The following is a 241,892-nucleotide window of genomic DNA, read 5'->3' on the forward strand; positions in this document are numbered from 1 at the left end:
TTGCTGCTTTTACACAATTACACTTCCAAACTCCTAATCCTTCACAGTGACACTGGCCTGCCTTTTATATTCAGGTAAATAGCAGGAGAGTTCCTACATGCCATATTACCCATGTGCATGTCAAACACCTGAGACCCTTCAGGCTGGCTTCTTCCACCAGGCAGGACTCCTTAGTAATAACCTGGTGCTCACAGCCAACAACAGGGTAATCTGCTTTCCCCCACACACTGTCTTTCCCTTCTCCTTGTAACGCCCATTTGCACACCCAGCATTATGCTACTGATAACCCCAACAGGGACTTCTCTTAGGGGAGGCAATCAGCATGCACAGATCTGAAGTACATCACAGGTGCTCAAGATTCAGAAATGCAGATGCTTGTACTGTATTTTGAGTGGATATTGTTGTTTTCCTCGCTCACTGCATCTGACTCACTTACTGAACCTGCAGATAAACTACTTGGGTGTCTCTGCCATTGTGGGATTGTTAAAAGTGGCAATTTGATCTGGATTTTGATCTGGCAATTTGAATTTTGATCTGGATACACAACGCTTTTTCCAAATGCACTGCGTCTACAGCATGAATCACCTCCCTTCACACGCTCGCCTGACAAACACCTCTGTGGCAACTACAGGAGAAGACAATGAGCAACCAATGTGGGGTAAAGGCATTTTTACAGCCTTAGCCAGCATTACTTGATCATGTTCATAGACGCCTGCTTCTTGAAGGACGTTGCTTTTCTCTGTCCATGTCTATCCAGGTCATTGAAAGGATTTTTGATCACTACAGGCTTGTACAGACCGCCACCAAGTGCTCTGGAAACCATCTTTTCTGGCTGGAAGGACATTTGTGTGAAGGCGCAACCATAACCCTGGGAATCGAAGGCACTGGAGCACTAACTCTGACTCACCACTTACGTGCTTCTGTCTCAGTTTCCTCCCTATATAACTGAGGAAGATTAAGCTTATTCTTCCCTCTCAAGGGACTTGGAAGGAATCAATGTTGTTTGTATTTCTTTTTAAGCATGCAGCGTGTAAACACTTTAGCTCAGTTAAGCTGTTCAAAACACAGTTATGTTGATTTTCTCAACATTTCCTCCAATTTGTTACACATTCTTTGCCATGAGGCCCTACAGCTGAGCCCACAAAGACCAAACACAAACTGGAAAATATGATGTCCCTATCCAGAGGACATCACAAATTAAAAGTCCCATGATTAAACTCAGGCACAAGTCACTCACAGGTACACTAAGTCTGTGCGTGTTTGCAAGGCCAGGGCCGAAGGCTAGAGAAAAAAGCAAAACTAATCAACAGACATGGGGGAATGCGTGCAGGAGAGCGCAGCACCAAAGACATCGTTGACACGCATTTTTAGCTTGTAAAATGCCGGATTTACATGGAAAGCGGTAACCACACAAAGGTTTCTTTTCGAGGAGAGGACGCACACCAACTTTCCTCCTCTTCAGCTTATGGCCGCGACGGCAAAGTCCCACTTCGCACCCCCAGCGAAGCGGGATCCCGGCCCCGGGGGCCGCAGCCCAGCCGGCACCTCCCTGCCCGCAGCCGCGGAAGGACGGACCACCCCCGCACGCTCTCCCACGCGATCTCCAGCCCGCCACGTGCACATCCCACCCGCCGCCCGACGGCAAACCCCCGGGATGCCCGGTGCCCACACAGCGCGACGCCCGCTCTGTCCCGCTCCCGCCCCGCAGATCCGCCCGGCGGGTCCCGAGCGCCCCTTCCCCAGCCGTGGGAGCGCTGCCCGGCGCTGCCGCCAGCCCGGAAGCCGCCCCCTCCCCGCCCCGGGAGAAGTCCCCACCTCCCGACCACTCCTCCTCCTCCTGCTGGAAGGGGAAATATGAAGCGGAGCCGTCCCCCGCGCTGCGCGGAGACGAGCGGGGGACGCGGCAGAGGCGCGGGCATCCTCGGGCACCGAGCGGCGGCGGCCGAGCCGGAGCCCTGCCGGGTCGGCGGCGCGCGGGGCGGGAGCCCTGAGGAGCGGCGGCGGCGCCGGCCCCGGAGGTGCCCGCGGGCCCCCGGCCCCGCCAGCCGCCTGCCCCCCAGCGCCGGGCCGTGGGCTGCCCGCGGTGGCGCTGAGGCGCGGGCGGCGCGGCGGGAGCGGCGGCGGCCGGAGCGCAGGAGCGGCAAGGAGCGCTGCGAGGCGGGGGAGATGTGCGCCCCGTACGGCAGCCTCATGCGGTACCTGTTCCCAGCCCTGCTGCTGCACGGTGAGTGCGGGGCCGGCGCGGCTGCCGGCGGGGCTCGGCCCGCGGCGCGTCCCGAAAGGCGGCTGGGTGCGAGGGGGCCGCAGAACCTCTCTGGCGGGGGCAGAGGGGCGCGGGGGGGGATGCGCTCTCCCGTCGTGGCCGCGGGCACTGGGTCCCGCCTGCCCGGGACAGAGGTCTGGCAGGGGGATGGGAAGCGGGCAGACCCCCGTGTTAGTGACCACCCCTGCGCAGCACGCGTGTGGAGCGGCGGCCGCCGGCGTGGGTAAAGCGACGGCGAAAGCGCCCCGCTCCCAAGTGTGCCTCGGCGGATTGCGTTGCAGCCTGGGACTGCTTGGATGGAGCAGTTGGTCCGGGCACCTCGCACCAAGTTTCTTTACGCACCTCCGGGCAAGAGCTGGCCCTGCCGAACTCCGGCGCGTTTCGCCGAGACACCCTGCGGGGCCCGCGTTCCACCTCTTCTCAGGAAAAGTTTTTTGCCGTGCATGTGTTATCTGGGAAGCCTTCGGTAGCAGCACCGGGTCTTGTGCCCAACTAAAACTGTTTTGCTGCAGAGCACAGAGATTCTGGGTGTTACTACACACAGTCCTGCTTTGACAGTCTCTCAGTTTAACCCTGGACTGACATCTCTCTGAAACTTCACAGTAGGCAAAATTTTAGTGAGAAAAGCGTATTTAAACTTAAAAGTTCGGCTTGTAAATCCATTTTTAGGCCCTTAAATAGATAACCCATCTTTCCAGAAAGCCAGTGTTCTTGAAGAGAAACTTCTCAAAAGGAGACAATTTAATGAGCTGCTTAGGTATGTCTAACATTTGGCAGCCAGATTTGAGAAATCTGGGTATGATATCCTCCTGAAAGTGTGACTCAAGCTACTCGGTTACAGCATCATTTTGAAGAGTGTTCCTAATTCTGAACTTCTTTGTAGCATCCAGCATCCTTCAGTTAAATTTCTTAGGACCCCAAGCTTAGTGGTAAAAAGAGGACTTTTTTTAACTGTTAGAATGCAAGTGACCTACATGCATTCAGTGGGAGATCTGTGAGCTGGGGTTAAGGATTTCAAAGCTATTTCTGGGGTTGATTTTGTGAAGCAGGGATTGTCTCTCTCTGTGTTTGTACAAGTGCTAAGCACACACTATGGTATTTAATAAATAATAAAGAGGATGGGCTTCTGATGTTATATTTTGTTTTGAGAAAGAAAGAGTAGGAGACTGATCCCCAGGAGGGGGTTTTATACTCTTCTCACAGCTCAGCTACAAGATCCGGAGAGTGTAGAAACATGCTTAGCTGAGCCAGACCTGACAGGACGCCAGAGGTGTTCTTTAAACTCTGTGATCTGAGATGTAAAAGTTGAAATGGGAGACTTGAAGTTAGAGGGTAAAGAGAGGAGGTGTAATTGCAGGGTTGGACTCCCTGGCTCATCTGCTTGGAATTACAGAGCAGAGCTGAATGCTGGCTGGAGCAGGAAACAAATCAGGGCCAGTGATCAGATCAAAACAGCAGCTGCCAGAAGAGGATGATGAAGGAAAGTCATCCATTTCTTCCATCTGCAGTTATATTTCACTAAATAACGTAACCTAAGTTCTTGTAGAAAGATATAACTCGCTGCCTTCTATATGAAGACAAACATCTTGGTAATGCAGCAGTGCAGAGTTTGGATCAGAGTTTCAAGTTTGGAAACTACTGCCCTTTTACAAACTTGAAAATTCTATCAGTGGCATATAACGCACTGAAATGTAGCTCATGGAAATGTATTTACCCTGTTGGCTTTAACTTGGTCTAGAGCTTTTCGTTCCATGCCATAAAGCCCATAGAAGCATCCTTTGATCAGCAGCTATCCTGAATTGCTAATGTGTAAGAATAACCAGCAATCCCAGGGGATTGCAGTGCTAAGCCTCTTTGCAGCATGCCATGTTTTCTTTTTGCATTTCTATTGCATATGGCAATTTAAGGGTTAAAAGTGAGTGAGTGTGGGTGGGTGGTTGAGGATTTTTAGGACTTAAGCTTTGTGACACAAGTTAAAAATGTCCTGTTAAGGCTAAAGCTTCTGCTTTCATTACATTAAGAAGTGCCTACTTTAACGTCACTGAGTTGAAATTTGGAAAAAACTGGTCTTCATTATCAAAATAAAAACCTATACATGTACAGTGTCACAAAAAAAAAAAGGGAAAAAAAGGTTTGCAGCTGGAAGTTGTCCATTATCACTGTTTTCTTTGCTTAGACAAAAAGCCACAGAAGTTTCAGATGTCAAATACTAAGATCATTCAACTCCAAAAAACCTGAATCATAAGAACTACATTCAAGTGGATTCAAAACAAATTTGGCTAATTTCTTTTGTAAACATAACCTTTTTTTTTTTTTTGTAATAAATACAGATGCTAAAAAAACACTTTAGTGTATTTCTGATTATGCTACTGTTAGAGTGATGAGCTAGAAACTTTAAAACAATTAGTTGATAACATCATGGAAATGGTACTAATAAAGATGATGAAAACAAGACTGATAGGCTTTTCAGAGCAAAACTGTTCACTGCTTTTAAAAGTCCTCTGGCAAAACTGTTTATGCTTTAAAAGTTCTCTGGCAATGTTGCTTTAAATTAGTTACATAGTAGTGTTTTATTTCAAAACTTTTTCAGGAAAATTGTAAGTGAATGCATCAGGAGATATAAATACCCATAGCCATAAAATGAACATATATTGTGCTCTGTGCTAGAGGCACATGTGATCTGTTTCCTCAGTTAAATAATGCATTTAAAAATCTGGAAGACAATAAAAAGATGGGAAGACACACTGCTCAGTGTAAGACTTGGAGAGTTAGAAGATGGACTAAATTTCATGTACAATTTTGTTAGTGTAAATTCCATTTCACTCGTCTTTGTAGCTCGGCTGTGGGCTAGCACAGTGATAAGATGTCGATGTCATCAACAGAAAGGACAGTTTTTCTGTGCTTTGTACAGTGTCTGAGAAAGTAGGCTGGCACACCATGGGACCCAAAAGTGGCCTCAACCACACTGGAGGCAAATACCTTCAGCTGTTCAAAGCAAGGGTAATACTTCATTAGTGAGGTGAATATTTAGGGCTGATAGAGGGTAGGATTATATGTAGTGAGTTTGTTTAGCACTGTCTTCACCCGGACAGAAGTCCCGTGGAGTTGGGGGCAGTTCTGCATGAATAAACCCAGTGCCAAGGTGTGGGTGCAGACAGGATGAAGCAGATGTCTCTGACAGAGAGCAGATGTTTCTTTCAAAGAGGGCAAGACCAAACTACCATTGATATTGAACTGCACTGACATCCAGCGCTGCACCCACTCCTGTCAGTGTCCTCCTTCCCACTGCCCTGAAAGAAGATAGGCTTTAACCCTTCAGGGTTTCATAAAGAAGCCCACGCTCTGGGCAGTGCCATTTCACCTTGCACAGGTAGCAGCAGCCATCTCAATTAAGAACTTCAGCTAAGCAGAGGTTATGGGCTGTGTAACTGCTTGGCACCTGGTTCTCTGACCTCTTCCAAGATAGGACACTGAATAAGGACGAAGCTGTAGGGTAGCAGGGGACCTCCGTGCTGGGCCTGTCAGCTTTGAGGGAGTTACTGTTTAGCTGTCCCATCTAAACATCTTTGGATCCCTCCTCAGGATCTTCTGTGCTCTAAAGCATTCATTTTGCCTCTCTTCGAAAGCTGCACTTGGAAACTCTGTGTGCACAAGAGAGGCAACAGATACATGTGAAAGGAAGTCATTGTCCTGTCTGCTTCCCTGGCCATAAAACCCGGCTTTCATTTCCCAACCCTTTTGTTTGTAGTAGCTAATTTAGGCCCCAGTCTTGCGAGGACTCTTTGAAGTTTCAAGTGCAGGGAAAACACTGGTAAACACAGCTCGTGGCTTGGTAACAGGACATTATATTCTCCATGGCAATTATGTAAGCTTGCACTGGAACTAAAAGCCTGTCACAGGTGTTATCTGACACTATCCCACATCAAGAAAGAGCATAATCCAAATGTCTATTTATTTAATTGTGCAGGGCAACTGCCCAGATAAGGAGAGCTATAAAGTTAATCCAGCCAATTATTCTTTATCTGTTGTAAGGTTTTTCCAGTTTCAAACAAGTTCTAACTTGAAAAGAGGTTGCTGCAGGAGTAAAGCATGAATGTTAAAATGTTTCTTCATCAGAGATGAAGCCATTGCTTGTTTTGAACTTATGCTATCACTCAAGGTGTTTTACTTCATAATAAAATTTTGTTCTTCTGTATTTACATCACTAGAAAATTTTAAAAAGGGAAAAAAATGTTAAGCAGTTCCTGCTGAGCAATGCCAGTCTAAATCCAGGTTTGAATCCTACTTTGAGGTAACATCTCTTCTCCCATCTAGCAAAGGATGAACCTGCTGAACACCTGGTAGCTTTGAGACTGGTTTGAAGCGCTACCCTTGGACATGTTTGAAGCCGTGGTTTAGATTCTGGTGGAGACATTCATTAAACTGATAAAATCTAAACAGTTTAAGATTATTTGCCTTATACTTCAGCAGTCTGGCACAGCTGTGAACAGAATTTCAGGGTGTTTAGGCACAAATTAAATTAAAACTATCTGTGTTCAAGCACAACTCTACTGATTATCTTTGTTGCAATTGTACAGTATTTGCATACTATTTTTCAGAAAACCAAAACATTCATTCTAGCAGCTTGCAGTTTTTTGCAGAAATGTTGGCGGAGAGCTTTGTCATAACCATTTTTGAAACACGTTTGGGTAACGGGCTGCCAACAGTTTGCCCTTTTAAGATTTGTGTTTTACTTGCAGCTATGTGCAGAAATCTTTGAAGAACTTGAAAGTAACCTATCTTCCCTTAACAATTATTTTTATCTTGAATGGTTGTTCCCACATCAGATACAGGTTTATAGGTGAACATGAGAGCCTGAAGCCCTCTGTCTGGTGTGGTGCGTGCTCTTATCCACGTCTTCCTGGCATGGCAGCTGTACAGGCCTCCACTTTCCCACTCAGATGGATGTTGAATCCTGCCCCTGTAAAGTGTGATCTGGGATCACAGGCCCTCAAAGATCTGAGGGTCTGGGCAGGGATCCCCAGTGAGCTGTAGCACCTCTTATGTTATATTCAATTCGTTTCATGCTAAAGCTGTGTCACTGCTAGGGCTTGGTTTTGAAAGGGAAGCTGGATATCAGCTCATCATAAGATGCTTTTGTTTTGCTACCTGGTATTTCAGGTGGATTCTGGAATTTTCCTTCTCCTTTTGGACTTGCTCCTTTGTGAAAACATACGCTGTGGGGTAGGGGATACAGTCATACGATCTCTGGTTGTGGTGCAGCTAAAGGGAGAGCCAACCAGAGGCTTCACAAAATTATTGTCATTGGTCTCATGCAAAGATCTTTTGTTTGTTTGTTTGAAGTCTGTCACACTTTTGAGTAGTAACATAGTGGGTGGTTTTATATTTTTCAACAAGTGGGTAATATTCCTTCATAACACACAAAAATTCAAAGTCAGTCAGAGAGAGGGTCTGAGATATTCTCAGCTGAGTCTGAGATACTCAGTCATGGAGATAGTGAAACCGACCATCTGTCAGTGCTGTGAGAATAGCAGACTTGGATCTCTCTGAATGAAAGTAATGGCTCCAACTATGTTGCAACTGCATCTAGTCTCCAAAGTGGGCTTCTAAAGAGTCATGAAATTCTTTTCCCAGTTTTGTGAATGCATGTTTTAACCCTGAGCCTTTCCAGCAATGTCTCATTTAACATGGCGAAATGGATCTTTTAAAATAAGTGACATCATCACTGCAGGACCTCAGTTTTGCAGAACACCTCGTGTGCACTGCCAAGGGTGAAGCAGGGGGAATCTGCACTGCCTCTGAGCACTGCTGCAAGGGAAAACACAGAAGGTGGTGTTTGATTTACTGCTCTGTTTGGGAAGCGTATCACTGGTCTTGGTGTTTGACCTGCAGATGGTACAAGAGGAAGTTACATCTCCTTTGTATGGTAGTTATATCTACAGGTGTATGTAACTACAAAAGTGTTGAAATGACGACTTTGTAAGGAAGAAGTTTGTACTAAATTAATTATTTCCTTGCTCCAGCAAGGCAAACATAGGTAAAGGTCCCATCGCTGTCTCTTAATTCTCTTCTGTATTTCATATTCTGATATTCTGGTCCTGTGATGTTGTTTAGCATTATTGAGAGCAGCCCCAAGGAGAAAGACTTGGGGGTGTTGGTTGATGAGAAGCTCAACATGACCCAGCAATGTGCGCTCAGAGCCCAGAAAGCCAACCATGTCCTGAGCTGCATCCAAAGCAGCGTGGCCAGCAGGGCAAGGCAGGGGATTCTGCCCCCCTGCTCTGCTCTGGTGAGATCTCACTTCAAGTACTGTATCCAGCTCTAGGGTCCCCAGTGTAAGAAGCACGTGGACCTGCTGGAGCAAGTCCAGAGGAGGCCACGAATATGCTCAGAGGGCTGGGGCACCTGTCCTATGGCAACAGGCTGATAGAGCTGGGGTTGTTCAGCCCAGAGAGGAGAAGGCTTTGGGGAGACCCTAGAGCACCTTCCAGTACCTAAAGAGGTCCTACAAGAGACCTGGAGAGGGACTTTTTACAAAGGCATGTAGTGATAGGACAAGGGAAACGGCTTTAAACTGAAAGAAGGGAGGTTTAGATTCAATGTTAGGAAGAAAATCTTTGCTGTGAGAGTGATGAGGCAGTGGAACAAGTTGCCTAGGAAAGTTGTGGATGCCTCATCCCTGAAAGTGTTCAAGGCCAGGTTGGATGGGGCCTTGACGAAGCTGGTCCTGTGGAAGGTGTCTCTGCCCATGGTCAGGAGGAAGTGGAACTGGATCATTTATAAGGTTTCTTCCAACCCAAACCATTCTGTACGTGTGTTTTCTACATTTCTCCCCGTGTCTCTGCAGCCTTCATTATGTTCTCATGCCTCTCTTAACTGCCTGAATTTGTTCTTGCCTTCTTTTGTCACAGTTGGAGGGACAGAGTCCCAAACAAATACCCTCCTTCCTCTAGGGCTGTCGATGCAAATCTCCCTTGCTTTCCCTGGTTGCAGTTTGTCATTTGCAAGTTACAGACAGAACTACACTAATGTGACATGGAGGGCTGAGACACAGTTGCTTTTGAGCTGTATCAAGGAAAAGACACTGTATAATACCACATAAAGTTTGACTTCTTTTCAAAAACTCCTTCTTTTCATTATTTCCTTCAGGGAATAATTGGGAATGTCTGATGTGGTTACTGCATTTTCTTCTTTGATATGTGCACATACAAGATGGTGTCCTCCCACAGAAGGATTTTCGCTTTAAGAAATTAAATACCCCAAGTATGTCTAAATGAATAAATAATTTCTAAATGCCATCTGTATTCATGAATTATATCACATGAACGAGGCAAAATACGACTGCTTAAAAGCAACTGGTACAATAAATATGCCTTGGAAATAGCAAGTTGAGCAATTTCAAAACCTCCTCATGAGGGCAGATTCAAATGTTTAACAACTTCAAAAGGAAATGTGAATTTTCAAAGTCTTTTTTCAGTGTGAGATAATTTGTTTGCAGGAGGCACCATGTTGAAAGTTAGCACTGGTGACTACAAGCTCTGCCATGTACCTTGCAGGCTGTACATGGACATGAAGCACAGACCCAACCTAGTAAATCCTCCCTCTCCAAAGATGTAGTCAGCTCAAGCAGAGCATCACCCTGTCATGGCCATCCCATTTCTGACTGCAGAATGGGAGTTGTTCAGTGCTAACAGGAGTAACTCTGCTCAGCAGTGTAGAAATACCTGAGAAGCCTTGACTTCCAGAAAGGGAGAAATACTGAGCCCCTGAAAATCAGGCTTCTGTAAGGGCATCTCAGGCAGTATGCTCAAATATCAAAGTATCCCTAGTATTTATTACCCTATAGAAAGCAAGACCATAAATTCTCATTCACATTGAAGAATTGTTTGTAAGCTGCAACATAACAAAGCAAACAGATTTTCCAGAAAAGATTTTGTGAGGTTGTATTCATTAACCTCATTAAATCCTGGTGTTGTTCAATGGTGGGCACTGTTTAGGTTAAGGTATTTATTGTATTCTTTCTGATCATTTTTTACCCCTGTCTCCTGATAAGTCCTTGCTTCTGTTTAGCTTAGGAATTGCTGTTTTTAATGGTTGACATGTATTTATAATTTTGGCAGTGCCGTTTCCCCAGGTGTTAAACCAAGTTTTCTTCCAGAACATCTAAGACCTAGCCAACATAATGAATCACTGACACCATTTATTTTTTTTCAATAGGAAGTGGGAAAGGCTTAAGAAAGTGTCTACCTAACACCAAATAATACTTTTGTGATTGATTTTTTTTGTAATTGCTGTAGCCATGCTGCAACACTGCCCAAGCATGTGCCCAAGTGTTAGATAGGGCCTGGGGCATAGAGCATAGGATCCTGTGCTGGGTGGCTCTCACTGGTGATTGATCCCAAATAGCCCAGTTTCTTATCCAGGTGAGCTGAGAAGGCATCAGAAAAACGGGATGAATCCCACACACCCTGCCCCTTGGGAGCATGTTACAGTGACACATCCCTTTCCAGAGATGGCTGCCCCAACTTCCCAGGCACTCAAGCAGCCCCTTCACCCCTCCCCATATCCATTTTCTAGCTCTCTGGTGCTCATACTCCTTCTGGCAATGTAATACAGTTTCCGACACATTATGTAAGGTTCATGTTTGTCACCTTTTAACCCCCAGAGTGGGGTTTTCTTTTGATCCGTGTTTTCCAACACATCTAAGAGCAGGCTGTGCATAAAAGAGTAAAGGCACATTCCTTTTGAAGCTATGTATTCATTTTGTTCAATTAATATTGTGTAGAGAGCGTGCTGTTGGATTTTGTATGTATACATTACTGTAAACCAAAATTACTGTGTGCTGGAGATAAAGTTAGCTTTTGAAATTCCTTTTCCCCTTTAAAATAAAAATAGAAGATCTGCCTTTAATTGACCACTTCAGTCATCACAGAGGCTTCCTGTGTGCAGAGGCTTTGCTTTTAATATCTGTTTTCCCTTGACTTTAAAGAGTAGGCTTTATTTGCAAGTTTATTATAGAAGCGTTCAAATTAGAGGTGGGCTGAAAACCGCAAAGTTTTGTGTCTGGATCTGGATGCATCTTTCTGAAAGTTTGAAAGTCCAGGTTTTTGATTGTCCTGACCAGAGATTTCAGAGGTGTCTATAAAATTCAGTTTCAGAGCCACATCTCCTGGGTGTGGAAACCCAACACTTCAGTTCAAGCTCGTTTCCCCAGTTTATTTCGTAAAGTAAATTTATGTAATGGATTATTAGCGGTGTGACAGAAAGGAAGAGCTTCCATAATTTCATTTTTTCTTCAGATGAGAAAATAAGTGTAAACAGTATTTGCCCAGACACATAACAATATGAACAAGTGTCATTCAATGCAAGATGGTCACAATATCCTTTATCACGTTGAAGCCCTTCTCAGCAGGATCTCATGGTATAATTTACACTTTCTACCACAGGGCTGGGAGAAGGTTCTGCTCTTCTTCACCCGGACAGCAGGTCCCACCCTCGGTCCTTGGAGAAGAGTGCCTGGAGGGCTTTCAAGGAGTCACAGTGCCATCATATGCTGAAACACCTTCACAATGGAGCCCGGATCACTGTACAAATGCCTCCCAATATTGAGGGCCACTGGGTCTCTACTGGGTAAGGAAAGATAAAACAAGATGCTTGGGATGGGGAAGAGAAGGGGATAAAGAACCAGAGAGGGAAGGATGAATATTCCCACTTTCAACAGCAGGGGAAATATTTTCTTTAATATGGTGATGCTCTAAATGCCAGATGCTCTCTCTATGTTTATGCATAAAAGGAGAAGGAGCAGCATTATGTACATTAAAACAGCATGCCATAAAGCTGTCTTGTTGAATCAGTTTATTGTCTGGATTTTAAACAGCATGCTGTGAAATACCTTTAAATCTCTCTGAATAGGAAGGAGCCTACCAGGCTGCCAAAATGGATGCTCATTCAAACACAACATTGTACTGTATCTGTCTCCATGCTTTAGATCCATTGAATGGGTCCTTGTTTTCAGAGCATGTGTCTAGCACAGGTTTTATTAGCAAAAGAAATTATTAGCTGTATTTCACTAGTTCTTTTGCTCTTTATACCTGATGACTTGTATTTCAGAGATTGTTTTGCTTTCTGTGTCTCAGCAGGCAATATTCACATGCTCATTGGAAGTGACTTGTAGTAGGAAAGGCTGGGGGGTTTTTTAACAGAAAGGAGTGTATTTCAGGATGAGAGGAAATGGTCTCAAGTTACACCAGGGGAGGTTTAGATTAGATATTAGGAAAAAATTCTTCACTGTAAGGGTGGTCAGGCACTGGAATAGGCTGCCCAGGGAAGTGGTGGAGTTAACATCTCTGGAAGTGTTCGAAAGGTGTGCAGATGTGGCACTTGGGATGTGGTTTGGTAGTGAACATTGTGATGCTGGGTTGAGGGCTGGACTCAGTGGTCTTAGAGGTCTTTTCCAACCTTAACAATTCTGTTTATATTAAGCAGTGTAGAGGTGACAAGGGGAACAAGTTTGAAGGCAAAGAAGGGCTTTCTACAGGAAATGGAATTTAACTGCCATTTACACTCTTAGAAAAAAAAAAAGGGGGGGTCAAAAAAAGAGGAAAAAAACCAACAAAACCTGAATATTGCATGGTCCAAATTCAAGCCAAGTAGAAGTTTTGCATTAATGGTCAGAAGTTTGCATTAACTGCGACCCCTGTTGAATGTTTGAGTGAAAAAGCTGAGCACATGATCCTGCATATCCTCAGCAGACCAGAGCTCATGGAGTTACACTGAGAAGCTTCTAGAGCAGCTTATAAGCCAGTTCTTTGTGCTGTTCCCTGGACGTATTGGGTTTCACTTTCTGATGTTATCAGTCATTCTGCTAAATTTACCATGCAAAAGAGAGCAATAGATGTTTAATAAGCTGCTACTCTTTTCAACAAAGAATTGAGTCACATGGTGGTCCCTAGACAAAAGGCAAAAGCAAAACACAATTCAAAGTATTTAAGCCTACAAGATAAAGCCTTTAGATATGATCACCATGAAACAGTATATTAATAGCAGCAGAGGGAATTGTTGGATTATTGGCAGGCCACAGATGCCTAGTTCCTATTTACTCCCATTCCTGCTGGAGGGACAGTAGCACCCAGGTGTCTCTGTGGACCTGTGTGGGGCTTGTTGCTTGTAGTGTACATGATGTGCCACCTTGCTAAAATTTTGTTTCCACGCTTGCTTTCTTCCCACAGCTGCGAAGTCAGAGCAGGCCCAGAGTTCATCACAAGATCTTACAGGTTCTACCACAACAATACGTTCAAGGCCTATCAGTTCTATTACGGTGGCAATCGCTGCACAAACCCCATCTACACCTTAGTCATACATGGCAAAATACGTCTCCGACAGGCGTCCTGGATCATCCGGGGGGGCACCGAGGCCGACTACCAGCTCCGCAACATACAGATCATATGCCACAACGAAGCAGTAGCCAAAAAATTAAGTGAGCTGGTGAACCAGACGTGTCCTGGATTTATCCCAGAAGATAGTCCCTGGGAGCAGGATGTGAGCTATGATTTGCTGAGAGAAGAGAATGGCTGTGAATGCACCAAAGCTCTGAATTTTGCCATGCATGAACTCCAGCTGATCCGTGTGGAGAAGCAGTACCTGCACCACAATTTAGACCACCTTGTGGAGGAGCTATTCCTCGGAGACATTCACACTGATGCTACTCAGAGGAGGTACTATCGGCCCTCTAGTTACCAACCTCCTCTTCAAAATGCCAAGGTACGTGTGTGTGGGTTAGCATCTAACCTCTTTTAAAGGTTCTGATGACAAAGCCCAGATCACTCAGTTCTTCTAAGTGCACTGGTGTAACCAGTGTGCTTCTAATACAGGGGGTCGATTACAGCCTTAATTAACAGATGATCACAGAACTTACTTTGTGAGAACAGTAACTTTACTGTGGTTTATGTGACTGCATCAAATATGCAAAAAAAGTAATCTGGTGAACTAAAGTCAATAAAGGCCACTCTGAAGATGGAATCAGAGACTTGTGGGCAGAAGTAGGAGTGGTTGGCTGGGACCATGGCTGTAGGCTAGCAGCTGAGAGGAAGGTTTCATTTAGAACTGAGATAGCAGAAGAGGAGCAGGCATCAGTGGATGCTTCTATAGCTGCATGGGGGGCCAGGGAGAGAGGAAATGAAATATGAATATCAGCATATGGATGTTGGGTGATCCATAACCTGAGGAGGAGACAAGGAATTGGAAGGTAAACACATGGGTCAGCATGAAGGGAAAAAAACTGATGGACTGTGCAGGTCATGGATCCTGACATAGGCACACACATTAATGTAATGAAAAACAGGTGAATTTTGAATGGGGCTCTAATTCCATTTGATAATTCAGTTTTCAAAAGGGGCCTCAAAGTGCCCTCAGCTTCATCGGGAACTGATCAACCCATAGTAAGCTAAGTAAAACTCAAACAGAGCAGACACTGATGGCCTGTAGCAGGAAGGCTGTTTATAGATCCTTCGTGGTGACATTTCAAAGGCAGGCAGCAATTGGAACCACATTGCCAGGTGCTGCAGTGTCGGTGTGCTCCAGCTGGGCATTGCCACTTCCAGCTAATGGGTTACCACCATTTTTCATCATCGCAAATGGTTCAAAAACCAGCTACAGCTTATCAGCAATGGCAGGAAACACAACAGGAGAAGGGAGAGTTTTGATGAAAAACCCTTTGCTTTCCCTCCCATTCAAAACTGTCTGCCCTGGCTTGTTTCTGTCTCCTGTGAACAAAAAATTTTAGTAGGTTAGATCTTTATGTGATCTGCCTTTAATTGCTTTGTAGCCTGGCCTAGGGATCATTTTAATCCACAGTCAACTGTTTTGATGTATGAAAACTGCTGTAATTTCTGTCATTCTTATGCTGTCTTCAAGTGACCAAGGACAAATTTGAGTTTTCTTTTAAAACTTACCATCCCAAAACAGAGAGTTTCAGCAGCAGCAGCAGATGTACCATGGCACAATCCTCTTCAAAATTTTGCTTTTCTTTAATTGATTCAACCAACCACATCAACTTTCACTTTACTGATTTGGGAGTGAGGGTTCTTTACTAGATCCCTTTCTTGCAGGTATCTGTAGATAGAAATTGTCAGACACCAGCTATATTGTGTCTGTTCTAGAAAAGACTGTAGATCTTTTTCCAACCACTTGAAACAGAGACAAAATCTTGATTTAAATCACTGTAGCTGAGTATTTTTTCTGGTCTAATCTAGGTGTCTTATTCTGGGCGTCTTATTCTGGGCTGATATATAATATAGTAAATGCCTACGCTTCCACCTTGTAGTAATTTCGTTACAGTCAGAGCAGTCAGATGTATGCTCAGCCAGCTTTATGAAATTAAGATTGTTGTCCTGGCCTGCTGCAATTTTAGGACACACAGGTAATGATTTTCCTGCCTATCTGTTCTGCTACTGTAGCATCCTTTTTTCCCCTCTAAAATATAGCGGCTCTAAAATACAGTGTTCGAACTTAAGGGACCAAATTTTGCATAAGAGAGGTGTGTTTCTTGAGACAGGTTAGCTAAGAGAAGCTGGGCCTGCTGATACTAGGCTTTCAGCATGATATAAATAGCAATACCCCTAAAAAATGAACCTTTGCCTCAGCTGCTGTGAAAGATTCCAGGATGTGGGTTTGTTGGTTTGTACCTAAGCATGAAGATCTCTATACCAACAGGTTCTCAACAGGCCTTCTGACCTACTGTTTGCCAAATGTAGGAAGAATAGTAACAGAAGTGCTTTTTTTCTTTTTTTTTTTTTTTTTGAAGTCCAGGCAAACATACCGTTGAAAGGTTATAACCCTTTCTTTTTGAACTCTTTTCCTTTTCTAATTGTTGCTCCACTGGGACCCAGCTGAAAATGAGTTTAAATGCTAAATTGAGTTTAAAACTACAAGTCACAGACTCCTCTGGAAACTGGACACCATGAATAAATAGAAACGTTAAATCAACTTGTTGTTTTAAGGTTTCTACAGTCATACCAAGAGGTTGGGGAGGCCAGGAAATTGCTTCTGAAGTGAATCAGGTGTATTGTGTGGAATCTTTCATTTAAGGCTTTTTTCATTTCCTTTTTATTTATTTATATTTTAGACTCATAAAGGCCTGCCTAAAATAAGCTAAGAGGATGCACATTTTGAGTTAAATTTATAGTGAAGCCTCTATATAGAAGAAAGTTCCACCCAGCCCAAGAGTTTACACAGCCTGTAAGTTGGATGTGGTAGCCTCATTCATTACTTATGTGGTTGAAATGAACAGTAATTAAAAGCAAATGATTGCTGGATATGTTAGGAATGCCAAAGCCACATGATCAGGACTTTAAACAAATAGAATTGGACCTTATCCAAATTCCTGCAGCAATTTCACCACGGGATGGTAAATCAAAAGGGCTCTCCAAAAACCAGACAGCTTTATGCTGAGCTACAAATCTGAATAAATTCACAGATTACCATATCTTAAGTGTTCATATAAAATCAGGGAGCTTTAAAAAACATATAATATGTCATCTCTTAAGGCTTTACGAATTCTCTTAGATAAGAACATACCTTAAAAAAATTCCTCCTGTAAAACACATGGAAGTTCTTGAGTGCAGATGATGAATAAGTCACTATATAGATTTATCTTGGCTGTTTTCTAACCTGGCTTGAGATATCAGTTAGGACTGGCTGATGAATGGAGATGAACATCTTTGATGTCTCTTGACGTTGCAAGTTTATCAAGTGATTCAAGCTATCACACATGAAGCTTCTTCAGCCAGCATGGGAGAGCACATGGGTGGGAAGGCAGGATGGGGGAACTGCTTGGCCATCATCACGTATATTACACAAAATGTTCCCTGTTAGGACAACACCAAGGAGGCTGCCTGATTGGTTGTAATATCACAAACATATACAGGGACTTGTAGCATGAAGGAAGGCTTGAATGCCGTGTTCGTTCTCTGTGCAGGACAGAAGATGTTTTCACAAATGTCTGCTCTAAACTACAGAAAATGTGTACAAGAGCAGTACTGGGAGACTTATTTCACATGTAATTGCCTCAGCAATATTGCTTTGTAAACAAAGAATTCCTTGTGCTATTTTATCATGTGACAGTAACGGGAAGGATGGGGCAGGACTGTGCTGACCGGTCATTCTGGTTAGATCATTACTTAGGAATACGGCTGACATGGTCTGGAACATCACAAGAAACCAAAAAAGTGCTAGGATAACCTTCACTCTTTGTCATACTCAATCAGTTGCTGGACACACCCTTTCGTTGTTTTCCCTTGAAAATGTAACTCTAATGAATCAATTCTCTCTTACAACTTTATTCACCTCTGGCACCTGACTTCCAGCAGCACTTGGTGTTTGCAGCTAATACAAATTCAATGTATGGAGACCAGTGCTTGGGTTTTCCTTTAGCAAAGAGAGAACAAAGTGTGCAAAGTCTTCTGTGCTTTTCAAAAATTTGAGCTTTCATCTCTTTGCAACACAGTGACTTCATCTCTAGGGGAATGCTATGTACTTGTGAAACTCCCAGGGAAATGTAATCATAAGTTAATAAATAGATGTTAAACATGTGAAGCACCTCAGAGAAATATGCAAAACATTATCTCAACCAAAAAGTATAATTTTGGCAGACAAAACTCCTTTGTTTGCCTGAGTAGTGCCACTAGACTTCTAGATTAAGCCAACACTTGAAGGGTACCTTTTGTCCATTATTACTTGAAAAAGGTTCTTGGTTAGGGAAATTATGAGAGGAAGCAAAGTAGGAATATTCAGAAGAATGCTCAAATGGGTTAAGTCCAGGTTTATGAACAATAACAGTGTGTGTGGTGCCCTACAAAGATGAGAGAAGTGAACAGCTTTTAGCTGAGGTTGGCCCTTGCCGGGCTCGGCAGCACTTTCAGCTGTGGCCCTGCGCCTTTGAAGGTGCCACATCTACACTTACCACGGTCTGCTCTGCAGCTGCAGTGAAAGCTTGTCCCAGCTCAAATGCAGCACTGGGGATCAAAATTAACTATTCAGCCTAGTACAATAACCCCAGGCATACCCAAACTACTGACACCTTCCTTATGGTTGACATCTAAGCACAGTGGCTTCATCTTTTGTAAAAGGGCAGGGAAGACTCACTGGTAATATTGCATGGTTTAGAGGGCTATATAGGATGCTTTTTAAAGGCATAATAAATAAATAAGACACCTTTATTTGGGAATACTTTATTCTTGAAAATGGACATTGAAGCTGTCCCTTCGGGTTTTCCAGGAATTATTTTTTGTTAATACTTTTTAAGACATTCATGTCACCATATTTAGTATCTTTTTAATGGGATAGATGACATGCAAGCACATTCATCTGAGAAGTCTGGTTTTCTCTTTGTTCGTGTCTTTTGCCCAGGCTAAAGTCATTTATACCAGAAAAGAACAACCAGAAGACTTTCGAATTTCATGTTGGTTTTATTTCAGTTTTATGCAGGGTTGTGCAACAGAATCAACATCATAGATCAGACAGTTGTGTAATGGTAGTGCCTTGAGATTCCTTCACTATCTTTCCCTTCATAAGAGCAGTTAATAAAAACCATTCCTCAATATCTTAAAATATATGGCACGCATTTGCAGATAAATCTGAGCATATCTCCACCTTCCTTCCTGCTTGCAGCACCTCTGTTCCCCACCAAAAGAAATACTCATCTGACAACTCTGCAAAGGAGTTACCACTCTCTCCGGCATTTTACTTGCTTCAAGATTTTTAATTAAAGTTTTAAATCTTTGTTATCCTTCATTCCATTTGGCAGGCTGAGTTATAACTGTGTCAGCCGTGCTTGTCAACTCCCCAGAGCCAGCCTAATGCACATTAGTCAACTCAGCTTCATACAAGGTCATGCAAAGCCTGCAAATTATCACTTTTTTGCTGGAGAGAATTTGTGGTCGTTTTTTAAAGCGTTCTCTTGGTCTGCAGTTATCTACAGTGGTGGAGGAGCAAGCGTGATACTATCCTGAGCAATTCATAAATGTGCCCTTCCTGTGGACTTGGCTCCTTGGCAGTGTAAAGCAAAGCCATCCAACTTTTTTTGTTGAGCTGGAAGCATTTCCTTGATGTTCTCCCAAGAATTTCCATTTATACTCATCCTGGGAGCGCTAGTTACTAACACTAACACCTGGTACTGTGTTTCTTTGGGTGGTGAGGTTTAAAGCATCCTGACCAGGCATGGCTCGTTCCAGTCCCACCCAGTCCTGCCTGTGACACGTGGTACTCAGGAGGTGTGCAAGACCATAGCTGAGTGTGGCTTTTCTCTCCCCTCTTCTTCAGCACTTCTCTTCACAGTAATATAAGCATTCACATGGTAGGGGTTTCCTACCCCAGCTTTTGTGGCTGTTGGCCCCTACAACATCCCCGCATACCAGTTAGATCTGTACTGCACACACAGTTCAAACCTGAGCCCGTGCTTGAGGAAATCCAGTGCCTGGTCCCTCATCTCACATCTCCCTGCAACAAGGATATGCTGGGTACAACATGACAGACTCAGTCACATGCCATGTGGCATAGCCAGTGTCAGACAATTAATCCTAGGCAGCCATAGAATTCCACCGAACTTAAGAGGAAATTAAACTGTGCTGGGAGGGTTTATGTTTCTGACTATCCACAGCAATTGGGAAAAAGATGAGAGAACCTCATCCTTGTTTGCTTTTTTTAATAAGAGTCCCCTTTGCTTGGCTTGCAGAGCTCTCTGCCTCGATTACCGCTTCGGCTGAGACAGCAGGAGAGAGGGATAAGAAATAATGTTGGTGGGAATTTTTAGATCATAAGCTATTTTCTCCCCAACTACAAGAACTGAGTTTTCAGCCAGAGATTCAGGCTTGTTTTGGCACACATGGCTTTGTGGATTAGTTCAGAAATTGGCTTTAAAAAACACCTGGAAGGGTGAGGAATGGTGGCACTATGGCTTTGGCACTGCAGAGCTGCAAGGAGCCATCCATCATGGGAAGGGATCTTCCAGCCATTTCAGGACCCAGTCCTTCTAGCAAGGCCCCACTATTAAAAATATTGCATTGTGCACCTAAGATAATCAAAACGTAGAACAGATGTTCATCATGTCCTCTGCTCATTTTATTGCTTTTTAGTTTATGTCATGCCCAAATGAACTTTTTATTAGAGAGTTCTTAATCATGTTTGGACTCAAATGTCCTCGATCTCTGTTCCCTGTTTTCTTTGAACGCCTGTTTTTAGAAAATAATCTTTCCCTGAAACACGTGGAAAGGGAGTGATTTGCAAAGCCTCAGATAGTGTAATTAAGAGCCAAGAGCAGCTGACCTAAAAAAGCAAGAGTGAAATATACAGTCAATTGTTAAACATAAATTACTCCGTAATTCAGTCGAATTGCCTCATAACAGAACTAGCTCTTTCCCTTGCTCATTACTTGGGCAAAAATCACACTGAGAAGAGTTTATACATGGCATATTCTTCCACTAAGCAGTTTATAATGCTGTGAAAGATAGTATCACAGCAAAAAAGGTTTATGTGGGCTTAGATTCAAGTGCTGGTCTCAGGAAAGCAATGCATTGAGTATGTCCATGTGAGGGGCCAGAGCCAGCTGGTGTTTCACTGCTGTGAAAGAGATATTTCCTCCCTCTCCACCCCAACCTCTCCCTGCCCCACTCGCAGTTCAATGCAAAAAGTGCCTGGTTACCTCAGCTCCGAGCACACCATCAATGACTAGAAGACCGTCAGGTTGGACATTCCTTAGCAGCCCAGTTGGCCAGACCTTCACAGCTGGCACAAAGCCTTCAGAATGAGAAGGGCTGCACATAGTTACAGCAGTTCAGGACCACAGAGGTCAAAGAGCCAGGAGAGCTACAGACAAGTAACAGAGAGTTAACAAGGACCTTCCTAGAGTTTGCCAAAGGAGTCACCTCTGCTCAGAGTGTAATGGTGGCCAGTGGTAACCAAAAAAGAAAACGGGCCAAGTTGCTGTTTGGTTTTCTTCAGATTTTGAGCAAGGGCAACAGAAATCACTGGTTCCCAGGTTAAATTGCCTTGGCTCACAAACTGTTTTTGGAGGACGGACTCCTGGGAGGAAAATGTGAATATAAACAAAATCAATTTACTGCTCTGCCAGGGTCTCCTCTGGGAGATGATAGAAGCTTTCAAATTCACTTCAATAGAGAAGAGACTGTAGCAGACATTCTCTCCTATTGACGGATTCAGCTTATATAAGCTATGTTTTGTTTTATAGCACTGTCTTTTTCTCACTTTCTGGCTTCACTTTATGTGAGTGGAGCAATCACAGCCATTAAGTTACTGTCATCAGTACCCTTAACGTTTCAGGGAACAACACAGCCAGTCTGCCCCACGGCAGGACAGAAATGTGGATTTAAAAGGCACTGGCATCTTCCACAGAGCAACCCCTTGGCCTGGATCCCTGTGGATGTCCATGCAAGGCAGTGGAGGCATCCTTTCGATGGTGATCTCAAGGGAAAATAGGTGTTATTTCTATTACAATTGAAAGATACTTTTTGTATATATATCTGCACTAACTTCACCAGTTCCAGTTAAATTACTCAATTTAATGTTCTTTGTATTTCACTAAGGTACTAATGGACCTTGCACCTGCTTGCAGAGTTTAGCTGAAAAAAAGTATCTTAAAATTAGTTAACAAGCTCCACAGTGGGAAAGGACTACATCCACTTTAAGAGCATGCTGACATGTGGTCCCCAGAAGACCATTAGGGGTGTTTTGGGGTGGAAAGATCCTCGGGAGGTCATCAAGTCCAACCTCTTTCCTCCTCAGAGCAGTGCTGTTGGCCAGCACTGGTTCAGATCAACCAGCACAGATACCTTGTGCCTTCATTTCTCAAGGACACTCCTCAATACTTCCTGGAGAGAGGAAGATGCTCTGGGGGGTTACTCACATCCACCATGTTCAAGCTGTGAGGTGTTTTCCTGAGGTGCGTCGAGTTAAGTGCTAAAGCTCAACATGCACCCATCTGGGAGATTTATAGAAATACTTTTTCTTTGTACACCTTTCCGGCCCTCGTTTCTGAGGTCTCTCGGAGTGCCCTCTGTAATATAAATGCTCATAGTCATTGCTCTTACTTTAAAGTCCATGTGAGCTGCTATGAAGTCAGCATTTCTCCACTCACTGCCTTCAGGTCCGGCTCACTTTAGGGGTGACATTCACACAGTCTTCATTAGTGCCTTGAATTTCTTCAATAAAATGACCGTAAGTAGCTTCAGAGAATCAACATACAACACCCATTTGTTTCACAGATACTAAACAGGGGTTATATTTTCCCCATCCCAGACCAGATAGTCATCCAAAGTCTTTTCAGCAATAGGGAAATCAATGAAATGGTCACTGTTCTATGTCCCTGGGATGTAAAATAATGGTCTATGTGCAAAGTAACTATAAATTATGTCATTCGGGAGGTGGGAGCCTCAGCCTCAAATTCCTTTCACTCCTGCCACAGACTTGGAGCCTGCACACCCCTCTTAAGACACCTCAGGTACTCACATTTGGGGCTGGGGGTACTTGGCTGCTTGAGGCTGCTGCATGGCCCACAGTGGTGAGCCACCCTGTAGCTCGGCATGTACCGGACCCTATTCCTGGAGAGGGCCATAAAGCTTTCACCGTGTCCAGCAGCAACCAGCCATATCACACATTGCACAAACTTGTGTTAGGGCTCAGAAAAGCTGAAAGAGTTCAAAAAGCACTGGTTACTGTTCTCCCAAGGTGCCATCCAAAAAGAAGAAAATCCTTATGACACCTATGTTTATCTACAGTACTTAAAGTTAACAACTGAAAGAAAGAGAAGTAAAAGTTCAGCAAATGTATTGATTTCTGACACAAGCGTTGCAAAATCCCTATCATAGTAAATCACTATCTGCCAGCTTCTTGTATGATTTGAAGGATTAAATCAGCCTTTTCTAGATCCTGAACTAAAATGTTAATTTCAGAAAAATGTAGACAAGAAAATTAATCTCTTACGTGCTCCTCTGCTGTGCAGTCTTACACATACAGAACCAAATGGTACCACTAACAAGATCAGAAATGACAATGCATTCCTTAAAATGTGGAGCTGGTGTCACTTCAGCATGAAGTGGCTGGCCTGATGCATTGCCCTGTATCCCAGGTAATGCCTACCGAGGCTTTCTCTCTGCTTTGTTTCAGAACCACGACCGCACGTGTATCGCGTGCAGAATCATCTACCGCTCGGACGAGCACCACCCACCCATCCTGCCCCCCAAGGCAGACTTGACCATCGGGCTGCACGGAGAGTGGGTGAGCCAGCGCTGTGAGGTGCGCCCAGAGGTGCTCTTCCTGACTCGGCACTTCATCTTCCACGACAACAACAACACTTGGGAGGGCCACTACTACCACTACTCTGACCCCATCTGCAAGCACCCCACCTTCACCATCTATGCCAAGGGACGCTACAGCCGGGGAGTCCACTCGTCCAAAGTCATGGGTGGCACAGAGTTTGTGTTCAAAGGTAGAGTGGCTTGATACAACGTGGGGGGGAGGTAGTTATGGACCAGAGCAGAGTTTGCTCATAACAGCTTGGTTGATGATGATTTCATTCTGGGATTTTCAGGAGTTTGTCATTTCTTGGGAAGTTTGCAGGCATTGTGTGAATGCCCAACCAAACTATAGAGCTGCGTGGCATGTCACACCACTGAAGCCATGCTCATTTGAGGCAGAGGTCTTTAAGTACACACAAGAAAATAAGACTTCACATTACTAAGTGGAGTCCAGTGGCCAGACTTCAAGCCTTTAAGAGAAGTGGTTAGATCTGTATCCTAGGGCTCCCTCAGTAGAGGGAAAAAAGCATCTTCGGAAGGCATTTCAGATCTGAAGCGGTATAAATAATTTTCTGTGGAAGGCAGATGAAGCAGCATGCATTTTTTCATATTCTCTCAAGGGGCCCTCAAGCAAATAAGGGTGTCCCTAAAGACAACTCTGATTAAAGCTGCCAGAGCAAAGACAAGATGTATCCAACCCAAACCCGTCGGATACTTTGGAAAGCAGCTCTCGGTGGTGACACCACCCGGGTCCCTGCAGCTGAGAAGCCTTCCTGTGCAAACAGCGCCATGGCACCCTGCTTAAAAAGAGCTCAGAGGCCTGAACCACTCACATGAACAAACATCTCCAAAACACAACATCCCACCATGGCACCAGCCCCAGTGGAGCCTGTGGTAGCCTCAAGCCCTCTCTAGGCTCTTCTCCTCCTTATTTCCATTACCACATGAGTAACCAATAAAGCATCTTGCATGGGTCTGATTTAGAAAAGCATCTGACTAGAAGAAATAATTTACTAATCTGAGATTTTTGTAGGGGGTGGGAAATACCCTTGCCTGTCAGAATTTTGGCTCTATAGAGCTGCATGTGCAGCATGTCCCAGCTAGCTCCTGGGGTGAAATCCAGTTTTTGCTTGCATTTCTGGTTTATGCTGTGCCAACTTACCTTACAGATCAAGGTGACTAATTCAGTTTAGGTAAAACTTTCAGATTCAATTTCTATAAATTACCTTTTACACCAACTAGAGTAAATAATGAGAACTGTAGAGCCATTGAGTCAATAGCTGTTTATAAAAGCTCGGGAAAAGCTCCCAACAAATCTTACTATAAAGTGATCTGCAAGAAAATTTGGGATTTTGGTATGTTGGGAGGCATAAGGGCTGGTTATTTGCTTCTGTTTTGGTCAGCACCAATCCATTCAGATCCCCTTTTCTTGATATACAGTGTCAAACACACACCAGGAAAAATCTCTATTCAGCTTCTGCAAGCTCATTCATTTTGAGTTTTCCCAACTTTTTTAACTTGGCTGGAAAATGAAACTTTATGTTCCTTAAACTCCTTTGAAATACTGGCAGATTAGAACTGAAAAAGCAGCAGCAATTCTACATTTGATACTGCAAGCTGCAGCCAATGTTTAGAGATGAGGAAAAACATCTCTTTGTAGGTCAGCTATATTTTACAATTCATGCAAAAAAGGACAGGTAGTACAGGATGATAGTGCAGCTGTGGTGTTTCCCAAATTACCCAGTCGGAACAAAATATTTTATTAGGTTTACAGAGTAGCAAACGTTAAGAAATGATGAAAAATATGTGATAAATACTCCACTTACGGATCAATACAGGTGGTAATAAAACATGAGTAAAGTTTTATTGTTTCCTCTTTTCCCTATCTCCTAGTATAACCAACCAGGCTTTATCTGTAAAGGATTGTCTGGAATTTATGAAAAGCTCTGCTTAATCTCTGGCTGAGATACGTGGCCATCAGGTTTTCTTCAACTGAGTTGGAGGGGGGTTGTTCTGCACAAAAAGCAATTTCAATTTACATCAAAGACGTAAAATGATGCTCGTAGATTTGCTGACCACACCTGTAATGTGAAAAATTAATTTAAGAAGGAACAAGGGGAGACAATTTTGATTTAACAGGTGTGCCCCAATCTTCATGTTGGCTTTGCTTTTGTCTTTTTCCTCTGCTCATAGTTCTTCTCTTCCTCTCTCACAGTGAATCACATGAAGGTCACTCCCATGGACATATCCACAGCCTCGCTGCTGAACGTCTTTAATGGGAATGAGTGCGGAGCACAGGGATCCTGGCAGGTTGGGGTTCAGCAGGACGTCACCCACACGAACGGCTGCATCGCCCTCGGCATCCGCCTACCTCACACTGAGTACGAAATCTTCAAGATGGAGCAGGATGCCCGGGGCAGGTACCTGCTGTACAATGGTCAGAGACCGAGCGACGGCTCCAGCCCCGACCGACCCGAGAAAAGAGCCACTTCCTACCAGATGCCTTTAATTCAGTGCGCCTCATCAGTCCTCAGATCTGAAGAGTCACCAGAGGAGAATAAAATCAGGCTGTATAGCAGCAGGGCAGCAGAAAAATATCTCAGCGCCCCAGCTCTTGCTTTGTTGTTTATTTGTACTGTGTCATATTGGGACATTCTCAGCTAGAAGCGAGGAAAACTTATTTTTCATGACTACAAAGCCAGGATTCCACCAGACTGGGGGTTGTTTTTCTTCAGAGAGAAAGGGACATTTATTTTCTTGATGCACTTGAATGCCTGAGAACTGTTGTTCTTTTCCTTACTTCCCTCTTCCTCCTTGAATTGCAACGGCACTCGTTTGATGTTTGTGCTTTGAACTTCATCCAGTCTGATCCCTGGCCTGACACGACTGCACAAAAGTAATTGCACTTTAGGACTGCAGACTTCTGGGGGGAGGGAGGGAGTCTCCTTTTATTTTTTTTTTTTTTTAACTGCTGGGATGAACTTTATGATCCTGCTTCAGTCATCTCTGCCATCTTCCTGTTGTGGTACTCTTATCCCCAAAGCCCAGTTTCTCATCAGAATTTAGCTCTGGGGAAGGGCTCGGTATTGTGCCAGTACTGTGATAGCAGCTTCCCCCTCTGACTTCACAGCTCTGATGTAGATATGTATATAAGGAGGAAATCCACAAAGATTTATCTTGCCATTATCTCACAGCTCATAATACAAAAAGAACCAGAAAATCAACAGCCCTCTGTTCAAAAAGTGCTAAATGGTTGGTACCCCTAATTAAAAAAAAAATACTCCAAGTAATTTAAGCTATTTTTGCAATCATTAAGTTCTAAAAATAACCAGTGGTTTAGTATTTTCTCATTCAATTAACTTAGCTATGTAATTGCTTCGAGGCCTCCCTTTGTATCTAGCGAGTAGTTACAGCCAAGCCCCCTCAAAGCCAGCCAGCAGCAGCAATTTTCCTGTCAGATGCATAGAGTGCAGGTAAGCTGCCAATACAAGGCTGCAGGAAAGACTTCTCTTTCCATATTCCAGAGACCTTACACACTCCACGTGCAGTACTTGTGTCAGAGTAAAGCAAGTGTTCTGCAGCCCTATTTAGCAGCATCTTTTTAGTCATGTGACCTCATTTAAGAACAGAAAAGGGTTACAGGAGCAAGCACACCGTGGTACCTGGTAGAGCAAGAAAGCAGCTGGAAACAGACCCACAGACAGAGAGCCACCAGAGGCCCAGTCTTACAGAGAGAGGAGCAAGAGTTGTACTAATGGGACTACATCCTTCCTTTTCTCCTTGCTGAACTGTCCCAGCACATGCCACGGTTTCATAGAGCTTAAATCAGCACTGGTTTGGGGACACACTGCTGGGAAGGTGGATAGATAAAATGCTCAGACGACATTTGTCAACTAGAGCCTGCCCTGGAAACTCTCAGGTTTCCCTCAGTGGTGAATACAGCCTTTTGTGCACTGATGCAAATCAGAGCAGACTCTGGAAGCAGTAGGGGAGATGTTTAAGGCCAGAAAGGAGCTAGAAGTTCATAGATGAACCATGCTCCCCTGCTTTAATAGGGAGTGAACTGAGGGCATAGCTTAACCTTGCAGTGTTTGGGCTGTGACTTTTACTTATGTACAGATGTTTTGGCTCGCAGGAAAAGCAGGAACATCTGTAAGAACATAAGAAGTAAGGTTGTAGCATTTCTTCACAGTATAAGCAGCTGCTAGCTGCCCAGCCCACTACTATGTCAGAAAAAGAACCTTTGATGTATTATTTTCAGTATCCTAGGAAAGTATGTTTTGAATGAAGGTCTTTCAACTTTACATGGTGAATCTTCATACTGACTACTATAGCAAAAGCATTCCTTGAAAACATGGATGTGAATTTCCTCAGAGTTGGAACAGAATCAGTTCACCTAGTTTTGAGACAGCAGGAAGACAGAGGGAAGGAGCAGTATCATAGACTGGCTGCTGAGCCAGACCACATCTTTCATATTTTTTCCTCAGGTAAATGAAAAGTCACAGAAAACTCTTACTTAAGAGTCAGGAATGGAGCTCAGGTTGGTTCAATAGTCACCAGAGAAAGTGTTTATCCATCCATCTGATGTCAGATTCTCTTTCAGCCTGTTGGAAGGATCTGAAAGCCAACTCACTGTGGTGAATTGAGCCCTATGAACAACAGCTGTTCTGGTCAGCATTTCTTGATGGGTTTCTGTTCCACACAGTCAAACTTACTTGAAGAGCCAGTTATCAGTTGCTGGTAGGGGGCACAGTTTTAACTAGAGGGTCAAGAAGGAGACAGGATGCCTCTGACAGAGTAGTTACAAACCAGCATGGAGTTTGGTTTTCTCTAGATTGAGTTTTGTAGTCAGCAGAGTGACAACAGCATATCTCTAACTGGGTTACTGAGCTGTTGCAGTCAAACATATCCCTTAAGTACCTGCTTCATTTCTGACTTCTGTTTGACATCTAGCAGCATGAGTGAATTCAGACTAGTTTTTATTTAAGAGGATGGGTATTGTGTGAAATTCCTTAGATCACACAAGACAAGCTGCTTTCACCACCATCAACCATTCCCATGTGGTCCTATCTCTGAAAAAATATCCATGGTTAGGAGTTCTCAGACCATGTCCCTTGCCTGTGCAGGTGCCACACACAGCTCGATCCCAGCTGAAATCTGCACATGCTTGTGATGCAGGATGGAAGTAAAGACCAAAGGAACTGTTCCACAGCACGATTTTCAATATTCATCGGAGCAATCATTTACAGTTTATTAGTGCTTTGTGGCTCCTCTGTAAAGTGCCTAATGTCAAAAAGGTTGTAACAGTTTCAAGAGAAAGATCTGTCTAGTTATAACCTCTAAAAGCACATTCATGTCTCAGATGTTTTGAATCACAGACTTGCAAAGGTCTAGGTTTTCCAAAGCTTATGGTTAGACTACATGAAAATGTGGATCACTGTACAAATTGTACAATAAATGCTCTTTTTTTCCCTGTCATTTAAAAACACTTTAAAAGGAAATATTTTTTTGAAAGTCTTCACAGTGCATTATATGAAATCTGATTGGGGACTTCTGTAGTTTATTTGTAGTGTTGACCAGAAATACAATTTTATGATCTGGGTTCTTAGCATATGCTGCACCAGTTTCCCTCCACATGCCTATATATTTTTTATTTTTCTTTTAGCCAATACAAGTCAAGTTGGACAAAGCTGTAAGACTTCAGAGTGCATAGTTTATATGCTAGTCCATATTTTCTGTGAGGCTTCTCCTTGCTTGCAGGCACAGAACGAGCTAAGCTTACCCCCTCTTTTGGTTTCATCATGCACTAAATTAACTGCTGCACAGCCCCACATACATATGTGACACAATATATTCCATTCATTTTATTTCTCCAGTCTGACCTCATGTGCTGGCAGCCCTGGCTGCTAAAGAAGTTAAGCTGCAAGTGGTTTAGCAGTGGAAGACCTGCAAACTGGGTGATTTGTTCCTTGCTGAAATGCAGAAGGTTAAAAAAAAAATGAATCTATTAATGTTGTTATCTTCAGCAGCTGCCAGTGTTGCCAAGACAGGTGAAAGCTTTTCCCTCAGTAATATCCTACTCAATGATCCACCTGACAGAAGAAATAGCAACCTAAAGAAATTCTTAGGCTAATTGTTTTAACAGGCCTTATTCAAGAAATAGGACAAAAGGGATCAGAAAAGTCAAAACAAGTGTTCTTGCTCTGTTTGTATACCATTTACATATTGTGCCCACTGCCCTGGGGTAGAATGTCATTTCTATGAACAGAAGTCTGTATTTAGGATATAATGTCAGTCTTGCTTGAGTCAGAGCATGCTTGCCTAAAGTGCAGGATTTTAAAAGAAAAAAAAACTTTTTATTTTTGTAAAGTTATAGAAGATATTTTTCTTCTCAACTATGTTCCAGATTAAACTGCTGGGGAAGTTTAAGCACTTGTTAAACTATTGATTGGAATAAAAAAAGCCTAACTGAAAAATTAAGGATTTCTTTGTCTTCATGTTAGAAAGTCAACAGAACAGAAAACTAAGTGTGAAAAAAAAAAATGTTGGGTGTCTTGGAAAGAAACAGCCATAAACCTGACTGTTGAGTAACTTATGCACAGCAAAGCTCATTTTTTACTACATACACAAGAGAACATCTTTTGTTTCAGAACACATTTGTCGCTACAAACAGCTCTGAGGGATACAGATATGGGATTTGGGGTTCACAGCACATCTTCAGGTTTTCTGAATAAAATCATGGCTGGAGATGCCCAGTGAGTAATGACGGTGTTCGCTTGCAAGGAGAGTGTGGTCAGAGCAGCTGTGTCAGGACAAAGGGTATGGTTCAACAGAAACCAAGTATTTTTCATAAGTGAGATGTAGGCAAACAAACCAGTATTGCTGCTCTGCTATTGCATCCCAGTTGCTTTAAGGGCTACAGCCTGGGGCAAGGAGCAGGGAGGGATTAGAAAGGACACTTCTTAAAAAGAAAGAAAAACCTGAAACAAACTGTGAAGAGAAAGCAAGACACAGGATAACAAAAGTATCTTTGCTCAGTGCCCTGCCATTTCACTCCTGCTTCACTCACAGAAAGAGGTGAAATGCAGTCATTGAGCCTTCCATCTCCACCATCAAAAGCTTTGGAGTTGACCAGTTCCTGAATTTTCCTAGTGACTCAGGAGATCCCTGAAAGATGAGTTCTGTTTTCAGGAAGTATGCCCTAAATTACAAGGTACTCCAAGAGCAGTAGCCACAGCCTGTGAAGCAGCCTCCCTTCCTCACAAAGCGGTGAGAATGGATGAGTTCAGGCAATTTATTGCAAAATTCTGCAAGATTCTACTTGGCATAATTTACTCAGTCCTGACCCAACAGGGAAGGACAGGTAATAAAACCAGCACCACTCATTCTGGTTCATTCAGTTCATTAATTTTCTGTACCTTTTCCACTTTCTATAAGTATTTTTGTCCTTTCAGTCTTCTCCTCTAGTGCAATCACTTTGGATTTTTTTCACTGCCATTTGCTACCAGCAATAAATAATAATAAGGAGCTCTACTTTTGAATCAGGCAGAGAAAAACACAGCTTTGAGGAATCGTACTATGGGTGCCCTTAATAGCCAAGGCAGAAGTGCTATTGGCCTGAGCAATTATTTATCAGACACCCTCTGATCATCCACCTTCTTCACAAGTCTGTTCCAGGGTATAGGACCAGTCTGTGGGATGGATTCTAGCTAAGGTAGTACCAAGCCCTGAGGACAGAAATTAATTCCTGCGTGTCATCCAGTAATGGGAACTGCCCATGATCACCACCTCAAAGCAGGCAGACATCCTTTCCCATGGGAACCACAGTGCTCCTTGTCTGCTGCGATTTTCAAGACAGTCTGTTGGAGAATGAGAAAGCAAGCTGCACAGAGTAGTGCTGTCTTCAAATAAATAAATCAAAAAAGCTGGGAGAAAAAAAGTTTACACTTGGGGATGTTGGGCATTAGATCTCCTAGATTAACACATAGTAAAAAAAAGAAAACAGGATCAGACCTATATCCTTCCATCCAAAGGACAGATGCTTGCTGGACAAACACATGCATTATGAATTTCTTTAAATAACTTCCCAGCTACTGGGCCACTTTGCTCTTAGCACCAAGCAAAGACCAAAAAAAAAAAAAAATCTACATTATTTATGGGCATCAGATTTATTAACTGCCCGATATGAGACCCCACCTGCATCTGGAGTGCTGCATCCAGCACTGGAGTCCTCAGCACATGAAAGACATGGACTTGTTAGAGCAGGTCCAGATGAGAGCCATGAAGATGATTGGAGGGCTGGAGCACTTGTCCTATGAGGAAAGGCTGAGAGATTTGGCACTGTTGACTTCAGAGGAGACTCCAGGGACACTTCATTACTGCCTTTCAATACCTAAAAGAGGTCTGTAAGAAAGATGGGGACACACTGTTTAGCAAGACCTGCTGCAATAGGACAAGGGGCAATGGCTTTAAACTGAAGGACGGTCGATTTAGATTGGATATTAGGAAGAAATTCTTTACTGTGAAGGTGGTGAGGCAGTGGAACAGGTTGCCCAGAGAAGCTGTGGATGCTCTGTTCCTGCAGGTGTTCAAGGCCGGGTTGGATGGGGCTTTGAGCAACCTGGAAGCAGATGATCTTTAAGGTCCCTTCCAAACCAAGCCATTCTAAGATTCTCTAAGGGATTGCTGGAAACAACCGCATCTTCCAGCAAACACTACAAACAATAGTTTCAACACTACAAACAAGAGACACCCAAGCCCCCAGACACTCCGCCGCTGTCCGGGAGGCGGGAGCGGGGCACGGAGGAGGCCCGGCCCGGGCTGTCCGGGAGGCGGGAGCGGGGCACGGAGGAGGCCCGGCCCGGGCTGTCCGGGAGGCGGGAGCGGGACACGGAGGAGGCCCGGCCCGGGCTGTCCGGGAGGCGGGAGCGGGACACGGAGGAGGCCCGGCCCGGGCTGTCCGGGAGGCGGGAGCGGGGCACGGAGGAGGCCCGGCCCGGGCTGTCCGGGAGGCGGGAGCGGGCCCTGGATCCGCCCGGAGCGGCGCGGGCCGGGGGCACAGCGCCATCTGGCGGCGGGAGCCTGCGGAACGCCGGCTCCCCTCACAGCGTCCCCCCGCCAAAATCCAGCGGGAACATAGCGAGGGGAGAGGGGAGGAGGGGGCCCAAACCCTGCCAAGCCGTGAGGCTCTCTCCCCTTTATCGAACACAAGCAGCAAAAATAAAAAAAAAAAACTTGAATGAGTAACGAAGCCAGCTTCTCTACGGAGACCATGGTTTTAGCGTACAGAAAAAAAACCCTCCATCTTTTCAAGACACTTCACAAGTCTTTCCCGAGGGTCAAACTAACACTACAATTTCATTCCACACGATGCTCTCTCCTTACCAGAGCGGCGCACCATCCGTGAGAGCAGTAGCCATAAAAGATCAGGAATTACACTCAGACTAATGTGGAGTTATGCTTTCAAAAGCTTGGAAATGCCAAAACGCAGCTTTGCTCCTGCAGCCTTCATTGAAGCTCCTCCTGTGTGCCCAGTGCCATATGATCAGGGCAGAAGTTGTTGAACCTATGCACTAAACGATTCACTTCTCCACACTCTGCAAGGAATACAGGGGAAATGATTACGTGATCTAAGATGTACCAACCAGTTCTGCATTTATGCATTTTCCATAGAAGGAAAACACTGTTACTAAACTGCCAGCCGTGCCTCAACTTATGACCATCTGTCCATGTTCCAAATCTGTCCAGAAACGTATATATAGGTAGCAACTGAAAATTGTAATGAGATATATATATATAGCTAATATGAAAGTACTTCATCCAGGGAATTACCGAAATTTTTAATGAGGAGTATCGCATACTCAACTAAAACTAAGAGCTACATAAACTCTCAGATATACTAAATAGGGGGGGGGAGGGAATTACTGAATTTTGACAGATACACTATAATTTCAAATTTTACATTATTATTGTCTCACCCTGTTATAAAAGCAAGTGCTTTAGTTTCCATTACTCTAACTAGGATTAGGAGATAACTATCCATGTAGAGTGACACAGAAAGGAACATACAGGACTTAGGGGCCTTCAGGCATGAGACTGGGAAGGATCTCCTGTAAAAGTAAAAAATCTATTTTTAAATTTCTTAAATATAAAATTGCTTTTGCATTTACAGCAGAGACCTGTGCACTTCACAAAAGCAGTAGCAATAGCTCCTGGATGTTGGAAATTTGCCTTGTGTGAGCCTTCTCCTGCTTAAGCCCCATGTTTCTCTTTGAAGCTCTCAAATTAACAGTTTCAGAGGCTCAGAGTGCATTTCAGAGGGGTTTGGGATGAGATGGCTCCAATTTGGCAAGAAGAAAGGAAGTGTTTTGCACGCAGCTACCCTCAAAATCAGCAATTTTAAAGTAACTCAAAAATTAGGAGCAGCTGAAGGAAGAAAATGGTTTAGAGGCAACTGAAGCAATTACAAATGTATGATACAATGCCAAGTCCTCTCAAAAGCCAGTCTGCTGTAACCACCGCCCACATACAGGCATCCCAGAAAGATTGGTGTTCACGACTCAGATGTAAATATGAACATACACAGACACAGAATGGTTTTGCATAGCCCCCTTGTCATGCTTGCCCACAGGGCAGCTAATGCTGGTGTGGTTCACCTAATGTGCCCCACTGGGTGTGCAGAGCACCCAGAGGACTCTGGTCACACACTGCTGTTCCCTGCTGCTTCCCCTGAGCAGTAGCCAAGGAAATCAGGAGGCCCCTTCCGTACACTACTGGTTTACTTTTGATTAGCTGCTTCATTCCTAAGCCTCTACTGCCACAAATGCAACCTCTACACACCTCACAAAATGGATTTAGAAACCCACGATTTATAAAAAACACCACTGGTCTTACAAGAAGCTTTGAGCACGATTTTGGCTACTCTGAACAGCAGACTCCTCCCATCTGTTTGCAATAATTGAACCATTACTGTTTCTGAAGGGCTTGAGCAGAGCAGATCAGAGAAGTGAGGATGCACAACATGCAGGATAATACTTTCTTCCAATTTTTAGCATTTTTCACCCCATTTCTTAGCAGGTTTCTTGCATCACCCATTCCCACTCCCTGGTAGATTAGTCTCACCTCCACACCCCCTCCATGAGCTTACTCTGGCGACAGCTCTTGTCCCCACTGTGCCTGCCAACCTGCTCCCTTGTAGCCCGCTCACCTCTCATCCCATTGCTGACAAGAGCGAGGCCACCACCGGCAGCTGCCAGGGTGGTTGATCTACGCCCATGCTCACAGCTTGGCAAGGATGCCAGCATTAACTGGTCCAACAGCAGCAAGAAGAACAGGTACTTTTCCAGCTTGCCACGCAGGCTTGCCCAGGCTGGGAGACTCAATTTAAATGTCTTTCATCTGAGCTCTAATTTTCCTTTAATTGGAGGTATCAAATGCGTATCTTATCAAATGTGGCTTGAACTAGATTTCAAATTCACACAGGGAACAACAGCATAAAAATGCTTACACATAAATCACATAAATCCTGTCTTTTTGTCTCTTTTAAGTCAGGTTTTTCCACAAATATGCTGACCTTCCTTTGCCATTGTAACCTGGTTTCTGTGGAGGCAGGATGAAGAGATTATTTCACCTAATCAGGAAGGCAATCTGTTCTCATTTTCTTGAAGCTGGGATGTGAAATGAGAGGCCCAAGGGCTAAAGTATTTCAAGGTATTTGGTGCAGTCTGAAAGCACTGCAATGAAGCTGAAGGCTGTACTGGAAATCTGAGGTTAGACAATCCTGGGCATGAATAAAATTAAAATCCTTTTCCTGGCATTCTCCTGTTTACAAGTGCAACCACCATGTTTGATGATTTACACCCTAAAATTGGAGAGAAATTCGCATTCCTAGAGAAGGCATGGCAGTTTCCAGCATATGTCTGGAGAAAAGGCAGCACATACGGACCTTTCTAACAGTCCAGGTGTCCTGAGACTATAAAGCCATCACAAAGACACTTCTGAAGCAGTCCACCTCACTTTTGTCATGGCCATCTCTTCCTACCATACTCCCATTTTCTACATCGACACCAACCACTCTTGAGGTGTGGGACACATGTCTAATATTTATCACTTCAACATTTTAAACTAACCAGATATGATTAAGGCAAGCAGTGAGAAATAGCCACTACATAAGCTCCCATCTTCTAAGAACGACTCACTTCATTATCAAAGCTGCACTCTTAGCACCTCTGATTGCAGTTCTAGAGGGCCATCTATTTGATCCAAGGTTCAGGTTTTGCTTTCTGTAGACTTTCTTCCTAAGCCTTTCAAAAACATGGTTCTATAAGCTACATAAGGACTTAAAGTAATGCCTCTCAACCATTAAGAAACAGAGCACCATCTTTATAATTCAGGTAATTACTCTAGTCTCATTACCAGTATTCCTCAGACCAACCTTCACACCACTGCAACAGTCTACTGCAGTCTGAAAAGCAGTAGTAGCAACATTTACTAATTTCGAGTGAAAAAGCATCAGCAGACTTAACCTCTGAGTCAGATGGTTTCTGGAGCATATTTGCTTGCAGGAGTCAAACATGTTTAGGTTTTAGAAAAAGAAGTGCTTGGCTCTTCTGAAGTAGTCAGAGTACCTGTCTGTATCATCTGTGTCTGGGCTATCAAAGCAGCAAGGGAAAAATACTTCTCCACTTCCATGGGCAGAGCAATTGTGGTGGGTTGACCCTGGCTGGACGTCAGATGCCTGCCAAAGCTCCCCTCAGAGAGAAAATACAACTAAAGGCTCATGGGTTAAGATAAAGACAGGTAGAGACCACACCAATTATCATCATGGGCAAAACACTATCTGGGCAAATTACTTTCTTGCCAATCAAATCAGTGTAGGATAATGAAAAGGAAACCCAAATTTTAAAACACCTTCCATTCACCCGCCTCTTCTTCTCAGGCTTAATTTTATTTCCAATTTCCTCTCCCTCCAAACAGTGCAGAGAGATGGAGAATAGAGGTTGTGATCAGTTCATCACACCTTGTCTCTGCCACTCCTTCCTCAAGGAAGGACTTGCACACTCTTTCCCTGCTCCAGCATGGGGTCCCTCCCATGAGAGACAGTCCTTCACAAACTTCTCTAAAATGAGTCCTTCCCACAGGCTGCAGTTCTTCACAAACTGCTCCAACATGGGTCCCTTCCACAGGGTGCAGTCCTCCAGCAGACTGCAGCATGGTCACAAGTGCTGCCAGAAAACCTTCAGCATTGGCTCCTCTCTCCCTGCGTCCACAGGTCCTGGCAGGAGCCTGCTCCACTGCCTCTTCAACCATCCACCTGCCCCAGCATGGGTGCAGGGGCACACCTGCCTCACCATGGGCTGCACCATGGATTGCAGGGGAGTCTCTGCACTGGTGCCTGGAGCACCTCTTCCCCCTCCTTCTTCACTGACCCTGCTGTCTGCAGGGCTCTTTCTCTCACATATTCTCGCTCTGGCTGCAATCTGCTCTTGTGCAGTACCTTTGTCCCCTTCTTAGCCATGTTATCCCAGAGGCACTACCACCATCAGTGATGGACTTGGCCTTGGCCAGTATTAGGTCTGTCCTGGAGCCAGCTGGCATTGGCTCCGTAGGACACCTGGGAAGCTTCTGGCAGCTTCTCACAGGAGCCACCCCTGCAGCCCCCCACTACCAAAACCTTGCCATGGAAACCCAATGCAGCAATATATACCCCCACTAACAGAACAGCTGTGCACATTTAGGACTGTTTGCTTTCTTTTACTTGTAAAGTGCAAACAGCACTGGCTCCACAGAAGATTTTTGCAATACAGACTGACTTTTACGTTTCAGGACTACAAACACAACACACCCAAATGTTTAGCATATTTTTTCCTTTTTTCCCCCCTTGCCTATCTTTGGCTGACATCAGGCATTATAATCCCAGTGAGCACATTTCACTTTTAAACACCTAACAGTTACATTTTCTGTCTGTTCAACACTTGGCTTCAGGAACAAAGCAACAGCCAAGTCTTTAGGAAGCTGCTTTAAAATACTATTACAGATGTCTAAGCAACACAAAGCAGCATTTTTGAAATTCAAAAAAACAAACAAAAATAAAGACTTGGACATGGCTCAAGGAATACTTGATGAGAAACAGGACAGAGTGTGTGCTAGAGAACAGGGGCTGTGCTTAAACTACCCAGTCATTTGCCTCAACACTCGTGCCTCAGTTTCCCCATCTCAAAAGCCAGGATAACCCATCCTTGACAAGGCAGATCGAGACACTCACAAGGACTGCTATTTAACTACTACCCACTGTGAGAAAAGCCTAGATACTGATCCCCAGTAGTAGTCTCTCTAAATTCACCTATGCATGTGAGCCTGCACCAACATTAGTAAAAACTTTCCATAATATCCTGAAATAATTATTCCAAGACTACAGCAATTTGTGAGTTGGTTCATTGTTGGGGCTTTTTTCCCTTGCAGAACTTGGATGATCAGAAGTCTTAACTTCCAAAAAAAAAAAAAAAAAAAAACGAACAAATCACACCTAAACAAAACAACTCACAGTGGTTTTTTTCTTATCAACCAATTCAAAAGGTAATGGTAACTATTTCAGCCACCATTCAATTACTGTTTCATTTATTTCTAGTGTTTCAGCTCAGACTACTTAGCTGTAATTATGGCTGTCTGTCTCACACCTCTGTGCCTGGTTACTACAAACATCTTTTTAAGTCTTCAGAAAAGAAGAGGGAGATCAGCCTTCCACCACTGCCAGCAACAGAGTAGCTGCAGCACAAACAGAGATTCAATACCCTGCTGGCAGTGCTACTACCAACATTACATAAACTGGCACCAAGTTTTAAATAAAATGGCACTGCAGTGTTGCAGATGCTTATACCAGGATTCAGTTAAAACATAATTTGTAGGGAATTAAACAATAATTTCATCCAAAGCAGTTTCTAGATCTAGTTCACCACACAAACATATAAACCCTTGTCCCAGCAAACGAGGCACAGACACTGATCTTACCACCACCTGGCAGTAATGACAAAACCAGGTAAAAGGTAAGAATCAACTGTTTTGCCTTTGCACAAGACCTCCTTTCTACATGATCATTTGTCACATACAGGGCAAATAAATAAGAGGTGACAACACCAGCACTACCTCTGCTTATGCACCCGTCAGAATCATCAATTCTTCAATGTACCTAACATGCATTGAAACAGAAAAACACAACAGACCAACTTCAAACAGACACTTGGTTACACTATTTGAGTACCCCTGCGAAACACATTTGGACAGGAAATAACCTACTTTATTTTATCATCAGTTTCAGTCCTTCCCACAGGAAGGAGCTCAAACCCTAGTGAAAACTGACTCCTGCATTTAGCTCCCCCTCTTGTCCAACACTCCAATGTACTACCACTTTAAAGCAACCACAGAAGCTCAGCATCAGCAAAGACAGCAGCTCACTGGCAGCAGTGGCAAGTGCTACACAGAGATGAGCCTTCCAGGACACTCCCCACAAAGCCACTCCACAGGCACCAGAGTAGCAGCTAAGGCAGTGAACTATTACCTTCACAGCAATGCAGCTAAAATGACAAGGTACAGAATTTCAATCCTGCCTGCAAACTTGGAGAGCAGGGCATTTCAGTACTGTAGTAAATATTTATTAGGGTTGCTCTGTAACTGCGTAGCTCTCATTCCATCTTTTGCTACAGATTGAAACAAGCGTTTGCTCCAGCAAGTCAATTCAGACGTAAATACCTGGGGACTCCCAACAGGAAAATTATTTGTCAAGATGATTCTTACAAATCTGAAAGATCCATCAGCATCCTCAGTGTTGCCTGGATCGAGGCCCCTGTTCTTCACTCCAGCACTGACTCTTCATCCAAGGCAGCCTCTTGCCATTTACCAGCAGAACCTAGAGCAGAACAGTGACACCACCCATGGGGACAAGATACATCTTTTCACCAGCAGCAGTCCACAGAATGGAGTCAGGGAGAAGTTCCAAAATAAAAAGGACACCGCTACATTTTTAATAGTTTATTAACACTTCAACCTTTCATAACTTTGAAGAAGGCCTGAAAGATAAGTTTTGCTTATTGGCTTTGTCTTTTCCCCTTTGGCAAAATGTCACCTTTCAACTCCTCCCTCCACCCTCCCTCCTCCCAGGAGGATAATGAAGTTCCAAGCTACTGTTTGGTTGCTTCTTTTAAGTAAGTTGGCTTCAAACATAGCAGCAGAAACATGCAAGCCTGGGCAATAGCGTTTGTCAACAGATTTTAGAGAATGAGTAGAAATGCACAAATAAGTTGTGCATTGATACAAATAACTTTCTCTTAAATGAACTTTATATATATATATATATATATATTCTAAGTGGGTTAAATTTGGTGCCCAGAATTACTACAGAAGCTGTATCTTCTAGTTAACTAGGTTTATTTTCTTTTTCCCCCTGAACCCCACTACTCTGTTTTAAAGTGCTATATTGATAAAAATTTTAAAGTAACTACTTTGATACTGTATACTTGTATTATCTTGCCCTTTTGAGAAACCAGAAGAGCAACCTGCAAGGTGTATTTAACTCAAGCGATGCATTTCCCCTCACATGACTTTATGGGCATCACCGTCTGCTCATATCACCAGGAGCAGGTGGAGAGACTGTATTTCCCTGTGCTTACATACCCGAGTAAGCAGGCAGACAAAGCAAGAAGTTCTACCCATTTCAGGAACAAAGACAAACAATTTAATCCATAGTACATAATTCACTGAATACAGTTGATCTCATCCAAAGAGACTCCTGAGAGCAAAATAGTTTTAGCATTACATTTTATATACAGCTATGAAGGGATTACGGGAAACCAAGACAGTCTCCTTAGACCATTACTGAGAACTCTGGTTACGAGAGCCCTGTACTTTCACCTTGAAAACATTACTTAAACCATGACCAAAGTTTTACCACCAACTGTTTTCTTATTTATGAAAAAGTTATTTCATTCTGATTTTATCATTTTTACCATATTTCTGCTGCCAGATATCAAAACCTGAGTCAGCTGCATTGAGCAATGACTTGTTTTTCTGCTTTAAAGTCCTCTAAGTGCTAGCACCTTTGAAAACCTCCGTACACCATACTGTAAACATTTTAAGATCTTCCAGAGGGTTTTGTTTGGTTTTTCTCCCTTCAACGCAGGAATGACTGCTCTGTCTGAAGCAAACTACATCCTGCACAATATTGCTTTCATTATTTTCCACGTAATCAGTTTGGAACAGGCTATGAAAGTTTGATGTGGCAATGTTCTGTTAGAGAAAAAAAAAATCAGGAGAAATACACCATTCTGAACCAGTGGAACCAAAGTAATCAAAACCTTAACATAGTTTTTTCCAGTCACTGGGATGGAAGGAGACTTGAATGCAGACACTGGAACAAGTAATTGGAAACAGTGCTTGCATGCTTAAGTGAAAAGACAAGCAGTATTTGCATTTTCTCCATCATCTTCCTTGTACATGTGCAAGATTTCATAAAAAACTCTACCACAGAGAGCTATGACAGAACATCATGTAATTTTTTTTTTTTTTAAAAAGCACTAAAAATCAAAGGCAACCAAGATAATGTACATCTTTCCCAGAACATTTTTCTCAGCTACATAAGGTGTGCATATACCAAGGTCTAACACACTTAGCTGCACCACATCAAGTCAAGCTGTCCAAGAGCATACACAATTTTGCTTACAGGAGTATACTTCTTCCACAATTTTTCAAGTTTACAAGTAATTCCCTGTATTGGATTACGCTTACTCAGAAGTAGAGATAATATTTTGTTTCAATACTACTGTTTGTTTTTATGACATATTCAGAGATGAGGCAAGACATAACATTAAGTGCAGGGAAGCATTTCAGACCCCAAAAATGCATTTTTTAAAACTTAGCTATACATGGTTAAAACAGGTAGATCTGCCAAGAGTTGCATAAAATTATTTCTATTTCCCAAAGGTGAGCAACTGAGCAGAAGGTGAGCAACTCAGCAAATATCAACTCTTCTGCATCATGGAATTCACTATGTGTGTCTGAATGATTCAACTTGCATTTTTTAATATTTGCTAAGACAGAATTATAAACTGAGTAAGTTAGTATATGTGAATTAAGTACCCTTAAGAAATCAAAGAATAATGTTGACTCCTGGAAGACACCCAGAAGATCCAAAGATGGAACAGAAGGTTGATTATTACACTCCTGCACAATCCAAGCAAATTGTTAATATATTGAAAACATTCATGTCTGGTATTTGTACCTGCTGGATATCCAAATTATTCTGTCTCAAACCAAGTTTGATAACCATCCTCTTTGTAGCTGAAAGCAGCCAGAAAACAGTTCATTTTTTTTAAACAAATGGAATGGAAACCTTTTTTTTTTTTTTTTTTCTTTCCCAAGCTTCAATTACAACAGTCAAAGCCAGAGACTTAAGCAAATAAACTTCAAAATAGCCATTTGTTACAAGTAGCAAATTACCATGAACAATGAACTTGTTAAGAATCCCCTCTAAAAGCACGACACACACAAACAGGCTACCCGCAGAAAAATCTGTTAACAATTTTATTTCTTTTGTCATGTTAAATATTATGGGACAGGACTGTTAAGGATGAAAAACTCTCAACAATGCCTCACAAGGAATAAGAAAGAAATTCTGCCATGATATTAGCAAAGTAAGGTAAGGAGAAAATTTACACAGTAAGAGGCACCATTTCCCCCAGAATACCTCCTGTCATATTCCTGAATGAGTGGGATTAGCAATCTAATAAATCATTTGTCAAGAGGTAACAGCAACAGATAAAATTTTAAAGGATTATTAAAATAACATTTACAAGACTCTGAACAATTTTCGAATTCTTATTAAAACCACAGAAAGAAAGAACAATTCTTTATTTATGAATTTTCATAAAGGACTGACTGTGCAACTGATACCTGCTATTGATGACTGAATGTACAATTTTGTCCAGCAGCTGAACAGTTTGTCTTTTCAGATTGTGTTTTCTAACCGTGTGAGATCATTAAAGGCAAAGCCTGTTATGATGCTGTACATAAGAACAGCCACTCGGGCCGTACTACCCATGATGTGGTAGGTAAACAAACCTTTTTCTGGCCAAGAGAAAACAAAACAAAAAAAAACAAAACGAAACAAAAACAAAAACAAAAAAAAAGGAAGCTGCAGTTTTGCATGCTTCTCTCACTCATTCTTTCTACAAGATGAACTTCCCTAGAAAGAATCCAATGAAAATGGCTGCAATTACAACAAGAAGTGAAGGAAGAGAATTAGAGCCATTATCTCTGAGGGCCAAAGCTGTGGGCGATCCAGATTTATCCGAGTGCGCTACCTTTCTGAGCCTCAAGCCTTCATCCTGAGGGGAGGAAAAAACACAGATGGAAAAAATATATAAATACATCATTACAATAGTAAAAACTGAACTCAAAAGGCCGTATTTACTGGCGAATATTTAAATAAAGTTTCTAAAAAAACCTCAACGCATACAACATGACACCACACCAAAATCCAAAACATGGACATAGAAAACCATATTTTAAATAAGGACCATAATTCACTAGTCTCTCTGCTTAAAAAATATTCCAAAAATCTTGGTAGGCCCAATGAAGCATCCTGCTCTTACTTAATATGTGTCAAAATTACATAGAAGTAATTCCTTATTGTTAATGAGAAACATCTGCTTTGTTTAGTCTCAATGTCATCAGGATTACAGGTCTGGATATATCATAGTTATTATGTTATATATTATTTCATAGTTCTTTAAAAGACTACCACAGCCAGTGAAATTGTCCAAACTGTTCCGAAAGCAAATATATAGAAAAGACACATAAAGTCATGTATTGACTACTGACGGGTCACTGAAATAACACCTTTACATAGAGGTACAAGAAAGTAGTGTTTGCTTACCTTCTCTGGCCAAACAATTGTTCTTATTCTCTGTTTGTAATACAAAATGTTACTGCTCTGGATCTCATTTACTCATTATTAAAGAAAAATAAAGCACTTTTAAAACGCTAATTTAATTCAGTAGCTTTGACTCAGACCTAAATTAATAAGATCACCTTAAAGAGGACCACTTCATTTAAGAAGAAGATTATGCAGCTTCATATCTCATCCATGACAATCACAAAGTCTCAATCACTGACAAGTTCAAGATATACATAATATACAGGACAGTAAAACCATACAGCGAATCAATCTTGACATTCTAACAGTTTTATCTACTTGCTGGAATACATATGTTTTGGCCTAATTACAAACCAGACCTTTGAATCAAGCAGAGTGAAGCCACTTCAATATAAATGTGGACACAGAACTTACTCTCAGGTGCCGATTTTCATCTGTCAGCTTCATAATCTCTGCCTGAAGTCTTTTGCACTCCTCCACGAGCTTCCTTGTTTCAGTATCATTAAGTGAAACACTATGTGGTTTTGGCATCGGTCCATCCTGCTTAGATGCGTTCAGTACTGGGGCGGATTTGCTTGCATCTATATCATTCTACAAATATCAAGAATGATTTGAGAAGTTTACTTACCCAAAGAAAAACCATCCACAGCTTAAAAGTGAAACAATGAAGCTACCGATACAGTTCAACAAAGTTTATATTTACAGTAAGCTGAACAGACACACTGACAGTTCAGTTCTGATTAGCTCAGGTGTTAAAAAAGCAAGAGAAGATTGCACTGTTTACCTGGTACTACACTCTACTGAGACACAAATTAATACTTTAGCTGCTTAACACTGACCCAGGAGGCATCCAAAAGAGGGCATAAAATACACCAAAGATCATCTGAACTTGGGGGGAAAAAAATAAAAGGAAGAAAAGTAATCCTGCAATAGTAAGAAACAAAACAAAGTAAAACCAAAGCAGATCATGTCACAAACTCCTATAAAGTGTGTATGATACAAATGTTTTGCACTTATAACACCTTTTAGTGAAGGAAAATAAAGTGCTGCACAAACATGAAATTTAAGTCTCACAGCATCTGAAATACATATTACTAATTCCGAAAAGTCACAAAAATCTGTGAAAAAACCAGTACTAAAATAAAAAATCTAATTCCCACAGCTCTGCTCAAAGTCACAGAATCATAGAATAGTTTGGGTTGGAAGGAACCTCAAAGAATATCTAGTTCCAATCCCCCCACTATGGGCAGGGACAATTTTCACTAGATCAGACTGCTCAAAGCCTGATCCAACACAGCCTTGAACACCCTGAGGGATGGGGCCTCCACAACTTCTATGGGCAACCTGTTCCAGTGCCTCACTACCTCCTCAGTAAAGAATTTCCTCCAAACATCTAAACCAAATCTTTCATCTTTTAGTTTAAAACCATCCCCCCTTGTGTTACCACTATCTGCCTCTGTTAAAAGTTGCTGCAGTGGGGTGTCCATGCAGCCTTCTCTTCTCCAGGCTGAACAACCCCAGTTCTCTCAGCCTGTCTTAACACGAGAGGTGCTCCAGCCCTCTGAGCATCTTCAGGGCCCTCCTCTGGACTTGCTCCAACAGGTCCACATCGTTCCTATGCTGGGGAACCCAGAGCTGGACTCAGGACTTCAGATGGGGGTCTCACAAGGGCAAAGTAGAGGGAGGGAAAATCACCTCCCTTGACCTGCTGGCCACACTTCTTGTGATACAGCCCAAGATGCTTTCTGGGCTGTGGGCACACACTGCAGATTCATGTCCAGCTTTTCAACCACGAGAACCCCCATGACATGGCAAGCCTGACTGCCAGTGAAGACTGAGCCAAGGAACTCAGTGAATACCTCAGCCTTCTCTATATCTGTTGTCACGAGTTCTCCCTTCTTGTCTGTCGGGGGGGTTCACTCTCCTTGTCATTTCTTTTCTGACATATGTACTTACGGAGTCCCTTCTCATTACTCTTCACATCCCCTGCCAAGTCCCAGTCCATCTGTGCCTTGGTTCTCCTGATCCCACCCCTAAACACCCCTAAACCATAGCCCTGTATTTCCCAAGTCACATGTCCCAGCTTCCACTGGCTGTGCATTGCCCTCTTACTCTCCTCAATGCGAGGAGCAGATCCTTGCTCAGCTATGCCATTTTCTGGCCTGCCTTCCTTGATTTCTTACACATCAGGATGGAAAGCACTTGCACTCTAAGAAAAATGGCCTTAAAGAGTTGGCCCTAAAAGAGCGTAAAGCTCCCTAAGAGTGGCTGTAAAGAGCTGATTTTTTAATTAAAGAGTCAGCTCCTCTGTCCCTAGGGACAGTTTCTTAGGAAAAAGTACAAAAGGAGGTAGTTTTGTATATCCATTACATTTCTCTCAGTCCATTACACACTTCATGAAATTAAAGCCAGAAAGTAGATAACTAAGTGCCTTGATATTAAATGCTCAACCTTTACATTTTTACTGTTTAAGACACACTTCGGAAGCTTACACCTTCATCTCACAAATTATTCTTGACCAAAAAAAACAAAAACAAAACCAAAAAACCAACAAAAAAAACCCAGACCACAAAGCAACTGCTACACCCCCTTCCCTCCAAGATTATACTGAGATTGCATACAAAAACGATGAAGTATGAAAATAACAAAAAGATAGTTTTTTGGCACTGGTCTCCAATGCTGGAGTTTTCTAAGATGTGGGTGGACAGTGTTCCCTTTTGGACAAGATCTTGGACCAGACAGTACTTCAAGGTCCCTTTAAACCTGGGCTGTTCTGTGATTCTATGAATCCTTAAAAAGTTATATACTGAACACCTCTCCTGACTAATTTAGTACAAATTCCTTCAATTCATTTAATCATTAAATCAAATAGGTTGAAAAAACCCTGAAATTTCTGTGAGATCCTACCAGTCAGTGGTACAGATCTTACAGTTTCTTACTCCTTACTTACCAGTTTATCATTTTCGTTGGGCATTTCAAACACACATCTCAATTTGGAGTCCATTAACTCATCAGGTTTCGCTTCTTTCCACTAAGACAACAATTAATAGTTATTTAACATGCTGGACTCATGCAAACATCTCAACAGTTCATAAGCTTGCTCTTAGCTCTGGCCTTCTACACAGCTGAATACCATGTTTACCCTCCCTGCAATTTTCAGACTTGCTTATGAACAATGCTTTTTGTTCACACTCACTGCTGTGAAGTAAAAAAAGCTAGAAATGGTTATTCAAGTCTGGAAATGAAAAAGAGTAAACTGAATGCAAGGATGGATCCATCAGAGGTTTGTATGAAATAGGGAGGGGACAATACAGTGGTTTCTTAACACACAATGGGACACAAGTAGCATTGGAGTCAGTTTGAAAAGAAAGTTCTAGCCCTATTAAGCCTCAGTAAATGTACTTCTTGTATCCCATCTTGGAAGCACTGATTTTAAACAAAAGATTGAAAGACACCTTTTAGTGACTCTAGTGACTCTGTGTTTGTTCTAGAGTAAATTTCTTTAGTTCTTTAAATTTTAGACTTTTAACCACTTTCTCCTTTTACTCCATATCATGCGACAATTTGGGCCTAGAGAATTTTTCAAAGCTGTTTATAAAAACCACTTTAAATTCTAATGGTTATCAGTCTATTTAAATAACTAAAATATGCTGGAATCTCTCTCCTCAACTGACAATTAACATTCAAAGCATGCACTTCATGTAGTTGCCTTAAATTCTTAGGCTCAGAGACTGCTCTGAAGTCTGCAGCAATTTTTCTAATAGGTCCTCTACTGTTACCTTGGAATTGTAGGTGTTACAGACTCAAATATTCAGGTTTTTCATAACATCCTTCCTATTATTTTTTTTCCAGTGGCATTATTTATACAGTAACTTACAAGAACAACTATCGATTTCCTGAAAGCTCCATGTCTCAGTATTGTATACCTGAACACACTAAGAAAGCAGTTATTTGAAAGGTATTTCTGAAGCTGGTTTTTATACCCTCACCAAATAGCCATGCTTCATTTACCACACATACCCAAGAGCTACTAGAGCATATGAAGAAAAACAAACCAGTTCAAAAAGGCAGACAGACGTTAACTTTCACGTCTCAAAAGCTTCACAAAATCTAGAAGGTTTTCCACTGCTTCCAGTGAAGAGTGATGCCACAGCAGTCTTTGCCTTCTTATAAGGGGACAGAGCCTAAACCTGAAAAAGTCTCCTCCTGGATTTCAGCAATTTATAAAATCTCATCTTTATCCTTTGTTTCCCCTCTCCTTCTCTGCCTTGAGTGAACATCAGATGTACCTGTGTAAACACAAGCATTCCCTAAAATAGTTTCTAGAGTTAGAAGCATGTGCAATGTTGACCTCCACCTTAGGACATGCTTATGTGAGTCCAAATACACCCTAAAAAGCACATTCAGACAACTGAGGGCTTAATTCCCATTGCTGCCAGCCAGTAAAATCAGAAACAGGCACCTTACTTCTGAACTAACAAGCACAAACCTACATATCTTCTTTCTGGATCTTGCATCAGACCAACCCAGCCTAAGAACTAAAGCTACAACAGGTTCTATTAAAACAGAAAATAAATCTATCATTTGTCCTGTGTTTAGCCACTTGGTATCTTGTAGGGAGACGCATCTTAGTCTTGAAAATGTTCTAATTCATTATAATCCCATTCAACATTTCACTTAAACACTTTTCAGACCAAATGAACCCATTTCAGATAGCTTCGGGCTTGTTGTTTGAATATACTCTTGATTCCTTCAAATTCAACCTGTTTATCCCCTTCAAATCAGCTGCGTGTAAAGGTATAACATGCCCATATTTTAACACTGAACTGACCTTACCTTAGACTCACTACTATATCCATTCAACAACCTCGAGGTTAATCACTAGAGGCAAGTTCTAAGAACTGACCTTGTATTTCATATTAAAAACCCTGAATCACATTTGAAGTCACACTTTTTCAGAGAAAATCCAATTCTTCTTCAAACAGAAACTGCAAAAATGTGAATCATTTATAGCTAAGTCAAATTTTTTAAGAAAAAAAAAATACAACAGTCATTTTACTCTGTTTTTACTTACCACTGCCTCCATATCTGTAATATTTGGTGGTGCATAGGTTGTTTGTACCATAAACTTGTGTTTACTCTTCTCATTTGGGTCATAGTCAAAAGGCTGCAGCATTACTGTTTCAAAGAAAAAAATAAAACTGTGACTCTTCAGCTAATCACTACAGCAAGCATGCTATCCACTTCAGATTTATTCCCCATTGAACAGACACTGAAAGTTAAAATGCAAAGGCAATGCATACACTGTAGAAACAGGGACTCAAGAGGTCAGAGTCTGGTGTAGCTGACATGATTATTTCTCTAATTACTATAGGAAAAGACATTTCATATACAAATATGTACAAATAGATCCTGTAAAAGAGACAAAAAAAAATTACATCTAGGTATGGGGGGGGGGGCGGGGGTAGGCTTGCAACTTGATCTACCAGAGGATGAGGACTCAGTGAACTGCAGAGATTAATTTTTTGGCAGTGTACATACACCTGTCTTCCACAGAATGGGAATGCCAGTTCAGTATATCTTTATAAAAAATTAAGAGAAGCAGAAGCAGTTTCAAAAATATAAGAAAAATTACATGGAGTCCTATAACCGGTATCTGCATATGTACCTATCTTACAGCAATGAAAAAGCTATAGAAGAGATACTGATAGAGCTAGAAAAATGCAACAGCAGAAGGAAAAACAGTAACAAGTAACAGTAACAAGCTGTGAAGGAAGAGAAGTAACATGCTATATCATGAAAAAAAACCACAACAACAAGCAATTGCTGTTAACAACAACAAACAATACATGACAGGATAATAAATAGTAAATTTAGGGCATCAAGGTAAAGAAAAACAGCTCTTACGGAATTTGTATTTTTGGAAAAAAATTAATAAACATGGCTGAAGAAGGTTTCTTAGTGATTCACAACTGAAAAGTGATAAATGATTTAAAAATGCCTGTGGACTTCCTCAAAATGACTGTCAAATCATCTCCAACAATGAATTTAAAAACTGGTTTGGCTCTGATTCAGCACGATGCATTTAACAGGCTGAAGACAGCTAACACTACCTCAACATTCAGTTTTGAACGTAAGAGCTTCAGCCCACAGTATCCTACAGTTATTTCTCTCTGCACAACAATGTGAGAGAAATCTATTTTTAATTATGTGAAAGATGACTCAGCACTGAAAACACTCAGTTGAGGGACTGATGAGATAAAGTGGGTCACTAGAAAAATAATCTGTGCACTTATTTTAGCAAATTACCCAAAAGAAATTACATGCCTAAAAACAAAAAGATGAAACTGACACTTTGGGGAAGAGAACTTAGCTCTGAAAAGCACTGTGGAGTCACTCTAACTCAACAACTGCACTTGAAAACATCTTGAGGTCACTGTAGCTGAATAACTGCATGAGAATCCAGTAATACAGAAATAGGCACACCAAAGACTTCCTGCTATGCCAACTGAAGAGTCAAGCAGTGTGACACTGTTTCCCTTTATTGGTGATCCTGAAGCCACAATATGGTTTACAGCTCCAGTACTGACTCATTTGAAAAACGAAAATATTAAAGCTTTAAAAGGATGATTTGCAACTGTGAAAACACACAGGATGTAATCCTTCAATCTATTAAATTCCCTAAAGAGAAAGTCCAGCAAGATCTTGACTGTGATATCAAACTACCCACTGGAAAGACCCCAGATACCAGATCAAACACACAGCTGAGGCAAAATGGCTGTAAGTTGTCATTGAAGATGAAAATAAAGAAGTTTTTGACTATTTGAATCTTAAACCAATTCTCAGTAAAATGATCTTTCTGAGTCAGTGAACAAGTACCACATGAGTCCAGATGCTGGACTGCCCATGGTAAGCAATAATGAAGTTTTAAAGGGCCCCGTTCTACAGATCATATTAGAACAGAAAACTCCTACAAGGAAAGTTACTCTAAGGTTTTAATCAACCAAAGTTTTCTTGGGTTCTTCTTTGTGTCTTTTAAACATATCACCTGAAGACAGTTCTCCAGCTTCTTTTAAGCTTGCCAAAGGGTGTAAGAATGTGAATCTGAAAAGCTCTGAGGATTGCTCCATTATTTCCCTTTTGCTTTGCTACAGAGGTCTCCAAGGATTCTAAAATAATCAGTTTTCTAGACCTAGGACATCTAGGAGTTCACACCTAGTATTGCCTGTGATCTCTACAACCTGAATCCCCCTTCTTCTAGTGATTCTACCTCAAAATGGTCCAGAGAATGACCTACAAAAATCATTTACCAAATCTTAAAACTAGTATCTAGTCTTCCCATTTTCTTGAGAAAAACAACTAGCTAAAATTGTAAACTAATTTTTTCTTAAATGCAATGAACGATGAAATGTTACATTTTAAGCACATCAGAGCAGCCAAGTAATGCTTCTAAACATGAATATAGTAGTCTGAAGCAAAGGTAGTGTTAATGTCACTGCCCTTTTTCAATTTGCTTCTCCTCCTTTCAGAGAGCCACAGATAAATGTGACAAAGGCAAGTATTTCCATACAGAGGATTTTTTCATATATCATTGCAGCTCTGCATCAAGTTGCCATCACACTTATGAAGGGAATCCCTTTTATTTAAAAAAAAAAAAGTTTTAAAAAGCTGACATACTTCAAACAGTCTTTAAGATCAAGCATTAGGGAACTTCATTAAAGGCTTTAAAAACACTTAACCTACAACTTCGTGTTTTTGTTTTTTACCTGAAACAATTACAGATGATCCTGGGTCAATAATTCCACTGTTTGGCCTTACACAGTATCGACGAGGTGCTGTGGTCTTCACTTTGAAGCATACTTTCCTATCTGACGGATTTCGTAGTTTAAGATTTGTAGTTACTACATCTGTAAAGGGACCTGAAAAAAAGGTTGTGTTTTTTAAATATACATGTATCTCTGGAGAAGAAATCTCTTTATACGGTACAAGTAACTCTTAAAATATATCTTGTTGCCAACAAACTTCTAAAAGCAGGTTAAATCATACAGCTGTTAGGCACATACGCTGTGTTACATGTAAAGAGTGCTCTATCACCCTAGTTATAACAATATACATCACAGCAATCAAGAACTCTTAAATAGTACAACAGACTCAAGCTGCTGCCACAAGTGGTTCATACATGCAGATATTAATTTTACTAAATCATTCTTAACATTTGAAATACCAAGAAGGTACTGGTCATATGCAGAAGTAAATTTTGCTGAATTTTTCTTTAGGAATAGAAGCAACACATTCTTTGGAACTCTTTCAATTGTTTAAAGAAAGAAAACAGACTAAAATACAGTCACTGCTATATTTCACTATATTTTAACTTCTGTTGGCTTCTGAGCTCCTATAGACTTGACTGAACAAGGCATCAATCTCCTCTTTTAAACTCAAAATAAGCAAGAGAAATGATACTCTGTTTATGCGTGTACTCTAACTGATCCCCAGAAAAGCAGGTTGTAGTTGCTATATTTATGTATTCAATGCAATGTACTCTCTTAACTGTATTTATGTTAAACCTTCAGGATAGGAATTCCTTCCAAGATTGGACAAGACTTGGACAAGAGGCATAATTTCAATATCAAACTGCAAAAGCATATCTTCCAACAGAGATCACCTTCATGCAATGCCACACAGTAACAGCACAAAAAATAAGGTTCACAGCATTCTGAGCCGTGTTAATCTCCCTTACGCATTTGTCATCTGAAAGCAAGACTGCAAGGGCTCTAGAAAAATGGTACTCAGATAAACATGAAATTTATTCAAGAATATTTCATGTGTACATCAACTTTTAAGAACCTTATCGTTCTTTAAAGTTACACATTAAATTACTTTAAAATAATTTTTATCAGTATTGAAAACAAAACAACAACTTTTCCATTAAAAAACTACAAAGAAAGCAAACTTCAGATTAAATTGAATGAAAAATATAAGTGATATGAACAAGTGGTAAGGTACAACAAAACCACTAATTGCATGAGACATAGGAAGTCAACTCTCTTCTCAACACCTTATTGCAGAGAGGTGTCTGTACTTCTCTGAAGGAAATAGCTCTGCCCACCATCAAACATGTTATTACATTAGAGGGCTCACTATTTGACTGATGCCTTTGTTTCTATAACTCATTCCAAATACTTGACTGAGAGAGCGTTAAACAGTCTTAATACAAAATACCAAGATACAAATACATAAAGACTAAAAAGAAAATTACTGACAATCAGAATACTGAGATGTAGATGAAAATGCATGTGAGCTAGATTTAGATTCAGTGAGGTTCTTTTGACAAAATAGGAACTGGTATTATTTGTCTGAAACTTCACTTCTAATCTGACTTTATATGGTGGATGAAATAAGTCATCCTCTCAATTCAGGCAAATTTGACACAGCCTCCAAGATTTACAAAACTACTTGAAAGTTTCCTGCCACTCATCTCCTGATGGCTCTTGCAGGATGCAGTTGTCTTTACTTATAGAGAGAGATCCAAAAATAACTCCCATCACCCATACCACAAACTGAACTAAAATCAGGCAGTGGAATACTCTTCTCACTCTAAGACTGGTGATACACTCATAACACACCAAACACGTATTTTTTCAAGCTACACACACATTTTTGAGGTAGTTACTCTGGGAGTTTTACTAACAACCACCTAAGCTATTAGTCATCTAATAACCACTGCTTTTGCAGTGCCCAGAGGCAAATAGCACCTTGAATCTGGCTTTCAAACTTGTGTGTTGCCTTTTTTTTAATTGCAACTCCAGGCCACCTAAGGAGCTCTGCTTCTCAATTTTGTCAACTACTTTTACTAAGGACATTCTGCACAAAGGGAAAAAAAGAAACAGTTCAGAGGCTCATTTTGAAAAGCACAGTCATCAAGAAAAGGAGCTATACTATTCAAAATCAGTTTGTTTCAAGACAAAGTAGCAGTGAATTTATAAACTGATGATTAACTGGTTTTTAAACCAAAACAGAAGATGTTCTGTTTCTTTTGAGACGTGAAAGGTCTCCTCAAGCCTGCCTTTTTAAAGTGTGCAATAATGAGATAGGATTCAAAATATTCTTCAAATTACTCTGATATTTACTGTCAGTTTCAACACTTCAGATAATTATAAGAAATCTGCTTTTCTTTCCCAGGTACATGAATGCAGTGACCTCCTTTGCATTTCCTGGATACTTCACAAAAAAAAGCTTTTACCTTGGGGACATTTTTTAGAATCAGACATTTCTTTCAGCAGTGACTGAAATATTTTTCAAGGTCTAGAGGATGCTTTTGACAGCTTTACCTTTCACCTGCTTTCTAAAAGCTTTAAAGAAAATAGGTGTATAAAGCCTCTCAAGACTTGCAACCATCAGATTTAATAAATAGGTGGTAGCAAATTGGTGCACAAAAGGAAAAGATGACTGAATTTCATTGTTCCTGCAGAACCCAGCTGTTTTCATAGTTTAGTGGCATACCAACAGCATGGATCTGAGCAGGGACAGGCAGGAACAGATAGAAGGACAGTAAATCAGAAAAAAAATCACGTCATCTAAGTTAGCATGACATACCCTTCAAAAAAGAAACTGCAACACCTGTAGAAGATTCTGGAGTTCACTGTTACACAAACATAAGCACCCCTATCTTTGGAGGAGTGGGGGAATGAAGTACAAGCTGGCAGTAACAGCCTAAGTGCAAAAGCCTAAACTATGACCTTTCTCACGGAAAAAGGTGGGGCAGAGGCAGAAGAACCAGGAAAAAGAAATGTTTTGGATCGTATTACACAGACTGCATGTAAACAAGGAAAAGAACTGGCAAAGATGGATACAAACATTATGCACATGCATCAAAATGGACAAATGCACACCCACTTCATCTCAGTAAACATTCAACTACACGAGGGCAGCATTATAATCTCAAAAATAGCATCTCACCTGCTGCTTGCATGACACTCAGGTCCAAGCAGGTTTTTACTTAAGCACTTAAACCTCAGACAGGCTTATGTCTAACTGTACAAACAGAAGCTGTGGTAATTCAACTAATAACTCAGGCTATATATCAACGTAACATGATGTCAAATGACAAGAGATCATTGCTTTATAAACCCGTAATTTCAATCTAATAACCTCTGGAAATCAAGAGTTACTTTAGATGGGACAGAGAGTTCAACAACTCTCTTAGCTGTGTAAATTCAAGACATCAATTGCAGCATCTTCCTGGAATGAAGGTTGTGAGAGTGTCATTTTGTTCCAACGGTTTTGAATGGAGCAGTGACAACTCATGCTGCAAGTTTTCCCGTCACTTTGACTTACGAGGGCCTTCGAAAAGAAGGACAGACACCTGCCTAATCACACTCAGAAATACCAGACATATCCAAACACTTAATGTGTGTGAAATATTAATTTCTATTTCAGCTATCTTGCAGCGCAGTCACCACAACATTAATGGCAGGGTTGCCTCTGGCAACTATGAGCTTGGACTACAACAACTAGTGGACTGAAGAAATGCCACAGATTCTGCAGAGCCAGTTTCCACTGCTGAAACACAGTGCCAAGTTTCCCAGCTTGCCACATGCTTGCTAGTTATGCTGTAGTATGACCGAAATACTACATATTACTGGACAGGTAGGACCTGTACAGAGATCTTTTTCATCAAGTGTTATTTTCACTTCAGATGCACGTCTCCTTCACTGTCCCAGCTTCAAAACCCATTCCTCTACCACCTGAGATGGTCAAACATCAGAGAAAAAATGATGATGTGAATATGCCTTCCTAATATGGGAAGGAAGCGCTTAGACAAACCTCCACAGGCTGGGGTACCCCTGGGAAAGGTGAGAAATCCATGTCAGTATGTCTAGTTGTTGGCAGTACAGAGCAAACAAAGCACTTCTGAGAAGGGGGCAGGTTTGGTCAGCAAGAAGCTCCATTCAAAATTAGTAAGGCCGTCATAATGTACACACAAAGCCTGTCATAAAACATCACCTCTACCTAAAATTGGATAAGAAGAAATTATAATTTCATTAAATTACACTGAATCTTTTATAATTATAAGGCAGATCACTTGTACAGTTGTACAAAAATGAGCATGCATTATTAAACAAAATCAACAACATTTTATGGAACAGTTTAAGTGTTAAGCATATTGCCCTCTTCAATTTAAGACAATGAACTGTAGCTGTTGCAAAACCCAATATCTAAGCCAACTCTGCCAGAAAACACTCTAGTTCATGCATTGAATCAAAGTTTATTTAAGCTGTAAATTGGCACAGAAAAGCAATACATTCAGCTACACCTAAAAACAATGTAAGTACACATAAAAGAAGTACACAGATTGGCAAAAGTAATCCACACTCCTTAAAATGTCTTACAGTATTAACTTCAAAACTATGTGAATTATATGCTTTAAGCGGAATGTATTTTCACAGCTGCTGCATCACCTTTGAAATTCCAAGAGCACTTGAAACATACAGAACACTTCAAGGCACCTTTACTAAAACAAACTTAGGGCAGTTTTCTTTCAGTGCACATAAAGTCGGGTTGGGCAGACAAAGAAAACTCATTTACTGCATTTGACAGCTTGAGCACTAATGAATGAGAAATGAGTTCAAGTCAGCAGAACAAAAACTAACGGTGATATTGTAAATCAAGCAAGACAAATTTTGTGAAAAGTTAACTGATGTTTAGGATAGACCTGAGAGGAACAGAGTAAGATCTCCATTAACTCATTCTGCCAGAATAAAAAGTAGCAATGGAACAAAGAAAGAATAATTAACATAGCTCCATGTAATCGATATTCGTATGACGCAATACAGAATTTTTAAATTAGGCCAAAATTTAATTGTTTTTCTTTCCCATCATTTGACATAGCAATAATGGTTGTGGCTGGAAGGGACCTCTGGAGATCATCTGGGCCAAACTCCCAAGTACCATGGCCAGGAAGCTTCTGAGTATCTCCAAGGACAGAGACTCCACAGTCTCCCTGGACTACCTGTGCCACTGCTTGGTCATCCTCAAAGTAGAAAAGAGTTTTCTGATGTTAGAGGAAACGTCCTGTGTTTCAAGGTGTGCCCATTGCCTCTGGTCCTGTCACTGGGCACTAGTGAAAAGAGCCCAGCTCTGTCCTCTTTGCACCCTCCCCTCAGGTATTTTTATACATCAAGATTCTCCCAAGCCTTCACTTTTCCAGGCTGAGTATCCCTAGCTCTCTCAGCCTTTCCTCACAGGAGAGAGATGCTCCAGTCCATCACCTTTGTGGCCCTTCCCTGGACTCTCTCCATTATGCCAGTGTCTCTCCAGATCTGGAGAGAGCACTCCAGCTGAGGTCTCACAGGGCCATTTCTGCAAAGCCACTTTCCCAGCTGGTCAGATCCCTGCACTGCTGCTCAGATGGTTGTTCTTCCCCAGCTGAAGGACTCTGCACTTCTTGTTGAACTTCACAAGGTTCCTGTCAGCCTGTTTGTCCACCTACCAGCTCCCTCAGCACTTTGTGTATGCATTCCACCAGGGCCCAAGGATTCATAAAATCCAGTTTATTTAAGTATTTCTTAACCTGATCATCTTCCACCAGTGGTACTGAAGGAAAGACATCTAAAAATGAGAAATACTGGTGTTCTGTGGCGAGTGAAAACTACCTTGACTATCAGATATAACATATATAGAAAGCACTGAATTACTCAAAATCAAATTTTATAGTACTTTCTGAAAAATGCATAGGTGACACAGCTGACACAAAAGAAAGTGAGTGGAATGTTGTTTATTTCCATAAATTAATTTTAAGACATTAATATTCAGACCTCTGTGAAAAAGATCTGAAGAGAATATATAACATGCATTGCCAATGAACATAAGTAACTCCTTCCTCTTGAAATACCAGAACCGTGACCATTCAAATACCTTCTCCAACTGGAAGAAAAATCCCAACTCTAACAAATCACCTACATTAAAATTATTCACGGTCCATGAAGCATAACAGCTTCGGTTTCATGGATTAATACTTAAACATGGATATGAATGATCATGGATATGAATGATCATGGATGAAGGTGAGAGATTAATAATACCTACAAATAACCATGGCTTTCAGGAAGATATTAATATATTAGAACAGCATTACAGAATCTTTCACTTCTTATTCTACCCTGGCACTTGAGAAATAGTTTTGTTTTATCATCAACCTCCACGTAAAATATAGAATGCAAAACAGGCTTTATTAGAAAGCTGACATATCTCAATGTCCACAATTCCTGAGGGCTGACTCCAGGCTACCACTGTTTACCAGGGGTAACATCAGATTTTATCGTATCTCCCCACGATGAGATGCTGTCAGCATTCATGCTCCTGATGTGTCTATCATAGATTTTTCTTTCTAAAAAACGCTGAGACAATGCCCATTTTTTAATCCTAAAATAGCTCATCTTCCTCTGTCAAAGGGGCAGAGCCTGCATATGGCTACACAGCTTATTAGAGGTGCTTGTGCAGACGCTGGCATGCATGCTTTGCTGGGGGCTGGTGTACGGGAAATGGGAGCTGAAACCTTTTGCCTGCCATTCTGACAGAGAAAAGACAAAAATACAACATACTGACATTTCAAAGCAGACAAAACATTTCCCTACATATTTTTTCTGGATCAAAACTTCTTACTCACCCCAGCTTGTGACTGATATGTTGTTAGTAGCCAAGAAACCACAGTAAAAATGCAGTAAGCATCTATCTCAAGGGTAAAATACAGCCACAGATCATTACCAGGAATTCTGGTAAAGAGAACGTTATCTTATTTATATATTAGACAAAATACAGACTAAATGGAGATTGTCCTGCATTTGATGTTAAATATGGGCACTGGTTTCTTTAGCCTTACAACAACAAAACACCACTACTAATAAGATGGTATAACACAGAATAACTTCATCCAAAGATATTATTGCTGGTAGTTAGCTTAAACTTTAAAATTGAGTGGTCTAGGCCCAATCCAGTCATATATGTCTATTCTTGATATTTTTCCCATTGAAAAGTGCCATTACTAAAGAACTGTCTGGTTACTAACATCAAACGGATGCTTGTAACTTAACCTTAATCTCCATAATATTGTGAATTTCTTATTTGCAATTTAGCTTTACTTGATTACATTGTTATTCTTGCCAAAGACACATTAAGAGCATACTAGAATTAGTAGCTCTTAATTGTAGCAGGAAAAAGTTTTCAAGATCTAATCACAAAGTATTATTCATACCAAAGCACTGCTGAAATAATAAGAACAGTAGAAATATTTCATTGGTGCTAAACTTGAACATTTAAACCATCAAATTATCCCCCCAAAGTCCTGAAGCAACTAATATATATACATGCAATTTTTCAGTACAGACTTAGTTCAGTAAGGGCTATGTTATAAAACTTTCCTGGTGGAGCAACTACTCTCTTTCCTTGCATAAGGTGGGATAACTAAGGAATTTGACATTTACAGACATTCTTAGATTTCCAGAATACTAGCATATTTGATCAACGGAACTAAACAAGTAACTTTTCCCTTTCCTTTTAAACTTGCTTTGTATTTAACTTGCTATAACTTATAAATGGTTTCAGTGATGCTGAAAAGCCCAGATCTGCTGTTTAATATATTCAAATATTCAGCAGCTTAAAATCCATATGCATCCTCATATAAGAAATCTCCCATTGGATACACCTAACTGATCTGCATTGCAACACACAAGATACTCTTCAAACTCTATAGCAGTAATCAGAACACTTGTAATCATCTCAGATGACAGCTGTAGTGACACATAGAAAATCAGTCTTTCCACAGAAGACCTGATCAAAAACTGTTGCCTTGCACTTTTCCCAATGCGCTCCAAGAACTGGGCATCAGAGGCCAGACACCAACATTGAACAGACCACCAAAGAGCTTGTGGTTTTCACTGGTTTCCTTGCAAGCAGTATCCCAACAGTGTAACAAAGTAACTTTAAAAATAAATCAAATTCACAAGTCTCCCAGCAGGGACAAAAGCTCACACAGTTCTTTTAAAAAAAAAAAACCAACAAACCGTTTTAGCTGTCGGACTGCTACACGGTGCCCAACCTCAGCTCCTAACACAGAGCCTGGTCAAAACAGACTTTTATATCAGACATTAGCATTCTCCTACAGACAGGTCTAGCTGACACTGGACTGCCTCCCAAACACACCAACAGCTCACCGCAGTTTCAGGGTGACTTTTCCGTCTCTGGAAGCATAGGCTACAGGTCTCCATTTCCCGAGCCACTGAAAGCGAAGTGCAATCACTTCCTACAGTCACTCAGGTAAACAAACATCCGCTTCAAAGAAGTCGCATTTAGTCAGTCTTGTTGATCAGACAGGACCACAAACTCCACCTCCTCATCAACTTCACATCCCAGTCCTGAGCTGAGCCAACACAGCCACACTTCTCAGGAACAGTCAGCTCACTTCCACAGAAACAGCTGGAGTACCAACTTGAGCTGTAACATAGATCGTGTCTAGTAGATGGCTAGTGGACATTCAAATTAAAAAATAAAACAATTTTTACTTTTTATTTTTTACCACAGTAGTGGGTCTACTATGTTTAGTGGCCTTATTAGCATCATAGTGTTAAACATCATAATGTTAAATTAACATCATATCCCTATGAACTAGAATTACTAGGTTTACTTCACATATGGAGCAGTTACTCCTAAGTATATGATTTTTAAATTCATGGATATCCCTTCTTACAAAAAAAAAAAAAATTAAATATATCTCAGTCGAGCTATTCTAATGTCTTGGAATGTAACACAACATACCTGCTGTAGCTTAAGTACATAATTGTGTACCATTAATGTCCTACCAAACTTTCAAGAACATTATAAACTCATGACCTAGGAGAAGCTTTCTAAAGTCCACACAAAACTAATAAAATTTTGTAAGATGGTATCTGATGAATTTAAAACTATTTTTGCCTACATAATTTTTAGAAGGTTGGTTCAGACTGACATGATTCAGATTCAGCTAGTTTCTAATGATCTAAATACATTCATAGCCACTTGAAGCAAATTCATTTTTCCACCAATCCTATCCTTTAGTTTAGATAGATTTTCTTTTCCCCAGTGCTTACCTTGCTGATATATTTATAGATAGCAATCAGATCCCCTTTCAGTCTTCATTTTGCTAAGATTAACAAGCTAAAGCTATTCTACTTCACTTGTGTTAATAAAGTTGTCTTTGCACCATTCCCATTTGGGTTCATTTTATCTGACTAGGTGTTGCCAGGGATGCATTCAGATGAAGCTTCATCAAAGCTAAAAACCTTGACATTAATACTTCCCTCACTACAAAATTACAGTCCTGTATTCGCCCCATTTCATGACTTGTCACGTTCACAATAAACCCATGATTAAATACTAGTCATTAGTTTTACTTCTTTTTCATCACTTCTAAGAAAACATTGTATTATTAGCACACATCTTTTTTTTTTTTTTTTTGCATTTATCACATCTCCTAACCTTGCATTATTACCAGTGAGCTGTACCAGCACACTCCCACCCACACCAAGGTCATTAATGAAAAATGGAACAGGCCCTCCTGGAAGATGGTGTAAAAACGTACTGAAGACAAGGAGTTAGTTAAGTGACAGCCAACAAGGCTTTAGCATGGGCAAATCATGCCCGACTAATCTAGAGGTCTTCTATGGCGGACATCAATGGACAAGGGAAGAGCTACACATGTCACCTACCTGGACACCTGCACAGCCTTTAATATGGTCCCCCCCAACATTCTTACCCCTAAATTTGCGAGATATGGGTTTGATGCACGGTAGATGGACAAGGAGGGTGGTTGCATCCAAAGAGTTCCAGTCAATGCCTGAATGTTCAAGTGAAAATCAGCCACAAGCGGTGTCCCTCAGGGATGCATCCTGGGACCAGTACTATTCAATGTCTTCTTCAATGACACTGACAGTGGAAGTGACATCACCCTCAGCAAGTTAGCACAGGACACCAAGTGAGCGACGCAGTGGACTCACTGGAGGCAAGGGATGCCATCCACACGGACCTTGACAGGAGCGATGGGTGGGCCCATGGAAATCTCCTGAGGTTCAACAAAGCCAAGTGTCAGGTCCTGCACATGGGTCAGGGCAATCCCCAATATAACAGACAGAGAAGGTCTCAGATCAGACTGCCACACTGTACCTGGGACACTGCATTTTATTCCATGTTCCATCTACCTCCATGTCTTTAATTATTCTTTCCACTAAGGCTTTGCTTCTTATTGAGGCCGGACCAATTTCAGCATTGAAGTGTCAGATTAAGATTTTACTCCTAGTAAGACCACATTTTGAGAAACAAAGGAGAGAAAAATTCTGATTTGACTATCTTTTTTAATTTCAGGCAAACACTTATTTTTCTTTTTTTTTTTTCCTCTTCCATGTTATTAAACACATGAAGTCCTACACCAAGTTAATATTCAGCAAACTATCTTAATTCACAAGACCTCACTCATATAGGAATGAAGTGAAAATATCTATTTTAATTTACATAACCATTTACTTCTAAATACTTTTAAATACTAAAATGAAATACGACATCTACATTGCTAAATAATTTTAAATGCCAGGAAATAACCTTATACAATACAAAACAACACAGAAAGGAAAGAGAAGCTAAGGGCCAAGATAACCATGCCCCAAGTAAAGTCTTACCACCTTAAGAAAAACAAAGTTAGTAAAATTCTAACTTGTGTTTATGCATTTTCATTTTCAACAATACTACATCAGAAATTATCTTAGTAGAGTCGTTTTGCTGATTTTTTTTTTTTTTTAAGAAATTAGCTTACACTCACTTATCAGGTTCATCTGACACCACAAGCCTTGTAAACTGACAACTTCCAAACTGGAAAATGTAATACTTATCTAATTAGTCGGGGTTGGTTTTCCACTTTTAATACAGCAAGTTCTCTTCAGAAATCTTTTCTACTTGAATTCATGGCTCATAAGGGGAGCATGTAAAACCCCCTAATGATGGTCACAAAGACCTGGTTAACAAACATCTCCCAAAGACGAAGTCAGTCAGAAAGTGAAACATTCACAAACCACAGTCAAGTCAAAACAGGAACAATTTATATTTCCACAATGGAAAACTGGTACACGAACTATTCAGACCTATTTACTGATGCAATAAAACAACTCCTCTCAAACCCCTCTAACTTTCTACTTTTCAACCTGGCCTTGAACAACAGTACACTGCTCATGAATAATAAAGAATGTCTTTATAATATTAATAAAAATGTCTTGTGGTGATCTAGAACACTTGCTTACGCTATCAACAAGCAGCATGAGTAGGCACTTTATAGTAATTACAATGCAAAGGTGAAGCTTTTACACCAATAATCATTGTTACACACTAGAAGAACAAGATGTGAGGTTTGGATAGTGTTTCACTGTTTAGTGAAGCAACAGCAGTATTAAGCAAAACCAAGCCCTATAAATTTCAGGTAAAGGACAAAACGTCTAAATCTTCACTGCTGTATACCTCTGTCACCACAGGAAAATATTCCAGTACTAAATCTTAAAACAAATGACGAACTAGTTTTGCCAAAATACAATCAAACACTATAATACACCTGACTTCACAGATCAATATAACTCCCTTTTTACAAGGCAGTTTTAAATGCAGTCTAGCACAGTGGTAGATATGATTGTATAACACAATACCACCTCATAAGCAACACCAGGTAAAAAACATTATCTTCCTTTTTCTTCCTCAACATATTCCCACAAATCATCCTGTGCTTCAATTCTCATTAATACTTAAAATTTAAAGAAAACAAAATACTAACAAATACTACATTTGAGCCATGAAACAATGGATAGAAGCATATGTATAGGAAGTGCAAACAATGACAAGAATCACTCTTGTGATTTAAAAGAAAAAAAAGTCAGACTACATGTTGAATACTGAGTCATTTTATTGCCATCACGCAATTCTCAGCCAGCAAAAATATTAACTTAAATGGAACCATTTCAAAGTATCAGAAAGTCACAACTATATTAGTAATCACTTACAATCAGTTTTTCCCCCCTACACTCCCACTGTTTCGTTTCAAAAATGTTCCTGAATGAAGATACCAGAAAACTGACATCCCAATCACCTTTTTTTTCTCTAACTTATCTTAGAAAATTGGGACATCACAAATTTACTCATACTTTGAAGAAAATGAAAACAGGCATAAAATTTGACATAATCAAGATACACACAAGTAGGGCAGTAAGATCACATTTGAGGACTTCAAACTGCCTACACCAAAAGGCATCCTAGGCCAATTCTGGCAACAGACCTTGAGGGCAGGAGATGCATTTAACATGGAGCTATTTTTGCCTTTAAATTCCACCTTCTCGATTTGCAGCAACACATAGCCTGTGGCTTTCAATGTTACCAATAGCAATGTAATGATTACAAAACAATCTACAGCAATATTTTGTATTATTTAAAAGGTTGTCGAAATCTGCATTTCAGCATAAGTTGCAATACTTGAGTGAAGTGCTCTCTACCTCCCATGAAAAGTCATTTGAACATATACCAGCTGATAGTTGATTTTATACACTGACAATTCTAGACTATGATTCAGATCAACAATCAGAAATTAAACATCCTCTGTTATACTGATCCCTTCTAGTAACTCAACCCATCATAGAAAACGTACTCCACACAGACACATTCCAAATTTTATTTTAGTCTGCTAAAGGAAAAGAGTGCCTCATTATTTTGAGATGTTTACAAAGGTAACATGACTGGACCTCACCCACCTGTAAGCAAGAACTTCAATAAAGGGTATAAATTTAGAATATTCAGACATTTTTGTAATTTCTTATTGCTAGTCAGACACATCTGAATCGCACGAAATTCAAATTCTGAACACTGTCTACTAATCTTCCAAAGCTCATCAAATCCACTAGTGTTGATTTTCAATTAGGTGTTACAGAAGCATGTCTTATGACTGATTTAAACATTTGGCGAAGGTTTCTAAAGTTTTTTTAAACAAAGGACCATCATCAAAGACCAACTTAAATACATGTTACATAAAATTGCAGAACTGGCTTCTTTGGTTTAAGGAAGAAGGAGTTTCCATAAAAGTGCTACAAATTTTCAAACTTAAAACTTCAAATGCTGCTATTAAACTACATGACTGCTTACAAAAAAAAGTATTAAAAAGCGCATTTACTCACAGGGAACCAACTCCAAATTCCCATAATGTTCACTAAACTAGAGCTGCTGATAACAATTACATGTATGAGTCACATGAAGAAGACACCAGTAAGAAGCAGATGTTCTACCTTCCAGATGGGTTGCTTTTAACTGTCTTGTGTTTCAAGTCTTCCTATCCAGTCCTAAATAAACTCCAACAACTTCAGATTTGAGAAGTTAAACAAAATACATTGGAATACAAAAGAAAGCCAACCTACAGGAGCAAAATGGCTGAAGAACCTGGGTACAAGAACCATGAGGCAGATTCTCAGTGCTCCATACTGAGCGTCTGAAAGTGGTATTACATAGTTTATCAACTGCCTCTTGGTTTCATCACGTTTAAGTACAGTGTTTCCCTCTGTCACATTTGTACAATACTATGAAAAATACTTATTTATATTGTGGTTTTTCTTAGATATTCCTGATAGTTTCAGAATCCAAAGAAACCTAACTACCACAGGGGGACAGAGGGAATTAACCACAACCCAAACACTATTAATGATTGAAATTTCTAGGACTATAAAGCACTATAAAAAAAGGATTGCAATCTTGGACACCAAGGGAAATATGTAATGTGTTAACCACCATAGGACATGTTCTTTAGAACTCCCCTTGAATCGTGCTGAATAAAATTCAAGGATAAATGTATTACAGACCTTATTTTTGCTGACAGAGTAAATTAGGTTATATTAATTTTAAAAAGCAGTTTCATCAGGCAATGATGAATTTAAAGTCTTGTTAACAACTCCTTAAGATAAGTACAGCGTGTCTTTTAATTGAAATAGTTGTTTGTATAGGGGCACACTATCACATTTCACTGTTATCCTAAAGGTCAGCAAATCCATTACAACTTCCTGAGGCAAGAAAACCAACAAAATTATTTGTTCTGTTCAAATCTTTAGACTTAAACTGGATCTCTGTTACATATGCACCAACAGTATTAAGTCAATAATAATAATGGATAATTGTACCAATAAAATAACTTTGAATAACCTGCTGCACTGAAAAAATATATACTTTTATTCACTTAACAAAGTTTTATGCTTTTCCTACACTATGCTACATTTACTCTGAGTCATATATTTGCTTTCTTACTGACCAATTACTTTTTAAAAGGTGACACTCAGAATTCCCTACTGCCAATATTATATTCTTCAACAAGGTACTTTAGAACTGGGTTAGTTTGTGGCCCACAAACCTTTTTAAACACCTCTAAATAATAAGCAGTTAGAAAATATTTATTGAGAGTGCACTCGATGCTCTCTCAATTGATAGCACTTTCTATAGTGTATTACTGCAATAATACAGTAATAGAGAGTGCTGCAGTCTCATTATGCTTCATATTTTGTTTTTGCTTAGTCTGCTCTACAGACATTTTCCTAATATATGCATTAGCCTGAAACCAAAGTTTATGCCTAAAGAATACACATTTCATGCTCTCAGTGCATAAACACACAGCACAATAAAGATCACTGACTGACAACAGCTTCACACAGACAGAATTTCTATTATAGTATTTATTCTATCAACACACTCTTTCACAGCACACCAATACGGCTTAGTTCCAGCTCAAAGACAGCTCAACATTTGCAGGCTTTGAATTAGACACAGTAATTTTTTTAATTTAAAAAAAATTAAAATCATGCATTTTCCTCCAACCTGTTCTTGCAGTAAGAATACAGCATACTGAAATATGAGTGGCAGCATTTTAACAACACAAAACCCAAGTGAAAATGACAAGTTCCTGCTATGGTTTTGACTCTGTGTATGAAAGTGCAATTTAAAAAAAAAAGCTATCAAGAAATTAATATGCAAGGTTAGACAGATTTTGGGGTTTAATTGATTTGATAGACCAAATAAAACAAGTATAGTTTGCTAATTTATCTAAATGCTAGGCCAGACCAAAGATATTTTGGGGGAATACAGTGTTCTTTTCTAATACAAACATTCATTTGTTCTAGTTGTCCATTTGAAGATTTTTACAACATCATAAATTCCACTCTGTCCTCTAAAACAATGAAAAATGAGCCTACTAAAAGTGGAAAACAGAAGCATGCACAGGATTAGGCACGTACATGTGCTGACAACAGTCAGCAAAAATGTAACTTCACATAATATTAACTGTTTTTTTTTTTTTTTTTTAAATCTAATACTGATGATTCTAAATCCAAAAGGTTCTGAGATTTTTCTCAATGCCCCTTACAGCTACAAGATATCATCACGGGGTACTACCAAAACCTACATGTTCTGTCACGCTTTTCTTTATGCCCTTGCCTTTCAACGATCACCCATTTTTGACAGAGCCCTCCCTTTCACATCTCACTGATGAGGAGAGAAAACAACAGATACACACGATACCAGCACTAGCTGGGACCTATTTTGACAGCAGCACGTCAGCGGTCACAGCCATGCGGTCGGCACGCAACACACAGGACACATAAAACTTCCGAAACGCACACATTCCTTTTCCCTCATTCCCAGGGAAGACGCGAGCTCCCTGTTTACGTTCCGATAGCCTGCCTGAGACATGACAGCTTTGGGAAAAGGGCGGGGAGCCCTTTGCCGGGCTGGGACGCACCGGGACGAGGGCGCGGGTGCCTGGCAGAGATGGTGCAGAGCCGCACCAGCCCCGCGGGGACACCGGGGCCTCAACACGCCTGAAAGGAAAAGTGGGACAAGGCCAGACGTGAGGGCAGCCTCGTGAAGCCTGGAACCCCGCAAGGCTTCCACCGCCCGCTCCAGGGCCTCTCCTGCCCGCTGCTGCCAGAGGGAGCCCGCACCGCCAGCGACCGGAGAGCGATACCCGTGTCCCCGGGCGCCGCTGCTTCGGGGCCGGGCCTACGAGCGCAGCGGTGACACGGCGGGGCGGGCGGGGGCAGGGAGGGGGCGGCCGATCCCACCCGGCACCGCGGATCCCCGCGGGATCCCAAGATGGCGGCGGCCGATCCCGCTCGCCGGCTCGGCGGCGCCCCCCATCCCCCGGCGGGCGGGCAGCGCCCGGCACCGCGGCCCGCCCGCGGGAGGCAGCGGGGAACGCGGCGCCCGGAGGCGGCCCGGCGCCCAGGCGGAACGGGACACCCCACCGCTGCCGCCCCGCTCCCCGCGGCCACGCCGGGTTCCCCCCTCCTCACCTTTGAATTTGAGGTCGGTGGGCGGATCGAGCACCAGGATCTGCTCGTGCTTCGCCAGAGCCCCGGCGGCCGCCATCTCGCTCGCTCGCTCGCTCCGGCGGGAGGAGGGGCAGAGGGGAGGGCGGAGGAGGCGGAGGAGAAGGCGGAGGAGAAGGAGGAGGGGGCCGGCGGTGCCGCCGCTCCCTCACGGAGGGCGGGCGGTGTCTCGGCGCGGCTCTGCGGGCGCTGCCGGCGGGGCGCGGGCCGAGGGCGGGCGCTACCGCTGCTACTGCGCGCCCCCGAGCGCGGCCCCGCGCCCTCCCCGCCCCCTCCCCGCCCCGGCAGCACCGCCCCCTGTGCGCGCGGGCACGCCGCGGCGGCGCGCGCCCCCCCCCCCCGCCGCCTTCCTTGTGCGCATGCGCCCGCGCACCGCGGGGTCGTCCCACAACCACAGAGACACGCAGACAGCCGCGGGCACGGAAACACACGGACACCCTTTCGTGCCGCGCTGGCGGCTGCAGCGAGTCAGAATCCCAGAGTCAGTTGGGTTGGAAAAGAGCTCCGAGATCACCGAGTCCAACCTATGACCGGACACCATCCTGTAAGGTAGAGCACGGCACTCAGTGCCAGGTCCAGTCTTTCTTTAAACACCTCCAGGGACCGTGACTCCACCACCTCCCTAGGCATCACATTCCAATACCTAGTCACACTTTCTGTGAAGAAATTAGTCCTAATGTCCAACCTAAACCTCTCCTGGCGGTAGTTTAGATACTGTACTCTCATCCTATTGCTAATGAGAGAAGAGTCCGACCCCCAGCTGGCCACACCCTCCTTTCGGGCAGTTGTAGAGAGCGATAAGGTCACCCCTGAGCCGCCTCTTCTCCAGGCTAAACACCCTCAGCTTCCTCAGCCGCGTGTCCTCACAGGACGTGTGCTCCAGACCCTTCATCAGCATCGTTGTGTTTCTCTGGACACGCTACAGCACCTGCGTGTCTTTCCTGAATTGAGGGGTCCAGAATTACAGTACTCAAGTGCAGTCTCACCAGTATATAGAGGGAAAATCACTGCCCTGGTCCTGCTGGCCACATTACGCCTGATAAAGGCCAGGATGCCATTGACCTTCTTGGCCACCCGGACACGCGCTGGTTCATGTTCAGCTGCTGTTGACCAACACCCTCAGACCCTTTTCTGCTGAGCACCTTTCCAGCCCGTCTTCCCCCAGCCTGTAGCGCTGCAGGGGTTGGTGTGACCCAGTTGCAGGACCCGGCACTTGTATTGTTGAACCTCCCACCATTGGTCGCGGCTGACCGATCCAGCCTGTCTTCCCCCGCGCTGCGGCTCGGCCCGGTCCGGCCCCCACAAGCACCGGCGGCTGGAGCGGAGCGGGGAGAAGCAGCACCCCCGCTGCCCGCCTTCCCAAGCGCACACACGGTTCGGGCGGGAGTGGGAAGGGCGCCGCTGGCTCCTCGCTTTGGACAGTCGCGCCGCGCCGGGGGAACTACAGTTCCCATCATGCCACGCGGCGGGCGCGGAGCCTGCCGGGACTTGTAGTCCTGGGGAGGACACATGTGGGCGCCCTTCTTTGGGGCCTCAGGGGCAGTGGATTGACTGGCCTTTCCCTCGAAACTGGAGAAGGGAAAGCAAGCCTGGGTGGTGGGTCCCAGGGACGCTGGTGGCTCTGACACGGGTCAGCTGCTCCCATGTACCCTCGTTGGGATGGCTGTGGTCCAGTCCAAAGCGACCCAGGCACTGATATGGATGGACCTGACCCTCTAGCTTTGAAAACAGCCAAAAACACTAATGTAGGAAAATTGTCGTTACATGAAGCCTTAGGAGTATTAACAGAAACTAAATGGGCCTGTTTAGTCTAGAGAAGACTGAGAGGGGATCTAAGTATCTCAAAGGTGGGTGTCAAGAGGATGATGCCAGACTTTTTACAGTGGTGCCCAGTGACAAGACAAGGAGCAGTGGCCATAAACTGAAACACAAAAAGTTCCATCTCAACATGAAGAAGAACTTTATGTTAAGGGTTGGACAGCATTGGAACAGGCTGCTGAGGGGGGTTATGGAGTCTCTCTTTCTGGAGTCATTCAAAACCCACCTGGATGTGTTCCTGTGTCACCTGCTCTAGGTGACCCTGCATTGGGAGGGGGGACCCGATGACCTCCAGAGGTCCCTTCCGACTCTAAAATTCTGTAATTCTGTGAAAAGTTGAGAGAGATTGAGCTCTTGCAAAACCTGAATGAAAAATAAGAGCCATTATTTATTAGTAGGCAGGAACATGAGTAGTTTGCCATCCTCCTTGCTAACACTTTTTGTCAGATACAGTGTTGTCACAGTGGTCTTTTTCATTAGTACCATACTTTCAAGCAGATGGTGTATCCTGGGGTATTAGAATACACCAGTAACAAACAAACAAGAAAAAACAGTAAGACAGCCAAATCCACCCAAACCTTGATGATTTCTGTGTCCTAAATCTGCTTCTGAGGAATATGTGAGTTTGTATTCATGCAAGGTTGGAGTACAGGTGATGGAAATTAAGTCAGAAAGATTAACACATTCTTTCACTCTTGCAAAATCTGGTGTAGCTATGCTAAGGACATGTGTAGGGACATAACAAACCAATTGGAAAATATGTCCTGATAATAAATACATTGAGAGGACTTTAATGGTTTGCATTCAAAATCAGCTCTTCATAGTAATACTTATGGATCACATAATTTCTTTGGTGAATACCTCTAGTTCAGCTGAGCCATGAAGGAAGGGCTGTGGGGCCACTGGGCTGGGGGGACCCTCTGAGTAATTTAGGTTCAGGTTCTGCCTTGGCTCTGGCAGAGCCTCCACCCTCCATTTCAGCTGCCTGCCCCTCTTCCAGGCCTGCCACCATAATTCCTGTCTACTTAGGGCTTTTCTCCACACCACTCTTGTCAACACCTGTATCCATGTGGCTTTTAGTACCATCACTGACTGAAGAACAAACAAGTAAAAAGTGCTCTAGAAAAGCACCTTGGAGCAGTTTTACCTGACTGGAATTGGCTTCAATAGGTGGAGTTACATGGTCTATGTGTGAAAATGTCACTGGAGCTCTGCAACTACTCTGGCTGCAGGTTTTTTTTGGACTTACTTTATGATGCACATAAAACAGCATCTTAAATGACATCTTTTATTTACAGTACAATATTTAAAGTTGTTATCTGGTGGTCTGCTGGACTTTGTTAACAAAACCAATGTTCCACTCTGTTTATGCATTCTTACCCCTGGGATCTGGAAGATAAACTGGAAAACAGAGGTTTTTCTTCTTCTGTGTTAACACAGAAGAAGAATGTTAACTCTGTTATCTTCACTCTTTCTCTGTTTCTGTTCATGAATCAAGCAAAGATTAAGCCATAGTGCACACTTCTCAGAAACAGTAATTCAGCTCCAGAATTGCCTGCTGCTTATGTACCAGAAGAACTGGGTTTCAGCTTGCAAAAAATCAAGACATGGGAAATGGCTGCAAAATGCTGAATGCCACAAAAGTTCCTGTCTTTTCTCCTTTTCATGGGGTTAAAACATAACAGTAAAGAGTACAAATGCAAAAGAATATTCTTCTGTGCAGATTTAGAAGACAGAAGTATCTCTGTTGTCTAATTCTTCTACATACCTCTTGTTTAAGAAAAACAGAAGTTTGGATCTCTCCTCAATATGATAACAGGACTTACAGGTTTTCCCATGCAAACCCCTTGTTAGACATGGCTGTGCAGTAGATGGGACTGACATCAGGGGGTGTGCAGGGGTTGGGGGAAGACTGGGTTGATACTTATCAGCAGCATATTGAGAGGCAGTGAATGAAGCACAGGGCACAGCCCCAGGCTGTGGGGGGTGTCACATCATCACCAAGGCTGCAGAGGACCCCACTAAGGCCGCAGTTCAATTTCCAACTTGAAACTGTTTTTTTAATATGGTCTGTGTTGTTGTTTGAACACATTTTGAACCTTAATAATGCATTGATCTGTTTTATTTCATTTAGTATAATTTCTGATCTAATGCTTCTATTTCCAGTCTGCATCCAGACTGATGTAATTTTTTATATTAAAACAACACCTGTGCTGTTGATCATCAATGTCTGGCAACCTTCTCCAGCATCTGATTAATTTAATTTCATCACCTCACAGCACAGCTCAGGAATGAAACCTTGGATCTATCGCAGTCAATAGAACTCCTGTCACTGATTTCAGTGAGATAATAATGTCATTCCAGAAGTGCCTCTAGTGTATTCATCACTGCTTGCAAAAGGATAACATTTGCTTAATCTGAGGTCAACATTTGTCCTGTGTATTTGTAGATCTTGATGTTTTTCACTCTGCAAATTCAGTATTGTTGTTATAATATCTCAGTTTGGAAATAGTTTGACATTTTTCAAAACTATTGGCTATTAAATATTAAATAAGCACTCTCTGTACCTGAGAAGTAATAGACTAGATTCAGTTTTTTAATAGTTTTTTCCACTGTTTATTGTGCAGGTTGTTTGCTCAGTCCCATCAATTCTGATCTTGAAAATGTCTTGCAGTAAAACAATATCACAACCTTCTTTGCCAGTTCTTGGTGTTATTGAGACTGTCAGAAAGAGTAACCAAGTGCTGCATTACTTGTATTAATGAGAAAATTCTAGATCTCACTCAGTGAAGTATCTCATGCATCCTGCACTGCTAAGTCAGTGAATATTGCAAAATGCAACTGTATAAAGCTAAGAATATGTTCCAATTTCTCTTTAAGGAAATACCTGGCTTTTTCGTGCTGCTGTTTTTCTTCTGAAATACAAAACTGTTCATACAGCAGGCTCTAGTCATCATTTACTTGAATGCTAAAGGTCCATATATAATTTCAGGCCCGCTTGTTATATTGTAAATCAGAGGTTAAGTCACAGTCCATACCATTATTGAAGATTTATGGCACTATTCAAATGTTGCCACAGAATGGAAAAGTAGATCTTAGTCGAAAATCTTCAGCTTGGTACAACTACAGTGTATTTTTTTACCCTAGTAAATTATTACAAAAACACACAATACATGTTGAATATTCATGAAGAAAGAAGCCCATAACACATAATGGCATTCTCATAAATAGCTATAGCACAAAATTTAATGTGCTTTTCATATTTTGGACCCAATTCTGTTCTGCTCAACACAAAATTCCCCAGACCATTAACTTCTGCAAGAGCAAGGCAAAAGTGTTACCTTGTCTTTGTGGTTTAAAGTACAGTTTAAAGAACTGAATTGTCCTGAGACAATTTCAAATGTGCTAATAGTCATTAGTCCTTTGATAAAGTTATTAAGGAAGTGCAGTTTTGAATACTGTTTCAAGAACTGATTCTTACATTCATACTCATTCATGAGGGATGTAAGGACACAATTCAATATACAAAATACAGACTCTGTGTGTGTGTGTTGACTGTTGTTTCTTGATGATGCATATCTAAAACTCAACAAAGACTTTCCTAAAAAGTAGCCAAAAATCAAAATTGTAGCTAAGTATACAAACATAAGTACATAGCTGAAACTTGCTTCCAGAAGAGGTCTTAAAGCCTCCTTAAATACTCTTTAAAAACTCAAATAAGTCTTAACCTGAGAAGTAATTCTGCAGAACCAGCATGATAGTCCCCTATGGTCATCACATACATCTCCTTCTCAAACTGATAGTCTTGCAAACCATGTCATGGTCTTTCTCCATCTCAGTTTGAAGAACTCATCTGACAACTGGGATTCAAATTCCCCCTCTCATTTGCTCTATAGCAGCTCTGCATTGCTAGTTCTGCCCTCAGCATCTCCCCAGCGGTCCCAGGAAGCCCTCAAATTACGTTTTTGAATTATGCCCGCTTTCAGTTCTAGTGGGTCACAATGTAAAGTGAGCAAATAATGTTTTATCAATGTGTGAAAGACAAGCACTGTGCTGAGACTGTGCCTGACACATGAAGTTTCCCTCTACTGCTGTTAAGACCTGTGCTGAAGGGATTTGTCTGGCTTTGGGCACTATCTGTCAGAAAAGATGTGGGATAAGTGGAGTCCAGAAGAAAGGTTCTGTATTGACTAAGATCCAGAAGACAGACGGATTGAAACATAAGAACACATTGAAATACCAAGGTTGTTTACCCTAAGGAAGACAAGATGGTCCCATGTGTTCAGTAATAGTCTTCAAATACATTCAAAGCTATTGCAAAGAGAAAAAAAATAGTCTTCTCTCATTTCCTTTGAATAAAACAGGAAGTAATGAGTGTAGATCAGAACAAGAACTGATTTACAGCAGATGTGAAAAACTTTTTAAGAGTAAGGATAGCTAACAAAAAAGATTGCCTGGAAGTGCAATCCATGGTGTCCCAGTCACTGACCTTCAAGAACAGGTTAGACATCTGCTGGGAGATGTAAATTTGGCTGATCTTGCCTTGAGATGTGACCTCTGAAGTCCTTTCCAGCCCTATGAGTCTATCATTGCATGAATTCCTGCATGCTCAAAGACTAAACTGATCATCTGCAGTGGAAATGTCCACTTCCCAAGGTCTGGGCTACAGCCCATTAAATTCAGGGGGAATTTTTCCAATGACTTTAATAAGCATTGGATCAGGCCCTAATTGAGTGTGTAATTTGGAGCTGCATGTGGAATTTGGTCCACAATTTTGTTAATGGTATTTGCAAATGGGAAGAATCCAACTCCTTTTCCCAGGGCACATTAGTTTGCAATGGTTTCACAAGAGAAAGTAAACACATTCTGAAGGTGCAGTGCTAGATTTTTCTTACAAAATTGAGTGGAATTGACTGAAGGCAGACACAAGGAGAAGATCTCCGGAGGGAAATTAGCAACTTTTCTCAAGGAAGAACATTTTAGACAGCTATTTTTTACATCAATTAGGCAGGGCCAGACAGAAGGAGACAGCTGAAACAATGTTAAAAACACTTTAAAAATAAATAGGTATCATGAACATGAGAATGAAATCTTTGTCTCTGCCCAAAGATCAAATTAGAGCCTGAAAATGAGCAGAGCAAAAGAAGGGGAGACATTAAAACTGTCAGTGGATTCAATCATTTGTGTCGTGACTGATGAGGAAATATCCATTTTCCCATAGTCTCCTACCAAATAACATAAGGATTTTTCTCCACTCTGAATGATCAATTAAATCACAAGCACTTATGCCAGCTAAAGTTCTGCCTCTGCAATTGCACTTTTATTCAATTGTGAGGAATACTGGATACATGAAATTCTACATAAAGTTAAGAGTTTGCATATTTGCAAGATCACAGCTGCTGCGGGCATCCATAGCCACTCTGCTTTTGTGGACTGTGGGCCTCTCCTGGAAATTCTTTCAGTGTTACCCTTGTCTTGTGGCAGGAAACAGGCAAGTGCTCCTAATGCATCTTTAGCTAGTGCAGGAAGCCCTTACTAATGTGGGGCTAATACACACATCAAAACTCTGCTTTTGACTAATTTATTATGTCTAGGAGTAAAAACACAAAGTTTCTAGAATCATCTCCCCACTCTGGTTTGTTTGTTGCAGATGTGTTCTGTGTCTGCACAGAAGCTTGAACACTCTACCTGAGAGATCATTTATGAAATATTTACTTTGCATTCTGGGAAGAAAAAAAAGAAAAAAAGTCTCCATATTATTATGGATAGAGTCTTTGACTGCCAAATACTGAATTATTTATTGCTTAATTGTACAAATGATATCCATGAGGACCTGTTGGATTTCAGTATGCAATTGATATACTGCACAAAAACAGGGCTGTGTCTTTCAGACTTTGTTCTGGTGCTTTGGTGGGTCACATTAAAAGAGGTACAAACACTTTGCAGAGGCAAAGCAGGAATACCTGACAGCATTTTTGAAGCTGCAGAAAGCCCCATGTATCAAAAGATGCTCTGACCTGTATTAGCCCATGTGGGACCTTTCCACTCCCCACCCATGTGCACTCACCACCCAGAGATCTGTCGTGTTTTTCTGATGCTCCCCTTCCCTGTGGGCAACTCCGTCCCTTCTGTCCTTCAGCTGAGTCCTACCTATGCCATGGACACTGCAACCATGTGCAAGGCTTTCCACCTACAACTGTGAATATCTACCATTTTCCTCCTCCAACACCAAGAACTAACAGGGAAGGTTAGGAGACAGTACCCATTCACCTGCTAGTTTGGCCCTGTGCCTACATACCTGTCACAGAAAAAACATTAATAGATGTTTCACTGTTAAATTCATTAAGTTAAATGCTTGTAAATACTTTGTGAGCATGCCTTTAATACAGACTTTAACTGTGCAGTCTCTATTTTAATGCCACAGATTTCCTGGCTTCAATTCTGCTCTTCAGAGGGAAACACATTACAGTGGGAGAGAGACTCTTCTGCTCCCAGTCCATCACCCTGAAACTAATTCTGTCCTCTTTTGCTGTTTTTTTTTTCCCTTTCCCTCTCTCCTAATCCACATTGTTCCTGTCTCTGTGTTCCCACTAGCTAGTAGCCAGGCCAGTAAACTTCCCCTGCTTTCCTCTTCAAAGGAGGCCAGTAGGTTTTCCCCTCCTTTTTCCTTAGTATGAGAAAAAGAAATTTAATAGAAATTATTAGCAATCTAATAGAAAAACAGAGTTAGCCACTGCAAATCTGGAATGTGATTTTTTCCTATACCAGGCCATTCCTTGCATTTTTTCCTTCCATGAGTAAGACAAATAATACAAATGAGGAAAATGGGAACATATAGTGGATCAGAGACTAGTCTCTATTCATTAACCACCCTCCCTCTCTGGGCCAGCACCAGAAGCTTCAGAGGATCCCACATTTGCAGACAGCAGCAGCTAGTGTATCTTCCACATTGAGATTCATCCTATGTTTAAAGTGGATTAATGCTTAAGATCCAAAGCACCTGCTTTAATACCTTTATGTCATTTTGTTCTCTTCATTCTTTCCTTTCCAGCAGTTCTGGTGTAATTTGCAAAGTTCTCAGCAGAGTTTATGTTTTCTTCCAGATCACTGATAAAGATATTGAGCTGTATTAGCTCCTTTGAAGCTGTTAAATAACCCATTAGAAGAGAGTAGAAACATGCTGATGTAGCTGCTAATTGGTTCCCAGAGTATTTGATATAGGTAAATTGATTTTGTATAGTACTGCATTTTTTTACCAGATTGTCATGCAGGGCTACATCAAATGACTTAAAGTAATCCATGTGTATTAAGTCAATACATCTATCTTAAGCAGCTGCATTTTAGTCTCATCTTGTTGCTTGACTGCATCTATTTTCACACAAAAAAGGTATTTATTATCATTACATAAGATACTACCTATGAATTCATTTCTATTTATTTCTGTCTTTATAATCTGTTTTCATTAGTATTTTGCCCAGGGTTTATATAATGCTTATAATTATCCAAACCCCTTGCATTTATTCTTTACAGTGTGCCACACTCACTTTTTTCCAGTCATCTGAAATCTCCCTTGTGCACCAGGAATATTATTTCAGACTGAAGATGAATGGCTCCAACAGTATTTCCACCATTTTTTTGTCATACTCTTTGGGAGCATTGAATCCTGAAGATTTAAATGTGTTTTGTTTTCACTGATGAACATTATCTCATACATATAGTGAGGGGGAAAAACAAAAATATCACTTCATTTATGATAACAGAAAAAAATACAACTTTTCAAAGTAGCTTAGTAAAAACGGTGCTTTATTATCCAGAAACTAGTCCCTACACGAATTCATATCAAAGGCAAAAAAGAAATCATTGCATTTGGTCTTGTTGGCTATTCAGAGAGTATACAATTGTGACAGAAGGAGCTGGATTTTAGACTAGGCATCAGTAACAAAACTTTTAACGAAGTTAAAATATTGGATGTTCAGTCTTAGGGGTGGCTAAGCCCTAATAAGATTACTTGTTAGGCCATTTTCACATTCTATCCAGTTCCCTCTCTAAGAGATCAATGTAAGATTGAAAACCTCATTTCACTTTTCAGTAAATATAAAAGGAAAAAATGGTGAAGAAATATCACACGTGATGTCAGTAGAATATATTAGCTGTCCCAAATACATGACAGTTTTTAAAGAAGAGTCTAATTCTCAGATTTAAAGTGTGACTTATAAAAATGTAATGATAGAGCTCCTTGCTTTGCTGCCCATCAAAGCTATCGAGATCAATCCTCCTAAGATTTGCTGAAGATTGCATTCCAGGCTTGGAAACCCAACTCAGAATGTGAAAATGGCCTAAAGAGTAATCTTATTGGCTTAGCCACCCCTAAGATTGAACATCCAATATTTTAACTTGGTTAAATGTTTTGTTACTGATGCAGTCTCCACAGACCAGCTCTGAGTATAAAAGATGCAAGCAAATAACAACTGTGACATTAGAGCAATGGTTATGTTTAAAATGGTGACAATTACAAAATTTGATAGAACTTTTCCATCACTTCATCACACTCTTTCTATGACATGGTTGTGTATAAAATCAGATGGCCTAGCTTGAAACACAGCCTCCTTACATTTCCAGAATGATCTGAAGACAACGGTAGAAAATCACAAGTTCCTGAAGTCTGATTTCCTGCCTGTGGCTGCCTGGCTTGAAATATACATTGGAATTATCTAACATCCAGGATTTTGTTATACCTTGGAGCTCCCACTAAATGGAAGGAAAATTTGCAAAGCTGGTTGAAAATGGTGGGGATCATGTTTTTCCTTGTACTTCATGAGAAATTAGGACTCCTCATGGGAATCCTGGCACCATTTCACCAGGAACACTAGCTGCCTTCGAAAGCAGACCTGTCAGAAAGCAGCCTCAATAACTGCAGGCTCTCCTGCACTACCAGAGACATGGGCTGAGTCATTTTGCCAAAGAGCTAAGTAACCACTTTCTTAGAGCTTTGAAACCTGTGGCTCCCAGACATCCCTACCTCGCTGTCATGGATGTGATGAGAAACAGGCTACTCAGATGGCAGCTCTCCTTCTAATCTAGTAGTTGCTTCAGGTCCTGTAATTTTTTCAGCTGTGCCTATCACATAGGGGAGGGCGCAATTTTTTGCCGTGGTGTGCATCTTTCCCTGGTGTGTGAGTCACAGTGAGATAAGGTGAAGTGTCTGAAAGACATGCCCGCTGATAGTGATGACTTGATGACTCAAGCCTTGCGGATTTTCTAAGGCATCGATTTCCTCCTGGGAGAATTAAAATAAAAATCCCTCCATTTTACACTTCAGTGATGGATGCTGTGTTATTGTAAAGCCTTTATACTGCCAGCAGCGACTACTTAAGTACATACTACATGCTGTGGTTAAATCAGTCAATGTAAATCTTCTTGGATACATTTATCACCACCTCATCCTTTCTTCTTTATTCTTCTCTGGAACAATTTGTGCAAAACCACCCATCATTCCAAGACATCATTCAGACAACATCAACCTTCATGAAAAGCTAAACCATGCAGGCAAGGTGGCTACATAAACGTACTGGAATGTATTAGCCAAAGCCCTTTGTCCAGAGTTCCAACTCAGTAACCGGTGTGTCATGCATACATGAATGGGCATCATCTTTTACTCTGTGGACTTTGCACTTGGTAAATTCAGGCATACCCACAGGTAAAGATATGGTATCATTTTTTTATAGGTGGAGCATAGGCACCTGATGTACTCTAATCTTGTGTTTGTTTATGCTCGTTTATTAGCTAGGGTTCTCAAGTAACAGAAGTGTTAAGGTGGTGTGGCTATGCCATGAAATGAGTGTATATGCACTCTGACCACTTAGAATATGATATCCTTTTTACCCCAAATCCAGATTTTGTACTTCAGACATGGCTTTTGTTTCTTATCACCTCAGTGGGGTTATAACCCACCATGAAGAGTATCACCTGGGGTAGGACATCTTCATGTTTGTGTCCCTTCTTTTCAGTTCTAAACATTCTTTTCCCTCTTCAGAATTTTGTAATCAACAAGACATTCTGGCTTCATCCTCATTCCAAGAAACCTATTTCTCCTTCAGAAATTTCACCACCTAAAACATTGAAAAAAACAAAAATACCGGTGGGGGGAAAAAATATATAAAAATGTTTCCTTTTCTAGTATCTTTGTCACAAGTAAACAAGTTAATCTGTTGAAACATTTTCCTACATCAATATGAGTTCATATTTCCAGCATATCTCAAGACTTCTGTTCCTTCTTACTGAGATTATGGGGAGAACCATTCTGGTGTCAAAGGTTGTGGTGTAGGAGGGGAGCTGGTTGGGTGCCAGCAGGCAGTTCAGGTTGCCACTTTGAAAGCAAATTTCCCTTGAGAATCAGGAATGACTTAGAGAGTGTGGCAAAACTCATAGGACAAACAGTATCTCTAAAGGGAATGCTGCCAGGAAAGCTATTTAATTCGCATTTGAGTTTCTGACTGTCTCAAGAAATAGCACATCAAAGTTACATTTTTATTTGGAATGTCCTTCTTTCTGAGGGCTTATTTAGATTCCTTCTATACATTTTATGCTTTTTTTTGGTAAATATCTATGGTGCAAAATTGTCCCACATTATGAGTGATGAACACACACAAGAACTTGGGTATTTGGTAGAGATTCTATAGGTTTGGTGACAACTTGGTTTTTTGCAGAGCTAGAATATAGAAATGCACTGTGTCATCTAGGCTGCATCTATTGCTCTTTCTTGCTAAACCCCTGTGAGAATTCCCAACATATATTTGTCAGCAAAGCTGCCAGTGTCTTTGAAGATGACAGGAAAAAGGGGTTTCTTTTATAAGGTGATTAACTTATATTTCAACCCTATTAAACAAGTCAAGAGAAACTGTTACTATCCTCCTAATATTTTTTTTATTTATTTTTAGTCTGTAACAACAATGCTATCACTTGCTCCCCAAGTCATGTTATATTGACCAAGAGGAAGGAATGTGATGTTCGTTTTCCTCAAGGGCATCTCTCAGACATGTAAGCTGACTTCCTTATTGATTGGTTCTTGTCAATATGTAATTGGAAGCGTAGGGATCATTTCTGTTTTAGTCTGTAACAGATCATTTCCCCAGGGTACTCTACTTGATGTAGGGGAATAGAGATTTAGTTGTTAGGTATTTATCTTCTTCTTTAAATATGTATTTTACTGATGTGGAGGGAGCAGGAGTGGCACTGACTAAGTGAAATAAATGTGAATTAAATTGACTTTAGGGGAAAGGTGTTTTTGTTTTCTAAAATTCCCAATGTAGCAAAGAGAAAGGTTGAGTGTTTCATCATAAACAAAGTGTGTCTCAAAGAACTTTTCACAGATAATGGGAGAGAGAAAGCTCAGGTTCTCAGGGAGGTTTTGAGAAAAGAAGGTCAGTACTTTTCAAAGAAAACTTTTTTTTTTTTTTTTAAGTCTTTCAGGCAGTCTCAGGGATAAAAAATGAGTAATCTAACAGCCAGAAAAAAGAAATCTTTCCCAAGCTGCTAAATGTTTAATACCTAACCAGGAGCCTCAAAATTCTCTTCGCCACACTAAATAATGATATCTTATTAAAAACTTGTTAATAGCTGTGACACTAAATGCAAGTTTGTACAGGTCTCTTACACTTCAAGTTCTGTCAGTGTACTATTTTCAAGTTTTCACAACGTCTATGTTACAAAACAATTCCAGTAACACTTCTACACCTATGTCTTGAAAACACAATGATTGAGTATCAGGAGCCTGTCTTCCTATTTGTACAAAATACATAGCAGTGGTAAGTGATAATGCAAACTAATCTGCATCAAGACCATCTGGTAGTATCAGAAATACAGGCAATAAGGACTTTGCAATAAGGACTCTTCTTAATTGAAACAGAGGAAACCCATTCGAAATAAATATGAAAAAAGCTATATTATGCCACATTATGCTATTACTTATTCCTTCTGATCTTTAACCTGCTAAATGTGGTTAACTATTGATTTCATAGTTTTTAGTGAAAAGTCTTACTTTTGGACAGTGAGAGAGCATTTATATCAAGCAATGATTTTATCCCTGGTCCATCTGGCAAAAAATAGTAGATCAAAAGAGGACCTTATTGATGGCCAAGAACTGCATTAAACAGTGAAGACATCCATCCTATCACCGATGTCAAGTCCTTAGGGAGTAACCAGCACCAATTAACAAAGGCATTTGTACAACACCTTTAGGTAATCTATCCTCCCATGAGTGTTTTAATGCTTTTAAAGAAAATTATTCTGTAGCCTTGTATAAAACAACACCAAGGGGGGATAAAAAAATAGTAATCCTGCAGCTTACTCTTTTCCTTTCAGGGAAGGGAGGCAAAACCTGGTAGTGGCCTGAACAGTTTTGCAGATTAGGTGAGGGGGTGGAGGTATGAAGTAGCTACACAGACTATTTCATCAGCCTTGCTGTCCTGATTTCAGTGCGGTGCTCAGGAGATCACAGCAGGGTGTCCTGTGATGCCCTTTGCAGGGACTGAAGCTGCAGTGGTGAAGATTTTGAAGGCCAAAATGTCAAATACTTTTCCTTAAGTACCTCAAGACACAAACTTCAATCTTCAAAAGGAAAGCAGCAGAGATTTATTTTCCAGCCAATTGTACAGCTCCCCTCTCATCACTAAATTCAACTCCAAGCTAACCTAAAGCACCACAGGCACATGCTTCCAAGCCATGTAAAACATCCCACTGACAACACGAGGACTGATTCATTCAGGGGCAAAATTCTCTTTAAACACCTAAGGACAGAACAGCATTCATTTCAGATTTTCCAACATGCTGATAATAGTTAAGGGGCTTACTTAGGCTTTCCATTAATTAAGTACATCACCTTTTAGTTCACAGTTATGTACCTGGGTTCCCTCTTGTTTATGCACAGCTGGAGGTAAGATAAGTAATTTTTTCAAGATCATTGTAATTGCTTTGAAGCAGGGAACAGATCCTGCTGGGTATCTTCTACCAGGAACCAAACTCCTAACATATGAAACCTCTTTGAAATACTGGTTTCTCATTGCCACAGAAAAGTGGTGTTCTGTACTGTTATTTGAGTTACAGTATTTCTTGTGTACTGCTGTGTATCGAATTTGTCATGGTAATCAGAAAAGTCTTAGTCCAAAGCCCCTGTTTTTCCTTAAAAAACCCAGCTCTTCATTCATAGTCCTCACAAATGTGGTAAAAAGTTTGAAAATATGAGCCAAACAGTGCAACAAACTGTTGGTGTGGTTAAACACCTCTTGAAATGATAACACTAACAGGAATGAAATACTGCATACTTCTTAAGTGAGTGTTAATTCTTAACTCCTAGACACGAGTCTGAGGGAGGGACACAAAGCAAGATGAAAAAATAAATGTACACCAAAATAAAAACATACAAAAGAGGAAGTATCTTATGAGCCATACTAGTTATTGCTGCTATACAAAGCAACTGGTAACTGGAAGCTCACTTTCTACTGAGAGCTACTATTCTTAATTTCTAAGCAGATGCTGGCCACTCAGATCACTCTCTTCTAATGGATAAATCAAGTAACTTAGCAAAAGGATTTTCAGATCCTCTTTTTCTGGTTTTTGGGAGTTCACCTGGACTGCAGGATCCCCCAGGAATGCATTCACTTTCTGCTAAAAGGCCAGTCACACATGTTTCAAGCAGCATTTAAATCCCAGGCAAGTAATCCAGAGACTGCAGACAGCCCTTTTTCAAGAGCAAATGATGTGCAAAATGGGAGCTATTTTGTTCTGCTTTACTGAAACCAGAGATATCCCCAAATCAGAGGCATTTAAAACATTTATTAGCATTAATCATTGTAGGTTAAATAAAACACAAAAACTACATTTTAGGGAAAAAAAATATTATTAGGTATGATACAGCTAATATGTAAAACAGAAGGTAAAGTATTAACAGATTGCAGCATCCCATACATGAAGCAAGTGGGTCCAGCCCAATCAAAGCTCTTATTTAAACAAAACAGAAGAGTACCTAGCAGGTGATTTTAAACTGGCAATTTATCACTGACTCTGGTTTAAATAATTAAGGGTAGGTTAGTAAAATATATCACTGTACTGAAACAGTCTGATGACAGAATGCTCACATATGTAACCTATCTAGCCACACTTGTTCCCAATGTGCCATGAAGGATTAGTGGAAACATGGGATGACAGATAAGTTTTTTAGGTATTGATACAGACTCATGTTACATTTAAGCACCTTAGATAGACATGCTGTACTGTGAGCAAAAACAGTAAGTTTTTTCTCTTGAGTGTCACTTTATTACTTTTGAGTCCCAATTCCTGAATAATAACGACCCTTTTTAGATTCCTCAGTCTGCAAGACAAACATTTTCTAGAATATGCCATTTTCATGCACAAGAATGGCAAGTCAACAATTGTACCTATGTGTATCTCCATCTCCTTGCTACCTTTGATCCACAACTTTAAGTTCATAAAGGTGAAATGATCATTAACAAAAAAATGTACTTACAGAATACGTGTAGTATATGAGAACCAGACATAGTGAAAAAACACTACATGTCAGCAGAACAATACAAAAGTGTACTTATATACACACATATATGCAGAGCATATACGGAAACTAGTTCCTTCATAATTTTGTTTTTTAAACTAGTTCACGACAAGCCAGAAAAGCAAGTCACCCACAACTGGACAGTCACAGTCTTGAGTCATGGTGCAAACAAGCTCCACCAAATACCCTTGGCACTATAGCCTGCGCCTCAGTCCTGCTGCCAGCTCTCTTGAGAAAATCAGTCTTGGAGAAACCCAGCACCAGCTGGCTGACCAAGAACTGCAGCATTGATATTATTATTATTATTAGAGAAGATCAGTTACACAGTCAGGTGCTCCAGTACAGTAATTTAGCTTTTCACCAGCCATTAACTACTAAGAGGAATTCCAGTTGCTGCTGAAACTTTCAACTCTGAGATTGGGGGTTTTTCTGTCATTTTTCTGGCTGTTTATGAAGGGTGGTGGTACTTTCCAAGCAACACAGGCGACCAATGGAAGCAGAAATAATGAATTTTACATTTTAAAATCACTATTTTTATAACAAGCCATTGCCCCATTTGAAGAGACATGTTAAAGCTGCACCTTAGCTTTGACAAACAGCGGAGAGGCAACAACACTGTCAAAGGTGAGCCCTGTGTTCAAAGAAAATGCAAGATGCTCTGCACAGCATATTGGCCTGTTATTTTTCTTCTGGCTTCAGACTTCCCCACTGAAGCTCCCAGTAACCCAAATCTCAAGAACTTATACAATCAGAATTCTTATTAATTTAAATATTTTTCTTGTCTAAAAGCAGAATAAAGTGATTTAGATTTGCCCCACCGAAAGTAAAACCTATTTAATCACCATTCAAATTTTAAAATCTGTCAGAGATCCACTGTAAAAACTTTCAATTTTAAAATATTTTACCATTTAACTCATAAACCTGTTCTTATTCACATACTGCTCAAAGCCAGCTGTGAGATCTGGTTGTTCAGGACAGTATCTCATAAAGATCAGCATCAATTGCCAGTTCGAACATAAATTAGAGTATAGAAGGTACTCACAAAATTGTCTTACAAAGCTTTCAGATATCTCAGTTAGGATTTAGTAAGTTTTGAGATGCCATGTTAAAAAAAATATGAATATGTGACACTGATTTACAAAAGCTTAAAAATCAATTATGGATATCTGCTATATGTTGAACTAAAGTTTATGACACCTCTGAAAACATGGGTTCAATCTCACCTTGTTTTCTGGGTAACTGGTCTAGCCTCTTACTGTGTTTTACTTAGGAGGAATCAGATCTCTTCCAGCATTTGGTCATAGACCCCATAAAATGTATGAACCTGTGATGTTGGTAAGTTTGGTATTTCCTTAGCACTGAAGGCCAGGTTAAGCTTCTCCCTCCCCAGCCAAGTGAAAGAGCCAGGCATCCCTGGCAGACTTGCTTGTACTGGGATGGAATTAAATGTTCCCCAAAGGAGCCTGTCTCCCTTCCCAGCTATCAACAATGATGATTACTGAATTTTCACTTAAATAACCCTGGACTATCAGTAAAGTAGTTGCTGCAATGAGTCAGAGACATGGATCATATAGCAGCACACCTGAAAACTGGAAGTTTACCCAAAATATCCAAGGGCGTATTTTCTAGTATGAGTGTTTCCAAAGGAGGCCAAAGTATATGAGAAATTGATCATATGTGAAAAAACAATGCAGCGTAGATTCTTAGATAAAATCCAGAGGGATATTTCCCACCTATACTACTTCAAGCAATCTGGAGACAAAATGTTCCTGTTGATTTTATCTGGCTCTGTTTCAAGCCCTAACAATTAGTGACATTTTATCTAAGCAATCTCACAACCAGCCAATAAGGTCTGGTTTTTTATGTATCAACACGGAAACCATGCTCTAGGCTGCCTACTCATGATTTATTGTGGAAAGTTATTTTTCCCTTTTGTTTGCTTTTCATAAGCCATCCTGAAAATGTGCAGTGACCACAATTTTCCTCCTAAGAGAACAAATTAATGTTGTGGAATGCAGGCTGGGCTCTGGTTTTGAATCCAACATTTCTTACTCTAATTCCCATTTCCAGTGAAATTGATGAAGAAGATAAATTTGGATTTTATCATCTCAGTCACACACATTCTTAACAGATGGAAGTTAGTGGAAAACACATACAGTTTTACATTATTCCTAGTTCATAACCCTCTGTAGGCATTTTTTCCTATACTGCATTTCCAAGTGCATCACGCTTCAAAGATATCACACAGTGGGTCTTCCACACCACAACCCCACACAATTGAGGAGACTACTCCACAAATTCAGGGAATTCTATTTGTAAGCAAACATTCAGGTTTGTTTTATTAGACTCCAGACTCTAACCCCAAATTATACTGTGCTCTCTTATGCAGGTTTTGTACAGAAATAATCATTCTTCCAACTCAAAGACCTCTCGGAGCACAGCAGTGAGACCATGAGGAGTGGGGCACTGTGGCACCCTCTTTCAGAAACCAAGGAATAGGCAACTTTGAACAGAGACAAATTTGTTCTGGGGCACAGATTTGGAGGAACCCTGGTAAATAGTGGAGATTAAGCCTGTATTTATGCTCTTTTTACATTTTCAGTAATTATTGAAGCCCACACCCTGCACAGGGAGTGATTCCAGTCAGCACAGTGGCTGGATTTTCACTTCTTTCTGAAGCACACTGGAACTGTACGGGGTCCAGCAGTTCCCTTCATGACAACTCCGTCTTCCACATACACAGCACTTCCTCACACAGATTTTGACTTCCAGTCCATAAAAACTGCATTCGCTCATCCTTTGGATCCTTTTTTTTCTCTTTAGTTAGCAAATTCAGTCCATTTCTTGCTGATGTTTACTGAAAGTAGATGAAGCTGAAGATTTAGAAAAATAGTGAAGCAGAGTCCAGCTAAAAAGATGGCAGAGAAACCGTAAGCCAAAATTCAGGTTTTATGGGGTTTTTTTCACCCTATTATTACAGAGAATACTCTAAAAACATGCCAAGTCCACTTTGCAATTGTAAGAAGGTAAGTTTTTGCAGCAAACCTGAATTTTATATATAAACTGATCTTTTTATTAAAAAAAAACCCAAAAACCAATAGTCACTGGTTCAAACAGAGAATTGGAGTACTTTGACACTGTAATTTTGACAGGATATTAGAGAGGATTTTCCAACTGGGTTTTTCAAAATCCCTTTGAAGTAAAGCCTTCTGCTTCTGGTCCTTGTGTTATTGCTCATGGGAAGTGTTGAAATTACTGCTTTCAAGATAAGGAGCCACGTCACTGAGACCACAAAGTCCTTTCTCAGTGAAAAAAAAAGCAAATGGTGCTGTTTTTCAAGTAAACCTAAAAAGATCAAGTTGGGTCAGCAGCACCGCCTACCCGTCTGTGAAGTCTGCCTTCCAAGTTTGATTGCTCCATTGTTACTGTTTTCATGAGGATCTAAGGGTGGAATTTGCCGACCTGAAACACATGAGGAGACATGAATTCAATTTTCCTGATACAAGAACAACACCTGTGCAGGTAACAGAAGAATTTAGGTTGCATAAGAATGACTTACAGATTCTAAAATGCATAAGTGAAACTTTACAAGAAAATTACCAAACATCCATACCTTGAATATTTTTCCTTGTATCCTGCTTATGAAAAAAGACTTTCACATTAAAAAAAATGAAATAAGGCTATTGAGAAGGCATGAAGTACACTGAAATTATATTATCCATGTATTTTAAAAAAATAGTTATCTTACTGAGCTCCTTACAACTTAGAAAGAGAAAACTCTAATCCTTCTCCTAATTCCATTTAAATGTGAATGGTGCAAGTTTAATGACATTGTGCCTGTCCTAAATCTGCATGCCATTTAGTCCTTGCACACTGGAGTTTTACCCAGCACTGTAACTAAACACATGGTGCCTTTACTTGACAAAGAAAAATAGATCTGTTCTTTCCATTGAATCCCTTCCTCCTTTTTAGGGGTACCCACGTCTTTCCAGCTGACAGCTTCAATTACTTAACATCGCCACCACCCCCTCCCCCACAAACTCTCCTGATTTTTTAATCATCTTATGGAGTAATATTTAAAGTGTTTGAAAGAATTTCAGCCATTTCAGGAGAGCTAGAGATCTCTCCTGGAGCAGAAGGGCACTGCTCCAACTCCCTCCCCTGTATGCCCTTTTAGTACTGCTGCATCTTTTGTCTAACTGGCTTCCTATTAGTGGACAACATACAATGTGCTTAATAAGAAGAATTATAAATGGAAAAAAAAGATTCTCCCAGGTCCAATCCATCCTGTGTCTCTCTCTGGTGTGCATCTGGCTTTTGCATTAAACCCTTGTGCGAGCTCTCCATCAGTACCTTGAGATCTTACAGTCGTGGTAATGCACTTTCTCATCATTTTGTGGATTTCCTAAAATTTTTTTTCTGAAGCTGACTCCATTTTTTATGAATTACTCCTGGGTTTACCATTACCCATGTTAAGTAACATGAGTTAAAATATTTAACACTTGTTTCTTATATACCACTTTCAAAGAACACAGAGTTCTTATGAACAGCTCATCATAATCCAGGTGGATTTTACAGTTTAGATTTCCCCGTCCTTTGCTTCAGTTATTCACAGCTCTCTCTTACCAAATGTTCTATGAATTATGTACCTATGTTGAAGCCTGAGTCCTACAAATTATTTGGTGGAGTGGTTGTGGGTGGGTGAGTTAAAAGCATTCAGGTAAAATCCAATCCCAATGAAATCAGACAGCAGAATTTGATCTGTAAAACTTGTCCTTAAATTACCTTTGGCCAAGATTCAAATTTTCTCTTACTCACTTAGTTCTGCACAGGTATGACTTTTAAAGCAGATAATCTTGTGTGTTTGTACAACTGAATGAGAAAGGGAAAAATCCTCATGTTACTAAGGTAAAGATACTGTATTTCGTCCAACAGAGTGAAAAATGTGTATCTTGAGGGCCAAAGCATGTATAAGCACTGACATTACAATTCTGAACTCTATTCAGGACACTAAAATATCAACTTCACGTCCTGCTTAACATTCCGTTCGGACTTCATGTTTGTAAAGTAAAATAAAAAGCAGAATAGGTGGTTATAGACCCAGCTGTTACATGCATTAGTTCTGTTGGCTTCGTTTGGAGACAAAGAGAATCCACTAATTCTTAAAACTCTAGAGAATCTGAAGAACATGGTATCTGTGAGAGGCTTTCCAAGAAGGCAATGCTGTCGTCATAGAGACCTGCAGGGAACTTCTGCATTAGGTACCTAACACTTCCAAAGTGCTTTCAACTCACTCCCAGGGTAATAAAATCCTGTCGATCTGACCCAGACAGAGCACAGTGTAGCTAAAACCCCTGGAATCTACATGTTTCCATAATCTCCCATTAAGCAAATACCCTCTAAACATTTGATTCTTCTAACAGTAACTTTGGAAGAGAAGAGCTTTAATGTGCAAACTAGCCTTTCATTTTAGAACTCTGCATTAAACAAAGACATTAACTGTATCTGTTTTTCATGCAGCTTTTCATATTTCTTATGAGTTTCAAGTCTTTTCTACAGTACTCCTGATGTGTATGCCAAGAAGCAGGCAAACTTATCTCTGGAGCAAAAACCTTGCAGGCTTCAAGGTCAGCAAGCAGTTTGTCCAGTTCAGACCAGGACACAATATATGTTGTTAAGAATCACCCAGATTTAAGTAATTTCTCAAAACAATAAAACCCACGCAGATAACAACTATAAATAATAAAGACAAAAAAATCTCTAGACCTGTTTGATGGTTAGTTATTCTAGCCTTTGAACTTAAGCACTGTTTGTCAGGAACTAGCCATGTCTTTTGCTGTTTTGGAATCACCACCCCCTCCTTGAACTCAATGCAAGGAAACAAATGTTTAAACAGTCTAAACTTTTACTTTTTCGAGTTTGAGAATATTTTTTCAGTGGGTGATTCTTCTCTCATTTATTATTTTCTTATTACCAGAATTATTAAACCATCAAGTTGAATCATTTTAGTTTACCCAAGCAGCTTTTACCATGACAGGAGTAACTACCTTGGAGCATAAAACTCAGTCTAACAACTGAGAACCAACTCTACAGCAAATGATACAGTGATTTTTCATTAGGCATCAGGGAAAGTGAATAAAAAAAATCAGTCAGAAATCTAACTGTCTTTCCCTAGGCCTCCTTGACAGTAGGCAATGTAACAGAGGAAGGCCCAAGCAACAACAGAACACTAAGGATGAGCAGTGAAATGCTGAGCTTGCACCTACACTTCCTGCTTCTAACCTAGCTCAATCACTACTGCCACCTAAAAGCACTGTGATCATCTCATCTTGTCATTCAGCTTCTGATAAATATGGCATCAATATTGCTGACACCAACTCAAATATAGCTGGCACTGAGTCAGGATCAACAGAGGTCACAAACTGAATTAATTTTGGAAAGTATATACTCATTTAAAATTTGTATCTCACTGGCATCCATAGTCTCTGTTCCAGAGCAATAAAAAATACCCCAGTATCAAATACCATAAATTAATAATGCTGTAGGATATTTCTTTCATGCAGGTTATGTCAGAAAGAAGCAGCAGTCCTCTGACATCCAGCCCTGCAATTCTCATGCTGAAGAAATAAAAACATTAAGGCAATTCCTCTTCAAACTGAAGACTGCTTGGTAAAGATTGAGTCAGCTTAAAAGGACCATAAGAGATTGAACTTGTAGACTAATAGAATGGTTTGGGTAGGAAGGGACCTTAAAGATTATCTAGTTCCAACCCCCCTGCCATGGACAGGGATGTCACTCACTAGATCAGTGTGCTCAGGGTGTTATTCAACCTGGTCTTGAACACTTCCAGGGATGGGGCATTCACACCCTCTAAGGACAACCTCTTCTCATCTCTTGCTTGACTTAAGATGACAAAATAGACCACGAACAGTCTTCGCCCTGTTTTGAAGAGCAGGAAACAACTCGCCAGCTTGCCAAAGATCTCCAGGAGTGCGTCTTAGGATTCCAGATGAAATAGTTAATCACAAGGAATGCATGCACATTTATCTAAGAATTCTGCAGCTGAACTGGTGAAATGAGGAACTCGAAGATAAAATATTACTGAGGTGGTATAAAAGTCCCATATGGTTCCTATTGCTGATATTCCTACAGACTAAGTTGCTGACTGCAATTTAAAATTTGATTTTGCACTATTATTAAATATATGATTATATATTTTGGTTTCATTTCACTAAGGTTTAGACCATGTTTCACAGATTTTGTGCAACAAAATTGTTTTGTAACCATCCACCTCTGCGCATTCCCAAAGAGGTCTTGGTGTCCTCCATTCTCTCATTCCAATAAACACTGGTGTGTAAAATAAAAAGTGTCACAAGAGACTGCTCAAATGTAGGGTTACAGAAAATGTCACAGTTCTGAAGTGAATCATTCAGATTAACAGATGAAAAGCCCTAAAGCAATTGCATCTCCTCCTTTCTGGCATGTTTGAGTCGGGCTGAGGCAGTCCAGGATGAAGGTCAGAGTCTTCTCCAAAGCCTGGTAGAGTTCCAACTCCTGCTACTGAATCTGAGATTTGTTAAGAGATTAATCAGCATTGTGGGCGTTGCTGTTCTAAGAGTGCCAGAGGCAAAGAGATTGGGAAATGGGAGGGTGGAATAAGAGATAAACAAAATGGGGATGAAGAAAAATGAAAACTGGAGCAGAGAAGCAAGAGAGACAACAGAGACTGGGTAACAGCTCATTGAGCAGAACTTGAAGAAATACGGACAGGGATTGCTCTGCTGCAGCTGGAAGCAGAAGGCATCATCACAGTAATAAAAGCTGCTCTCTTTATTCCTTTTTGAATGTGATGCTCCAGTTGGAAGCTGTGACATTCACTAGCATGAAAGGAAAGGTTGGGATCAGCCTTCAAACTGAGCATTAAGGCTGAGTAAAAAACTCGCAACAGTTACCATGCTGATAAAGGGACAAACACAACAGTGCATCGAACAGATAACTCATTTACTGTGGAAACAGATGTGTTGTGATCAACCTGAGCTGGCACAACCAGATGATGAAGTCAAGTCCCAAAGGCTCACAGAATATGCTGAGTTGGAAGGGACCCACAAGAATTATCAAGTCCAACTCCTGGCCTTACACAGGACACCCCAAGAGTCACATCATATGACTGACAGCATTGTCCAACTGTGTCTTGAATTCTGCCAGGCTTGGTGCCATGACCACTCCTCTGGGGAGCCTGTTCCAGTGCCCAACCACTCTCTGGGTTAAGAACCTTTTCCTAATACCCAACCTAAACCCAGACACAACTTCAGGCCATTCAAGAGTCCTGCTATCTAACACAACAACAATTCTGCTAAGGATAAGAAGCAATCAGAATGCCATGCAGTGGCTTTCTGTGCTGTTCTTTCCATTTTTCTGAAAATCATGTACAACATAATTTTTAGGGGGCTAAAGGAAGGTGAAATCCATTTCACTCTGCCCCAGAGCAGCAGCCTGACAGCTGTCAGAGCTCAGGTGAGCTTTTCTAATGGCTCACCTGAGAAAAGGTTAACTTCTTCAAGCAGTGGTACAACAGCTATACAATGGCCAGAACCTCCTCCTCAAATTGCCAGCTGTGCCACAGCAAGATGAGCCCCTGCTAACCTCATTAATAAAGAACAGCCATCTGTGAAGACAAGGCAGAGTGAAGCAGGCACATCTGATCCAACAGTTTTGGCAGTTTTCTGCACCTGTAGGACTTAAGACAGTCCCATTTCCTATCTCCCCACATTCTTTCATGCTCTGAAACCCATTTCTGTGGTATTTTAGAAGTTTCCCACATGGGTTATAAAGCTTGGCTCACTAGTCTGCCTCTAGTTCTTTCTTCCCCCCATACTTATAGTGAGGTTAAGATTTCCCCAATTGACAGAGATGACTACTCATGTTGTAAGTTTTCATGCACGGGAACACAATAAATTTTACAATAAAATCTATTGCATAACTAAACATAGTTAAGTTGCAATTGTTTTAATACTCCTAATAGCACAGTTAACAGCATCTAAGTAATGCAAGAAATTAAAGCCTTTGGTTTGGTTTTATTTAATGCAAAAGCATAGATTGCTGACACAAGTTCTTGCTTAGGGGAAGCAGCAATACAACAACATTTTGCTCATTTAATTAAAATCTCCAGGAAAAACCCAAACAAATATTTAAATCCTGCATGTATCAAAGTAAACAACAGTATTCCTAATTACTTTAATTACTAAGAGATCCAACCTTGAATCAAGGTCCTGCTGTAATTAACTTTGGGCTGTGTTAGTTTATTTACTACTGTTTTAAGTTGAAGAGCTCTCCTTGGTTGGAGAGAAATCCAGTACCCCACATGTTTAACTATAGGAATAGTCTAAAGGTCATTATGTTTTGCTCTATTCACTAAAGTTCGAAAGCAAGAGGACAACTAATCCTGGAACACAGGGAACATAAACTGTAAAGAATATAACAACCTCAGATGTAAGTTTGGACAATGTTATTCCATGCTTTCACACCCCCTACAAAAATTCAGTTATGAGTTTGGACTACCTTAAAAATTGACATACGTGAAATTTCTTTGTAACCTAAATGTACTTTCTTTTCTTAAAACATCTTTCATAGACCTCTTCAAAGTACTTCACAAGTATCTGCAGATCAACAGATAAAAGGATGAAAACCACCATACTCACTCACAAAGCTTGAAGACTGTTAATCTGCAATTTCACCCATCTGAGTCAGTGCAAATATTGAATGTCTGTTGGAAAGGATCCCTTCCCCATTCCACAGGTATTTCATACTTTCCTCTTTAGTTTGTCCAGTATACAACTGGTTAAACTGTAAACTAGAGATTGAGTTTGATTTGGTTCTTTTAATCTCCCAGTATTTCTAGGAAACAAGTATTTGGGTTACATTAAATATTCAATATATGAGCTGCTGGCAAGGCATCAGAAAATCAATAGCTTCATACATTTATAACTGAGCATTTACCACATGAAAGGCTGAATCCCAAGACAGAAATTCTGCTCTCATTAGGAAGCTTCATCTAGGAAGAATGTTCTTATCTGGATTTTTAAACATCAGCCTGTCTCTCCTTCTCATAGTACAAGCATCAGTAAGAGCAAGCATGCTAACTACTCTTTGCACAGTCTCCATAGCGTGGTTCTGACAACGTTCTTCTCCACTTTCTTCTCACCCTCAACAGAAAATGCTGAAATGCTTCAATCTTGCCCACTTTGGTAGCACACCAATCTCCCACTTTTGTTGGATGGGGCCTTAAGCAAACTGAGGTACTGGGTGGCATCCTTGCCTGTGGTAGGGGAGTTGAACTAGATGATCTTTAAGGTCCCTTCCAACCCAAACCATTCTATGGTCCTATGATTTGCCAGACTTCAAAGAAAATAACACATGGCTTTAACATTTTTGTTTGTTTTGTTTAAACACAAGTTTATGTCATGCTTCACTTGGCTAGGTATTCTTCAGTGGCTTGCTTGTCCCACCAGCCTGCTCCCCTCTGGAGCTCCTGATGCAGCCTGGTATAAACCTGGAACCCACAGCCTCGGCTCTGCTGTGCACCCAGGGTGGCTTTTACGTAATCTGCTCTTTCATATCTGGGGCACCTTCACACTGAGGTAGCAGGCAACACACACAGGCTGAAGAGAAACAGCTGGGTGTGTACCAGATTTGAATAAGGTAGCTAAGGCTTATTTGAGCTGGTAAATGAACAGGTGTCTGAGAATTGCAAGGGTTTGATTGCCACTTAATGATAGTACACGTGGGGCAGCTTGTTTAGTCTTTGAAAACCAGCCAGGCACAAGCAAAGGTCAGTGGGCTAAAGTCCCACAAACAAGAAAGGGCAATACAGAACTGGTACGACCCCCTGCACAGGCACAACTTTATTAAACCGCTATTGTATAATACATTCCTGGCATTTTTGCTGCTGCCAAGGTATAAACTAGCAACAAGGAGCCACTGTGCCTATGATTCTTTTAAGGCTGAGAATAAAAAGTTAATAACATTTGTTCCTATAGAAACAGCTATTAAGAAAGAATTACTAGAACAAATGAAAAAGCACTAAACTGTTAAGCCCTTTTTATGTCAAAAACCTTTAAAGAAAGACATTGGGAAAAATCTAGCTCAAATTTGGAATATACAACTGTATTAAAAATATTCGTTTCATGTTTACAGAGACATAAATCAGTCACGTGATATTTCACAATCACAGAAAGCTTTCAGCCAGGCACTGCTAAACAAACCCAGGCTAAGTGTAGTGGCTTACCATTTGAAATCCCATGGGTACAACAGAACCCAGGAGCTGCATGCAGCCCATTACTCAGCTCAGCACAAACTCCCCAGTGCACAGAACACTGATTTTGCTGACTCCCAAGCTCAGTGCCTCCTCAGCCTTATTTGCCCAAGTACAGGGACTACAGAATACCTCTCCTGCCAAATTTGACCCATTTTCAAAAGACCAGAAACTTTTACTGATTCTAGTCTTTCACATCTTGTATTTTCTTGAGACAAATTAAGGATGATGGATTTGTGTTGAGACCGTGCTATGAAGACATCCCTCTAAGCAGCCAAATCCTCAAATTCTGAGACAAACTTATTTAAAAAATATTTTAAGCACAGTGTAATATAATAACCTTAGAAATGAAGCAAACTTTCTATAATCTCTGTAATTTTTCCAAGATTTATCTGGCTATCAACAAAACATCCCAGTTCCCCTTTTTTTCTTTACACCTTCTTTCTATCATTATGAGTACATTTTTTCTATCATACTATACCACTCCATTCACAACATTATCCCTGGAAAGAAACAGTTGTTAGACATCTCAGAAAGGAAAAATATTTATGTTAAAATGCCCCTGAGAAATGAAAAGCATAGGCAAGAAGGAGGTAAACCTTTTAGCTAAAATAAAATGAAGTCTACCCTTTGTGCTTGGGCTATCGATTTCAAGGAGGATTTAATAGAGAAATTCTCCACACATGTTGGAATATCCTTTCAAACCTCGACTGTAAAACAGACAACACATACAGTCTACCTGCAAAGTCCAAGGTAAAAAGAAATTGCTGCTTCCTTGTTCAGAGGCCAGGGAGCTGCACCATGCCCTTCATAAGCAGCACAGGGAGAAGGGCAGGAGCTCTCAGGCAGCATGAAAGCAAAACTAAGGCTGCAGCATGACTTTTAGGGCACCACACAAACAAAATTAGTCAACAGTGTAGGAGATATGGCCACAGGAGGGTTTCATACTATGAAAAGGCAGAAATGCTGCTATGCAACTTGGGCAGAGACAGACTTTTTTGGAAATTGCAGCAAGACTGAAGTGGTGTAAAACATCAGAAAGTTACTTATCCATACCCTCTGCCCAGTCACAACCACACTAATTAATTCTACTGCTAATCAAACATTTTTCACTTGGTTTCCATTACATTTCTATCAACATACTCTACCAACTCTCTCCTTTCTCTCTGCTGAGTGTTTGATAAGGTCACACATAGATCCACTGAGACCAAATATTTCTATATATAGAAGTAATTGCCTGTGGAATTAAGTGCACTTGCCTGGGTATCTAGTTCATACTAAACTTAATTTAGCTGATTTTCCTCATCTATTATATTCATTATTAGGGACAGTGCACACCGCCAGCTGCAGCAATGCCTATCAAAGATGGAAACTAATTATCTAATTACGTGGCAAGAATGAGTTCCTCTGCAAGAACATCCACAACCATCAGATGCAGACAAACAAGTAAACTATCACAGCAAAGAACTAGTTCCTCCAGACAGCCATGTAGCACACACCTCCTTTTTAAAGGAGGCAAAAGAATGGTAGTGTATTCTAGGAATACTGGTTCTCATTAGCTATTTCAAACACGTCCCATGTAAGCAAAACAAACAGTTGAACAGGCCCCATCTCAGGTAAAGTGTGCTAGATAACATCAGCTGACTACAAATACGTGAAATAAAACAAAATAAAATAAAATAACTTCAGGGGAACAAGGCTGAGTGTCTGGACATGCTGTCTCCTAGGTCTCTGCACCCTAAAACAGGATTCAGGGAGAGGAAGAAACACCAGTAGTGGAAGAAGATCAGACCTTTCAAGGAAGAAGATCAGAAGCTCTTAAGAAATCTTAACCCATACAAGCCTGAGGATGCATAGGGAGCAAGGCCATTCTTTATCATCCCTGTTGTTTTTGAAAGGTTATGGAAAAAGGTGAATGTTTTATCTGTCTTCAAACAGGGCAATAACAAGCCATGGGTCTACAGGCTGGTTAGCCTCACTCTGCTTCCTGGGAAAACCACAGAGCAAATCCTCTGAGAAGCTGCTTCTGAGCACAAGAAGGTGAAGGACCAGTCAGCATGGACTTATGGAGAGTTAACCATGTCCAGCCATCCTGGTTGCCCTCAATGACAGCATGAGTGGGAGAGCACTGGATGTTGTTTACCTTGACTTTCGCAAGGCTTTTGATACTTCCCCCTACAGCACCCTGGTACGTCCAAGTTGGGATGTTACAGTCTAGAGCCTTTACGTACTTCAGAAAGGACAAATGCCAAGCACAACTTGTGGGAAGGAAGAGCCCCTGGCTATGAGAGAGGCTGGGGACTGGCTGCCTGTGAAGCAGCTCTGCCCAAAAAGGACCCGAGGGAAGCAATCTGAGCATGAGCCAGCAGCGCACTCTGGCAGCATAGACAGCCAGCAGCAACCCACAGGAGCCAAGACAGAACCTTGGGCACACTGGTTATCCCCTTTTAGATGTGGTCTAACACCAGCTAGGTCACACTTGCTTTGGGCCTGCAATACAAGAAAAATGTTGACAAGCTGGCACAAACTCAGAGGAGGGCTGCAAGTCAGGGAAGGCTGGAGTACCTGCCCTGTGAGGAGAGGCTGAGGAAACAGGGCCAGGCTCAGCCTGGAGACAAAATGGCTTTGGTGGGCCACAAAGCTGCCTGTCAGTACCCATGGAAAAGGGCTGCTGAGAAACTGAACCAGGCTCTTTAGTGAGGTGCACCCAGGACAAGGCACGAATTGAATGAGAATAGGTTCTGGCTTGATGTGAAGATATCACTGTGAGGACTACTTAAACAACTGCCCAAGGAGGTTGTGGAACCTCTGCTTTGGGGCCCAGCCAGACAATGGCCTGAGCAATCTGGTCTGAATTCACTACCAAGTCTGCTTGGGCAGAAAGTTGGACTCAAAGTCTCGTGAGGTCCCTTTCAACCCTGCAAGGTCCTTCCCACTTGCAAACAGTGACCAGCACTGGAATCCCTGGAAGGAAAACTGAACAAGACAGTTTTTCTTCTCGTCATGACAAGTGCCAGTCTCATCATGTTTAGAATGCCTGGAGAGAAATTTATCTGTTTGGGGTTTTTTTGATGTATTCCACAGCAATGACTACTTTCTACTTACCAATGCCCTCCAGGAGCATTTATCAACATTTAAGTTTTTAGCAACATGATGATAAGATCAACATTATTGCCTCTACAGCAAGCTTGGTCTGAAACAGCAGATGTGACTCAGGTCAGGATTTATATACAGATTTAGAAGGAACAGGCTTACCCTGTATCTACTATGTTTTGCTCTGGTGTATTCAAAGTTGTTCTTAGTTTACATCTGCATAAATAGCAGCCATACCACAGGCTTTGTGGGATTTATTGATGTCCTTGGGGAAGTAGTTTATAGACATGGAAAAGACAGCTATTTAGAGAAAACCTCTAAACAATCAAAATTAATTAATTAAAGGGAACATTTACTTACTTATGCCTTGAAAAAGTTCTTCAATGTTAACAGCATTCTTTGCACTGGTTTCAACAACAATTGCACCTATAGATTCTGCATATTCTTTGGCATCCTTCATAGGAACCTCCCTTGAAAAAAATTAAAACATTTATAAATAAAAGAAACCAAATTTTTAAAAAAATTTAGGAAAAAACACCAAACAACCCCAAACACAGCCTGATCAGAAAAACATTAATACGCTCTTCTTCTCTGTAAAAGCAGTACTATCTTTCTTCATATGGCATCTAGATCATCTTATTCAAATATATCAAGATTTCAACAAAATTGATCAATCTGCAGATTTCTGGGATTTGCTGTTGAATCCATGCCTTGAGAAAAGGAAGATTATTTAAAGAAAACCACATTTGTTCATATTTTATATTTGACTATGATGAGAAAAGCATTCTCTACATGCCAAATGTTCAAGCAAGATAGGGTACAACTGTTGTGGATGAAAATGGTAAGAGCATCGTATGTCTTGGTCTTTGCAAGCAGCAAGGAAACAAGAGATTCTGAAATAAATATGAAAGCCACCGACTTTGAGCACATCAGCAACAGCAATCTGTGAGTGACAGTTCACTGGGGAAAGACACCATTCCGTGCCATTTCACCAAAGTGACACCATCTTCAAATCACAAGTAGAACACCCTCATTTTGCAACCAATAGTTCATATGTCAAAAGCTGGCAAACGCAGTTTACAACATGCAAAAGACTGCTGCTTTAAACAAGCAAGCCCTGTGCTGGCCTTGTATCTCCCTGAGCCACGTGGCAAACGTGGATCTGCCCGTGTACGCTGCTATCTTTAACCACCTCTATTCCTGATTTTGGAGCAACAGCAATATGCACCAACTACTTCACCCCACAGCTCCAATGTACCAATCCAGAGACTTCTTATACAATTTCCTCTCAGTATCAGTGTGTCAAGCACATCACTCAGCTTGGTGTCATCAGCAAACTGCTGAGGGTGCACTCAATCCCTTTGTCTGTGTCCTTATTGAAAGTATTAAATAACACAGGTCCCAATATGGATCCCTGAGGGACACCCCTGGTGTCCATCAGGACTCTGAGCCATTGACCGCTACCCTCTGGATGTGACAGTGTAACCAACTCTTTATCCATCAAACAGTCCATCCATTGAATCCATGTCTTGCCAGCTGAGAGAGAAGGGTGTTGTAGAGATGTTGTTGTGTCAAAGGATTTACAGAAGTCCAGATAAATCATGGAATAAAGAAATATTATGAATGCATAGAGTGAAGATCTGAGCACAAAATTCTCCTGAATACTCTTAACCAAGGATCTGTAGAAATTCCTTCGAAGCGGAGAAGAAATTTACTTCAACAGAGCACCAAGAATTGCTGATAGCCTATTAACAACATCAAGGAAAAGCAGTGTGACCCCTAAGTGTTCCAAATACATCTTGGCAGCTCAAAATCAAATTCTAGATGCTAAACAGGGAGGGTAACACAGTTAATAATTATGAGAAATACATTCATTCCTACTTACATTATCTCTTACACTAACAGAGATGGCAGAATCAAACCAACTTGAACTGGGTCAGCTTGACCTGTTTTGCATCTATTCACATTGGTCTTAAAAGCAGCTGTCTCTCTGATATCCAGCAAAACATCTGCCAAAAGCTCTACAAAACCAAGAGGAGACGCCAAAAATTCATACAAACAGCAGCTTGCTCTTGTGTGCTCACATCATCTTATTTTTAAATTCTCTGTGCCTAAAGGCATGTGTATTTTCTACTCATTGGAAACAATCTGATAAATTGGTGACAAGTTTCACCTAAAACCATTTTTACTGAAGTAAATCTGAAGGCATAAAGCAGACAGAGAATGCATACAGCTGCATGCACTGCATAAATCAGATTTCTGGAAGAATTGTGAAAATACATCACATATGAGATAGTCTACTCTCTATTTTTCCACCAAAATCTCTTTAGCTGGACATCACTGGGTAAGTTCAGAAAGAAAAAAGATTGGGGGGATGCAGAAAGAACAACTGCACAAAAAAATATTACCAAAACTATTCATAATTATGGGGAGAAAAAAAGTCCTCTCCCATAAAAACCAAGAAGATTAAGAGACATTAGCCCATGGAGTACAATGAGGACCATTCACACAGCAAAACAATTTGTGCAAAGAAGAACTACACTGGCTGAACAGGAGCAAGAACTGGATGATCAGCAATCAGTAAACTACAGATAGCGGTTGATATTAACACGGTGGGAAGATCACAGATCCCAGTTGCTCTGTGAGGAACCCCAGTACTTTCACAACATTTCTGGGATGCAGGATTTTTTTGGTCTTCAACCTGCCTCTGGTGCAACAGCATTTAAGAGCTTGCTGTATGGCAAATACTTCCAAAAGCAGGAAGAGGGCTGGTTAGGGACTCATTTGCAATTGCTGCCATTTGTCACCATCTCTGCAGGTATTACCCTTGAGTTAATCTGGCAACTGTATTGCTGGGATCACTTAAGCAATAAATTTGAAAGTGACTCTCAGAGCAACCAAAACGCCTGATTTGTGCTAACTGGCTTTTGGTTTTATTTTTATAATCATCCTTTCCTCTTTTTTTCCTCCTTCGCATTTGGAAATTTTTGTCTTGTGGACTCAGTTTCACCATGTTGACCAGCATATCACAACACCATGTAGGAAATGCCAATACATCTGTGTCCCTGATTCTTAGCCCAACAGAAACCAGAAGTTTTCCAGAATCAGGGCTTGTTCACTACTTACAGAAAGCAGTGGGCTGCAGCTTTGTGTTGGTTCATGTCTGACAGTGGCAGAGGGGAGAACAAAACAAAACCCACACAGGTCAAACCCTCATGTAGGCCTTGATTCAATAAAGCATTGCAGCACTTACTTGAAGTTACACACATGCTCCAGAGCCCTGGTGAATCTGGGCCAAAGTAACGATAACAAAACACATGGGTATGTATTTGAACAACCATGAGAGCCTATGAGGTCATAAGGGGAAAGCATCAGATATGATCACTGAGTTTGTACTCACAGATGAAGCAAGAAATAATAGTCATGGACTGACACACAGAATCACTACTGTACAGCAGAATGTGCTTCCAGTTCCTGAAAGGATAAATGCAAATCCAAAATAGAGCTAACAAGCAGAAGAGTGATTCTAGCTTCACTCTCATTCCAAATAGTATTATCTCAGCTCTTCTGCAGGGGTGTGGATTCAACCCTCCCCTCTTTTTTTATCTAGGAGGTTCTTTGCTTCACACAGGTGACAAAAGTTTTACTTGAGGTTACTCTCCAAAAAACCCCCAAGATACACCCTCTACATCCAGTATTATGAAACAGTTTCAGTTCTTGCAAATCACAAGTTCTCAGAGTTCTGTGATTAATATTTTTCTACCTCTTGCCCACCCTCTCAGCTTTACACTACAGGTTTTGCTCATCACTTAGTACATTCTGCACCTTCTAACTGAATGGAAGGAAGTAAGGAAAAAAAAAGAGAACCCTTTTCCATTCCCAACGATTCAGCAGATAAAGGATGTAGAGATTGTACAAATACAGAGGAAAGGCAGTAAAAAGGAGGTTAAAAAAAGTACATAATTCAGGTTGTGCTGTTGTTGTTAAGGTTGTGCATTGCTAGAATCACTGATGTTATTATAGGTGGCCAAAATTATATACTATTATAACAAGGAAGCAAAATTGTTACCTGAAGGGAAGAAACAATATAGTTACTGCAATGAAAACAACAACAGCAGGTATTACCTGATATCAGAAAGATCACATTTGTTTCCAGCGATGGCCATTACAATGTTTTCAGGACCATGTTCTTTTAGTTCTTTCACCCATTTTTTCAAAGTATGAAATGAATCCTACATCAGAGAAATAACAAAGTAAGCTACCAGCACGCTTTCTGCCAAAGTATTTGCCTGTTTTTAAAGTGGAGGAGTACAGCTTTGACAGTATTAATGCAAAAATAATTATATAGATCACAAGACTAGAAGATCATTTATCTATCTATGCAATTTGCTTTTCAAGCTCTAGGCCATAAGACTTCTTCAAATTAATTCTTCAACTTGGATGCTCTCCTCTTTTCCCCTTCCCCTCCTCCCCACTCCAAAGCAGCACTGAATATTAAGCTTCCAGTGATGAAGAAACTACCCCAGCTCATCCAGTAGCTAATTTCCTTCACTTTTAATGTGAGCTTCATTCGTCTAATTCACTTCTGTCCAGTGGCCTACCATCTCAACTACTGTCATATTTCTGGTAATATCCAGGAGAGCTTCCACTGTGATGCCCACCTCCCTACATTTCCAAATCTGTGATCTGGTAAACCTCAATTTACTCATTAGGAAACTGAAGAGAGAGGTTATGATTCACTTGGCTTTCTTCCCCTCCAAGCACAAAAATCAAACTCTCTCTGATGCTACCTACCTTTTAATAGTAATTTTTCTATTTCTTTACACTAGTGAAGTAGTAGGATTAAGATCACACTTCTTTCTGGAGATTCTAATTATAATGCACAATTGAAATTATTACTGACAAAGCGAGCTCCCAAATATATTGTAAATAATTTTTTCCCCTTCAGAAATGCACGTGACAGTTGTGTCTAAATCAGCAATAGCTGCATCAGTATCACAGAAGGTAGAGCTGAATTTTTTGGGGAAAAAAAAAATCCATTCTGCTTTAATGATTAACACTGAATATTAAGCATCAGAAAGTGAAATGCAAATCAACCTTCCTCTCCTATTTCCTCCTCTTTATCCTGAGAGCTGTTGCATATAAGCTTGGAGAAAGGCTGGCAAAACAAAATTTCATTCTTACAATATATTACAAGATCAGCTGTAAGATATTTAAATCAAAAGTATCAATCCAGCACGATTCACTCCTCCTCACCTTTTCCTGGCACATTAGCAGTGGAGAACAGCACTGCTGCACAACAGTGACCACCACCAGCAGTGACAGATCATTACACTAATGCACTGGGGAACCAAACCAGCCCTCTCAACTTAGCAGTAAATAATGCAATTGGCAAGAAAGGAATAAAATGCTAGGGAACTGTCCTGGCCATCCATCCATTAGCACTGTCTCTAACTCAGCTACATCAGCAGGGGTTTCTTCCAAAAGCAGTGAAAGAGGCATTCAGCTGGAATCTCCTAGCCTCCTCTGCCTGAGAAATGAGCCAGAGAAGTTAGGGATCTAAAAATACAATTTTCATTCCAAATGAATAATGTTGAGACAAAAGGTCAGAGACTCATTATTTCATTACCAGTTTCAAAATTAAGACACGATGCCTGCAATACAAACATGAAATTAATATGCTTAGATAAAAATAATTAGTTTTAAAATCAGTAATATGCAAATAATTTCTGCTCAGCTGATAAAGCTAAGAGCTGCTTTTTGTAGGAAAAATTCAACTCCACACAGAGAACATAGGTGGTGGTGGTAGGGGGTGTTGCAGGATGTTAATCCTGTCTACTTAGCCAGAAGAAACCCAAAGAAACATTAACAAAATGCACTGTCCAACCTTTTGTCTACATGAAGTTGAAACAACACAGAAGCAGGACTTTTTATTTAATGTTTTAAGGCAGTTGGACACCTCCACCCAGATCTACATAAACAACCAAAGCGTACACACCCCATACAAATTAAATTCTGCAATTGTGGGGTTTAACTCCAGCTCAGGCCCAAATAGAGAAGTTAACACAGGCACAAAGCATCCCAAAGGTCTTACCTGTTTGGTGATATCATACACTATCACGGCTGCTGCTGAACCTCGGTAGTACATTGGAGCCAAGGAATGAAACTGTTAAAACATAAACCCCCAAGAGAAAGTATCATTAATAAATCAGAATTATCACAGGCTTTGCCAGGTTACAAAGACTTGCCATGGCAGGACCACCCACCTTCTTTCATTCCATGGAGAACAGACCTTATCAGTGGCCACCCATTCTCTAATTTTCCTTAAACACAAAGAAAGCAGAGCTCCTTTATCTTCTGCTGTTCTTCATCCCACTGAATTTACACAACCAGCACTTACTGGTTCAGTGCATCATTTCCACTACAGGGCATGAACTCTTGAGGACAGGTTTTGACAGAAAGATCACCTACGCTTGGGAGCATAGGGACCCTTTCCTGTGGCAAACTACAGTCTTGCTTTGTAGATCTAAGACTGGATTCAGCTTGTGTTTGAATTTTATAAAGCATTGCAAATGACTTGGATAAAATTAACTAGTCAGAAAAATCTGAACACCTGTCTTGTTTACCTAGCCTATACTATGGCAGATATTTCAAAAAACACAGATTTCTGCAGTTACTCTTCAGCTTTTTGTTCCAAGGAAAACATTCTTCAGGGAAAACACCCCAAGAAATAAGTATGTTTGTTATAACAACCGAAGAACAGCATAATTTTCATAATTTACCAATGACTAAGCAGCTGATTTAGAATTTCAGTTTACAATTACAATTAGAGAAAGGAAGTAAAAAAAGTCTTTCTGCTGATTCAACTAAGCTTAGTCTCAAACAAACCAAAAATAATCTTTCTCAGAAAATGCATTCAGTGTCACGACGCTCGCATAGCCATTTTGTAATTTTTTGGGAGAAAAGTTATCTGCAAAAGCGGCATATTAAGCTGCAGCTAATAACCGAGGTCAGCTCCTGAATCAAATACATTATTAGGGCAGGGTCTGAACTTCACTGCCCAGCAAGCATGCACGGATCCACGTGTTACAACACTGCAAACCTCTGCACATTTACTGGACGCATCTTTTTCCTAGAACTGTACCTACTGACTGAGCATTTAGACTTTTAGCAGCCTCCACATTTCTTGCTGTTTCACGTGCAATGTATCAGGCAATTTATTTGCCATGCTGGTTCACTTGCCCATTTGCAAGCTATTTATCACAGATCACGCACACCAGCTCAAGGTCGGCGCTTTCTTTTATAACAGTATGGATGCACAGCAGCAGTGACAGATGGTCAAGTGCTGAAGTGTTTTGGGGAGCGAGGCAGGTGGGAGAGCTCATTAATAAGAGAAAACAGCAGGAAAGAGGATGAGAAAAGAAAGAGGAATCAGTCGAGAAGCGTGGTCTGAAGAAATGGGATCAGCCAAGATCCTGAGGGAGTTGGGTAGATGTGTGCTTTCTGGGGTTTTAGTGTGTAGCTCTATTACTTGCATGCTTAATGCAATAAATGCTTTCCAGAATTTTTAGGCTCCTAAATCATGACAGAAATTTTCAGTATGTTAGAACAGAACAGACCATTTCAGTTGGAATGGATCTACAACAACCATGTAGACCAATTACCTGATCAATTCAGGGCAGGCCAAAAGTTAAAGCATCTTGTTAAGGGCATTGTCCAAATGCTTCTTAAACACTGACAAACTTTGGGCATCACTTCAGATAACAAGAAGGGCTTTTTCAAGTATGTTAACAGCATAGGAGGCCTAAAGAAAACATTGGATCACTACTTGTTTCATGATCACTGTGGCCAAGGCATCCCACCTACTATCACATTCCCCAAGTCCTTCCTAACCGCAAACAAGTCTAGGAGGGCACCTTGCCTGGTTGGTTCACTGAGTGCCAGTGCCTAGAAGTTATCACCAACAAACTTCAAGAACTTCCAAGACCTTCTCCTCAGCATAAGTGTTGTATTAAAGTAGCCTGGAAGTCAGGAACCTTAACTGTGGAGGGTACATCTGACCCTTCATGGTCACTCCTCCCAGTCTGTCAACTCCTGGAAAAAAACATACACACCCTAGATACATGCTGATTTGGTCTTAATCTAGATTACATTTTAATCTAGATTACACAGTATTCATGAATTTACAAAGAGCTCTCTGATAACAGTAACCACTTCACAGGAACCATGCAGTTAAACTCACATACTCCAAATTCCTTCAAGACTGGACCTGAAAGCACACTGAGAACCTGTACATCATCGTGGGAATTTCTCTCCCTTTCTTCTGACCAGCTGACAAGAATAATTCCCTTAATAGCTGTTTCACTGAAGAATATTTGCAGTGTTAGGCCCAGAAAGCAAAAATAAAAGTAATTTAAAACAAACAAAACAAACAAAAAAATGCCCTTTGTCATTCTTTTACACAAGCTAATAAACAAACATGACAACACACTATGTCCCAGTCACAAGAAACCGCTGTTTTCTACAAGAAAACAAGAAAAGCCTCTTTGAAACACTGAATTAATCAAGAGGGACTGAAAAATTTTAACTGCACGAGTTTCATGATCTAATGATAGACTCTTAACAAATGTGCCTTATGAACATGAATTTTCCAATATCATGCAAATAAATATGTTTAATTTTTCTTTTAAATCAGTGCCCAAAAGCAAAGTCCTCTTGAACATTCTTCTGGCCTAATTAATTGGAAAAAGAGAGTCACATCAAATTAATTAAAGGAATACAAAATACTAATCTGCACATTTTTCACCTGCCAAGGACCAAATGTGGGACAGATGCCCAAAACAAGTGACACACAAAACAACAGCTCACAAAATTAAATCTCACAGGACTATCTTCTGTATTATAAATGACAATGTCTATAACCTTGATTTTATAGCTCAGTATTTCTGTATCCAGTAATTTCTAAGAAAATTAGGAGAAACAGGAGCAGTTTGAGATTTGGCATAAGAACAACTCTGCTTGAGAAGGGCCACTTAAAAATGCTCAGGCAGCCACTCCCAGCTCTGCCACACGGACACTCAGGTTACAGCCCCAACTTTCCACGGAGCCAGCTGCTCCATAACCTGCAGCCAAGAGCAGCACTCTGGCAGATGCCACTCCTTCCTGCAGCCAGCAGCAGCTCACATCCCCTTGGGCCAACAGGAAAACATAGACCAGAAAGAGACGTTCATCAGCTCCCACCATCACAAATAATCACACTCCTAACCCATTTCAAAAGCTGATCAATGTTCTGCCTAAAATAATTAGGTTTTTTTTTTCATTATACTGCTACAGGGATCATATTACTTTGAAAATTAATAACATTCTCAATTCCTAATTACTAAATTACTTGTCATTTGCTTGCACCTTGACTTAGTAAAATTAAGGGATCACTGCTTGCCTTTAGCTGAAATATTAATATAGAGTAGCAAGCTTGCAGATTTAATTTTGCAGTTTGCTATACCAGGCTCTTCCACTCTGAGGATAATGTAAAAGGGAGAAATCAGGGTCTAACCACCTTTCCTTGTGCCTGGTCTGGCTTCCGTTCATCTTTCCTGACTGCTGGTGACTAGGTTTGTATGCAGCATTATAGACATTGAACAGCTTTAACTGCATGTCCCCTAACACTTTTCTCATGGCTGTATCATACTCATATGATCACCCTTTAACTGGTGAATGCACTCACAGGTGGCTTTTCTCCTCTGTTTCCCAAAAAAAAAAAAAAAATTAAAAACTCACCTACAACTTTACAGCATATATTTTTATTGGGAGCAAGAAATACAGAGCCTTGGTACTTACACTATCAAACTTCCTCTGCACTGCTTTCCACCTTCTAAGCACTGGGAACACCTCCCATCTCTGTATAATGAGTAAACTGCCATTAGCAGCTCACCTACTGTGGTAATTTAGAAGAGCTCATTCATGCCTCTCATTCAGTATCCACCAAAATAAGTTTTCCTATTTGCAAATACTGACCAACTGCATCACTCATTAGTCCCGTTTTGCTTTTGGAGAGGTTGGTAACAACTGGTGAGGCTGAGGTTGCTGAATCACACAGTACAACACAACTACCTACAACACGACTCAGGTTGTAGGGGTACATTTTCCAATCCAAGGGCCAGGCTGAAAGGACGACTCTAAATATAAATAAAAAACTTATTTTACCAAAGACATGCCAAAACCCAAAATCAATTACTTTACACAGACTTTCAGGACTCTCCTCCTTGGAGACACACAGTGTGCTCCATACCTACAGTCACCTGAATACTCGTGCAATGCTGATTGGGGTCAGAGCACCTTCTTTCTTGTGCTCCTCTAACAACACATCCACTTTGCACCTGTGGTTCATCATCTCTGACACAAAGGAAGAAGTGAGGCCACATGTCCATGATGAAATTTCGGCTGAAAGCAGATAACCTTTTTCTCTAAGGGTCCAATTAGCAGCTTCCCAACCCTTTACAGCTGTAGAGCCCCATAATACAGAGAGCAAATTCAGTCTTATATGGTGTAAATGCAAGCTGAGCATAACCAGAGTTTCATTGATTCCAGGAGTATTTTGAGATTCTGCAACCCCTCATCTGGCCATCTCAATGAAGTCAACAGAAGCTTTGCCCTTGAAAAGGACAGAAAGATGGAACAAAGCAGCCATTAAGGAATTTACCACCTATTTAAAAACAGTGTAGTATTTTGCTTTCTGCTTCCTGTGCATCTCATAATGGAGGGGTGTATTTGGTCACAGCTAACACCTATCACATTTCCTCTTTACTAACAGTAAAGAATGGGGAAGAAGGAAAACCGTCACGTCATACTTGGAAGAGAAAACCAAAATCAAGGGAGCACAGTGTAAATCACACCTGAGCTGTGGCAGTGGAAGTCTCTTAACCCTATCTAATGTAATGCTGATTTAGAAAGCAAAACAGAAGCCAAATAAATACAGAAATAAAAACTACCACGCCTGCTTGTTTATATACAGGCTGACAAATGCTGCTGAAGACAGTTGGGATTCATTCAATCTGCCAGGCACACCAGGGAACATTAATTCATGTCAGCAGCTCTTTGCACCATCCTGTGGTGCTACATCCCAGGACTGGCATACTGCCGCAGCAGGGCTGCCTCCTTCCAACTCCACAGCCAAGAGGGAAAAAAGCAAAACCAAAACCAACAGCTACAACAACCACCTAACTCCTGTATTTGGTTGCTTTTACTATTCTAGACTGTAAAGAACATCACCTGCTCTTACTGCAAAAGGATTATAATTCTGCCTATAAGCACAGCTGGAAAGGATAAGGGTGCACAGACTGAGCAGAATCACACCAATGCTCAGCAAGTGTTACACACTTCGAATTCAGCTATGATTTTCCTACACAGTCCTTCTCAAGCACCTGCAGGTGCACAGCAGCACAAGATTTGCTTCCTGACAGCTGTGATCATTTGACTAAATTTCATTCCCTTTCCTAGGAAGCTGCTCTCTGACAACATACGTTGCATCTGAGTGGCCTAGACCAAACCACTTGGCTCCTCTCAAGGTCAGAGATGCTTACTATTACTCTTTCTTTATCTGGGTGCCATTAGTGGCAAGGACAGCCACAGCCTCTGGGTCTGATACTTGCTGACATGTGCGGGCAGTGTCACAGCCCTGCAGCTTCCTTCCCCTTCCCATTACATGCACTCACACTTTCTGGACTCTTACCTTAAACATACATCAGTCCCCTCACTCAGCAGACCATTCCCACCCCTCTGCAGGTGATTTTGGGTGTTCTGTTTCTCCTGCCCTCAGCCCATCCTGCCAGGCCACCCCCACAAAACCCCTTCGGTCCTGTCCCGAAACGCACCTGAAGTACACTTGCTCAAGTCTGTGCAGCTACATGCCCCACTCCTGTCACTTTCAAGGCAGTGGCTGCCAACAAACAGAAAACTGTGGTGGTGCAGAGGCAGAAGCAAAGGCAAAACCCAAAAGCATTAAACAGATTATCCTGAAACACAAGCTTCTGGAACAGGGAGGGATACAAAATTCCTGACATTCTCAGCTGGCAAAGAGCAAATGGGAAAAATGTTATGCATGAAAGCCATTTCCAGATACCGTTTAGCATTTTAAAACCTTGAGTTGTTTTCCTTACATGATTGAAGGCTGGAAGTCCAGTTCTCAGGATTTAAAAGCAGAATAAATCAGGAAAGATCTGTCTGTCTCTGATCTACAGGTATTTTTTGCTAGTTAAAATGAAGATTAAATATATATAGATACATATAAAAGAGTGACCATTTTTTTTCCAATGTCTAAGAATTCTTCAGCTGAAGAAGGGAAAATCTCAACATTTTAGGTTAACCTTTTAAAGATATTTTAAATAAGCAAACAACAAACTTTTGCAACACCACAGAAGTGACCTGTGCTTAGCCCTTCTGAAGTTTACAGTCATTAAACAAAGGATGCAAAAGACACTACACCAAAACCACGACTCATTGTCAAGCTACACATGCTGCAAGTTTGCTGAAGCTTAAGAAAAAAACACATTTAAATGCATCCCTTAAATGATTTACCGTGCTTTATGCTCACTCTGAAAATAGTAAAAATAATATATTCTTGCTAGCTCTAATGCCACTTGTGCTCTCACACTACCAAATCACCTGTCAACATTTGCAGCACGCAAGAGGTAGCTCACTGCAGGGAGGTCCTCACACCACACACAGTGAACCACCCCCACTCTGACTGAGCTGTGGGAGACCATCAGAGCCACCCTTATAACACCACAGAGCAAAATTCAGGCTGCGTCTTGCCTGTGGAAATAATTAAGTCATTGATAGATGGTGTTGTGACACTGTCTCTGAATCACCAGGACAAATACTGCCACTCAGAAAAGAGGGAGCTATAAAGAGCTGTGGACATGTCATCAGTCAGCCTTTTCCTGGAAATGGAGAAGGTTAAAAACAAAAAAAGAAAAAGCTCACAGCTCAGGATAATTCTTATCGAGGTTTAAACTGGGCTCAAGTAATTGAGGCTTCTTCTATTAAATAAAATTAAAAGTCCCAGAGTTCAACAAAGTAAATTTTAAAAGGACAGAGATAAATTTTCCTGCCCTAGAAACATGGCCCTCAGACCCCTGTTTGCTACAATATTCCTCAGCTGGCAAAACGGAAAGCTGGCAGCCACCCAAGGTATTCAAACAAAGCATTGTAATTAGAAGCTACTTAGGGCACCATGAACCAAAATATATGCTAATAAAAATATCATTAACTAACTTGCAAGGAGACTCTTGTTAGGGGAGGGAATCTTTGCTAACAACAACATCATTGTTGAGCTTGTAAGTCCCTAAGTCTGTGGCAACAATTCAAAGCTAATGGGGAAAACGTGAGATAGGAGGGGAAAAAGTGACATTTGAGAAATACTGGTGTGGAGGGAAGGTGACTGTGAAGAAAAAAATAAAGAGAGTTGGTTGGATAGTACACCAACACAAAGCAACCACGTCTACAGAGACCAGTACTTAGGCACAGAAGATAGGAGGATTTTGTGAAGTGTGCTGCCAGTTTGTTTATTTCTAGTCAAAAAAGAAAGGGAAAGAAAAAAAAAAAAACCAAGGTAAAAGGATTAAGAAGCTCTCTCTCCTTTTGTAATCAAGTACAATGTGAATTTTTCACCACAAGCCACATACCCCTCTCCAGGGTCTCCTCTTAAGAAGGACGCTCAGCATTCACTCCCACCAGGGATATGACAGAAAGGCTTTCAATCCCCATTTTCTGCTGTCTTATTGTCACTCTGCAGCATTGACTCCAAGCTAGCAGTTTCCCAGAGAAAATCACAAACAGGGAAGCAAAAACTCATTAAAAAGGACAAACTCATAAACGAGGATCATGGAAGTGCCACTTCTGTTGTTTCTGTCGGCCTGCTCTACCACAGTTAAAGTCTGAGCTTCATTTTCATGGCATAAGTGAGGTTTCAGTTAAATCTCAGCCAGGGCTCTCCTGCTGTGAAGGCTCCACATCAGCACATAGACAGAGCTGGCACAGCTGGGGAAGCACAGAGCACCCCGACTCCAGAATAAGCACAAGCCTATGCCTGGCCTTGCATTTAGGAGAGCAAAGACAAACAAGGGCAATGTTGAAAGAGCAGGAAGTCCTAAACACTGCCCCCATCAGTACAGACTGACAAAACTGCCAGGCTTCAACAGTGGAACACAAAGCCTCAACAAAAATTGCGAAGAACAAGGGAAGGACAACTCTCAAAGCAGAAACAACACTCAGAAGACATATATTAGCACACTGTGAAAACAGCAATAGGCCCAGAGGTTGGGATAGGCTGGAAATGTTGGGTCATCATTGCTGTTCAGAGGATAATGAGAAAGAATTTAACAGGGGGGAGACATTTGTTCTTGAAGAGCAGATCAGAAGGAGGAACACAAAACAAAGCAACCAAAAATCCCTGATTAAAGTAAGATATTGAGAAGCATCATGTGTTTAGCTGTAAAATGGGAATGTTCTAGGACAGAGAACGACCTGGACCAGTATGGACCTCACCTTGGGAAACTTGTCTGCCTCTGTAGCTAGAACTCAACACCAATTAACTTTGTTTACTTTATCACTCCATTTTGCTAGTCCTAGTGAAGGACTGGGAATACACTTTGCAAACATAGAATAAAAAGATGGTCCCTGGACTAATTCCTGATTACTAATTAATGAAAACCCGTAACATGTCTTATCTGTAAGAGATTCTAAGCAATCTAACAGAGTGTGGTGTTCACTGCTCACTACTGGTTTGACACACACAACAAAAAAAAAAAGAAAGGAGATGTTTGAAAAAAGATGACTCAAAAAAATTTGAGAGGAAACATTATGGACTAGTTGGGAAGGATGGATTTTGTGTCCAAGAGTCAGAGCTCAGTCCCAGATTTCCTGCCTCAAATGAGGCATTCAGTAAATGAAAATATTACTATTCACCTATTTTTAAAGGGCTTTGAGAGTCCTTAGACTATATAGGAAATTAGATGAATACTTTTATCAAAATTTAACTAACTGAGTTTTGTGTATAAAGTGCTAAAACGGAAAGAAAAAGCAAAGAGAGCAGGGCAGTAGAGGGAAAACGGAGAGAATAAGCAAAGAAACTGAAACCATGGGAAAGAAAACTGAACTTTTGCTACCTCTTGCAATAATTAGTCAGTTATCAGCTCCAGACCATGCAGAAATGGAACAAACAAGATTCAAGGGAAGGAATTAGGCTATACTCCAAATAATGTTTTTCAAGGTCCATTTTCCCATCATAAATAACATACTGAATTGTTATGAGCCAACAGATTTCATCAGGGTCACTTTACCTCATGGTGTGCATTCTAAATAAAAGCACAAGCATTTCCTGCACTTAACAGCAAAAATCTTCTTTGCCCACAATACACATACAAGGTATGAAGAATACAGTAGGATGCATCAGGACTGACATCCCAGTTTGTATAAGCATCTCCTTTTATCCCAACCTAATGTGAGCACAGCTACATTTCCCTGTGAAGAGACACTGTGCCATTTCACAAGTTTGAAGATGTTTCAGGAGTGCACATAAGTTTTTCCATTTCTCTCAAATTTCTCAAGGCAAACATGGGCATATATTAAGAGAAACCTACAGCTCTACAGTCTATTACTGCATACTACTGCCACTGAGGCTGTTAAAAGAAAAAAAATGATCAGCCAGACTTACATACAGTCAAGATGAACTAATACCCAAAAATCCATTCTGGCTTTTTTTTTTTTTTTTTTTTTTAAAGTCAAAGGAAAAGCTGCTTGATCTGAGCAATTCACTTCAGACACTCAAAAAACATCAAGACAAAAATCCAAAGCAGCTCAGGTTGCCAGTGGTAATTTCCAAAATAATAACAGGAGACAAAAGCCATGCCCCTATTCAATGTCCCAATCCAAGGCAAGCCCGGAGTCACCACCTAAGTTCAGACCACCCTCAGCCCATGGGCTGGAAGTCAAAGCCTTTCCAATGCCAATGACAGCTGCCACACACAAACCTGATGAAACCAGGGGAGAAATGGATGTTGCTGGGGCACTGCTCAAGCTGCCTTGGGGAAGGTGGCAGACAATTCACACCATGGTTTAGGGTTTTTTTTAGGTAAGTGGTATGGTCAGCCTGTCTCTGCATTCTCCCCATCCATGAAAAGGGAACCTACATGGTTGGTGCCTGCTGACCACCTGCATTGCAGAGCCTGGCAAAGATTCAGGAGGTTGATACTTACAAAGTCTTCTGAAGATGAAAGGTTTAGAAAAAGTACATCAGAGAGACCAGGATAATAAAAGCGTTCTGCAAACTGATACTCACCCGTTCCTGACCAGCTGTGTCCCAGATCAGAAATTTATGAAGCTCATTCCCACAGGGCACAGTTTTAGTCATGAAGGATGCTCTGAAAAGGAGAAAGAAAGAGAAATGTGTAACTTAACTGACACTATGAATATGTAACCTGTAGACTTTAGTGAGTTCTGCTGGATTAGACTGCATATGGCGAAAACCCCAGAACCTTGATAAAATGCCTGCAGAAGTAGAAGTCTCCCTTTTCTCAGACAGGGCATATGCTACCTATAGATGTATTTTTTAAAAGAAGGGAAAAGCCTATGAAGTTCAGAGGGCACTTTGTTCATGGATCTAGGAACACAAATGCTCCTGCCATTTACATGTGGCTTCTGCTGCTTGTTAGCTCCATCTTCTTGGTGATATGAACCCGAGAAAAAGGCAACAGACAGCATCATGTGCCACTTCTCACTTTAACATATGAGACTGGATCACCAGGGAACAGAAAAGCCACCTGCTGGAGTGCACGTGGTAAACAAATGCAAGAAAGTTGTTTTCCCTTTCAACTGGGATGAATAAGTCTTTGTAGTTTCTTTTATTTTCCATAATGTCTATGTTTTCAAAGCTTTTTCTTTTATGAAAGGTTACAAATGTACAGGCTTTTCCTATATTACAGCAGTTCATTTGAAAGCTGGTAGGACTGCCAAACTCTGGCAGATTTCTATTGTTCCCATCCTATCTGGGTACTGCTGAACCATTTTTGTTGTGGTAACATTTTTCCTGGCCCATAAAGATGCATTTGATACAATGCACTGTTGTTACAAAAGCACCAAATGACATCAAATGACATGTGACTGAACAAAACACTTCCTGAGAATGATATACCAGAGTTCTCATATACAGCCATCTGCAAATTGCTTGAATTTAACAATGCTGCATTGCTTATGAAAATACTAAGGAGGAAAAAAAAAAAAGGCAGCATTTCTTTGGTTGTTTTCAGGGTGTGTTCTCTCAGTTGTCACTCTCCTTCTCAAACCAATAAGCAACACTTCACAGCTTCAAAAACAGGAACTTTATAGATCCACAGTGGTTACTGTTGATTGCAAGGATTATATATTTTAAATAGTTGAATAACTTGGAAGAAAAAAAACCCCTTATCTGTGTAGACGAACAATATCACCTGTGTGAAACTAGCCTTCACATTTTAATCTCCTAATGGAAAAAAAAATCCCTTTGGTTTTCATAATTACGATAACAGAGGAAAATTGTTTTCCAAATTGAGCTGAAGGCATTTACTTAGCAACAGCAACTACTTGGGGAAAAGGGCTGCTAACAGTTTAGAAGTAAAGAAAAACCCACTCAAGTTGCCATCAATTCCTTCACTGCAAACAAGTATCCTTCAGCCAGTAATTTTATTCATGACATGCTTCCTTTCTCTTTGTCCATTTTTCCCTATCCATTACATTCAGGAATCCAAAACTGTCCTGGAACTTCTACGTGCAGCTTCCAGCTGAGACTCCTCCATGCACTGAAAGGCAGAGCTTCAGAAGGTACCATTCAACCGTCTGAACAACACAGCAACCAATACCAATCCTTCACAGACGACAGATCAGCCCTTTCCCCCCAAATTCCTCCTTTCTGTACATTCCATAGTAGCTTCCTTTCCCATAAGAGATCCATAACTTTAAAAATTTTCCAGGTCGCACTGGACTTGGAAGATTTGTCTCTAGGATACTAAAAGAAAAAAAAAACTGAATTAGAATCTACTACAGGACTATTGGGATTCTGATGGTCTGATATATGGAAGCTTAGTATTTTTTAAAGAAGCAGTATAAATTAATCATACTTAGTTTAAATTGCATTGTCCCTATTTTAAGAAAGGACAATGTGACACATCCTAAACTTAGACAGAAGCCCATCCATATGTGGAAACAGACACTGTCCATGTTCCAGCAGAGCCTACCAGGGCACTCAACAAGGATACTTGAAGGGCTTCCCATGGTCTGCCTGCCATTACTCAGCTTCGGGATGACCTGATCATTGTGCAGATCACAGCTTCTTGGGTTCTGCGGTTTTGGTTTTTGTCTTGTCAAGAGCTTCCCACTTTGGACTGTTTTGGCTGTAGGACCTTAGGACTTAAATCACTCAAGGATCTGATTTGAAACTTCACTGACCAGTGAAAACTGAAGTGATATTATATGTGGTACTTACCCAATAGTAGGACTAATATTATGGTCAAAGTGGTCCTGGACAAACCGACAAACGATGCTCGATTTCCCAACCCCAGTATCCTGAAAATCAAAGAAAGCATGACAGTGAGTCATGAAGTCATATCTAGGAGACCCTAGATGTCAATACTTCACTTGATTATTTTCAAGAATTAATATTTGACTCTTTCTTCCTGTCTTGTGGCAAGCGGGGCACATCACACATTTCAGAAGAAAAGTGAGGACATGTCCTTTTCAAACATCAGCATTGTGAGTGAATATCCCTGGCCCTCTTCCCAGGACTCCCTTCTCTCCAAGCCTTCTATTTTATTGGGTGGATTTTATATTCCTGTTGCAAGTTACTGCAGTCCATCCAGCATGGCCATTTGCTTGTACAAGCAAACCCCGTGCTTTCCAACACACGGCGCATTACCTGCAGAGTCAGAGAAACAATCTCATTCAGGCCTGCTGCAAGGCCAGCCCAAGCAAGCTTCCAAAACAGACTAATAACACCAACATTTTAGCACTCTGACAGCACTGATTTAGTGGAAATAACCTTTTCATAGCAAGATGAACAAGCTCACTTGGTGGAAACTTTGCAGAAGCTTTGGGTGGTTTTGAAAAGGCAGGAATACAAAGATTTGGATCCCCAGAGATGTGCGGCTCTCCCTGTGCATCCCATGTTAGAGGACTGCAGTGAAAGAGCATTACTTTAAACACAACACAGCTTACTTTCTACACTGCAACATGGCAGGCTGATTCCATTTGCAGGAATAGTTTGTTGGTTTTTTTCTTTTAATACACCAAATCAGTAGGGAAAAATAAGAGCAGTACAGCACCGGAATAAAATTCAAAATAACCTGAAGGGGTAGGAGAAAACTTGCAATCATGCAGAAATACTATTTTAGGCATTTAAGATACAAACAACTTCCCTAAAATGCAGCATTTTTCGGTCTGTCTGCTTTTGCCCAAAGCCTTGGATGGTAGGTAGAACTCAAATTATACAGAGTATTGTCAAGAAGAGGAATAACAATATCGCTAAGTCTTCCAAAGAATTGCAAAGAGCCTCCTTAGAGACAAAAAGGATGCCAGGAAATCGATCTTGACCTTTCCAAGACATTAACAATGACAGCCCAGGGTCCAATCTAACTCATTAAACAGTCAATAGAAAGTTTTCTATTAATTTCATTGAAGTGATTGCAGAACTACCAGACTGTAGTTCCATTTGTATCCACATTTTAAGATGACTAATTTACACAACACTCCTGAAAAATGCCAATACAATAGTTTGTTAACAGCACAACACACATAACTATATATTTTTTAAAAAGCAGCTTTTGCCCCCACGTAACTACACATCAAAAATAGCACTTCTGCCTCTCCTATAATCAATTTTGCGATACGTTGTCTTCTTTTTGAATAAGAAAGAAAAAGAATGTCTGTATTTACATTTCCTTTCACCACTCATACATGAAACTATATTGTCACGCCAAAGTCTACAGACAGCACTTATTAGAAAACTATCATTTAAACTCTCATATTTAATTCAAAGCTGTCCTTAGTCAGCTTAAAAGCCATAATAAATGCTCATACTACACAGACAGTTGTTTATCTACTCTGTTCAATCAATAGGAAAAAAAGATCAAAGAGAGGAGCAGTGTTCATAAACACCACTGTAGCCTTTGATCAATAGCAGCAACACATCCTGTTACTATTCCCAAATTTTGCTTTCATTATCAATTCCAGCTGATATTGCTCTATAATTACTACGCCAGGATGGCAGAACACAGTAAAAAAAATAAAATTAAAAAACTCCTCTGCCCTGAAATTGAGGATCTAATTCTTTTCCCAGATTTTAAATGGTGTAGAGAAACTAGAATTACCACCCACTGGTTGCGAGGAATTACACGTCCCTCTTGTGGGGACAGCATTTTTTCCACTGTGTTCGAAACTAGACATTGGTTCCGGTGACCTGATGATGCTTTAGTTTCATCTGCTTCCTCCAGCTCCCCTGACGGGTCACTCAGAACGGCAGCTGCAATTACAAGAGGAGCCTGGTCTCTGGCAGGGACGTGACATCCACAAGCATGGATTAAAGCTTAGCTCATTTTCCTGGAACCTCTTCATCTTTCAGTTCGTGGCTCTGACTAATGTTTCATGATAACGTTAAAGGACCTTTCAAAGTTTCTATTCCTTTTGCATCTCACAATGAGCAGTTAAACTTAAGCATATGCCAGGCACACCAACAGCCCTCCAGAAGCCTAAAGGCTTTCTTACCCTTTGCTCCTGCGGTTGCTTGCACTACCAAGAGGGTTAAATATACCCCTCGAGTAACTGGAGTGAAACCAATGGGCTTGGACCACAAGCAAACCTGCTTTTAGGACAAGCACTGCTGCAGCCAGTGGCTGGTGCTTTCCAGGAGCCAGGCAATTTATTGCACCAGGGGGGTTCAGTTGAAACAAGCACTCCCAGCTTCCTCTTGTTGCCTGGAGGATGCAAACCACCATCTACCAGAGTATAATTAGAGCATAGAGGGGAAGGAAGTAAAATAGAAAAGGCTTCCTACTTAAGGCAGTGATTATCATTCCAGCATGGGATTTAAAACTACTTAGACAGTGTTCAGTCCATGTTACTGAAAATTGTACTGACGCCCATCAATCAAGACATTCACCTGCCTGAAAGCAAAGCAAATCACAGTGTATAAACATTATACAACAACTTGAAAACAGCTAATGAGACCTTAACTTTTACTGACAACAGGGAACTATCTTTCAACTCTCTCACAGAAGACAAGGAAAGCAGAGTTGTTGCTTCAAAGAAGTAGAAAAAGTGTTTGCTTCTCAGCAATGCATTGAAATTAAACCTCCTTGCTAAGGCTGTATAAACCTTTCCTGCAACCATCTGCTTTGTACCTTACTATATGGTCTTGCTCTACATAAAGCCATTTTTCTAACATCTGATGGGGATGATCTGCCTTGTTTTGTTCTTTTTTTTAAAGGATTATAGAAGATTTTTCAAGCCGCATGGCTGGGTAACATTCAGGCATACAGAAATTTATTTTTCCAGTTCTCAGAGTTCTGCTATTACACCCTCTAATCTCTTTTTCTGTTTTGTTTTACTTGATGTTGGTGTACATGTAACATCAAACATACATGAAGATATAACATCTTGGCTTATGCAAAAGGTCACGGCAGCACCGAGCAAAGTGGATTGAACAAGTTTCAGAAACTGAGAACATGCCCTCAGGAGTTATGTTGACACTTGAAGGAACAGATCCTGCAATTCTTCAGAAAAATCCTCATTCACAGGAAACCCAAGGGCTTCAGCACTATACTCATTGACTCGTCACGATAAAGAGCATACCAACCCAGGAAAGAAGGGGCAAGAAATTAATAAATAGAAAATAATTATTGTGAATCAAGGTTTTCACAAGTCACTTAAGGAACCAACTACGTATTCTGCTTTTCTCCTTTTCCTCTTCATAAGCCTCCTAGCACACTTACAAAATATCAGTTACAAACCACATTGTAGCGAGATAAGCAAACTGGGTGGTGTGGGGAGGAAGGAAAGAGGCAGAAATGTAATGCACAATAAGTGAGGCACAATTAATTAGTTCACCAGAGTAAGTAGCTACAACTTCAGAATCTCCCCTGGTCAGCAAAATGGATTTAAAAATCTGAAACTGTATCAGATGTTTCTGGTAAAGAGAAGGAACCAATGCAAGCATGACTAATTCCAGATTTTTACCCTTTAACCCCAGAAAATACGTTCTCTGTTCTTTCAAAATCCCTTACCAGCAGACTTAGGTGTGAGGAATTTAAGAGCACCAGAACGGAGACCAGAATACCACGGAAAACAGGGTTTCCACCCACACTCCTGCTCCCGGGGAACCACCCCACTTGGCTCTCCTCAGCTCTCATTACCGTAAAGGAGATGAGACTGTATTTCAAGCTAGCAGCATTACAGGATGCTGGCAACTCATTTGCAGGCAAACAACAACTGAGCTGCTGATTTCTTCTGGCTGATTTGCAGCAGCTTACAGGGAGATAAAAAAATAAAGCAGAAAAAAATAGTTTAATATGAGCAATATATTAAAAGAGAAAACCATTTTCCCGTTACAAATAGGCATTTGGTATATTCCTCTGTCTATTGTTCCAAACACGTTTATCCCAGCAGAAAAAGCTAATGCAGAAAAATTTAGTTCTTTAATTTAAATCTTGATGTCTCATTTACATCTTTGCACATAGGGCCTAGTCCTCCAAGCACTTTTCCAAATTGGAGGCATCTATAGTACCCTGTAAACACATCCCTGATTAGGCTGTTAGTGTTAAGCCTTGATATTATAATAGCTTTTAATACATTCAGGGTCAAGCCCTACTGTGCTGAGTAAATTAATCTCTTAATGTATTTTTTTTTTTTTTTTACATCTAAAATGGAATGAATGTTGAATTCACAAAAAAATCCACACATATCATGACTGGTGACTAAACAGCAGCCCTGTAATTATGCACACTGCTGCAAGAGCTTTTTTAGTCTTGACTGTGCAGAGTCTTTTTGTGCTATGTTAACACACAGGGCTTCCCAAGTATGCGTAAAACTAGATAAACCATATAAAAATCCTTTTACGACTCTAGGATTTTGAAAATACAAACCAAACAAGAACACTAGGCAGCACTTCACATGAGGAAATGGCACCCTAAGAATGAACATACTGAAGAAACTGCCCTCTGTCCCTTCCAGTTGCAAAGTAAGGAAAAAAAAGAAAAAAATAACATCTGGCTTGTAACCACCACAGATCTCATGACTAACTTCCCATTTCAGCTTTAAAGGAAGGTTGAGATACACCACAAAAATCTGCATTAAGAAGCAATGGAGAACTGACCTCTATATAAATAGGGATCCCACACACAGCTCCTTCGGAAGGAAGCTTTCTCAACAGCTTGGACAAAGCCAGGATTCAATCAAATTTACAGTCTGAATTTGTAAAAATGTTTAAAAATTAAAAATGTCTGTCCCTTCAAAACATTTCTCACAATAACTAAGAGTCACTGAGACATGAGCTACAGACAGGTCTCATTAAATCTGACAGGGTTTAACATGAGTTAGTATTACAGATCGGAAGAAGAATGAGCCCTAGCAACCTGGAGGGTATTAATACTAAGTGCTCAAAAATCCCCAGGCAAAGAAGATGTTATTTCAATAATAATATGAGAAACATTTGGACCTGACAAATCTTTATCCTTTCCCGTAAGCCAGAAACTGATTCCACAGCTCATGCGGCTTCCATCAAATTCAGCAGGACTTCCCTGCATCCCACAGCAGGAATGCATCTGCTCCTCAGAGCCCATTTGTGTCAGGCTCCCCAAAAGCTGACCTACCAACCACCCTTGATGAAACATACAGAACGTCGGGGTGCAGTCAAAAAGCTGTCCCACTATCCTGGAAGATGATCTGCTCAGAGAGGATGCTGGCTGCTCCTCGTTGTTAAGAGAAGCAACAATTCCTGGCTCCCTGTTACATATTCACACCACCAGACACTCTTGGCTGATTCATTCCTAACTGAGAAATAACAGAGGAGCCAGTTTATGCTCAAGATTTCCCAAGTTAAATTCCACTTTTTGTTCTACTCATTTGATTCCTGCCAGTGCTAGTGCAGAGGGGAAGGAGAGGTCCTTGTCTTGCTCAGAGCAGAGCTTTCACTGTTGAAGAATTAAAGATGTACAGTTGAAAACACTTGACTTGGTATGAAATTACGAAAAATGAGAAAACTATCCTTTATTATCAGTGCATTTGATATTTTATATACCAAAAAAAGGCACTGAAAACCTTTGCAACTGGCCAGGCAAACCTGAGGTAGAAAGACGGAGTTTAAACTTTAGAGGAAGAAAAATAATCAATGAGTCACAAAAAAAAATACAAATGCAGAGAGACCATTCATTCCAGTAGCTCTGTAAAGTGCAGCTGGTTTTGACTTGGCAGATCACCTTCTGCACATTTAAACAGCTCTTCTTTCCACTGTCAGAATTGGCCACGCTTTTGTTTTTGATTTACGGTTGAATCACCCTGGCCCATTCCCATTACCCTCAGCAGGACTTTGATGGAATCTGAAAATTCACAGCAGTGTAATCGCATCTCGAAACTGCTAAATGGTTTGCATTTCATTAGCTATCATCAAACAAATTGCAAGGCCTGCACTGTAAAGTATAGCTGGGCTTTAGCAGTAATGTAAGCACAGCTCTGGTCAAGCCTGGTGTCTAGGAGGAATGTCACTCCTCGGGAAAGGTCTGGCATGCAGCACTGAGATATCCAACCTGCATCTTGAATGCTTTCAGGGTTGCCAGCTCTTAACCCAAAGGCATGTGACATGGTGAGGCTGAGTACGGATTACGGCTGTCTTTTAAATTCCAGTGGAGGTAAAAAAGCAACAAGCTGAAAAATAAATTAAAGCTTGGCAATTTCTAGCCTGCTTTAGTCCTCTATGCCTGCCTTTAACATTTTAATCATTACTCAGATGATCAAATGCAGGTAGCATTGCAATACTTTCCATGTCTTACTAATCCAGTTACAGCTGCTCTGGAAGGCTGTGACAGGCAGCTTGAAACACATCTGAAACTGCCTTTGGATTTTTATCAACTGTACGAACATACAAGGAAGAGTTATGCACAACAGATTCCTGACTGCACTTTCCAAGGGCAGTATTTTAATCCAAGAATTACTCTACCCAATAAACTTTTTGCTAACCTTAAACACATCCTCACCCCTCCCTGTGTTTGGGTATCACTTTCAGTTGTCTGAAAACACTGCTGTAAGGAGAAATACTTTGCAGGAGACTGAGGTTCAGAGACACCCCTGGGACCGAACTGCATCTGCCAAGTGTCAGGCTTGTCCCAGGGAAAGTGAAGCCATGCACTGCGGAGCGGCGTCTAGGAAGAAGTGCAAAAAGCTTCTCACCTTTCTTCAGTTTTTCCATCTGCAAGATGTATCAAGTGAGCAAAGCTATCACTGCATAACTGCACAGATGAAAATACAAGAGCAGCTCTTAGACTCACACACTGGCTCTCAGCTGCTTCACCAACACAAAACTGCCCGAGGCTTCAGCCTGAACCGAAGGGATGCAGGTACAGCTGCTCTGAAGCCTCACTTCTGCAGTCAAAATACAGGCATCTCATTCAGGTCACTAATGATTTCTGTAAATTCCAATTTTATGGCATTATACCACCAGTGACCTTCAAGGAATTTCTGCAAAGATCTGGGGGAATACTCATCTGCAAAGTAAATTTTTGAAAGGGAAGAACTAGGACCAGAGTTGGCCCCCAGAAGGGTAATTTTGCTATCATGCACTTTCTGGAGTGAAGGGTACTTGCCAAATAAACAACACCACTAGTACTGAACATTGGAACCCAGTCGCCCACGATCCCAGCACAAACACATGGACCTCACTGCAACTCTATTTCGAGAGGGAGGATGGCCAGCAGTGGCCTCCTCTGGTGGGTTTATCCTGGCTGGATTCTGCAGTGTCTCACTTCAGTAGGAACCACCACAGCTCTTTTGGTCCCTGTGTGAACTTTACAAGAACATCCCTATTTGCACTTCCCTTTGTTGCATTCCCTTATTTAAACTCATGGTAGCAAAGGTATCTTTTAAGTCAGTTGGTATATTGCTCCCACTAAGTTAGGATGACCTATGCTAACTCCCACACAGTAAAAAACCCCACGCATCATTTCTAATTGCTTTCAGGCCAACACTGCTGTTGCAGAGCACAAATTAGCTACAGAATCAAGACTTTTTCCTCTGGAGCACATTAGAATTATATTAATTCCCTCTACACTTAAAAGTGCAGCACTTGTTCTACTCACAATCAGGTCAGTCCTGTTGTATCAGAATGCAATCCTTCCTCCTAGTGCTGCAAGAACTGCATTTGGCACAGGAATTCTTGGCTCGATTGTTCTCAGATCACTAGCTGTTACATGAAAATAGTTATTTGATTTTACCTTGTAACAGCATTATGGGGATGGAAACCAGTGATAATTGTAAAGCATTCAGGCAGTACAGTAACAAAGAGCTATTTAAGTGGTTTAAGATAGTCGAGCGCTCAGTTTATTTGTTTGGTATTTAGATGTGTCTTCAATACCTCCTGTATACTTCTACTGGCTGTTTTAAAACAGGAAAACATTTACTAGTCAGGGCTTAATGTATCTGGCTCCCTGTGGTGGGCTGCTGCTGCCTGGAAACCAGGTGCCCACCAAAGCCATCCTATCACTCCCCTCCTCAGCTGGGCAGGGGAGAAAAAATATAACAAAAAACCTGTGGGTTGAAATAAGGACAGGGAGAGATCACTCACCAACTACTGCCATGGGCAAAATAGACTTGAAATGGGGAAATTAATTTAATTTATTGCCAATCAAATCAAAGTAGGATAACGAAAAATAAAAATTAAAACACCTTCCCCCACCCTCCCTTCTTCCTGAGCTTAACTTTATTCCAAATTTCTCTACCTGCTCCCCACCAGAGCATTGTCTCTGCCTCTCACTCCTCCTCAGGGGAAGGACTCCTCACATCCTTCCTCTGCTCCAACCTGAGTCCTTCCTGTGGGGTGCAGTTCTTCACAAACTGTTCCAGCATGGTCTCTTCCCATGGGGTGCAGTTCTTCAGGCACAGACAGCTCCAGTGTGGGTCCCCCATGGAGCCACAAGTCAGGCCAGCAAAGTTGTTCCACTGTGGGCTCCTCTCTTCATGGGTCCACAGGTCCTGGCAGGAGCCTGCTCCTGCATGGATTTTCCACGGGGCCACAGTTTCCCTCAGGCATCCACCTTTTCCAGCATGGTCCCCTCCACAGGCTGCAGGAGGATCTCTGCTCCAACATGGACCTCCATGGGCTGCAGGGGAACACCTGCCTCACCATGGGCTGCACCCAGGCTGCAGGGGAGTCTCTGCACTGATGCCTGGAGTACCCCGTCCCTCTCCTTCTCCACTGATCCTGGAGTCTGCAGAGCTCTTTCTCTGACATATTCTTACTCTTCCCTCTGGCTGCAATCCACTCATGCAGTAGTTTTTTCTGTTTCTTAGCCACTACCACCATCAGTGATGGACTTGGCCTTGGCCAGTATTAGGTCTGTCCTGGAGCCAGCTGGCATTGGCTCCGTAGGACACCTGGGAAGCTTCTGGCAGCTTCTCACAGGAGCCACCCCTGCAGCCCCCCACTACCAAAACCTTGCCATGGAAACCTAATACACCTCTGAATGCAAAACATCATCTGATCCCTTCTCTTGGTTTGTTTTCCTTCAGTCCACATCCATTAGCAAAATATATACAGTGACCGACCGCCTGCTTCACCCCAAAGCTGAAGGGAGTCTACAGCCCTGGCCACTTCTGTTCCCAACCAGTCCCCAAAGCCAAATGCCTGCTGCCTTACCAGGTTTGGTGCCCTCAGCAGTGTGATTATTCAGCGTGTGGTTTCCTTCCACATACATCCTGCACACATCCTCCTGTAGAATTAAATTCAGGCCTGCAAAGCTGCTCCAGCATCTGCCATGCCTGGAGCCAGAGAATGCAGTCCTACTGGTCCTGGTGATTTGTAGGCTTCTTTGGAGTTATCAAGTTTCTTCAGAGTCACAGGTCCCCTTCACCAGATCCCAGCCCAGTTATCTCTCAGAGACAACAAAAACCCCTAATGCCCAAGTTGCAAATACACTTTTTAAAATATTTTGCTACATCCTTTTCTCTCTTATAGACAAAACAGAGTATTTCCATCCCTCTCTCACTCCCAGACTGCAATACTAGTTACAATCTCTTCAACTATCTACTGTTACCAAAGACATACCCAAAGATCCCAAGCAACACCAAACTGTAAAGTACAAAAGCAAGCACTGATAGCCAAAAGCACTTTATCATCCTACCAATGCGATGTGCCTGGCCAGAGATAAGACAGACTGAAGAGCAGCTAATGTCTTTATTGTAGCTAATGCTAGCAAAAAATTCACTTTGCCAGAGACATTGATATATTAATGTGTGTAATATTATATAAAACCAAAGACTTTCCTAGAGTGTTTCCAAGATAATTGGCATTATTCTGCTATCACCACTAGGGCTCCAATCCCAAGCTCTTTATGCTGGGTTGATGGCATGGAGAATTGTAGCTGCAGCCTGAGGAATCACAGAATCATAGAAAGGGACCGCAAAAATCATCTACTTCCCAGCCACCTACCATGGGCAGGGACATCTTTCAACAGACCAGGTCGCTCAGAGCTCCGTCCAGCCTGGCCTTGAACACTTCCAGGGATGGGGCATCCACAGCACTGGGCAACCTGTTCCAGTGCCTCACCACCCTCAGAGTGAAAAACTTCCTCCTGATATCTAATACAAACCTACTATCTTTTTGTTTGAATCCATTCATCTTTGTCCTGCCACAACATGCCCTTGTAAAATGCCCTCTCCATCTTTCTTGTAGGCTCCCTTCAGGTACTGGAAGGCTGCAATTAGGTCACCCTGAAGCCTTCTCTTGGCTGAACAATTCCAGTTGTCTCAGCCTTTTGTTGTATGAGAGGTGTTCCATCCCTCTAATCATCTTGGTGGCCTCCTCTGGACTTGTTCCAGCAGATCTGTGTCCTTCCTGTGCTGGGGCTCCCAGAGCTGGATGCAGCACTGCAGGTGGGGTCTCACCAGAGCAGAGTAGAGGGGCAGAATCCCGTCCCTCGCCCTGCTGCCCACCCTGCTTTGGATGCAGTCCAGGATGTGTTTGGCTTTCTGGGCTGCAAGTGCACATTGACAGCTCATGTCCAGCCTCTCATCCAGCAGAATCCTCAGGTCCTTCTCAGCAGGGCTGCTCTTGATCTGTTCATGCCCCAGCCTGGAGTGATATTCATTGCCCCAGCAAAGTGTTCCATGTGTCTGCTGCACATTTACTCTTCCAGGACTTACAAACTGTGCTGCTCCTCCACAACCTGCCAACTCCTTTGTCTATGAAGCTGGCACAGGAATACAAAGTGATCTTTATTTATGAGACAAGGGGCTGTGGAGGGAAAAGGACAACAGAACTATTCTTCAGAAATAAAATTAATGCTGCAGCCAACCTACCTCTGCTTTGCAATTTTTAGAGCTCACCTACTCTGGTAAAAAAAAACAACCAACCAACCAAAAGCCAACCCAAAACCCAAATCCATATTCTAATTCCAGTATTTATGCTTAATCACTGCATCTTATCATACAAAGTGCAAGCTAACCACAGTGCTACACCACCATGAGCAACATGGACAGCAAAGATAACAGCATTTGATTGTTGCTAATATTATTTAGAAACTGCTTCCCCACATCAAATTTCCAGCTAACTCTCTGTGTCTTTTCTTACGCCCTTCCTTCCTCTTTGCACACAAGTTATCAAATTCAGAACAGCAGCTGAACTGCCAAGAGAAATGGAGGATTTTAAATTGAAATCAAAGAGCAGAATCTCAATCAATTTCTTATGCCCTTGACAGCATGCAGTACGGGCGGCTGCAGAGAGAGAATTGCTTAGCCTGGTGAAAAGGAAGAAGGAACCTGAAGTTTATTTGCATTCCTTCATCTCAAATGGTGGCTTTTGGGGGCACTGGCTATTCACTTAAGAAGCTTGACTCCATGTTTTGAACTGCCTCTACAGTTTCAAATAGGAGCATGATCTCTATAAAAACCAGTTGCAAATAAGTTGGTATCAATCTGGCTGGCTAATAAGATGAGAGGATGAAAGGAGAAAGAAGAAGAGCACCTTTGAAGGGTCACAGACACAAATCTCCTTTGGACTAGCAGCACATGCCAAGGAATGAGCAAAAATCCACGGGATTGCACGGGATTCAACAGGGGACCCAGCAATACGAAGCCCGAGGGTATCCTTAATGAGACTTGCTTATGCTTCACACTGCAGTGAAGCAGCTTTTGAGCACAACAGCGTGGTCACAAGCTGTGTAGAAGCAGTCCAGCCTTTGGGGGGCCTCATTGTCAAACAAGGCACTGGCTTATAAAGTCACAGAAAACAACTCTGCGTCAATAAAACTGACTCAAGACTGAACCCGTGGCAAGAAACAAGACCCCTTGCACTACCTGACACAGCTGCCCACCAAAGAAAGCTCCATCACAAAACCAAACGCCATCAAACCCTTCTGCAAGGGCCGGGCTGTGCTGCAATGCGAGGCAGAGCATTTAAGTGGGCAATAGCACCACCTGGTGACTCCTGGGACTACGGGAGGAGGGAACCGGGTCCACTTGGCCATGCTGAGACGGGAGCAGAGGAGAAAGGGCCACTGAGTGAATTGCTCACGTGAGTTGGGAGTCAAAAGCCTGGGTAAGGAGGGAAAGAGGACAGCATAATGAAGTTCCAAGAACTAGAAAGGTGAGACAGACAGAGACAGAAAGAAGGGTGCCTGAGCACCTTCCCTTGGAATTCCAGGTATCTCCCACTGCTGGTACCACCTTGCGGAGCCCAGTGTGGCAATGGGTACTGTATGGCAAAGGCAGCTTCAAAGAAATGCCCCTATCGCACAATTAATTTATTGTATTAATGAACAAAGAAAGGAAAAAACCCACAAAACCCCACCCAAACCTGCACACTATCAAAAATGTTGTATGCCACAGAGGGGAAATTTTTGGGTTAATTTTTAGGAGACCTATAGCTATGGGACTTTATGGAGTCACTATCATCCAAACAAGAACTGTACCTCTAATTGCCTTTTACTGACCACTGGATCATAGGATCCTCCTGACCACGGTATAACACGGACCAGCAGATAAACCCACTAAACCCACCCTGACAGGTGCTCTGCAAGTGGTAAGAAAGCGTGTTACAGAATCACAGAATGGTTTGGGATGAAAGGAACCTCAGAGATCATCTAGTTCCATCCCCCTTGCCATGGACAGGGACACCTTCCACTAGATCAAGTTTCTCAAAGTCCCGTCCAACCTGGTCCTGAACGCTTCCAGGGATGGGGCATTCCCAGCTTCCCTCGGGGACTGCACACCCGCACTCCATGGCATGCTCTCCTACCACCCCAGCTCACCCTAATGACATCTCCCTGCTGCCAGTTTGCTGATTTCCCATCTGAGCTCCACCACACACACTTAAGCATGACCTCTCCAATGTTCACCACTTCATTTTTCAGGTGAGGATGAAAAATGGGCCCTGGTTTACCACAGGAACATTCCTGCTGGTGGTGTCACAGATGGGTCACAGTCTCCCCATCAATGAAGAAGGAACTAAAAGCCAACTTCCCAGATCTCTCCAGCAAGTCAAACCTCGACTGGGAGGAGCTAAATAAAGCTGAAGTAAAAATAAATTAAAACTGCAAGTCCAGCTTTAATGCCTATGCAATTTTATTAATAGTAATGCCTGGATTTTGGCAATTCCAATTGTCAGAGTTCATTTTCTAGACAAATTTGGGAAACTTTTTAACATCTCCATGATGTCATCCCTTTCCTACCCACTCTATCTCAAAATACACTTGCAGTCACAAAAATCCACTTGATGTACTACTCCTCCCGCAGAGAAATTCCTATTTAAAGATACAGTAAAAATGTGTGAATAGTATCAACTTAGAAATCCTCATAATTGTCTCTGAACTTGAAAAATTAGGTAAGGGAAGTAACACACAAGTCACTGTACCTCGAATTGTCAGTGATAACGAGTATTGACTGCAGGGGTTTTATCTCTGTTGGCCACATGCACACATACCAGCGGAACAATTTGGTTAAATATCCTTCATCACTATTGTGCAATGCAGTGATCAGAGAAACTAAATTTAGTTTTCAGACTAGATGCATAAATAACCTGAGGTTTTCATAGTTAAGTAAACACATTAGGCAACAGCATCCTGTCAAATGTTGTTTTCAAGTACAATTTGCCAGCAAAAAAATGGGATAAACAATTCTGTGTAGCTCTTTCCAAACCAAGTTCTTTTCCTAAGTGAACCTTCCCCACACACATTGTAGCAGATGAAACTTTCAAAATACTGGTATGATGAGGAGAAAATCTTTGACTTGAATTGCTATTTGGCACAAGTTTCTGTTCATACTCCAACACCCTACCTCTTTAATTGTCAAATCCTATCATTAGGGGCCATAATTTAGAAATACAGGCTTGTTAGTGCCACCTAGTAAACATGAAAACAAAGTAATTTATATTCCTGTCCCAACATAGAAGATATTGAACATCTTCCAGCCAATGAAACTGCTAATCCAATCCAAACACTGTAATTTCATATTGCAGATTGCCTACAAGTACCAACAGTCTTTTTCTTTTATTAAATGACAGCAGTGGCTCTTACAGAAGCAACAATATGCCCATCAACCACAGCATCTGATGAAATGGCTCTTGTGTTCAGCTTACTATTTCACTAGTATAAAAACTGTCCAGCAATTGCCTGGAAAAATTGTAAGAAGGCTCAATTACCTTCAGATTTGTCCATTCAGGCTCAATAAGCCCTATTCAATTCAATGTTCAGACATACTCCTCCCAATTTGTAACTATCCCACCTGCATACCAGAGAGGAAGAAAAAAGCCACATAAATTATGAGTTCCACCTGAAACACCAGCCGAAAACATCAGGCGTGGAGACAAGAAAGCCCAATCCCTTGTCCCTTGCAGCAACAGAGAGGAAGGAGGCAGTTTCAGGGGGCAGCTACAAAAACTAACATTTCCTCTAACAAACAGGAACCAGCCTCATGGCCACAGATCTTTGCTCCAAATTAGCAGAACCCTGGTACTGGGTATGTCACCTACCAACAACTAGAAGCTAGTAACTCTTCCTCTGGTCTCTACTGGCCAAAGGCAGCCAGACACCATCAGCCTTGAGCGGGTCAGGAAACACCTCAAGCGTGGGACAGCAACTGAACTAAAGAGTTCATACACGGATTTATTGCCGGAAACTCTGCCTCTGCTTATCAGCTCCTTTTAGCTGATACAACAACCTGTAAAATCAGCAGCCTCTGGTGACAATCTAAGGTGTGAGTTGCTCTCCTTCATCAGCAGCCTGAAGGCTGCCCAGCTGCTAATGGCACCCTCTTCACGCAAGCTGCTCTTACCATTTGCCAGCCTTTGGAAACCCGCCTCCATCAGCCTTCCAGACACACTGAAACACATCTTCTCCAGGGGGTATGAGGGGAAGGGGACAAGTTGAGAGTTTCTGAAATTTGCCATTATTTTTTATTTAAAATTAACTGCAAATTACATATAGATACTATGCATCCGTGCAGACATTAAGAGGTGACATGAAGGAGAGGTCTAAAATCCTTGAAACTGGGGGTTTCCATTTCCTGAATTTATGTGCAGGACTGGGAATGGACAGTAAGAAGTTTGCCTAAACCTAAATCTGCATTAAGAAATGTTTCACCCAACTGTTAGGTTTAATTAACCTCCATTAGTAGTGATTTCATATTCATTTCAACTCTTGCCTGGATGTAAAGTTTTCCCCAAGACAGCAAACATCACCACTTACTTTAAACAGCATCATATAAACACCCACCTGGTCCTTTCCCCTCTATCAGTCATGCAAGTAAACAGAAGAGGTAACAGCAAGCACGGTATACTAAAACCCAGGGCTAAGTTTTTTATCTGTGGATTTACTGTGTGCTGCTGTGAAGTTACTGAACGTAAAGCTATCTGCACCAAACAGGCTCCTAAATGGGAGAAATTATCAGCACAAGGCTGTAGCCCTTAAGCAGGTGACTTCTTGAATATGTTCACCTCCCATTGATTTCATCAGGAATGAAACACAGCAATTTCTAAAAGCTGCTAGTGATGCCTTAGGTTTTAACTTTTATATTTTTCAAATCCTGTACTGCTTAGTGTGTAACTCTGAAGTTTCTTGTAGCCTGGTAACTTCTGCTCTCTTGTGCTAGGTAGACATAACAAAGCCTCTCCAGGCCTGCTCTCCAAGGACACCCAGATCATCCTAGGCCCAAAAAGTATAAACCAAAAGCCTTTGAGAGGGGGTCAAGATGAGGGGAATTACATCATTAAACTGAAGCTTTAATTGGAGAATTAACCCTGATATGCAAATGAACCAAACCTATAAAAGTGTGAAGAACTTGTGACCGGTCATCCATCTTGGGGTCCATCTGGGCAATAGCCTCTGGCCCCAGGAGGTACCTTTGAAGGCCTTTCAAATAAATACCTACTTGTATTCCCTTATTCTTGTCTAGTCTCTGTTTCTAGGAGGCCTCTCAAGATATCAGCAGCACTAGTGCCATGAAATTCAAATTTTTAGGGAAAAGCCCTTAAGCAAAACCAAGTTTTGTTGCTCTTATTGTTAAGGCACCTGCTTCTCTCCATCACAAAAATAACTAGGAAATCAGTATCTAACTTACAACTGACTTGAAGAAGGAAGTTTTTATTCACCTGACCGATTTTTTTCACCATCACTCAGAATTTGGAAACCAGAAATGTTCAAAAGTGCATGGACTTTGCAAATCTCAACTGAAAATACTCCAGGAACATTTCAAATGGAATGCTAAACCATGCAATTTAGTATATTGTCCTCCTTCTCAGAGGACAAAGGGGTAGAAGAAGAGTACATTTCATCTTTTCCTCCAAAGTAGGAAAAGACTGAGCCACACAGAAGGTACTGAGGAGCCACCCTCAGGACAGACTGTCTGGATACTAAACACATTTCCAGCGTCACAGCCTGAGTGTTTGGGACTACATGGAACTGACTCCGAAGTTCCCCCAGATCTCAGACATGGCAGAACAACAGGCACAGGGATTGAGGAAGGCATCTCAACTGGCCAATGAAATCCTACCAGAGCTTTCCTTTGTCACATCTGTGACAGTGTTCTTGACTAGTTGAGAGAGACAGCTTAATTTAAAGCAATGCAAATAACAATTCTGCAGGCTCCACTGGCCAAAAGTGTTTTGAAACACAAATGAAACAGCACTAAGACAAAGTCAGGGCTTTAAAATAATTAAAAAGGAAACTGAAGGCTAAAACCGAGGGAGAAGTGGCAGGGTTTTTTCACCCAATGTTACTATTTCTACTACCCTTTGTTGGTTTGCTCTATCCAGCTTTCTATTATCCTCAGCTTCTCTTTCCCTTGCTCCTCACTTTACTCCTCTATGTTCCTCATTCCCTCTCATCAGTCCCCCTACAATCCTCCCTGATGTTCTCCCTCAGTGTCAGTTTCAATACTCCACCCCCTCCTCCTTTAGTCTCTGTCTTTATCTATTCTGTTCCTCCAAATCTCCTCGATGCCAACTTCTACACCCCTTTTCCTACTTGTCTGCACATCCTCACAAGTGTTCAAGGCCCTGAGCAATGCTGCCTACAGGAAGGTGTCCCTGCCCACAGCAGCAGGACTGCAATGAGATGATCTTTAAGGTCCCTTCCAACCCAAACCATTCTTTGGTGATGAACTATTCCTGAAGAACTTCTAAGGCTGCAGGGCTACCACTCTCCTTCTGACAATCTTTTTAAATTTGGATTTAGGGTGTCAAAGGCTTGCTTTCTCTCTTTATCCGCATCAGCCTAAGGGAGAAGGCAAACCCAGCCACAAAACTGAGGTAGAACTGAGCTACTCTATCCGATTTTAATGTCAAATGATGGGAATCAATCATGAGCTGTGTTATCCAAATACTTAATTTACTTAAACATTTTATCTTATTCTCCACACAGCAGTGCATTCAGCTGTGCATTAGAGCAAATGCTGGGCTTTAAACACGGAATTCAATTTAGCCCACTCAGGAAAGGCTGAAGGATGTACCCTGATACTCTGCTGAAGAGGGATTACCCTAATGCTTAGAATCAAACATATGCCTAAGGATGCTACTCAGATTAGGGTTTCAGTAACATAATCTCAAATCAAATTTATGTTATCTGGTTTTATCCAACTGCCATTTTTGTCACATAAAACATGCTCCTACTGTCTGTCTAATGCCCTGGCATGCATTTATTCTTTTCAAGCACACTCTGCAGGAAAAAAAATAAACAAAAATATCCAAGGCAGAAAAAAATAAACATCAAAGGACAGAGCAATTGATTCTGAAGACTATTCACATAAACCACAGTCTGCTGCTGGACTCACAATACTTGAATAGAAGGTTTAATTCCCTCACTGACATTTAAGCAAACCGAGACAAAAATGAAGTTCAACTTTCCTTGGATTTTCCACAAGAGCAGTAACATCCAAGAAAGAAAACTGCTGGTATAAGGGATAATGTAGCAAAAACCCCCATGTTTGTAGCAAACTCACAAAATTAATACCCTAAAAGCAAGCTTGTCTGCACAGTATCGAAAAGGCTGAAGTCCACATGGACTATGCACCATGAACGACTTCTGGCCTAAAAGTGGTTGGAGGCTTCCTGTTCATATCAGCTTTAACAAGGTATATTCCAAGTGTTGATATTATTATTCTTAAAATAGGTACTTAAATACTTATATTTAGTATGCAAAGGAAAAGGGAAAAAAAAGACAGATAATGGGCTTCCTATTCAAGGAAGAACATATTCCCGTTCTCATTTTCTAAATCCCTCCAGGAATTAATCAGCTGCCAGATTCATCCAGCCACAAAGTAGAAGTGCAGCCTTAGAAGCTGATAGTGGTGTGTATCAGTCAGTGAGAGGTTCATTTTTTTGGTGGTTTAGGGTTTCTTTATTAACAGAGACTGCCTAAGGCAAAAAAAATTAGTATTTGCTTCCACAGATAGTAGAAGATGCTCAAAATTAAAACTGTGACTGTACATTTACCAACACCTCAAATATTTCAGTTGTAATATGCTTCTAAATCCTAAACTATTGACCATAGTGACAATGCACTTTCACCCCTCTAAATCGAGTAGTTAAAAATTAAAGTCTCAAGAGTCTAGCTGAGCCTTGGTGTGACACCACACCACATTCAAGGAAATGCTCTTTTCAATCAGTCTTCGGTAAGTCCAGTGATTCCCAGTATAGCTTCTCTGTGTTGGCACACACCAGATGTTGACCAAACTCCTAAGGATTCCTTTTCTGACACTGAATTCCCTCACAGTAGGAAATGGGTAGATCTCGAGAATTCACACAATGGCAGTACTGGAGATGAGTTATCAGCTACTAATTACAAGCGTGAGATAGAGAAGGTTAAAGCTATTCCAATTGTATCCCACAGGTCACCAGTGAGCGTGGAAGGAGATGCAAGTGATTCAGACACATCCTGTCACCCAGAAGCACAGCTTTGCTGAAGAACCACGAGATCCTATCAACACTTAAGTTTTGTTTGCTGCAGAATTCAATGGGCCCCAAATTCAATTTTTTTTTCACAATTAAACCCACTTTAGGAATCACTGGTAACTCATTTTGGCTCTACAGACAGGCTTTAAAGGAAAGGAGAATCTGCTTCAGAGAGTCCCTAACTGTAGGTGAATTCCTGTAAAGGCCTGATATTTATCATTTACAGTTTTTTGTAGTTCCCTGCAGGGACTACGGTCCCCTGACGGGTCCAACCGGGACACCCAATGACGTCTGCAGCATCCTGTCACTCTGCTGACAAAGGAGGAAACAATAACTCAGGGACACAAAGTATTTAGTGGCTGGATTTCATGCACAGGCACTTCCACATGTTGCCCAAATAAGAACATACTCTGGCCAAAACAAAAAGTGAAAAACCATAACTTCTCTACCCTCTCCTCCAAAAAATATAAAAGCCATGCACTAACCAGCATTTTTGTTTAAAAATATCCAGGCGAAAATAAAAAGCATTTGTTCCACTGCCTGTTGTTCAGCTTTCAGAGCAGCCCTGCAAGGCCAGAGACCATAAATCAACCACTGGCATGTGCTTACACAAGGCTGTGCTCCCAGTCAGCCTCCCATCCACCTCCACTGGCAGCTTTCTAAAGCTGGGATTTGTCTTTTGGCAGTGCTGTTCAAAACTGCGAGCATTCATGGAAAGGGTGTACAAGATGTTTCAGAAGAAAACTGGAATGTGTCCCTTTCCTGGCATCTAACAAATTGAGATGGAATTTTAAAAATTTCCTTTCACCTTGACCTTGACACCACTGCCCAGCCTCTACAAGGCATGTAGTGAGAAGAAAAACAACTCCGTAAGAATAGAAACATCTTTTATTTTGGTTTACTTCGGAAGCATGTGTCCCATGGCAGCTCCAGACACCTTCTGGTGAGGGGCTGCAGAGTTATATTCACAGGAGCTGCCCCTGGCCTACAATCAGAAGGTAGGAGGGGGACATAACAAGGAGCAAAGCACTGAAGGCTTGCTCTGCTCTCTCCAAAGAGCATGGGATGATCCAACTCAGGACGATCTAACCCATAGGTGTGATTAGCACTGGATTGAGGAAAGACGTGTAGGCAGCTTGTGGGTAGACGAACTCTACCCAGTTTCCCACCTCCTTTCCCAAAGGTACCTCTATCCATGTGTTGGGCACTCGGCTGGCCCCAGAAACAGCTTGAGAAAAACACGAGCAGAGGAAGCTCCAGATCTCTGGATGGAGAGCGCAGCTCCAAAACCAGTCCCCCCATCAGTGGAGGCTGGCGAGCCATCAAAGTTGAGGAGAAACCCCTTGCCCTGCACTCAGTTTTCTGAGGCAGCACCTGAACTGTGGGGAAGGTGGGGTCAACAGCAGCCTGCTCTAGTGGAAGATGACCCTGCTCATGGCAGCAAGGTTGGAACCAGATGATCTTTAAGGTCCCTTCCAACTCAAACCATTCCATCATTCTGTGACAGCGCAAACCTGCTAAAGCCAGTTGTGTTCACTTCAATGTGCCCCTCTGCCTTCCCCTCAAAACCACAGCGCAGGAAATGAAAAAAAAAGTGCCTGTCCTGATCTTATCTGAACAGAGATGTGGCCAGGAAATCCATGACTAACAGCAGTCCCTGGAGGGTCTAACAGCCCTGAAGGCTGGGCAAATGGCATTTGCAAGAAGGAGCAGCAGGGAGGCAAAAGAACAAGAGCAGCAGAGTTACAGCTCCAGCCTCCCTGTAAATGCTTCTCTCAACAAGCAATTAACTTGAGAAATTTTAGACAAAATATGTCAAGAATACATCTACCCAGCCTGTATGGCACTTGCAGTCTGCAGCATCCATACTGTAGCCAGCTCAGACACAACCCAACACAAGCAAAATGCACCAGCACTGTAATTTATAAACACCACCACAAGCCCTGCAGTTCAACTGCACTGTAACTGCAACACACCCTACCAATAAATCAAATTATCACCTTAGAAACAAGTCCTACCATCAACCAGAGTCTCAGAAAACACACTCTAAACACAAATTAAAAATGCCCTTTTCAACTGGCTTGACTTAGGCCAGTTAAAAGGAATCACCTCATGAAAATGAGAGGGTTTTTCTCTTCCCCACATATTGTTTGCATGCAAAGTTTCTGCTTGCTTCACATAGTCTGCCTCAGCATTACTTCACCAAATAGGGCTAAAACTGCATTCAACCATGTGAAAAAAATTTGAGTTTATCGCCATTCAACTTCCTTATTTTGGCAGAAAGAAAGAATATAGGTTTCTTTTTTACCCAGAATTACTGTAAACCAAGAAGTTTCCCAATTTTTCAGCCAGAAATCAAAAAGAGCCAAGGGCTGGGGAAATCTGAATTTAAGAGAATTTGAGAGACAGTAAAACTACAGCCTGCATATGATTGCTGGGTAATAGTCACTGCATGGATTCACTCAACAGGCAAGTTACAAGCACAGGATGGGAGCCCATGAAGTGCAGCAACAAGCACCAACCACAGGGTACTCTTTTGCTATCCAGTAGATTAGTACTAACAAGATTCCCCTTTGAGGCTTTGCTGCTACCGAAACTAAAACTTGCTTCAAATTTCTGCTTCTGCTTCTTCAGAAATCCAGTTTGGTTGGGCTGCTGGAAACGAAAGCAGAGTGTGGCCTCCACAGTCACCTTTTCCTAGAAGGATGTTCCACTCTACCCTTCTAAGCAATCCCACACAAAACCTTTGGAAGAAACTAGTAAAGAAAAAAGTTTTGTAGATACATCAGGAAAGCAATAGGGCGAAGGTCAGTATGGAATCCTGAATTCTAAATGGTGAGAAATTGTTTACCTACATATTTAATGTACATATTGCAAAAAATCTGATTGTAGCCATTTAAATGTTTTATAAAATAATACAAAAAGGTTGCTTTAGGCTTCTGAAGACATTTTTTTATTGATACAAGAGAACAGGTCTTTCTTGCTTGGTGCACAACTGGACTTTTATGCAATATTGACAAACAAAATAAAAACAAAATCACCAGTCCCAGTCTCCTTCAGTATCTTGTACACTTCTGACTGGCAAAGCAGAGCAATGGATACAGAAGTGCTGTGTGCCCACATTAAGTGTAAATTTCAGAGTATTCTTCACTAAAGAAGAATATTTTAAAAACCACAATTTCCCTAGAAAATTAGGTATATGCAGTTCAGCTAACCATGTGTCTGTCTTTCAGTTCCCCACAGACTTAAAATCACTGTTTAGTTTTACCTCTCATTTGATGTTTCACTACAATGCAAAACCATAACCGGCTAGGATAGAGACGCAGAGGAGGCCTCCTTTGATGGAAAGGCTGCAGTGATGGACACTTCAAACCAGTGACAAACAGCCACGTGGTCATGACTCAAAAATTTCTCTCATGATAGAGCTACTTGTTTACATAATAAAATAGAAATGAATGAGTAGGTGATGATGAACCATTAACACTGGGGAAAAAAATTGCTTGCCAGTCTCTGTTCCTCTCTCAGACAAGATATTTCTGCGGACAAAATTATAGAAGGCACACATTTACTTCATCAGTGCATTTTTCCTCTTTTCATGACCCCCTCTGTTTGCTCTACTCTCATTTTTAGGCTACAACACTGCAGCTGTTGATGCACAGGTGGCTTCTGCACTGTGTAGCGTTACTGTCTTCAGCAGGATGCTCACCTTACCATGGAAGCCACCTTGCACATACCTGGTGAGAAGAAAGCCCCTTAACTGGTACAACCCAGCCAGGGGTGCAGCTTTGCTTTTAACAGCAGCTCCCCTCCTTCTGCTGGGACATGTAGGCCACAAAAGCATTGTGACAAGCATTTTAGACACAAATTTAGAGATTCCCAGTCATCTATGTTCAGTATCATAGGATAATTTCCACAGAGGAAATGTCACTCCTTTTACAAATGCAGGCTTATCACCTTCAGAGAGCATTTTCATGCTAGCAGGCCAGCAAGTGACTTCTTATGAGCAAGAAAATGGAGGCACAAACAGAAGGGTGAAGAAACAAAATCTCAGATAAGGAAGATGTAGGCACTATGTTCGGGAAAAACTTTCTACAGTAAGAGCAGTTAAACCCTGGGACATAACCCCAGGGAGAAGATTATGAGTTTTTAAAGACAGAGGAGACAAATGTCAGGAATAAGGGGCTTTAAGGACAAGGGATGACCTCTGAGCTTCTTCCAATCCTACCTCCTCTGGTCCTGTGATGCACAGTCACAACACAAAAATGTAATAAACAAAAACAAAAGGAAAGGAGCAATGGAGGTCACTGTAGATGGTAGCAAGCCACCTCCCAAAGGCTGAAGAGTTGTCAAAGTTTCCTCAGGAAGTGACAAAGACATGAAACTTTGCCTTAGTCTTAAACCTGGCAATCTCTTCTGCAGTTGCCACACACAGTTATGTCAGGATTTGGCAGGGAGTTGTAAATCGCTCCTCCAGCCCACATAAAGAAATGTTGGGAGCTAAGGCACGGGGCACTCAGCAGCCACAGACAGATTAGGAAACCTGGCAGCTGCACAGCCAGCCACATTGCAGCACTAAAGCACAGCCCAGCAACACACCAGTTCTCCTACACTCCTCTCTCCTCCATCCCCTCAACAAGGTGCCCACATAGAAACACCATGCACGGCAAATGGGAGATGCACGTCATTTCATCACATAGACTGAGCTGCAGATAAAAGCTGCTCAGCCCCAGAAGCACATGGCATCTAACAAGGGACAAACGCTGGGAACAAACAACAAACTGGACTGAGAGACCAGGAAGAGTCTGGGGTAACAGGACACAACTTGCAGCAGAGCTCAAGTGTTTGCACTCAGGAAGATGAACACCTTCCACATGTAGATCCCTCACTGCCCAGCAGCAATAATTTACTGGAGGAAGTAGTTTGGGAGCAGGCTTGAGAACACTTGTATGGCAACATACTAAAGAGAGCTGTTCAACTGCACCTCCGTAGCTCCTACACCTGAGGCTGTGAGGCACCGGACAATTAGGCAGGCATCCTGCTCCTGCCGGCCCACCGGGAAGCTGGAACCATCCCTGCTCAAAGAGCTCTGCCATCAACAAAGCCTTCCTTCCAAACTGACTCACTCCCACCCCCCTGCTGCCCCAATTTCCCCTCTGTCCTTCTCTCTGGTGTATCCTTCAACAGCTACAAATCCCATAACCTACTCCTGGCTGCTCCACATCACTATCATGGCACTTGCATAGAGTTTTTAAAACCCCAAGATACTCTGGAGGAGAAAGAAATGAAATGCAGATACCCAAATCCCATTTCGTTAGGTTAATCCTAAAATCTAGAGGCCAGGCTCCCTCCTGTCAATGTGGGGTTACATCCAGGAGCCAATAACCTACTCCCTACCTCCAATGCAATGCCTGCAGGCCACTCACTGGCCCTGGAGTACTGCACTGGCCAGTAGGGCTGGCAGTGTGGACCACAGCTCTGGCTTCTCTATTCCCCTTCATCATCTTCCCATCTAGACCCTCTATAGCCAAATGGGGCTTCAGGGCCTGTGGAGAAGCTGGCTTTGGAAACGTTCCACCAGCTGCAATTTTTCCCCATTGGGAAATTCTGAACAGGCAGAAACAGCCCAAGCCCAGGCCCTCTGCACAGCCTGGGGTCAGAAACCGTCAGTGGTCCTCCTGTCTGATCTAGAGCCGTGTTCAGAAGTGGGGAGAGAGATGAGTTTACAAACTAATTTAATCCATATTTCTAACAAGGATAAGAACTTGTCTTGGGACTAGGACATGCCAGACTTGACTGATTATCCAGGGACCAACAACATACAATGCAGATTAACCCACCAGGTCCAGGACCTACTGAAAAAAACAACTGTCAAGATTTCTTTTGGTAGATCTGAGAATGTACTTTTGAGTTGCCATCTAGCTTTCAAGCAGATCAGAAGATTAATACCTGCACTTGTTCACACAGACAGGTACGGAGTCTCCCTGCTCTAGAAATGTCTGAGCTTCTTGAGGGGATTCATCATCTGAAGGATTACTCTCTTTTGGGAAAACAGACTGTCAGTCCCCATGGCAAATGAGATGTCTGTGATCAGAAGCAGAAGGTTTTCTAGGACTATGCCCTACTAAAATTCAGGAAGGAACATCTCACTAATTACTAAGTGACTATAACTACAGACACATCTCCCTAAGTGCTACCACTGCCACCCCATCATTTTAATGAATCTACAGAGTAATTGCATACTCCTGGTAACACAGAGCTGCATTATAGGTTTCTTTTCCTGTCTTAAAAAAAGTAAACAATTGCCTTACAAAACCCCCAGTAAGTTTTAATGTTACAAAATATCAATAAATTATGGACATGAGGAATCTCATTCCACAAGACACTTCATCTCTATAAAATTACAACATTTTCTGCTGGAGAAGAAAATAAACAAAGACACATCCATATATTCTACCACAGACTCCTCGTGTTTGTGCAAACCACATTTATTTTTGTCACTATGCCATTTTAAAAGTTGAAGGCAGGAATTCTAACCAAGAAAGGAGGAATGGTCACTGCCAAATACTTCGGGTTGAACTCTCTGGTGCCCTGGCACCACATCCTGGCAAGAATGACTCCAGGGCAAGGTACCCACTCCTGCTGGGCTAAGTGTCAACACAAATCAGAGAGAACTGGATTGTCTATTTGTGTTTGGTTTTGAAATGTTCAACTCAGTTGTATGGCATGAAAGCAAATTCACTCTAAAACGCCTTCATTCATGCAGCTTCTCTGAGTGCTTATGGAGCTGTGGGCCTAAAAGCAGCCTAACTTGCACCGGGTAATTTGAGATTTTTGACTTTAAAAAAGAACTTGTGTACTGGAGTAGTGATGCTCTGCTGGTTACTGTCAGGAGAGGTGGTTCTGCTCTGCGGGGGTGTTTGTCCCAGCTTGGTGGGCACGTTTTGCTGGGAAGCTCCCTCGGTGCCGGGCAGAGAGGGGCAGGCGCAGCCAAAGTGCAGAGCTAAGCACATTGCTGCTCCAGATGTGAAACGCACGCGCGAGTTCGCCAAAAAAGCGAAATAAAAAAAAAAAAAAAAAAAAAAAGAGATGGCAAAAAGGACGTTCCTATAAGGAGTCGAGTCAAAGAAGCGCTGCTGAATAAAGCCAGGCAAGTAACTAAACAAAGCACCGAGCAGCACATCGGTGAGACGGGACCGAGCCCCGGGAGAAGGAGCCACCCGACACGTCCGGGGTGGGCAGCGCTGCTGCTCTTCTCCGTGGCGCTGCCCACCGCTGGAACGGGGGCTCGGCGAGGACACCGCCGCCTGTGACGAGCCCCCGGGATGGGCAGGAACCCCCCCCCGGTGCCTTCGGGGTTCTGGCACCGAAGGGAGACCCTCCGCAAGGCCACCGCCACCGGGGGATACGGCTCTGCGCCGGCGACCACCCCGCCTGGGGAGCGCTGGGGGAGAGCCCCAAAAGAGAGCCACTCACCACCTCCCCCAGCCCGCTACGCCCGTCTCACTTTTAAAAAGTTGAGAAACAAGACAAAAACAACAAGCCCCAAAGCCTCCCCCCGCCCCAAAGCGGAGGCCGGTGCGCGGCTGCCAAGTTTCGGCGTGCAGGAATTTACTGCGGCCGACCCCCCCGCCCCGGCCGGGACCGGGAGACGCGGCGCCCCCCGGGAAGCGGGAGAGCGAGGCTGGAAGCGTTCCCCGGCTTAGCGGGCACCCCAGCTCCCACAGCCCCCACCTGCGGGGTGGGAGAGGAAGGAAGGAAAGGGGGAAGCGACCTCCCGGCCACTCTTACTCACTCCAAGCAGACAGACTTTCAGCTCGCGTATCGCCATCATCTGCCCGGGGCCCGGCCGCTCCGCATCCCCGGCGCGCCGCCGCTCCGCACTGCCCCGCCGAGGCGGCTCAGCCCCGCCGGGGCCGCCCCCGCCGCCCGTCACACGCGCCCGGCCCCGCCTCGCCGCTGCCCCCGCTCCAGCGCCGCCGGGCCTCGCCGGGGGCGGGCAGGGGCGGTCGGGGTGCGAGCCGCGCCCTAGGGCTGAGCCCCGGGGCGGGCTGGTGAGCGGGGACAGCACAGCATCGTTAGAGATGGAAGGCACCTCCGGAGACCATCTGGTCCAGCCCCCAATGCCAAGGCAGAGTCACCTAAAGCAGGTGACACAGGGTGGGTTTTGAATGTTGCCAGAGAGGGAGACTCCACGACCTCCTTGGACAGCGTATTCCAGTGCTCTGCCACCCTCAGAGAAAAGAAGTTATTTTCTTCTTCGTGTTGAAGTGAAACTTCTTGTATTTTAGTTTATGCCCATTGCTCCTCATCCTGTCACTGGGAACCACTGAAAAGAGCCTGGCACCATCCTCTTGGCACCTGCCTTTGAGATACTTATACGCATTAATGAGATCCCCTTCAGTCTTCTCTGAGGCCCAGAGTCTCTCCTCATAAGAGAGATGTTCCAGACCTCTAATAACCTTTGTGTCCCTCCGGTGGACCACCTTCTGGAGCTCCTTGTCTTTCTTGTACTGCAGGGTAAGTATTTGCTGTTGTGAGAAAAACAGTCTGTGAGAGACCGCATCCTGCAGGGGGGCTGTGCATATGCTTAGTCCTACACACCATGTGCCGGGCCAGGCACAGGATAGGGACTGCTCTGCTGCTCTGTTTGAGAATCATCTCAATCCATCTCCTTTTTCTTTTTTTTTTTCTTTTTTTTTTTTTTTTAGCTTTTCTTGCTATGTGAAGAAATCACTGAAAATAGTAACTCCATTTTTTTACCCAACCCCAGTAATACAGACCCAATTTGGATTAAAATAGTCAACCTCAGGTTAGTAGCAGAGTTGTGCCCCACACATCAAATGCCAAATTTAAGTTAAACTCATCAGCTTAAGGCTGCTCCTCTGAAATCAGTGAAGAAGGAGTCATAACCACTCTGCTCTTAGTATCCAATGTTCTAGAATTTATGGAGAAGCATTGCACACTATAACCCCAGGAAAGCAGAAGAGCATCATCCATTAGATATTTTAAATCAGAGCCTCTGTTCTACTTACGGTTTTATTTTGTCCTTTTTTTTTTTTTTCCCCTGCACTAATTTATCAGGTAAAATTGCTAAAGGGAATTGAAGAAAATCTTGATCAGTCATAGTGAGATTACTGCCAGGTCATTAGGTGCTTCCTGGCAATAAACTGTTGTGGCATTCATTGTAACACCAAAAAGTTCCACAGGGAGTCCTGCACTCACACAAATAGGCTGGATGGAGATGTTTGCCCTCTTCCAGAGATCCCAAATCCTAGGCCAAGGAAATGCCTGGAGCAGAACAGTTGTTATCCCCATGGAGGAAAGCACAAAGCATTGCTAGCAGAGTATCACAGCCTGTCAGGAGAGAGATTATCAAAAGAGAGAGATCAAAGGAGAGGTTCATCAGAGAGATGTTTTTGATTTAATTGAGCTTTTTTCTTTTTTTTAAGAGAATTTAGCAGAGAAACAAAACACAGCAGGTTTTCAGACAACCAGTACAGAATATTGCAAGGATTTTGGCTGCTCACTGCCCTTCCACAAGAATGCATTATACACTAAAATATTTCAATAAGCAAATGAGATACACTCCCTGATGTAGAAAAATTACAGTTTACACTCAGGACATTCAGTTTAAAGCAACTTCTATTTAGTTTTACAAATTTCAGCCACTAATTTGTTCTACAAATTGACAGGAGATATAAATCTTTAAGGTTTTACACCATCCCACTCCGTTCTTTCATAGACAGTGTTGTGGTTCAGGACCACCTTTCCATAGATTCTTTTGGGGGTTTTGTCATGTTTTTAAACATTTCTGTGTCTTTCATGTATCCTATTAGTCATCTATCCCTTTCCTTTGGTCCAGATTTTGTAATTCTTCAAGTCCAGGATGTTTTCATTACTGTACATGTGAAACCTTATGCCGCCTGAATTAATTTCAGCAAGACACACTGGAATTACAGTATCATAGAATCATAGAATGGCTTGGGTTGGAATGGTCCTGAAAGATCATCTAGTCCCAACCCCTCTGCCACGGGCAGGGACACCTGTCCATTTTTCAGACAGTTAATATGTCTCACTGACTTCAAAGCCAAGTAAGTACATGTCCAATTGCTGTCTTGACTCAGTACCACCAAAATAAGAAACAGTGCCTGAGAAATTTTCCCAGGAAACCAAGTCAGATTCCCATCTTTCATCTTACCTGGGGAAATTTCTCAAATACACACTGGTGAAACAGGAGCTCTCACTAAAAGAAGTCACAGACCAGAGCTCAAAAGTTTATTGTTGAATAGAAAAAATAATTAATTAGCTACTTACAAACAAGCAAACTGTTTAAAATGGTAGCACAAAGATGACCCAGTGGAAGTTGTTCAGGCTGAGACAGCAGAAGAGAGTTTGTTAAGGGCAATTTTATTATACAGGCAAAAAATCTAGAGACAAACAAAAATGAAAAACCAGAGGAAAAAGTAACCTATAGTACTTGTTTAACAAAGAGGCTATGAAAAACAAAAACAACAAAAAAGATATCCCCAAAATCAGGGAGATAAGAGAGAAAAACAACAATACAAACAGACGTGCTCCAGTACTAAAAAAAGCTACTGACGCTCATTCTTCCAGGAACTGGCATAATCCTTGTGTTTGTCTGCATGCAAGATGCTGTGGTCAGGAAAACATTTTTGCAGAACTGGTCATGTTGCAGTGTTTTCAAATGGCTGGTTAAAAGCAAAGGAAAACAAGTCTTTGCATCCCAGAAGTTTTATTTCTTTTTTTTTTTTCCCTTCCTTTTGTAGCATCTCATTGAATGAATAATTGTAAGTTTTGAAGCAATGATTTACCTTACTTGTTTCTACCCAACTGTATTTTGGTTTTGGGAAGCACAAAGCCAAGTGGCTTTGGTTTTCAGCAGCCTTTCTTTAGAGCTTCAAGTCCCAGCATGGTGTCCTCCAGTGGCCTGGCAGCTGGGGCTGCTGCTGCCCTTTCTTTGCCCTTGCTCACATGTTTCTGCCCCAATGAGGCTCGTGCTGGTAGAAAACTAGTCTTATTTTTAAAAGTTTTCTACAACCTCAGTCTCTTCCTCTCTAGAAGTGGTGTAGCAGTATTTAGTTAGCCTGTATTGGTAGGAAACTGGATGCTTTTGAGGTTCTGGCAGTGTTCATAAGCTTCTGAAGGCATCTACACTTCCTCCTCCTGCTTTCTTTCTCTGTGAGTGACGTAGGTAGAGAAAGATCCATCCAAGACCCTGATGTGTACCCAGATCCTGAAACTGCTGTTTTCTGTCCCAAACACTGATGAGTTACTTCCTTTCTCCCATGTTACTTCCCCTCGCAATTTCTTGGCAAGCATCTTTCTCACACAAAAATGTTATCCCTCCTCTTCACTGGCGAATTCAATCCAGACCCTCCTACTATGGGCTGCCATCCCAGCTCTTATTCCCAAGGCAGGGAACAGGAGGCAAGTTAACTCCCTGCTGCCTGGGGAGAAATGTCTCTATATCCCTTGCATGACAGAAACTTGCAGTACAGTAATGACTGCCACCACAGAAATCTTTCTGGTGCTTGCCCAAGAAACTGCCAAAATCTCTTAAAAGGAAAGCAGCTGCTGCTGAACAAGCTGTTCTTTGAGTGGGAGGAGCAACTTGCAGCTCCTAGATCCCATGCAAAATCCAGCGGTTACAAAATGGCTAAAATTCTGGGAGATGCTATTTCTGTTTGTTTGTTTGTTTACTTGATCGCAGTAAAAGTTTACTTAATCAACGTTTGCTTAGTTAAAGGCTAGAAAAGGACTGCCCTGGAAAAGCACCATGAGAGTTCCTGAGACATGAAAACCAGAGAAGTACAGGAAATAAGACCTGGTGGAAATAAGAGCATGATTCTGATTTCAGTTACACAGGTCTTAAGCCACTGCAATTTTTTTTAGCTTGAGAATTCCACTTCATTGCACATGCAAAAAGTGAATTAGATTTTTCTTAACCCACTGGTTCCAGCATTAATGCCAGGAAACTATGATGCTGGCTGCTGCTTCATTTTATTGTAGTGTTGCTTCGTGTTTGAACATCTCTTGCTTGTGGCAGTTGGATGGTCCAGTCACTCCCTCCTGAAGAGAAAAATCTGCTGGAAAGGGTTAGAGGGGAGTAAATCTCTGCAAGATCCTACTTGCAGCTTCACTGCCAAGAACTTTGAAAAGCAGCATTATTGCTGTTGAGTGAAACCTGGGAGTTGTTCATGTAAAGCTTACCAGCACGCTTCTCGTCGGACCTTGTAACAGATGGACTGGTCCTGAAGTGCTTGGGAAACATTTTTAGCAGCAGAGATGTATGTTTGTCAAGGGGGTCAAGTTTACACTGCTATTCACTGCTAATCCCCAAGGCAATTTCCTATCGGAGGAGTGAAAAGTGATGCAAGACTTCTCATTCTTTGCAAATGATGTCCCACAGCCTCAAGCTGGTGATAGTGCAACATTTCTCCACTGTTAGATGGGGAAAGAATTTAAAAAAAAGCTTTTTGCTTACATCAGAAAAACAGAAGCTGAGGTAAACTTGAGAACACTGCAAATACCATAGCAAATTAAGGACCAAGAAGGGACAAGAACTAGCTAAAGCAAAATATTGGCTCAGTTAAAAAATAGACATAAATTAGCTTTAGACGGATTTAGTCTGGAAGTTAGGGGCAGGACTTGCTAAGGCTTTGAAAAGTCCAGTCAGAGCAAAAAATGAAAAGCAAACTAATTTCAATGTACAGCTTTATACAGGTAAAAAGAAATTTCTGAGATGTCCTGAAAAAGCAGAAGTCAAGACTCAGTGATCCAATAGATTATTTGTCCATATTGCTAAGTAAATTGGCCAGTGGGGCTGGGTTTGGCTGGGGTAGAGTTAATTTTCTTCACAGTGGCTGGTATGGGGCTGTGTTTCGGATTTGTGCTGAACACAAATTACCAGGGTTGCTAATATAGACATGTTTTTGTTACTGCTGAGCAGGGCTTACACAGCTCCAAGGCCTTTTCCACTCTTCATACTGCCATGCTGGGGAGAAGGCTGAGAGAAGGTGGGAAACTAGGAGGAGACACATCTGGGGCAGCTGACCCCAACTGACCAAAGGGATGTTCCAGATCATATGGCATCATGCTCAGTATATAAAGTGTGGGAATAAGGAGGAAGCGGGGGACGTTTGGAGTGATGGAGTTTGTCTTCCCAAGTTCCTGCTACACATGAGGGGGCCCTGCTCTCCTGGGGATGGCTGAACACCTGCCTGCCCATGGGAACCAGTGAATTAATTCCCCTTTTTGCTTTGCTTACATGTGCAGCTTTTGCTTTCCCTATTAAATGGTCTTTATGTGAATTCATGCATTTTCCAGCTTTCACCTTCCTGATTCTCTCCCCAGTCCCACTGGTGGGGGAGTGAGCGAGTGGCAGCCTGGGGCTTGGTTGCTGGCTGAGGTTAAACCATGACAGCCAGTCAACACTAACTCTTGAGGTTGGACATCAGGTCACAAAGAAATTAAGTTACAGCTCTTTCTGCTGAGATTGAAATCACCAATGTGACTTCATGAAATCAGTCCATCAAAATCAATCCAGTTGCTGCATCCTGTAAGTTCCTTATACTGGGCGAATTCATACAATCAGTTCTTGATGAGAATTCTGTATCTTATTATCAAACTCCTTTTCTACATGAACCTTATGAGAATATTAATGTGAACCCACAAGGCTGCACAAGTCCTTTGTCATGTATCATTCCATACAAAACCATGTCTGAGCATGCAGGTGCTTGCAGTGTAAACACCAATCCAAACAAAAGCCTGTTGTGATTTCCTGTGCCAAGGCACAGTTCAAAACGGGGGGCTCACTGACTGGGGGTATTCAAAGTTGCAATTTGGCCATGGCCATAGCTCTTGTAACATGTTCTATTTTGCAGGTCCTCACTTTGGGCTGCCAGTTTTGAGAGGATGGTTTGTAAAGACAGCGTGATGATTGTTCTGAGTGAGTCCCTGGAGATGACAAGAACTGTCTCAGTTTACTTTCGGTGGTGCTGACATTGGTTTGCTCCATTCTTTTCGTGATTCTGCCATAGCTGACACCTGTTACTTGCTGCTTGAAAAGGGAATGTGAAGATCAGCTTCACCCAACTGTTGGTTGTCTGATTGGAGTGATAATTGCAGATCTCTATTTCAAAATTCAGGGAGTCTTTGCAGCAGGACAGTGATACCTTCCAGCTCACTGCAGGAGCAGCCCAGTGAGGTTCTCATACATTACAACTGGATTTACTGAATAGTCATGCTGTTTCCTTCCAGCAGTGTATTCCACAGTACGCTATTCTCATACAGAGTGGTGCAGTATCTGGTTTACCACCATTAGCTTTGTATGAGGTGAAGGAGGCTGTGTTTACTACTAAATGAAAGGAAAGCATACACAATTCTCCTTTTAATTAAGCTTAGCCTTATAAACTGTGAAAAGGGTTTTATATTAAGACCAATGTTTTATTGTCTAGCAAGCAGGCTTCTATTGTGCATATTGCCAAGGAGAGATAACAGGGCTCTTATACTCTCAGAAGTTTGTCCTGCCAAGTGAACACCAGGTTTGCTTAAAACATACCCAGCAAGTGCTGCCAGCCAGAGGAGGTTTGAACTTCACATTGATTGTTCTCATTAAATCCGCAGGCAGTGAATGCACTTTGATGGGTGCTTCCTCTGGTTACAGAAGACCCAAACAGGGACCTTCCAAACAAGGCTCAAATGAAAGTTCTCAAGTGAAAATGCAACTATCCATCCTGACCTTACGGTAGTTTAGGCAGTGAGAAGGGTCTCTGTAGCCAGCTTGTGGTGTCACTCCTATCTTTGTGTCTGCATCAGTGGAGGTGGGTGTTCATTATGAACAATCGTGAGGCAACCGCAAAGGAGAAACTAAAATTCATTTGTAAGCCAGGTGGTGACTGAAGAGACTTATCTTATGTCTTAGTCTTTAGTCTTATGTACTAAAGCTGATTCCTTTGTTCAGATTTAACAGTGAGAGGGATCTTTGCACCCCCAGCAGAAAATAGGAAAACAATATGAGAAAGAAATTTCAGAGGGAGAAAAATCTGATCAAGGAATTCTCATCAATCCAAAAAATCTACAGCATAAAAGATAGAGTTCCTTTTTTTTTTTTTCCTTTTGTTTTGTTTCTGCTGTGAATGACATTTTTGTGTGTTGAAATGAGTTTAAGTCTGAGTTTGGGATTGTGACCTCCCCTCTTCCCACCACCAGTCTAAACAGCCCTGAAATGCAGAGGATGTTTGACGTAAATTCCAAATTCCCGTTTTGGGTCTATGTCCTTTGTGAGGATGAATTAACCCTTAAAGAAACCTGCAGTTTTGCAAAGTTTTGACCACACAATTATTGCTGTTAATGATGACTGCATTTTTCATTTCAGGACAACTCTTTGTTTAATACTTACTCCAATTTCCCTATATAGCAGTGGTAGTACTGCCTGTTTATGGATCTCAGAATTTGGCTTCAACACAGATAATCTGAGTTTGTTCAAACCTAAAAATAAGTAAGGAGCTAGTGTGCTTTGTTTTGTAGGTTTTTAAATACATATTAATAAAATATTTTACAAGGCAGAAAAGAATGCAGTACTTGATCAACAGCTTTAATTTTCTAATGAGGAGTAATGACATAGTAATCTCTTCCAATAAGCAATAACTATTCAGGACCTTAACTGCACCAAGAGGTGCTGATTACCCTGACATAACTAATAGCCAAGAAACCATCTTGAGGAGCAGAAACTGGAAATAGGCACAATGCAGCCTATTTTATCAGTCCAGCTATTTTACCCTTCTCCTCAATCACTTCTTGTGGTTTCTTTAAAGATGATGGGTGCATTAGCTCCAAAGGTCTTGCAGTACACTAGGAGGCTTTAAATGTTATTTTTAGGGCAATTAAATACAAAAGAAAAGTTCTATATTAGGTCTGCACTCTAAGGGTCTGCAGGCATACCTTCATCACACATAGATCATGAAATCATATCTCTCACCTTCACAGTTAGAAAAGTTTTAATAGATAAGAATAAAAATGTAATAGAGCAGTTGTGAAGGTATAGTGTAAAGAGAACTAGCACTAGTTATTTTCAGCAAAGGAATCAGCAAAGTGAAGATCTATCTGCAGAACAACCTTAAAGAGAAGCTACCACGGTCTTAATCTTATGATATCAGGAGGGTGGTAAAATGGATTAGAAAATAAATCCGATGCTCTGGCAGAGACAAAATATCATTTCACCAAAACCCAGAAAGAGTCAGAAGTCTCATTTTGGTGTTAGAACATATTAAAAAATTCCCATGAAACTCTTAATGCCTTGGTTGAAGCGAGTTTGAAATAGCTGTGCCAAGTAATTCCTTACAGTAAGGCAGGTGGCTGGAATGGCGATGTGGTCCCTGACCCCCTGGTCCAGGTGTTCATGCAGTCATTAGCAAGGGAAGAGCATAACCTGTGAGTAATTTGGACTTTATGTGAGCTACTATTGTTGACTGAACTTCTGGGCATGGGATTTGGCTGTAGTTTCTCTTCCAAAAAAGCTCAGATGAACTGCATCTTGGTGGGAATATCCCCTTTCGCTCCTACACAGAGAATGGGAGCACTTGGGCATCTGGGTGACTTAGGTCATAGCAATTGCTTGTCACTACAAAACAGACAGCAGCCTGAAAAGTAAGGAAATCAGACCACTGGAAATAAGAAAGGATCTGGGAAGCTGAGTCCCAAATGATTTGCATAGAAGATGGGGAAAAAATTGAACTACTGTCTGGCTTTATCCTGCAGGAAGGGAAGGTTAACGATACAGTGAGAGTTCAAAGGCTTCTATCCAGATGCAGAGCTGCCTGGGTGTGTTATCCCACAACAACAGAAAGACCATAATGTCTTACTTATCCCAGGACAGGAGTGAGGACATAAACATGTCTTTGAGGAGGACACCTCTGGCACACCTATTCTTGGACTTGTCACCCAAGAAATAAGCTCACACTGAGGGCTGGTTGATTGGTTTATCTAGTCCAAGGGAAGAAGTATGGTACGCAAATAATCAGGCTAAATGTACATATGCTGTGTTAGTGGCATATCAGGAGCAAAACGTGGAAGAAAAAAGGATGCAGAGATTTTTGAAGATAAGATTACCTAAATCCTGCCTTAAAGCAAGACTTGCTGCTCCCAGCTCATATCTTCATGAAGGATCTGTCTGCAGATCAAAGAAACAAAATCACTCTATGGCTTCTTTTTTCAAGATAAGCCAAAATTTCCCTGCCTCTCATCTAACTTGCACTGGCATGCTGTACACTGCATGCTTTTGTGTTTACTTATCAAAAGGTATCATGAGATAATTAATGCATATTAGCTAGAGCTTTCCAGGAGAAAGAATTTTTCCTTTATTCTCAAGTTCTTAATATCCCAAAGTTTTGTTCCATGACGGTTCTGAGAACTTTACAGATTAACTTTTCACGGGTAGCTGAAGGACACCACAGCAAGCGCAGCCTCCCATCTCATCTATTTCTCACTGAGGAAAATTACAAACTAAAATCTTCGCTGTGTATTTAATCTAATATAAATCTCAAAATACATTCGAGGGAAAGGATGTAATATATTATTTAAAGCTAATCCATTAACTTATAGGTTAATAGTATTCATACCCTTAAAAAATCACAGTTGATAGGACATTTTGAGAACTAAATAACATCTTTGGAATATTAGTTCTCTATACACAGGTCTTGCAAAACAGCAAACTACTTTTCAAAGTGAAAGGTGGAAAGCCGTCTGAAAACACGGTATCTGCACTGATTCCTGTACCGAATCCTTTCCAGCGCTAGGGGCAGACCTTGAGTCCTTTTAGCTCCTGTTAGCAGGAGAGCTCACCTTGTCCTATTCTGTCTCTTTTGTGCAAACGTGAGTCTGGCAAGCTCCTTCTCCTCCATAAAACTCTTCCTTGTGAAAAAGGGGATCCACAGCCTTCCTTTCGCTAGTTTCCCTTTCATTTCAGGAAGCTGTCCTTCCTCACAAATGCATGAATTTTGCCAAGGGAGCAGTTAGGACTAAGCATGGTCAGACTAACGAGGTGCTTATGTCCTCCAAGTGCATCTGAGTGGAGAAAGCAGGGAGAAAGGCAGACTACTATGTTCCTACTGTTTAGCAAGCAGTATAGGATAAAAAAGAGAATGTCATTCTTGATCAGGAGTCAAAGAATTAAACATACTGTATTTAAACAGGTGTTTCATAAATGTAACAGCTTGCTTTTTATGATGGAACTCAGGACAGCATTATCCCTCCTACCAGTATGAAGCCCTCTAAGGAAGGCTCAGTTTCCCAGTGTTAGAGCTCCTTGTTCTCAGTACGAGTGGCTTCTTAGTCTCAGAAACAAAATCAGCACTGTGGTTTTCAAACTACCGCCTGGAAAGAGATGTGAACAGGAAGAGTGCACAGAGGGTGAGGTACACGCATGCAAATGTACAATCACAGCATACCCAGCTCAGTAGGCTTATGGATGCTCAATTAACAGTGAAGTTGTATTTAAATAAAAATGTTGCAGCCACTCTGTTAGAGAACAGATAGAATTTTCTTCTGTGGTGGAACTGCAGACAGTTTTCCTATAAATCAATGTAATTTTTATTAAGTTTAATAGTTTTCCTGCCTTTTACTTCCAAAAAGTCTTACTGTAGTCTCACTGCCAATGGAATATCTGGGAGCGAGTGATGCAGCTTTTTAGTTTTACTTTGATATTTGCGAAGGGGGGTTCACTAGAATAAATGACAGTTGGAAATATACTGAGGTTCTCATGGGCTAAATCCATCTTCATTCAGAAAGATTTCCTGTATGCTGTGCTTGACAAACATATTACACTAAATCAGTACTTTGATCCCACCCAAATTCCAATACCACTGTGCACACTTTGTCTGTCTTACTTTATGAATCACCCAATAAAACACACCCAGTTCAAGATATTATTGGCAATGTTACAGTGTATGTACATTAAATCTCATTTTAAACAGAAACCTTGGAACCTGGAATGGTGCCAGTGCTTGAATCCAAGAAGAATTTGAAATGCATAATGTAAAGCTTCTTAATATATCCAACACCCTTTAACTGTTCCCACAGTTAAAAAATATTACAGCTTACACTTGTACCTCAACCAGGCACCCAGGGGTTCAACCCCTATAGGATGATAAAAGAAAAGGAAATAATCTTTTTTTATATCAAGTGAGCAAAGCTGATTTGGAAATTATTGAGATAATCAGCCTACCCAGGAGCTGCTTTAGGACTGTAATTGCTCTTTCACATCTTAGCTAATTTAATTAAACAGAGAAACTATTTTCGGACCAGACAGCTCTGTAAACCTTTGGTACCTTCTATTACAAACCATCTGGCTCTGTACATTGTCAGATTTCTTAACTCATACTTTATTACCATCTTCCTCAGAAATTATACATGGATTTTTGTGTTAATTTGTATCCCCTCTAGTTTTGTGTACATTTACTTCAGATAAAACACTTAATTCTTTGGATTCCCTCCCAGTTCAATAGCTGAAAAGTTCTCTGTAGAAACCAGCACATGTCAAGAACCATCATCCAGTTCTCCTCTGGGTAGCTTTTTGGTGGTTGTTTCCTCTGTTATATAATCCTTTCCTCATAGTCTGTAATCCTTTTCTAACACTGCAAATAAGATAAGCACTGAGTCTTTTCGAATATTGTTGGCCTCCACTTTGAGAGGAACAACAATTTCAGTTTTAATTATTTCTTCAGTGAATGGACCTCTGCTATATTTTGCATATATACTTATACTAATTTCCAAATATTGTGCCACTATCTGTCCATACCTCTGTCTGGGCTCAGCGCTACATGAAGTGTAATTACACAGTTGCCAATTGAGATGGAGCACAAGCAGAATCAGTTCACATCTGCCCTCAAAGACTGTACAAACACACACATCTGAAGGCTGCCTCCTCCAGAGGTCTAAAATCCATGTGTGTAACTGACCCTGAAATTCAGTGGGCTTCCTGCAGGAGCCAGGGTTATCTAAACAAAGGGTTCTTAGGAAGTAACCTCTTGACTTCTCCACCCCTCACATTTTTAAGGATTGACAGGTCCTAGCGATTGCACAGGTCAGGATAACAAGCCGTGTCCCAAAACAATCATTCTCCTGACATGCTTCCCACTGGCACCTACCACCCTTCAGATCAGCAAAAAAAAGAGCTTGGCTGCCTGCATAGGCATGTACCCAGTTCTCCCTGACTAAATGGATTACACCACTGTTGGCTGAATAGGATGCCAAGAAGACTTCCAGCCAGCTTGTATTCAGCTGTGCTACTCCTGAGCCCGACCTAAGTCCAGTTAAAATATAACAAAGGTCTGCAGACAAGGTGCTGGACTGCACTTCTGCCAAGATTTAGGTTTTGTTTCTATTTTATTTTGGAAAAATGCAATGTGAGTATAAGAAAATAAGCAAGAAGGTTCAAAAACTGTCAACGAGAACAGAATTAAATGTGCTATACACAGCAGCTTGCTGAGAGGAATTTGGGATGGAGGAGAGTAGGGAGAGCTGGTGCTAAAGTAAGAAGAGAAAGGATCTTAGGAAAAGACCACTTGGAGGGATGTGAAACCCGTGGAAAAGGAGGTTTGGGAGTAGTGATAATTCAGTCACATTTGGCCCATTGAGGTACATTCTGAGATCTTGGTAACTCATCTCTGATTCAGAAGAATGTGAGCCTTCAGCTTATATGTGCCAATATCCAAGTAGATCTAAAGAGATGCAAATTTAAACTCAGTAGACCAGGAAGCAAAGGAGTGAATAAATACAAATATATTAATCTGAATATCAGGTTAGGTATTTCCGGGCAGGGACTATTTGGGTGGGGAAGGGAGACTGCGTGGGCTGAGGAAAGGCTGGAGAGCCTGGCTGGCTCAGGGGCCAATCTAACAGGGAGGGTCTGGCCTGGTCTACAACTGACAGCTGGCACATTAGGAACCATGCATTAGATTGCTGCTGTCATATATGTAATGGCATCAGACAGCAAAAAATAGCACAGAAAACTTTTAATGGGTGTATTTTATTTTATGCACTAATTGCCATCTCAGGCCTCAAGCAGTATGAAGCACATCCGTTCTCCGTTTATCTGTAAGATGAGAATAATTTATTTCTTTTCAGAATGATTTGGAGATTTAGGATGAAAGGTTGGGGGATAAATGTATCTACTACAATAGTATCCCAAGTGCACATATAGGTGGTTGCTGGAATTTCTTGAAATAGCCAAAATTCACTTTTTTTTCCTTATCAAAGCAAACAAAACTAAAATAACAAAACCAAAATAACATAAACAAACAAATCCCCCCCCCGAATCAACAAACTCCACCTCCCAGGCAATTCAGTGAGGAGAAGATTCAGTTTCTGGTTGCCCAGTCTTGTTCCTTTCCCGTATGACAGTGAGATAAGACACCTCTGAGAACCAGAAAATCCGGAGCTATGGTACAGCAGCACAACCTGAACTCTGCATTGTTTGATCAATGATTCAGTCTTCCCGTAACATACATATGCATGACACTGTGACTCCTGAAGCAGAACATCTCAGAGCTGCAGCACTTTAAGTGCTCTTAAAGGAAAACCTGCGTCCAGGTGAGTGCTACTAAATGAGGAATCCTGTACGTACACTGCTCTCAAACACAGAGACCAATCTCCTTGAAACAGCCTCTGGTACAATAATTCTTTGTGCTCTTTCACAGTCAACTTCAGCACCTATAGAGTCAGATACAGAGACTTTCACTTGACTGCTATTGAGATGACAGACCACTCTAACTTTTGGTCTATGGCCAAAGCAGTTGTGGATATCACCACTGGTCATGGTCTTAATTGAAAAATGAAGTCAGGACTTGTCTCCTGGCTTGCATGCCTCTCTTCATTTTGCCCACACAGCTGCCATCTCCATGCCATCAGTGCAAGAGAGTTGCCTGGAAATTAATGCCAAGAACCACTGCAAGCTCCAGGTGCAGTCTTAATGCTGCACTGGGATGTAGCTCGGGTGGATATTTCCTAGCTTTAAGAGGTTTGAGCGTCACTTGAACTTGCCGTGCAATTTGCTGCTGACCTGGAATGACATAAGGAACCCACAAGGCAAACTTTATATTAACCAGGCCTTTGTCAGCAAATTTAGGTGTTAATTTATTCATGGTTGGCATATTGCATGTTTAAAATCCTTCTGCAAGGCCTTCACTGGGAGCAGTGGTAGCTGGTTTGATGCTAAGGTTCACCAGTAGTCATCAACTCAACCTCTTACCCAGGAAAAAGGAAAAATTAAATAAAACTGAGTGATGCATAGTCAAAAACTTTTGCAACCACAAGGAATACAGATATAAAACCAAACAGAACCCCACCCCTCTCCAGTATTTTTATAGGAGAGGGAAAAAAGAACAGGAGTACGGAAGGGAAGAAGAGAAGGGAAAGGGAAATGGAAAGGACAAGAAAGGAAACATTTTCTGATGAACACCTCTTTTTAGCAGAAATGCTTTACTGTATTTTTGAATGCAAATTTACTGCAAATCCCAGACTTCAGCCACTGGGTTTTCATATGTATCCATACATATTATATGTATGTGCTTATGTGTGTATATGTATCTTAATCTGCATATTTAGTTATGGGCCAAATTTGCTTAAACACTCTGTAAAGAACAAAAAGATGGTCCAGGAAGTAAAGAGTGAATAGTTGAACCATCAAGGACAACATATGCAGGCAGATGGAATCCTGGGGGTGGCCAAGAGGACGATGAGTCAGTATTACTCAAGACAATAAGCAGTTGCCTTGGTGCACCAGCGGTCTAACCCTGATCCATTTTTTGATAGGCTTTACAGGAAAAGAGAATTCCACGGAGGAATCTGAAGGAGGATAGAGAGATGGCTGCGCAGATATTTATGGGAAGCTCTTCCCACACTCCAAGGTAGCCTGGGAAAAATGCAAAGCTGGTTAATATATTGACATTGAAAGCTGACACTATCTGATCAGACCTGCTTCTTCAAGCAAATGAGGAAAAATAGATAATAATATCTAAGATAATAAGTAAAATAACACGGGTGAGTTCTGTGTGCAGCAGTGGTTTTGAGCCTGAGGTCCTTATACCTGGAACAGTTTTGATTGAAAAATGTCACCAATCAAACAACAGAGTAACTTGTTTCAAGTATGTCTAGGTGAACGTTGGGTATCTTGTGTCTAACATGCAAGTTTGAAAGGATTTATGTAGTACTTTATGTGAATACTACACTTTTACTTAATGGAAATGTCTTGTTGATTGCTACAGACTTTTTTGAGATCCATCATGTAGATAATAATGCAGGTGTCTTATCATGTGCAAAGGATCTTGTTAAGGAGTCTTCCATTCGTATCCTTCCATCCCTAGCTTGAAGTAGAACTGTAGTGTTTGAATTTTTTCCTTGAGATAGAGTGTGAGAATATGAGTTTATCTATTCTTCAGTTTTTTACTTCCCAGTGCCTGTAAAGGTACTTAAACTATGACAACTCCAACACAAAATCTGCTAGAATGTTTTGGCAGGTGTTATATTACTTGCTCCTTAACACGTCTCGTCTAATAAAACAAGTCTGTCATGAAAATTTTCTTCCATAATTAGGTGTGCTGGTTTGGAACGGCCGTGCATCTGCAAGAGTCAGCATCTGTCTTACACTTACAAGGGTTCTCTGTCTGCCTCGTCTGTGTCCAGTGGCAAGGAATCTTACCAACAACTTGAACTTTGTATCAGGCCTCAAGGAGTACCTCCGGATTTACTGAGCCCAACAAGTTTAGAAATACGTGGTTACTTATTCATTAAATGGGATTTTGCATTGTGTGTTGGCATAAAGCCATTTTTTTTGTTTTAACTAAATTATTTTCCCCCTATCATGTGTGCGTCACTGTATGAGCCAAAGGTTTCGCCAGAGTTTCTTTCTACTCACAGAGGAAGAGACCTTTCCTGATGGCTCCTAGCGATGGTGCTGGAACCAACTGTACCTGAGGAGCAAAGTCTGATGTTCTACAGGTAACGCATAGCACAAAAACCCCTGCAATTTCTGAGCAATTATAATTTGTAACACACTGATCCTTGTTATCTGTGCTATTTAAATACCACATGGTCCTGCTTACACAGAAAGAACCAACCACCACTGAAGATCACAAGCACACAGGAAGATCCAAAATTAATTTATATGAACTTATGTTCAGTATGACTGCTTGCAATTGTCATTGCTTTATTAAATAAATTATACTTCCTCTCGTTAAACAAATACACACATAGAAATTATAAAAATTTCCTAAATATTTGAGACAATTATATATGGAGCAATAATTAATTGATGATAATTAACACTGTTAATACACTTTTAAGAGCAGTAATTCTGGTCATTGTTGTCAGATGTATCTCATTAAGTTCTCCTTATGACGATAATCATAATAATGCTTAAGGTAGCTTTGATGCTCTCAAACCACAGTAATCTATGGCTTGTGAGCATTAGTGCCTTTTCCTAAAAGGTTGGAAAAAGAAGTCAAACCCCTCTATTCACTCAGTAAAATGAAGTATACCACATTTTAGTTGTGAGAGATTCTTAGATTCACTTCTACTAAATTCAGAGGGAGCAAAACTGTGTTGAACGATGCAGAGGAGGTGAGAGAAAACTTCCTGGAAATAACTTCCAGTAATAAAGATAATAAAATCTTCAAGTACACGTAATTTTTCTGTTCTAGGTCTACTGCTATCACATCCAGCATTGCCAGAGATTTGTGATGTCAAATATTTCCCCTGAATCTCTTCTTAAATTACACTGGCAGAGAATAGCATGGTTCATATAATTTAGTCATGGTGAATTTACTTGATTTACTCAGATTTTGAGATTATATATCTGAACAAAAGAAAATGTTAGATAATCAGTATCCAGTAGGCCCCAGTGGCTCATCTAAAGATTGAACAGGTGTGAAATAGGACAGAGCTTGTTCTACAGGATTGTAAGGAAAGGGATGTATGCATTTTAAAAGAAGATTGCACATTTTCATTCACCATGGCAAAGAGAATGAATGACTATGGAGATTTAATCCTTGTACAATTTACCAAATAAAAACAAAAATTGTTAATAAGCAGCTTACAAGACATCCTATCAAACACCTAGTTAAAAACAGTGCTAATGAAATGTCATCTTTTTTGCAAGCCAAAAATAATTTATTTTGCTTTTCTGTGTATTAACAACTTCATCAATTATTATGGAAATTTAAAACAAGACTGTGGAAGACTTAGGTAATACTCCCAGGGAGCACTAGTATCAGTAATGGTCCTTTCCTCTATCAAGTGCCCTGGTTATCAACTGAATAGAGCATTTGTTTCATCCAACACTCTTAATCTTCCAATCTACAGAGGAAAAATTCTATCAAAACAGTTGAAATGAAAACCATCAGCAGTGACTAAAAGGTACAGCCAAAAAAAGCAGAAACCAATGTGCACCTTTGTGTCTACATACAACTAAATCTCCTGTTTTTAAAGCAGAAGTTGGAAGGCACAGTGGTGCAGTGGAGGAATATCCTGTGTGTTTAAGCCATGGGATCCCAGCTGCAGAAACTCGGTAGTTCACATGAGGAGGATGCTCATGGGCTGCATGGTGGTGATGGCACGGTTGCCTGTCACAGAATCGTTAGGGTTGGAAGGGACCTCTGTAGATCATCTGGTCCAAATGCCCTGCCAAGGCAGGGTCACCTAGAGAAGGTGACACAGGAACACACCCAGGTGGGTTTTGAATGTCCCCAGAGAGGAAGACTCCACGACCTGGCTGGGCAGCCTGTTCCAGTGCTCTGCCACCCTCAGTGTAAACTTCTTTCTCATGTAAAGGTGAAGCTTCTTGTGTTTTAGTTTATGCCCATTGCTCCTCATGCTGCCACTAAGCACCACCGAAACGAGTCTGGAACCTTTCTCTTACCACCTGTCTTTGAGATACCTATATGCATTAATGAGATCCCCTCTCAGTCTTCTCTTATTTAGACTAAACACACCCAGCTCCCGCAGCCTCTCTTAAGACTGTTCAGACTAACAATCTTTGTGGGCCCCCACTGGACCCTCTCCCGCAGGTCCTTGTCTTTCTTGTACTGAGGAGCCCAGAACTGGACACAACACTGCAGATGTGGCCTCACCAGTGCCGAATACAGGAGAAAGATCACCTCTCTGGACCTGCTGGCCACACTCTGCTCTCTAGTAGGTCAGGGTACCCTTCTCTCCAGGTAACCCCACAAGGCCGGCGGCAAGGATTTCTGTGGCCCCGCTGCCCTCTGGAAGCGACTCCACGCTGACCACGGCGAGGAGCACTTCGGAGCCCCTCCTCCAGGTGACCCCACACCGCCCAAACTTCAGGGCAGGGGAAGCTCCGTGGCCTCGCCTCAGCCCATTGGCGGGCGGCAGGAGGAGCCCGAGCCCCGATCTGGCGGAGGACCGTGGAGGGCAGGTGAGCGGGCCGGGGCGTGCGGCCGAGCCCGGGCGCTCTCCAGCCCCAGGACCAGCCCGGGCGGCTCCGGGCGTGAGTCACAGCGCGGGGCGGGGAGGTGCGGCCGCCTGAGCGAGCGAGCGGCAAGCGAACGACAGCAGCTCCGCCGGGCGGAGGCGGGGGCAGCGTGTCCGGCCCAGACCCCTCCTCCCGCCTTCCTCCGCCTGCTCCCTCCTCTTTCCCTCCCTGCGCGGCTCTCTCGGGGACGCGAAGAGGCGCCGCCGGGCCTGGGGCCTGGACCGCACGGGTGCCCGCCCTCTCCCACCGCTGCTCCCACCGCCCGGCCGCGGGCTGGATGTAGCCGGGCGCCCCGCGGGGGCTGCAGCAGCAAGATGGCGGGTAGGCATCGCCCCCCTCCCCCTTCCCGCACACGCCGCCTCCCCGGCGAGGCGCCAGCCCTCCCTCCTCTATCCCCCCTCCTTCTCCTCTCCCCCGCCCCGGCTTCGGGAGCGCTGCCCGCCGCTGTCCGGGCTCGGAGCGCGGGGGGCTGCGGGACGGGTGGCGTCGGGGGGCGCAGCCCGCGGGCGGGGCAGGGTCACGCGTGGCACCGGGGGTCGGCGGGCGCGTTGGTCCATGGTGTGTGTGTGTGTGTGTGTCTCCCCCACCGCAGATCTGTCGCTGCTCCAGGAGGACCTGCACGAGGAGATCGACGGATGTGAGTGGGGACGGGGGGGAGCGGCGGGGCGGCTTTCGGGCGAGGAAGTGCTTTCCGCGGGGGAGCGCCCAGGGTGCATTGTGGGAGGCGGCGGGGAGGAGGAGGAGGAGGAGGAAGCCATGGCCATGCTCCGCGCTTCCCGGTGTCCATGACCCGGTCCCGGTCGCGCGTGGGGCTGCGCCGGGCGGTCCCGCAGGGTGCGTTGGGCGGCGGGCGGGGCAGGGGCGCCGTTAGCGGCCGCCCCGGCGGGAGCGAGCGAGGGAGGGAAGGAGTGATGGAGGCTGGGGAGGCTCTGCCTGCGGGGCGGCGTCCCTTCATGGCCCGGGCACGGCAGGGCGCCGCCGGGGAGGAGCAGGAGGAGGTTAAGGCTGCTGCATCTGCAGCAGCATGTGGGTTGCTCGTTCCTTTTATAGCTCTATATTTTGTATATCTTTTTGTGTCCCCTTTTCCCATCCCCCTTCACTCGCCCCCCCCCCTTACCCCCCCCCCCCCCCCCCATTCAGGCTCCCCCTTCCTTGTGAAGGGTCTGGAGCACATGTCCTGTGAGGAGCGGCTGTGGGAGCTGGGGGTGCTTAGCCTGGAGAAAAGGAGGCTCAGGGGGGGACCTTACTGCTCTTTACAGCTACCTGAAAGGAGGTTGTGGCCGGGTGGGGGTCGTCTCTTCTCCCAGGCAACCAGCGACAGGAGAGAGGACATGGCCTCAGGCTGCGTCAGGGGAGGTTCAGGCTGAACACCAGGAGGGATTTCTTCTCAGAAAGGCTGATTAGATATTGGAATGGACTGCCCAGGAGGTGGTGGAGTCACTGTCCCCGGAGGTGTTTAAGGAAAGACTGGATGTGGCACTCAGTGGCATGGTCCGGTTGACAAGGTGATGTTCTGTGACAGGTTGGACTCCATAATGTCAGAGGTCTTTTCCAGCCTAATTGGTTCTGTGAGTCCTGCCCCGATGAAGAGATCTGTGGAGAGGAGTTAATGTCAGAGTGCAAAGTAGCAGAATTGTGGCTGGGGTGGTACAAAAATCACTAACTCGGGGGTGAGAAGCTTTAGCGTGGCAGACTAAGATGTTGCTCAGGTGAGAAGGTGTCTATTGATCGTGTCAAAGCTGGGGGAACTTCTTGGAAGGAAAGGTGGAGGAATTTTGGGTGAAAAGGGAAAATGGAGGTGGAGGCAAGCACCTGCCTGGCAGCCTGCCGTGGGTGTGCGGACCCCCTGGTTGCTGCCTCAAGGTATTTTGTCTGCTGTGCAGTCTGCACGGCATCTCCTCACCAGGTTTTTCTCCTGGAGTGCAGGAGAAAAACCTTCTGGTTTGTGTCTTACGTTTTTAGAGGAGAGCTGTGTAAACTTTTCAGGATTTAACTGACACATCTTCTTTTTCACTTTTTAGAAGGCTCCTATTGTGCTTTGTCTCGCACAAAGGAGCCTTTCCCTAAGGCTTTTTTTTTAAAGTTCAGCATGATAAGTCGTTGTTTGAAAACTCTCTGTGATTGCAGGTGACTTTTTCAGAATGGACACACTTAACAAAAAAATAAAGTGCATTCTTAAGTTTCCACTTAGATTATGGTTTTAGTTGACTGCAAGACAGGAATTGAAATGATCTGTAGTCATTGGAGAGGTGACTGAAGGTGTGGGTTCCTGGTGCTGGTCTTAATGTTACGGTCTTCAAAAATGAAAGAAAATATATGCATGGAGATATGACTCAGTCCAGATGAGAGCATCCTGAAGGCAACAGCCATAGAAATATAAAAATTTGAAACCTCATTAAAAATTACTGAGGTTTTGATGTAAGTAGGTAAAAGCAAATGTCTAAATACTTATGCATGGTATTTTAAGAGAAAAAGCCAGGACTCTGTGTGCATCAATGTGTGCTGTCTGGATGTAGTTCAGTCACACAGTGGCTTTTATGGTTCTAAATTTTACATGATTTTGTTCTTGGGTGGTGTCTGTGAGCCAAAGAAAAATAGTATAGATCAAGGAGACCGTACATATCTCATCAAAAGTACTGTTTCTTGTGCCATATTATTTGAAATAGCTGTGTTTTGTACCCATATACATGTTTTACACAATTATGAAAATGTTTTCAATTGATTGGCTGCACATACGAAACAGACAATTAAAAAAATAAGACAGAAAGTTGCAACTCCTGCCTGAACCCCACCCTACAGTATTCCTCTGTTGCAAATATTTCAAATGTTTGCAGCTCTTTCAAGTAGCAGAGTTAGACACTGGTTTAGAGGTGTATTACTGAAGTAGTAGAATGCAATAGTGATAAAACTGGAAGTGCTGGCAGCTTTTATGCCTGTGTGATTCTGCCAGCTGCATTCTTGCTATTAAGTGTGCTAAGCTATGTTTAAGGATAAGCAAGTGAAAAATACTTGCAGGCATACCTGTAGTCCTGGTGGTATAATTTAGGGGGAGGAATTAGATAGATTTAAATAGTGTGATTGATCGTCTGTTTTGAAAAGTGAACTATGCTTTCAGTAAATTTTTAGGCTTTTAGTTGGTCTGATATCAAGCAATATAGTAAAACATCTGTGAGGTGTACTGGAGAAATCAGGGGTGTTTAAGACTGAATGCATGTGTCAAGGTCTGGATTGGAATCTGAAACCGAGTCTCTGATTATGCATAAGGCTCAGGACATTTCACTAGATTAGGTGTTCCTTTGTAGCTTATCAGTGAGCCTAGGTTTGAGCCTGAATCATGAAATTTCTTATTGTTGTATTGTTTGGTTTGTTTTTTTTTCCCTTTGGTAATGAGAATCTACAGTGTGATTCAGTGTTGCCTTCTAATGAAGGAATCATTAAGGTGACTTTAGAGATACCTTTTATTGGTCATGTTCTAAAGCAGTAGGAGAAAGTCCTGGAGTTGAGCAAACAACCATGCACAGTTGCTGCTGAAAGTAATGAACCAAGCATCTGTGCATCTTTAAGATACGCAGAGTGAAGAACAGCTGTTTTATGATCTTTGTCTTTTAAGGTTTCTGTAATCGAGTGTTCTCCTGGAAAGTTGGAGTTTAATCAACAACTTGTACAACTGTACAATTTGTTCTTCTCATTCATTATGCCAGCTTGTTGGATGCTAATGAACCTGAAATTTAGAACAGTAAAGTACTGTATCTTTGGAGTACTGTTTTAACAGCTGCTTTTAAAAAAAAAAAATTCCTTTTCTCTGAAGAAATATTTAGGTTAATGAAACATTCCTAGATTTTAAAAGAGAGCAGTAAATCTATGCTGTTGGAGTAGTGGTTGAGAATATATGCTGTGGAAGGCATCTATTTAAAAAAAAAGCAACCCTTCCTTTTGTTGATTTGTTTAAGAGGTCAGAGATTAAACAAGAGCTTTTATAAGAAAGGCTTTCAGAGAGTGGTTGATAAACCAGCTGGATTGACTTCTAAATAATTAATTTCAGCTTTGGTTTGCATTTCTATTTTGAAAGCTTCATATTATTTTTCTGCTCTTGGTTGCTTGGTAACCACTGGAAAACTGAATTTTTTTTTTTCTTGAGGTGAATGCATACTTTACACCTGGTACATTAAACAGATGATTGCCTTAAGTAGTTACATACCTTGCAAATGGCATTTCAGTACTTTGATTTTAGCTGATGTTTCACTTCTGTAGATACAGCCCCTGATATCAAAGACTGTGATAATAATTGAAGAAATTCTGGTTCTTCCATCTTCAGCCTGTGGCTTTTCCTTGTTTGCTAGCTTGAAGTAAAAGGGAAAATAACCCAAAAACAAGCGAGTGTACCCTGGCTGAACATACAGAAGGCTATAGAACAGAAATTAATTCCTAGATGTGAGTTCTAGGAATATAATGAAAGACAATTTCATTGACTCTAACCCTTCAAATAAGGATTGGATTGTTGGCTTCCTTGGTCTTCTGTCTGAAATCTTGCACAGTATATGAAGTCAGGGAAAATCTGGCTTTTGTTCAAATTTTTGTTTTGTGCATACAAAATCAAAATAGAATAGTACAACTGTTTAAGCTAAGTATAGAACAGGAAAGAACATAAGCAGCAGAAATGGTTGAAAAGCAAATGTGGGCTTGTAGAAGTACATCTTGCTGATAAATAAAGTGTTCTTTTTGACTCTTCCTAGACAGTTTGTGTTCCCCCATCCCCTGGCTGTTTCTGAAGGTTGAACTGATCAGTACAGATAGATGAAATGAAACGTACCGTGATGCTGATGTCTTTCAGTCTGACCATTGATGTGGACAGGATGTGTGCTCTAAAAAATAGAGCCATCTGCAATTAGAATTCAGATTTGGAAGGAGGATAGCTTTATTCAGCTCATTATTTTAATTGTGATTTAAATCAGGAGAGAAAAGAAATTTTGATCTGATAACTGGTTTTAGTATTGTTTTACATTTGTGTTTGGAAAAAGTAGTTGTTAGTGATAGCTTCATTTGCGTGCAATGTCAGGACTTCTGGTAGTTGCAAGTATATGTGCATGGTTTGGTGGTTATGTAGATTACTCAGATTTTGAAACTTTACCTTTTGCCGTGCTGACAACGGTGAATTTCCTTTTTCTGTACACTTAGTTTCCAGATGTTTTAACTAAAAATGCAGAAAATGGAATTTTAATATGTATGCATTTAGGCAGTTCTAGTTTAGAACTATTAAATGAGTTTTTACAGATCGATATATATATACACACACCTATGTGTAAACTTGTTTTCTTTAACACAAGTGTTTAATGGTATGATAGATTTAAAATTTGACAATAAGCAAATCTAATGTTACTGTTTGGATTTTACTAGTGGATGAAACAGTTCAAAAACTAAAACCAGAGTAGTGATGATCCAGCATAGCTCTGTTTTTATTATTGAGTTCTTTTCCATTGATTAAAAAAGGGAGGACAGGTCTTCCTAGCCTCTCCTCCCAGCAGGCTTCTCAGTGAGTGAACCAGTTATTTAGCTGAGCTGAAGAAAATTCTCTTTGTGCATCTGCAGATGTCAAAAGCTGTTTTATCATTGATGCTATGTTCTTTTTCCAGGTGATGAGCAAATCATCTGGCATTAGCAGTGAGCTTGTGGTGGTTGAATGCTTTTAATTAAATTACTCTCTTAGACTTTGAGTTAAAGCACAAGACTCTTTCCAAGTGGAAGCCATTTGAAATTTATTTTTTAAAACATTTTAATGATAGTTTAAGTCAAGAAGTGTTGGTTGTTTCTTTGTTGTTGTTTTGTTTTTATAAAATCAGTCTGTATTTCCCTGTGGTGTCAAATCACAGTCACAGCTTGATGGCTGTGTTGTAGTTTTTATTCTCTGGCAGTGAATTATGCTGGCATAACATGCGTTCAGTATGTTAGAATTCACCTTGCCTTTCCCACAGCTGTTCATAGTAGTATCAGAAGCTTTTGCACTGTGGTTTCTTTGTTCCTTCACCACAGAATAAGAATTAGCAGATTTTGTTATGCTGTTAGTTGTTTTGTATAGGCTGCATGTTGTGTCACTTCTTAGACTTAATTCCAGCTTTGAGTATAGCTAAATTTCCAACGTGATGTTCGAATGCCCTCTCGCAGTACTGACCTTTTGGTCCCATCAGAGCCTTAGCTCTGGTGAAAGAGTGCTGAGGTCGTTTGAGTTACTGGGTTGGCATTTCAGCGTTGCAAAAAATTAATAACAGAAATTGATGGCAGACGTTCTGTAGTGATTGGAATCAATTCTCTGGTGTGACTGGGATTCTGCTCCCTTGGGAATCCAGTAACCGTTCCTTAGTGCTAATGAAGCACGTGTGTTAAGTCGGTTGTTTTCCCTGAAGACTGGGGTTTAATTCTCCCAACACTTCGGTTCATTTCTTTGTCTTTTAATGTGATGATTGACCCTCATAGAAACTGGGAGACTCAGGTGGATGGCTGTGTCCTCATGGAATTCTGGTGTTAGTGGTCTCAGGTGGGTAATGGTTAGTCTCTCTCCAGCAACCTCTTAGAATCCTAGAGAGAAGGAGATGATGTGAGGAAAGGATTGTGCTTGATTTGATGTAGGCTAATGAATCTTGCTCATGCAGCTGCATATGTTTTCTCCATTACAACTAGTAGAGGGTTGAAGAAGAGGTAATTTTCTAGGCTTTCAGCTTTCCAAGGCCACTAGCATCACTTCTGATGCGGGAATGTTCTTTTCACCAGGCACCTTTTATTATCCCATCTCTGGCAGGGATCCTCAATTAAGGTTGCCAGCTTTTTTTTTTCTTCTTGTCTCATGATTTATCTTACAGGGCTTTGGGTATTCTCCTCCTTCTCTCTTTCTCTCCCACTTGGAGCTAAAAAACAGAGGGAGTGAAAGGGTCATGACGGAGTTGGAAATGTTCAAAATCCTAGGCTTAAGATAGTGAAACCTTGGTGCTTGCAGTTATTTCTGACTGCTGACCTATTGTGGAGGTGGCAGACTGCAGTGTGTTGAAGATAAAATGCTTTTCTTTCCTATATGTGCCTTTTGCTACTAAGACTTTCCCTCTGTGTGGGCAGGAAGTTTTCATTGTAAGAGTTGTAACATGAGCAGAACTGGATGAAAGGATAGCTTCTGCTTTGAGAGCTGGAGGAACAGTTCCGTCTTTGGAAGAGCAAGGCAGGGACAGCTGCCCCTAAAGGTTCCCAGAACATCAGGGCTCCTCTGTCTTCTTCAGAAGGTATAGTATGAGAAAAACTAATGTGGCTGTTTCTTGGTTTGAGAGGGATGCTGCAGTTCTTCTTGGCAGTAGGGTGTTAAAATCGTACTGTGTAGGTTGAAAAAGTGTCAGAGTATGTTTGTGAAGGGTGTTTGTTTGCAACAGCGGAACAACTGCATCGACAGTTGAGACCACTGGTTTAGTGGGTTTTTCTTACTGTTCTTAAGGTAAAGAAAAGAGAGGCAAATGGTGCCATAAATATACATTATTCTCTATACAATTTCTGGAAAAGCTAAATAGATTAATGTATAAAACGGACATGGTATATGAGTGATATTGCAGACTCTTTAAGCATTTTTCTCTGATAAACAAATATGCTAAGGGAATTTTTTTTGTGTTGTTGCCATAGTGCCTGAACAGTTCCCAAATATTTGAATGGAAGAGAGACTACCTTTTCCTTCCTCTACAGCCTACAGGAGGAACAGCTTGATTAGTCTGTAGGGATACTTGCTTGTGCAAGTAATGCAAACATTAAATTGCATTGAAATGAACACCCATGACTGTTCTTACTTTTTCCAAGAGTGAATCCCCTGCATTCTGTACTGCTCAACCTTCTCCCATATAAAGTTTTATACTTTATACTGAGCAGACAGGAAGAGTGGGGAGAGTTGCAGCAAGAATTTCTCTGTATGCCTGAGAAACACTGAGGTTTATCCCACCAAGAGTTTTGAAAGCTGTCAAGCAACATCTCAAGAACATTGTCTGGGATTCAAGTGGGGAGAGGAAAAGTGCAGTTAGGAAGTTCCAAGGGATTTATGTTGCAAAGCCATGTTTTATAGATTATGGATGTACTAGTTGTAGAGCTTGCCTTCTCTGCAGTGTTTAGCCTAAGTGAGTGTATTTTAGTTGCTGTGATGATGCTGTTGAAGTCACTGCACAATGGAACAACACTTGGTAGCTGATGTATCATACATAACTCATGGTGTCACATCAGTGGTGCAAAGTTTACACAAGTCCTTGGAGCGTTTGAGCTTCAGCTGCTTGCTTCATATCTCTCTCCCTTCTAGTTAGTCCAATGTTAAGGCACATATAGTTTGAACTTGCAGTTTTTGTGTGTACCAGATACCCAGTTGTGTGGCAGAATTTGAGCCTGGCCTGAAGCTGAATGCATGTGTCTATTGTAGTAGGACCAGGGAGAACATGTTGGTTGAAGATGGAAGTAGGATTTTCCTAGCAGTGCTACAAAATTCTCAGTCAGTCATGAGGTCAGTTAAAAATCCCATGAACAGCAGTGCTCTGCAGAGAGAAAAGGAATACCTTTCTTTGATGGTGATGTCCTCGTAGAGGAGAAAAAAGAATCTTAGAGGAACTTCCTGCTTGCATTAGCTGACTTTTGCTTCACTCCAACCTCATTCCACAATTCTGAAGTGCATGGAGTTGTTTGAAAGAGGTAGAAGACAGGGACTTAAATAGCAGGGAACTTGAATGCCTTGGTGATGGGCGTGACATGCTCCCTACAGGAAATAGGCAGACAGAATGTAAACTGTTGATTGTTTTAACTGGTAGCTTGGATGTCCTTCTCTTTGTTTCAGTTTCCTCTGGACCAGCATTTGTTGCCGGTCAAACTGTTAACCGGTACAAGGTACATTCAGCTGTTGTGCAAATAAACGACTAGTGAGCATTACGAGGTGGAGCTATTTGGTTTTTTTCAGAGCGAATCAAGGATTTTCAGTGCTGCTTGTGTATGTCTGAAAGAAACAAACTTGGGTGTAGCTGCACCTATTTTCCTTGCTTAAAGAATTTTGTATTGCCCCTTGTTTCTTCTGATGCTTGTTGGGAAATGCAACTCCTTTGGCTGCTTGATAACTATCTTTTTATGAAGGCCTTTGCTAAATGAAAATATTCTCATAGCCTGTTATGGTTAGGCTGCTGGGTCTTTGAAATTTGCTGTACCATGCTTGCATCAGTTCTGTGTGTAAACAGCTGCTGATTTTTTGATTCCTGTGTCTTTCATCTGCTGAGTGCTCCTCGGCCCTAGCCCACAAACCTGTACCAAAGCTTTATTTAAAGGGTTTGCTATGTCTGTGCTTTGAGCTGATAGCAAGCTCTGCTATCAAATTGCTACATAGGGGCTAATGTGGTAAGCCTTGCTTCTTGGCACAGCAGCTTTGCATCAGAGCTGCATTGCATTTCCCCCTTTCTTCTTCCTTGCTCCTGCCTCTCTACTCCTTCTGCCCCACCCCCGAACCCAGTCCCGCCAAACTCGGTGTTCAGACAACAAAGTCTGTGCATACAGGTGTGGTAACTTGACATTCATAAAAGGCTCAAGGCCGATAGTGCTCCATGGTTTGAAGGGCTAATTTAGGGGAGAAACACAGAAGGAGAAGGGTGGTTCTTGTTTCTGCTAATATGGTAAGTGGGCTGGAATCTAAGATTATCACTCCCAGTGATAACTTCTGCTGAGTAGAATCACACACCTCATGGCATCTCAGTTGCATTTTCAGTCTTGGACTTCAGCAGGGGGAAAACAGAATATTTTAAGTGTCTCATGGAAAAAAGAGCTCCTCCTTTCTAATGATGGATTCTGTGATGACCAATGAGTTATGCCTGGATTGGGCAGGCAGGGTGGTAGAATTCAGCATGACAAGCACATTTTGTAATATTTGTGTGATTGTCATTGAAATAGCTGTTGGTTAATGTTACTGAAGCAGTGCAGTAAATTTGTGGTAGCCAATGAACCTGAAATAGTGTCACTGATGCTTTGGTCTGTGTTGTCACCACAGAACCAGAGCTGGGACATTGTGCAGTAGGAAAAGGGTTAAGAGTAGTGAGTGCAGCTGTGAACAAATGCAGATGTTTAAGCGTTGATGCTCATGCTGAGGTGAATTTCTCTTTGCAGAACATGGAGATGCAAAGTGGTGTTTCTTACAGAAAGTTACATAGAAACGAATGTGTTTACAATATTGAAGGACTGAGAATATTACTTGTGTTCTGCAGAAGTCTGAATGTAAGGTGAAATTCTTCATTTGTAGCATGGAGGGCAGTAATTTAGAACAAAACCTGCTGCTGTTATTTTGTGATCATGATATCAAATGTCTGGGCTCATAAGATTACAATTTTTGCTTTACAGTTAAGCAGAAAAATTACTTGCCTGAACAGCAGAACAGAACCCAGTCCTTTCTGCATGTAAGTGCAATATTATCCTGAATATCCATATGATAACAATTGATGTAGAGTGTAATAAATAGCTTATATTAAAATTGAATAAAAATTAGTCCACTTCAGTAGATATATCCATAGCAACTGCCATATGGATTTTGTAGGAGATCTTGAGAATTCTTTGGGCATGCAGAAGATAAAATGAGAGAACTGTTAATATTAGCTGGAAATGTTGGATCCTTAAAGCTGTTTGTTCAGCTTTCAGAATTGAAAATTGCTTATTTTTTTTAGAATCCACATCTTGTTACTGAGTTTCTATGCCAAAGCAAAGAAGAATATGTTTCTGCTGTGGAGCTCATAGCAAATATAGAAGAACAAAAAGAATACATATAGGCCTTGCTACTGAACAGTCTATGGCAGGGAACTGCATTATTAAATAAGAAAGGTTCTGCATTATTAAATAAGAAAAAACAGCAGTCATTTTTTTCAAACATAATTTTTTGCACCTCTCTGTAAAAGATCCAGTATGAGAGATCTTTGTGAAGGGTACTATGGGGATGAGATATGTAGTAGAAAAACCAACTCCCTTGAAAATTGGCCTAGAGATTGTGGTTTTATAGTGGACTGAGTTTTAAATGGACCTCTCTTTTGTTGTTGTATGCTCAGCCAAGCTTGGCCGTGGTTGACTAAGCACCTCTAAGCATAGTCTGCCTCAGCAAGATTGCTGTGGTAGCTCATGTTAGTTAATAACTGTGTCAAGTTATTGTTGTATCCGTGCCATAAAACAGAGGAGAGCTTAAAGCAGAGAATGTTAGTTATATTTTCACACAGTACAGTATGGACCAGATGCAAGATAGAGAGACAAACCCAAACAACTTCTACAAAAAAACTAGTCAAATCTTTTGACAGGAAGATGAAGGTACACAGAACAGAAGTTACTTGGCTTCTGTAATACAGCAGGTCAATGACAGTCTTGTTATGTGATGCTTCCTTGTGTTTGGCAGTCATTGTGTAGAGTTTTGAAGAGAAATTTTCAAACTTAGTCTGGATAAATTAATTAATTTATTGATTTTGCTCTGCTTTGGTACTTGAGTGGACAGAAATAGGGGTACTGTGTTTGCTTTTGACATCATTATGCAATTGCTGTTTCTCACCCTGACACCACTAGTGACTTCAAACTCCTGGGATAGGGTGTTCTTATAGAAACTCCTGTTTTCTTAGCTCTAGTTTTGCATGTTGGTGTGAACATGTAAGACCAGAGTAGAAGGTAGGTAAGGCTCTGCACTTGCATTTTCAGTGGTGTCTTGTAGCTTATAAGCTTTCTGTGGATTTGGTCTGTACTTGTACCAGTTTGAAGAAGTGGAGAAAAATAAGAAAATTGACCTGTGGTTTTTCCGCAGTAGGAAAGTAATATGTGGTCCTGTTGTCTGGTCTACATTCTGAAGCAGGAAGAAATCTGTATGTTCTGCATTTGAATTAGCCAAAACTTGTACTGGTTTTGACTGGCATAGAGTTAAATTTCTCCATAATACCTTGTATGGGGCAGTATTTTGGATTTGTGCTGAAACTAGTGTTGATAAATCAGTGTTGTGTTAGTTATTGTTAAAGACAGGGCTTACACAGTGTCAGGACCTTTTTTAAAAATTCCTCATGGTGCCCTCCCAATGAATAGGTTGGAGATGTGCAAAGTATCCTCCTAAAAGCTACTGTGAAGAATTTTAACTCTGTCCCAGCGCAAACCAGTACACTTGTGTTGTTTAAGGGTATGTTTTGCATTTGTAAAATTTACACAGGGTCCTGTGGTAGTTGGTCAAGTGCTCAAAGTTGGGTGGAAGGCAGGGTTAGGGCTGAAGAGGCAATCTGCAGCTAACAACCTTTTTGATAATTGTTTTGGTACAGTGTGGAGGGAATAGCAAAGGGAGTTGGTTTATTGAATAATGCAAAGTATGTCCTTTTTGCATTTTAGATGAGGAGTGGTTAGATGGTGGTTCGTATTTGTGGCAAGTTGAAGACAAAGATCCACTTGAGGGGCTTTGTTAGAATGGGAGTTAGAATCGACTGTGTCTGTTGGCTTGGATTGATGTCATGAAAGTGAAAATGAATATATAAGGTGACTGTAACGGTACTTTACTGGAACTATAAACTGATCATGTACTGATTGATTTATTTTTACTACGCTTTTCTTCCCTATATTACAGTTGTGTTAATCAAGATGCTGCCATTTGAATGATCTCTCTGTGGCTATGAGCTGAGATGCTGGAATTATTTAAATAAAAAATGTTGTTTGGTAGCAGAGGCACATCAAGCTTAATGTAGTGCTAAGCCTAATTTTACAATTCATAAGCTCAGCAGAGCCAAATCCACACAACTCACTTTCTGTTTGAACTAGTAGGAGACATCAAACAGATAAACTGTAAGCAGATGGTCATATTTTTATCAATGGTATTTACATCTGTTATAGAGTGGATTTAGCAGTTGGGTTGACTTAACTGGTTTCACGAGGCAAAAATTATAGAAAAATAAATGCAGAGGGTACAAGGAGGAACATAGAACAAAGTTGAGGTTGGGAAGAGAGAAATGGAGTGAGTAAAATTGGTGGTGCATGTACTGGTCAGCATTTTATTTTTTTGTATTCATGAGTTTGATAGCTAAATAAAAATAACTATACTGCTGACAATAATTATGTTGGTATTTTGACATAGTTTCTTCAATTTATGGTTTTAAATTTACATTGTGATCAACAGACAGTGGAATAGAAGAATAGGACTGTCATAGAACTAATTTCACTGTGTAGTTTGGAGACAAGGACGCTGGGGGGTGACTTCATCACTCTCTGTAGCTTCCTGAGAATGGGACGTGGAGAGGGAAGTGATTTAACTTTTGGTCAGCCCTGAGGTGGTTGGACAGTTGGACTAGATGATAGGTGAAGATATCTTCAGCTGAAATAGTCTAGGTGTGAGATGGCAGAACTGAAAACTCAGGAAAATCCCTGGTTTCAGTTGGATTGATGGGTTGAATTAAAGGTCTACGAGCTTGTGAAAGGATGTAGCCTGTTCCTTGTTAACTTAACCTGGCATGAAGTCCTAGGTTGCATTATGAGTCCATTTTTACTTGCCTCCCACTTCCTGTGAAAATAAAACTGATTCTTGCAAAAAGCCCAAACTAAACAACAAAAATTAAACCTAAACAAACCCACAAACCCAAACCAAACGCAAGTTCAAACAGTTATGTAAACCTGGAGTTGCTAAACACTTTCCCTTTGTGTTGCAATAGCTTTTTGCAGCTGATCTTTCTTTTCAGCCTCTCCTTCTTCCCCCTGCAGTTTGTTATTCTATCCTCTACCTTAGACATACCTAATACCTCTTCTCAGATTGCTCTTCCATTTCCTTTGGCTCCTACTACACTTTCTTCCTTGCTCCCATCTCCCAGATTGTTGTTACACACTTGGCTCTTTCCGCGTCACTTTTTCATTTGATTTATGGCAAGAATTTCATGTCCTATCAGCAACCACAAAATCTGGTCCCTTGTGCAAGGTTGGGACCAGCTGATGTCCATGGATTCTCTATGTAGAAAATGGGAGAATTACTTTATTGGTAAAAGGGTGCCATTAACTTAGTTTATGTCTAAAAATACTACTCTTCCAGAGCTCAGTGTTTGTCTTTTGACATTTGAAGTACAGTAAGGAAGATGTTCAGGCAATGGTAGCTGCTTACGTATTCTGCATGTTGAAAATAATGATACACTAACTTGTGAGCAATTTATATAGCACAGCATAATTGTATACAAAAGTAAGAGGACAGTAATCTTTTTTCTTCCTTCTGTAGAGTTCATTTTTAAAAAGTCATTGTTGGAGTTGTAGAGCTGTCTTCTGATTTTCTCTATTTGTAAGTTTTGAAAAGGCATTTCAGAGAGGTTTAGCTAGACTGAATAGAGGTAATATACTGTAGTGTGTTGTGTTTTCAGGACTAATGGAGGTGACCTGGTGTAGTCCTTTCAAATAGGGGAATGCATTTGCAGCCAGAAGTGTGTGTTTTCTATGGGACTGACTTTTAGAGCAGTTTTGAGGGCATATGGAAAGTAAAAAGGTGGTAATTCAAGTCCTAATTCTTAGGCAGCTCTGCAGAACAGGATTGGGCCTCTTTCCACTTCGTTGGTTCTATGATGATAAAGGGGGTCTGTGTATATGAAGTTCCCTGATGATGTGCTGGTTAATAATTATGCAGTAGGTGAATTGTGTCCATTTTATTTGGTAGTCAGATCTAGCAACACACACTGAGTTTTTTTTTTAATATGCTTGATTTCGATTTTTCTGGTTTAGAACAAAGTCTTTTTGGTCTGTTAGATCATGCTGTATAAACTCTGGGCTACCTACAGCTATGATTCGAGTACGTGTCTTCAAAAAGCTGACTTTACAATTAGATGGAAGTCTTTTGCTTGAGAAAAATACAAGGTATAAAAATACTTAGGAAGTTTAGTTATGCATCTTACTTGGGAATTTAGAGAAAATGACTCAAAATCCATTTATACATCATCAGTCGCACTTGTATAGAAAAAACTTTATGAGGGCTGGGGAAGCTGGTGGGAACAATGTGGTACAGTTACTAAATATGTTGTCAATGAGACCTTGCCTAGACTTCTGTATTTCAGACCAACAACAGACATCATTTTAGTGTCAAACTACTGTGATTATAAGGAGTATTTCTGATGTCTCTGATAGTTGGTGTGGATGACTACAGCTCAGAGTCTGATGTGATTATTATACCTTCAGCCCTGGACTTTGTCTCACAAGATGAAATGTTGACGCCTTTGGGAAGACTGGACAAGTACGCTGCAAGTGAGAACATATTTAACAGGTACGCTTTTTAAATGTCCTGTCTGGCTAATAGTATGCAAACTATTCATCTGATTAAAATCTGACTGAAGTTGATTTGCATGGAATACAAATAATTTCAAAAAACCCAACACCTCTACAAAACTCTTCGGTTTCCACGCCTCTTTCTGTTTGCTCATTCTCCTCCTGCTTAGAGAGAGCAGAATATTAATGAACAGAAAAACATTTGCTCACTTCTTAAGCAACTGTAGTAATGGACGTTTAAAACTTCTTCATTAATTGGACCACATCATTCAGGTTTTTTTGCAAATGCTAACATTCCTGTTGGCGCAGGACTGTAAGATGATAGTAAAATCCATCCATGACTCTGTGTGAAAGTGAGATCAAGAAAATACTTCATGAAAGGTCAGGAGAGCATAATGAACAGCACTGTAGATTGCCAGAGAAACCCAAGAACTGTATTTCAGTATCAATCTCCTCTGTAATTTACAGTTTAAGTGTTGCTGCTTCTGATTATTGAAAGTGAACTTGCTCAGTTAATAGTGTGTTCTGCATTTTCCCCTTTTAATTTCTGTAATGCCACTGAGATGGTTGTTTCATTTAAAAGCACAGGTATTAGCATACTTCAGACGGACACGCATCCCATCCCATCCCCTTGCATGCAGACAGTCTGCACTCAAATGAGAAATGCAAACCCATGGTTTATTTTAATTGGAACTGTGAACAGTCACAGGATCACAGAAACGTATAAAATACATAAACATTGAGATTTTCTGGTATTTTATTCCGGTGGTTTAGTTTGGGCTTCAAGTAAGCTTTTAATGAAGTGTGTTTGCTTGAGTGTTAAATTCTTAATACAGTAATAGGCAGAAGCAAAGTCTATGATCAGCCACCCAATAGGATGGCCTCTGTTTTGTTGTTCATGGCCTGGGTTCAAAAAGGATTTAGCCCTGTTCTTAACTTTAGTCACGTGAACTGTACTTAAAATCTGCACTACGTGTATGAACATACCATTGAATCGAAGCTGAAAATTGCAGAATGGTTTCTCTTGTTATAACCTGCATAAACCTGTATGCACAGATGAGTTTTGAAATATGCCTCATTTTCAAATTTTTCTTTTTCCTGAAATCCAGAGTTTGTTGTATTTTACAATTTAAGCTGAAATTGGCACTTTGTCTGCCAGAAGAGAGTTTTTGCATGTTTTGACTTTTCATGGAGAGGGAGGGAAGAGGAGCCTTTAGGGTTCCAGGTGACAATTATGTAATAAAAGCCAGTAGGTAGGAGAACAAACTCAGAAACTCAGGTTGTGTGTCTTGAATTTTAACCAAGAATGCTGGTCCTAATATTTTACTTGCCCACCTAAGAAAAAACTGTATCTGATTTCTCAGTATGGATTGCATTGGATATGGGGCATACATAAACTTGGAATCCTTTTGATTACTCTGTCCAGCTTTGTGCATCCTGTGCTTTCCTGCAGGGAAGGGTGATCAGAGTAACTGTAGTTTTTTCTGTGTTTGCTTGTTTGGATTATTTTTGCTGCTACAAACATGTTTTTTTAATCCTAGCTCTCTCTGTTGTGTTATGTAGCATAAGAAAATAGAGGAAATAGAAAATGGTCATTATTAGTGGTATAACTGTGAGTAGCACTTAGATCACAATAAATGATAGTAGCTACTGCAGTCAGTTTATGATGATTCAGCATTAGTCAGTCTCAGAATAATAGGGATTTTTGCTAAGCAGAGGAACTGGAGTGTTTAATAGGAAAAAAATTAATTAAATTACATTTGTTTATTCCTGTGTCTTAGTGTGGTATCAGCACATCCAATTACTAATGAGTAGTTTAAAATTTTTAAAATACTATGATTGAGTTCATAGTGTTTTGGTTGTTTCTGTGACCTGGAACCTGCATTTCTGTGGAAGCTTCAAATTACACATCCCAAACTCTTGAAACATAATCATTGAGTCTGGGTAAATTAGGGTAAGATGATTTTTCTTCCCTTTAATTGGATGAATTTGCTTTTAGTATGGCAGCTTTAATCTTCAAATTTCATTTTAGGTATTATTTCTCTTTCCATTTGGTTTTATTATCCTTTTCTATCTGGTTAGTCATCTACCTTTGCAGCATATTTGCAGCCTGTGATTGTATTGAATGATTAGAGTGAAGGGATTTTTAACAACTACTGCAAAAGTTTAGTCTCCTTTAAGTGGAATCCTTGAGCACTCGTGATCCCTCAGCCACTTGTTCTGAGATGGAAATGGATCAGTATCTGTGTCCTAAAAAATTTCAGGAGATGGGGCTTGGAAATAGGAATGTCTTCTTTGTTTAAATACATAAGAATTTTGATAGGATGAACTGAAAAAGAGAGAGAGGTAGGGAATCCTTTAACAGCTTCCCAAGTGGTGGAAGGAGTTGCTTTGTGACAATTTTTTTTATGTTATGGTTTACATTTTTACTGTTTTACGTGTTGCTCATGAGCACCACAGATGTTGCCTTAGTCTATGAGAATGGAGGGGAACCTGACGAATATTACAATAAATGACCCCTGTTGTGTCTGTAGAACAAGGCAAGTGGGAGTCTGGCTATGGTTTGATTATTGAAGAGCCAGCCTCCAGACCAGATTTGAGAAGCATCTCTAGCATATGACTTAATAATCCAACATGACATTGCATCAAGAGTAGATGTTGAGCAGAAAGCCAAAACCATCACCCTAAAACACAGGGTCTTCTTGTGTCTGGTAGCACTGGTGTGTGTACATACATAGAAGGATGATGATTCCCTTTTGCTATTTGCTTTAAAAAACAGTTGCTGGTGCAGTTTGGAGCATAGCTTTTGTCTCTTTTTCTTTTTTCATGTTAAAATCCCTTGTGGGTTTTCTAATCTTTCTTGCCATGAACCTGCTTCCATTCCTCATTAAGAAGGCTCAGAAGTGTACAGCACTCACCAATAAATCTGTTTGAATAGTGAGGCAGTTCCTGAACACAGGTCCCTCGTTTTCATAAGCTTATGAGGAATTGTTGTTGCTTTTTCTCTTCAGACCTAAGCAGATCTCGACAGAATACTCTCATTCATGAGTATGGTCAGTCTTGGCTATCAAGACTGTATCTGCATATCTGTGTAGATAATTTGAAGCTGTCCTTTTGCCAGGCTTCTTTGTGTTCTGAAGTACGTCTTTGCTTTTCTCTTGGGAGAATACCTGATGTCCTTTGAAAAAGTTTTTTGGCAACAGTCAAGCTTAAAATACTCATAGAACAGCAGTAAGTGAGGATATACTGGATCTCAAAGAGGGATTAAGCACATGTGTGTACTCATGTACAGCTTATAAATAACACTTTCACAGGAACTTCATTGAACTGTATCTTAAAACTGGGACTTGGATGCGTGAAGTACCCCCACTAAAACAGAAGAATGCTGTAATGTATATGAAAAACCTCTCTAAGACAGTTTTGTGGGATGTTGAGACTACCTTGCCTTATTTTCATTTAGGTATGATCAGATTATAACCAACAAGTTAATTGAGAATTTGATTGTCCACAGCTGCAGTTGTTTTTCTCCCCACTCACTTCCCTTCTGTCTCTGCAGCCTAGCCCAATGTGGTTTCTTTTTTGGGTATGTGAGTACTGGCAGTAAGGAAATGCTAAACTCATGCTGAAGACATGCAGGTGAAACTATACTGGCTTTGTTCTGACAGGGACATTTCTCATCATTTTAGTATAAATTAGGTTATTTCTCCTGATCTCTAACTTTATGCTGTTTTTGTCTCAGTGCTTCTGATCCTACTGTATGTCAAAGAATAAAATGTAGCAAAAATGAAAAACCTCAAAACAGGGGTTTTTTTGCACGTAAATTTGCAGGTCTGTGCATACCAAATAAATCACTTACAAATAACAATGTAGCTTGAGAAAGTTTACCTTTTAAGTGTAGGTTAAAATGATTTAAGCCGAACTAACAAAGGACAGAACCTTCCCAAAGCACTGAGAAAAGTCGTAATTACTTCAACAATACTTGAATGTACTTCTGCATGGTTAGCCTTTCTTCTTAGGAGTACAGAGATGTTGATTTTGAAATTGGGAGTTTATTCTGAATGTTCTCTGAGCTTGTTTGGGGAAAATACTGCCAAGCTCAGTTACTACTGCCAGTATTAATTTAAACACAGAATGTCACTGGTGCTCTCAGGCACGTGGTGTGACACTTTGAGATGTCTTGTGCAGGGCTAAGAGTTGGACTCAGTGGTGCTTATGGATGCCTTCCAATTCAGCATATTCTGTGATTCTGTGAAATTTTGATTTACAAGTTCTGAAAAAATGGTTGAAGAAAAAAAAAGTATCTCTGGTTTTGTTTCAGTTTTTTAACATATGCTTATTAGCTAAATTCACTCCTTGTGCAGATGAAGTAATTTAAATTCTAAAGTAGAAATTTATTAAAGGGCTAATGATGTTCAAAGGAGTTTAAGTAAGCACAGCAAAGATATTTGTAGTTCTTCTCAGAGTATATTGTCATAAGACAATATATAAGACATATATTATGTCTGTGTTTACAGTCTTCCAAATACCTGTCACCTGTATCTGGCCATAAAGGTAGGATGTTTGTAATCTATTCCCATTTTGTCCTGCTGCTAATTGCAGTTGTGTGTCTACAAGATATCCTAACAATCAGTTTTCTCTAACATTGGACAAGATCATGAAAATTCGAATTTTGCTAAATATCCTCCAGTTATGCACATAGTACTGGAAGTGCTTGGACTGCATGCTACATTGCAGCCTTTGATCTCTGCCCTTTCTTTGGTGTGTAAACTGTTTAATGGATAAATAGATGCATTGCTGTTTAGGTGGCAGTCACAGACCAAACTCAGCTATGATGAATAAGTAATTTTCAGAGTTCACAGCTGTGGGGTTACTGATTTGAAGCATCACTTGCCAAAACAGCTTGCAGAAGTCTCTTTGGCCCTGGAGGAACTGTGTACAAGATCTGACTGAATGGGCAAGAAGATGCAATTCTGTTAGTTGTTGTGATGAAGACAACTCTTCTGGCACTGAGAATGTGTAAAGGTAGAAATTTTTAGTGTAGCCTAGTGAGTGTCTCATTAGAGGTAGGTACTGCACAAACCCAAGCCAGTGGCAGGAGGGCAATGGCAAGAAGCCATTAATCCTTGTCCAAAATTGTGCCTTCATTAACTATAAATAATGTACAGCAACAGAATATTTGCTGTTCAAATCACTATATTGTCGTCATTAATGGTGGTGGACTAATGTGTGTCACATGGGTGCTTGAAGGAGTCTGATTCCCTGTAAGAATGCATTTTATGCAAACGCGTTGTCATTATCCCTAGAAGAAACCTGCTTAACCTCTTTTCCCTGTCACAGGAGATACCTCCTTGCCTCTGCAGCATGAAGCATGTCCACCTATTTTTGTTGTTTTATCTGTGTCTAGATCAGACAGATAATCCTTCAGAGCTATGTTAAAAATTCAGAAATGCTCCCCTGGTACTCACCTGGCAAGTTGCAGGGCAAGCTACCTCTTGGCTTTGTGTTACGGTGCTCTGCATTGGGAGTTCACTGCATCCTCTGTTGTAGGCTTTCTGTAGCTTGGCTGGCAAGAAGGAAGATCAAACTTCTAGTCAGGGCACCAAGTGGGAGCTTACAGGGCTCGTCATTCTACAGTAGTTGCCCGTGTGCCAGATCATAGCCTGTGGCAAATACAAAGAAGGTTTAGCTGTGTCCTGTATTTATGTTTTTGAGACAAGAAGAATTTTGGGAGATTGTTGGGATAATGGCAGAACTAGATCGCGGCCTCTAATGTTTGGAGAGCATGAGTGGCTGTCATCTCCCAGAACACAGGATGGATGGATGGATGAATGAATGGATTGAGTTAAGAGTTTATTCTGTGATTACTGGCTGCCTATCCAGTTAAGTTTGCTGAAGTGAGTTTAGCTTACCCTGGTGCCCTTTGTTGTTTTGCTTTTTACCAGAATCTGCCTGTTGTGAGAGTAGATCCGTGTATTCCTTTAGAATCCAAAGAGGGAAATACCAGCTGGATGCAGGTGGGGGCCATCTTCTACATTTAGTGCACGGAATAAGTTGAATGGGTTTAATAGATAGGTCAGATCTACTTCAGGTTAGGATTTCTGTTTTCTTCTTCTCCTCTTGAGCAGGTTTATGGTCTCCTGCATAGCCACACGTCCAGCCCTCAGGAACTAGTGAAGACACTGTGGCATTCAGCTGCTATAATCCAGGATACTACTAACAAAGCTCTGTGAGAAGATGAGAACTTCTCAAAACTCCCAGCATAGTAGAGGGCCATTCCATAGTCCCCAGGAGTCAGATGGCATTTTGTGCTGTTTATTAGATGGGTTGTAGTGCTGTTTACTGTGGTTCCTTACCTGCTGAGACTCAGTGGGTTAGCTGATTTGTCTCTCACTTTCCAGGACTACATTTAATATGTAGGAGACACATGTCCCCCCAGGCTGGTGTATGAAATTGCTTCATCTGTTCCTCTTCTCTTTTCAGAGGTGTCCAGCCCTTTAAAAGACCAAGTCAACTCTGCTTCTAGGTTAGTGTGTCACGCAGTCTGTTTCTCTGTTAGGATTTTGATGGCTGAACTTTAACTGCGTATCAAAATCTCTGCTGAGAGATGTTGTACTTCTGTCAAGTTGAAAAGAGCAAGGGAGAGGAAATTTGTTAAAGGCAAACAGTTTCTTCAGTTTGTTTTTTAGAAGATTTTATACATCTGTATTCCGAAGCAGTTTAGTTTTGCAGGTGGCCAATGTGAAATATTTAAATTACTGATTTTCAGTTGGAGAAAACAGAAATGTCTGCTTAGCTTTGGGAATTCATGGAAACCGACTGCCTTTCTCTGATTGCATGGAATTGTGAAGTTCTTAAGCTCACTAGGAATGTAACCATCTGTTTTCTTACCTGTTGGTGACTACTGCTCACGTTCACTGTTTGTAGTGAGCATGATAAAGTTCAGGTATGCCTCTGCTCTTGTCTGCAGCACTGCTCTTTGTCAAAAGTGCTTCTACCTAGGCTACATCCTAGGAGTGTTTCTGTCCTTCAGTTCTGGAAATAACTGGCATTTGACACTTGGTGCTTCAGCATTTTGTTTCAGGGCATTACCAGATCTACCAGCGTCTTGGACACTGGCCTAATCCCATTCCATTATCCAGGGATAATCCTGCTAGCTCTCTGAACTGATGGTCAACCCATGTTATCCAAAAGGGTGAAAAGAGTTACACCATTGCAGGCTGGTTTTGAGGAGAAAGGTTGATTGCCAGACATTCCTAGCTGCATTGTTCATAGGGCTGTCTAGGTACCTGATGGATATGACTTTGTAACATAGGCTGCAGCAGAACCTCGGAGGACAAAATCCCAAATCTTGTCACTCACGAATTATTCCATAGAAAATTGTCTTGTGTATTCGAAGTAGTAACTGAATTGATTATGACTTATTTCATATTTTCTTAATGTTTCTACTTTGCTTAATGTATGTCTCAGGTACACATGGGTTGGGTAGTACATGTTATTTTTACAGTATATACCCATAGCATTCAAATGAAGTTTGACTTTTAAATGTCTCCATTGGTATGAAAATCTTCAGCTTGACTGTTCATGCTTTTGTGAAGTAAGTTCAGAACTCTATTTAAAAACATTTCAATGATAGTAGTGTTATTTTGCTTTGTATGGAACAAGTTAGGGAATTCAGAGATGAGGATGGAAGGCTGATTCTGACATCCTAACATTCAGCTCCTGTTTGCCCACTTAGCAAGTGATTACTATTTCTGGTCTTGGTGGCTGGTTTCTCTTATCCTTGTAAACGAAAGCATACTTTCAATGTTACATTTAAAGCTAACAATCCTTTAAGATTATGCCAGGTATCAGAAGTAAGAATTCCCAAAGCAGGGCTATCTAAATTTACTGACCTAAGAGTGAATATATGTAAAATTGTATTTGGTGTAAGAAACTTGTATGATTGCACAACTTTTTGATTTAGCTGTATTTCTGGACACAAATAATGCTGATTTTTAATCTTTCTTGTAAACTAGGCAAATGGTGGCTCGAAGTTTGCTGGACACTTTGAAGGAAGTCAGTGATGATGAGAGAGATTGTATTGCTGTGTTGGAGAGAATCAGCAGATTAGCTGATGATTCAGGTAGGTAGCATTAAACATTTTACTGGGTTAATATGGGAAAGTCAGAGGTGCTGAACCTATGTTTAGCACAGGACCAGTGTGTTCTTTCTCCAGTATTCAAACTAGACTTCTGCAAATACAGTAAAATAGTGTAAAATTTAATTTTTCTAAATCATCCCCCAGAGATGACTTTCTTCTTTACTATTTTAATCAACAGAATTAACACCCCTCCAAAATGTGGGACTGCAGCTTTCCACCAGTACATTCTTTAGTAACTTTTGTTATGTACTTTTGCTACTCAAGACATGATCATTTTAGATTTGTAGATAAAGATTAGGTTCTTGCCTTGAAAATAAACTTGGAAACCATCTGTCCAAAACTCCTATAAATTTTGATAGAATTTAAATGCTGAAGTTGTTCCTTTAGACCTTTTTGAGCAACCAGGTGTGAAGGTAAGAGAAGCAGCAAGAATTGGTAAAGGTGCAAATGCAGAATCAGAGAATGGTTTGGGTTGGAAGGGACCTGCCATGGACAGGGACACCTTCTGCAAAACCAGGTTGTTCAAAGCCCCATCCAGCCTGATCTTGAGCACTTCTGGGGATGAGGCATCTGCAACTTCTGGGTAACCTGTTCCAGTGCCTCGCCATTTTCATAGTGAAGAATTTCTGCTTTGTATCTAATTTAAACCTACCTTCTTTCAGTTTGAAGCCATTACCCCTTATCCTGTCACTACAGGCCCTGTGAAAAGTCCCTCTCAGCTCTCTTTCAGGCCTCTTTAGGTACTGGAAGGCTGCAGTAAGGTCTCCCCAGAGCCTTCTCTTGTCCAGGCTGAACAGCCTCAGCTCTATGAGCCTTCTCTCATAGGAGGGGTTCACTAGCTCTCTGATCAGTTTCATGGCCCTCCTCTGGACTTGCTGTGACAGGTCTACATCCTTCTTATCTTGGGGTCCCTAGAGCTCGGTGCAGCACTGCAGGTGGGGTCTCACCAGAGCAGAGCAGAGGGGCAGAATTCCCTCCCTCGTCCCGCTGGCCACGCTGCTTTGGATGCAGCCCAGGAAGGACATGGTTGGCTTTCTGGGCTCCAAGTGCACATTGCTGGGTCATGTTGAGCTTCTCATCAACCAACACCTCCAGGTCTTTCTCCTTGGGGCTGCTCTCAGTCCATTCTCCACTAACCCTGTATTGGTACCAGGGGTTGTCCTGGCCCCAGTGCGGGACCTTGTCCTTGGCCTTGCTGAACTTCATGAGGTTCACGTGAGCCCAGTTCTCACAGGGTCCACATGTAGGCCCTGTGGATGCCGTCCCTTCCTTCCCAGCCGCACCACAGAGCTTGGTGTTGTGGCAGACTTGCTGGGGGTGCTCTCCATCACACTGTCCACATCACTGACCAAGATGTTAAACAGTGCTAGTCCCAGTACTGACCCCTGAGGAGCTCCAGTTGTCACTGGTCTCCCCTGGATATCAAGCTGTTAACCACAGCTCTTTGAGTGCAACCATCCAGACAGTTGTTTATCCACGGAGTGGCCCATCTGTCAAATCCATGTCTCTCCCATTTAAAAACAAGGACATAACCAGAGTGTCAAATGTTTTGTGTAAGTCCAGGTAGATGATTTCAGTTGCTCTTTCCTTATCTACCAACACTTTAACCCCATTGTAGAAAGCCAGGAAATTTGCCAGGAATGGTTTGACCTTAGTGTTGGCTTACCCATCACTTCCTTATTTTCCATGTGCTTTCTCACAGTTTCCAGGAGGATCTGCACCATGATCTTGCTAAGGCACCAAGGTGAGACTGGCCTGCAGTTCCCTGTGTTTTCCTTTTTTTCTCTTTTTAAAAATTAGGGGTTTGTTTTCCCTTTTCCATTTGGTGGGAACTTGACTGCACTGCCACAATTCTCAAATACGATGGATAGTGAATGGCTTAGCCGCTTCTTCCACCAGTTCCCTTAGGACCTGTGGATGCACCACATCAGGTCCCATGGACTTGTGCACCTTCAGGTGTCTTAGATGATCTTGAACCTGATCTTCTTCTGGGAGCAGTTCTTCATTCTCCCAATCCCCACCTTGGCCTTGTGTGACTCAGGTGGAGAATTTGCCACTGAATACTGAGGCAAAAAACATAACATTGAGTACCTCAGCCTTCTCCATGATCAGGGTAACCAGGTCTCCCACTTTTTCTAGAGAGGGCTCATATTTTCCCTAGTCTTCCTTTTATCACTGGTGTATCTACAGAATCTTTTCTTGTTGCCCTCGACATCCCTGAATAGATTTAATTCTTTGAGGGCTTTAGCAGTTTGGACAATTCTTCTGTATTCCTCCTAGGCTACCAGTCCTTGCTTCCAACCTCTGTAGGCTTCTTTTTTTTTTGCTTATGTTTGTCCAGGAGCTCCTTGTACATCCATGCAGGTCTCCTGGTGTTTTTGCTTGACTACTTCTTTGTTGGGATGCATTACTGCTGCACTCGGAGGAGGTGGTCCTTGAATATTAACTGTCTTGGGCACCTGTTCCCTCCAGGGCTTTATCCCATGGTATTCCACTAAGCAGATCCCTGAATATGTTCAAAGTCTGCTCTCCTGAAGTCCAGTGTAGTGAGCTTGCTGTGCACCCTCCTCGCTATGAGTAGGAGGGCTCTGTAGATCCAGTATGTCTGTTGCTAATCAATATATTGGGACTGCTGGGTGTTTGGAATAAAAGGCAAAAGCAAGAGAATAATGAAAAACAAATGCGAAAGAAAAGGAGTGCTTAAAAAGCACTATGATGGGGGAGTGGATGAAGAGAAAAATGGTGTGGACAGAGCTGTGACAAAATTGTGCATTAAAGATGCTCTAGAAAGAATTAAGGGCTTGATTTCAACATAGCTGGTACACTTGACACACCAGAAGGAAGAAAGTCTAGCAGCAAAATATCAGAAAAGATGTGGTCATTGTTTTGTCATTGGTCGTGGAGTGCTATGGAGAGAAATTTGTATTAAATCTTGAATGAGAAGAAAATGTTTCTTCTCTTTAACGTCTCTTAGTTTCTCTCCCTTCTTCTGGAACTGAAGAAAATAATGCTTTCCAAGGGTAAAAATATATTATTCTGATTTCTGTTATTCTGTCATTACTGTCTTAATTTAAAATGCATGTTTTTAATTTTCTGAGGGAATGTCCTTGTTTAGCCAGAAAAAGTAACCTGTTGTAAGCATTACATAATTGTACTGAGTACCTCTCCAAGGATTCTATAAAAGGGAAAAAAAGTCACTATTCACTTACAATAAAATGTGTCTTTAATTGAGAACAGTGGCATGCTACTGTTTTTTGAGTGCTTTGCTAGCAAAACTCTGCTTCTGAAATCTGCATGTACAGTTGCCTGTTTGTGTGGCCCTGTGAATAGTTTTGAGCATCAGAAACTTTCTGAAGCTCCAGTTCAGTTTAAAAAATAGGACAGATGTGTCCAAGGGAAAATGGCCTCTTGCAGCAACTTGTAGCCTTAGGCTTTTCATTGGTGACCAACTAAGTGTGTCAAATTGAAGTTTATTTAGGCAGAAATGCAGTGGAAGCCAAGAGTTGAGCTCAAATCAATTTGTTGTCTTTAACAAGGGTGGGGTACATTTTTAGTCAGGGCTGATATTTTCTCAGCGTCAGTAAAAGCAGCAGTTCAGGCTTTTCCTGCATTGTAGAAGTTGTCTCAGATCTGCCAAACTGGTAGTGCTGGATTCTGGAGCTGCCCCACAAATAAAATTTCTGCAAACTTAACTGTGAGTCTTGTGCCTCGAGCAGTTGCAGTATTGGACTTGGCTGGTTTCGGTAAGACAGGTTATTAGGATATCCTTGTGTTTTAAACCATGTGAAGATTCATTAGGGACCTAGATCTGCTTTGTGTCTTCTTCATATATGAGCTTGACTATTTTTCGTACTGCAGCACAGTGGGTTTTGTTTATTTTTTTGTTTTGGCGTTTTGGTTTTTTTGTGGGGGTTTTGGTTTTTGTGTGTGTGTATGTTTAAGGTTGTTACTATTAGTTTTTGTCTCGCCTGATGCTTCTTTCCACTGACGATATTTTTTTCCAGTTTTTCTGTAAAACATAAAAGGCCCTGAATTTGGAAGAAGAAAACGTTGTGAAAGTGTCTGTGTGTTTTAACTTGCCTGGTTAGAGCAAGATATTTGTATAGTTAGAGCCGTCCTGGAGTCAAACCTTCATGTTTAAATGCTTAAATAAATAAAAATAAAAGCAAACTTGGACGTCAAACTAAACTACGACTAAGTGCAGGTCTTTTCACTTCTAATTGTTGATACTTGTCAGTCTTAGGCAGTTCTTTTAACATTTGGAGCTCTTTGTCTTCTCTTGTCAAATCAAGTCATAGAAAGCGAGGTACTTTTCCTTTTTTTTTTTTCAGTAGTTGGTATAATGAGGTTGGAATTGAAGAATGTACCCAGGCTATAGTATCTGTTCTCTTTCTGGGCTACTGATGCTGATTTCTAAAGTAGTGAACTAGAAATACCAGCTATACTGAAGTTATCATGGGAGTCCTCTGTCCTGTTACCTTGCAACTTCCTAAGTCTTACAGTTGGGCTGATGTTTTTCAAACATGGTTTTTGCTTGAAAAAGAATCAATCTCAGGGTTCTTTTAAAATTCTTTGCTTTTGTGGTTTGTTGGTTTGGGGTTTTTTTTAGCTTTTTTTCAGGTTTGTTTTGGTTGTTTTTAATACCTTTCCATAAGCTGGGGATATGCTGAGACAGCCATTTCTGTGTTTAAAAGCAGGAGAATTTCCAATAATTTTCATTCTTCATCTACTGTGACAAAACTTTGAGAACCTAAATGTCTTAAGAACCTAAATCTTGGTTGCGCTGAATACTGTATTAATGTGGAATAAAAATTAATCTTTACTAGAAAAATACTGGGTCCAAATATATGATTGTAGGATGAAAGGCTCAAAAAAAAATCATGAGAGTATGGTTTGCTATGATTGATACATATCTTGAGATCCCAGCTGGCTAGCCAAGACTTGAATTTTTTGAGGCATCATGGCAAAAGCAAATATTAGCTGTAAAACTGGTTTTATAAAAACTTTTTGTCAAAAAAAAAATCTGAAAGAAATAGCTTTTGGTGGAAACTCATTTGGACTCCAAGTAGAGTTGTAGTGAATTGTATTTTGTGAAAGAGAGTTTTGATTAGCATCGTGTCTGCACATAAAAATGGTATAAAGTGTATCTTGTCCTGACAGGGTAGTTTGCACTCCTCCTAATGAATTAATTCCAGTTTACATGTGGGTAACGAATTAGTTCCAGTTTACACTTGCAGCCTTAAAATCACTGGTGTCTCTCTCCTGGGAAAAAATACCCACTTCAGGTGGTACTGAAAATGAGCTGCTCCCAGTGCTGGCAGAGCACAGGATTTGCCCTGCCCTGGTATCATGTGCTGCTGATGTATGTACATGGCAGCACAGAACAGCTGTTCCATGGAGGGAACCCATGAGTGGCATTTGGGGAATAACCTGCTGCCCACAAGGCCCATTGCTAAAGAAAGTTATTCTCCAGATCTGACTTTGGAAGACTTCAGAGTTTGTCTTCATTGCTGTAGTTGGGTGTTGCTGTTAAATCTGTGATTCTGCTGTGGGATTTGGGGATTTTTGAGACCTAAACTCTAGACTTCCTTACTGTCTTTGGTACCAAGTTTCCTAGAGTAGTGGCAGCTACTGAGATAACTTTGCACTGCTTTTGAATCTGCTGTTCAATCACTTTGTAATTTCTCTGTTTCTTTAGGGGTGTTGGGTATGACTTCCCACTTAGATGTTTTTACGGTGTCTTTGAATCTATGCAAGCCGGGAAGCAGTTTGGTGTACAAGCCCAGTGCTTGGCAAATGTTAAGTTATCCCCCATAAACCCTTGCTAGATTAAAAATGCTTATCTTTGTGTTAAAACAGCTGGGTCTTCTTCATTCTCAAATGTAGACTAGCCACAGGCTTGTGAGAGCTTAACAAGGGCCTTATGTCTGATTTTTTCACTTAAGTAAATTAGTATAATTCAAACATTTTTTATTTGGTACCAGCTTGTGAGTAGCTTAGATGAGACAAGATTTCATCATTGTGTGCTGAAGTGCGATTAACTGGCTTTGAAAGTTAGCCCCAGCCTGAATTACTGCATTATTGGCATTTTGCTTAGTGTGCAAGAGGCTCCAGAAGCTTTAAATCTTATTTTCTGAAGTTTCTTTAAAAGTGAGAGTCTGTATCTTCATTTCTAAAATACATGTGTAATTTAGCTTACTATGAAATAGATACATACAGATATCTTTCTAATGAAATGATGGGGGGAAAACAAAATGGCGTCCTGAAGGGCTGGTGCTTATTTGTCTGAATATAGCCAACTAGAATGTTTTTCTTCTGAATGAAAAGTAGTCTCTTTACTGCAAAGAATCAGTTGTGAATGCAGTTTCCAAAACAATCTGATTTTGGAAACAATTATTAGGCTAATCGGTCATTAAGTTTTGAAGCTCTATAATCAGGCTTAATGTGGATGGCCTCACAACCCTAATCACTTAATAGTGTGCTTAAGTGGTTTTATTAATGTAGGTTCAGTTACTGGTGTTGGTATACTGCAGCATTTCATGTAACAAAAATCTTCATATGTAAGTAATAGTAATGGGAAGGCAATATTTGCCTTTCCCAGCTGTCAGTATCTCCAGCTGTACTTTCTTCCCTTCCACATCTTCATGTTTCAGGATTTTCCATACCTCATTTCCCACCTCGTGCTGCGCTAAGATTTTTTTCCTGTTCTTGATGTAAACCTCCTTTGTCTCTCCATGCATCTGATGAGTGACTAACGCTGACTTTACCCTCCCTCATTAGTCTGTGTTTCACTCCTTGCTCTGCCAGTCAGTAATGAAATCCATTTCTGGTTAGTAGGAGAAAAGAACCTGACTACTGAAGCAGCCCATGAGTCAGACACATCAGCCTTTCTGCTGGACTCCTAAGCTAAAAGGGATGGGCTCTGATTACAGTGTATTTCCACTTGTCTAGCTTTTCTTTAAGCTTCGAAAGAGGGAGGAAAGTCAGAGGGAAAGATGAAATGGGAAATGGTAGAAATCGAAAGGGAAAATATGGGTGTTTGTAGAAGGAAAATGAGGGAAATGTAAAGTTATATTTGGGGAAAGAAGAGGATAGATGAAGCTGTGTTAGAGTGGGGAAGGTTAGGTTGGATATTAAGAAAAGTTTCTTCACCCACAGGGTGATTGGGCACTGGAACAGGCTCCCCAGGGAAGTGGTCACAGTGCCAAGCCTGACAGAGTTCAAGAAGTGTTTGGACAGTGCTCTCAGGCACATGGTGTGACTCTTGGGGATAGTGCTGTGCAGGCCAAGAGTTGGACTTTGGTGATCCTTGTGGGTCACTTCAAACTCAAGATACCCCATGATTTTATGAAATATTTTTTTATAGAGTAGAAGTGTTAATGCAAAGCCGTGCACTTACACCTTTCCCTGTTGCTCACAACCCTTAATAAGAACAAAGGGCAATATTATTAATATTCAGATGTACTTAAAACATAGATAAAAATTGTCAGTTAAAGCAACTTTAACATCATCAGTGGTTGTTCCCCACATACAGGAACACGAAAACCTTGCAACCCCTCACAAATACAGGGGAAATTCACTGCTGCTTGTATTCCAGAATGGTCATATTGGGATAATGAAAGTGTTGCAGACTTTTTTCTAAATACTGTGCATTGCTGCAGAATAAAGCATTGTGCAATAAATCTAGTTGTGGGGTGGTTCTGGAATAATGACTCAATTTACAAATAACTGCTCTGCAGCAATTAGCTGGTATTATACTGTGCAGTTCTACAATAATCCCCTTTTAATTTCTAGTATGCAGCTAACGGTGGTGTTTTACTTCTTCATAGCTGAAGTGGAATAGAGAGTGAACTGAAGACTCAGCAGGGATGAAATAAACATTACACATTTATATGTCTAAGCTGAGTGTATGTGCTAGTGGTAGCCGGGTGAGTGTGCTGGCACTTTACATGAGAGATGGTGTCAGATTTTAGGGGAAATGTGTTTTTTCATCGATGAAGAAGAAACAGTTAAATTACTTCTATGGTTTTGGAGTCAGTTTAGGATGTTGATTTGAATGGTCATTTGTGAAATAGCTAAAACTGAGGGTTTGTTTATGCAGAAAAAAGTCTGCCCAGGTTCTGGAGATGTTGATTCACACATATTGATAGTTTTGTGTGATCTGGAAATGAAGAGAGGTAGAACCCTGTCATTTTATTCTGGAAACTTCTTTTCAAAATTATTTCATGGGCAGAAGAAATGGAAGCTGTTTCCACTGTCTTCTGTCATTCTCTTAATTTTGCTTGATTCCTAAAACTCAATTCAGTGTAATTCTGTATCTAGATAATACACAAGATAGGACAGAATGAAATAAAATGCTAATGAGTAAGGAAATCTAGTCTTTTAGATCAATATTTATTTTCAAAGTTTTTGTTTTAACAAATTGCAGGGTTTCTTTATAGTAGATTGCTACTTTAAGGAATAGACAGACTTGTACTTTCAGGAGATAATGCTGATCTTCTCAAACTTAAAAATACTTCCTCTGCCAAATAGAAAAATACTTTTCCGTGCAAAGGTTATGTAGAACCTAGCTGTACACAGAGATTTTTCCAGACTGCCTAAAATAGAAACTTGATGTGAAACAAAATTCTCCACCCAGATTTTGTTTATACTGTGTGAAAGCCTGGTCCTGACTATATTGTACAATGCAAAAAATACAGAGTGCAGACGTATTCCCCAGCTGGATGAGCCTGTGCTTTAAGAAGCTACATGTAACTGCTGTGCACTCTTCACTGTGTTGATAACTCTGCTGGTTTTGGCTGAGGTAATTTTCTTCATAGTAACTAATATTGGGCCATGTTTTGGATTTGTGCTGGAAACAGTGTTTAAGCTGCCTTAAATTTATGAGCACGGAACATAACAACCCAGGGTAATGCTTATGGTCCTCACTGCAACATGACCCGTGGGCAGGCAGGTATTCAGCCGTCCCCAGGAGAACAGGGCTCCATCATACCTGAGAGTGACTTGGGATGATAAATACCACCATTCCAAACTTCCCCCTGTTCCTCCTTCTTCCCTCAGCCCTATATGACAAGCGTGACACCATGGTCTGGCGTGTCCATGTGGTCATTTGGGATCAGCTGTCCTGACTGTGTCCCCTCCCAGCTTCTTGTGCCTCTCCTGCTGATTGCTGGTGGGGTGGGGTGAGAGGCAGAAGAGGCCCTGGCTCTGTGTCAGTGCTGCTCAGCAATAACTAAAACATCCCTGAGTTACCAACACCGTTTCCTGCAAAAATCAAAACCATGGCCCCGTACCAGCTACCATGAAGAAAATTAACGTTGTCCCAGCCAAAACCAACAGAATGACCAAGCTGCAAATTTGGTTATAAACAACAGGGAAGTGTAAACTGAAATGGCATATGCTGCCATGTATTGAAGCCTCCTGGAATCCCTGTTTGGAGCTGCCAGCTGTTTAAGCTAAAGACAAAGCTGAGGAATAGATGAAGGGAATGAGAAAGCTCTTTGACTTCAGTGGATTTTTTTGGTGTTGTGGCTTTGGTCTTAAAGAAACATAATACAAAAAAAAGCTCTACTGTAACTTCATCAGACTGCGAGATTAGGCTCTATTCAGTACACACTGGAACATATGCTTCAGCCTTTGGAAGAATTGAGCTCTTATCTAAATTGGTAAGCTTAAGGTTCAGGTTCTTGCATAGCAGCAGTAATTCCCCAGAACAGCACAAATGCCTTTTGATGGCGAATTACGGTGTTGTGTTACACAGCCAGTTCCCTACACAGCGCTCCTTGTTTGTTGCTTTGAATCGACCTTACAAAGATCCCAGAGCTGTGTACTTAAAAGTTAGGGAATGTAAGAACTAAGGTGACTTTACAGTTCTAATTCATTCCTGGGCATGAATTTTTCAAATCTTTAATTGCATCGTCTCATGTGCCCATGTTCCTCACAAAGCCAGAGCTGACTTAGTAGCTCAGGAAGAAAGGGGCTCACTTTACATCTGCAGATCTTTAGTATTGTCAGGCGGCTGACATAAGTGCTGCATAATAGATGAACCCTGTTCTGAAGGAAAAGGATCTCATTATTTTTACATACTGCACTCTTACTGGAGTGCTTCATAAAGAAATTTATTAATCCAGTTTCACAGCAAACCTCATCAATTTGGGGAAAGGGAGTCTTGCCATTGCTTTATCAGTGGGTGGGCAAACTGTAGAGATATCAAAGAGGTATCAAAACTGTCTGCCTGTTTTGAGTGCCTAGTGTCCAAAGTATGTATACAGCTCTTGATATGCTTAACACAGAGTTCTTGTTGGCTTTGATTGCAGAGGTATTTCTTCAGCATCAAGATGGAGTTCAGACTGTAATCAAATGAGTAGTGTGCAGTTACTCTGTGGAGCCTCACACTAGGCAAAGGAATAAATTGGCTTTCTCAGCATTTTGCTTCTTTCCCTCAGTCCCAGCTCCTTCTTTTACCATCACTTGCTTGCTTCCATCATCAGACAGTTCTGCTACTTGAGAGAATTGTGTGATTGCACTGGGAGATCAATATTAAGTGCCAGTTCTTGCTGTTTAATGATGCTGCTGTGGTGAGGCAAAAGCTGCATCAGCTAGATCAGTTCTTTCATACAGTTTATTGTTTGGCTGCATGAACAGTAGCATTGGCATAAATGGAAGCTGTAGGTTTTGTGTCTCGGAGGGTGGGAACTGCCTGAAGCAAATTTAGAAGCCATTTAAGAAGCACTGCTGCCAAACATGCAGCCTCAGTCAGACTGGTTTTGCTTACTCTCCATCCCCTTAACCCTCTGTCCCACTTCCCCCACCCAGGTCATCTTCTTTCTGCCACAGGAAACTTTTAGGAGTCCTAAGAGGGGAGAGCAAGATCCCAGGGATAAGTGTTGTTACATAAGTCTCTTGTACCCCTAGATCATGTCCTGGGCATGTCTTGAAATAACAGCCTTATGAGAAAGGTGGGCATGAGCTTCTCCAGCCCTGGCTTTGGGCACTGGTTCCCATTGCTTGTATATCAAGTTTTCACCTCTCCTTGCCCAGCCTGATGGTTCCTCATTCTGCTTTGTTTGCCATCTGCAGCCTTTTCAAACAAGTTGCTCTTGGGAGAGGGGCTGTGTACAGCCTGTTTGCAAAGATAATGTCTTTCTCTATGTCAAAATGTACTCAGCAAGGAAGGATTTCCATCTGCAGTTGCTCTGCTTTCAGTGGATACTGGGCGGTTGCAGATGGAGGGTGTTTGCAAGGCCTCTTTAGCTCAGCCGCCTTTGGCAGGTTGTCACAGAGGTGGAAAAAAACATGCTGACATGTGAAAGTTGGCATGTAAAAGGACTTCTTTTTCAGGCACATTTCCAGTCCCTCTTCCAGAATTGAAGAAGCCAGGCCTTGTCAGATAAGAGGACCAGAACTGAATTAAATGTAGGAAGAAAATAGATATTTTTGCCAACTTGGCTCTTGAAAGGACCGGATTTACTTAGGTTGACCCCCCCCATGCCACCCTGAGAAAACCTCATCCTAATGAACAGCTGCACCTTATCTTCCTTGTGTTCTAAGATCTGCTCTGGCAAATTTTTATAAGGAAGCAAAAGATGAGTTACTGCAGTAGGAGCATTTTCTTTGTTTGCACTAATATGATATGGAGTTCAGAATTAATAATCTCATTAACTATGAGTTTGTCCTAGTTACAGGTGTGTATTCTGGTCAGCTGTTAGGTTTAGTGCTACAAATGTAGTGTTTGATTGCTAGACTAGAGTTCAGCATTTTGTTAAGGTGTGAATTTTTGTTAACTCAGATCTGCTTGCATGTGGTTTGTGTAGTGTTCTTCAGGATCTGACTTCTTCAGTACGAACTTCAGGATGCCTGTGTTGCTTATGGGGTTCAACCTCCACATGTTTCAGAACATTTGAAGTTTAAATAAAAAGGTTTTTCTCCTGTGTGTTCTTGATAACATTTGGGAAGAGATACAGAGCAGACTGGAAGATATTTTTTACTTCATTATCATGAACAATGAACCTAAACAATACTGATTGATCTGAGACTTCATTTTGTATTTTGCAACTTGGTCAGCAATTCATAAACTTCACAGAGGATCCCTGGGAGTGTTCAAAGCCAGGTTGGATGGGGCTTTGAGCAACCTGGTCTAGTGGAAGCCGTACCCCCCAGGGGTTGGATCTAGATGATCTATAAGGTCCCCTCCAACTCTGATTTTGGTTTGTTTTTCTATAGGAAAAGCAATTTAAGTCTATAGTGAAAGATTGGAGCCCATAGGCATTTAATTATTTTGTGTTCAGTTATTTTTTCTGTTCTCATTGTCCTCAGTGAAGAAAAGACTGGACACAGCAGGGGACTTGCTTTGTCTTTGTTATGTTTTATTCAGACCTGAGTTTACTCTTGTAGCCAGTGTTCAAGAAATCCAAGTGCTGCACACGTTTGCCATGTTAAATACAAATGCATGTTGCATGCTTCTGTTTAACAAAAGGTCGTATTTTTAATGAATCATGTTAATTGCAAGTATTCCAGGGAAGATGGTTCAGGTCATACCATTAAGTTTTACCTGAACAACATTTAGGTGAAAATTTAGTAAGGCATATGTATCTATCCTGTGACATATACATCTTATTATTTAAAGTATTGTAAATGAATTTAGTGTAATTTGAGAGTAACTGAAGGGTTTTGTTATGTCTTTTTATAGATAATCAGTTGACAGCTGGTAACTGCATATCTCAGCAAATCCTTAAAGGGCAGAAGTACTTAGTTCTGATTTTTTTTTTTTTATTCCTGTGGAGAAGTTGGGCATGTAATAATGTTCTACTGAATCTCTTTTTCTAGTAGCTGCAATTTTGAGGATTGTAAAAAGTTTACTCTGGCAGTATCTGGGAGCATGCTTGTAAACATACATTGTGCCTTTTTTTGGTTTGGTTTTGACCCTTACAGAGCCAACAGTGCGGGCAGAACTGATGGAACAGGTCCCTCATATTGCTATGTTCTGTCAAGAAAACAGACCTTCAATCCCTTATGCTTTTTCCAAATACTTGCTACCTATTGTGGTGCGATACCTCGCTGACCAGAATAACCAGGTAAGTTTCTTGTAGGAGCAGTTTACTATCTGGTGAAATAGATGTTGTGATGCCACATTATTTAAATTTAGCATTGTACAAGTGTGTAATATTTCAGGATATAAGGTTTTTGAATGGACATGAAGTACACGGTACTATGAATTTATTTAAAGAAAATATTAAAGATAAAATTTTAAAGAAAATGTAATGACAGTTTTTTACATCTAACGTGATCTGTCCTGATTTGGGGCCTTTTATCTGGTATTTTATTCATATGGACAAAATCAATCATTTAGACAAGCTTACATAATTTAAATTCTGGCAAAAAGGAACAATAGTAATGAAAAATTGGGTGCTAGGTATAATTCCGTTTTTTAACGCCATTATGTACCTTCATGACCAGTTATTTATATATCAATCCAATAAGGGTTTTGGATTGAAGTCATGTGGTTTGTTTCTCTGCAGGTATAAATTAGCTTGTCCAGAGCTTTCTTGAGGCTTCTCCAGTCATTTCAGACTATATTAATGCTCATTGATACATTATTTTCAGTATTTTTGGCCTCTTGAGTTTGTCACTTTTTTCCTTGCCCTTCTCAAAATTTACATAGTTAATAATAGCTACCCAAACCTAGTTGTTTTGCTAATTCATGTGTAATACAACAACCCTGCTCTTGTTTGATGTTCTCTTGCTTCAAGATTCAGTGATTCTTTTGATTGTTTTATCCTCTGTTGGATAGTTCATTGGGCTGCAGATCTCTGAAACAAACTCAAAGGTGTTTCCAAAATGGCTGCATTGCAGTGTATGTAGTCTCTTGCTGTATGGAATGTTTTCTCTTCTGATGAAATTACTCCTTTGAGAGGCAGGGGTTAGCCAGCTATGAAGTCAATAATGGGTATCTTACTTTTGTACAATTTAAAAAAAAAAAGTGACTAAGCAAAATTGTGTCTCAGAATTTAAAAGCATTGGAAATAAATGCAATTATTCCTTGCCAGCCTATTTCTTGTTAATCTCAGAAAAAGAGGATTTGTTAAGTAAAATTCACATTCCTCAGAATCTTGTTACTCTCCATTAATTGTGCTGCTTTTTCCTCATGCTTTGCATGAGCTTTGCCATGATTGCTCTTTTTGACATTAAAATAAGCTGTGTTTGAACCCAAGAAACACCCTCATATTGTCAACTAAGGCAGCTGTCCACCTCCATACTTCCCAAAACACAGGACAGCAAACGTAAAGTGTTTGCAAAAGCGCTTGTGGAGCACTTGTCCTCTCACTGGGTGCAGTTAGCACTGCTGTGTGTTGGTATGCAGGTACAGCTTCCAAAACACAGGATACATGTATTTCAGTAAAAAACCTCTCTTTGAGTTCGTTGGTTCAGTTTTTGTCTTTTTATGGCAGGTAAGAAAAACAAGCCAGGCAGCGTTGTTAGTGCTGTTGGAGCAAGAGCTCATCGAGAGATACGATGTGGAGACCAAAGTGTGTCCTGTGCTGATCGATCTGACAGCTCCAGACAGCAATGATGATGTGAAGACAGAAGCTGTGGCTGTAAGTAACAGCAGTACCAAATCAAACAGCCTAAGGTTTGCCTGAATGCTTGATGCGGTGGTGGTGGTGGTGTGTTTCCAAATTGCACAGCCGTTACTAAAGAGAAAATGTTATATTCCTTCTCCATAGCAAATCTGTAACTTTACCCATGCTGTGTCAGTGCTGTGCACTCTGGTCAAGTTTAGATTCAGTACTCATATATGCTGTAAAAAAAACCAAACCCAGCTGGACAAGACAGTACAGGGGGTTCATTTTATGGACTCCTAAAGCATCTGCTGTGTTGGCTTTTTAGTTTTTTGAAGGTTTGCCTGTTTGTTTTGTGGAAGTTTAAATTGCCTGTGTGGAAAATATCCATCAGTGCAAAAGCTTTAATGCCTCAGCCATGTTGCTCTTTACTGTATGTCTTGTTCTCTTTATTGATTTTGTTTTGTTTTGTTGGACAAAGTAATAAGCATCTGAGTTGATTACCTCACGGTTGGTTGGTTGGTGGTTTTCTTGTTTTGCATTAGACACAACCTTTGTAATTAAAATTTATGTGTTGAATTAAAATAGTAAGCAGATTAGTTAATTTATAATGGAGAAATGGCAGAAAATGTATGCCTTTTTGTTTCCTTTGGGTTTTTGCAATTTATATTGATGCTTTTTGCTGGGTGATTTTTTTTTTTTTTTTCTTTCTGCTTGAGAGAGAGAGACCTCATTTAATATTTCACTTTCCTACTTTGGCTGGACTGATAAACAATAACCAGGCCCCAGCACTGTTGTATTTGGCACCAAATTTCTAGTGCTTCTTGATGAAGCTTACGACCACATTAGGGAATAAAGTATAAGCAGATTATTTTTATCTGTCTTCGTGGTTTTGAAGGTATTGAAACTTAACAGAAATTTCTGTAGCTCATCAACCCCCTAGAGGTTAAAAAAGCCATCATTTGTTATTATAGGAGAATTAATATAAGTAGTTCTACTGACATGATTGGGAAAGGTATACAAAAAATTATTTTAGCTTTTTAAAGATATTTTATTTTCTCAAGTTTCAGTACAAATCAGAATGAAAGAGCAGTTAAGAGGGAAGAGTTCTTTTTTTGGTGTGATGCATTTCTTTGGGAATTTTATGTTTGGGAGTTGCATATATGCAGTGTAGAGTGTTGTAATTAATTTTTAAACCATACAGGACTCAGAAGTCTCTTAAGCATATTAACTGTCAATAATTTTCTGTTAATTGTACACATATACGTTCATTAAGTATTGCAATAGTGAAAGAATCTTGTACATTTTTTTTTTTTTTAAGAAGTCTGGTAACATATAAAAGTAATTTCTGAGGGTTCAGTTATCTTTGTTAGCTGGGAATTTGATTCAGTTTTGTGGAAGACCAATGTCATCTTTACACCTGTGTTGTGTCATGACAAGGAAATGTAGGGGAACCATTTTTCTGTAGAAGAGGCCAGGCCTTTTCAATTCAAATGGGGTTTTGTTTTCAATAAAATTATGTTCATCAGAATGACAAGTAGATGTAAAAAGCCTCTGTTTAGCTGACACAGAATGGTGTGTCGTGCAAGCACCCCTGATTAGTGTCTGTCTTGTCGTTAGATTATGTGCAAAATGGCCTCCATGGTTGGAAAGGACATCACGGAAAGACTTGTGCTTCCCAGGTTTTGCGAGATGTGCTGTGACTGCAGGATGTTTCATGTTCGTAAGGTATGACCTAAGCGTCTGGTCCCGATTATCTGTGAAAAACATGTCATGGGCTTGGAAACGTGCATGTGACTAAGAAACTTCGCTGGTAGATCTCATTTGTAACATGTGTAAGTGAAAGCTATGGGGGTTTTTGTAGTTCACATTTCCACAGATTTTGATATTTGACACAGATCTTTTTCCAGAATCACTGCCCTTATTACTAGAAACAAAGAAAGAATCTGCTTGTCCTTATGCTGTAGATAGCTGCAGTGTGATTCGGCATATGTCCTTGTGATTGTGTTGGTAGCCATGAAAACATGAACCAGCTGTAGCTGATACAGCATCAGCCACCTGAGCTCATATTTCTATGTGTAGATGGAATTAAAGGTGCTCATCTTCATTGAAGATGAAGTAAACCAGTACTCCATCATGGTATTTCGGTGTGCAGGCTGTGCTTTGGTCTCATCCTGCCATTGAATAGCTTATATGCCTTGATAACTGCATGTGTTCTTTATTTTGACAGCACTTTCAATGCATTTTATCCTCTTCTCATTTAAGTTCTGGGGTTCTTCTATGATTAAAAAAGACGGATTAATTTTGAAGAAAAAGTAAACTATTTATTTTTTTTAAATCATGGAAAGTGATGGAATGGGAAAGTAGCTTATGATGAGTTTGCACCAAAGCATGTTTCTATGGTTTTAAAAGTTACTTTGTTTTTTTCCCCTTTGATTTGGCTGTATTAAAACTGTGGTCTTAGTCATTATTTGTTGCATTCTGTCTGCAAGGTATGTGCAGCCAATTTTGGAGATATCTGCAGCGTGGTTGGACAGCAAGCCACCGAAGAAATGCTGGTAAGCCATTTCTGAAAGGGTTTTTCTTTTTAATACAATTCAGGAGTGGAGCCAGACAAGGTACAGAAGAAGGGCAGCTCATGAGAGATTGCAGATACAGGGGGAGTGTGGGATGGGGGGAATAAAGTGCTGGGAATGTTGAGGCTTATGTATTGATTTAATCTCTTCAAGTCAGTTTTCCTGCCTTAAACAGCCTCCTGGAAAGGAGGGAAAGAGAAAAAAATGTAAAGGAAATAAATGAATCTCGGCAATAACAAATGAAATAAAGAGAAGAGGGACAAATTCAAAGTGGAAAAGCAGGGAACTGGGCTGAAGGGTGAGAAGAGGATCCTTAACTGTGCCCACATTTCCATGGTGGGTCCAGGGAGCTAGTGGGTGTTGCTAGATTTGGAGACGTGACAGGGCTAGAGAGCAGAAATCAGCTTGGAGTCGCTGGGATCCCTCTTGAAGTTTTTTCCTCATGGGAGTGTGGACAGTGAGCTTGTTGAGGGCCAGCAGAGGCTGATGAATCAATGCCCTGAGTTAGTGAGGGACTTACATGGACAAAGTGTAAATGCAGGTATGACTTCAACCAGAGGCTCTGCAGCCTTTTGCAATTGTGGCATTGGGACAGATAAGCCTATTGTGGCTCTCAAGGCATTTCTTATGCTCTTACAGCATTTGCTGCATTTTTCTCCAGCTATTGAGTGATTTAAGTCATTCGGTAATGAAGTTTAGTTGTGTGGATTTGCATCCCATATGCTTCCTGATTTGGGATGTAAATTGATTTCTCTCACACACCTGCCCTTTTAGTGATTAGCGTAATGAATTTGGATTAAAACTCTGTAGAGGGTGCAATTAGACTACTATGAAATAAAAAAGTGATGATTATTTCATTTGAAAGCAATAACATGTGGCAGGACAGCTGGGGCTCTCTTTCTGTAACAGAAAATGCCATTTTCTGCTCTTTTTGGATTACTATTAGGATAAAAGGAGGGGTGTGAAAAGCTGAATGATAAAACTTCATTTTCTAACCTAAAAGCTTTTTTTGATTAGAGGCAAAGTCCAGAGAACTTGGCTGCAGAGAGTAGGAGCAGCTGAACATCAATAACTGTGAACAAGGCTGTAGCAGCAGGCATTGGATTACTCGTATTTTGTCACGGTGCCTGTTGCAAGCCAAGGCAATGTCTGTGCCTCACCTGCACTCTGTCTGCCCTTACCATTACTGTTTCAAAACACCCAAGCACCTGAGTACCTTCAAAGTGCTTCAGTTTTATTAATGAAACCGCTGCTCTGTTCCAACATGTTCTCTCTTGAGCAAATGCAGTCTTTCTCTCATTCCCCTGTTCCTCTTTGCAGTTCATGTCCTGCGTTGTAGGATAGAGGGTGGCAGAAGTTGATAAATCTAACAATGAGGAGGGTAGGTAGAAAAGAAGTTTTTTCTTACTGAAGATGCTGTTCCTTTGCATTTCAGTAAGAATCTCACAAAGAATATGAAGTGATCTCTGATAGGTAAAATGTTTATCATAGAATCAAAAACTGTATGGTTTGGAAGGGATCTTAAAGATCACTTAGTTCCAACCTCCCCTGCCATGGCCAGGGATGCCCTTCACTAGATCAGGTTGCTCGAGGCCTTATCCACCTGGCCTTTGAACACTTCCAGGTTTGGGGCATCCACAATCTACCTGGGAAATGTGTTCCAGTGCCTCACCATCCTCACAGTTAAGAATTTCTTCCTGACAATGCACCAGTACTATTTTTCTTGTCCCTGCTTTAAAAGAATGATGTAGACGTGAGGTCTTGTCTTATGAGAGGTTTGTTGGTCTTGGGGATATTTTTGAAGTTGGGCTTTTTGGTGGATTTTTTGCAGGTGTAAATCAGGTTAAAGAGTTAGTACTTTCTTGCCGTTCTTCAGACGGGTTAATTTTCCTTGTCTGTAAGTAATTCATAGGCAACTGATTAGAAGGGTGGTGCTACTGAATGTGTGTTCTTTGTCTTGCAAGTGTTAAACTGTGCATCTGAGTATGAAGGTGGAGAACCAGGTGAAGAAAATGAATGTGAAAAGAGAACTTGTTTTGAAACAAGTGCTGCCTATTAAGACTTGCAAACTCACTCACTATGTTCCTAACAGCTGCCGAGGTTTTTCCAGCTCTGCTCTGATAATGTGTGGGGAGTTAGAAAAGCCTGTGCTGAGTGCTTCATGGCAGTTTCTTGTGCAACATCACAGGAAGTCCGGAGGACAAAATTGTCAACCCTTTTTATTAATTTGATTAGTGATCCTTCACGATGGGTAAGAATTGCTTTTTATTTTTTGAATAACTGTCTTATTTGAAGGATTTTACTGCAATACTCCATGTAAAACTTCTTATGGTTGTGAATAATTAAACCTGTTTCACGCACCTCAAGCAAAATTGTTCTTAGACTGGTTAGTTCATTGATGGGTGTAGAGAGTCCCTCACATTTTCACTGCAGCATGTAAGAAAAACTGGGACTAGCTTGTTTTAGCACCGAACTGCCTGTGACTTAACATTGCTGAGAATCATTAACAAAACTGGAAAATTAATTATAACATATCTGTACTTTTTCAGGTTCCCTACCACTGTGTCCTTTCTTGGGGGAGGGGGTAGTGGAGTTTGTTGTTGGTTTGGGGTTTGATTGGTTTTTGGTTTTGTGGGTGTTTTGGGTATTGTCCATGGGGAATTTCTTTATTATTTAAGTCTTCATTGTTTCCTGGGTGGTGGGTTTTTGTTTTCTGGGGGGGGGAAGGGGGTTTGTTGGATGGGATTTGGGGTTGTATTTTTCATTTGTTTTTTGGGGTTGTATTTTTTGGTTGTTTAGGATTTTTTTTATTATTTGTCGTCTTGAAGATCTACTCTTAAACCTTAAGTTTGTTATTGAGCAGACTGCTTCCAAGAGCCAAGGTTCATCTGTACAGAAGCATGAACTCGTGGATCTTGGAAAGTCATGGAAGTTGTAGCCCAGCAGAATTAATCAAATAACAAAAATTGAGATAGAGAATTGTTGAGGAGAACAAATAGTAGGAGGAAGGAGGAGCAAATGCACAGCATAGCCAGATAGGAAAGGGAAAGAAATACAATGCTTATCAGTCAAATTTCTGGAAGTGAAATGTCTGTTCACTGTACATGATTTCTTTCCTTTCAAGTTGTTAAAATTCTCAGCTGAGCTGTCAAATTTACCTGCTTCTATTGTTTGGACAGGTTCTTCCTCTTTTGGTTGTGGGGAATAGGCCTGTCAGTTTGGTTACCTGTGATGTAACTGGTTTCACCCTGCTTTTTCATTTCTTGTAACTTTTTTTTTTAAACTTGGCACTCTTATGTATACAGCTGGCTGATTCTTTCCAGACAAGAGCCTCTGCTCTTGATTTCCTTAGTGGGCTTATGACCCTTTCATTTCCTAGTAGCAGGCATTTTATGTTTTACAGGACAGCCAGATTTATATATAAAATTTTTTTTTCACCTTGGACCCTTTCCACTAGGTTCGCCAAGCAGCTTTTCAGTCTCTGGGGCCTTTCATATCAACTTTTGCTAATCCATCCAGCAGTGGCCAGTACTTTAGAGAAGAAGATGGTAAAAACCCAGAAGATTGTGGTTCTGCACAGGAAAACAGGTAAATTTGCTAAATCTACAAGTTATTTTTGCCTCCTTGTTCTTCTTCTGCGTGAACTGCAGGTTTGGAAAACTAACTTTCCTGGATAAATTGAATATTTGGTAAATGGAAAGATCTGGATCTTCTCATGTTCATAGACCAGAATTAGGATATATATTCTGTGGTGAGATGACTGACTTGATAGACAAGGGATAGACAGTGTATACCATGTACCTGGATTTCAGGGAGGCTTTTGACATGGTCTCCTGTAAGATCCTTGTGGAGAAGCTGCTGAAGTTTGGGCTGGATGAGGAGATGCTGAGGTGGACTGAGGGCTGCCTGTCTGGCTGGGCCCACGGGTGCTGGTCAGCGGCGTGTAGTTGAAGGTTAGTAACTGGTTGTGTACACGAAGCGTCAGTATTGGGACCAGTCCTGTTTAACATTCTCAATAGTGATCTGAATGGTGGAGCAGGTGGTAGCCTCAGCAGGTCTGCTGATAACACAAGACGGGGAGGAGTGGCTGATTCACCCACAGGGTCATGCTGCCATCCAGAGGGAGATGCGGACACATTGGAAAGAGTCCAGTGAAGGGCCACAAAATGACAGACTAGAGCATCTCTCCTGTGAGGAGAGTCTGAGAGAGCTGGGACTTCAGCCTGGAGGACAGGGCTGAGGAGGGTCTTAACAGTGTTCATAAATACCTGAGGGGAGAGTGTAAAGAGGCTGGGGCTGGCCTCTTTTCAGTAATGCCCACTGACAGGACAAGAGTTAATGGCCACAAGCTGAAACACAGGAGGTCCCCTCTGAACATCAAAACCCTTTTTTTTCCTCACTGTGAGGATGACTGGCAAAGGTTGTCTGTGAGGACTGTGGAGTATCCATCCTCTGAAATACTCAAAACCTGTCTGAACACAAGTACTGAGCAGCTGGTTTTGGGTGTCCCTGTTGGAACAAGGAGGTTGGCCCAGGTGGCTTCTAGAGGTCCCTTCCAACCTTGACCCTTCTGTGATTCTATGATTTCTGTTTTGTTATGGTGTAAGTAAATTTACTTTGATAAATAACAAGCTGATAGCATGTGTGTGAATTTTCAAGAGCGTAACAAGCTTATTTTGGTTTTTAAACGTCCATTTGCTTTGGCACTCAACAGTGAACAAGTCAGGACCACAGATGATGTCACAACAGATGAAGAGCCCAACAGGACAGAGAATCTGGCTTCATACAGTGATGATACTGATGTTTTTGCAACAAAACTTGAAAATGTCATGGAAGATCAAAATACAGTGTCAAATAACTCCAAGAGGGAAAGTGATTTCCAGACTGAGTCATCCTTCCATTGCACTTTGCCTTCAGAATCTTGTGGGGAAATGGCGGATGAGAATGAGCAGTGTTCTCATTGCTGTACAACAGATCTTCAGGAGGCTGGGCTGAATTCACAGGAAACCTCTCTTTCAGAGCAGGAATTATACAACTCTTTCCATTTCTGGAGGACTCCACTTCCTGAAATAGATATTGACTTTGAGCTTCAGCAGACTTCTGATATAAAACTCGATAGAGAAATTCAGGAACTCACTATGCCAGTGTCTCCAAGCATTCCTATGGCAACAAGGAAAGAATTAGAAGAAATGATAGAAAATTTGGAACCCCATATAGATGATCCAGATGTTAAAGGTATGGTAAAGATACTGAAGCATTTTTAGTGTTTGGAGATACACATATGTTGCTTCAGCAATTTGGGCTTTAACCTCTTAGTTGTTGTAAAAGTCAGAAGTACTGTTTTCTCCTGGTCCTCAAAGAGATTGAGGAAAATTGATGGTGAACAAAAAGGGAATTTGCATTTGTGTAAAGATGTTTAAAAGGAGTATGATTCCTTTTATAAACTGAATGCACATGCAGTTGGAAGTATAAAGTTCTGACTGCCTGTTTTGACATTATAATTAAATAGATAGTTCAAAGGCATAAGCTGTTGATAAGCAAGTTTATTTCTAATTAGCGCACATGCAAAATAAGGCAGATTAAGAGGGTTTTTTTTTAATTATCAGTGTGAATAATGGTTTTCTTTTTATGCATTATCCATTTGATTTTGGATTAAATAGTCTCCATTTTTTTCTGCAAGGGCTTTGTTATTGTAGTCACATGTTGACAGCTTTAATTTGACAAGTTTGTTGGATGAGGCTGATAATTGATCCAAGCTGAGTTCTTGAAGTGAACACACATTCTCCCATTTTAAAAGCTCTTGAAGACGGGAGAAGGGTTTCATAAGTGTGATGAAGTGGTGGAGCAGCAGTTCAGAGACACCTCCTGAGCTAAAAGGACATGGCTCTACACATACTTACTGGAAATAGGTTTTTTCTTTGTATTCATGTGCTGAATAAATTCTAAGGCCCATCAAGCTTGAGTGTCACAGTCAAAAAGTCTCGATGTACCACTAAGGAAGAAGCCATATTATTTTAGAGCTGTAGAATCTCTAGGGGGGAAAGTATGCCTCTATACTAGAAAAAGTAGGAGGAAAAGAAGAGGCAAGTTGGGGAAAAACATTTTAGAGTAAACTGATATGCTTTCAGCTTTTTTTATTGTTAGTAGGTTGATATGCTCATAATTTTACTTAAATCCATTTTGTACTTTCATTTAATCAATTGTGGAGTCAGCAGACAAAACTTTGCTGCTTTAGGAGTGCTTTGGGCACTAAGGAAAGAGGTAAGAAAGAAACATCACCCTTGCTCATGACTTCAGTCTTCACATAACCCGTCTCTGAAGCCAGCTGCAAAAGCTTGCACTGCTGTTCAGGTTTACTTTGTAAAACTGTTCTGTCTGTAGTTACAGAACATACCTTAACACACAGATTACAGTGATTTATGTAAGCATGTAGTTGTACATCCAGAGTTGTCCTGTGTTACGGGGTTGTTTATCATGTGTGTTCATGTCTTATTTCAGAGCAGGTTTTTGGAATTCTGTTTGTTTGTTTGTTTGTAGTTCTCTTGACTGGATGTCAGGAGGTTTTCTGTGCAGTTGTTGACCAATATTTGTACATTTCAGTAGAAGAAACTTTTACTAGGTTGTCAACACCATGGGTTCCCCCACTTAGAGGAAAGATTTGAATTATGGTTAGCAATGCCAGTTATTCTAATTAAAGGTGGCAGTGGGTGGTCTTGATTACTCAGTCACCTTTGTATTCTGTGCAGTACCTGTGACTTGGTTGAGGCTGTGTAGTGAAGCCCCATAAAGCACTCCTCCTAAATCTTCTACTCTTTTTCCTCTTGCCTGTGCTCTCATTATTCAGTCTAAATACTTGAGAAGCTGGAATTTAACAACATGCCTGTTTCAATTTAGTAACATTGCAAATTTAATTTTGCACAAAGTGCAAATAGTATTAATTTTGCGTGCTTGTCTCAAGCACTGTGGCACACGTAGAAGTGGTAGGCATCCAGACTTTAGTCTCTGAGTAGCTGACTTAGTGCCTGTGTTTTGAACCTTACACTTCCTAAATTGTGACAAAAGGTAGGCTTGCTCTGGGGGTGATCCAGAATGCCAGAGCCCTGACTGCCTCTTTGCTCATGGCAATCCCATCTAAAACTATTGTTGCAAACTGATGGTATAAATATTCAGTCAAAAGCTTATCTTAATTTGTTTTCATAGAAATTTTATGACACTACTTCATTTCACAGATAATTTTGTCTCCAGTATACATGGCTTGCAACTGTATGCCAAACAGCCCTGGTCCCAAGTGATCCATAGGGTCTTTCCCTCCCTGCACTTCCCCTTCTCTGCGAAGCTGGCCATTATGTTTTTGGCTCCTGTACTGTGAGTAGGCTCTGCTTTGACAGCAATGACTGAGCAAGCTAGGAGGTTTTTTTTCCTCTCTTTATTTCTTTTTAAATCCCTGTGATCTTTTTCTTGCACTTATTTTCTTCATTGGCTTGCTGGCACCTAAGTCCTGGACTCCTGCTTCCATGCTGTGCTCCTGTCTTTATTGCTGCATTCCCAGCCAAGGGATGGGAGTGGAAGATGCTGTGCTCTTTGTGGTGGGTAAGTGGAGGCCTGCCATGCTGGAGAGCTTCCATAGGTACACATCTTCTGGCTTCTGTAGCAAATTGGCCAAGCATCCTGAAGGCATGACAAGATGGAGTGATGAAGCGTGGTTTGGGAATGAGACTGTGGTGTGTGATGTTTTGCATGTGTCAATAAGATTAAGTTGTTCAGATGACCTTTACTCTGGCTGTACCTTGCCCTCTCCATGCTTGACTGCAAATTCAGCAGCCTTCCCTTGACATGGGTTTTTGGTTGTTTAGTTTTTTCTTTTTTTGAAAATATTTTGTTAACTTACGAGAAGAAGAAAATGAATTCCTGTTGTGTGGAACCATAATGGCACAGGGTTTTGGAAGTTTCTTAAGATCACACTGAATTTTTATTATTTGACTCTGCAGAATATCTAGTGATGGTAATAAGGTGCTGTTCTTCACTGTTCAGTCAGAGGAGATGGATGATTTCCATTTTGCTAGTTGGTTTCAGAGCCAGTCCCTGACAGCTAAGGCAGATGTGCAGATTTGGTGCTGAAGTTCAGCCAGAGATGATTCTTTCTAAGTCAGAAAAGTATGGTTTTGTTGGGGTTTTTTTGGTGTGGTGGTTGTTGTTGTTGTCGTTCCTTCCTCCCACTACACCCTCTGCTTTGTGCTTTATGTTCATCCGTAGCAGCTGCTATACCTTTGTACCCCTATCCCCTCCCTTCCACATGTATTTCCCCTCCTATTTCCTTTTTTATTTTCATTTCTCTTCCTTTCTGGGTTTGGCATTCCTCTACTTCACATGTCTCACTTCACCCTTCTGTTTTGTGTGAGTTGCTTCTCCCCTCACCTGCTTGCATCATTATAGCAGAAGTATTGAGAACAGAATAACTCAATTTTTATCTGAGGAGTCCCTCAGTGTACCATGCCAATGGGAAGAGTCAAAGGAAAGGCATCACCAGGTCGTGCAGCCCAGAGTACGACATGTTCAGTGCATATCCCCGTCTTCCAGATGTCTTGGATGCCAAGCACTATGGGGTTGCTGTTTACATGCACACTGGTCATGGTTATGTGGTTTTGGTTTGGTGTTTTGTGTTGGGTTTTTTCTTGGGGGGAGGGCAGGTGGTATTGGTTTGTTTGGGGGTTTCTGCAGTGTACCTCATTAGAGCAGTTTCTGTTTCAAGCCTTAGATCCTTGCTTCAAGGCATGGAGACTGATGAGGTCTCCAGCAAATACAATTCTTTAACAGTAATGAGTAACCATCGTAGAATATTTTTTCCCTAGTCTCATTCTCAAAATAGGATGAACTGCTTTACCTGGATCTCACTCTTTACCTTGGGGCTTTCCTTCCAGAACTAGCTTTTTGCCAGAGTGATAAATCTGAGTAATAGGTGGTTGAGCAGTCAGCAACCGAGATAAAGACAGCCGGTCTTCTCACAGGCGAACTGCTGGCTAGCTGTGCAAAGTTAAGCACTGGTATTGTAATCCCTGTTAAAAGGACCTTTCTAATCCACTGGCCAGACATTGGAAGGTCTCAGACTGGGGGATGGGAACCTGCACATTCCTCTGAAGCATGGCAGCTTTTTTAAAATTATCACAGGGTCTTTATTCAGGTCACGTTTTTCCAGTTCCCTGAGGCTGCTGCTGTCTTCACTTCCTTCAGAGTTTGGGTTTTTTTTCTCAGATGTTTTTATTGGTTTTTCTTTCCATGGACACTTTCTTCAACTGGCTTTATTTCCTTACGTTCTGCATACGGTTAACTCCTGTAAGGTCAGCTTTCCTTAATAGTATTTGGGGGAATAGAGGAAGCCTGACTTGCAGGTTACTGAGGCTAAGTGTGGCTTATGCCAGTTACAAGCTGCTTTGCCAGAAGGGGACCTAATAGGGATAAACCAGCCCAAATGTGGGGTCAATTGATCCCATTCCCTTATAAGAACTATGTTTGTAAGTTAGGTTACTGGCACAGCCTGCAATATAAGTCTAAAATAGTGTTAATGGAACAGTAGATGTGGAGTAAGTGGAGAAGAAACTCTGGTTTTATGTTTCAGTTACTTAATCTCTGTACCCATTAATGCAGCCCATACCTTTTGCCTCTAAGAAGTGAGGGTACAGAAGGCAGATCTTTTAGAAAAAAAGAAAGGAAAAAGAGGGGAAAAACCCAAGAGAAACATCAGTGTCTTTTAGTGAAACATCAGGAGAAACAGAAAACAACCATAAGGCTTATTGAAAGGACAGAAACTCCTGAGAACCAGGAAATTCAGTAAGACCAGATAAAATGTGGTTTAGAATTTATAGATTGTACCAGTTATTTTAGGATGCAGGTACAGTAGCCAAGAGTAAATAGTTTCTTGTTTAAAAATACATCTCAACCTGAAGCAAAAGTTGAAGAAAGAGTTAATTAGTGGTCTAAGATCCAGTGGACATTGACTTTATCTGAGGAACACAGTACCTGAGTTCTGTGCTATGTGCAAAACGGACCTTTAAGCTCCAGTTTTTCCTGATGGTAGTTGTGAAAGCTGGTTAGCCAGCAGATGCCCTTCTGGTTTCCTATCCATACCTTGCTTCCTAAGAGCTCTGAAGCATTTCTCTGTCAATCATGAAAGGGGAGCCTTTACTTGAATTTGAAATGATTTTCTGGAAACCATTGCCTGTCCCATGTCAGTAGGACATCTTTGTGAGAGATGAGGAGCAGCAGCAATGCTTGGCTCTTCTTTTAGCTAGGACCTTAGGATGTTTATGGACTTCAGGTCATTCACCTTTCAGTGAACGGCAGCACTGAAGTCATGAGTAAGCACTGAAAGAAGGCACTTGCCAATCAGTCAAATCCTTGGGAGTTTGGTTTCTCTTGTCCTTCACCCTCACTTCTTGAGGGTGTAGGATTGACAAGAAGCTGAGGAAATGCACATTTTTGTCATGTTTCTTCTAGGGCAGATAGAGGAAATGAGGATAGGTGTTGTCTCCATCATGTTAAGCCCCTAAACACAGATGGTCCAGGTGTGCAGGCTGACAGTGGGGCATGGGGTGGGGACTATGTCTTGGAAGATTCACACTTAACCACTGAAGATACTCTTGTTACTAGAAGTAATCTTTGGAGCTCTGTGTGGATTTTTCAGTAAATACATAAACAGTGTTGAAGCGGTATGTGTTTACTGAGTCAGGACAAACTTTACTGAGTTTTAAGTGAAGGTGAGAGGAGTGCACATTTTTCATGAAGCTGTCCTTCATGGAAGAGGTCTTCAAGAAAAAGGTCTCCTTAATGTGCAGCAGAATATAATTCTTTTTCATTTTCTCGTTTGATTTCTCTAAACGAAAATAAAGGCAGGCATTTCTTGCCCTAGCATAGCCACCTATTTTGCCTGGTTTTGGGGATGATTTATTTAATATTTAAGTTTTGGGGAAATTTATTAACCGTGATCTTTTTTATTCTCTTTAGTTATTGTATCAGAAATTTGACACAGAGAGTTAGCATTGCATGTTGTAAAGAATTGTCTTTATTCCTGCTCATCGGACTCTACTGACAAACCAGTGAACCCATAGTGTGTTTTCTGGTTTTTGCTAGATTTTGCTAAGGTTTTAATCTAAGATTTTGCTGAGTTAACAATTTTTGGTTCTTGTAATATTTCATATCTGTTTTTTCTATCTATAAAAGGGGTCCAACTTTGTTTAGTTCTTGTTAACAACCATATGCAGAAAGCTAGAGGGAGAAATTCAGAATTCCGTAGCTTAGTATGGCAGTATGGGATTAAAAACAAGCATATGGTTTGTTGTGTAATTTCACAGTGAACATTTAAGAAACCTTGGAAAAGACAAAATCTATGAGGAACAGATCTTCTGGATGGCTGGGTAAATTTAATGAGTGAGGAGATTATTCCTCCTTACCTTCTTGGAAAGAAGTGGAGGAGGAGAGTGGAAGGATAGATTAATCTGTACTGAATTCTGTGTCACTTGCAGCTGAGATTACCTCTGATGCCTGATCTCAGGTCAGGCTATATCCAGGGAACATTGCTCAACAAAACTTTTTCTAATTGGCAGTAAACAGAGGGATGCAAAGCAGAGCAGCCTCAGAACTGCTGGATGTTTTCCAAAAGAGTGGATAGCAGTATGAAGTGCTAATGCCTGCTTTAGATGAATAAGAGAACATCAAACATTACAACCTTCTTGTTTTGAGGATCCAAGAAGGCTGAAGTATTGGGTCTGGCATCTTTCTATACAGATCTTGCTTTAGAGTTGCTAATAAATATAAGAATTTAATGAACATATTTAGAGGGAGGAACAACATCTCAGAACTGAAATCCTTTGTGTGTTACTAAACCTGTTCTCAATCTTTATTTGAATTACTTTGTCCATCTTTCTCTTAGTTCCACCTCCCACAAATGGCCCAGTCTGTAAGTTAATATTCGTGGGCTGTTCTGCTCCAAAAAATCTATTTGCACCATTAATATTTACTAAAATTCTTAAAGAACCAATCCTGCCATAACCCGCAGTCTCCTTATTCCTCCTGGGTTTTGGGCTTTGTTTATTTTAGCTTTAAGGATGAATTTCACTGGACTGGGGTTTGGTTGAGTACCCTAGGAAAAGAGTGGGGTGTTAATCTAGCACTTTAATTGTCCCTCGTTTGGGATTTACCAACAGCTAATGATCTGTTTTGTACCTCTCCTGCAGTTCCTCCGCCATCTTTCGGTTAATTAGTCACTGTCTAAAAGTTTTGTTGCAGTTTAGTCTCTCATGTTTCTCTTTCATGTACTGCAGCACAAGTGGAGGTGTTGTCTGCTGCACTCAGAGCATCCAGTTTGGATCCTCAAGAAGAGACAATGGCCAATGTTGGCAAGGGAACAGATTCACAGACTGAACTAACCATCAATGACCAACAAAGTTTTAAACCTATATTGGGTGATATTGTGCCTTTAATTGGTGACACTGTTGAGGTAAGAAGCGAGTTTTGTACTTAATTTTTTTTCCATTAGGATTTCCGGGGCTCCAGTAGCTGAGCTGTAATTTGCATTGATGTGAGGATTGCAGCCAAATGCTTTCTACTTTTAGCTGGTGTGGCATTCCCTTTTGTTGGATGGTATTGAAGTGCTAGCTACTAAAATAAAATTATTTGTGTTGAGTGCCTTTGTTTTTGCCAGTTCTGTGCTTGTCCATGTAAATTCTTGAAACTGTTTCTGTTAAAATCTCCATTGTGACTGTTGAATTTGCAGATGTTTTAATGCTACCACAGTTTATTACCGTGAAATTGCCTTGCTTAAAACAGACCCCTGCTGACAATAAGTGAATCTTTTTCTCCAGTGCCCCTCCCTGAACCTGGAGAATGAAGTACATTGTTCCCTTTGCTCCCTGTTGAATTGATTTATAGTAGTTCACTAGTCTGCATCAGAGAAGTTCAGGACCTGCAATCGAGATGTTCTGTGGTCTGCTGGAAGTTATTCTAGCAATCAGTAACATCTTGAAGTTTTTTGCACTTACTTCTTTAGCTCCCCTCCCTCCCCACTCCCTGCCCAGCTGTAGTTGTGGCATTTGGTACTCTTTTCTGTTCTTTGCTGTGTGGCAGGCCAAACCCACTACATTCACTGCATAGAATGCCACAAGCTGTGGTGGTATTAAATGCTGTTGCTGTTGCAGAAAGCAATGGTTCAAAAACAGGCTCCATAAAACCAGAGAAGTGATTTGTTGAATCATACTGCTGAAATGGTGTTTTCCAGATGAAATTTTGACAAACGTCTTTGAAATGTCTAGCAGTTAATATCAGTTCAGTGCAAACATTTTCATCCTTCTTGAATTAGAGCAGTGTTTCTTGATGACATTTAATTAACTTTCTGTCTAAGCTGTTGGACTACCATCTAGACCAAAAACATACGAGGAGTTCAGGAATGTGACATTTACTTGGATACTGCTGATTATACACAGCCATAATTTAACTCTAGAAATGTGGTTTGTTTCAAAAACACCAGCCTGCCCCCAATTCCTTTATGTCAGGCTCAGTATGCTTTTTTAATCATAGGATCTGTTGTAGTCACATCTTTCTAATGCTAACCTAAAATGACAGTGTACATTTATCTTCTGTTCTTAAGAATTTTGGGGGTGGTGAGGGTGTTTGTTCAGACGGACCTGTCCTGCATTTTATGTTTCTGTGTACAGAGCATAGTGCTGAGAGAAAGTTTAAGAACCAGTCATATTGCTGGTATATGTTGATTTTGCATGTTTTGGTTTTATGCTTTGAAAGGATGCTCCTAATCTGTCAGTTCTGTGTTTGTTACTGGCACTGAATCAAGGCCTTATTTTACAAGTGAGCAGATATTATAGAGGTGACCTAGAATGCTGGGAATCAAGCTGTGATCTGTTGAGCAAGCAGAGTGTTGCCCTTAGCAGTGAAGAGACCTCTGATTTTCTCAGGTGATTGTTCAGGTTTTTTAGTTAAGTGGGGGTTTTGTTGTTGAGATGATTTTTTTCTTTTTGTCTTTGCTTGGGTTTTTTAAGTCTCAGCATAGCAGTGTGGCAGTAGGGTACTGGACACTTGAGAGAAATCAAGCTCCAGCATTTTATGTTTGAATGTAGCCTGCACAGTTCTGGACATGTACCACTAAAAACCACAGTTGGCTTGTCCTTTGGCAGCTGTATTGGCTCATGAAAGAGTTAATGCTGCATATTAAAGAGAGATTCTCTATTCAAATGAAAATAAGTGGTGTAATAGAGTGAACCAGTAAGATTTTGGGACCTGATGAAGCTTGTTTGTTGAGGGTAGCTGTTTGTTTTCTCAAGAGGGACTGTTTTTATTTTCTTTAGGTTTCAGGTTTGATAAGAGGATGGGCATGGGAGTCTTTTTATTTGGAGGTAGAGGGAGAAAGGAAACTGGGCTAAAACCTTCCCACTCCTGTCTGGCACAAGTACCTCCCTCTAAGAATAGGATGGATGCCAGGAGGAGATGGACCCCTGACACTGGCCCCTTCTTTGTTTGGGCCAGCTGCCCTGTCAGGAAACACCAGCACTGCTTGTCCTGGTGTGCAGCCCTTGACACAGAGCAGAGATCTTTGGAGCACAGCCCCAGAGCTCTTGTTACACAGCTGAGGGAAGCTTCACCTTCAAGATCTGTAAGGCCATGACAAAGATTTTGCATTTGGTACACAAGCTTTTAGGCTAAACCCTGCTGAATTTTCATGTCCTGGCTCTCTGCAATGCTCAGTTTGGTGTGTACATGGAAGAACTACAGATGGAACTACATCTTCAGGGATAGAGATACTGCATAACCTAAATACTGATTGATGGCTGTCATTATTCTGTACTGAAGCTCTTCCTCTCTGGAATGCATATTTGACTTTAAAAGTGGCTGGGTAAAAATGTTCCCATCTGTGACGCCCTCCATTATATTCCATTGTTTGACTTGGTTCAATCCGTAAAGTATGATTTTTTTAGGCTTTGGCTTTTGGAAAAGGGGTCGCAGGTAATCCTTTCCTTTTTGTTGTAACAATGCATGACTAACCTCTGGTCCTATGCAGACTGGCAACTCAAGGAAAGCACCATGGCTAGGGTGTACTGGCTGCCTCATAATTCCTTGATTTGCCGGAGGTCAAAGCTGGTGACTCTGGCAATGCTGAAAATAATCTCTCTTTCAGGGAGGAAAAAACCAAACAAAAGGCTAAAAAAGAGTGAAGGATGAATTGACTGTCAAACTAAAAATCCTGCAGAGAGTTTTCAGAGCCTCCGAAGGTTTTATAGTTGGAGCTGTATGCTGCTGGACACACTTAGTTAGGGACTTGCTTGCCAAATCTGTTCTCTCTTTGGCTCTTTAATACCTTCTTGCTGCTGCTTCTAAGCCTGACAGGTGACATGGACTGCTGTGCCAGAGATATGCAGTTGCCTCACAGTTCTGCCTGTTCTTTATCACCTGTAATTATACCTGAGCAGCTAAAATTACAGCCAGGTGCTTATATGAAAGCAGCTCATGGAGGAGGAAAAAGCAACTGTCTGAAGTCAGACCAAGCAAGCCAGATTGTATCCTGGAGGCTTTTTTTGGAAGAAGTTTGTAGTTTGCTGGAAAATTCTCGTTGTCAAAACAATCTGAACAGCTGGTGGAAGTAGGCATGTTCTCCTTGCTTGTGTTGACCCTGGGAGCTCACCCTGCAGCATATGTGAATATATAGATACCTTGGCTCAAATCTAGCAAAAATGCCTTTGTCCTGTTCCACCACACTGCAGCCTGATCTACTTTTTATATATTCAGAGCATACTGCTTGAAATTCATGGTTTGTTATGCAAAATCCATTGTATTTGGGGAGCTCCACTTGTAACGAAAGTCTCGGTGCTGCATCCCCCCAGCAGCACAGTTTATTGCAGCCCATCTCACCTCTGCCACTGTTCTCAAACAGTCTCAGCCCTTATCCTCAAGGCCCAGATGTGTAGCCAGGGTGCTAGAATGATTGCTAAAAATTATTTTAATAGGACTACTGAGAGGAGTGATGACTGTTTTCAGCAGCTGTGGCCAAGTAGGACTCAGTTTTATAAGGTGAAGCTTATGCATAGAGAAGATTATAGAATAATCACCTCTAGGAAGGGTGCAGCAGCATGAGTCTCATCAGGTTCTACTCTTCAGTGTGAGGGTGGCTTTGTTTTGACCTTTTTCTAGCACAAATCCAAAGCAGCAAATCCAGCAAAATCAGCTACAGGTGTTTTCTCATTTTCCATTGAGGGGAGAAGTAATGTGACCCACATGTTACTTATATTTTCCTTAATGCAATCTCAAAGGTACTCTTCTCCTGTGATTTTCATTCCATAAGAACCAAAATGGAGCGCAGAGTAAGAGGAGCTTCTGTTTCAAATTGAAAGCAGATTTATCTTGCATACCTTTTGATTTTGGGCTGCAGCAAAATTGTATTTGATATTAGAACATGGTATTCCTTTGATCTAAGAAATAGACTCCGAGGTGAGGACAGCACTTCTTGATGCTGGCATTTCTTCTGTGTTTAATCTTAGAGTGTGTTTTGTGTGACCTTTTATTTTCTTTTTTTCACAGAGTATGGATTCTAGACTTCACTATATTCATAATGATTCAGATTTGAGTACCAACAGTAGTTTCAGCCCTGAAGAAGAAAGAAAATCCAAAGTACAGGTAAATGACAGTGACTTCTGGTTTTCTTATATGTATCAGATAAGTGAAATTTCTTTTATGTGTGTGGGGATTTCCTTTATCCCCTTTTTCATTCAGTCATTTCTGACATGATATAATTTCTATTAAATACCTCTTAATTAAGTAGGTTTAAAATATTCCTTGTTTCCAGAGATAATGGGTTCATTTAGCAGTTGCTTCTGTTACATTTATGCATGAGAGATGACAATATTTTTTTGACATGAGATAACAGTTGTTAGAGATCTTCAGGCTCTGTTTCATTTGGTTTAGTTTTCTATGGGGAAAGCATGCCGTAATGGGAATTAGGTTATTGAGGAAACAGGATTTTTTTTTTTTATTGCATGTTTAGAGAGGAACCACCCCCACTTCTTGATAGCTTTTTGCAGAACAGTTGCGAAAGTGTTTCATTAAACTGGAACTGCCTCTGGTATTTTTTCTAAAAGGAATCAAACGTTTCAGAATAGTTCTGTAATTCCATAGTTCAGTATTACATTGGCACCATGCATCAGTGTGATTCCTTGAGTGGGAACCTCAATCCCTCTCTTGTTCTTGTCAGTGGAGCTGTTCGGCAGCTGTGTTAGGAAAATGCTCTTGTGTGCCCCTTAATAGAGTCAGTCCCTGACACAGCTGAAACAAAGGCAGTAGTGAAGTCAACACAAAGAGGTTTTCACAAAATTTTGGTTCAGATGCTTTAGTTTCTCAGTGAACAGAAGGATTGGCCTTCACCGGAGAGCTCTTTGTCTCTGGAGAAGCCTTTTCCTCCCTGTTGGCTATTCAGGGAGTTTGGAAGCAATATTGAACACACTGTACTCTGCTCCCTCCCCTTCCCTGCCTCCCCAAGGCATTTTAATTTAGTTCTCTTCTCTCCACCTTCCCAAGATTTTGAGAGAATTAGGAAAGGTTTTTTTGAGAAAGTTTCATCATTTGCTGTTCTGCCTATCTTTATGGATGACATAAAATGGCCAGTTTGCACAAGGCATGACCTGAACGTTTGCAGAAAGGTAGAATGCAGTCTTGCCATTTCCTGGGCTCCCTAAGAAGACTGGTCCGCTTGCTCCTCTATTATGTTGGTCTGTATATTTTCAAATAGCCCACAGTCATGTTTTTGTTTCTTTGGAATCTTTTGGTGGAACTTACGAGATACAAAATCCTTGCGCTCTTACTAAGACACTGTAATTAAATAGTGTTCTATAGTTGCAGGGGAAAAAAGTGGGGTATTTTCCCTTACAGAGTGCCCTGGAATTATAGTGAGCCTTATGAGGAGTAATTGAAAATGGTGTGGATGCTCTGCCCTTCTCTTGCTGCAGGATGTTGTACCTCAAGCCTTGCTGGATCAGTATTTATCCATGACTGATCCGTCCCGCGCACAAACAGTGGACACTGAGATTGCCAAGCACTGCGCCTACAGCCTGCCCGGCGTGGCACTGACCTTGGGCAGGCAGAACTGGCACTGTTTGAAAGACACCTACGAGACTCTGGCATCTGACATGCAGGTGAGCCCAAGCAGTGAGCAGTCTGAAATTCTGTGATGTGACAAATACTAATGGCAACCTCTGTGGTGATTTCTCTTGTTTACTGGATGTTGGGCTGCTCTGCTTTTTACACAGAGCTTTCCATTGCTGGTGTTACTCCATAAGGACTTAAAGTGCAATTGTTGTCTCAGAGGAAGTGGGGGGGGGGGGGGGGGGGGGGTATGGTGCTCAGGTAGTAAGGAAATGGGCTGGTTAGAGTGGGAGATGGGTCTCCAGTAGGAAAATGAGGAGAAGTCTCTGATTTCCTCTGCTTGCTTGAGATCTTATGGCAGTGTCTGGGAGTCTTGTAGGTCTGAGAATCTGGGCTGTGCTGCTGTGTGAGCAGACATGCCCCTGCAGGCATGTCTGGAGCTCAGTGAGTCAGCCTCACACCAGGCCTTGGTGCCACATCGAGTTAGTCACACAGGAATAACATCGCTATCACCACGCAGCAGCACTGCTGCTTTAAAAACAAATACTGGAAATAGCAGCATTTTCCTTGTTGTCAGGTGGTAAGGAGGTGGCTTTCTGCGTTTTGCTGTCGGTTTACAGTTGTTTCCCAGTCCTCCTTTGTTTCCTTTTTTGGAGATGCTCTTTTTATTTTTTTAAAAATCTTCAGACTGCTTCACCTCTCTTGAACTTGCTGCTTGCTCTGTCAGAGCAGCAGTTCTCAGTGATACGTAGTGAGTAATTTTAGACATGGCTGTTGCTCATGTTTTCCAGACTCCCTTGCAGCCATTAAAAACAGCCAGCTAATAAATGCAAAACATAAGTAAAAACAAATTACCTTGTGTTCAGAAGTGTCCAAAATTTATCACTAGTCTAATCTGAATTAAGATTGGATCACCAACCAGGGCAAAAGAACAGTGCCCATGCTAACTGGAAAGTGCTGGCTAAAGAATAGATACTATTTTATTTTTAAAAGACTTACTTGAAATAATTACTTGAATTAAACAATGTGCCCTCAGTTTAGGGTGTCTGAGAGCTCCACTGGTCCTTGGGCTGCTGGGCATTAAGTGTGGAAGAAACCTCACCTATTACAGAAGCTAAAATATCCCAGCTGAAATACTGTGGGATATATAGCTTACTCATTGAATTTTAAAAACAGAATGAGAGAATAGTAGCATGAACCTAATTAATGCTAAAGAATTTAAAGCAGAAAGTACTGTGTGCACGAGCAGTGATGTCAGGAATACTATTTTCCTTCCTGACACCTGGAAAACTAAAATATTTTGATGACTTGTATTTGAATAGTTCCTTGATATTCAGGTGGAAGAAATGATACCTTGTCGTTTGTCTTCTCTTCCAGTTTCCTTTTCTTTTTTTTTTCATTTTAAATTTCCAGTGTAATTTTCAGTTGTTACACGAGACACTGTTACAGATGTTTGTAAGTAGTGGAATTTGCTGGGAGTCCAGCTTGGATACCGACCCTCAAGTTCAACTGGAGCACTTCAGATCAGTAACTTTGATTTATTTATGTTGCAGTGGAAGGTTCGGCGGACACTGGCATTTTCTATACATGAACTTGCTGTCATCCTTGGAGACCAGCTTACAGCTGGAGATTTAGTTCCTGTCTTCAATGGCTTTTTGAAGGACCTAGATGAAGTGAGGATAGGTGTGCTTAAGCACTTGCACGACTTCCTGAAGGTGTGTCTGTGTTCAGCTCTGATCAAGTGTAGTTACAGATTTTGCTTCATTTCTTTGTATGCACCTGCTTTTTACATAACACCCATGGAACTCTGTGGGAATCTCTGCAGATGCCTGTTGAATACTAGAATATATGTTGCAGGAGATCTGTGTTGCTAATACTTCTTTTTCTCTGAAGAGCTTTGTTCATGTTTATTCAGCATCGAGATGGCAGTGAATGATTTTTTTTTTTTTTTTTTTGATGGCTCTAATCTGCCTACATAACTTAATTGTCAAATTTCTGTAGAAGTTTCTTTGTAGCTGCTGTTTCTAGCTGCTGTTTCTGGAACTGAAAGACACAAATCCTAAAACTGCCTTTACTGTTTACGCCTCCTTTCCTAGAGTAAAAGGAGAGATTCAGTCACATTTTCCTTTCGGTAGTGCCTCGTGGTTTTACAGCTTTAAGCATTACAGGGTTTAGCCCAGGAAAGCAACACTGTTGCTAAAGATTTAAGTATTTTTAAATAAAAGAAAGTGTTTCGTTAGTTGTATTTAAAGCTCTTATTCTGTCTGGTAATTGTAGCCTGTAGTTCTTTGTGTAAGTTTGTATTTACTGTTACAGCTTCTTCATGTTGACAAAAGACGAGAGTATCTTTATCAGCTTCAGGAATTCCTGGTGACTGATAACAGCAGGAACTGGCGTTTCCGTGCTGAGCTGGCTGAGTATGTGGTTTTCTGAATTATTATTTTTATTGTTATGGATATTTAAAAATGTGAAAATCATGTAATAGATGTTTTATAGTGATATTCTTAATTTAATTTTTGATTAATAGATGACCCTTATCCTCTTCCACATGTTGTCCTTGCTTAAAAGTTCCTAGGAGCTGTATTGTCATTATTGTGAATAAGTGGCATCTTAATATTTGCAAGTGACCCATAGTCAAGCTGATGGCACTGAAAAATAGAAGATTTTGCTTCCCAGTAACTTCATTATGGCCATAGTTCATATTTGAAAAGTGTTGATATATGAATGATGATACTCAGTTAAGCTGCCTTTTTTCTTATTGTGATGTACTCTCTTTGGTTCTTCTTCCATCTTGCAGGCAGCTGATCTTGCTTCTAGACCTGTACAGTGCCAGGGACATCTACGACTACCTGCGCCCTATTGCTTTCAGCCTCTGTGCAGACAAAGTGTCCTCTGTCCGCTGGATTTCCTACAAGCTGGTAAAGCAATCTAAAGAAATGGCGGGTGTCAGACTTGGGCATGTTTGTGGGCAGGAGTAATATTTGTATTTACTGGTTTTTTTCTTCTCGTTTCCTCAAGGTTAGTGAAATGGTAAAAAAGCTGTACATGGCTTCCACACCAACCTTTGTGGTAGACCTCATGAATGAACTTGTTGAAAAGTTCTGTAGATGCCACAAGTGGTCTGGTCGGCAGACTTTTGTCTTTATTTGCCAGGTGAAATGTCTTTTCATTTATATTCTTTTGTTTTGTTGTTCTTCTTTTTCTTTGTGGCGTGGTGGTGATCACAATTAAGGGGACTGGAACTCTTCAGCTGTCTGACACTATGTTGGTGAATATTTGAGAGCTTTGTTTCCAAGGGAATAGTTTCATGGCTGCTTTTTTCTCTGTTTCTCCATAGATGAGCTTGACTGCATCTTTAGCTCAGCATATTAGCACCAGGTCATCAAATCTGATACTGAATGTAGAGCACAAGGGCAGCAAAATAATCTCTGAGTTGTGGAGCTGCTTTGTTGCTCAGCATGAAGTGAGATTTATGTAATAAATCTTTAGAAATCAATCAGTAGGTGCTGCCTGTACCTCTTTAGCCAGCTTGTGCAGCTTGGTCAACAAAACAAACAGGAGCTGAAACTAGCTGGGATCCCAAGGGAGTGGTCACATTTGGAGGCTGTAGTAGAGATGCAGACTGGGAGCCACCATGGCTGCTGCCCAGGTGGGCAGCTCTTTGAAATGTTGGGAGAAATGTGAGCTTTGAGCTTATTTAGAGAAACATCTTTGGGTATAAGAGGTGTTCATTGACATGAACCATTTTTGTCTTAATATAGTATCTAGTTTAAACAAAGACTAAATTAATTGTGAGAAGGATTGTAAAGGTCTACTTTTCTCTCCTGTTTTCAAGTGGTACACTGATTTAAAAAGGAAAAAAGATTTCATACAAAATAAGTGGGTTTCTAACTGAGCCTGAATTTCCTCAATTCTAGTTTGCTTCATTGTGTCTGGGTTTGTGCTAGAAAGTTCTGTACTGTATTTTAAAACTTTGTGGATAGTACCTGCTGTCTAGCTATGAAGGTAGTAGGATCTGTTAGCTCTGATTATATGTTGGGATTCCATCTTCCCTGTGCTGAAATCTAATGAAATTGCCTTTGTGTTCTTGCCAGACTATCATTGAAGATGACTGCCTGCCCATGGACCAGTTTGCTGAGCATCTGTTGCCACACTTACTCCACTTGGCATCTGACAAGGTTCCAAATGTTCGAGTCCTGCTCGCAAAAACATTGAAGCAAACCCTTTTAGAGAAAGGTTAGTGGCAGAAGGAGTTGCAATGGCCTTGACTGCAGGGGGGTTTCTTGTCCCTCAGTTTTCCTAAATTCAGCTGGGAAAGAAGAAACAGGATCAGAGGTGGGCTGCTGCTTTTACAGTCTCCTCAGTGTGAGATATTGCCATGGCTGACATAAAGCCATGACCCCTCTTGTGGTATCCGACTTGCTCCTGTGTGATGCTCAGGATATGAGTTGTTGCTCATATGCCAGCCTGTTCTTTTGGTGTCATTTTCCATGAGTGAGCTACTTTGTAGAGGTGTCATGGGAAAGCACAAGTGAGCAACTAGCAACTGTGAAGTTGTTCAACAGTGCCCTTTATTTAGTTTAAAAAAAAAGTTGTTGATGTTCTGTGTAATAAGAGTAAGAAAGGAAAAAAAATACACAAATACAAACCACCATTTGTTTTCTCACTGGGGGAGAAGAGGTGGCTGTTGTTAGGGGTTTATATTTTATGGTAGCAGTGGGAAGAAAGTTTCTGTGGATTCTCTTTAGGGAAATAAGACATGGAACTCTCGAATTGCACACTGTGCTTAGGAAAGCATCCCCGGTGCATTGCAGGTGCTAGAGGTGTCAGCAGTGCTCAGAGTCCAAAGGAAAACAGCATTAGAAGTATTAGGCTATTTTGTAAAACAGCAGAGTGTCCACACTTGGAATACTTCATCCATTTCTGGTCACTTCCACTCTCAACACCATACACTGGCTTGAGGACTGCTGTAGAAAAGTGCAGAATGTCCCAAATGCTGGACAACACCAAGGATGCCAACACAGTGAGCACTGGGCACTGCCTTGTGCATGCTGACTCTGAGGAAGCATATGGAGACAGTTGAGATGGATCAGCTGATGGGCAGTGATTTATCCTCTGTTAACTGTGCCAAGGGTGTCACTGTTCTTCCTGCTCTCAAGTGGCATTGGTGTTTTTGTGTCCCCCACGCGAATGTCCCCCCCAAACTCCATTCTGCATTGCCTATGTAAGCTTATGGCACAGGTAGTCCCTGCTTCAGAGGAGTTCTGTGTATGATTCGGGAGGGTGGATAGACTGGGAAAGGCTGATGTAAAAAATCAGTTCAGGAGTTTTTAAAGCCTCAGATCTCAACTAACCTTCCTGTGAGCCATTTGTAGTTACACTGCTTTTATGCACCTTGTGTTCCATAGTTCATTAAAACTGTCTGAATATTGGAACTTCTTCCACTCTTATTTCGTGTTATCTTAGCTCTATCATTTGATAACTATTTGGCAAGGCTGGCCAAAAATGGAATGAAATAGAGTGGCATGGCCATGTGTTGGGGTTTTAGTTTAGTCTGTTTTTTTTTCCTGTTAAAGGAATTTTCTCCCATATGCATGTTGCTAGGGGACAAATAGCTGTACTTAAGAAAGACAAAAGGGGAGTGGGGCGGGCCTGGCTACTCCTTTGTCTACACCTGGGTGTGGGGTCAGTTCGCTCTGAGCGTCCGGAGAGAGAAGCTGCAGAGAAAGGAGCTGCTGCTTCTTTCTTTTTGGCCGTTCTTTCTTTCTGCTGGAAGCAACGCCGGGACCCCAAAAGCCGCTTTCCCTGCCCTGCTGGAGACCGGGCTGTGGCTGCCCTGCCCCGCTGCTGCTTCGAGCTTCCGCTACGCTGTAGCCCTGCTCGCCCTGCCTGCCTGGGCCTCCGTGGGGTTCTCCCATCTGGATACATCTCGCCTGCCACCCGGGATTTGCGTCCGTCTCTGCCGTTCCAGCCTGCTGTTCCTGAGAGTCCGGGATCGGCTGCCCAGGGGTTTGTGAAGCCTTTGTCCCATCCCTTCCCGGGATCCCGGGGCACCAGTGCCGCGTGTTTCCCGAGCTCGCTCCGGAGCGCCCCCTGCAGCCGCGGGGGAACCATCGCACCTGCCCTGCTCACCGGGAGCCGCCAGCGCCCCTGCCGGCTGCGAGCGGAACTGCACCCGAGGGGAAAGGGCCTGACAGCCGAGAAGGCTGGCACTGGGTTTGTGATTGCTGTTACTGCCATAGTTGTTGTTGTTTTGTTTGACTGGTTATATACACATATATATATAGAGTAAAGAACTGTTATTCCTATTTCCCACATCTTTGCCTAAAGGCCCTTGATTTCAAAATATAATAACTTGGAGGGAAAAGGGGTTATATCTGCCACTTCAAGGGGGGGCCTCTGCCTTCCTTAGCAGACACCTGTCTTTCAAAACCGAGACAGATCTTGGCGCCCAACGTGGGGCCTGAGGGCATTAAGAGATAGAGGTGAAAAAGGAATAACAGTTCCTGGATAACTTTATTTTGTGTGCTGGATATTGGAACCTTGTTAGGCAGCACTATGTGGTCTAGTTTACCCTGGTTTGGGTGGCATGTAGCCGTGGCTATATTCTTCCCCTTTGCAGCTCCTTACTTGAATATGGGTCCTCTGACTAAGGCTACCATTGCTGTTATCCAGCTTGCGTTATGGGTCGAGAAGGTGAGGAATTCATGGGTTTTTAACTTCCTCCGGAATGTGGGCACATGGATAAACAGCTATCACACACTGAGCACATGTTTTTGGGGTTATGTTAACAATGGTACTTTCTGTGAGGAAATGACACCAGGGGAAGTTTTCTCCCAACCCCTCAACCAGTTCTTTGGGCCCACCCCATCAATTTTCGAAGGGTTTAAATTCCCTCTGAATACTAACCATCTGCTGCTGATAGGCCTACTCTATTTAGCATTCAAGGATAAGTTGAGATTGGCTTGGATATCTACCCAGACACCAGCCCCAGAGACTAGAGATCCTGCCGCAGAACCTGACATGGCCCCAGAGAGTAGAGTTCCTACCCCAGAGCCTGATCCTGCCCCAGAGCCTGACATGGCCCCAGAGAGTAGAGTTCCTACCCCAGAACCTGACACGGCCCCAGACACTAGAGATCCTACCCCAGAGCCAGAGCCTGCCACAGCCCCAGACACTAGAGATCCCGCCCCACAGACTGATACTGCCCAACAGTCCACCTCAGAAATGGACTACCCAAACTGGGTGGGGGTACTGGCAAAAGGGATGCAGGAGATGTGCCAAGAGATGGGTCAGGTGCGCCAGGGGATATGCCAGGAGATGGGCCAGGTGCGCAAGGAGATATGCCAGGAGATGGGCCAGGTGCGCAAGGAGATGTGCCAGGAGATGGGCCAGGTGCGCAAGGAGATGTGCCAGGAGATGGGCCAGGTGCGCCAGGAGATATGCCAATTGCTAAGGGAATACACCTCCTCAGCTAGTGAAAAACCCTCTCCCTGCCCCAAAGAGGGTGAGTCCGATGGTGCAGCAGTGGAACCCACGGATGTTACAACCGTCCAGGCTTCAGCTGAACCACAAGGACAACCACAGCCAGCAGCAGTCGCCCCTGTGCAAAGGAGGAAGTGTAAGACCAAATCAGTACGACCAGTTAATGATGATGGGCAACCAGGGCCCTCACAACCAGCAGGAGAGCCAGAGCCAGAAGTCATCACTGAGTCCCTGTCGCACGACAGTCTCCGTGCTATGCGAAACGACATTGTGCGAAGGGGGCGTGAGCCTTATACCACCTGGCTGCTTCGGGTTTGGGACCTTATGGGCACAAGTGTGCAACTGGATAGTGGTGAGGCAAGGTATCTGGGATCGTTGACCCAGGACCCAGGTGTGGACCAGATATTTGTGAGGGAGCCAGGGCCTCTCTCTCTCTGGGAGCGGCTCTTAATGAGTGTGAGAGAAAGGTTCATTCACAAAGAAAGAATGCAGGAGTATCATCATAGAATGCAGTGGAAGACACTCGAGCAAGGGATCCAACAGCTAAGAGAGGTGGCAATATTAGAGGTACTCTTTGGGAAGGATGGACAGCATGATAATGACCCCGATAAGGTCAGGTGCACAGGACAGATGATGTGGAACCTGGCAAGGCTAGGGCCATCGCAATACACCACCTTCATTGCAACGATTGATGCTGACAATACCCGAGAAACAGTGGGCTCTGTTGCCAACAGGCTCAGGCATTATGACAGCATGATCAATGGCCCGCTAAAAGCTCATGTCTCTGCTGTGGTCCAGGACCTCAAAGAGGAGATGAAGGAGATGAGGAAGGAAATGAGGGAGGAGATGAGGGAGGAGATGAGGGAGGAGATGAGGGAGGAGATGAGGGAGGAGATGAGGAGGGTCAGTGTGGCACCAGTGCGAGTCACAGGCCCCCAAGTCAGAGCCCATCGTCGCCCTGCTAGAGAGAGAGGGTACACCCCACGAGCTGAGCTGTGGTTTTTTCCTGTGTGAGCATGGGGAAGACATGAGAAGGTGGGATGGGAAACCCACCTCTGCCCTGGCAGCGCGGGTGCGTGAACTCAAGGAGGGAGGCACTAACCGAGGCGGTTCCACTAAGGTGAAGGTAGCCTCAGCCTCCCGTGACCGAGCTGCCAGATATTACAGAAAGGAGGATGATATGTCGGATCCCCTTGAAGGTACCTCGAGCATGTACACCCAGGGAAAGAATGATAACCAGGGCTAGAGGGGCCCTGCCTCTAGCCAGGAAGAGGCACGGGAGAACCGAGTTTTCTGGACGGTGTGGATCCGATGGCCTGGCACATCAGAGCCACAAAAATATGATGCATTGGTTGATACTGGGGCACAGTGTACTTTAATGCCATTGGGACATGTGGGGGCAGAACCTGTATCCATCGCTGGGGTGACCGGGGGATCACAGCAGTTGACCCTTTTGGAAGCTGAGGTGAGCCTGACTGGGAAGGAGTGGCAAAAGCATCCGATTGTGACCGGCCCAGAGGCCCCGTGTATTCTGGGCATAGACTTCCTCCGGAATGGCTACTACAAAGACCCAAAAGGACTCAGATGGGCATTTGGGATTGCTGCTGTGGAGGCAGAGGGCATTAGGCAATTGAACACCCTGCCTGGACTATCTGAGAATCCTTCTGCAGTTGGGCTCCTGAAAGTGGAAGAGCAACGAGTGCCAATTGCCACCTCGCCAGTGCACCGCCGGCAGTATCGGACAAATCGAGATGCTGTGATCCCCATCCACAAGATGATCCGCGAGCTGGAGAGTCAAGGGGTGGTCAGCAAGACCCGCTCACCCTTCAACAGCCCCATCTGGCCTGTGCGCAAGTCTGACGGGGAATGGAGATTGACTGTGGACTATCGTGCCCTGAATGAAGTGACTCCACCGTTGAGCGCTGCCGTGCCAGACATGTTGGAGCTCCAGTACGAGCTGGAGTCCAAAGCAGCAAAGTGGTATGCCACTATTGACATTGCCAATGCATTCTTCTCCATTCCTCTGGCAGCAGAGTGCAGGCCTCAGTTTGCCTTCACCTGGAGGGGCGTGCAGTACACCTGGAACTGACTGCCCCAGGGGTGGAAGCACAGTCCCACCATCTGTCATGGACTGATCCAGACTGCACTAGAAAAGGGTGAGGCTCCAGAACATCTGCAGTACATTGATGACATCATTGTGTGGGGGAACACCGCAACTGAAGTGTTTGAGAAAGGAGAGAGAATAATTCAAATTCTCCTGCAAGCTGGTTTTGCCATCAAGAAGAGCAAGGTCAAGGGACCTGCCCGAGAGATCCAGTTCCTGGGAGTAAAGTGGCAAGATGGACGACGTCAGATTCCCATTGAGGTCATCAATAAGATCACAGCAATGTCTCCGCCGACCAACAAGAAGGAAACACAAGCTTTCCTAGGTGCTATAGGTTTCTGGAGGATGCACATTCCCGAGTACAGCCAGATCGTGAGTCCTCTCTACCTGGTTACCCGCAAGAAGAATGATTTCCACTGGGGCCCTGAACAGCAGCAGGCCTTCGCCCAGATCAAACAGGAAATTGCTCACGCCGTAGCCCTTGGCCCAGTCAGGACAGGACCAGAGGTGAAGAACGTGCTCTACTCTGCAGCCGGGAACAATGGTCTGTCCTGGAGCCTCTGGCAGAAGGTGCCTGGTGAGACTCGGGGCCGACCACTGGGATTCTGGAGCCGAAGCTACAGAGGATCTGAAGCCAACTACACTCCCACAGAGAAGGAAATCCTGGCAGCTTATGAAGGAGTCCAGGCTGCCTCAGAAGTAATCGGCACAGAGGCACAACTCCTCCTGGCACCCCGACTACCGGTGCTGGGGTGGATGTTCAAAGGAAAGGTTCCCTCCACGCATCACGCCACCGACGCTACTTGGAGCAAATGGATTGCCCTCATCACGCAGCGCGCCCGAATTGGAAACCCAAGTCGCCCTGGGATCTTGGAAATAATTACGAACTGGCCGGAAGGTGAGACTTTTGGGTTATCTTCTGAAGAAGAGGAGGAGCAGGTGACACGTGCCGAAGAAGCCCCACCATATAACGAGCTACCAGAGAGTGAAAGACAATACGCCCTCTTCACTGATGGTTCCTGCCGAATTGTAGGCGCTAGCCGGAAATGGAAAGCCGCTGTATGGAGCCCCACACGACAAGTTGCACAGGCTACTGAAGGAGAAGGTGGATCGAGCCAATTTGCTGAGCTCAAAGCTGTCCAATTAGCTCTGGACATAGCTGAAAGAGAGAAGTGGCCAAAGCTCTACCTCTGCACTGATTCATGGATGGTAGCCAATGCTCTGTGGGGTTGGCTGGAAAGGTGGAATAAGGCAAACTGGCAGCGCAGAGGAAAACCAATCTGGGCTGCTGAGGAGTGGAAAGACATTGCCACTCGGGTAGAGAAGCTATCCGTGAAGGTCCGTCATGTAGATGCTCACATCCCCAAGAGCCGGGCTAATGAAGAACATCGTAACAACAAACAGGTAGATCAGGCTGCGAAAATAGAGGTGTCCCAGATAGACTTGGATTGGCAACATAAAGGAGAATTGTTCCTAGCTCGATGGGCCCATGATGCCTCAGGTCATCAGGGCAGAGATGCCACCTATAAGTGGGCACGAGACCGAGGGGTGGATCTAACCATGGACAGTATCTCCCAGGTTATCCATGATTGTGAGACATGCGCTGCGATCAAGCAGGCCAAGCGGGTGAAGCCTCTGTGGTATGGTGGGCGATGGTCCAAATACAGGTATGGGGAGGCCTGGCAGGTTGATTACATCACACTGCCTCAAACCCGCCAAGGCAAGCGCTATGTGCTCACAATGGTAGAAGCCACCACTGGATGGCTGGAGACCTACCCTGTGCCTCACGCTACTGCCCGGAACACCATCCTGGGCCTGGAAAAGCAAGTCCTTTGGAGGCATGGCACCCCTGAGAGAATCGAGTCTGACAATGGGACTCATTTCAAGAACAGCCTTATAAACACCTGGGCTAGAGAACATGGCATTGAGTGGGTGTACCACATCCCTTACCATGCACCAGCAGCTGGGAAGGTTGAGCGGTGTAATGGACTGCTTAAAACCACCTTGAAGGCACTGGGTGGAAGGACTTTCAAAAACTGGGGGGTGCATTTAGCAAGAGCCACCTGGTTAGTTAACACTCGAGGTTCCACCAGCCGAGCAGGCCCTGCCCAATCTGAACCCCTACAAACAACAGACGGGGATAAGGTTCCAGTGGTGCACATGAGAGGTATGCTTGGAAAAACTGTTTAAGTTAAGTCTGCCTTGAGCAAAGACAAACCCATCCGTGGGGTTGTTTTTGCTCAGGGACCAGGTTGCACCTGGTGGGTGATGCAAAAGGATGGAGAGACCCGATGCTTACCTCAAGGGGACCTTGTTTTAGGGTGAACTACCCATGGCTCTGTACTTGTATCAGTATCAGCATGTATATTTGTATATAATTTGGGTAATGCATAGATTTATATGGTTAAAAAAAGTTAAGTTTCATGTAACACGTTAGTATGGGAAAAAATTCAGAGTGGATAATGTTGGGGTTTTAGTTTAGTCTGGTTTTTTTCCTGTTAAAGGAATTTTCTCCCATATGCATGTTGCTAGGGGACAAATAGCTGTACTTAAGAAAGACAAAAGGGGAGTGGGGCGGACCTGGCTACTCCTTTGTCTACACCTGGGTGTGGGGTCAGTTCGCTCTGAGCGTCCGGAGAGAGAAGCTGCAGAGAAAGGAGCTGCTGCTTCTTTCTTTTTGGCCGTTCTTTCTTTCTGCTGGAAGCAACGCCGGGACCCCAAAAGCCGCTTTCCCTGCCCTGCTGGAGACCGGGCTGTGGCTGCCCTGCCCCGCTGCTGCTTCGAGCTTCCGCTACGCTGTAGCCCTGCTCGCCCTGCCTGCCTGGGCCTCCGTGGGGTTCTCCCATCTGGATACATCTCGCCTGCCACCCGGGATTTGCGTCCGTCTCTGCCGTTCCAGCCTGCTGTTCCTGAGAGTCCGGGATCGGCTGCCCAGGGGTTTGTGAAGCCTTTGTCCCATCCCTTCCCGGGATCCCGGGGCACCAGTGCCGCGTGTTTCCCGAGCTCGCTCCGGAGCGCCCCCTGCAGCCGCGGGGGAACCATCGCACCTGCCCTGCTCACCGGGAGCCGCCAGCGCCCCTGCCGGCTGCGAGCGGAACTGCACCCGAGGGGAAAGGGCCTGACAGCCGAGAAGGCTGGCACTGGGTTTGTGATTGCTGTTACTGCCATAGTTGTTGTTGTTTTGTTTGACTGGTTATATACACATATATATATAGAGTAAAGAACTGTTATTCCTATTTCCCACATCTTTGCCTAAAGGCCCTTGATTTCAAAATATAATAACTTGGAGGGAAAAGGGGTTATATCTGCCACTTCAAGGGGGGGCCTCTGCCTTCCTTAGCAGACACCTGTCTTTCAAAACCGAGACACCATGGGTTGATGGTATCTTTCCTCTGCCACAAATACAAGCACTCTCATCTGGAATCGCTTCCAGGCCTTTCCTTCCTCTTTGGCCATGGAATTTGTCACCCTTTTATACTGAACAGCCGTAGAAATCCAATACTTGAACAGCATCTTTAGAGCAACTGTGCTCTGAAACATGGAATGATGTTTTTTTAAGGTGAATTCGTAGATATATTTGGAAGTGTCCTGTGTGCCTGCTCTGATACTCCAGTCGGATTGTAAGTGTACACTGTCCTCTGAAATTTTGGATCTCACAGGGTATGCTGAGGTTGGCATTGAAGTATCTGCTGTCCTTTCCTCCCGTAAGTTTTGTGCATTTTCTCTTACAGAGTATTTCCTGAATTCTGCCAATTCTCACCAAGAAGCTGTGGAACAAACGATTATGGCTCTTCAAATGGATGGTGACAGTGACGTCAAGTACTTTGCGAGCATCCACCCTGCCAGTACCAAAATTGCAGATGACGCCATGAGCACTGCTTCATCAACTTACTAAGTTCTGAATGTTGCTATAATTAAAACAAAAAAATTAAACAAACCATCCTCAAATGCTTCTAAAATGGTTGATTTAGAACAACCTCTTTGGAAGGAGGGATTTCTTGCCAGATTTAACAGGTGGATGTTAGCTAAACCTGATAACCAGGGATTTTAAGTCAAGGAAAAGTAAGCATACCTGTGTCAGCTTGACTTTAGAAAAACACTGCTCAGAGAATTACTTTTGCCACCGAAGCCTTAAATCTTCTGTCTTCCTGAACAAATGAAACTTGAATTGGCAGATCATTTTCATTGCAGAAAGGATGTGGTGATTTCCAGAGACCTGCATTGTTTCTCCTGAGGAGTTAACTTAGCAGGTGTTTTCTGTAGCAGCTGATAGGCGGGATGGCCAAGAGAAGAGTTTGTACCGGGACTGAGACCTCCAGTATTAGTGCTCAAGTTTTTGTCAGTCAAGGACTTGATTTGTGTGCAGCTGGGCACACCCTTAAGTGGGAATAGCTTTGATGTTTGTAAATGGGGAAAAGTAGAAATTGGGATTTCTCTTAAGGGCTCAGTGCTAACACTAAACTAGAATCTGATTTTAATCCTTAAATGCAGCATATTGCTGTACCCATTAGCAGAAAACTTTGCTGAGTACCTGTGTCCTAATTATTTTCATGCTGGTCATGACCTAAAGGAAATTTATTAGCACATGTACTTTAAGTCAGGTATTTTTAACTTGATCATGATCGGCTCTGAAGGTGCAACTTTTTTCTTCATATACTGTACATATCTGAGAGCCTCCTTGGAGTGCTGCAGTCTTTAATCATGTTGTTTAAAAGCTGTTGTGATACAAGTTGTTCTCTACTTGTCCAAATAAAATTTATTAATAAGATTGAAAGAAATCTTGTGACCTTTTTGAGACATTAAAAAAATAAGTTTGAAATTAAAGTGGACTTTTTCTTTCAGTTCTCTACACTTGGGTGGCTGTTTCAGGGGCAGTGGGTTTGCTTAATGATTATAAAGAATTCTGCGTTTTGAGATGTACTTTGACCATGTAGTTGAGGTTTTGCTGGATTCTTCCACGTGGCCCTTTTGCTTGGGAATCTGTTACTCCAGCAAATGTGAAATGGCATCTTGGCTGGAAGTAAGTCTGAATATCCACCTCAGTCAGATTTACAGAAAACTCTTGAGTTCAAACTGCCTTTAACCTGCCTGCAGTCCATTGACTGCTTTCCTTTCCTCTCATTTAAAATTACTGATCCATTATCTCCTTCTGTGTCTTCCAGGGACAACGTCCTTAAATCACCTTTCTTCCAGCCTGCGGAACCCAAAGTGTGTGAAGCCTTTTTTCCCTGAGGAAGCAGAAATGGTTGTGGTAGCTTATCTTTGATGTATTTTAGCAGAACGTTTTCACTTACCAGTCAGGTACCTGATGCTGTAGCAGTTGAGCCTTAGGCAGATACCTTTTTTTCACCTCCTGTTTTTGGGGAAAATAGATTATTCTGCACTTTCTTCTCTTGTAAACAGAAAGTTGTTATTTACTCCCCAGAGCCTGCTTTTGTACGGCCATGGAGGTGGTTAAGATACAGAGTCATCTCTCTCTGCCTTGAAGTGTGGTGTGTCTGGGGTTTTTAGGGGTAGATTTGATTTTTTAAATTGCAGGGGTTTTTTTCTTTTAGGCTTGAGGATTTTTGTGGGATTGATTGATTGATTTATGACTTTTTGTAGGTGTGTGTTTTCCATCTGCTTTTTTTGGTGTGGATTTTAAAAATAATATATATATGTTTCTATTTTTTGTTATATATTTTTCCATGCATGTCCGTTTTTCTTTTCAAAATTGGCAAAATCTCTGGAGGACTAGTCAGGGTGACAGCGCTGTGGATTGGCAGCAGGCTGTGTGGAAGCAGGGAGCAAAGCAGCTCTCCATGCTGCCATAAGCAGAGCACCTGAAAGTGACTCATCTTCTCCCAGACCAGATGATTCCCGTTTTAGCAATATGCATTGAAGTCCAGTTGATTCCTGCATTTTGTTCAGAGAACAGAAATCCCTTCCATCTGTTTTTTGCCTGAGTGTAATGACAGTTGAATTATAGTTGGAGCATGTGTGCAGCTCCTGATGTGAACAGGACCAGCTCTCCGTTGAGACCAGAGGATGCTTCAGGTCATCCTCTTGACTGTGAATGGAGCACAGTATTCACTGGAGGAGTATTGGGGCTTTTTATGCCAGTGTTTGGAGTCTGGAATTAACATGGCCCAATCTAATTCCATCACTGTATTCGTGTACTCTTCCACCAGTCCGGTGAAATGAAAGATCATATCTGATCCCTTTAGGTATTTTCTAGTTGTTTAAAGGTAAAACACCTCTATGTTGAAAAATGAGACACAACTTCTGGTTGCTTTATTAATGCAGTAGTGGTGCAGGCCTGCAAATTTGAGGGAGAGTTTGAGGCTTTTCCTAAGGAAGACTTGAGTGTTTTGAGTTTCAGAGTGCCTGAATTCCCCTGACATGTGACAATTAAAGATCCTCTTCAGTAAAGAGGAGAAACGGCTTTCTCCTTTTTCCTCCACCCAGTGTGTGATGGATCCATCCCCGTCTTTTCTGCTTCATTTAATCACTCCCAAGAAGTAAAGGGGAAGGGAAAGACTTGCTCTGTTCTCAGCATTTCCCAAGAGCATTTGATCTACAGCCTGAGGGATGTGGACTCTATTGCTGAACTCTGGTGGGGGATTTTCTCATGCCAGCAGTGTTAGCAGTGTCAATAATTCAGTCTTCATCATGTCCCTAAGGATATGGGGTTTGTGGAAATGTGCATCCTTGTTCTGAGTGGTGCTAAACGGAGCTGTTTCTGCTGTGGGGCAGTGTCTGGGGATGCTGCCAGAGATCCTGCTGAATTACCTCCTGTGTGCTTTGCCTGAGGAAAAATTTGAGCTCTGTACCTCAGTTCATTTCTCTTTTGGTCAGGATTTCCTGAGCAGAAAGGGAGGTAAATTGTCACCTGTTGGTCCATGGTTTTCAAAAGCTGTATCACCAGTCTACCTCCACTTTCTTGGCAGAATTCCCAGATTGGTTCTTCACAGGCAATTTTCATTGTTTTCCATTTCCATCTTGCACCTTCTTCATAAGAATTCTTCACAGGAAATCCCTTTTATTCCCGTGTCCTGGTTGCAGCACTGCCTTACTCCCACTTGCTGTTTTCCACAGCAGGTTCTCTCCCTTCACTTGTTCCTCCCCAGGGACCCATCAGGATTGGGTGGGGCTGTTTCCTCGCCACACTTCCCTGCAGATTTCATGCCAATAAAACTGGCAAACGTCTGGAACCCTGTAGAGGGGGGGTTTGTTTATTACTAAGACATGTGCATGGCTTGGAAACTTTTTTTTTACTGCTCTGAATGTCCCAGATGGCTGCTGCACAAGTTCCTGGCCCCGTGGGTTCATTAGGACAGCACAACAGCAGGGTACTTGTTAGAGCCTTGTTAGTGCTCGTCCCCTTGTCCCTGCACTGCCAGAGGTCAGGCTGCAGAGGTGGCTCATTGGAATTGGTAGTGGAGGAGCAGGGGGCAAAGTCTGTCCCATGGCTCAGGCGCTCTGATGGAGTTCCCTCCTGCTGGCAAAGTCTCCTGTTGGTTCCTTGGTCTTTGCTGGGGAAGCTGGTGCAGCTCTTGTTTTCTGACCTGGTTTCAGCCCCGGGACCCTTCTGTTGTGTAGGATGGGAAGAGGAGTCTGAGGCAGGCAAAAGCTGGTTCTGTATTCCACTTACTCTCTCCTCCCTGATGCTGATGGGAAGGGCTTGTCTTCCTTGTGTCTGCCAGCATGGAAAGGATATTTAAAGTGATTAATCATTTCTTTATGTGTAGACTTATGACATACTGATAGACTGCCTTAAAATATGAAAGTATGACAGAAAAGCTCATTTAAAATGTGCATCACCTCCCCCTGCCCGAGTGCCTTCAGATTCTGCCTGTTAGTTTTAATTAACATTTTATTTAGATCGGAAAAAAAAGAGCCCAAGTTAATGGGATTATTTCAGGGTTCAGTTGCTGTTGAGGTTGGACTACATCTAGCTGATTAAAATACCCTGTCACTTAGCAGAGATAAATAACCAAATGTTTAAACATCTTACAGATCTCTGATCATTGTCTGCTTGAAATTCCGTGACCCATTTCTGCAGCCGTGTAGTAATGTCTCTGTGTGGGAAATGCTTTAAAGGATTACCTGTAGGTGCTTTGGGATCGTGACTGTGACAAGTGAAGGTACTGAGCACACTTCTCTGCATGTTTTTTAACAAGGCTGAGAGGAGGACAGATGCACTGTTTGAACATCAAAAGGAATTTCAAGTATTTTTTAGTTTATCTGGGTTTGCCATGTAAGAAAAACCCAAATAAACTCAGTTTGAGTAAGGTGCCAACTAAGGCACAAATGGGAGCTAGGCCATTTCTCTTGTACTGATCATTGATCTCATGGTTTCTTCTTCTGGCTTCTTGATTGAGGGGTTTGGGGGGTTTTTTTTCAGTTTTTTTCCAGTCACCTTCTGCATCTTTGTGCCTGACATTGTTTCCTACAGGCAGTGCTGTCAGCAGAAATGTCCTACCCCCATCTTCCTCAAGGCCCTGCACTGGGATAACACCAGGCAGTGGCTCTCTGTAGTGGGAGTGTGCAGCAACAGGAGCTCATTGGCACTCCCAGGTAAATCTCCTGTGTGTCAGCAAGTGGTGGTCGTTCTTGGTGCAGAAATCTGGGATGCAGTATTCCCATCTCTCAAATCAAAATGCTTGGATTGCAAACTTCCATGGTGCTCTGCTGAGCTGTAGATGAACAAGGACAGACTTGCTCAAGGCTCCCTTCCCCCTCCAAGACAGGGATCAGCTGTGGTTCCTCTCCTGGACAAGGGTGTTCAGAGACAAGAGGGATTTGGGAAGGGGGAGGCCTGTGCTGAGTAGCCCAGTTTCAGTGGTTGGTCTGCCTCCAGTGGTCTCGCTGCATCCCTCGTGACCGTACTGAGAACTCTTGCGGGTCGGATGGGCAGTTCTTCCAGGGCGTGGGAGTGGGGCTGTCCAGTTAAAATCATGTGTTTGTGCAGTGTAATCCTTTGGCAGACCTTGCTCACGCTGCTAAGGCAGCAACAGGAGAAACTGCACGGGAAACGTGGCAGCACGTCCTTTGTGTCAGCAGTGACAGTGCCAATGCTGAGCCAGAGGCAGAGTGCCCCGGGAGGGGCCGGTCCTGACGGGTGCTGTGGATATCCACCGCCCTGAGAGGGTGGGGCAGCCGCCGAGGGCTTGGTCTGAGGTTGTGCCTGGTCTCCCAGGGGCAGGAAGGACCGACAGCCACGCTCTGGCACAGGGCACGGTGCTGTGGCTTCTGCCTTTGGAGTGTTTTAAAGGACACTGTGGAGAACTTGTGCAGTTGGATATAGGCCATGTTTGGTCTGGATGAGGCATTTTTCCCTGTGCAGATGAAGCATTGGGAGTAAGAGCTGCTTGCTGAGAAATGAAAACCTTGACAGATGAAGCTTGGTCAGACCTTTTTGGTTGAGGTTCAGGTTGATGTTTTAATTGTTACCTATTATTTTTAATTGAAAGAAATCAGCTTTACATGGTCAAGTGTCAAATTCTTGGCTTCAGTACATAGATTTTAAAAATTACTACTTGGCTCATTAAACTGAGGGGACAGAGATAAAAATGAATCCCCCCAGTGCTAGTGTAGGCATGGTGACTAGAGGTGGAAACCAACCTCCTGTACAGCAGTCCTTTATGTCCATGGTGAAGGTTCCCCGTGTTACACATCAGGGCTTTACAGTACCTCACTGCACTGGGCAGGGAACCTTCTACAGTCACACCAGCACAGGTGGCTTCTGCTCCAGTTAGAGTGAAGCTGAGCCAGCACTGGAAACCTGTGTGGACACCACAGAGCCCAGGAAACCTGCAAGGCCTTGGACACGAGCTAATGTTTTTAGACTTGTGGTGGGGATGTGATCTGAGGGCAGTACTGCTCATTGTTTATTTTTTTCTTATCTTTCAGTAAATGGAATAATTCCACTCCTTTTCAGCTGCTCAGACAATACCAGTTCACTTCAGGCTGCCGTTTTTCAGGGTAAAAAGAGTTACTAAGAGGGAAAAATCCTGCTTGGTGTGCCAGCTGTCTGAGGCTCTTCCAAGTACAGCTGCAGTATTTCAGTGGGTATGAAAGCTGTCATGATTTCAGTTAGATGCAAGTTAACCTGCTGCTGGCAAACCCCACGTTTGTGTCCTGGCTCACACTGGCACATGAATCCCAGTGATTTGTTCATATGGTGCTTCCTGATCCCTTGGCCTTCTGACTGACTGATGGGACCAGATCTGTTCCATGCCTGTCTTAGAAAGGGCTGTCAAAACAAACAAGGTGTGTGTCCTTGTCACTGGTCCCATCACCCTGTGCCACTTCTAGTGGAAATACTCAGACTTTCAAGAAGGAAGCCAACAGGCCAATCACCCTCACAAATACAAGTCCAGAACACTGGAATTAACGTTGTGGGCCTGTTCTTCCCTCTTTTCAGTAAATGCAATTCAGTCTGGTATTTTGTCCAAAGGGTTTGACAGAGATTCTGCTGCTGCACTTGGCACACAGAGGCTCTAAGGTGTTGGGAAGAGGCTTATTTTAAATCAGCTGAAACAATGCTTTGATTTAGATAACCTGCTCCTTCAGGACAGGTATGTGCTTCATGCAGGTGGCCAGGCTGCTCAGATTTTGTTCTGTGGCCCTGTGGATTGATAAGGCAGTTTATAATGTGATCTGAACAGCACACTCAGATTATTGTGCTGTAATTACTTTCCAATTTATTTGAAATTAGCTTTGGCTTTTTTGGCTCATGATTCACAACTGCCACATGCAGGCTTTCAAATGGCTGCTGCTCTGTGGCTTTTTCACTGCA

The 241,892-nt window shown here is 41.8% G+C and overlaps 4 protein-coding genes and 3 long non-coding RNA genes across 17 annotated transcripts; 3 read left to right on the top strand and 4 right to left on the bottom strand.

Moving 5' to 3' along the window:
* Positions 1-2,100: 2,100 nt before the first annotated feature.
* On the top strand, positions 2,101-30,048 carry APCDD1 (APC down-regulated 1). The gene is made up of 5 exons (XM_032121878.1): positions 2,101-2,224; positions 11,710-11,893; positions 13,492-14,023; positions 23,438-23,759; positions 25,784-30,048. The coding sequence occupies exons 1-5, from the start codon at positions 2,167-2,169 to the stop codon at positions 26,230-26,232; spliced, it is 1,545 nt and encodes a 514-aa protein (XP_031977769.1). The 5' UTR covers positions 2,101-2,166; the 3' UTR covers positions 26,233-30,048.
* On the bottom strand, positions 29,978-35,554 carry LOC116449929. Its single transcript, XR_004242592.1, has 3 exons — positions 34,775-35,554; positions 32,953-33,164; positions 29,978-31,971 (listed from the first exon to the last, which is right to left on the bottom strand). It is a non-coding gene; the product is annotated as an uncharacterized LOC116449929 (long non-coding RNA).
* Positions 35,555-39,578: 4,024 nt separating this feature from the next.
* VAPA (VAMP associated protein A) lies at positions 39,579-68,107 on the bottom strand. The gene is made up of 6 exons (XM_032121887.1): positions 67,867-68,107; positions 51,259-51,411; positions 48,567-48,670; positions 46,443-46,523; positions 43,907-44,083; positions 39,579-42,941 (listed from the first exon to the last, which is right to left on the bottom strand). Exons 1-6 carry the CDS (start codon positions 67,940-67,942, stop codon positions 42,783-42,785), a joined length of 750 nt encoding a protein of 249 aa, XP_031977778.1. The 5' UTR covers positions 67,943-68,107; the 3' UTR covers positions 39,579-42,782.
* Positions 68,108-77,506: 9,399 nt separating this feature from the next.
* Positions 77,507-144,261, bottom strand: RAB31 (RAB31, member RAS oncogene family). The gene is made up of 7 exons (XM_032121908.1): positions 144,146-144,261; positions 117,202-117,281; positions 115,024-115,105; positions 104,782-104,853; positions 102,813-102,919; positions 99,048-99,157; positions 77,507-87,745 (listed from the first exon to the last, which is right to left on the bottom strand). Exons 1-7 carry the CDS (start codon positions 144,182-144,184, stop codon positions 87,648-87,650), a joined length of 588 nt encoding a protein of 195 aa, XP_031977799.1. The 5' UTR covers positions 144,185-144,261; the 3' UTR covers positions 77,507-87,647.
* A 76-nt stretch (positions 144,262-144,337) lies between these two features.
* LOC116450004 lies at positions 144,338-147,346 on the bottom strand. The gene is made up of 3 exons (XR_004242627.1): positions 146,668-147,346; positions 145,576-145,707; positions 144,338-144,881 (listed from the first exon to the last, which is right to left on the bottom strand). It is a non-coding gene; the product is annotated as an uncharacterized LOC116450004 (long non-coding RNA).
* Positions 147,347-158,807: 11,461 nt separating this feature from the next.
* LOC116450012 lies at positions 158,808-160,179 on the top strand. Its single transcript, XR_004242629.1, has 2 exons — positions 158,808-159,278; positions 159,964-160,179. It is a non-coding gene; the product is annotated as an uncharacterized LOC116450012 (long non-coding RNA).
* A 2,798-nt stretch (positions 160,180-162,977) lies between these two features.
* Positions 162,978-235,883, top strand: PPP4R1 (protein phosphatase 4 regulatory subunit 1). 11 transcript variants are annotated; one of them, XM_032121921.1, is made up of 20 exons: positions 162,978-163,183; positions 163,455-163,499; positions 177,980-178,115; positions 186,133-186,239; positions 199,188-199,330; positions 200,705-200,851; positions 202,436-202,543; positions 203,308-203,373; positions 205,484-205,642; positions 206,849-206,979; positions 208,106-208,626; positions 215,706-215,881; positions 219,964-220,059; positions 221,385-221,570; positions 223,074-223,235; positions 223,837-223,937; positions 224,318-224,438; positions 224,539-224,673; positions 225,615-225,756; positions 234,841-235,883. In XM_032121921.1, exons 1-20 carry the CDS (start codon positions 163,177-163,179, stop codon positions 235,002-235,004), a joined length of 2,853 nt encoding a protein of 950 aa, XP_031977812.1. In that variant the 5' UTR covers positions 162,978-163,176; the 3' UTR covers positions 235,005-235,883. The 11 variants fall into 11 exon arrangements, with proteins under 11 accessions (XP_031977812.1, XP_031977834.1, XP_031977826.1 ...); XM_032121943.1 differs by having other exon boundaries at positions 162,979-163,183; positions 178,031-178,115; XM_032121935.1 differs by lacking the exon at positions 163,455-163,499 and having other exon boundaries at positions 162,979-163,183.
* Positions 235,884-241,892: the final 6,009 nt, after the last annotated feature.

The sequence above is a fragment of the Corvus moneduloides genome, chromosome 1, assembly GCF_009650955.1.
Source record: "Corvus moneduloides isolate bCorMon1 chromosome 1, bCorMon1.pri, whole genome shotgun sequence".
Lineage (NCBI taxonomy): Eukaryota > Metazoa > Chordata > Aves > Passeriformes > Corvidae > Corvus > Corvus moneduloides.

Coding starts and splice junctions, on each gene's coding strand:
- APCDD1 (XM_032121878.1), top strand. CDS start 2,167: ATGTGCGCCCCGTACGGCAGCCTCATGCGGTACCTGTTCCCAGCCCTG. Junction 2,225..11,709: donor CCCAGCCCTGCTGCTGCACG/GTGAGTGCGGGG, acceptor TTTCTACCACAG/GGCTGGGAGAAGGTTCTGCT. Junction 14,024..23,437: donor CTCCTCTTCAAAATGCCAAG/GTACGTGTGTGT, acceptor GCTTTGTTTCAG/AACCACGACCGCACGTGTAT.
- RAB31 (XM_032121908.1), bottom strand. CDS start 144,184: ATGATGGCGATACGCGAGCTGAAAGTCTGTCTGCTTGGA. Junction 102,920..104,781: donor TGTATGATATCACCAAACAG/GTAAGACCTTTG, acceptor TCTCTGATGTAG/GATTCATTTCATACTTTGAA. Junction 99,158..102,812: donor TGTGATCTTTCTGATATCAG/GTAATACCTGCT, acceptor ATTTTTTTCAAG/GGAGGTTCCTATGAAGGATG.
- PPP4R1 (XM_032121921.1), top strand. Junction 202,544..203,307: donor GGATGTTTCATGTTCGTAAG/GTATGACCTAAG, acceptor TCTGTCTGCAAG/GTATGTGCAGCCAATTTTGG. Junction 220,060..221,384: donor AAAGAAAATCCAAAGTACAG/GTAAATGACAGT, acceptor CTCTTGCTGCAG/GATGTTGTACCTCAAGCCTT.
- VAPA (XM_032121887.1), bottom strand. CDS start 67,942: ATGGCGGCCGCCGGGGCTCTGGCGAAGCACGAGCAGATCCTGGTGCTC. Junction 48,671..51,258: donor ATCATCTGTAATTGTTTCAG/GTAAAAAACAAA, acceptor TCTTTGAAACAG/TAATGCTGCAGCCTTTTGAC. Junction 44,084..46,442: donor CCAACGAAAATGATAAACTG/GTAAGTAAGGAG, acceptor TGATATTTGTAG/AATGATATAGATGCAAGCAA.